The sequence below is a fragment of the Thunnus albacares genome, chromosome 16, assembly GCF_914725855.1.
Source record: "Thunnus albacares chromosome 16, fThuAlb1.1, whole genome shotgun sequence".
Classification (NCBI taxonomy): domain Eukaryota; kingdom Metazoa; phylum Chordata; class Actinopteri; order Scombriformes; family Scombridae; genus Thunnus; species Thunnus albacares.
The window spans coordinates 16,656,916-16,934,902 of NC_058121.1; the positions used below are offsets into that span (position 1 = coordinate 16,656,916).

Here is a 277,987-nt window from a genome sequence, read left to right on the forward strand (position 1 = left end):
ACTGATCAAACAAAGAATGGTCCTATCACTAGTGAGGATCATTAATGGATTTTTGAATGCATAGGCCTACTTGAAGATCAAACAAATGAAACACTCAAAGTTTCAAATGTTTTTTTTTCCCAGAGGCTTAGGTTTGTTGGTTCAAAAGCCACACTCTTTTCTCTTTCAGATACGTTTGTGTAATCAAAGAGCTACACATACCACCAGCGGCCTTGTAAATTATCAGAAAAAACAAAAGAATTTGAGTGATGAGGGACTTCCACAATGCAGTCAATCATCTCTTATTTTAGCACAATCTTTTCCAGACATGACTGTGTGCGTGCATGTGTGTGTGGGTGTGGATGTGTGTGAGAGGGAGTGGAGACAAAAGGATAATATGTACACATTAATGTATCACATGGTCTATATTTATGTGGACTATTTACAGGATATGACAGAAATAACAGTGTTATGTTATACTGACATGTATTCTTTGTGTGCATAGTGTATATAATAATTAAATAATAAAAAAATAAATAATAATATGCGACAAGGTCTGTGGATAGTTCAATTTCTAATTCAAGTGATTTTTTTTCCAACTTCATTCAATCCTCACATATGTGACTATTCTTGTCTTGCTACAATTTATGGTTAGTGGCAATGTTAGTGTACTTGTATATAGTATTTATTGCTTTAATTTTTGTTTTTTTAAGCTTCACTTGTATATATTTTGATATTAATATTGTATATAGTCTAGTTTTTAAAGTTACTTATCTACTGTATGCATCTGTTCCTACTTTTGCTGCTGTGACACTGAAATTTCCCATTACAGTTTATCTTATCAAAATAACAAGAATTTTACTACTGCTGACTTTGTTATTTTCTATTTCAGGTCACCTTGGCATCATCAACCTCATACCGTGGCCAACTACTATGGACAAAAGGAATAGCTCTATTCAAATCTTCATCCATTTTTTAAGTTTCTGTGTAGTCCATATACACCTGTTACACCAGTGAGAGTTGTCCCGTCTGACTAAATGATGTATATCTCCTTTAATTAAAATATGTGTTCATAAAGGAATAGTTGACAATGTATGCTTATTCGCTTTCTTCCCAAGAAGATCAACACTACTCCCATAGCTCTCCATTAAGTGTCAGCTTAGCTTAGTACAAAGACTGGTAACAGGAAGTAACAGCTAGCCTGGCACAGTCCAAACATGACCAAATCCACCATCCAGCACCATGTTATACTGTATCTTGTTTAAGTGTAAGCTAGATTTTCCCCCCTCCTTCCAGTTTTATGCTAAGCTAAGCTAATCATCTCCTGGCTGTAGCCTCTTGTGCTGTCAATCTTCTCATCAAACTCAATCAGAATCAGCACAAATAATGTTCTTCTCAAAACGTCAAACTATTCCTCTAAGAACCATGAACTATAATGCAAATCTCTGCATCCAGCTGTGTACAGGAAATAAATGAGTTGTGTTTTTAAAGGCAGGGATGACACAGATAAAGAAATGTAGGAGGAGTAATATGAATTTAATTTGCACAGCCGAACCAACTGTTATTTATGTTGTGAAATACAGTACAGTATAACTTTCAATTACGGTCTACCCTACTGTATATCCAGGTATATACTAGTGATGCATTCTAATATTACATATACCATTCAGAAGTCCAACGGTATTGTTTCAGTTGAGAAAGATGGGTTCTTTTATTGAGTCAGTGACCGCAGGAAAAATCGTGGGAATGAAGGAAAATTTGTGATGACTCAGCTCAACGCAGCTTCTCAACCTATCAAGTCCCATGTGGCGGGCGGAATCTGAGCAAACACGGAAACACTGGTCGCCGTTAACCACATCAGACCCTGGATGATTCATCCCCGAGCAGGCTCAAAGGGGTGTCTGGATGGTGTGCATGTGTGTCTGTGCATGTGGGTACGTGGGCATGTGGTTTTATGTCCTCCTCTCTGCGTCCTTGATGTTTTGAGTGTAAGTGGGCATTTTGTGTCGCCAGCGGAGTCGTCTGAATCTTGGTATTTGTGAAATTTCGCTGAAGGCAGGAAGTATTCCAAGGCATTGCCAACTATCTCCCTTTGGATATATTAAACTGTGTTCTCCACCTAATAAGTTCAGACATTTTACACAATTACCAACAGTCAAAGCCAGCATTTCTGTTTTTAAATTTGGTGAGCAAACATTTCCTGGGGATTAAACTTTCCTAAATCCTCAAGCAAAAATGTTTATTTCACAACACCAACCCTCTAATGACACATACTGGCAGCACTGTCTTCCAGAGTTCTCATACCTAATCAATAATCCATTAGAAATGGTATTGGCAAATGTTATGACAGCTTGATTGAGTGTTTGAAACAAAGAATGAGAAAATGACATCAATGGCAGCACACGCATGCAAGTTTCCAATTTACACAATGGTTAACATACTGTAGAGATAGACCGTAATGCGTCACACTATGAAAACTACGCCCACTGGAGGGAAAAACAATTGGCACCACGATATGCAAGCACGGGCTGAAACGCTAACAAAATGCCTGTAGCTGTCTAAAAACATTCGATTTCAGGATGTCAAAGGATTATTTTAGCACCCTATGTCTACCAGAGAGGAAAAGGTATACTGACAAACTCAATATTATCTATCTCAGTGTCTCTTCTCCTTACCTTGCTTGCTTGCAAACATAATATTGCATTGCTTTCTGATTTATCCACATTCCACTATAACATAAGTTGCATACTGTCAAAATGCTTTAGCTTAACTTACAGAAATATATTTAGCATAAAACTGGCATTTGGATATTTGACTTACCAGTGACAAAATGCTTGCTGCACATGTAGGCATACTGCATGTCAGGATCACACAGTTTTCCCATTCTTCCTGCTGATACCTCACGTCTTATTGCCTGTATCCACTTTTGTCTTATTAAAGGCTCAGTTTTTTAGTTCAGCAGATTATAAAAACTTAGTTCTTGGCTCTTTACCCTGCTGGTAGAGCATTCCACCACACAGCAGCCTTTAGGCATTTTTCTGATGTTTGCTAGCAGACGTAAGTGACAAGGAGGCACCTTCACGCAATACAAAGTCAGTGGAAAGCGATGAATTGTTTTCCCCTCTGGGGTGGGCAGGATTTAATTGTGCTCACTTCTATATAGTACACACAACTTTTAGTGTGCCAAAAACTTTAGGAACACGGGTTTCAATGGTGACTGAAATGGTCTTTTTTAATCTTTTACATGAATATATTGTGTTTTGCACTGTATAATCATTATCAGATTTTCATATGATCTTATCAGAGCTAATTATTAAATATCTTAAAGGATAAAAATATGTGTGCATGTACAAAAATGGCAACATTTTGAAAAAAAAATGCTCATTTGCTTTCTTGCCGAGTTAGATGAGAAGATTGATGCCATTCTCATGTCTGGGTTAGCCGCTGTTCCACTAGCTTCTATAACTTAATGCAATCAGTCATTCAGCATTTCTTTTATTTGAAAAAAAAAAACAATTCAATTGTGCACACATGGGCTAAATTAGTAAATGGTTTACTCTCTATCTCTCTATATATAAGATTTATATATGAAGATTTCACATTTAGAACATAGTTTTGAGAACTACGTTGACCATTTGAATTTACATTTAAAGGAATAGTCTGTGATTTCTCCAAGCTAGTGGCTGCCTCGGTCTCTCTGTGCTGCCTGCATTGTGACCAGATTTCATTATTTTACCAGAAGAACAATGACTGACCTTGATGATCATTTTAATTAGAATATTCTGCTTTTATTACTAGTTTTATTGCTTTAATGTTATCATGCTGTTTAGCTAGCGATACAGTAAGTGTATAAAAAATAGTGCACAATGTACAGTAGTAACAGTAACGTTTCTAAGCTAAGGTGTCAATTTACTTACTGTCTGAAAAAAACCTTGTATGTCCAGCTGTTGGTCCTGCTTTCTCCACTTTTTAGGAAACGTTACTCCATCCATTTGTTCACTTCCACTGACTAACAATCTGATCTGATTCTGAACTTCTCTAGCAAACATTAATAGCAACAACAACATGCTATATCAGACAACCGAGTTGTGTGTGCTAGCTAACTATGGGCGCAACCAAGTGTACAATTGGAAGGGGAGGGTATGGGGGGAGGATTCACACACTTATGTTTTCCTTACCAAACAGAAATAAATAGAAAATAAATAGGAAATAACAGATCAGTTGACAGGTTTCATAAAAGGAGGACATATTTAACATATTTTCTACTGTATATTGGGGGGGACAGATTGGTATTTTCTCATTATCAGGGGGACACGACCCCCCCAAAGAATGAGTGGTTTTACCCATAATTCTAAAGTAATTTTTCCAACTTTTTTGCTGTTATCTCTGCTGTCTAAAAACTCCTGATCTGTTTTGTCCAGTTTATCCTGCTGTTATTACAGATGTGTCTCTGGATATTTAGTTATTACAAATGTGTTGATTTTCAATGAGGTTTTTTTACTTCTGGAACACGATCCAGAAGTTCTGGTTTCACTTCAGCTCTCTATACAGCCAGCAGTTGCTTAGCTTAGCATAATGACTGGAAAGAGGGGGCAACAACTGCCTACCAATTAACACATTGCTATACAAAAATCCATGCAAAAATCACAAGTTGCAATTTTAGGTCATCTGGGGTAACTGTCTCCTCCGTGTAGATCTCCTACTGTATGCAGATTTTTTTTGTTGCTAAATAAAATCCTTGATACTCAACTCCCCAAAAGAATGCTAACAATGTTTTCGCTGTCCACAGTCAAACAACCATAACAGAGGTTTTGGTTAACTGGTCAGGAAAGGATCTATTAATGTACATATCTGGTGTAATTGAAATGAGCAATTAGTCTTACTCAGTCTCTCATTAAATGTTTCTAGACAGATTTACTGAAAGTAGTTAAGAGTTATGGTAGAGTGGGGTCAGTCAGACACCTGGCAACAGGCTGGAAAACATGCAGCAAACACATTTTCACACAACACACACTCACATAAACAAGAATGCATATACACACTCCCTCTCCTTCTCACTCTGTCCTTTATTCATAAACTCCAATGTGAGTTATTTTCTGACAGATATACTGTCAAAAGTGTAACTGCAAAAACAATATAATGTGACTCATGAAACTAACAATGTGAATGTGTTTGGGAAAGATCCAGTAGTTTTAAGAACAACTGGAAATGACTACACAAACAAAAACTATAAAGCCTGGTTAGAGAGGAAACAAATTAAAGTCCTTTATCCATTCAAAGACCAAACACTAATGATGTCTGCTTTAATGCAAAGCTTCTAAATTTCATCACAGGCCACAAACAACAAAGACTTTCTTTAAAATGGTATGCAAAAACAACCAGTTTTGTGTTGATCCTGTCACGATTCCTGCCTCAGTCCTGTGTCTCCCTACCTGTTGCCATTTCCCCAGTGGCTCTTTCCCCCTCTCTCTCTCTCTCTCTCTGTGTGTGATTGATTGAGTGGAGACAGGTGTGTTGGAGTCAGAGCAGAGTCCCGCCAGCTGCATCCCATTCCATAATCAAGACCTCTACTTATACTCAGCCCTGCCAGATCCACACTGCCAGATTGTAGCCTCTGCTCAGTCAGTCTACGCTTCAAGCCAGTTCTCCTGCATTTATTAGTTTTCTTGTTGTTGCCTGTTTTCCCTAGTCTGACCCTGTTCTCTGCAGTCCCGTCTGTTCTGTCTCCGGTCCCTGTCTCCTATTCCCTGCAGTCCCGTCTGCTCTGGCTCCGGTCCCTGTCTCCTGTTCTCTGCAGTCCTGTCTGCTCTGGCTCCGGTCCCTGTCTCCTGTCCCTCATCTCGTCAGCCCTGCTTCCTGCCCTTGACCCCTGCTCTGACCAGCTTCTATGGATTCTGCTCTGGACCTGCTCCCCTTGCCCCAGTGTGCCTCAGCCCAAGATTCCCAGCTACCAGTACTAGTTTCCCCTGGCCTGTTTTAATAAATACTTTGTCCTACTGTGTCCCTGTCTCCTTGCCTCTGTGTGTCTGCACTTGGGTTCATCTGCTCCGCCCCAACAGATCCATCACAACTGAAAAGCATGGCTGTATAACAGGCCACTTCCTTTGAAAACCCTTGTTAAAATTGTACATTTAACTCTTAGCAGGAGACTGAAAGACTAAAGACTGACTGTTCAACACGATGCTGAGTTATTGCCTGTGTTGAATTATTATTTCTACATAAAATATGACAATCATCTGGTGACTAATGCTATGTGTATTTTTAGAATCTAAGTGAAAAGCTGCAGAGGCATCAGGAATGAAATATGGAACCTGCTCTTGAGCATTTGGCATCTTGCCACTTTAAAGCTTATCGTTATGAATGATAAGAACTGTCTCAAAATGGTGCCAGCTGACATACAGTATGTAGCCTTAGATATGTTAAATAGTTCCAAAAGTGTCTAAGGTCATATCCTAAAAAGGAAAGCTTGAGATTTTTCTTTCTCTTATTCTTTCAAAGCAAATTTTCTCTGGAAAATCTTTCAACATAACTGTCTCATGAGGCTTCAAACTTGGATGTTTTAAGATTAGTTTCTATAGCTGTTTTCAAGACAAAGCAGTAAATCTGGAAACACCTAGCTCAGCACTTGGGTGCAGATAACTCACCCATTACCAATGTAAAGATTTTGTACGTTTTCCTTGTGGCTTCTGTATTACAACTATTAAAACATAATGTATGTTACCAGCTGTGTGTAAGTTCAAACTTAATTATAACGTAAATTATTACTAAGTTGTGATTTAAAAGCTTGCACCACGGAGATAAGTTACAACATAACTTTATATAACAACTAAATATTTACATTTTCATTGATTGCATGCCATTTTGCAACACAGTAATCCAGTATAGACCTAATTTATTGATATGATATTTCAATATCGATCTAGCTTACTACACTGTGCTATAATGCCAAGTGGCTCATGCCAGCTTTCACATAGCTATTGCAACACAGTGCGGAAATCTATGTTTTTATGGATATAGTGTTAGGCATTATCACTGATATTGGTCAGCACAATGCCCTATGTTCTCGGGAGGAGTTATCCAGATAACTAGTTACTTGCTTGCCACTCAGTCTCATATCCTTCAATCTGTAATGTTATCCAAGTCTAGCAGCAATCGTAGCATCATTATGTAGCATTAGCTTTATTGCTGCTTAGCTAGCTAGCTACTACAAATGAAATGTCTTACCTTACACACAAAACAAAATGCCAGCTTGGCTACATTTAACATGGAGAATTTCCATTAAATTCTACTTAAAAGCTGTCCATATCAGTTTATTTTTTTAGGTCAAGGAATAAACCTTAAAGGTACCCTGTAATATTTTTGACCACAAGTGGCACTATGGTGCTATGTTTTTACAAGCGGGTCCCCCAAAGATAAACACAATACCTGTTCATGAGAAATCCTAAATGTAAACACAATTTTTTTTGCTTACAAGAAAATGTAACAGGCCATATTTAAACAGAGTAACTCATGTATTTTTGTGTTTCTTGTATGTTCTATACAATACCATATGTTCAGATGCTATAAAGTGTCATGCAGAATGTGATGCCTGTATTTGAGTAGATGCTATGTTCAAATAAAATGCCCACAACATCTCCAGAGGGCTCAATGGTGATGCCTGGCATCCCAGGTACACCCCCTCAGTTCCATACCCTCCTGTCTTCATCTCGCAGCCCAGTTGTTGCATTTTGTTGCATTTCCGCTGCATTTGACAAGAACTTGATTATTTGTTGGAGGGAGTGACCCCTCACCCCCATTTTCTTCAACAGACTCGTCGTAGATGTACCAATGAATCCCCTGCATCCCACTTCTACAGGAAAAATCTTGGTCTTCTAGCTGTTCTGGGCAACTTCATTTGCCAGTTCAGAGTGCTTGATCTTTTTCCTCTCGTAAGCTTCCTTAACACCATCTTCCCATGGTTCCGTCAATTCCACAATGTATGCCAGCTTGGCTGTTGTGGACCACAGGACCATGTCTGGCTGGAGTGTTGTAGTCACAATGTCTGGGGGAAACACAAACTTTTTTCCCAAGTTCATGTCCATTTTCCAAACCCGAGCAGCCTGCAGAATACTTGCATCCTTTGACGTTATTTGGTGCTCTGGAGGTTGGCCTGCTGGTACAAATGGTATGAAGTGGACACTTCCTGCCGATGTGTGTGGCAAAGTATTTGTGGTGGTTCACCTCTGTTCCAAGATTGATGCCAGCTGTTTGAAAACTTGGTTGTGCCGCCAAGTACAACACCCTTGGGTGAGGCTCGTAGTGCATCCTGTTAAAATATGCTTTAGTGATGCAGGTGTTTGACAAAGGGAGTGAGAGGGGTCTTCTCCTAACCACTGCTTCAGGTTCTGGCTTCAGATGTCATACCAACTGAAATTCCTCTTTTCCAGGCTCTCCTAGTTAGTCCATTGGCCCTGCTTGGCCATTAACACAGCCTTAGCATGTGGCTCTGCCCCCTCCTGTCTTCTCACCTCACCCACCATGAGCTGTCTCTTCTGCACTGATGTTGCCTTGTGCCATTGAGGAAATTTTGGGACAAACCTGAAACCGGTTCTCCCATGCTGGACTTGGCCAACCACATCCCTTACGTGAAGAGCAGACTTAGCACTCTGAATGGCTTCAGATGGGGTCCACTTCCTCCGTGTTGCCACATGAAGGGGCCGCTAATTGAATAACAGTATCTTCAGATTCAGGGAGGGTCATGACAAACCTTGCTTGGGTGCATTTGAATTCTTCCACAAGACTTGCAATCAGTAATTCCAATTTGCTGTTCCCGTACAGTCCAACAGGACTTAAGCATCAAGGAAGTCCAAGCCACTGTTTCACATGTGTGCTGATCACTCTTTCCAGCTTTTCCACTTTGTTGATGTGGATTTCATACACAGTTGAAGGCCACATGAGTCAAGGGAGTATGCCACACTGGAAGCCACAATGCTTGAGTTTTCCTGGCAGCAAGGTCTTGTTTGTGCAAGCTATGTAGGTGATGATATCCTTTTTGAGTTGTTCAAACTGCTCAGTGTCCTTGAGTTTTGCATCATACCTTCATCCCAAGCTCTTCACTGGCATTTCTGAAACAGTTGGGAGGTACGTACACTTATAAGGCAATAAAGAGTACATGCACATGGAAGGCCTCGGAATTTTGGGTAAAAATGCTCATCCTTGCTCAGCCCTTAATAGCAGAGAGATCTATGGTGTACAGTGGAAGTTATGGTGTATTCAGTAAAAAACACATGGATTTTCAGCAGCATATACAGCAAATAAGTACCTGCATGCCTTGTCTATCCTGTGCATAAGTGGGCTATACTGAAAGCCCACCTAATTCTGAGTGACAGTAATGTGTTGGATTGAAGACCCACTCAAACAATTGAATTCCTTCCTGAAAACAACACCTGTTTTAGATTTGCCTCCCTGACGCACCCATTTCACAGGCCGACTGCCTATTCTACTACAAAGCAGTATCGGCTGCAGAGAAAATGTGCCATGTGTCCTAAATGAAAGTGCTTCCCTCTGTTCTGTGTATCCTTTCAGCCAGGCTGTCCATCACAAAGAGTTGGCTGACAATTCTTGTGCAGCACCAGCACAAAGAACACTGGATGTTTGCTTTTCCTCTGAATTCTCTGAATTAATAACTCATCTCAGTGCATGTGTCACAGGCAATTTCTTTTGGAAAGCACAGTATGTATCCATTTTGCTTTCCCATCTGTCAAAACCCTATGCAAACAATCCTTTAATAGTTACATACTCTGCTTTCTTTTAGAGCATGCATAAAAAAACACCAAAAAATAAAGTTTTAAAGTGTAGTCAAAGGTCATTAGCATTTTAAACCGGGGTTACTGGCGGTGATTACCACAAGGCAGCACACTGGCACAGGTCAACCCTGCCTTTCTGAGTGACGTCAGACACTGACCTCAGCTGTGGCAGGGTCGCAGGCAGTGGGTCAGCCCCTTGGCAGTGCGCCCAGTTCAGATTAACATTAACAAAACGTGACAGTGCTGAGAGGCTTTGAGCTCTCTTGGCCAGAGGATTAACTACCGACTGCTATACCTGCAGCGCCTACCTACTGTAGAACTAATGCTGTCCCAATTCCATACTACATACTAATATAAATAGGTTTAAAGTATGCAGTGTAGTCAGTGTACATACTAAATTTGCTGAATGTGGAGTGTGTCGTTGATGGACACTTTTGTCCCACAATACAATTCACAGTAGAAATAGAGCAGCTACTCACAACTGCTCATTCCAGCACATTCTTGACAATGATGAGACAGCTCCAGGAACATCTCTCTAAATCATAAAAATAAGGTAGCGAGTCTTTGGAAAAGCTATTTTCTTTGTCTTTGTTAAGTTTAATTGCCATGAGCATTTCAAAGTAATAGTTTGATTGATATCCATCATTTCCTAGAAGTCTGTAAAATACATTAATTTATTGTCTATTAAGTACAAAAACAACATACTATGAAGATTCATATACCATATAGCACAGGCTGTATATTGCATCAGTGTAGTATTGATATCACTCTATGCCCAAGACACACAATCAATCGCTTTAACTCCATTATTTCTGGAAAACTGACATTTTTATGTTTTCATTTAAGCAGATAATCAGTTTTGGTAGAGTGCCAAAGTGTCTTTGAGCAAGACACACAATCAGGTCTAGCTCCAGGGTGATACACAGTCAACAAAATCTAGCACATATTCAATAGATTGTATATTATAATAAATCATATATGATATTGACATCAGGTTTATTTATGCAGCTTAGGAAGCTATGCAGTATGTGTTGTACATATTCAGTATCTTGCAGGTAAACTATTAACTTGATTAATTCTGACACAGGCATTACTCAACAACTTTGACAATATATTTTGAAACTTGTAAATTTCAGCATTTCATTTCCCCCACTTCCCCTTTTCTCATTTCTGTGTCACAGAAAGGCCTGACAGGACAGCTCAAGTAAATTTAAATCAACAACATAGCTGATCTGCCCATTAAACGTGTCTCTATTATGGACTTAATGGCAGAGTTAGTCCTGTACCAGCTGTAAATATAATTAGTGACCACATCGTGCTGGAAGCACCTTATGTTGACTTCTGCTTTCCAGACCACAGTTGCCGACCCTTTCTGTTGGCTTCACATCAAACTTCTTGTAACACTAAAACTGATCCAATAACTCTTGTTTTGTGTAGCAGTACTTGTTTCTTTATGGATTTACATTACACCATCCACTATGCACTATGACAAATTTTGCTCAGCGCAGTCAAAATAAGTGGCGGCGCTGAGTGCCAGCGAGGAAAAATCCTGGGAATCAGATTTCCTGTAGTAATGCCAGGTCAGTGAACAAAGTGTATCTGCTTCCAGCTAGCTGAAGTCTGGGAAGAAAAGTATTTTTCCTCAAAATATTATGATAATCTTACAAACATAGACAACAATATTATTCACATCAAGACAGCACATTCCTTATTAAGTGTGACCATGTAAGAGCTCATAAATGGGTTAATGAGGAGCTTGTACCTGTGTTTTTCACAGTATGTCAAGGCACTGTTAGTGTAATGTAGGTGGTTGAATTATAAGTGTATTTTTACAAGTGGAGTTTGATCTTAGAGATTGAATGGCTGGTTATTGGGGTCCACTCACTGCTGTGTTTGCGGTTGTATAAAATGTGCTGTGAACTAAGTTGTTGACATCATCACAGGGTTACAGAGAATACATTAGAGGTTCATGATAATAAACAGTTACAGATGATTGACTTTTGAGAACTGTTGCACTTAAAAATAAATCTTCATAACATTGTTGCCTTCTCACTGGCAAAATAACCACAGTTATTTTACCAGTGATTTTAAAAGCCCCGTTTTCTTAAAAGGGAAACTTCTCTATTTTTCAACCAGGACCCTATTTTCCCATCTTTTTGTGTCTCAGTGACTAATGGGGACAAAACTGTAATGTAAGCCGATGGGGTAATAGTGCCTCATCAATGTACGTCAATGTAAGTGCTTGTTTTTGCCACTGACAAGCTAAGATTGTTATTTCAAGTGTCTGACAACATTATGGAAAGTCCAAGTCCAAGAAAGACCAAGTCACGCTCAAGGAGAAGTCTCATGAAATCTTACAAGAGTCGAGTTGTTCTGGAAATCAGCTAAATATTCAGTAAATAATCTGATCCTGTCAGTGACAAAAACAAGTACTTAGTACTTAGTGAACGTATATTGATGACCACCATTGTCCCATTGGATTACATTGCAGTCTGTTTTGTGGCTGCAGCACTCTCGCTTGCTGGACTAATTTCAAACATTGTTGTCCCTATTCGTCACTTAGACACAAAAAGATGGGAAAATAGGGTCTAGGTTAAAAAAATGCAGAAGTTTCCTTTTAAGTGCATGAAACAACAGTCTTTTTAGGATCACTGCATAGGTTACATAGGTATGGCTAACGCCAGGACAAAGAATGTCATTCCTTATTAACAGAGCCTGCAGCTTAGAGCCAAGACTCATGTTTCAACAGAGGAGAAGAAGAGAGCAAGCCAAGCAGCCCAGCACAGTCCTGCCCCCACCCACAGAGCCACCACCCTGCAGTCTCCTTCTGTATTATGTCTGTGGTTTACACTCATCAGTGACTGACAGGTCGTACTACAGGTAATGAAAATATTATACTGGGCTATACAATCCCTTAGTGTTATCTGCATGATCTCTAATGCTCTCATTGGTCAAAGAGTATCTGTTTGGTTTATATTGAGAGAAATGAAAACGATTGTTTTTTTTTCACTGCAGAATGTAGCGTGCTATCACAAAAACAGTGAACACACATGCCCTTTAATGAAATGTCTGTATTGTCTATATTGCTCACTAGTTTTATCTCACACTGTGCATATTTATGTGTTTTGTGTGCACATGTGTTTTGCAGCCTTTTGGCAATGCTGTGACCTTTCTGTATGAAACAGATGCCATTCAAACAAGACAAGCTCAAAACTTAAAACTTTTAATGTAATTGCCCTGAAAATGTTTGAAATGTTACATGTCTGACATGTCTGCTCAGTTGTCTAGAACTGCTGTAAGAATTACACTCAATTACTCAGTAGCATAAATGTTTTGCGTTGTCTTTAATCAAGTCGATGACTTTAATTACCAGACAGACATCAGTGTGGTATATCCTGATCTGATCTGACAGTTATAGTAATAAGGGTGTGCCACAGGGAATCATTTTGGGCCCCTTCCCGTTCACCATGTATTAAAATAATACAGGCTCTTTTGTGCATGAATATCAAATATATCTTTACTTTTTTACACTATTGTTGATTATCCAGGAGAAAATTACTTTTTTTACTTCAAAATTTTGAATTGAGAGGATAACATATAAATACTTTGATATTTGGCTCAAATGTGAATTTTCATTTAAATATCATAGAAAACCCTGTTAAATTGCAATTGTATTGTGGCTTTTTGTCAGAAACAGAAGTGACTTCTCTCTGAGTTGCAAGGAGAGCATTGTTGAAGCACTCAGTTCTGCCTCCACTCTTAAACCCTTAGACAGAGTTAACCAGTCTGCTCTTAAGTGCATTACTGGAGATAATTATAACACTCACCATTTAAGTGTAAATTATATGATTGGTTGGCCTCCCCTGAATGATAATGATTACTGCTATTTATTTATCTACAAAACCCTTACTGGAAAATTGTCATCATATATCTTATCTTTGCTTCTCTGGAACTCTGACTCATAATTAACTTGCACTAATGATTAGCTGACACTTCAAGAGACATATACCAGAACTGATTCACTAAAATTATTTGCAAAGTTACCCTGAGAAAAGCTGGAGTGTGGGAATTTTGTCATAGAGAACCCCCTCTCTCCTGGTCTCCCACTTCTGGCAGTGAGAATAATTACAAACACACTGTCGACACATGCTTACATCATAGGAAGCCTACTCCGTCGCTACTGTTGTGGCTGTAAAACAGTGGATAAATTGTTATGAGCATCACACAACCCCTGCAAAATGACTCATTTCACTATCAGAATTTGATCTATTCATTGCGATAACATTTGGAAAGTCTAGAAGATAATGCACATGCTCTGTGGGAACATTGCCAGACTTAAAAATTCTTTAAATACAGAGAGATTTATCTGACGGTGATAGGCTTAATCAGCATAGTGTGAACTTGTTTGGCAAGGGCTTGAATGTTACGGACATTCATTTATATATAACAGTTCAACACTGCATGTTTAAAAAATAAAATACCTCAAGCCCATTTTCAATAATCACCCATAGCTTCTTGAACTTGTATTCTGTTTGTTTACTGTATTTTCTGTTTCTGTCTGTTCGTGTACAATATTATATTTATTTTTCAGTGTAACTATAAACAGGGTGTTGCTGCATGCTCAGCCAACCTACCTTGAACAAATAAAGATGAAAAAGTATTTATATGTGTGTGTGCGTACATGTGGATGGACATGTAACATGGGGAACACCATAAGATAAAGACATAAGATGAAACTGTCTCTGAGAGATGACAGTGACTGAAAATGGTAAACCGCTGAGAGAAGGGAAACTTAACACGGTGAAAGAGTGAAAAACTGAATAAATAGAAACTGTACAAGGAAGTTTTGGCAAAAAGAGGGGAAGGAAAAACGCATGAGCATGGGTGAGAGAGAAAGAAAGTGAGAGAGAAAGAAAGAAAGAAAGAAAGAAAGAAAGACAGAAAGACAGAAAGAAAGAAAGAAAGAAAGAAAGAAAGAAAGAAAGAAAGAAAGAAAGAGAGAAAAGTATAACAGAATAACACGAAAATTGGTGCTCCATCATCACTCCTTCGCATGTGGGCCCTGGGCACTTCTGGCCACACACTGCAACGGGGGAGGGGTTCCCCTTACAAAGAGGCCAAATGAGGACAAGACACTGTGTGTGTGTGCACATGCAGAGTATATATGTGTGCAGCTCAAATCCTGTTTTTATGGGGAGCAGTTAAAAAACCCAGTTATCCTCAAAATGGCACAAGCTGTGACCTAATGCCACATCTAGTGAGTCACTATAGACAGAGAGGAATCAGCTACTGAATGAAGCCAGTTAAATCTCAGCCTGATGCATATGCCTCTCAAATTAAAACCATATGAAAAGACTCTAATGGAACGTACTCGATCCAGATAACATAGAAACTGTGAACGAGAACGACACGGCAATTAGGTGCAATTCGTGAAATTGTAGTTACGGCAGGAGCAATAATTAGAGGAGCATCAGTTCAGTCGTTTATGGGAAATTGTTGTTGCACTTTGTTGCATATGAGAATGATATACAAAGTGTTTAACCTGAAACAAAAATACAGATTTAAAATGCCATGATTTATGCATTTTGCAGACACAGCTAGAGATTTGTGGGTCATCACATGCAGACATACCTGAAGAAACCATTGAGAAAAGTAAGTATATACACACACTTAAGGAGCCAATTCTCTAAGCCTGTAATTTCCTGGCCGCACATGCTGAAACAGAGGCGGGACTTGAGAATACATCTTGACTAAGTTATAGTCTTATTCCTATCTGTGCTTCTCCTGTCACACATAATCAAAAAATCACTAAAACGTCTGCCAGTAATAGTGCTGGTGACAGTAATTTGTTGATGTGTCTTCCAGGGCTCAATGAGTTTCTTGCATGTAGGAAAATGTGCAAATAGATTCTTCACGTTGCAAATTTTTGACTTCCCAGCCTATCCCAGTCACAGGAGCCCCGTGTGAAAGAAATTACCCCCTTAGTAGGAGAATGTTTTGTAAAAAGTGGTATTTCCCAAAAGGCTTTTTTAAAGCTGTGCTCCGCTCCAGAGGTATGTGGAAAATGGTGCGTCCCAGGTGGTTGGCTGTGAATGTGCCCTTCAGAAGGAAATTTCCCTCACAGAGATTTGGTGGTTTGTGCACAGTGTGTTCCTGCATAAATCATAGACTAATATATCTCTGATGGATGCTCTGGGGGCTAAACGGAGATGGCTACACTCTGGCAGTGGCTGGGTTGGAAATTGTGAAATGTTTACCCTTTTGAAAATGGCACTGGCAGATGTAAAACGACATATGAAGACCATAAGGAGTGATAAAAAGCATGTAACATTAACAGACGCTGACTTTATAAGCCATTAAAACACCACATGCAGGTCAAAGTTGAAATAAGTAACACAAATATGGGAAAAATTATAAGATTAATGAATGAAAAAGAAAAGAAAGAACAAAGCCAGAGAACGAAAATAGGAAGGGTGAAAACAGGAAGCTCAGTCACTAACACATGACAACCGAAACTCTAGTATATAGCTACTCTGACACACACACACACAAGAACACATTCAGATACATGCAGTCAAAAATGTTTTAGTAGTAAGACAAAAAACATGCTTTTTTAATGACAATGTTAAATGCTTGACAATACTGACCATATTGTATATTTAGCTTTATATTGGTTGATGATCCTATTGTATATGAATGTAGTAAAATTCATCGAAATATGAAAAATTTGTTTTCATCTTCTTGTCTCTCTTCTCACTCTGTAATCTTGCACTTATTCCACTGTCTTTTTAATTATTGTTCTTTTTTTTAATTTATTGTAATTATTTATACATTTGAGCTCAGAGGAACTGTAATGACTTCACTTGTACTACTCTGCATATAACTAAGGTAATAACCAACGGCTGACATCTTTACTTCTCAATTATTTGACTTTTATAATAAGCACATTAATCCAACACTGGCTCTTTATGCAGCAAATCCAAAAATGTGCCCTAATATTTAAAAATACCACAAAGCTGAACAGCCACAACTCAGTGGGACTTACTTTCCAGATGTGAATGTCAAATGAGCCATACCGCTTTACACAAACACTGCCAACTGTAATATAGCCAGGAGTTGTTAATGCTCTATTCAGGGCTGTTCTAATATTAAGTATTTTTATTCAACCCTCAATCTGCAGCCAGCCCAACCCTCCAGGTTAGACTGATGTGGTTGATGGAACTACAGACCGGTAGTCATGATACTTCTCATTACAGGACAGCCGACGTGACTCCTTCACATTCTTCATTTGCCACATTTTCAATATGCCAAACCAAATTGGTACAAGGACCATACAGATGTGAGTGTGTGTGTCTGTGCAAGGGAAGTACTGTAAGACCATAGTGTGCAGTCGGCCAGGTGAATCTGACAAAATAGCTAAGTTGTATCTCACTCAATTTTTCACAGTAAGCAGGCTGCTACATCTCCTCCTGGGGCATCTGTTGGGTCCTTGACCAGTTGTACACATGCCAACCTGCTCCACCTAAAGGATAGGACAGTGATATCAACGGCAGTTTACATAAGCTGCAGATATAGACATATCAATGTCACACGTAGCATAAAAGAAAGTAATAGCTACGACAGTATTTACACATCTGAGACTTGCAGGCAATGCACATAAAGGCTGCAGTTGGCCTGTTATACATCTGCAGGTCTAAGCTGCATGTCCAGACTTTCACAATTCATCCTTTTCCCCTAATTTCATGAATCACAATAGTTACTTTGTCGACCTAATTCAAAAAAGACTACCCATTGTGCTTTTCTAATCATAAACTGATGAATGTTCTACACCACCGAACGCTTTCTCTCTCAACCTTAGGCAAGGATGCCGAGGATGTTTTCTGCTGCCTGAGCAAACATCTGCAAGTATCATAATTATGGTACAATTGCGTTTATGAAATGAACCATCAAGACAAATGTGGAATGAATTGTGCAAGAAGAAACAACTTTTCTAGTGGGTTTTTTTTTGTTGTTTCTTTGTTTTTTTGGTAGAATTCAGCATTGAATAAAGACATCACCATTCATAAAGTGGCTTTCCCTCTTTCTGGATTAAGGTTATATATTTATCATTGATACAGCAGATTACAGTAGTAATATATGCCAAGTACAAATTTCTACAAAACTCTTAATTGTGTCTATATATAAACTGTGTATATGTTATTTCTAAGTTGTTAAATAACTAACAGTGTTTCACTACACTAAAGCGAAACGGACTGGAATGGATGAATTAAAAATGAGTCACTTCACAGATCGATTTGTTTTTTGTACAGGGATTTCATGTAACCAACCATGTGAAATTTGAAATATAGAGATGTTTTTATTATTTGTGTCATGTACAGACAGAAGAACGCTGACTGTTTTGGACCTTATTGGATTTAACTAGATAGATTTATGCCTTGGATTTGGGGAGAAATGAGAAACATGTATTCCACTGAATCACCAGCACATAGTCATGTAGGATCCAGCTTCCTCCACACCCACCCACCCACACACACACACACACAGATAGAACAACATAACTCACTCCTTTACTGTTATGGATACTAGCGACTTTTGGGTCTTTGGACCAGATTAGCAAAGTCCAGCTGGATGTTGGATTTGTCACCATGGCTCATGGAAAAGCAAAGTAACAGAAAAAATCCATGAATGACACTGGAAAAGGATACAGCCACTGAGCCTTTTTAATGAATCAGGTGCTCCAAGGTGACACAATCCACCCCATGTTTAACCATGTGTGCACTAGGGATGTGCAGAAGGCCCAGTATTTGTAATTGTATCTGTATTTGTTGAGGCAGCAAAATTATTTGTATTTGTATTTATATTCAAATAAAAGTGGAAAGAGGCTTAAAAATCCAGTTTTTGTTTTTATTACGCTTTAAATTTTAGAAAGTTAAAGTGTTACAATAAGTGTTCATGAATAAAGTACCTTACAAAGGAAGTCCCCACACCGGGTCTCGAACTGGAGTCTCCCAGATCATAGATGACTGTGCTGACTACTGACCTAAAACTACACCCATAACACAGAGACAGCACACCATGTAACATGTAGGGAAGAACTTCAAAGGCGATTATTTCTTTGCACTTTTCATTTAATGTCTATTCTTTACAACCTAACTTTGCGGAAAGGAGAATGGGAACAACAGGTTATGGAGAGTCCCTTAGGAGCACTTTGCGTGTGTCATTAGCTCAGATTTATCTCTGGGGAACATCCCCAACTCCAGGAGTGATGTCCAAATAAGAAAATGTGCGTCATGTAGCAAGTAGATGTGACTCGTTGAGACCTGCTGATAGACGTAACAGCGGAACAGAGGTGAGAGACTAAGGTAACGATGTAACTGACCTGCGCACTGGTATTTAACAATTTTTTTTTTCTTCCTGAAAACAAATAATTTTTAAAATATTTGCATGAAACAAATATTTGTTAAAAAAAACCAAAACACTATTTGCCGAATAATGTATTTGTATATGGACACACCTCTAGCGTGCACACAGACCCTGGATGTGAATGAGGAACTGGTTCTCATGCTATCAGCTCAACTAATTTTCACTCAGGTATTTGACATTTCCCTTGTGATGTACAGTGTTTGCAGTTCTTATGAACTTAATGGCAGGATGTTTTGGTACACTGCAGCAGAAAATAGGAACTCAATTGTTGACTTACTGTTACAGATTAAATGCTTCCCTCAAAGAAACTTCACCTCTTCTGTTGAGCAGATGAGCTGTTTGTTAACTGGTCATTTTCAGATCAATGGCTGCATTTTTTAAATTAGAGCTGGATAATGTTTCAAAGGCATGCACTCTACACCATCCTGAGGCAAATTGGAAGTAGCACATCTGCAAATTGAGCGTGAACCATCTTTTGTAGACTGTTTTTATTCATGAGTTCAGGTAGATAATCAAGTAAGAGCTGTTTTTATCTGTCTCGACCGAATTCAAAGGAGTTGCACATTGAGAGGATGTGCTGGGTTAAGTATTAATCCAAAAATAGCTTAACAGTACCATCTAGTGTCCAGTCTGCAGAGCCAAAACGTATGAATTCAGACAACCTTTTTTTAGAGTGTGGAAACATGCTCTGTATCCATAAACTAAAATCCCACAATGGCTAGGTTTATGCAGTTTAATTAATTAGTTTGTTTGCTAGATAAGTAGTTCATTAGTCATTCAGTTAGTTATACATATAAGCATTAAAGTGGATAATTGTCTTCGTCACACAAAGCCATCACACACACACACACACACACTAACACGCACACGCACACACACACACACACACACACACACACACACACACACACACACACACACACACACACACACGCACGCACGCACACGAGGCAAGAGAGCGAATTCCCGCATGCGCAATGCCATCTGGCTTCTCGGCGTCCAGGAGATTGCGAGAAGATGATGCGACTGAGCAGAGCGAATGCATAATTGGCCTATCTTAGTCATAGCTTTTCACTTGCCTTGTCTAGTTTCTTGCCAAATTGCTGTTTAATGTCGAAGTGTAAGCAGAGCGCTGTAGAAACTGATTAGGAGCAACGGCAGGAGAAGAGAGGAGCCGTCACTGAAAGGAGTTGGCGCATCAAATTGCACCGGATGTCATTACACGCTCTTAAATATCGAGAACGTGAGTAGCTGTATCTTTGTATATCTTTTTTTGTGTTGTTGTAATTTGGTTTTGTATATGCTAAACGCCCTTTCGGCATTTACTTCAAAAGAAAAAAAAAACTTGCACACTTCCAGTTGTGAGCATTATTATTTCGGGGGGTTAATTTTGGCATCCGTGCATGGAGAGAGGAGTCCAACCCTTTGTCCACGACAAATCAGTTCCTAAGTGAGTCAAGGGAGACACTTTTCATCACATTTTCAGTTGGGTGTCTAATCTCGCCTTCTTCTGCTCTTAGTTCCTCTCAGCCACCCACCTGTTACAGTAAGCCTGGGCGTAAAGTCACCATTTTAATTAAAAAAAAAGGCTTACGCAAAATCAGAATTGTCTTTTTTAATTGGCTGTGGGAGAGTTAGTCCTTTTTTTTTTTTTTTTTTTTACTAAATTAGGCAACATATGAGTAAGATAATGTGAGATCATGTTTATTCATTACCATATTATTATTGGAATATGACACTAACACTGTTTTTTGTTACATTCTCTCTGTGAACAAGCGTTATTTTAGTGTGGCACAGCACAGGCAGGCAGGCAGATAACCATCAAACGGGCTTGTGGGTCGTTGGGCATTTGTACTTACATCTAAGCTCGTTGATCAATTGAATTTAAGCCTCTTGAGCGGTCCGAGCGAAACCTGCTGACACATGCGCCCCTGCCTTTTTGTGTGCGCACAAACCCGGTTAACCCGCTCTATCTCATTTCCCTCCGCGGCCCACTACAACTAAACTCAGTGGGTGTGTTTTTATATGAAGCCCTGCAAAGAGGCTCCTTTCTGCAACATATCCAGCCCTCACAACCATTTGCAATACAGCTCTAAAGTGCTCACCGCTTTTCCTGTCAGTGGGCACTCATTGCTGGAGAGTAGTTACTGTATATAGACAAATGAATTATTTAAAGGACAGCTGATCTGACGCATCGGATTAATTATAGATTAATAAAGAAGCACCTGCTCCCAGGTGGATAAGAGCTGATTGTTATGCAACACTGCTTAATTAGAGTCAATGAGATGTAGCATCTCTCTCTTGATGTTCTACTTTTTTTAACAATTGTATTTTGATTATTTTAGTCTTTCAATTAGTGTTTTCTGTCTTAAATCAGTGGATTTAGTATAGAAAAAGCTCATAATAGAAAAAGCTCTGTTTTAAGTTAAGGAGGTTAATGAAGGCATTATTAAATCTAACTGTCTCTCTATCTCTGCCTCTCTATCTATCTATCTATTTGTCTAATTCTTTGTTTAACTTCTATACATTATACTTTGTATGCACTGCACACTCAGCTAACCTTCAGGTAACAGACTGTTAACACAGACAGGCAGACAGAAAAGAGACAGATGGAGAGAAAAGAGTGTCAGGAACAGAAAAGAAGAAAGAAAGAGCAATTGCAAACCCCAATATCCTCTATCCTATTTCCTACAATTATCTCAAACTGTTGTGACTGACTAGCAATCATAAGAATCAATGGAAAGTGCATTAGCATCTCATTGAGGTTATGTTACCATACAATATCAAATGAGGGCAAGTGAGGAGAGGCCTAATGTTCTCTTTCTGGATGTTTGCAGCTATAGTGAAAAGACTGTGATAGGAAAAAACTTGATTTAAGCATTTATTATGAGAATAGTAACATAATCCAAATCACTGTTATAATCCACAAGGCTCTCACACGTGGCTGTTTTAAACATATTATTAGAAGCCTGTTTTATATGTATAGGGTGCTAAATTTTCACTCTTGGCTACAGTCCAAACTTCAATATATGCACATCTTGATTGCAAACATGCACAAGAGTATTTGTAGAAAGTTACACATACTGTGAGCACAAAATGATTACACAGTGGTGCTCCTCATGCTTCTAGTTACACTGATAGGATACGTATGGCCTGTAATTTAATATGGGTGGCTCTCAGTGACTCTGACTTTCCTGCTTCTCTCTCTCCCTCTCCCTGCTGCAGTATAAACAAGACCAAAGGCAGAGCCATGGAGGCTGTAACACATCTGGTGAATGACAGTGTAGAATTTTACAAATGGAGCCTTACTATAGCAGGTAAGCTGGGATTTTTTGGATCAATTTCTAAACCACAAAAGAGTCATGCTGCTGCTACAGTAGATACTATCTCACCACTGACAGCTGAGTCACTGATTATTTTAAATCCTACTGCAGATTAAAAATGTAGTCTTTTATTATCACATGATGTCATTATCAATGAAAAATCTTGGGATATGTTTTACTCACAAGCTTAACTGTTGAGAAACAGGAAAATGACAACACCATTAGAGGAATCTTTACAATGTCATCGCCATAGTAAAGATCAGAGGAGTTTTTAACTAATTTTGACCATATTGTTTAAACCACCTTTTTTGAAATTGCCTTTGTGATACGTACGTTATTATCGTCCATCGCACTGGAAAATGGCATGAGAACATAACTATGGGTCATAGTTAAACCAAGAAGGAGCGACACATGATTTGTGTGACACATGATGTTTAAACCATTACTTGGTTTAGATAATATGGTCAAATTGGGAACTAAAACCTGTTTTATTGCTTATATATCGACGTCTTGTACACTGTCCCTGTATGTATGTAGTGAGGCTAGTAAGTAATTGTCATCATTACCCAAAGAAATAATGGCAAAAACTGAAAAAAAGGTGAAAAAAAGCATAAAAATGTTGTAAGAGCTCACTATTTTCCTTGTACTTCACCTTTTTGTACAAATGCTACAGTCTGTTGAATGCTATAGTTGTGTGTGAGGGTTGTTAACTTAATAAACCTATTATGCTGCGCCCATTGCACATATTTTTGTATCTGCCTGTGTTATTTCAATGTCTCAGCACACTCTCCCACTATTGACATTAACCCATTCTCCTCCAGACAAGAGGGTGGAGAGCTGGCCGATGATGTCATCTCCCTTCCCCACTCTGGCCATCAGCTGCCTGTACCTGCTCTTCCTGTGGGCAGGGCCTAGATACATGCAGGACCGCCAGCCCTATACACTCAGGAAGACCCTCATAGTCTACAACTTCAGCATGGTGGTCCTCAACTTCTACATCGCCAAAGAGGTCAGTGCCACTGCAGATTCAACAATGGAAGGACACCTAGATGACTTCCTGTATCATATGACTTCATGTATCAGTCGATGCCCATGTGTGCAACATGCAAAAATGGCCACACAGACTTATAGTTTGGCTATATTGAAGAAACACTACGATGACCACACTATGATGGAGAATCTTAAAAATTAAATGATAATAACTTGATATAAAACAGACTGCAGGTCTGATAGTACAGGCCTCACATAACACTAACATTTACTTAACACTCTACAAACACATTCCCACATAGAGAAGCTGCCTAAACTCCAGTTTCTCTGCCATAGTCTACTGAACTAATAAAAAATAATTTCCTACCTCGCAAGTCAGAAGACCTCGCATTCAGTCTGTTTTTGCAGCTGTTTTTCCCATTTTTGGCATGTTGCATGTTTGCGGTGAGACTTGCAGAATGCACTTCGTTTTTTCAAAAAGGACAAAAAGGAGCCTGTAGAGAAAAATTAGAGCGAGTGATACCACTTACTTACAATTTAGCCACTCTAATACAACATTCAAGTGATGGAAGAGTAAGTTTAGAGTGTGGGCCTGTGAGAGGGCTTGTGCATCTGATAAATTATTTTACAACAGATAAAAATAGAAACCCAGACACAGAATTTTGATCAGTGATATATTCACTCAAATGAAAGAATAAACCGTAGCAGATTCTGCAATATGCAAAGCAAAGCATGATGGATTCTAGCAATGATCTCTAATCCCTGATTCTGTATAAAATTCCTTTGATATTTTACTTGAAATAACTTCTGTTTAGTCCTGCTGTCTTGTCAGTGTTGCAAGCATCCTGTATTTTTTGCACCCTCCTTGTTTGAACTTTTGCAGTAGCTTTTTTTACAGCCATTTTCCTGTCAGTCTCCCTTTGACTCTGGTTTGTTTCTTACCACCAGCTCCTACTAGGCTCTAGAGCAGCCGGGTACAGCTACCTCTGTCAGCCTGTCAACTACTCGAATGATGTCAATGAAGTCAGGGTGAGTTTCCTCCAACGCACAAACACCTATGCACCACATATGCATGTAGACAGATACACCAACCTCTCAATCATGTCTCAATCATCACTAACTGCATATCGAGCAGTGGGGTTGATCCAGGTCTACCAGGTGGGAGGATGCTGTAATCCTACTTTTGACATAAGGATCCCTATTTTTGTAGTTCAGTGCATTAAGTGTTGTCTGGGGTTACAGGAGGAAAGACATACAGAGAGGATTGAGAGATAAAAGTTTATATCTCTAGTGGTGTCAGGACAAAATAGGGCGTGGCCTGCACTCAGAGAGGCTGAGGTAATTGATCTCACCACCTTTAAACTCCACCCCACCACGTCCACCATCACCTCCTTGCTCTTTCATGATGGCATTAGTAAGGGATAAGAGATGCCACAGCACCGTGGCTTAGTGTACTACGTCTTTGTCCATGTGTGCATCAGGTGAGGAGGAATGAGGTAAATAGGAGAACACACAGGGAGAGATTTGTGATGTGGTTGGTTTCCAAATCTCTTCATTTAATTTTATGATTAAAGTCTGAATTTCAGCTGAGGGATAAATAAAGTGTCATCCTATCCTTACTTACTATATAAGATATCTGCACAATAGACTACAAATGAGCTATGGATTTCATTTCAAGGTATTTGCTTCATTTACTCACATACTCACTACAAACGGTGCCAATATACTGTATATCATACCAATTACTCTAAAAAATATGATATAAACATTTGTTACTATCTTTGTATTCCAATTGCTGAGTATACTATGATCCTTTTGTCATACATCCATACTGTGTTATGATATTACATTACTGTATGTGTTGAGTTTTACATTTCCTTAATTTTTTTAATGACCTGCTCACCAAAACATAAAGATTGAGTGTTGTGTTTTATTATTATCTTCTTTCCTGTTATAAGTTTTTTCACAAATGTAACAATCAAATATAATAATCACGTCAAAGATGCAGTCACTCACAGTGGTGTAGGTGTCTATGAGCCGCCCCACTGAAGCAATATAATTGACTCTGCCTTGTTTCACGTCTTCAGATAGCGTCTGCTCTTTGGTGGTACTACATTTCCAAAGGAGTGGAATTCCTGGACACAGTCTTTTTCATCCTGAGGAAGAAGTTCAACCAGGTCAGCTTCCTCCACGTCTACCACCACTGCACCATGTTCATCCTCTGGTGGATTGGTATCAAGTGGGTCCCCGGTGGACAATGTGAGTAAAAGGTTGGGGGGGGTTGTATCCAGTTGTTCAATTCATTACATTGATCTTCTCAATAAGGATTTTAAAAGCACTGGCCTTTTATAGGTGGTATGACCAAAATTTGTCCATGTTATCTATCCACAGCTTTTTTTGGTGCAACCATCAACTCTTCCATCCACGTCCTCATGTACGGTTACTATGGCCTGGCCGCCTTGGGACCTCAGATGCAGAAGTACCTCTGGTGGAAGAAATACCTCACCATTATTCAGATGGTGGGAATGACTTTATGGTTACATTTTTTGAATAATTGTTCTTGGAAATTGCAATGAAAAGTTTTGTTTTCCAGGCTTCTAGCATGTAGCAAAAAAAAACCAGTAGTACAGATGTTTAAGTTGGCAGATATATGAAAGTTTGCTGTTATTACCAGCAAGCTAGTCTTCGAAACATCTGAGGCACTAGGAAAGAGCAGATGAATGTCGTCATTTTGTCATGGTGTTAAAGTCTGTTGATGCCTTTGAGAAAAAATATCCAATAATTGATTCAATTTATCTGTTATCTTATTACTTTGTTACTGATTTCTGTCTACAATTTCATAATCATATAAAAGATTTGTTTGTGTAGGGAACAACATGTTCATTTTGCTCCTTTTTACTATGTGTCAGACTAGTTTTTGCTTTTAATCATATAACTGTGTGCATGAATTTTATGTGTTCAACAGATCCAGTTCCACGTGACCATCGGGCACGCCGGCCACTCCCTCTACACAGGCTGCCCTTTCCCCTTCTGGATGCAGTGGGCTCTGATTGGCTACGCTGTCACCTTCATCATCCTCTTCGCCAACTTCTACTACCACGCTTACCGAGGCAAACCTTCCTCACATAAGGGAGGCAAGCCCGTCACAAACGGCACCTCTATGGTAACTAACGGTCACAGCAAAGTGGAGGAAGTGGAGGATAATGGAAAGAGGCAAAAGAAAGGAAGAGCGAAAAAGGAGTAAAGAGGGAGAGGGGCTTTGCTTGGTGATAAACAGAAAGAGTACAGTTATTTTAAGGGCCAGAGAAGGAGGGAGGGGAGGGAAGGGATAGAGAGAAGTTCAAACCAGACAACCATCCCTGCAAAGAATTGCAGTGTGTGTTTGTGTCTGTAATGGCTTCTGGTTTTGACAGGAAGAGGGTTGTTTGTCTCCATTACAGTTTTTTTTATCAAGAAAATTGAAATGTTGATCATGTAGGCTCCGTGCTGTTCTGTCCAACTGTTTTGGACCATAATATGACCAAAATGTTCAAGGGCCTACAAACTGCTCAGCATCCACTAACTTATAAACCAAAATTCACCTCCAACTTTTTTACACTGAATTCCAGTATTGTTTTATTTGAAAGCTTAAATAGTCTTTAATATGCTAATTTATTTTCTAGTGCTCTAAAATATTTTAAGGAATTTAACTATTACAACAAAAGAACATGCAAAGGTTTATACCAAAGGCTTTTTTGGGGATTTGTTTTGTTTACGAATACTTAGAGTTGAAAAAAGTTTAGAAGAATGAAAAAAAAACGCGTTACAAAGTTCTCATATCTGCCATCTACTGTATTTGATTACTCAGATTACAAAGGCTCTTTATTTCTCTACACCATCTACCAAACGAACTTGTCATGGACTTAACATGTCTTTGCTGTCTCATACTGATGTATCTGTGCTGCATTTACAAAATCAAATGCTATTTCCTTTGTGTTCATTGTGAATTCAAAACTTGGTTTTAAACACACGGGGTGGGCGGGGACAGTAGGTCCTTTTAGTATTTATGCAAATTTGTGGATACCTTTGTTACACTACATATTTTTTTGTGGGTCCTCATGATTTATTTCTTTTTGCTGTGCGATGTAGCCGAGGTGCAAGAATAAGAGATTGAAATTCAGCTCAATATCGTCTCACTGCCACGTAGGACTGAAGGGAAATTCATCCTGAAAAGAGCTTTTTTTTTAAGGAAACAAACGGTAATTTCATTGTCTTATTAATTAATGAAATGGACACAGCTTGTTGCTGCACATATAATTGAAATAAAGACAGTGTCAGCACCCCATATATTGTGTGTGCACGTCTGGTTTTGTGTGTGTATGGATCCATAGGATTGAGTACAGGATCAAGATGTCACCCATCAGGAACCTAATCTCATACTGAAGCCTCCCCATCCCCCATCTTCCTGTTTCCTCTCTCGACTCTTTCCTCTACTTCCTTCATCTGCCTTTTCCATCCTGGGATCTGCAGGATGGAAAGAGCTCCCATAGGTGTGTGTGAGAGAGGCAGAGGTAGGCTGTGTGTCTTTGGCCTGTCCAGACAGATCTGCCCTAATCTTTTGGGGGTAAATTGGCTTTAGCTCCAAAAGAGCTTACTTCAACGTCACTACATGAGTTACCCAGGAAAGCAGGTCACTGGAAGAGAAGCCTTTACTAATCTGCCATCAGGTCTCTACTGCAACTCTCAAACAGTATGGATTAGTTAACATTTGGCTTTGACAGGAGAGGAGGAAAAAAAAAGATGTTCACTTTCTGGCACAAAATATAAGCAAACTGATCATTTTTTACAAGAAAAACACAAGTGATACTGGTGCAGTGCAACTTTACCCGCCCCATCCATATGTTTTTCCACACTCTTGCCATCCATTTCTTCATTAGCTTGTAACAGACACACCATTATCCATTGCTCTTACTCCACACTGTGGATTCACTAATGGCATCTATTAAATTATTCATCCACTATCCTTTTCCCATTTTCCAAAGGCATCAGATCATACCAATTCAACAATCACTGACAGTTCATATCTCAGGCCAGATAGCATATGCTTTTAGTGTATTTTGCATTTTCTCCTCCTCCACATACTCCTCCCTCCATCCTACTGTATATGTACTACTTTACTCTCCTCCACCTTATCCTTGTGCACCACCACCTGTCTCTTTGCACCCGTGGCATGAGGGTTGAAATGTAAAGAGGTCTAAGGGTGTAGATGTGAATGGTAGGCTGGATGAGATGAGTGCGAGGAGGTGTATTTGTTCTCCTTGGGGACACAGAAGGATCTAAGCCAAGGGACTAAGAGGATTGCAGAAGGGCCACAGCTTTTCTATCAAAGGCATTTAGCGCAGGTCACTATAACCTACATCCCTGCTGCTGCAAGAATGTGCATACACATACCTGTATGCACACACATGCTGTGGATCTTGGGCTTCTGCGCCAGATTAATTAGTAAATGGCTGCTGCAAGTGCACTTTGCTGTCAAACTTTAAATATTCACGTCCCCATGCAACACTCTGTGGAAACTATTCGTGTAGAAATGAAATTGCTGGTTCTCAAACCTATTACTCTTAACCTGCCTTTGATAATGTGGGACACATTTATACAGGCCTGTAATTTCACAGTTGACTGACAGTCGACTTACCCACCCAGTCTTCTAAAAGGGCCAGTCTGTTAGAGGGTGAAGGGTCAGTTTGCAGGGGTTAAGCCTTGCAAACCTGACCTGTCACTCACTCATCTCATTAGCAATTATATGACTAAGGAGCTCATTCTAGCCTATCAGAGTGGAAACAGTCAGCGTTTTACTGACACTCCGTCTGTGTGGGACAGATTGCCTTCGGAGCTTGTGCTGAGTCGGTTTTGTGTGTGGACAGCACCCTCTGCTGGACCTGAATTTAGCCGTTACATTCCTGGGTCAGATACCGATAAGGTAAGAGGGCCATATAGTGTTGTTTCTGGTAAAAGTGGATGAAACATACTGTATGTGAATGCATGAAAGCTTTTATGTATTAAAGCCTGGATTAAGAACTGTGCAAGCAGGCAACTGCCCCGGGGCCCCAGACCCTCACAGGGCCCCAAGGCTCCAGGTTCACCATGTGGCAAATAGTTTCCGGTAGTCTGATTAGTTGCAAATGTGTTAAGTAATACTGTCTGCACCACTAAATCACATTATAAACGGAGATGATAAGGGCCTTAAGGGGACACCTGCACTATTACATAATACAATATGTATATAATTCTGAGGCTCAAATTGAATGCTAGTATTAATTTAATTTAGCTTGAGGCTACAAGGTGCATATTCCTAAATATATATGTGCTTAATCCAGTTACAACAAATTAATTACAGACTATTTTGGGGGGGTTAAAGCGAGGACAGCACACCTAGTTTACTTACTCCTAGCCTTTCTTATTCATTTTCACTACTTTAAGGATTCAGCACCCTGCTTTATTATTTTGAGTCGAGCACATTGTATCATATTTTTCATGGAGGGTTAAAGCCCTGTTTTAAACTCTGTAGACAGTAAAAGTAGTGTCATTGCTAATGTTATTAAGTATTTATTCCCAGTAACATGCAATGCAAATTTAGGTTTAAGAGGCTTCTTTGGAGACTACTTTTTCTTACACGCTGCTTAAATTGTAAGTTTTCCTTTTACTACCTACTTTGGCAGAGGTATAGTTAATTATGTTCATTCCAGTAAAGCAATCTTTAATTTGAATTTTACTAAAGTGGGATCTTATAATGCAGTGGTTCTAAAAGTGTGGTCCAGGGACCCCCAGGGGTCCTTGCGGGTTTCCAGGGGGGCCCCAGCAAAAAGGGGAATCATTTATTTTCACTATAATTACATCCATAAGCAACATAATGACACTTTCTGTAATTAAACATCTAAAAGCAAAAATCTTATCAAATGGGGGACTGTAATCTAATTTCTCAGTTCAGGGGTCCTTGACGTGAAAAACTTTGAGAACCACGGTTATAGGCTAACACAACAATGGGGGAGGGTGGGTGCTTCCTGATTTGACGTATATGATCACGTCATATGGCCCGTGCCCCTGCAGTGCCTGGTGGTGCCCTGTGTCAGCGACTCCCAGCAGCTCTCTGCGGTAAGGATTAATATATAATGTGGAGCTCTTTTCAAATTTTTAGGTCAGTTGCTTTGGGTCCAATGGGCTACAGTCTGTCTGTAATGGTCCTGGACAAAAAGAAGTAGGCCCACATCTCCCTTGTAAAGTTGGGTCAGGATGAGAAGGTGAGTGCTTTTAAGTCTTGGAGAAAAGCGGCATCTAGTGGATTGCCAGCCCGGAGCAAGTTAAAACTTTCTGGTTATTTGAATGTCACAAAATAGTTGGAACCATGGTTAAGCTGTGTAACTAAATGAGTTCACACCCTCTGCTCTTGCCCCATGTTTAGCTTGTTCAGGATGAAACAGTGTAAATCATATGTTTGGAGTTTCTTTCAGTGCAGCAGAGAATGAAGCCTGCCGCAAGCGGCGCTGCAGCTCCTCCATCATCGTCATCAGCTGCAGACAATAGCGCAGGGAGGAGGCAGCACCGGGCTCCCTCGCCGGCCAGAGCCCTAGAAGGGGCAACCAAGCGAGCTCCCAGGCACCCGGGCAGGTCCAAGTCTCCTCTCTCTGCGGGAAGTAGGAGCAGTAGCATCGGGGTGAAGGAGAGCGTGAGGTCCGCTGACGGAAGGGAGAGGGAGCCCGAGAGCCGCGCCGGTGCAGCTGTTCACCCGGATGGTGCTGAGGCTGATCTCGTCAGACCAAACAGGGCGGATGCTGTAGGAGGAGATCTGACAGATTCAGCAGCGGCCCGTCGCTCCACTTTACGTCTGCCCTGCCTCCAAGGTGACTCCAGCCAGCGTAAAGCCTCGTCTTCCTTTTCGGTGAAAGAGAAAGGGAAGAAAACCGGAGACGGAGGCAGCCGCAAGGAGAGAAGCGGCGCGTCTGTGGGATGCGGAGCGGGCCTCGGTTTGGGTTTGTGGAGAGGAGGATGCTTACAGGCTGAACTGATCCACTTCCATCTGCAGAAGAGATTGAAGAAAAGCGGGGCGAAGATGCAAACCAAAGCGGACGGCATGAGCGCAGAGGAGGCCGCTCAGGGAGAGCCGGAGCCGGCTGCAGAGGCGACAGAGGCGGGGTCGGTGACACAGCAGGACCAGGCCTTTGAAGACGAGATGGAGAGACTGCTGGAGGAAAACGAAGATCTCAAGGTTTGGCGCTTTGCCACATACGAAATTTTATATAGACTGATTGTGCTCCATCACCAGCTTTAAATATGATATGTGGAGATGAAAATACAACTCGTCACCTCACCAGTCGATATTGTTTTTATATCAGGTCAATCAAAATGGTCCCTTCACTGTCTGAGAAGGAGCCACGTAAACATCAGTTGATTTATGTGTTGAACATCCTCCATGTCTTCACCAAGAAGATAAAGCTAAGACCTAAAGGGAAATTACACTGGCTACAGATAACTAATTGGCTATTGATCATAGTAGTATTGATCTGCCATGATCAATAATATCATTTGTTCAGAAGAGGGACAATCAAGGGAGTCAGCAGCTGGGATCTGCATCATATGTATGTGCCATGTTGGCAGCTGCAGTAAATATTTAAGGAATAAATCTTGTCCTAATAGCATATTAAATCATTTTCAATTCACATCACATAAAATCGTGCACTCGTCCGAAGTTGGCTGTATGTGGCTCGTGTCCAAAACATCCATTACTCCATCCGTGGAGTCAAAAGTCAAATTCTAAACCTCTAAAGATTACAGATTAACTACTGCTTGTTTTAATCTTAACCAACATATTTTATACTTTAATTGTGACACGTACAATAATCTGTCCGCCAGTGTGAGATTGAAGAGATGAGGACCGAGATGGATGAGATGCGTGACACGTTCTACGAAGAAGACACTTGTCAGCTGCAGGAAATGAGGCGTGAGCTAGAGAGAGCCAACAAGAACTGCCGGATCCTGCAGTATCGTCTGAGGAAGGCCGAGAGGAAGAGACTGCGCTACGCCCAGACGGGAGAGATCGATGAGGAGCTGCTCAGGAGTCTGGAGCAGGACCTGAAGGTACAGAGGGGAGGGGGAAAGGTGTCTGTCTGGGTGCAGTTTGCAGGACATCATGATTACTTTTGTCCAAAGGATGTCATGGTTAATGTGTTATGAATGTATGTTACGAATGTTGATACCACAAATGAAAGGCATGGCATCTAAAATGTCAGAAAGCTGCCATAGTCTCTGCTTGACTGCCATTCACTTTATTGGTGTATAAACTATTTTTATATAGAGTTATTTAGTTTTGGAAATGATTGTTAAACTTTATTAAAGGTGAAAATAAAACAAGGAAATCACCAAAGTTGGTGTTTAAGGTTTTCAGTTGACAACAAATATTCTCAAGGTTTATCATCACTTGAACTAAACTTCGTTTCATGAGTGCATTTTTCAATGAAATCACAAAACAACCACTGCAGGTAGCAAAGGATGTCTCTGTGAGGCTGCACCATGAGCTGGAGAAGGTGGAGGAGAAACGCTCAAAGACGGAGGACGAGAATGAAAAGCTGAGACAGAAACTCATAGAGGTGGAAGTGACCAAACAAGCTCTACAAAATGAGCTAGACAAAGCCAAAGAGGTAAGTACACACATATCACTATCATACACTACTGCTGGGAGTGTGGTGGTCACACATTTGATGAATTATATAATTCACTGTCCTCCGATAGTCTCAAAAGAGAAGAGGAAGCAAGGACATCCAGAAGGCAGACAAGAAAGCAGCACAGACTCCCACTGAGGTGAGATGTTATTACAAATACAATAATCATTGACTGTCATTCAGTTTTTTTCTTGCCTGGCATTAAAAATTGTAGTTGTGTGATCTCAGCATTGAATAATTATTTCTTCCCCTCAGCCAACTTGTTGCATATTTGTGAGTGCAGTCATGAATATATATGAATCCCTTCATTCAACCCAACATCAATACGTACATATTGAGTACATAGATTCTGCACGTTTATGCTTCCAATTCAAACATTGCTTTTCCACTCAGGTGTAACAAGCCAAAGCAAATGCTCCAATCATTTGATAAGAGAAGTGTATGTAAATGAAAGCTGTGTTTACAGAGCCCCAGCAATTAAGACTTAGTAGACGTCTTAGTCCGGTGAAAGATGTTTTGGCTTAGAAAGACTGTGGCACAAATCTTCTCTACATTTTAATCTTAAATCCTTACGTCTTTATGTCTGATTACCAGCCTTCTTTACTTTAGGATTAAGTTTTACCCGTTTCTACTTGTATGTGTGTAAATATTTTGAGTACAGTCTGTGTTCTCTCTCTGCTCCAGGAGGATAATGAGGACCTTAAGTGCCAGTTAGCTTTCATCAAAGAGGAAGCCGTGCTCATGAGGAAGAAGACGGCCAAGATCGACAAAGAGAAGGACCGTCTGGAGCAAGAGCTGCAGAAGTACCGCTCCTTCTATGGCGAGCTGGACAGCACCCATCCTAAAGGAGAGGCTGGGGGCCCTCCCACCACCCGCGAGTCAGAACTGAAGCTGCGGCTCCGCCTGGTGGAGGAAGAGGCCAACATCTTAGGGAGGAAAATTGTTGAGTTGGAGGTAAGAGTAGACAATGCAACATGGGGTTATTGAGTGGAAGCTATAAGATTATTGAGTGGGCTCCCCTCTTTCCTGCAGGTTGAGAACCGAGGTCTGAGGTCCGAGCTTGACGACCTCCGTGGTGAAGGAGAGGGGGCCGGAAGCGCTGGGTGTGGAGCCATGGGCGGGCCGGGAGCAGGGCGAGGCCTTGGAGACGATCTGACGGAGCTCAGACAGCAGCTGCAGCTGGTGGAGGACGAGGCAGAGCTCCTGAGGAGGAACCTAGCTGATGCAGACGAACAAAACCAGAGGGTGACCGCAGAGCTGAACAAGTTACGGTTCAAAGCTGGCACGCATGAGGGAGGTGCCAGGCATGGAGGAGGAGGTGCAGGGATAGATGGAGCAAAGGCAGAGGCCCTGCAGGAGGAGCTGAAGACAGCAAGGCTACAGATTAATGACCTAAGTGGCAAGGTATGAAGTATTGATTGATTGTATTGACTCTAATTTGATCATTTCCTTTTGATTATGAGCTGAAAAATAAAAAGCATCTCGTTAAGCTTCATATGAAAGTCTTTTCTAATTGTGTCTCATTTTGTAGAAATTTGATCAAGGATAGAAAAACAAACTAAAAGTTAACAGCTGTGCTCTACCACACTACTACCACCTCTCTCTTGTTTTTTCAGGTAATGCAGCTGCAGTACGAGAACCGTGTGCTCCTCTCCAACATGCAGCGCTACGACCTGGCCTCCCACCTTTCCCTGCGGCCCAGCCCAAGAGACAGCGACGCAGAGAGCGACGCCGGCGGTGCCACAAGCGGTCGGCGCGAGAGCGACGAGGAGTCCACCTCCTCCCGCCTTCTCCCACCGCACCGCAAACGTGAGGGTCCTGTAGGCGGAGAAAGTGACTCAGATGAGGTCAGAAACAATAATGGCAGCAGCCGGTGCCTGACACCCACGAGGGGCCTCTACACCCCCACCGGACCTGAGGGCGCCGCCTCCTCCGCCTTGGCCCGCTTGCTGCCTGGTGGGCGCTGCAGCCTGCGCGAGAGGCAGCAAATGATTGACATACGTGTTGAAGCGGAGAGGCTTGTTCGGACCATCGACCGGCTCATCGCTGACACGGCCACCATCATCTCGGAGGCGAGGGTCTTCGTTACCAACGGGGACCTAATGTTCGGGCGAGGAGGGGATGAGGGTGGAGAGGAGGACGGGGGCAGGATCAGGGAACATGAGCTGCTGTATCGCATTAACGCCCAGATGAAAGCCTTCCGAAAAGAACTGCAGGCCTTCATAGACAAACTGGAAGTGCCGACGCCAGAGGACAGAGAGGCGGAGGAGCCGCTGTCGGTGAGAAAGAGAGTCAAAATGTACACAGTATGAGTAAAGTTGGATTATGACACATGAAACTGGTTAATGCTGACTCTGTTTCTTCCTTTTTCTCACTTAATCCAACCTGTTGTTCCTCATCTGTTGTGGTTCATCACTCCACTCTTCCTCCGCCCAGATGTTCCAGCCCATCATTCTGCTCATCCTCATACTCGTGTTATTCTCATCCCTCTCTTATGCCACCATCTTTAAACTAGTCTTTCTTTTTACCCTTTTCTTTGTTCTGTGATGTACGCTTCCCTTAATTTACATCATCCCTTGTTTGTTTTTTTCTGTGTTGATTTTTTTTTTGTTGTTGTTGTTGTTGTTGTCCTTCCCGCATCATTTGTTGCCAAGGTTACCAAAAGCACAGGAAAAGGTCAGCACTTGCCAAGGCCACAGTCACATTTTAGGACGTGTGGCTAGATTCAACACTGGAGTCTACATTATCCACAACACATTACTGTCTGCATCAATCCCTGAAGAAGGTGAGTTACAGTGTGGAGCCACGCTTCAAAAAACATTATCACCCCTGCTAAAAACAAAAAGGTGCTTAGGCTTGTTGATGTTATGTATGTTGATGTATTTTCTAGGACTTCTAATCCATGTTAGTTTACAATGGATGACCCCATCTTTAAAGTAATAGTTAGACATTTTGGGAAGTACACTTACTCGCTTTCTTGCTGAGCTAGAGGAAGGAGAGCCAGGAGCTGACTAGCTTAGTTTAGCTCAGTTTAGCATAAAGACTGTAAACAGGGTGAAACTGAGCCAGTCCCTATCGCACCTGATGATAAGCATGAGTTGTTGTTGAAAGCTCAAAAAGCTAGTATGTGGACCCTTGAGTTGATATTATGTGGTCACACACATACTGTAGATATAGATGAGAAAATAATCAGACATGAGCAAGACGAGGCACAGTGTGAACATAGACTTACATGAACTGGAGGTCATATAGGTTTAACTTTGCTTACATTGAACTTTAAGGTCACAGGACTGTAGGGGAGGAGACCTAAATCGTAAATCATCTTTATGTCCCGGTTTACTAAATATATTTTCTCTCGTAACGGGTTACAACAGCAGTCACCTCTTCTTTGTTTTTCAGAATGACACTCGATGTGCCATCCTGCTGTTGCTGCCTCAAGGTAAAGTAAGGATGAAGTTTGTTTTTATCCCTCCCCTTAATTCCTGAAGGGCTGTGTTTGTCATGTATTAGGGGACACAACAGGTGGAGGAATGACGGTGTTGATCCGGGGGCTTCAAACTGGAAGGAATTCTGTTGATCATGTCGAATGCCAAATGTCAGATCTTGTCCGGGGGGCCCCCAGAATTCCCACCAGGACCCCTGATTAGAGGCATTCATTAGTAATTGATGGTGTGGCAGATGGAACAGTAGCAACTGTCTTCAGACGTCATTGCAGCAGGATGAGTCAAGAACATACAGATTCAGGTTACACCAGGATGTAGTCTGACATTTCACACATTTTTCTGATTTGCACAGTTTGCAACATAAAATATCTGACACCTGTGTTGCTTGTACTGATTAATGTTTGCTAAATTTGCCCAAAAAACTTATAATAAATCAAATTAAAAAGCTGAGACTGTTAAATTGACCATAAGTGAACTTGAAAGATTGTAAAATAAAAAAATGACATAAAATGTTGCCAAACATGCCCGGCATCCACCTGGCAGTCTCTTTTTCTGGACAATCTACAATAAAGATATTATTGACAGTGACACATTATTACTCACTGTGTCACCCACATCCATTTGGCATCCATTGGAAAAAATGATTTGCAACAGGGGTTGGTCACAAGACAAAATCTGCCCAAGCATCCTAAAGCGGAGTAGCAACAGAGAAGCCCATTGGCCAAGAGATTGCAGCAGCTGAGTAGCTATGTAAACACTTTCCCTCTCTCCGTGAGCCCCAGTAATTATAGCCAGGATGCTGGTGACGACAGTTGTCCCATGGAGACTTCAAATGCTGGAATAAATTTGACATTATGATATTTGATCCCGGCTCCAATGGCGCGCACACGTAAACACAAGGGAGCGGTATAAAGGCTGGGTACCCCGGCTGGAACAGAAAGTTGTTTACCCAATGCTCCGGACTTAACCTCGATACTGAGGCGTGACTGTAGGAGAGGGGGCCCTTTAAATCCAGTTCGCGGGGTTTTACGTAACACAGCGGAGGAAAACCGAGGGGGGAAGCACCGGAGAGAGGGACTTGACAATTTGGCGACGAGGGGAGTGGATCTGTTGGAGAGGCTAGAGCGCACAGCGCGCAGGAACTAGACCAGAGGGAGGATTTACTGGAGGGCAGTGAAAACTTTAATCTAGAACAAGGTAAGGACAGCTGATGATTAATTAAAATAACAGCTGTAATTTGAATTTATTATGGTTTTATACTATAATTTTGAATACATAGTGTAAAGGCTCAACATATTACTAAACAGCATGAATGGCAAACCTGAAGTTGCCTGGTTTTACTGTTGGCATGTTAAGCTTTTTGGTAATTCATTTAAATTTTCTTTATTCTATTTTACTTTAATCTTATTTATTAATTTACTTATTTATTTATTTGGGTTCATGCTTAGGATGCAATCATTTTCTGTTTTCCTTATGTCTGACACATCCGCTCTCCTCGTTCCCATGTGCACTGGTCATACAGCCAGTTTACTATGCATAGTTACAAGATTATTAATATCTGTACTCTTACATCACAGGTGGGAGGGTGGCTGGTACATTCGGGCACTTTCGACCAGGATACTTGTCATATTCAGTGATGGCAACAACAACAAAAAGCCCAGACAACAATAGAGTCAGAATCAGAAATAGGCGATTAGTGTTCCAATTTGGACTTGTTATCCATTAAAACTAATTTTAAATGATATTTACCAGGCCACATGTACTAGGTTTGAGGGATGCATCTGAGGGTCAGTTTGGAATTTATTATATATCATACAGCAAAAGTTTGGAGAGGACGTTTTGATGTTGATCCATGTATCTGAAACACAAAGCCTGTTTAAGAAAAGTTTGGTGACTCTACATCTAAAACCTAAATATTCCCCACAAGCATCCTACATAATCAATCTCTTGTACTGTAAGTCATGTGCCATTAGTTTTTCTTGTTTTCAAAACCAAAGCCAAGATAAATGAGTAAATGGCTTGTAAGTTTCGGTGTTTAACCATATCAGCGATAGGGACAGTGCCATGCTTTCAGGCTGACAGAACTGAGGCCATGTGTCCACCACTGGCTCAGGTTCCAAAAAAATGGCCACCCCAGAGCATGCTTGAGATTTTTTTCTTGCCATGTAGCGAGGTGCACAAGAGGCAGGCTGGAGGTCAAAGTGACCAAGAGTCTAAACACTGATGCTGTCATGCAACACTCTTGTCCACACGTGCTGCATAGGTAGGCTTACATGCTTGCGAATTTTGGACAAGAATGCAAAAGGAGAGGGCCGTAAATATCTGACCTTTGTAAGGGTGGAAAATGTCCAACATGACAAGTCTTTTAAGTAATTGCATTTTACTTTGTCTTACTAATTACCACTGATGCAGTAGTATATTCTATATCCATGTTTGAAGAAGTTGAAACTGATTGTCCAGCATTGCAAAAAAGTGGCAAAAATGTTTATTTGTTTGATTTCGAAGCCAGATTTGGGGTTAAATGACATAGAAACACAGAGGTGGAAAAAAGCTGAAAGCAGGATTCATTTGGTTCTTAGAAAAGTAAACCAATCATTAATGACCCCCTTTTTCCTCTCTTCCATGTATTTGTCTTTATAGTGTTTCCAGGCCATTGAACCTTCCATCCCACGCCAGCAACCCCACTGTGACCTCTTGACAGGAAAGTGAAACAGGAGAAAGGGGAAATTGCCATTTATAAAAGCCCTTGGGTATTGAGAGGCCTGCGTCATGGCAGCCATTGATCTGGAGCGTGGGCTGGAACACAGTGGCCGAGGCTGGGGGCAAGAGAGGCCGGAGCTGATGGACAACTTCGACTCAGAGATGCAGGAGTGGGAGGACCAGCTGCAGGACATCCAGAGAAAGATAGAAGAGGTGAGGTTTTGTATTAAAAAAAAAAGTTGCACTGTGTGTTAGACCCTTGGAGACAGGACTTCCAAATACCTTATCTCGAGTGGAAACTTATTTTGGATAGTTTGCGTCAGTAAATATGATTTTGACTTGCAATGAGTGAAAATAGGTTTTGAGTGTTTTAGTTTTGACTCTGACACACTACTTTTGGTGTAACAAGTCAACCTTTCCCTTACCTGCCTTATTGATGCAGACGTGTAGAGATATAATAGCATTCTGCACAGGTTTAACTCAAACACCATCTAATTATTTGTGTGTGCTCAGTAGTTTGACTAATCATTTAACTGCAGGTTAAGAAATTCATCTGGATCATGTGAATAACCAAGCTTCATTGCAGAATTTGGTTTAACAATGATCCAAATGCGATTGGTAACGACACGTGAAACTTGAGTGTGTGAACATGTTAATGGTTCTGTTACCAGGTTATGAAGTGCTTCGTAGTCCCAAGAGTGTGTGTTAATTGGCGTAATATGTGCGTGCGTGTGTGTGGGTGTGTGTGTGCGTGCTTGTGCTCCATAATAAACTGCTGGCAGCACACAGACAGACTCAACCTTGTGTCCTTGTTGGAGCAATGATACAGACAAATGTTAACAAGCTAATTAAACTGTGATGTGCTGACAGACATGCTCTCTCAGACACACAATCTCTGTCAATCTCTGTCTCTCTCTCTCTCACACACGCACACACACACACACACACACACACACACACACACACAGAGTTTGAAAGCAGATACTAAAGAAAGGTTCCATTGGGAAACATGCTTGCGCAATGTGGAATAACATGTGCTGATCATAAATATAGTTTAGGTTGTGCAATGATTTTGTGATAATTATAAGACTTGTCTTGTTGTGTAAACACAGTTTATAGTTGGGATCTGTAGATACACAGCTAATTAAAGTTCAGTATCTGAAGGACAACTAACAGGAAATCAGCAGGACATTGTTAATGTTTTCTTCTGTTTTCATTCTTCAGCTGTACAATGAAGTTCAGGCCCGTAGAGGAGGAAACGATATCACTACTGACAACCAGAAAAATGGCAGTGAGTTGGAGTGCAGCCATGGCAATGGCCTTTTTATGCCTGCCCATCACAGCAAGAATCACCCGGGAGCTATAACGGTGCCACATCACTATAGTAACGGCTGTAACTATAGCCCCAGTGGGTACAGCTACCCCGTGAGTCATCAGAATGGTTATGGTTATTGCCACACCAACGGAGTTTCAGAGATCGGAGACTTATTGCAGGATTATTTGGGCCAGGGGAAACAAATGAGCCGGAAGAACAATGGAGCTCGCCACGTGGTAAGTAGAAGAAAAGCAGTTATAATTTTTTTTCCTGCCTTATCCTGTCGGCATTTGCAAATCAGAGGGAAGCAGATAGGTGGACATAACATGAGTCAAAGCTGGGGTTCACTCAGGAACATATTGATTACAGTAAGCTGGTTCCTACAAGTCTGCTTACATAGACAAGTTACCAGATGGGAGTTAGTGCTTTCACTGCGCTCTTTCCCAACTCTTCAGTGAGCACTTTCCTAGCCCCTGACAGAGCAATCAAGCAGAAAGGCCAAGACGTTAAGCTGTTCTGGTCCATATGAAAGGCCACGTGCACTGCTAACATTAAAGTACAGTGGATCCAAACAGTTTTAGCAGTGCTATATCGAGCTTTGATCAAGAGTCAGTCGAGGTTCACTTTTGGTAAAGATACAGTACAGGGAACCTCGCCAGTGATCCTGAAGTAGCACGCTCTAATTTAAAGCTTTCGAATATAGGTGCAGGTTGAGATGGATTATTTTTTAATATGTTTTCTCATCTCCCCTAGCACTTCAGTGACACAATCAAGGTGAGCCAGGATGTCCCTGTATACCAGGATCAGATCAAAAAAAGATCTGGAAATGAAAGGTGAGTGACTTTGTACTGGAGCCACATTCATCGACATTTTATAGGATGACACTTCTCGAGTGTATTTATGCTTGTTCCTGATTTCCTTTATTGTCATCTTGATTTCACAGCAGGGTTGGTCAAGAGCAGTTTTCGGGCAGTTTTGAGGAGACTGAAAACAGAAAGAACCAAGTGTCTCACATGAAGAACTCCCCCCGCAGAGAGAGTTCCCCCAACAAACCCAAACCCCCTCTCGGACAGAGGGATGCTCCTTCTGTACAATCACGCTCAACCTCGCAGCTTCCAATCACAGCCGCTGAATCTCCTGCTCTGGACAGGAAGTGCTTCAGTCCAGGTGTCCTCGGAGATAGGAAGTGCGGCAGCCCCTCTGTTCTCAGGAAGTTCGGAGCCATGCTACAGGAAAATGAGGGCAAAATGCTCACTGAATCAGGAGTGGTGACCCATCAGGGACCAGTCCCAGAGCCAAAGTGTCCCACCCCTGGCTGTCAGCGCAGAGCCCTGGGAGCCTCTGCAGTCGCCGGCAGGGCGCCCATGCGCGTGCCTACCCAGAAATGCCAAGCAGATTCCGACGTGCTGACAGCAGAGATAGAGCCCAGCCAAGAATGGGGGTTAGTATCGGACTCTGGTAGACAGAACCACAAGGATCTGAGAGGAACCTACAGCGGTTCCAAAGGATCCCACCCTAGTCCCCAGCAGTCCCAGAGGAGATCACAGATGGCAGGGAGCCCAAGGGTTAGAGCCAGGGCGAACAGTGTGGCTGATAGAGATGGAGGACTGGCTCAGGGAGAGAGAGGAAGGAAGCCTGCATCCCATCTTGTGGAGCCCAAAATGGACTACAGGGTCTCAAGTGCCTCATCTGGAGCTCAGAAGATCCAGAGGGGTGGGTTAGCGGGTCAGTCAGAGTTGCCAGGTTGTGGCAGAGGGAGGGATGAAGGACTTATTGAGCTGCTGGACATGCTGGAGATCCAACACGAGTACAGCTCCAGTCCCAGAACAGGACACAAAGTTTACAGACAGGATCCACGGCAGGTGCGTTTTTCTGGTTGCTCATTCGATTAAGTGCTACATTAGTAGCTTTAGAAGTAAATTCAATAACAGTCACACACATAAACACTGACATGCATCCTGTAATGTTTCTGTCCAGGCAAATCCAGCTGAGTTGTCCCCAGCAAATCCCAAGAAGAGCTTCTCTCGTCCTGCGCGGCCAGCCAACCAGCGACCTCCTTCCAGATGGGCCAGCCGCACCCCTACTGCCAGGATCACCGCCCCGTCAGGCCCAGTATACCGCCCCCCAAGCTCTATGACCCGCTCTCCTAGCCCAATGACCAGAACCCCAAGCCCTGCCCTGAGGCACCGGCCTCCCATTTCATACTCTCTTCAGACTGAGACTGTCATTATGTGATAACCGTTTCCATTTCAATAAAGCTTGCTCCCTTCTGAAAGCCCACCCTAACACCTTTTGTCTGTGTAAATAGTAAGGACTTTCAAACAAAGTGCTTTAAGAGAGTCGCTAAGAAATGCTTCATGTCATCTCGATGTAATGTTCAAACCAGAACACATCCACAACATTCTCCAGTGTTGCTGTGGTTTTTTTTTTTTTTTGCTTTTTCTGTGCCAAAACTTGGTCAACATATTGATATATTGCTTTGTTGCAGTTCCCCCCTCATCCACTTTCCTCCATTTTTTTTTTGTTTGTTTGTTTTTTGTATTGAATTTCAGGTGTTTTCCTGTATAATGAGATTTTGCATGCAGCCCTAGTTTGAGGGTGCATGCTTCTGTGTTCAATCCTCATGGTTGCCAGGTTGAATCAAATTCAACCTGGCCACCAGTGCGAGTGGATTAAGTTGCAACTGTGCCCCCCAGCAGCAACCTAACTGTCAACAACAGTGTGTTTTACTGTATAATATCGTCAAAGTAATATATTTAAGATGTTCAAATAACAGCTGTGATAAATGACTATGATATGCCTTTAATGTATTTTTTTCTTGGTAATAAATATGACAGTGCTTTGACATAAGGGCTCCATCTCTCTCTATTGCAGCGTTGCATTCTATTGTCCCATTATTGATGGGTCATATTTCAGGGTGTTGATGATTTAGTGCACGACAAGCATATGGATATCTGACACCAGCTGCTCCCTGCATACCATTGCAATGGCAGTTCAAGTCTCAGCTCAAGTAATGTTAAGTGCTGCTGCAAACGAGCGAACTGTACGTTACTTCAACACATCAGCTGGATCAAACATACCTGAGTAACTGCAGGATACATGACAAGACAGTGATCTCTGAGGCTCATATATAACACAGCGCTTGAATTTTCTAGGCTGAATTATATGAAAAATTTTCTTTGTCACGATTAAATTCTCTGAAGCATGCTGTGAAGTACATTAACACTGCACGGTGTTGGTTCAAGAGCAGCTATGTTACGTTACTCGGATATCAGGTATGCAGCACAGAGTGATTCTGTACCATGAGGGATCACGTTTCAGGCTCTGTGTTTCTCGCCTCATAAGACAGCATCAACAACCTCTGGCTTTCCTGACACCTCCTCGTCTTTAGAAGGTGAGGAAACACGCTCTCAGTTTCACACACACATACACACGCACTCAAAGCGCAAAAGTTAGACTTAACACATCTTACACTTTGCTCATCGAGTAACAATTTCTGTGCTTGTTTGCATGCTCTGCCACACAGTCACACACATGCACAAAGGTATCCATAGTGTGAAATGTCATGTAAAGGGCTGGGTGGGTGTACGGAAGTCCCTTGGCCCCATGATGCCTCAGCCATGTCACCCAACCTCTCGGCGCTATGTGGCACCTCAGACAGAAATAGCAAGCGTGACGTGTGTTTTGGTGCCAGAAATCTTAGCCTGCTGTCTTTAGAGGTATAAATAAAGAGTGGGAGGGGGGGCGTTGGTTTCTCTCTGTTTCCCTATCTTTCTTTCTTTTATCTTGCCTACTCCCATTTCTGCCTCCCAATGAAACATCAAATATGTATCATCAAATGAATGGATCTCACTCCTTGAAGTACAAACCTTCCCATCAACTCTATCTGTTTGTTACACTTTTAATTTGATTTAATTGTTCTTGAGAATCTCAGACCTCTCCATCAAAATAGAATGGGGCCCAAATATCTCCCATTTAACTTTAACTTTTTCAAGACAGTACTTTCCCCCTACCTGCTTGTCTATTACATCCTCTTTTTCTCTCTCTTGCTTCTTGCACGTCACTACTCTCAGTCTGTGCATCTGTGTGTAAATGAGAGCCCATGTTACAGGTTGGCACCTCCTTGGGCTGCATGAGGGTATTTTAACAAGACATCCTGTTGGCCATCTCTCCTGTGTCCTCATCAGGCCCCCTGCTGCTAACTCTTGGCAAGCTAGTGCCTGCATGACCTAACAGCTAAACAGGAAATCCACAGGATTAAGTGAGAAAAAGATACATTCTTTCTCCTCCTGTTACTTCAGCCTTCGTTCTTTTTCCCTGCTTCCCTGACTGAAGACAGACTTTGCAGACAGACACAGCATGGCAGAGCTTGGCACAGCATGTTCTCCACTGCACAGGCTATTCATGAGGGCAGACACATGACAGAGAGAGAAAGAAAGGGAACACAAGAACAGACAGCTGTGTAGCCATGGCTTCCCTGACGTCAGCAGGCCAAGTTATCACACTCACTCCGACTGCTGAGAAGGTAACACCTATCAAAATATAGTTTTGCATCATAGCCCTGAAGAGGAGTTACACAACTTAAGTTAGTTAGGAATTACACAACTTTTACCATATGCTTTTGTGGACCAGTGCTCGCACTCTACAGCAGTCCTGCACAAACACATTCATGAAGATGTCCCACCGCCTGTACATACTGCTGCATGTATGGCCCTTATTTATGACATCTGGGTACCAGCAGCATCTGTTCTCATAGCTTTGATCAGTGTAAGGGTGCTGATCTGCCCTTATGAATGAGTTACTATAGCGTGTGTGTGTATGCATGATCAGCCTAGACATACAAGGACACCCATGTGCATTTGTGTCCCGTGATGCCACCAAATACATGAACCTAAAGGGGTGATGTTCAACATTTAAATATAATCTTCCCTCCATTATAACAAGAAGTGTGTATATACGCTCATACATGAGGGGGGCAAAATGTGTATATACATATATATATAGATATATAGTGTGCATATAGCTGTATGCAAGTACAGGTACTGTATGCTAGGAGACACTAAGGGATCAATGTTACGAATATGCCTTTTTCACAAAAGACATATGGACATGTCATAGCAGGAAAAAAAACAGGTGCAATTAATAAAATAGTGACAGAAAAGGCAACTGAGCCATCGAAAGTGTGATTAGTTGCGCCTGTGCTTTCCCTGCTAAGTCCAAAAGTAACACTGCTGTTTGCAACACTGTTGATAAAATGTTCATTTATTTGTTCTTAGTTATATCATTTCAATCTCTTACTTAATTATTAATGAATGCATTTCTAACATTAGAATCAGTTTTGATGTTATTAACTCAAAGAGGACATGATGAAAACATCTTATCTCTAGATAACAGAATTCATTGTCTTGCAAAAATGTGATACTTATCCAGTTATCTCAAGAAAGTAGCCTTCTGCTTTCCCAAGATAACAAAATTATGAACCCCTAATCACAAGAAAAATGACTTATTAGATTATTAGATTATTAAAACCACCTGTATGGTTTTTATTGCAATTTTTCAAAAATCAACATAATATTTAGCTTCATTTTTGATATCATATAAATCTTCAAGCATTCATCACTGTGATGAAATGGCATGAAAGAGCATGCTACTTTATAATGTTATGTGGAAATAGTATTGTTTTATTCCAGTAGGTGATGTGTTTTATGCTTTTATGAGATACAAGTGGTGAAAAACTGTCCTGATTTTTTGTCATGTATGCCATAAGAGCATTTGAGACATGCAAGCCAGGTTTATTTAGTTATGAGCATTCAAAGTTCACTGATAGAGACAGGCTGTCTACACTAGTTGCTAGGCAGACTGCAGAGCCTCTATTCATGTAAACAAGGCTTGATATACAGTATCTTCTATACATGCGTGATTATGAGTGTTACATCTGTCTGAATAAGCCTCTAGTGGCTGACATAATGTCTACTTGGTTGTCTGAGGCACGTGTGAATCTCATGCTGCTTCCTGCCTCTTCTTGCCCACATACACCTGTCCCCTGTCCTGTGACCTCTGGCCCCCGTGCCTCATCTCTGTCTTGATGAGCCTCTCATTCATTGGAGCTGGACTTGGGGGTCTACACTGAAATCCTCAGCATGTGTCAGTTGCTACTGCCACAGACTTAAAATAGATAGTTAACTGCCACTTGTATGTGTGTGTGTGTGTGTCTCTCAAAAATGTGAACGGAGTGACAGGACCACCCTGTTCCAGAGGTTAAACATAAAGGGGACCAGACGACCCGAAACTGAGCTGTTTTACAGCTGTTTTACAGGGTTGTAAAGACCCTCACTTTGCATTATATGGAGGGTTTCTCCTTTTAAAAGTCCTCAGACGTTTGCATGTTTCAAACAACATGCATGTTAGTATACTTTCCAGTTCTATGGTGTTTGCATTTTTGTTCTCTTTTAAAGGAAGTCCCTCACGTTGGCATCCACCTGCACCGGACATGTGAGCGCATGGTTTCATAAACATGGAGAGAAGATAGACACCTGTTTTTGCTGATCTTTTCATGTTGAGCGCACGTTCAGAGGCTTAGGACACAACTTTTATACAGACCTGACATCATAGAACCATTTAGAGTACTACAGAAACTAACACGTGGAGTGCTCTATCTTTGTATCTCACAGATTTAAGGTATTAAATAATACTACAGATTTAAAGAAGGTTGCAGTTGTTGCTGAGCCCACTCCTTTTGAACACCTGTATCACTAACATGCACAACATGGATGTCTAAGCTCTTGTTCATCTACTGGGAGTGCTGACTGCTTAAATTATGAATTTTGGGGTCAACCCTGTTAGACCATTGGCGTACTTTTAAATCCCACCACTCTACACTTCCATTTTTCACCCACTTAATCTACAAAGTACAAAACGTCCCATCTGTTGGACTTGAGCTAGTGTCACGATCCAGCTCACTCTGTCTTCATCCACTTGTCCGAACTGTCAGTGTGTCTACGTCCATCCATTGAAGCGGCCATCTCAAATGCCGGATGATGAGTGCAGCAGTACAAGAGGTGGGACCATCAAGGACAGTCAGGAGGACCCTAAAGGGTTCTTGAGAATCTCAGACCTCTCCATTAAAATAGAATGGGGCCCAAATATCTCCCCTTTGAAAGACAACCCATGAGGCTCGCCTTTCAAAACAAGAGCAGGGTGCTCTCGTGGGATTAGCTGGTGTTGCCCGGCAGAGGTGACTATAGTGGTCTATTTATCGTGTGACAAATGACCAATTTTAATTTGGATTCAGTGGAGCGGTCAGCCGGGAGCGCCTACCTGGCTCGTCGCCTAAGCTGTGTCTGCCTCACACACACACACACTCACACACACATACACAGAGAGAGAGAGCACAGGGGAATAAGTGAATTGAAGCCACACAAGCAGCTTTATGAGGCTATACTTACGCACAGCAGTGCTTTGTGCTAAATGCTAACTTCACCACACTCACAAGGAAGTTCAAGTTTATGGGTATTGTACCTCAACTTCCAAACACAAAAATCAAAAATTAAAATGACAGTAATATGCTGATGTTTAGTGGGTATAACGTTTACCATGTTGGCCAGCTTGGTTTAGCATGTTAGCATGATAAGATTTGCTGATTACCACTAAACACAAAATACAGCTGAGTTTGACGGGAATAACATTAGCTTTGCAGGTAACTGGTCATAAACCAAAGTATTGAACAGAGTGGAATTTTGACCTCATGATGGTGCTGTATCATATCATTTATAAATGACAATGATGGACAAGAGCGAGAGAGATGAGGTGAATTGAAGCTGGGAACAACACACAGATATTTCTTGAGCGTCTTTATTCTGCACAAGGGACTGACAGGCTGGAATGAGACTCAAGGCTAACGATGAAGGTGCAACTGTCACACCTCTCCCTCACTAATACGCAGAAACTCTTTTGGAGCAGGTGTGGGTCATTGACAAATGAAAAATATCTGGTGGTAATGTGTCCCACTGAAGGGCGTTTGTTGTTTTCACTATGATGATTCAAGGTGACAATGAGCATGATAATAACATTGGAATTACTTAAAGCCCACTTAACATAGATGCAGTCCATTACACATCTACTTGTTCTACTTAGTTGACAGTTTGTTAGGTACGCCTAGCTAAAACTAATGCAGTGGACAAGGAGACAGCCTGTTTCTGTCCAAAGGTAACACAATCTACCTACCAGCATCTATAAACCTTAGAGTCTTCATAGTCCTGTCCTGAAACTTCCTGGTGCTCCCAGTGGCCTTTACACTCTTGCCAGGCACCCAGTGGAGACTTAAGAGGTCATTGCACTGTGCTAAGACATTGGTACACTACGTAACTCACTGTAAAACAACAACTTGCCATTTTAACAAAGCTTTTTTATAAGGAATGAACACAAAAGATACAATGTGTTAATTAGTAAGCTTTAGATAGGCTGGTAGGCTTTTTTTTAAAACTTTGGACCGAGCCAGGATAGCTGTTTCCAATCTTTATGCTAAGCTAAGCTAATTGCCTGCTGGCTCTAGCATCAAATTTAGTGTACAGACATGAGAGAAGTATCGATCTTCTTATCTAACTCTCAGCAAGAGAGCAAATAAGTGTACTTCCCAAAATATCAAACTGTTCAATTACAAACAATTTTATGGACTTGACCATTATGCAGTAAACTGCCAAGGGCCACCATCTAAGGCCTCTAAATGCTATTGATATATACAGAATATACTATAGTAGTATTATAGTAATATAGTATAAACAAATGTTGTTTATTTATATTGTTTAACTTCTTTTACCATTGTCAGTGACAACACCTCCCCAAAGAGCATTACTAATGTTAGTTAGAATCCCCATCATGTCGACTGTTTTATGGCACCACTGCTCCTTTTTCTCATGAAAACAGTGGCAAAGATAATGTAAACTGCATTCAAAAAAGAGAGGTAGAGGCAACTAATATAAGAAAATAAAACTGCTCTCAGGAAGAGAAAAGGAACAGAAACATGCTGGTTGGTTTGTTAAATGAATGCATCCACAATGATCTGTAACCTCCTCTCATTTGAGAAAACAGTGAGAAGAAAACACAAGGGAGGGCCCCAGCCCATGCATGATCACTGCTGTAGCTATAATTAACTGTATGACAGCAGAGGCTAATAATTATATGCATTGCAGTTTGGCATAAACAGCATCAATCCTGCCCTGTCTGAACATTACAGGCTTGAACAGTATTTGTGTGATTGTGTTGGAAATGTTTTCTTGGCACTTATTACTCTCCCATTATATCCTAAGCATTGTAAGTTAGAAGGTGTATCCATTCATAGCTACCCTTTGATTTCAGTTCATTGCCCTATCTCAACACAAGACAGTTAATTTAGTGGAAAATGGTGTTTACAGCTCAAATGTGCAACTCAAGAATCATCTGACACTGACAGGCCAGCCGGTATTATCCATGCATAAAAGAATACTTTAAACTTCTAACTCTAGAGTATAATAATATAATATAATAATGGCCACTTTTCGATTTTCTGCACTTTACCTGACACAATCCTCGTTAGATGGCACCAATAACAGAATACAAACCAGAAGTAGACTGTAGTGTATTTAGAAACGGCAAATACTCAGAATATAAACTTTATGATTTCAGAAGCCATCATAGTAATGACGTGACGCGTCGTTGTTATAAATGGTTTAGTAGCGCCAGGCTTAGCGAGGCGTGTCACTTGATAGGCTCTAATGGTGTTAGGCTGTTGATGGTTACAGTAGGAGTGAGGTCATTCCTGGCTCCTGAAGGGGTGAGATACCCTGTCTGTGAATCTGTGATTAGAAATACTCATGACATGCATAAATGTATAAACGCAACATGCACAGCTGCAGGACTGAATCCAAATACTGAATGTTTTTATAACAAAACAGCAACTGCACCATTATATTTACACAAATACTGTATGCAGAATATGTTAGATAAGTGACAATAGCTATCAATTATCATGCAAATTCTTTATTTTCTACAGTTTTTTAAAGAGCACATATGCTTAATAGAAACAACCTTCGACCTTGCTCAACAAAAACAAGGTCATAAATAATCCCCACAACAACAATGCTCTACTGTGGGCCTCGGGGTGGCGAGAGATGTGGGTATGACGGAACTATTTGTGGAGGGATTGGAGACAGGGTGTGTATTTTCTGTAGTGTGAAGAGGGAGGCTACAGAAGGCATTTGACCAGGATATGATAGTATACATGAGGCAGTTAAAGGGCAGCTATGTGTCTGAAAACATATAGTGCTGTTGTCTCCTGTCTGTCTGTCTGTGTTCGGTCTATGACCTCTTATCATGCACGCAAAGACACACTCACTCCATTTAACTCAGAAACCGTGTCATCGTTCCTTCATCATGTAGCTCCCCTTCCTCTGTTGGTGTCCTTCACATTGGCACCACGTCTCACATCCCGACATGTCCTCCACCAAACGCTCATCCATACATGTCCAATCTAAATGCAGTCTCTTTTTCCATGACATATAAATCTGACTGTCAGTGTCAAACAGCTTGCCAGTAAAGTTGATGCCCTAAAAAATATAGGGCACATTACTGATGTGTCAGTATACATCATGCAAGTACTATTTTAAGTGCAATTTGCACTGTTAATGTTTGGTCATGTCACGCTGATTACCAATCCCCAGGCTTTTGTCAGCTGTAAGCATGGTCTATAAGTTTTTTTTTTATCTTTGTCTAATGCATATCCCAATTTTTGCATTCAATTTGGTTGTTCTGAGCTGCAACAAAGTTGAATGAGAGTTAATTTGCAAAGTGAATTGGATTAGTGCTGAAAACAGATTGGAAATTTGTCTCAAAAATCTTTCTTTATCCAAAGTGTAATGGCAATATGTTACTTAAAATACCCCTATTTAGCATTTATAAGCCAAATACAATTAATAAATAGATTATAACTCACTATAATGTAATTATAAGCAGGTATAAGGACGTTTTTAAGTGTTTATTAATGTACAGTTTTTGACAGCAAGTATAATATGTTGTCATTCATGAGTTACAGTTGTTGACAAATACATTAATAAACACTTCTTACAATCTGCTTACAACTATATTGTAGAGTATTATAAACCATTTATTAAATGTTTGAATACTGCTTATAAATGCTAAATAGGGGGACTTTAAGTAAAGTGTTACCAGAGCACCAAATAAATCAATTTCCAAAAGCAGTTAGTTATAAAACATCCCTGTCAACATGACCATGTGGGCTGACATATCAGTCACACTAGGGCATTTTACAGGGTGAGATATGAATGTGTCCATTGCTTATGAATTATGGTGGTTACAAGTAGCAGATGCTCCCCAGATGTGGAATATTTGTTTGTTATCATATGGGTTAAACTTGTCTGATCGACTATTAAACTTAGGTGGCTTTATATGCTAGTGTGTGCATTTAAATAATATATCTTTTTAATCTAATCCCACTCATTTGCTAATTATCAAAGTCACAATGTACAGTATATATCACAAAGAGGATTGTAAATGAATTTGTGTTTTCTTAAGAAGTGCAAGATGTTACAAGGACGTGATGTTACGAGGACATGAATTCAAATATGTAGTAATGATGGCTGTGATGATATATGGAGAGGGATAAATATGGGCTGCAGATGTAAATTATCCCCAAAAGTATTCAAAAGCAGAGAAGTATCCTTTGCCAATCAACATTTTGCCACCGTCGCCATTGTACTCAGCTCTATGGAGGCCCTCAAAAGACACCAGAGCTTGGCTCATTAAACCGTGATTCTAATTCAAGTCACAGTCCGACTCCACACACTGAGCCTGTGGTTTGCTTCAGATAGCAAATGCTGCACGTCAGCTGCATTGGTGGCAGTGGTCTTGCTTTTGGCGATGTCTCATCTTCCCATAAACCTGTGCATTTAAGAGCATACACTTTAGTCTGGACTAGTCCTGTAACTGTAGCAGTTCCTTTTCAGCAATATGAGACGAGACCAAAATCACAAGGCTGTAAATATGACCACTGTTGTGCTGTATGCAGAGAGAAGATTAAGAAAAGATGATATAGCTTTGGTTGAAAGAGGATAAACTGATTACTATACACATTTACTGGACATCAGCTCTGAGCCATAGTTTCTGGCTTTCTATACACCTACACTCAAAACATTTCTATCAAGCCCCTCAGCAATTGCAAAAGGAAGAACTTGAACATCAAAGTTACTATTATAATAACATATTCTAAGATATTTTGCAAAAAGAGCTTAGTCCCTTTAAAAATGCCGAACAAATACAGAATATATTTCTGTCTCCAGGTATGACCACACAGGTTGTCGGTTAGGGCTGCAACTAACAATTATTTCTGTTCATCAAATGATCGAATAATCAGTTGCTTTTTATTTTAATTAATTAATTAACCGCTTAGTCGATACAATTGGCAGAAAATGGTGAAAATGGTGAAAAATGCCCCCCACAATATGCATTCAAGTCACTCACCCTTCAGACTTTCAATTATTTCTTATCATTTCTCTAAATGCAAAGACTTTTAGGTGATTTATACCACGTTCTACAATTTTAGTGCTCTACTCATATTTTTCTTTTTGTGTTGAAACATCTAGAAATAGAAAATAGCAGCAGAAATAGCAGATAAGTATTAAATGAACACAAGGGAACAAATATATTCTTCTGCCTTAATTAAAGCTGAAGAATCTCTTGTTAAGCTCTGTGTACACTGGGAAAACATCTACAGCCAAGAGCCATAATAGCCTTGCTGGATCATTGGCAGGTTTTCAACCACTGGAGCCTGTGAGGGGGTCTCAGACAACAGGTGGGGGGGTGGGAAAGGTCCACTTAATTTTGGCAACAGCTCCATCATGTGGAGTTTTTAAGGTACACTGCACTAAAATCAGGACACATATTGCAAACAGGCCTGTGGATCAGCGCCACACGTTCCATTAATTCTGTCATATATTCCACTTTGTATTCCTTCATTAAAAAAAAAAAACATAAATCAGCCAACATGTGATTTTAAATTATAGACAAACACTTTTAATAACTTGACAAAACACCACTGGCGCTACATCACACAAACAGTTTGTTTTAGGTAATTCAGATAAGACACCAACAATGAAAAGACAAAACAGTTGAAATAATAGCAGCTGGAGTGAAATGGTGAAAGAAAAAAAAAAAAAAAAGTACAGCGTGTGGAAGGACAGCTAAAGTTCGTCCAAGTACATGTCGATGCCAGTGCTTTGATAGTATCTTCTATCAAAAGTACTATGACGAGAAATAGAAATCCAAATGTGCCTCTCTACATATAGCCTGATACTTTCCAGTGGTTCTGCCAGTAGCTTTTCAACACCCAACACCACTTGCAACAACACAAACACACATCATTATTAAAACAAGACTTCCACACTAAAGCAGAGGGAATATACTCGTTCCCACTCATATGCTTAAACACATATACACACACACACACACACACACACACAAACTCCAGTCTAAATAGTTATTAATTAGGTCTCGATTAAACTTCTTAACTTCAAAAAACCGTAATCAGCAAAGCATGAAAAAGGAAGCATTTTTTACCCTCTGTACTGTAACTGGTACATGAGGTGCTACATTTTAGCTTGATTTTCACACAATCACTTGCAAAGAGTGAAAGAAACTTACAAAATAAAGATTGGAAAACAATGAGATGTAATTTCACTGAGGTTGTATTGCACTGTCATAAACTGGTGTACAGGCGGTGACAGATGGTAGTTTTTGGATGACCTTGCTCAAGAAGTTGCCACAGTTGGTCACATTTTTTAGGCCTGGAAACAGGACTGATTGTTATGTGTTACTACATAACCTGTTGCTGAGAGTGATGCATACCATTTCCACATATATTGCTGGCTAAAACTAGCTTTTAAAGTTTTTAATGAAAGGCTTGTTAAAGGTCCCTTGAAATGGCTTCAAGATTTTAACTTTTGCTTATGGTTTCAGGTGTTTCCACAAAAGACACAAAGTTGGGTTTTTTTTACCTACATGCAAGTGGAGGACAACAAGGGACACATTTTAACCAGGTGTTAAGTTTATATATTAGTAGTGGAAATTATAACCTGTTTTACTGTCACTAATACTAGTTACTTGCATGTTGTGGAGGATGGAAGGTTGGCAAGATCCCCCATAAAATTAAGGTTTGACTTTTGTGATAAAAATGGGTGAAATCACATCATATTTTGGATATGATAAATGGGGGGGGGGGGGGGAGACACACCCAGTGACACAAATAACAACACTTTTTTTTTTCATTTCATGGGACCTTTAAAGATGCATACCTACTTTCACACTTTTTTGCTGAACTGACAAGAGTTTAAGATCTGTCATCTGTAAAAGAACAGAACCACTGTCCGTCACGGTCACACTTCTGTCACAGTGCACTGTCCATCGGGGCTACGTGAGCGGAGACTGAGTGCAGAACTGGATGGCCCGCCCCTCGGAGGCATTCTGGCCGGCTGGGTCTCTCTTAGCTGTCTTTGCCTATGTCTTCGCCATGGCATCGATCCTGCTCTCTCTCTTTCCAACTCTTGCCTCTCCTCCTCACTCTCACTGCTGCCAGATGTGTACTCATACGTCTGGTTATGAAGCTCATCGTCTCCTTCCACCTCTCCTCCCTCCGGCTGGCTGATTATAAGCTGGGAGAGAGACTCCTCCAGGGTTGAGGGTGAGGACGATGGAGGACTGGTGAGATGGCGGCCCAGGAGTGTTGGAGGTCTAACAGGGGGGAGAGACGCCAAAATCCCGAAGGTCGTAGGCTGTGATTGGCCTGCAGTGTCTGATCCGTCAGCTGAACTGACACGTTCTGTTGCTGCTGGGGTGACTGGTACTGGTAAAGCAGGGATGGGTGCAGGTTCAGGGTCTAACCTCAGTCCTGCCACTCCCTTCTTAGGGATATCTACAATATCCCTCTTTATCTTGCGCCTGCGGCCATGCTCATTTCGTCGATATTGCACCATGTTCTCCAGATCGGCCACATATAGAAATCCTGCAATCAGCATCTCTATGTTTTTCCTGCCCTTCGCAAAGGCCTCCTCCAGCTCCCGCGTGGTCCTCTCATCATACTGCCACCAGCCGTTGCGCCCCTCATAGTACCATGCATAGTCCCCACGGGAACCACTCCCCGCCACTCCACCTCGGCTCACCCCTGCAGCTGCTGCTTTCAGTTCTTCAGGTGAGAGGAGAACTGGCCTCTCCAGGAAGTCCTCTGGGACCTCCTGCCGACAGAGAGCGCAGCGCTTGCTGTGCCAGGAGGCGCCTTTCACACACAGGAAACAGAAGACATGGCAGCAAGGGAGGCGTACAGGGTGGACGCAGCTCTGCAGGCAGATGGCACACTCTGGGGTGGAAGTGGAGCTGGAACCAGCTGTACAACAGTTATCTTCTGTTTCCTCTATCAGCTTGGAGGGAGCCGGGTCGCTTACTGAACAGTCCACTTCTCCACAGCCTGCCATGCTGCAGAGAGAAACACAGGACTGTCACGGCAGACCTGGCAGGACAATGCTGTATTGCACAGTTGCAAACTGATTCAGTGATCATAATAATAAAGACATGCGATTTGGTGCCGGTCCCACTTGACATGCGCAGCGCTGTTGACAGTTTTTGGAAACGCCCTCATACACACAGAGCATGAGTTGCGGCGTTGCAAATAGAGGTTACCTCAATTAAATGAACTTTCCAAATAACGCTAGTCTGGCAAGCTGAAGAGTGTGATATAAGAGTTCATTGTTAAGAGTTAACGTTATATTTTAATGTTATCAAAAGTCCCTTTCTGCTGACTGACAGAGCATCCACCCAACTAGCTACTACTAAGCTAACGTTAGCTAACTTACTAATTTGCTAATGGCACTGCATTAACAAAGCTAAAACTACATTCATTGCAATAATGTCAGCGGCTTGTCTGTTCAATGTGAAGTGATACTATTAAAAAAAAGCACATACGCTAAGTTTAGGGCAAGCCAAACATCTCCCCAGCTAACGTTAGGCTAACGTCAACTTGACAGCCGTTTTAGCATATGTAGTTAGCATGTTAGCTGTCACTATGCTTCCTTAATAACTTCTCTATTCATACAGGCTACTCACCTGAACATTGGGATGCCTCTAGAAGCGTCCTTAGCAGAAGCGCAGATGAAGATATTTATATGGCCACATTTATGTTTAGTTGTAAAGTTAGTGTGCGCCAAGTAATGACTGTTGTTGCTGTTAGAGGACAGCTCTAGACAAGCCCAACTGACTTCACTGCACCTGGATCGGTCTCACGTCGTTTGCAACGTCAATCTACGTGTTCTGTAGATCTACTGTAGCCGCGCACAGCCCGTACCGTGTGCAATATTTTTTTTTTCCTAGGACGGCGAGGTTATGACCCATTCTCCTCTGCCTCTGATTGGCTTAACCACAAACCAATCGCACTCCTCATGCCTAAACCTAACCAACCTGACCAACGCAGGCGATGAGTACTAGCCAATCAGAGGCAGAGTAGGACAGGTCATGACTTCGCTATCCTAGGGAATAAAAATTGGCGTAATGTGTATTCAGGACGACGCATTCATGAATCAGCTAAGAGCACAATGAGCAGTCGAGAAAAAAGACGCAAGTTTCACCCATTTACAAATAGGGCAGAGTTTCTGAGTATTACTGACCTTCCTCTTTTCCCAGTGGACATTTTTGTTTTGGTATAATAGTTTAAATCATTATTTCATTCATTCATTCAGTCATAAAATATCCACACATACAAATAATGAATGGTAAATTCAATACATAGTTGTACAATTGTTATACACACACACACACACACACACATACATATACATATACATATACATATACATATACATACATATATATATATATATATATATATATATATATATATATATATATATATATATATATATACTTTTTTTTTGATTGAAGCAATACAAGAAAATGTAGTATTACGGAATTATTACAATTGTTTTTATTGTATTCAAATTTGGTAATCAGTAGCCTACAGTATGTTCAGAGGTATAGGCCTAAATTAGAGCTTACAATTCCATATGGGCCTTTTTTCACAGCAGATATTTTCACTGGTCCTAGTAACAAATTCACATCTTACTAACACCATTAGTGATGGCTCTGTTCTATTCAAGCGTCCTTCAAGCCACGTGACAGCAAGCCAGAAGGCACAATACGAAGACCCAGAAACCAAAGAAACTAATAGAATTCATTTAGTCTTGGGATTTTCCTGCTGTCACATGTGAGTACAGCTGTTTTCTGTCCTTAGAGGGGCAATGTTTTGATAAACATTATATACATCTTAATGAAATGTATTACAAGTAAGAAGACAGTCACTCAGGAGTCTTCACAAAAATGCCAAAAGGCATACACTCAACTACAGTCATCTCAGGCCATCAGTCCGTAAAACCAAAATCTAATTTTACCATGGCTGGCCACCAGTGGCATCAATTCAGTATAAGCACTGTTCATATAATAGATCCAGATGAGTCCAAAGGTGGTGCAAAGATGTTGAATTTCTTGGAAGAAAAAAAAAAGTTATAATGGATTTTGATCATATTCATCCATCCTTTCTATTAACTTCTGCTGGAATGCATATAAAAATCAGTTTTATTTGAGATGAATACAGTTTTACTTTTACATTTTTACAATTTACAAGAATAATCCACATTTTTTTAGTTTCCACCTAATGTAAAATGTGATTGTGTCAAAGATTTCAGCAAATATTTCAGAAGGATCTCCCTTTGAATTTATTACAGCTTATTTCGTCTCAGTCTCTTTTTGATGACACACTTCCTGGTCTCTGACACGTGAGGGCAGGGGTCACCGATATTAGTTGGGGAGCGCAGGACTTGTCGGGTACGTGTCTCCTTTCCCTTCCTGTGGGCCCGCGTGCCGCGTTTCCGAACACATGGACCCCACTCTGTCCATTCCCCTACCTCACAGTGCACTATGAAATGAGAAAAAAGTGACAGTGTGACACATGCTGAGACTTGAATGCATTAATGTTATTTGTGGTGGTGTGTGTGTGATATTTCAAAATGTATGGGGGGCGTTACTGAGATATCTTTTACCTTGGGGGATGCACTGCATAAGCTGTACATCTGGCTCAAATCCGCTCGGGCAGGTGAGGTGGCACTCGCCATCGAGGAAGTACAGGTCTGCTCTACACCTCATACACATGTTCCTCCTCTCACACAGCTCACAGCCTACAGGGCAGTCTGAGACAGAGGGACACAAACATATTACAATGTGCTGCAGTTTCCTGACATCATGGAAAAGCTCATTTCATTGTATTGTATTTCTTCTTAATGGAACAATGAACATAGCCAAAAATGACACACATTACAAAAATGAAGCGAAAATAACCACAGAAACCTCAAGTTCTTGTGTGGAAAAATATTTTCTCACTTCAAGAGGATTTTTCGTTTTTTCCACTGAATTCCGATGCTGCCAGAGTGTTTTGTTAGAGCTTAGTGGCTAAATATTTTTCCTGGCAAGGCCCTTTGTGAATATTTTTGCTATAATGAAGAGCAGAGTCTCACCTGTGCATTCCCGCATTGCTGTGTTTGCCGTCAGCCCCTTTGGACAGCTGTTTTCACATTTGCCCCGGAACAGGAAGTGGCCCGGATGACAGCGTGTGCAGAAAGTTTCACTGAAGCAGGACGCGCAGTCCTCCTTGCACTCTGCGGGCCAATGGGAATTAACCTTTGTCAGTGCAGAGTGACTGAGACACCAAAATATGTGTGTGTTTCCCTCTCTTAACATTGACTTTCACTTTGTAGTATTTTCATTTTTGGGTATTTAAAACATTACAGAGGGCTTTGAATCAGAGTTGTTCATCTACTGTAAACATAATATAGCAGTAAAGCCACCTATCAATCTAAGTGTTGGTTCTATGAAATCAAACATATTCAATTTAGTCTAGTCTCACTTATGCTTTCTCAAAATACATTATATCGTCACTCCATCACTCTTACATATGTTCTTCGGTACCTACTGGTGCAGGTGTTGATTTGTGGTGAGCGGGTGCCATAGTGACCCCGGGGGCACGTTGACAGACAGGTACCCCTCTGCCTCATCCCATCCATCTCCAGGTGGAAGAAGAGGCGAGGTTTACAGGACAGACAGCCATTCAGGGTCGAGCAGGTCGCACAACCTGTCTGGCAGAGTCTGCTCACTGAGGAGCTACCTGCCGTGAGTTAGAGGTAAATTAAAATAAAAAGTGCGTATGTGCACACGGAGGGGATGGTTTAACTGGTGATGTCTGAATCCAATAACAGTGAGTGGGTTTCCTAATCTTTCTGTGTTCGTGCAAATGAAATAGAATAAAATACTTAACTGCTTTGTTTTATGACAACAGAGCCAACAGACAAAGCCACGCTTTCACATTTGTAGTGTGCAAGTGGGTGAAACCAACGGAAATCTATGACCACAATGTTCCCTGAAAGCACACACTTATTGCCTCCATATGTAGTGTCTGTCTACTGTTTTCTATTTTCTACCAGACAAATTGGGAAAGATAAGTCACATATCACAGGAGCTTTATCTAATAATACTATTGAAGAGATGGGAACGACAAGTCATGCATGAACACTTACGTCTGTATCGCAGAATCTTTGCGTTATCTTGAGCCTTTGTGAGATTCATAAAGTGCAGAATCCAAAGTAATGATGCTATCCGCATTTTCCTTCACCTTTAGTACGGCATTGATCCAGTCAGCAAAGACACCTTGCATCACATCCCATATCTCATCTTAAATTTTTTTTAAAAAAAGTCTCTGAATTGCTCTACAAAATTAATTCAAATGGACCCATGTAGATAAAACAGTCAGGGCAAGACAGCAGTCGAGTGCAGAGTCTGGCTGAATGGTTTTCTTGAGGGAAAAAATCCCATGTGTAGTCCATGAGATCACTCACAGAACCCCATAAAAAATGCAAACAGAAGAGGAACCATCATATGATAGCAGCAACCCAGATCAAATGTAAAGTTTGGGTAAGCTGCTGTGGGTTTGTCCCTGTTTCCCCTCGCACACTCTCATACTCTCCCCCCACCCTTCCTCTCCCGTGTTTCTCGACCCTCCTCCTGAGCCATCATCACATCAGCAGCAGCACACAGAACGTGAATAATAACACAGTACTTTCTATACTGAAAGTAAACTTTTGTCCTCATCTGACACATATTCTGTTAATAAAGTTCTCCATGCTTTATTAAAGTTCCCCTCCGCTCAAAAAGTATGTTTTGCTAACTGTTCATTTGGATGTTTGACCTTGTGTGTGCACAGTTTGACATTAGAAGCCTGGTTTCACATTAATCTGCTGAGAGGGAAATGTTTCTCTGAGCTTTAACACTTGTACATATGAGCATGATTTTGTATCATCGCAATTAGTTTAGAAGCCAGACATGGTCTGATATGCAAAAAAACATTTGAAATGAAAAATATTGGCGTATTCATAGGAGTAGATTTAAGAATTTCTAACAAGGTTATTGAATTTTTTGTGGAAAAAAAGACAAAAATTACTATTCAAATCAGAGTATTTCTATATGACTTATAACAGGTCTGGATTGGGCTTATAGGGGGGTCTTTAAATTATTATTTTTTTTTTTACAATTCTGTTAAATCCTTTTAAACAGATATAGTACAATATAATACAGACATCATAAGATAAGATTGGTAAGAAAACATTATTTTGTCAAATACATTTATTTTCAAATGACTGTCCAAAGTATTACCATGCAAGACTCCAAGATGTAAACTTTCAATCTTGTCCGACAACAGGTGGTTCATCGCATGTTTGTAGGTGAGTGTGGCATCTTTAAATCTTGAGTCACATCTTTAAATCATTGGCAAACCTGCTGGCAAAGGGGCGGGTGTGTGACTGTGAAAACAAAATATCCCCTCATTTGGTTCCATTTAAAATAGAGGGACATGAATATGTTTTTTGAAGCATATCATCACAAAATTAACACCAGCTTTTCAAAGTCTCCTCACACAGACCGGATTGCGTCACTATAATGGAATAAATAGGAATTTAAAAAAAACAAAAAAACAACAACATTCACTGCAGGAAAAAACTGCAATTCCCATGTGCCCACACTTTTTATATTTAGATCAGCTTTAGACGTCATCGGGCACTGCGTGTTTCCCATTAAGGACGGATTCAGGAAATGAAAACCCAAAAATACAGGATGATTTGACTACCTCCCAATGAGAAAACAAAAAACTGAGTGCTGGAGGTGTCAGAAAGCATCTGCGATTCCCACAAAAACACTGGAAGGTGATGAAAACTGCGGTCCTCCAGAGGATTTATTGTTTGGCATCCCCGTGTGTATTATCGCCTGTTTTGGGAACTCTGTGGTTCTTGATCCACTTCTCCAAAACAGATTTGAACTCTCCGGTGTTCCCCTTCATGCAACAGGCTTTTCCTGGAATTGCTTTCTCTCTTCATGTCATGAATCTCTGCTCGGTCCATATTCTTTTCAGGACCTGTCAAATCTAATAGAATCAAAAATTGCTAATAGAATCAAGAATTGCTAATAAGCCAAGTTTGGTGATGCTTATTTCTAAATGCCTTGGGATATTGTTGTTCAACTAAAATAATAATATTCCTGCTCATAGCAAAGACATGAACAGAAACCGGTGACACACTTGAAACCATGTGCTCTTTATTAAGACAGAACAGTCATCATAATAACATATCTGCCAAAACGTACTGCCGTGCTCTCTGATTTCTTGACTGATTTCTGAACAAAAAAGTGACTCAGCAGGAGATTTGCAGCGGGATTTTACACTGGGGCTGATTTATCTGTGAGAGAGCTAAAAGACACTGCCAGACGCTGGCTTAAATTGTCAACAGGTGCTCACACACGAACACACAAACACACACACACCGAACAGGCAACGCACGCAAAGGCCAAGGCTACTTCTTTATTTTGATAGAGAAAGAAGAGTTTGTTTTGCAAATCCCTCAAGAACAAGAGCAAACCTAGAGAGGAGGATGATAAAATAACACTTCTGTGGAGCCTGTGGATGTGCAGCCAGCTGCTGCAGAGGGATATCATCCATCAATGCATGCAGAAGATTTATAGATTAGATTGTGCCTGCAAAGCACCGAAAAGAGAGTACAAAGAGGTTTAACTCTCTTGTCACTAACAAGGAGTAAATGCCAGCTGGAAACTTGGGAGCAAGCAAAGACAACAAAGTGATAAGAGTTTGTTTTATAATAGAAAACGTACGCAGATGTGTTGTCAATGATAATACCCTCCATCTTGAGAATACATGAATCAAGGAGAGGACAGAGAGGCTCCTGAGAGAGAGAATAAGGGGGGTGTTAGGGGTTCAAAGTTCACAAGGGTGGGGCTTCACAAGCCTAGAAAGAAGAAAATAACCAGTGGAGGCCGTGGAATGTCTGGACTGCCAGGAAGAACAAGGGAGAAAGTAAAAGGATAAAGATGGAGCAGGCAAAGGAGCGAGACAACCCAATGAATAATAAACCGCAAAGTCAGGGACCAATGTAAACCATATGGACATGTGCCTTGTATTCATGTTCATGTAAACCATCATAACATCAAATACAAGCTGAGGTTGAACCTTTGGCACCTTTGCAATAAAGGTCAGTACTTTTGACACCAAGACACTTGGATAGATGGTATTAAACAGCTCAAAATGGTCCAGTTTAACTTTAAGCATCCTCAAGGTTCTGGTGGAGCAGACACATAACATTGTTTTCAATAATTTAGTACGACTGAGCAATTTAACATTACAGATTTGACCACAGGTATACCCGGCTAAGAAGAAATGTCTTTCTGTGAAGGACCCTGTAGTGATAAAGGATGAGAAGGTTAGCATCTCAGCACACGGATAATCTATGTAGCATGGAGAGGCAAGGAATTCGAGAGGAGGCTGAGCCCATGCTCGGTAAAGAGGCCGTGAAGCGTGCAGCTTAAAACACAGATCATGATGGATGATAGAAGAGCCAGACAGGAGCTCAAGAGACCTGGATACACCATAATCTGAGCCATCTACAACTTTGAGGATCAAAGCTTTTAATACATTCAACATATTTAGAGACAATCCTGCATTAAATGTTGCAAATTATTCTGCTCTCATTTGGAATATTGCTGGTAAATATTCATGTTTGATAGTGTCTACCTTCTGCTGTACAACTCAGTCTGGGAACTACAGATTTTTGAAGGCTTTGCAGTGAACATTACACCTAATGTGGTCAGCAGTTAAGCAGTGTTTGTGCAGTGTTCACAGAATAAGATGTAAGATTTTTAAGACCTTTATAACATCAAATTGCAGTTTAATCTTTTTCAAAGAATACAGAAAATGTGTAGGAACTCCAAGGCCTATATAATTACTCCTTCAGTACATGAATCTATTGACTTTTATATCACATTTTTTTCCCCAGCTGTATACAATAATATCAATGAATTTCACCTGCACGCAGATAGAGGCAGCAAATTGATGGATGGGCTAGTAAACTACAAAATACTCAAGTTTTTGTTAAAATCATTTTATTATTTGCTCATTAAGAGCTTCCAAGCTACTGTGGCAAACAGTAGTGACAGTGTTTCACTGACTGACTGAAACTACCAAAAAAAAAAAAAAAAAAAAAAAAGATGAAACTGCTTCCTGCTGCAAAAACCACTGGGGCATGAGTGTCACCCGCAATTTGTAGATGTAAAATATCTCCTGACAGTAATGTTACCGTCTGCAGCAGTCAAAACAATTATTCAAGCCATTTAAGGCCTAACAGGAAGGGAATTCAGTGTTTCATATGTTACTTTTATTCACAGGTCTTGAAAAAGACAGCCAAACATCTGCTGTCCAAAACAAATTCTGATTATATGATATTGTCTGATCCATATCAAAAGAATAATGAACAAAAACAGCCCACATTATTTATTATTTATGTCCTATCAGTATCAGGTGGCAATGTTAAAATATTTAGGTTGTATTATTCAAGTAGTGCTTCTGCAATTTCTAAATTAGAACTGTGTGTATTATTTATCTATGATACTGAATCATAAATAGACCAACAAATACAAGACCAACAGGAGCTACACAGACACACTGACGGAGTATTTGGACGACTATTTTAGAGCGCTTCCTTGAAATAAACTTATACAGAAGGAAAAGCCATCAATCTTTTAATTGGACTGAAAATGACAAAACAGACATAAAAAAGCCTAAATTTGATATCATGAGTTGGAAATTAGATTTACAAGAAATTCATAAAATACAAATTAAAATAAAATACATCAAACGTTTTAAGACAGGAAAACAGATAGGAGGAAATTTGCTTGCACAAAGAATAGAATAAAACACAAAAAAAAGTCAGAAGAGCAATACAGCTGCTGCCGTCCAACCACGTTCAGAAAGATGATCATAAATACAACGATGACACTCCATGGTTTTCATCCTCTAGCTTTTTTCAGCAATTTCTATAAAGAAAGAAAACAACCTCTGTAAGTCTACGTATTTTCAGTGAAGGAAATATGATCCTTATCAATCAGTAGTTATCGACTCCAATACTAGATACAATTACTAGTATTAATGTCTATAATAATAACCGTCAGTGTTTCAGTCCTCTGATGTTTGGTTAATGATTGATGATTTTATTTATCACCTCCAGCAAACAGCATTTGATTTTGACATTTTTGTGTTTTGTTTTTCAGGGTTAATTAGTTAACCTTTTCACTGGGAGCAGTAAAGATTGGAGAAGTTAGGTTACTGAGCTGCCCTTGAGGCCCTGAACCCCAACTGTTCCAGTGCTCAGTGGTCAGCAGGTCAGACTGTGGTTGTACTGGGCAGCCTCCAGGTGTGAATGTGTGTAACTGTGTGAATGTGATCAGGGTGTTCCTGTAAAAGAGAGGCTTCCTCTCAGTGAAACTTCCCTGAATAAATAAAGGTTAAAACAATGCACCTGCCTTATGTCGAACACAAATTCAGACTTCAATTAGGATGTGAGAACTTTACCGATTACCAATGTCTTTAATACAGAGATTTTTGTCAGCTTACAGAGAAAGGGCAAGCCCTTATTTTTAGGATGTATAAAAACACTCTACTTTGAATAATAATTATGTTAATTTGCAACAGAACGGAAATCACCAAACAGTAGTTTGTTTGCATGTGTTGCCATTTAAGAGCTGATCAAAGTTAAAATCCCCCTCTACTCAAAAATATGTTTTTCTTTTTGTCCCTACAGTTGAATGGTTGAGGTTCACTTTGCAGAATGATGTATGTGCAGAGTTTGACACCAGAAGAATGTTTTCACATCTATCTGCTGAAATTGGAAAGTTTCTCAGTTTTCATTGAAAATCCGATTTTAAGCGGTGGGTCTATGAACAGGATTTGTGACATCACAACTAGTTTGGAGCAAATGTAGTCCTGTATTGAACTTACACAAGTGTGATGTGGAAACTTGACTTCACTTTCAATTTAACTTTTTTTTTGGTTGGATTCCTGTGAGATTTTGTTCATTTATTATGACACAAATTTAATCCCATATGTGTCCAGCATTTCAACTTTTGAAATGAAAAATATTTGCATATATTCTGGATTTTTAATGAGGGAGAAGGAGATGTCATATTAAGGATTTTAACGACATAATTTAACTTTTTTGTATGGAAAAAACCATATCAGACACAAATTATTATTGAAGCAGAGTATTTTATACACATATTGAACGGTGTCTGGAGGGGATCTTTAATGTGAGTGTTATTAGAGACTAATAGTTTGGGCTTTGCTTGAACTAACCTTGGAAACTGCTTTGACGTGGTGAGCTCTGATCGTTGCAGATTTCTCTTCAAAAGCTTTGGCCTTAGCCTCCTCGGCCAGACTGTTGAGGAACAGCAGCGTCACTAGTTCAATCTGAGAAAACATAGACTGTTGGTTAATGTCAGTTAGCTAGCTAACAACGTTAGCAACAAACAAACAAACAAAAGACTACCTACCATAGCCTCCGACGCCGGCCTCACGTTAACGTTGCCTTTCGTTTTCGATTTGATGGTACTCTTCAATTTTGGTGCCTTAACAAGCATTTCGACAAATGTTCGTGTGGCCAAAAATTATGTTTATGTTTTTCAATCTCCCGCTTCTCCTGCTTCCGGTGCAACTGCTTCTTCTTCGGGTGTTTCCGGGCAGGTTAAGTCGTCGCTTATTGGGCTATCGCCATCTATCGTTACAGGTTGTTTTTTGTTATTTTTTATACTTAAGTACATAATTAAAAACATCATGTCGTGTCCAGGGCCAGGATATAATACTGTCGAGTAGTTTTAATCGCAAACACCACAAATTAAAAAATCCACCAACCAGACAGAGGATTTAAATGTAGAATGCGCTCTCCAGTTGTTTATATCGCCGCCAAGCGGCCGCATTGGACGACTACATCAGCTAACACCGCCTTTCTGTGTCCGGGTCGTCGGGCTGTAATGGCTGCATCCATGGCGAGCACAGCCGGCATGAGCAGTATGCTGCAATTTATGAAATTTATCGGCCAGCTCAAAGTAAGACTTCTTCTCATACTCTGGCTACTTATCAGGTGATCTTGTCTCTATTGAAAAATGAAAACAATTAATAAGCTTCAACATGATTTCCTGCATGTAGGTGTGTTTGGGCTGAGACTAACTTCCCTCAAGTTGTTTTGCTCGCCTATTAAAGCTTTGTAGCCTCCAGAAAAATGGTTGTAGGACACCCATGGACCGGCCTACCTGTCACAGGTCCAGGGGCCCGAAAGGTCAGGGGGCCCAGAGCCTCTGTTTGAAGTGACTGTTGATATTTCTTGTTGAAAAGTCACAGAGCTCAGGTAAAAGTAGGGATGATATAAAGCAGGGTGAAACAGCAACATTAGAAAAACTGAACCAAGCAAATGTTTGGCTTTTTTTGCTTGAAAAATTATTAAAATGACTGATTGATTGATTACAAAATAGTTGCTGCTCACACCACGGCTAAATTAATTCATTTGCTAAAGATGCACAGAATTTAATTCTTTTCTGCTCATCAGTGTGTAGACTGTTTTCTGGTGGAATGACAAAATATGGAATAACTAAATTATATTTTAGAGCAGATTTTCTCTTTAATGGACCAAAAATTTTAGAAATGAGACCTTCCCCCTTCTCTTCCTCTCTTGTGCCAGAAGATAATTTGTGTGTTGTTGTTGATGTTTCCCGCAGAGGGTCCCACGGACAGGCTGGGTTTACAGGAACGTGCAGAAACCAGAGAGCGTGTCCGACCACATGTACCGCATGGCCATGATGTCTCTGACCATCACCGACCCCACAGTGGACAAGGACAGGTCAGACATTCACGCAGCCGAGCAGAAACAATGTTACAGTCCTCTCACATTAAAGAAAGGCTACCAGAGTCTGATAGACATAAGCATGAGCTGATATACTGCACATTAATCATTTACTGAGGGAAAGAATGCATGTAGAAATCTGAATCTGGTGTTCAAGGGACGCATTTGGGGTCATCAAGTGTTTCCCTCCCATCACTAATGTTTGGCTACATATATTTGTAAAGGCTTGGCTGAACCTTGTAGCTACAATACAAATAAGCTAAGATGTAATTACACAACAGATACAAGACTGATGTAATAAAATTGGCATTATTACAGAACTTGGCTTGTCTGTGAAAATAAAACTTACAATGTAAACATAATTAGACTATATTTTGTAAATTATGTAAAGAGTTTACGTGTTTCCATTGGACTTTGTTCATGATGCTGTAATATGTAGCGTTTTTATTGGAAAGATACACATAGAAACACAAATATTCAGGATTGAAAGGAGTAGTTCACCCCAAAATGAAACTTCTGTCAGTGTTTTATAGTGGAGATGTAGTGGAACAAACACTTACAAGTGGCTTACAATCTCCAAATGGAAACACTGTCCCCACAGAGCCATTTACTTTTAACTCTGAAAGGCAGAAAACCTGTCAGATTTCTACAATATTCTAATGCAGCATAAAGCAAAGTGATCACAGCAGAGGTGCCAAATGTCAGTCACTAACTTGATTATGCTTGAAAAAAAAAAAAAACAAACACTGGTTTTCTGTGGTCTTGTTTGTTCAACTGTTCGTCTTTAGGTGTATTAAGCTGGCTCTGGTCCACGACATGGCAGAGTGCATTGTGGGAGATATTGCTCCGTCAGACAACATCAGCAAAGCAGAGAAACACCGGCGAGAAGAGGCAAGCCACACTCAGATTTCATCTACACTTATGTACTTGTCTATGTGATATCTTAAAAATACAGATTGATGTTGTGATCCGTAACTGCTAATTACAAACTTATAGCAACATTTTTTTTTTGCTTTTTTACTTTTTTACATTTTTTTATACTTTTATACTACTTTTTTTTCCTTCAGGAAGCAATGAAACATCTTGCAGGTCTTCTGCCAGATGGACTCAAACAGGAGATTTATGGACTGTGGGAGGTATAATTGTGTCTGATCTTAAATGTATTTGTGTTGTCTTGTCTGTGTTCTGCATATCGGATGCCAAAGGGCGCTGTAGAATTCTTCTATTCCAACTGATTTAACTATGTAAACAAATATTTATATATTCTGCCACTTTGACTTTGCATTCCAGGTGTGCCTTTTTAATTGTATGTAACTTGCAGGAATATGAAACGCAGAGCAGTCCAGAGGCCCGGCTGGTGAAACAGTTTGACCTTCTGGAGATGATCCTGCAGGCTCATGAGTATGAAGAGCTGGAGGGAACGCCAGGACGACTGCAGGAGTTCTTTGACTCCACCAACGGTAATCCTCCAATCTCTAACTGTTTCTCCTCTTCTTCATTTCATATCTGCTTCTCTTCTTCTTCTTCTTCTTCTTCACTGGACGAAACCAAAAAGTCTTGAAACAGTTTTATCCTTAATTCAGTTACATTATCACTTGGAGTTGGAGGCACGTTGCCTTCAGTTGTGCTGGTTTTAATCGTCATTTTTGTGTCCTCTCAGGTCGTTTCCACCACCCAGATGTGCTCCAGCTTGTTGGCTCTTTGAACAAAGAGAGGGGATGTCGCATGACTGATGGAACAAAGGATTCTGGGAACTCGCAGGCGGCTGGTGGAGTATCCTCACAGCCACACACGACTTCACACACTTCTTGACTGTAACACACACAAACACCTCCTCAGTGGACTGAAACACACAATGCGTGTATAAAGGACGCACAATCGCATCACATGTGCAGGGATGAAATAGAACATGGAAAACCTCAAAATTTGTGAGTTCATGACTCTAATTTGTGAGGCATTTGCAGCTATTTGGACCCATTATCTTCCCTGTTTTACCTCAGTGTGTCTGTCTAATGTCAGCGTTTGGTTCAGCTGTAACAGAGGACTTTGCAGATTGACTACACTGTTTAATGTAATGCATACTGTCCAGGAAAGCACAGTATCAGTATCTATAATCAAAACATTGTGACAACTACTAGTGCAAAAACTGCCAGGTAATGTACAAATGCAATAACATGTCAAAATAGAATTAAATGTCTCTATAAATGGGTTGAAAATATAATAAGGCTACATATTTTTTTAGGTATGTTCTGAAATTATCACATTAAGTGGCAACTGTTGTGCATTAGTCTTATTTTTAATTGATTAAACAACATTATCTAACATTGAAAGCAACATACAGTAAGCAATTCAATTCCTTTTATTCTTCAGAGTTATATGGTGGTTGGTTTATCTACATGTGCAGTTGGAACAACAGTTTAATTAAGAGGGAAACTATAAATCATGTCAACATTTTCTTTACATCAGCAGGCTGAACTGTGTGTTTCTGACATTTTATTACATTTTGACAAGTAATTATGTATATAAGCTGGCAGTTATTACATTACATGATGCCGCTGCACCATCAGACTCTGCTGTAGCAGCGTGACTCCACTTCCAAAACAGTGTTAATGCATTTTCTGATGCATGCAATTCAAAACATGTTAGTAATATACAGTTTTTCTTCTGTATGTTTTTATTCATCATAGCAAAGGATTCACAGTGTTGCTGACAAATGAGAAACTAGTTATCAGATGTGGAAGTTATTTTCACTATGGTCATTTTAATATGTTGCATAGAATTTCAGTTGCACATTACATGCGTTACTGTATGTGTTGTTGTTTATGTACCAGTTTGACTTGAAGTTCAGTCAGTTTTCAGCATTGTATTGTAAAAACAGTCACTTGTGAAATTGGCTTTAGTTTAAAACAATCTTTAATATTGACACATCAGCCAAAACAGGTATTTATAATGCTGTGTGATTAACTGTATGAATACAGATGAATAAGTTAAACACAATGTTGTTTTATTTGAATGTTTTGTTTTAGAGTTTTAATAAAAGCTTTTGTTAAAAGGTTTTTTTTTTTTAACAGAATGTAAAAATGTAAAATATATTCTGTACTGTGATTAATTTTCCAGTTAATGAACATTTATAACCTCAGTTATTTGAGACCTGACAAACAATTTCTTGCTTCAAAAGACGTGTTTCAGTACTTGAAAGTTGACATGAATTTAAATAAATACACTTCATAGACAGACTGAATTAAACATGAGATAATCCGGGCATCTTCTCAAACCACAGCAAAGAAAAACATATTTAACACATGAAAGACAATGTGAGAAAAATGAAACAGAAAACAGATTATACAGTATATTGAAAGCAGAAAGTTACTTTGATGGCAAAGTTATGCAGTGGCCAGAAAGAGCGTAGTTCAAATGTGAAAAAGGATGTTTTTATATAATCAGATTTTTAATCTTTTGCGGCACCAACTCTTTCGTAACATCAGCAGGAAGAGTTAGCCACAGCACAAGTAAGTAAGAACATGTATTGGATTTCAGGGTTGCATTACAGTGAAAGATTGGATTACAGTAATGCTACAGTATGATGCTGTTATATTAACGTTATATGCTGCGTATCAGTTACATAGCATCAGATTTTGTACCTTGTGACTCAGCAGGTAAAACTTTCTTTTACATCTGGAGCTTTTTAGGTTCAAATCTGAAAACACAGCTACAGTATACCACTTTTTGCTGAATTAAAGTTAAAAAACATCTCAGTTTGCCAAATAAAATCTCCAGTCTAACGTGTGCTGGAATGAAGATGTCTACAGTGAACAGTGTACAGCTGCAGACTTAATTGTCCCAAGTGATTAATCAGATTCTGTGTGACTTCTTGTCCTTCTTCTTAGCAGTCATGAGAAAAAAAACCCAAAACTGCACTCCAGCATTACATCTACACACAGACAAAAATGCAGTGTTTGCCCATATTTCACTGCACATGGCACAGATACAGTGTTTCAGTTCTACCTATAAACTAAGTTGTCCTATATTGTGAACACACAGATGAAACATACACATGGTTTGATCCGAGAGTTAAGTGCCAGGTACGATCCAGCATTCAGACCAAACTGTCAGCAGCAGAGTGTGTGTGTATCAAGGGTGTATTTTCAAAAAAACATGTATTTAAAAGTAGGAGTGGCTGCATTTGAAAAGTTAGTAAAGATCTTTTTAGATGCTTTAATAAAGTCTTAAATCTTAGTGTAAAATTTGTACAAGTTTACAAGGACGGTTTTTACTTTATACAGCATGAGGGGTTAGTTGAAAAACATAAATGTATTTTTTTTTAAATCAAATACATATTTTTAATATTATCTAAAAATGTACATTTGTATTGTTTTGGTATAAAAGTGAACACAGTCCTGCGTGTTAAGTGTTTAAAATCTGCCAAATCCAATATGTCTGTTTCCACTTAGACTGAATTTACATAGCATAAAGAAGAAATGAATTATCTTTTTTTATTTCTGTCGTTTGCTCGTGTTGACAGGGACGTTGCATGAGCCAAACAATGCAACGTCCAACTGAAGTGAAGTATTAGATAGACGACAGACAAGACAGAAACAGTTTTGGTTCTTTCTCCCTCACTGAGCCGATTTTTAACTAAGGCTTTAGTTGCTGCTCCCTCCTGAACCCCATCCATCAACATCTGTGGTGTAATGTGGTTTGGAGGCCACCGGAGGGCAGGTGACAATTTATCTTTGCTGATGTCTCATTGGTTCAACAAGACAAATCAACTACCTGCGATCTTGCATGTGCTTGGACGTTATACGTACTTGTGGAAATCAAAGGTGAGTGTGTTTTAGAGGTTAAACGACTTCAACTTTCAGCTTCTGCTCAGAATATTTAACAAATTTGATACAATGTCAATTTTCTATCGAGTGTAAGAATTTGTGGTTTGCTGACTTTATCACATACACGGGAATTGTTTGCAAAATCATCCTATATAACACTTGACATCCAATCAAAAATAATCTGTAATATTTCATTCAGAGTATTCAGAGTAGGTTTGCGCTGCGTCGATGAAAGTTCCTGTTTGAGTCCTTCCTCGTGCCGTGGACGCAGCTCTAACATGGTCTCTCGGTTGTGTCCATCAAGTTATTAGTGGGCGTCTCCTGAGAGCTGGCATTTGCTGCGGAGGAGAGGACTTCCTCAAAGCTTCCTCCTCCGGTCCCGGAAGTCCCAACCTTAGTCTAAGAAAACAAACAAAAAAAGCATCAATTTAAGATACACTTCATCATTGGATAACTATTTTTCTCTCTTGAATCCTGCTGTGCTGCAGAGTGGACTCAGGGTGGCAGACTTTTACAAAGACTACCACTATCGGACACATGCAGGGTGTATATAAGAGGATTATGATGGTTGTTTTTTTTTATAGATATCAAAACCCTAAATCTAATCCATTCAGGAACTACTTTTACAGCTTTTGTTTTAGCATTAACTACTATGTATATTTGAGCTTTTCCAGTGTGTGAAAGTCAGTACTGTTACTGTTCAGACTGTGTCAGTGTGACAGTGTAGCATCTCCCCGTACAGAGCAGCATCACTGTGAATATAAATAACCAGCAGCCTCACTGGGGAGTCAGAGTTTAAGCTACAGTAGCAATTAACAGAGATTACAGTGTTTTGTTGTCTCTGCTTTGCTGACATGGTCAGAAGCAGCAACCTGGCCAGTTTCTCTATGTGTGCGGCTCTATCTATGACTTTCAAAGCTTATTATAATAACAATGCATGATCTATATGTTACTAATTTATATGACTGTCACCAGGAGTAACTGGTTAACATGTTTTGTCCTAAATATTAGTTTTTGATGGTTTAAAAAATGGAATAGATGCTTTCAAAACACACTGTATAATATATTCCTCATGCTTTCAGATAAATGATACTAGTTGATATTTGTATGCATGTAGGAGACACATAGTGTTTACCTTGATAGTGGTCACTGTGCTCTCAACTTTCTCCTCAAAAGACTTGAAGCTGGGAGAGTTTCTGTAAAGAAAAATAAATAAATTATAGTTTATTAATTTAGACCAACTGTACAGAATAATTTGCTCAACTTCTTTTCTGAAAAAAATAGTTTCAGTCGCTTAAAGTCACTAATAAACTCGCTGATTTACATGAGTTGCATTGTGAAGGATAGTTAGAACCAGCTTTTTAATACAATACTTGTATTTATTATACATGTATTTTCATGTGTTTTAGTGAACTGAGGTAGTGACGGCAGTTCAAACCAACAGTAAATGGGACTGACTTTAAGTGTGCTTCGGTACGAATGAAATAACATCTCAGGTATTTAATTTTTTCATCATCATCAGAATGAGCTTATCACCACACAGCCATTAACGAAATAAAAAAATGTCGACACATTAAATTGTTTCCAACACATACTGAACTGAAGTAACACTGCACTTTTTTGGGAGGTAAACTGATGGCAAATTGTCCTGTGTTACTGTATCTGTAGTTTAGTTGCTTGTGTTTGTGTTACCACTTTTGTTTCAACAATGGTTTGATCAGCCAATATATATTCGGTCTGTTCGGTTCTGTTCTGTCTGTTATTGCTGATTGAGTTCGGTTCTGTTTAGTTGACCTTATTTATGGTCCCAATTTTGTAAATTGATTCTCTTTTTTTGGGTAAATAAAGATCTAAAGCTCTTTTTAGAAAATTAATCTGCCTTTCAGCTGATCAGTCACAAATTACAAAAAAAAGACATTAAACAAACATGAGAAAAAAATTACATGAAAATTATTTTTTCTCTCTCTCTCTCACACACACACTGACACACACAAACAAGCCCAAAAGCACAGAACGGTTACCTCATGGTGGGCATGCTCATTGAGTGTCTGATAGAGTAGCTGTCCCCAGAGAGCATGGTGAGAGAGGAGTTAATGATTAGCACAGGTTACACACACATACAAAGCCAGACATGCAGCAGAGTTGGCCCACAGAGTTAGTTAGCATCTTTTTCATGATTTTTTTTTTTTTTTTTTAATATTAAGCACATGCAAAGTCAGTCAGGATGAAATGGAGAGACAGGGAAGTCTTTTCAGGGAAGTCTATTGTTCTACTGGTGGAGAAGTAGAGTTTACATTTACATTATGACACCATCTAGTGTGACAACTCACAATTATTTTCATCAGTCTGTCCACTCAGTAGCATTAAACAGACAAAAGCCACATTGAGTCAGGAGTGTACAGGTCAGGACACCTTGTTCATCTCACATGATTCTTTCACACCATTTATATTAGCTTATAAGAAACTAGAATCAATTTGATCTGATTCTGAGCTCAGACAAGCACCTGATTGAGTTCTGCGGTCCAGCATGGCAGCGGCATTTACTCAGCCAGAATCAGCTGACTGTTCTCAAGTCCATACTGTACCATCCAGTTAGTGCTATCAGCTGATCTTATCGAGTTACGAGTCCCTATGACTCCTGACTCAGGAGCAAGCAGGTTCTTACCCTATGGAGTTGGACCTTGGGGAGCATGGAGGGAGATGGAAAACATTTTAAGAGACAAGCTTTCTGTTGTGATCTCAGGCTCCGACATCTTTAAGGCAATTTCACTTTAGTAGAACATTTATGTTGTTAATACAAACTACTAATGAAAGCTAAACTACCTTTTCTACTTTTAATCTATTAAACCACAAGGAAGTTGTTCTTTAAAACTTGAAAATAAATCACAAAAACCTTTAAACTCACATCTGTTGGAGGAAGTAAAGCAAGTGAATGATGCCATGTGGATATTCTTTATCTCACATGTACACAACAAAATGAAAATATTCTACTAAACTTAAACATGTAAACACAATCCTGAAGGAAACCTGAAACCAGTTGAAACCAGTTGAAACCAGTTTATGAGTGATGAACTGGCATTTTGCACACAAACTACCTATGTGCTCACACACACACACACACACACACACACACACACACACACACACACTGCAGAGATAGAAATAAAGAGTTAGTTGTTATTATTGAAGAGAAGCAACAGTGGCAGCACACAAACACTGGAAAATATCATTTGTAATTGTACAGAAATGTAAAATATTTGATATATTTACTGACTTGGGGTGATGAGAACATATCCACAGCAAAAAATACAGACATGCATCTAAACCAAACCTATACACACAAACGCACACACCATGAGCCATAAACCACACGAACATACCTCCGAGGGAACAGTAACTCTAGACCAACCATGCTGAAATAATGGAAGATAATGCATTGTTTCCTTTATGTAACCCATATCCCCAAAATTATAATAATTTGCGATTTACCAAGAGCTGCACAGAGCCCTTTGTCTTAAAAAAAAACACTCATCATCAACAAATCACACACTGTCAACAGGGCAGATTGTAGATTCATTTTCACCAAATTGCACAACATATTTTTACTGTGTCCAACATCACAGTAATAACATGTACCAACATGACTCTGCTGACATGCTGCTGTTCCTGCGATCGGTTTTGGTCCCTGAACTAAAAAAAGCTTCCCCTCGTGCTCTCTCCTGCACATACTGGTCACTGTTTCTGCAACATGCACTCCCTCTCTCGAGCAAGAAGTCACAAAGGCCCACGTTCTCTAGCTTTCTCTTCACTCACGAATGCTTTATTTCATGCAGACCGACAAGGGCACGCACACATTTTGTGTTCACTTTCGGCATTTCGAACGGAGCAACAGTGAGAGACGGAGAGGAAAAGAGACAGAACCGGAGAAAGAAAGTGAGTGAGGGAGACAGACTTTGCCTCTAGCCCTTCGGCTTCCAAAGAAAGCAGCTTAATGTGGGCTTACATAATCTCAGCTCCCCCTGAACTAGATAAAGCAAGAGTCAAAACTCTGCTTGAGAGACAGAGATGGAAAGCACAAGTAAAAATCCATCACCGCAGAATGAGAGCTGACATTAAGATCTAGGTGACAGGTGAGCTGGAAGAGGTTTTACTCTGTAAAATGTCTTTACCTCATGTCTCCAAACTTCCTGGTGATGGTGCTGCCGAGGGTGCTGAAGGCTGCCGAGGTTTTCTGACCCGCTGTGGTCAGTGTCTCTGATGTCTTCTTGTACCTGACGAACACAACAGAGAAAGCGCTTTTAAAATTTCACACATTTATGCACTGTACTCAGACTAAAGCCTACATTAATATATTACTCATACATGCACATAAACATGCAGGAACACATATAGATGCATTTTTGGATGATATAAATTTGAGGTAATTTGATTTGTGCTTTTATTTACATCTGGATTTGAATGGGAACTTTCAGCAATCGTACATCTGGGTTGCCATCTGAGTCTCTCTAAGATCTCACACTCTCGCGGTCGCACTGGTTCATTATAGATGAGGATGGCGACCGTGTGTGTAAAGTGATCCTCGGATTGAAGTGTAACTGGATAAGAAGGGAGGCCTCGGGAGACTATCCCCTTGCTCAAGAGCTCAGAGCTGCCCGTCTAATCAGGAAATTTGATTATTTCTTTGCACACTGAATGAGAAAAAAGGTCTTACCGGGATTTGAAGGAACCCTTTATATATTTTATGATTGATAATACAGTTAAAATCAGCATTTCTTCTTCCTTAATATCAAAGCTCATCATAAGGCTACGTTTTTATTATTGTAATGTCAACGGTACGGAATCGGGAAGGGAATTTGTCATGTGCGGCTAATCGAGCAGCAAGGTCAGCAGTAGCCTTTAGCACTGTGTAGCCGTTTAATGTGGTTTTAATCAGGTTTATGATGTCTGTTACAGTGTGCATAACAAAGATAACAAATCACATACATGCTGTACAGCCAGGAGCAGAGGATTATGTCTTTGTAATTAGGTTTCTAATATCTATTTTTACGAAAGACACGGGGTGATTTTTAGGCCGTTTTGGCTGTTAAGATCATAACTACCTGCTCTTTGTACTTGTGTTTACTTTGTGCGTGTGAGTTCAATAAAGGGCATCTGTGTTGACAGCAAACATAGAAGGCATTTGGTCATGTGCTGCCTCTTTTGACAGCACACAAACAGACGCATACACTCCAGCATTCACTTCACTCTTTAACTCAATTAAAGCCGCACACTCTTTCAGTTTTTTTAAACACACACATGGATACAGACCTTCTCTCTCTCACACACACACACATGCACACACTAACTCACGCTGTGGAGCTCTGCATGTCCTGCCAGCCTCTACTGATGTTGTTCTTGAGTTCGCTCAGAGGTGTGATGCCCAGTTTCTGTTTGAGATCTGCATGTTGCTTCTCTTTGGACGACAAAACCTGCCTCAACGTACTGATCTCCTCTTCCAGCTGGACGGACACAGAAAAACAAAGAGCTGCTTCACAATATCAAAACCTCTCACTCGGTCACCGACAGTGTAAGTGTGTGCATTTATACTTTAGCCAGTTCTTGCTGGATCTCCTCTCTCTCCTCCTCCGTCATGATGGAGATGCTGAGGTTGACTTCTGACACCAGATCTTCATCAGCCTCTCTCAGTGGCTGAGAGTCCAGAAAACCTGTATGAAATACACACACACACACACACACACACACGGTGCAATGTACATTAATGCATTTGTGCATGACCCGTGATTTGTTTAGTTTTCACTCATCTCTACAATTAAGCATCATTTCATCATTCACCAAATACAAAGAAGTTAATACATAGTATTTTTCCTCTGATCTGCAGATTTCTCTTCTCTCTTCTTTTTACCAACAATACAATTATTTCAACTTCTGAAACAATTGCAAAATAAAAAAAACAACTAAATAACTAAAAAACAACAAATCCAATAATATGCTCAATGATGTGTTTGTCTTTTTGAAATGATCTGGAATCCATCTTTTATAACAAGGCACGAAAGAATCTCCAAAAATCTGCATCTGATCATGGAATCAAACTCATCAATTTGTCAACATTTTGATTAATTTTGACAAGTTGTTGTTCCTATGGATGTACTTTTGGAAGTTGGACAAAATTATCTGCCAAATTAATGTAATGTAATAATCTTTATTGGTCTCAATACTTTCATGTATTTCAAAGAAATAAAGAACAAATTTGTGAGTAATTCTGGAGAAAATGTGACTAAACTCTCCTGTTTTGTTTGTTTCTCCTACTTTTTTCTCCCTGTTTTTCTTGAATGTATCTCTCTTTCATTTTGGCTGTGTGCTACTATCTGCAAGTCTGTCTCTCGTCTGTGCGTCTGTCTCCATGCCTGATTGCGTCTGTCTGACTGTTACGCAATCTGTGGCTGTAGCCTGTGGCGCTCTAATCTGGATTAACAAACGTGGATTATTTTGCTTTAACTCTGTGGAGTGACACTCCAGACACACACATACACAAACACACACACACACACACAAACAAACAAGATGCTTTCAGATTTCAGAGGGCGTATTGAACTTCAGGTTGCAAAATTGGATTTTAATGGTTAAACATACAGATACATTTAGAGGATTTTGAACTTTACAAGCCTCGAGTCAAAATTAATGCAATGTTGCCTTGCTTCGGTATCTATTTTCAATAAAACATCTGCATGCTACGTGTAGAGTATGACAATCACAGACACTGACTAATCTATCCAACAAGATGTAAAAAAAATCCCTTTAAAAAAGAAATAAAGGTTGTGGCTTTCAGAAATTGTGCCAGAAAGTTCAGGCTTTCTGCCTGTTTTCATACTACTTGCCCAAAGTATCTATTCTATATCTCAACACACAATTACATCACCACATCCATATGCACGGGCACACATACTCTTCAGACAATACTAGTTGCAGGGGGGGAAATATTTTCCAGTGTCTCTGTGAATGGAAGTTTGCTATAAGGCAGAGCAATGATGCTGATATAAAAATGATGCAGCAGCTATACATTGAAACCATCACACAGCTTCATAGAGCAGTTTCATACGCAGACACAAGCATTCAGATTTAAGAGATGAGTAGTCACGGCTGAGCACATGTGGAAAAGTTTTCTTCATAGCTTGAAAAATTCTGCAAAAATGATTGAATAAAGCCAATAATGACAGACAGATGACAAGTAATAAAATCCTCATACTTAGGAGAAAGACTGAAAATAAGAAGAGGACCACGAATTGACACACTGAAACTGTTCCAGTCTGATTATCTTTGTATTGTTGTAGGATTTCCCACAGGCTATTTGTGCAGAACAAATCAGGGCAGACAGGTACCACACAGCACCAGGCAACAGCAGGACGACCGTGTATACAAACCGAGAAATGCAAATACAAGTAGGTCATCATGTCAGAATGTTTTATCTGAAAAAAAAACACAGACTGGAAATGAACAGGATTACAGTACCTGCTGTGAGGTGTCCTCTCTCTGGATGTGGCAGCATTACAAGACAGATAAGTAAAGTTAGTAAAGACTGAGAAAAGCTAGCTGCACTGTTTACTGACCCATTGACTACAAGACCACATGCAGCAAAAACACACACAGTTAACACAAGTGCAGCTTGCAGCGCCGAAAACAAGCCCAGCATGCACCAGCACAAGGCAGGCCTTTCTATAGTCAAGAGCTATTTCTGCCTACATTACACAGCAGCGAGACAATCAGATTTTTAAACCCCTGTGGCTCAGATGGAAGCTTTTCATGTCTGTTTAAGTGCATGAAGAAATCAGCCTTTTCCCCCCGTTCACACAGCTGTAAGTGCCAGAAGATGTGTAGCATTAATTGGTTACGAAGGCAATCCGAAAATTATTAACAGCAATAAAACACAAAAATGCACACAAGAGATTTCACATCCACAACAATAAACATCCCTACCCAAATTAGTCTCGCCTTTGGTTATGTAATAATCACAATATTCGTTTTTTTCAAACTGCTAATGCCTTTATTGCTTTAAATCTAATTCTGAGTGACCATGTTGGTGCTAAATTTAGCATACTTGTTTTCATAATGAGTATTTGGGGTGTTGCAGATGGTTTCTTTTATAGTAATGTGCTTTCTAAAGTTGAAAGACAGAAAAAATCTGTAGACGAATTCAAATGACACAAAGGCATTTTTGTCACAATTCAGAACAGGCTGCGTCTGTGTTATGGGAGTCTGGTAATCGCTTGAAAGACGGATATAAGAATTGTTTGATGAGAGTCACATGTATGACAGTTTGTCATTACGGAAACAAAAGCCTGTAAAAGCCTCTTCTTATACTATCAATACCAGTTGATGTGCAGTTTTTTCTTATCACTCATATAGTGGTATAAACACACTTGAAAGGACTCATGGTTGAGAGTTTTGGAGCTCAGGTCAGATTTAAAATATAATACAATCCCTGTCATTTGTGCTGTGATGCAGTGCTGTAGCGTTGCCAATTCTCTGGAATGTGAAGAATGATGAAACTTGTAAATTAATGGTCCAAGTTATGGTTCACTGCATAAAATCGGTTAGATAAACTTTTATAGCAGGATGCAAAGTAAGTTCAGGTCGTGAGAAAACTGACAATGTCATTTTCTGTGCTACAGCTACTCACTACAAGACTAGGGGGGGAGCTCACTGACATTTGTACATTTTATTGTGGGACAACAAGACACAGGACTACATATAAAGGCAATATTTCACTTTGGTTGAACATTTAACATATGGCACAATCCTTGAAATTAATTAATTAATGTTATAGTTAATTAACAAGCTGACCCAGAACCTGTAACCACCAGGACCACTAACAGTCTCATTTGTTTTCACCTTCAGGTCTCAATATCAACTACTGGACCCATTAAACCACTTCTTGATGCTAGTCTGACCATGGACACATCTGGCCATCATCATTTTTTTCTTGTCTTGATGTTTTGGTGTTTTTAATTTCACAGCCTTTTATCACAGACTAGAATTACTTTAATATATTGAAAAGATGGGAAATTAATTATTTATAAATAGCTCAAGGAATGATGCTACCGTAAATGCTTTCTGTACTTTTTTAAAATATGATGTGTCACAAGATAGTCCAGGTAAAATTTGTAATTCAATTATTTTAAATTTGTGATCAAGTGATCACTCTTTGACAGAACTTCAACTGAGAACTCGATCAATGCACTTGGCACCAAAACTTTAAAAATGTGTAAAAAAGTCTCAAAGCCTTCTCCACAAGAATAAACAAGTGGGTAAAGACTGAATCCTTTAATTCTTTTCATAAATGGTTTAAATTTAAAAATATTGAGTCTAATAATACTGGAATCAGTAAACAGTGTGTTCACTATGTGTTAGTTTTTAAAAAATAAACTTTAGCATCTAATTCGCCTATTGCAAGTTGCTAAAACCCAAAAATTCCAAGAAAAACTACTAAGGTGATGACCTGAGTGTCCTCAGCAGTGACTACGGACCTGCTGGTGGCTTTAGGTTCCCAGGGATCAATTATGGTGAGTGGTAAATGTTGACCCAAATTGATAAATCATCTACTCTACGGGCTCTAGTCTACGTCCCGCGTCACCTGTGCTATCCAGTTGCATGTCCCAAGTACTGGACATGACCCAGTTGTCAGAGTGGGACATTGACGTCCGACCCCACTGATCCTCCCTTGGTGGTGACGTTTTACCCCATTCGTCACTACACACGGCTGCTCTCTCTGTCCAGTTTTCTCCATTTTGGACCGTTTGAGCCAAGTCTTCACCATGTGAGCTCCTCTTAACCGCCTCCTCACCCACGGGTACAAACATACCCTGATTCAAACCTGAGTAAAGTAACATGTGAACACATTTTCAGTGTCTTAGACAAAACAGAGGGTGCTGGATTTGTCTTATCTCACAAGCAATGGTTTGTTGAAGTTTTGGTTTGACTGATGAAAAATGCAAACTCTGATTATGAGCCCTGTGAAACTGTAATTGGGATTCCAGTGGACAGGGAGTTTCTGTTAACAGTGCCGGCTGGTTAATTAGTTTCAAAAGTAAATCTCAGCTCCTAGAAAAAGTAATAAATGAATATTTTGACAGAGCAAAAACCCTTCCAAATCTCAGAGATACATTATGCTAGTTTATTCAAGCAGCACTAAATCTTTATTTGGAGTGTTTCTATCCACCTGATGAATGTAAGTCTAATATTCACTCTTCTTTTAGCTCCAGTCTGGTCTGTAAATGCAGCAATATGTTCACCTGCTAGTCACAAACTTTCTGCTGTCCGGTGCCAGGAAAGTAGCGCACAGTAAGTTTATCAGAGCTGCAGGGCTGATAAGAGCCGTCAGACTGAACCAAAACAGTAAAGCTGCGGACCATATAACTAAAACAATGTGCTGAAAGAAGCTAAAAGGCGAACTGCACAGTGGGGTGATAATTCTCTGTAGGTCCGTCTCTACAAGCAAAATATTGATTAGTGCAGCTTTAACACATCCAACATGTAAATGTAAAAAAAAACATTCAAAATGGCACAGGAGCAGTCATAACCATTTATGGAAAATGAATGCTCTGTAATTAACAGGCACATTACAGTTAATATTTTATCTTAACCCTGACCTACTTTTTTATTATTTAGTATTATTTAGTAGTTTTTTTTAATAAATATGAATGTGTATCAGCTGTACAAACACAAAAAAATTGAAATATTTCTGTTTTTGTATATTTTGGCTCACTTTAGGAAAAGTCATAAAATTTCGGGTTAACAGAAAGGTATTTAGGTTATTTTTACTGCTATCAAAAGTTAAAATGGCTCAAATTTGACCTGAAAAGTGTACAGGGTTTTCTGCTAACCCTGTTCACCCACTCAGACCACATTCACCTGCTCTCCTGACTATTAGCTGTTAAAATAATACTGAAACTGAAACTTTAAAACATGCTGCACTTCTGGCCCAGTGATGTCACTCCAGGTGTATTTTGCCTTTGACTGCTGATGTCACAGGCAACGCACACCTGCGCTAACGTCACTCTCCTGCGTGCGGCCGGCAGCAGTTTTCCACCCTGTGATTCACTGTGGATTCACTTTTTTTTTTTTCTTAACCGGGAGAGTTGAGTCTTACCCTGCTCTCCCTCGTGTGTGGCTGAGTTAACCCATTCCTCTCCGGGACCCATGCTGCCCCAGTCCACCACTGCTTCACCCAGAACACTAGAGTACAACTCTGCAGCAGGACAAGGCAGCAGGGTGAGAGGAGACAAGAAAACTGGTTATATGCACATGCACAAACACACACACACACACATCACCACCCCTCTGTCTCGCCATGGAGATAGATGCGTTGATTATCTGATTCTGCATTTGCACAGGAAGAATGACAGGAAATCTGACTTTTGACCTGTTGACCCAGATGAACTTCTTGAAGCTGTTTAAACCAGATACACGAGATTCTTGCAGAGCAAAACTGTTCCACACAGAGTTAACAATGAGATCCGTTGTGACTTTTAAACAATTCAGCAAGAATATCCAGAGTTATTGAGCAACTAACGTTCTCTGGCTTCTGGTGAATTGCCATTACCCCATGCTGCAGCACTACAGGAGGAAGCAGACCAGCATGAGGACAGTGTTGTTTCAATAGTACACATTTTCTTCTGGTTCCGCATTTGACTGTGTTTCAGGGAAAGAAAAGTCACAGGGTGATTCTAGTGTAAAAGCATGAATGTGAAGGATGACACACTGTATGACAGTAAAAGTCAAACATCAAGATTACACTGCAATCATTTCAAATAAACATCATCTTTCAAGCATCAATAGTACAACACTGTATCACATTGAATCAATTTTAGAGAAGATCAACACAGGTGACAAGTGGCTGAAAACATGCAGTTATTTGCTAAATATACATTGTAACACTCATTTTTTTTCTCCTTTCTCTGTTTCTCTCCCCCTTTCTTTTTGTCCGGGGTGGAATACCTCTGGTCACAAGATTCCCATTTGGCCCGGTGGTCATGTGGCTACGCTAAATCAGAGGCCTGGGGATGGTCATATGGCTGCAAAATCAATTGAAGCTAAACCAGAGGCCAAGTTTCCTGCAGCATGGCCAAACAGCAACACTGCTGTACATGTTGTATATGGCATAAAACCCTTTTATCAATCCAACACATTTTAATTCATCATGGTTGCTTTTACATGGGAACGTTGCAGACGGGCCTTATATTTTGAACATTCCCTTCATGGTGGGATCATAAAGTTTTAGGAGTTCATATTCCTTTTATCAATGCAAATCATCCTGAAGGTTAGTAATATACAAGGAGAAGCTTTTTTCACTGCTCCAGCTTTCAACTCAAAGCCCCGCTGACCTCTGTGAGCCATCTAACAAGGAGTCGCTTATACCTGGAATTCAAAGGAATGCAGCTGACTACCTGGATAAACAAACAGCACCCGTATCCCACTGACTGCATGGATTTAAGAACCACTGCCCTACTTCATCAGTCTCATTCGTCTCCTTCAAATAATACTTTCTCAATAAAAAAAAAGACAAAGTGAATTTACCAGCTGTACCAAAATGATTGTGTGTGACTCTGACAATCAGTAAGTTAAGTTATTCATGAGCAGACATTAAAAACATTCCCAACAACGTCTGTCACTGTCAGCCCTAAAACAGCACAAATTTTACACACATTATTAATTCCACAGATGGTAAAACAAAACCCACATCGCCTGGATGGCAACAGGACAAAAGTATTTGTCAATCATTGTAGACTGTACAGAATGTTTTATGAACTACAATGATGAATTATTTACTTGAAACAATGCACTCATTCCTTTATAATATAATCTTGGAATAAAACATCCACCAAATATCTGAGTTATTTGGCTACATATGTTAGTTTTTGCATGATTTAAAGGAAGTGAAGAAGATGGATCAGAAGATGATTAAACTGATTTCAGAGATCAATGGAAAATTGGCATTTTTCTAAAAAAAATACCTCAAAACTCATGTTTTTTTAACATCTGGAAAGAACTACTGTAGACAAACACACAACCTCTGAGCCAGGAAACAGTATCCAGCTGCAGGACTCAACTGTCTGGAGTTTCCGTGTTGTCTTGAATAAACAGTAACACAAGCCTAAAGCACTGAAATGGTCCACTGTATGTCTGAAGATCCATGTGTGATCTTTTTATTCGCTTCAACCAGTCCAAAGGCTTTAAGGATTTAGTAGGAGGGAGTTGGCTGAGAAAGCAGCATACAAGCTATAAAACTTGTACAACAAATGATTCCTGCCAGTTTAAACTGCTGCTATAGTTTGGGAGCAGCAGTCCAACAGGATACAATAATATCATCATTAATAATAAGACAATAACCCAGTTATCACCAGTGGTGGAAAGTAACTAAGTACGTTTACTCAAGTACAATATTGAGGTACATGTACTTTACTTAAGTATTTCCATTTGATGCTACTTTATACTTCACTCTGTGACATTTCAGGGAGGGAAATACTGTACTTTCTACTACAATTCCACTACATTTATTTGACAGCTTAAGTTACTTTTCAGATGAAGATTTGACACAATGGATAATATAACAAGATTTTAAAATACAACACAATGTTAAAGATGAATCCAGTGGGCGAGGTCACGTTTCAGATGTCTATGAGTTGTTAACAGCTCCACCATTTTTCCCTCTTAACTTCTCACATGGTTTTATTTCAATAAATGTTCAAATGATTCAATATTTCAACAAAAAAATAAAAGATTAGAGAAAAAATCCAAAAACTGAAAACAGATTTGTGCATCAGAACTTTGTTTTTTCTTCTTTCCTCTCCCATTATTCATCCCAAGACCCCTCAGATTGATCTGGTGATCCTTCAGAGGGGCTTGAACCCTAGGTTTGGAACCACTGAATTAAACTAACTGTATATAAAGTAGATGAAACTAGCTCCACCTCCAGCAGCCACAACAGTAACATGCTGCTTACACACTGATGCTTCAGTATTAATAATCTAATGATGTAATATATGATATAATATATATCATTCAGAGGGACCAAACCACTATTTTAACTGCAATACTTTAACTACATCAAGCTGATCATATTTATGCACTTTTACTGAAAAAGGTTAAAGAGATTTTTCATGCAGGATTTTACCTGTAATAGAGTATTTTTACATTACTGTATTGGTACTTTTACTCCAAAGGATCTGAGTACTTCCTCCACCTCTGGTTTTCAGTCCAAAATTGCACCTCTAGTAATTTCAGAGGATTATGATAAGACACAACAGATTTTATTTGGTTTTCTCTGATTTACATTCCTTCAACGTCAAAACAGTGACGTGTGCAGTCAAGTTCAGCTCATTATCAGATCAACAGCAAACCAACATGTAACGCAGCGGCAGCGAATGACGTCTGGACGCAAAATAACAGACGTTATTTTCAACATTAACCGACACTGACTCACCTTGTTGTCTGGTTTCCATCGGCAACGGCCAGGTGAACTTCCCAAATGCTCCTTCAGAGAGATACTGCACGGTACCAGCACGCGCCGCACCGGTCGTTAGGTCAGCGTGTGTTTACTCGGGTTTCCTGGCTTGTCACGCGCCTGGACAGCTCTCACAGGCGGAGCTTGAAGCACGAGCCAATGCGCGCGCGCTGTTCTAATTTACTTAATGTACTTATCAAACATATTTATTTACAGAAAACTGCACTAATTGAAGAGGAGACTGTATTTTAATAGCTCCAAATAAAAAATATGTATGTTTGTGAATTATAGAGGAAGTACTGACATCTTATACTTAAGTAAAAGTAGCAATACTTCAAGAAATACTCCATTACAAGTGAAAGCATTCAAAAGACTACTGAAATAGAGGTATAAAAGTTATCAAAATGTACTTCAACGTCTCAAAAGTAAGTTTTTTTGCCTCTGAAATGTAATGGAGAAAGTATAGCGAGCAAGTATAAGTAGTATAAAATAGAAATATTCAAGTAAAATAGTACTTCTAAATTGTACTTAAGTACAGTACTTGGTTAAATGTACTTAGTTACATTTCTCCAATAGTGTTTGTATAAAATGTTTCCTTTTAAACCTCTTAGGCAGTGTCTTTCTTTGTATTGTTGTATGCAGTCCAAACTATTACGACTACTACTACTACTAGTAGTAGTAGTACTATGTAGTACTAATACTCCTACTACTACTAACAGCAATAACAGAGGACTTCAATAATGAAGGAATTCAATTAGTATTTTCATTATTTACCTATTTATTTATATATTTTTACTTATTTTTATACATTATGTAATCTTAACTAATATGGTAATATATATATATATATATATATATATTCTTTGTTACACTGACTGGATGTGATCTGTGCATTTGCACTGCACAATTTAACAGAACAAGTTCATGGGGATTTGCCTCCTGTGGTGCTCTTATGACCCCTGCTGACATAAAACTGTAGTCACAACTGTAGTTGTAGATAGAAAGACTGGTTTATATTACTGTAATGGACAGGCTGACCAACAGACCAACAGACAGACATTTATACTAGTTATAGAAGAGACTAAATCAGACACAAAAACATCCACAAACCTGTCAACAAAAAGGTTGGTTAATGTCTAGTATATCTAGTAATACATATTGATATACTGTATAAAGAAAATAGTCAGATAAGGTTGTTTTGGCATTTTGACAGTTCAGTTTATTCTCCATCAAATCCTTAGATGAAAACAGTGTTTGTGCCTGGTTAAGTGAGCAACAGTAAGATCAGCAGATAATTAACAGTGGCAGCAGGTGGAAGGTGTTCTGGGTGCAAACGAGGAGCACAGTAAATCAAGTTCAAGACATTTCTTTGAGTATAAATACCTTTGACATAAATATGATGCTGTTCTCCGACACGTTTGCAAGTTTCTAGGTTAGGAAACCCCAAGCATGTTACATTTCAATACAACACGTACTGCAACATGAATATCCACAGGCCTACTGAGCTGAAATGACCACATATCGTTTTGAAAATGACAAGTCTAATGTTGGACGTAGGGGTCACAGTGCTACTGCTTCCTCTTTTTAATGTACAGTGTCCAGAGAGTGAGGTTGGTATGAGCCAAGATAAAGTGACAGTTTTAACTTGTGCAAAAGTACAAGAGTATTTGGGATGCAGCTGAAACCCTGGATTGTGTTACTGTAAAGGTGCAATATTTAGCTATAGAACTGGTTTAGCATAAACACACATTGCTAATCGAAGGCCTGATTGCTCTGCACAGTACCCTGTGTGTTAGTGTAACTAATCCACTGATTTATCCAATAGTGGTTTCATACACTTTTACAATAGAAGGACTATTATCATGATATATTACACTTTCACATGCTGAGGCAGAATCAATAAAGTTATCTTTCTGACCCATGTGTCACATCCTCTGTGACACATTTTTACTCCCATTTATATAATCTTTGGAGTCACACAGGGGCTCCTGAACCACAGGTTGACAACACCTGTGCTATAGTGGCTGTAAAGGCACCATTGCATATTTATGTCAGTATCACTGGGATTGTAACAGCAACAAAAAAAAAAGCCAGGAGTATCAGCCAGCCAATACACCCCAGCAATGGAAAAAATCATTAGCCAAAATAGCTCTCATGTCACTGAACAAATTAATATAAAGCAACTTTTTTGTTGCCCATAAAGCTTTACCCAAACGGTTGTTTAGTGTTTACATAAATGTGAGCAATCACGTCAGTAATATATAGCAACACAACAAAATGATGGCATCTTAACGTTGCATCAGTGGGCAGAATTGTGAATTTCACAACCTGTACATGTATAAAAAGGTAAGAAATTAGATATGTATGAGGGGCTGAACAGGACAGGTAACATCCTGTAATAAAACCTTTTTTAAACATTTGTCCTGTAGCTTACCAGGCAGAACAAATTCATATTTGCAATTACTGTCTGACAGCAAATCCCTTGGCTCCTAAGAGGTTGTTTACTGTCTGTCTGACCAGATGTTAGTTCAGACAGGACACTCAAGCCAAGTTTTTACTATTTATTTCAACATGACGTTTATTTTAGTTTGGTGGCGTGACTCTGCTCGTGTCTGAGATGGTCCCTGAGCTCGCAAACCCCTCGGCAGAGCCTGAGACACGATATTTGATGAACATCACTGCAGTGAGCTTCTCCCTAAGCCACACCTAGTACTAATGCTAGCAGAAGCTGGGGAGGTGGATGTAATGCAGGAGCAGTGTATTCCCTGGAGAAAGCAGAATGAATTAGCACCAGCCAGGTTATATGGACCGCCTCAGTGAATGGGTTAGGTTGTGGACATGAGTGATTGGATGGTAAAGACAAAACACGTGACTATAAATGATTTCTGTCCCTGCCTGAGCTACACTACAGCATTACTCTGCATATTTTTGATAAATTATGTAACTGATGAATTGATTATAAAAGTGGTCAATGGTAAATTTTCTGTCAATAAGCTAATCAATGGACAACTTGTTTCAGCAGTGGTACAGTCTACACTGCAGGATGTTTTTGGTAAAAAGCCATGGAAATAGTACATATATATTATATATATGTTCATGACTTTGTAAAAACAGCTCATACTTGTCAGTCATATGTCATTAAAGCAAAAAAAAAAAAAAAAAAGCAGCAATTCAACATGTCAGTGTAGGACTAGCTGAGCAGACAGACAAAACATGTATGCATATGTTAAAACTAAACAACAGGTTGGAAAAATGTTTCAATGTTTTTGTTTGACACGTTTAAATTCTCCGTGCTGACTCATTAACACAACCTTTCCTGTTCTTCTTCTTTTTTTTAAGGCCCAGATTCGACCCCTGACCACCAGGCAGCATTCACAACAAAGCAGAGTCAGGCTGGGAAACACTAAACTAAGATGTTTGGATCTCTTTTGACACTAAATATGGTTGCTAAGCAGCTCTGGGCAAATGCATCAGGAAGCATTTTGAAACGGTGGTGCTATCCGGTAATTTCTGTGGCACCGTTTATGTAGATAAAAGGCTGTGAGTGCAGTGAACAGAAAAAACTCCCTGAGAGTCCAGACCTACTGATTTAGTGTGTAACAATATATCCTCTATGTCCTTTAGGAATCTTGTATCTACATGTTCATTGTATTTGACAGTTGAATTTTTCTGATCTCCCAGATGTAGGAAATGTTTCAGATCCCTGGGACAGAGCCAAGCTAACGGTATTGCACTGCAAAATGTCTGACATGCATGAACATCCGACCTGCTTTTCCTTAATGTCTTAAATCTGTCTGTTTTTGTTAAGATTCAGTGATGTTCTGTGCTGTAACACTCATGATAAACAGATTTAAAGATGCACTGATACAAAGCTGCTGCAGTAAAAGATAAAAGAGGGACACTGTCTTCACTGCATGTGTTTTTTCCCCTCAAATGTTCCATTCTGCATCTTTTTCTCACTGTAATATCTGTATGTGCAGATATATTGTGCTTACCCTCGCCTTTTAGTTTGTTTTCCTTTAGTCTTCACTTTGTACAGCTCTCACGAGGGAGCGAACAACAAAACCCAGATTACTCCATGGAGTGGTGGGATAAACACACACACACACACACACACGCAAAAATCTGCTACTGATGTGGAAACCACTTATATTTGACTGTAGCGTGCACCGCAGGTAGCGCTGCATTATTTCCACATATATCAAGAGGCTCAAAAGCATCCAGTTCAGATGGATTTTGTGGCTCAACAGTAGCCACAGCTCCAGTGGATGTGCACCCATTACGGCATTTGAGCCTTTTGTACTGAAATCATTAACCTCCCCACCTCGAGGCCAGCAGGATGTAAGTTCAGTTACACCTCAGAGGGCAGGAGGGCGGAAAGGTGTGAACAAAGCGATAGAACCAGGAATAGGGTGGTAGAGAGAGAGAGAGAGAAAAAAAAAAGAGAGAAGCAGTAAAACAAAATGAAGGCGTGGCAGCAGGGAGGAGAGGATAGAGGGATAATTGAAGGAGAGAAAGCTGGCTGCTGCCAGGTGACGACCTTTAAAGCTCTTGGAAATCTCCCGTTCCCTGGCAGCACTCCGAGTGTGTGTGCTTTCTCGTGTGCCGATTTGAGTGAGTTAAAGCTTGTGTGTGTGTGTGTGTAAGCTTGTGTGTGTGTGTGTGTGTGTGTGTGTGTGTGCCTTGGAAAACCACTATGTCACCATCCAAACTCACAAGCAGACAGACATCCTTGTTTCACAGCAAATATCTGAAACAAAACCAAACGTTTCAAATCAATTCTTAAAAACCTCAAAAACCGGATCACCTAAAAAAAAAAACCAACAACATCCAAATTGAATCTAAAACACATTCAGTGCACAGCAGCCTGATGGTGACCTCTAAACTCATGCTTTTAAAATCTAACACCCTGTTTAGCTCTTTGGCAAACCACTGCTACAAAAACAAAAAAAAAAAAAACAACTGAAAAGTAAAACCTTAAATACTTTCTTCTGTTTATCTACAGGTACCATGTGCTGTAGTAATAACTGTTCAGTCTTTTCTTCCAACTGTCTTACGCAAATTCCTACAACTTGTGCAATCTTACAGAGACTCCAAGTCAATTTCTTCATGCAAACTCCACGACACACTGACAGCAGTACCTCACTAAACCTCTGTAAAATGCAACCTCTAAAAAAAAAATTAACAAAAAAACAAACAAAGGGAAAGGATTTACTGTCTGGCCTGCCACATTCAGCGTTTTGTTTTGGCACAATTGCCACACAGCAGCTTTTTTTTTTTTTTTTTTTTTTTTCTTTTTTGATGATGCAGATGCTGGCATACACTATGTGAGCATAGCAGAGAGGAGGTGAGTGTGCAATTAGCTCAGCCAGGCAGACAGGAGGGACATAAAGAAAAGGAGACAGACAGATAGGAGGTCTTGATGGAAGACAACAGAAAACAATACAAGCTTGCTAAAAAAAAATCTACTTCCATTAGGTGAATGCGGTTTCTAAAAAACCAGTCAGGGGGACTTTCAAACCTTCTAGCAAGAACTTGAGATCAGGCAGAGTCAACATTATCCAGCATAATAGTATAAATAGTAAGTATCCTCCTTCCACGTTTACTCCTTTGATATTATTTTCTATGGTGTGTGTGCTTGTCAAAGACTCAAATTGCAAATGCGAGTTTCCAATATGCAAAGAAATTCAACGTCCAGCTCCTTTCCGCATCTGTGAGAACTCCTTTATCCATAATGGCTTGTTCCAAATTTGGTTTCCATCTCGCACTTTTTTTTTTTTTTTTTTTTTCCTTGCTCATCGAGGCACAAATGACTGCTGGAAGCTTTTGCAAAAGTTAAGTAAGGAAGATATAAACAACCTCACATTTTCCCGCATTATTCATCTGCGAGATCCTCCAATCTTTTTTTCCCTCCTCACTCTTCCCACAGTCAAGTGTTTGAGGAATTTTTGTGCTGCCTTCATAATTTAGTATCCAGTACTGTCAAACATCAAAAGCCAAAACCAAAACCAAACTGTATATCCATCTATTACCTGTGTTTGATTTGTTCTCCTCAAAGACAAGCTGTTGTGAAATGTGTGTCGAGTATGAAAGAAGAGAGGAAAAAACTGCGAATGTAATGTGTCCGGGGACAAGAGTTGGCCTAATGAAGCATTCCTTGTGCAGCAGTGGTCCCATGAGATAAAAATATTCTTGACGCGATGACGTGTGATCGTCCAGGTCTCGCTTTATTAACCCTGAAAGGTCTTCACTAATTGCCAGTGTTCATTTTCTGATGTTTGTCTCAGACTTCTGCGATGACTCAGGCTGGCGTGTGCGTCCCTGAGGAGATGTGGGTGTTGTCTTTTGGAGCTCTGTGTATATGTGTGTGTGTGTGTGTGTCTGTGTGTGTGTGTGGTCTGGATGAAGTGCAGGACAGGTTTCAGATCCAGCGTCCGGAGCCCTGGGTGCGCTGCTTCTTCCTCCTCTTACACACATAGTAGACCGGGAAAACTACCAAACCTGCAGACAAGGAAGGCAGGAAGTGTGTGGGAGGACAAGATGGATTAAAGCAAAAATATCCTTGTTTCTATAATGAGACTCATAATGTTACTAAACTACCCTTTTATGTACATTTGAAATCTTGAATTGCCTGTTAATGCTGAGCTCTGATTATTTAATTATTCCATCTTATAGAGCACTTGAAAACAGAAACATTTATTGAACCGGAAAAAAAAAAAGAGGAATGGAGAGACACAACAGCACAGCGCTGATTCTATTAACGAAGAAAATAAATATGAATCTGCTATCACGGCATGTTAGCCTGCAGCAGATCATCTGTCAGACATACAGACACGGGAAAGAGATTAGCGCTAATTACAGTTCGGCGGAGGCATCAGCGGTTCACAATACTGCCTGCCAGGCTGCTCAGAGAGTTTCCAGTTGGTTGGTATTACTGGTAAATGTAGTTCCAGGAAGTAAAAAAGTCAGTCACCCAGAGAGTGACGATCTGGATCTACAGCTGTGGCATTTTAAAACAAGTTGACTTGTTTCACATGACACGTGGAGATGCGGGTAACTCTAAATATAACTTCTTCTGAGACCGACTAATATAAAAGGCATGTGTGCGGTGTAGTTATTATTTTTTATATACACAGTAAAGCTGTGTGGAAGGAAATATCTGTATAACATCTGTAATAGAGCTAAACCATTTTCTGTTTACCGCAGCTTCACTTTGATTAATGTGCATGTGTGCTCATGTGTATAATTATGTTACCTATCACCAGCGCCAGGGCTCCGAGCACCACGACCAGCAAAATGACCACCGGAGCTATCAGCACCTTAGTGGCTGCAGAGAAAGAGAGAAAGCAAAGGAAGAGAGCAATAATCATTCATAATGATTTAATGTTCCCTTTTCAGATGAAACAGAATATACATGAGTTCAAATTTTATGTGTTTTGTTATATTTTATTTAAATTCATCCCTGCAGAAAATTTCAAATGTTTGTTCAAAGCTGCATAATTATGGCTGTAAAAAGTAACTGAATCCAGAGCAGATTTTTAGGGGGGGAAATTATCAACTCCATCTACAGTAAAATGTCCCTTATTACATGCAAAATCAGCGCCGCTGACAGTCCATGTCATGGAAATAGAGATGAGAGCCATAATGGCTAAATTGTTCTTGTTAGCGGACAAATTAGCTCTCAGTTCAACAGGCACCCCGCTGATCAAACTCGCTGTAGCTGTCATGGTGAGCGCAGTCAAACAAATCTATCAGAGAGAGAGTTCAACCCTCCTGGAGGCATGTTAGTGCACACGTTTGTTAACTGTTGAATGAATAATTACCGTGAAACTGACATGATCTCATACGTGATGCTTGTCATTATAAAGCTTTTTTTTCCTCAGTGGCCTCTGCCAGTAAAGAGGTTGGATGTGTTCGACTCATCTTTCAAGGATATCAAGAGGTAAATTCAGATCCGTCGCAGATAAGACACGACTCTTTTTTTTTTTTTCTCAACAGTGAGGAGAAAATGGGAACGCCAGAGAGATAAACTGTTTATCACCAACAACAGCTTGACGCCAAATAACTCCCAGACCTCACTGAATTAGGCTTTTACTTGAAACACTAAACCACTCCATATGTAGCCGTATTAATGTAGAACTCAATAGTCCTGAAAGAGAGGAGGGAGTTCAATATCCCCTGATTAATTGAGGTTAAAGTGGTGATTTTCATTTTATTCCCTTAGTCAAAGAGTCGGCATTCTCCTTCCAGCACACACAGCTACTTACCACAGACAGACCCTCTAATTAGCCGTCTCAGATGCGGTTTATCTGGTAGATAGCGGTACTTGCAGCCAAAAACGCTGAGGTTGGACGTATGGTCCCCGAAAAACCTGACAACAGAGAAAAGTTTAAAGATTTAAAGAAACAGTTCTGATCCTGTGTCTCTGGGTTCAGTTATCTCTTGTTCTATGAAAAAATATATGTTAAAAAAACACAACAAACAAGTATTTTTACATCAAAATCTCTCTTTTCTCTACACATAAAAATGTTTTCAAATGTTTGATGACTCATCTTGAGCCGTATCCAATCAAATGTGACTTCTGGTCGACTACCTAATCCCTACATCTCATCTATTACATCTATTGCACTGTATCTGCTAAGCCACACCTGTTTTTAGCGGTCCAATCAAATCTGAATGATTTGATGTAACGTCACACAGAACAGAACAGAAGCTAAAACACTTCTGTCTGACTTCTGTTATGCTGTGACTTTAAGATGAAACAAGAACAGAACAGAGATGGTTGAACGAGGCAGTCAGAAAAAAAAAAAGTTAAATATTCTTACCTTAGGTGTCTGTAGCGCTCTCCACAGCGGTAACAGAAGTTAGTGTTACACTGCGTACAGGTCATGTGGTCACATCCCTCTGTGCGCTGAATGTGGATCTACACACACACACACACACACACAAAAAGAGAAAGTTATCCTCCCCCACATACTACACACCGCACTGACAAAAAAGCAACATGCATTATCACAAAAGTTTAACGTTCTTTCAAGCATCTGGTTCAGAAACTAACGCGCAGCACGGCAGCAGCACAGTTCATGGGTCTTTACTATTCGGCCGCTGGAGCGGTGAGCGGTCTCACTATAAACTGGGCATTAAGTTCAGCTGCTCTCAGCCTCTTTTCCAGCTCAACTCAGCATGACACCAATTTGTTGGCTTCACAGTCCGACACGATCCTCCTCTCCCTCCTTCCAGAGCAGAAACTCAGAGACTCAGATGGGAAGTGGAAACAGGTCCCATATACCGGTAATTTGCTTAATTCCTTTAGTTATCTTCTGACAGTCAAATTAGATATTGTGTAACTAACTTCGTCGTAATGAGACTTTAAGATAAGACTTGTTTTATGACTGTGAGAGAGATGCCAGCGAGTTTAAAGATATGGCATCATCATCATTTTTTTTTTTTTTTTTGCTAATACATTGACTGTCTGTGCATCCTCTGCTCTGCTGATTCACATGCACTTAAAAATCTGTGAGTCCATCTAGTTTTCTGCAGCTCTCCATCCGTCATCAGTCTCTGCTCTCACGTTTTGTTTTTTTTTTAGCCGTCATCGATTCATTCACCTCCATCACCCAACTCACTCCCTTTTCCATTTCCACTCGCTTACCTACTTTCACTGTTGTTCTCTGCGGTGAAAAAAAACAATATTGCAATACCTTGTTTCTTCTAACAACTGTTCTCTCTCCAGTTCTTACCCTGCACTGCGGGCATTTCTGGGCATTTCTTTGTCCGTGCTCGATGACGCTCGCCCAGTTTCGTAGCAGCTTGTCTCCTTTTCTGTAGTCGCGGCATTTGAGCCCATTGTGCCAGGGTGCGTGGCATTTAAAGCACCACACAAACTGGCAATTGCTACACTGGATCTACAATAGGGAGAGAAGACAGTAGACACATACTTAAGTTAATATATGTATATAAAATTGCAGCAAGTGTGCAGTTAGAGGGAAGTGTGTAAAATAAAGTAGTTTTACCTGCACTCTGTGTTCTTTTGGCAATTTTCTAACATTTTAATACTTACTTAGCAATGATTATCAAAGCACACCAGCCTGTACTCACTGTGACTGTGTATCAGCCTCCCAAACACGACATCAACTTCTTATCTGAGTTTTATGATTTTATGTCCATTGTTCTTGCCAGTAATGGTTTTCATTTTCATGTCAATGACCACAATGATTCGAGGGCTTTGGATTTCCTGGATCTTGTTGCTTGTCTCACTCTTGTTCAGCATGTACAGAGTTCCACCCACATTCATGGAAATACACTGGACGTAGTTATTACTAAGGGGTATTGATGTTGATATTTCCTCTACTGCTAAAGTCCCTGTTTCTGATCATTTTTTGTGTCTTTTCTAACATCATTCTTTCTACGTCAAATGTCCAGAGACTGTTGTTGTTGAAACAAAACATAAACAATCGAGTTATGGATAGATTTTTAAATCTGGTGAATACTTTCCCTCCATCCACCACTGGCTTAGTTGATAAGCTCGTTGACAGTTTTAATGATAAATTAAGATTCTCGTTAGATACAGTTGTACAAATCAAAAGAAGGCAATTCATTTGCAAATCACCATGGAAACCTGCTGGAATTTGCCGGCTGAAAAGAAGAGAGACGATGGAGGAAAAAGTTTTAATCATTGGTTTTAGTATAATTGTAATCACTGGTGTTTATTTTATTTTATTGATTTATTTATCTTTAGTCTTGAAAATTTTTATTTACCTATTCGACTATTTTGCTTTTATTTATTTTTGTCTGTGTTGTTCTAATCCCGCTGCTTTGTATGAAAGATGTTATATAAATAAAACTGAGTTGAGTTGTGGTGCAGTAACGTGTTGTCATGTTACCTTGTACTTTTGCTCGGAACGGTTGGGGTTGTGCTTCTTCAGAGAGGTGAACTCGCTGCACTGGGGGCAGGGCTTGGTGCTGGAGTCCAGCTGACTCAGCTCCAAAAAGTAACGATATTTCGCCACGTCTTCGCTGGCTAAATGGGAAACCACCACTCCTTCCTCCAGGGAGCCGCTGCACTCTGGGATCGGACAGCTGATGTAAGCCTTGGCCACTCGCACCTGGGAGACATCACAGACAGGTGATACAGCGTCTTACGAGAGAGTTTCTTAATTTTGTTAATGGCCTGCATGGAAAATAATAGTATGCGCATTTTTAAAAAGTGTACAATAAGACAGTGGATATTATAATTTTGTTCAAGGTTTTTAAGCTTCAGTATCCTTTATGGAATAGAAAAAGTAACACTAAGAAAAGCACAGAAAGCAACTCTGGATCAAATCTAAATATTCCCACCACTGATGGGAAATGGTTAATAATTAACCAGAGTAGAGAGGGAGTGAAGGTAAAATGAATGGAAGGCTGAAGGAGGTCTGGGGAGAGTGGAAGTTAATATGTATTATAACACACACATTAGTCCAGAGGGAGTGAGTGAGTGGCAGCAACTGGCCACTGAGTCAAACACTAAGTATCCCATCACAGACTTTTACAAAGCCTCGAGGGGAAGAACGCACAATTTAAAAATAAATGATCGACTTGTTATGTATCTGAAAGGAGAAAAACAACAGATCTGAAATGATTAGTTGTTTACTTGATTGACAGAAAAATATTTTTTTATTATTGATTTGAATTTATTGTTTAAGTGACTTATTAAGCAAATAAAGGTCAAACATTCTCTTTTTTTTTTGCTTTTTTTATATAATTGTATATTGAGTATCTTTAGGTTTTGCACTGCTACGTTAATTTAAAAAAAATTTGAAGATGTCACATTGGGCTCTGGGAACTTAGGGAGGTCACTGTTTACTATTTTTTGACATTTAATAGAATAATCAACCAATGGATTTGAAAATTATAATGTTTTTGCAGCCTTAAAAATAAATATAAAACATATTTTGACACAGTGATTTTCTACTGTCAGGGCTTGACATTTTATTACCTGCACACCACATTGGGTCTGCATCCAACGATTATTTTCATTATTTATTAATCTGCCAATTATTTTGTTGATCGTATTTGTAATGTCAGAAAATAGTGAAAAATGCCTGTTATAATTTCAGAGCGTCAAAGCTGATGTCTTTAAATGTCTTATTTTGAAAGCTAATCAGTTTACTGTAATAACTGACAAAGCTGACAATTAAGTCTTATCGTATTAAATCATCACATTTGAGAAGCTGAAATGAAACACATATTTTGGCATATCGACCCAAAAAAAATTACTAAAATGATCATTTGATTATCAAAATAATTGCCAGTCAATTTTCTGTCAATCAACTGATCGATTAATCAACTAATCGTTGCAGCTCTGCACCAGATAGAAGTGATTCTCTCACTATAGTGTGCATTATTTCATAATCACTAATCAAAAACCGACGTGTATATTTTATAGTCTCTCATTTGCGCGTTTCTTTGTTTCAAGAGAATGATTTTTTTTTTTTTTTTTTTTTACATCTGGATCTATAAAACTCAAAACAATACAAGTGTGTGTGTATTCAGATCTCATCTAATCTTATCTATGATACAGTAAGTATCACAGGTACGATTAGACAGACACTAAGTTGACCTTCACCTCTTTTTTCCTTTTCTCCACCCAGCTATCTTTTTTCCTCCCAGGGCATCTTTTCCTCTCTATTTCCTTCCTCATTTCATACTTTCTTTCAGTCCATCAAAGCCAGTGAGACCAGTTGTACTGACACATGATAAGACACCGGAGCATTTTGCAGGTGTGTGTGTGTGTGTGTGTGTGTGTGTGTGTGTGTGTGTGTGTGAAATGATGGCAGGCAGAAAGCAAAGAACAATAGCATCGACCTCAGCTGGAGTTACACCCAACATCTCCCTGCAGCACGAGCACACACACACACACACATGCGTGCATACACAGACTAAAAAGCCTATTACGTGATTATGAAAATGTATACTGATGTGTAATAGTGTTGTTGCCACAACAGCACGGTCACACTGTGATGTGAGACCACTGCCAGACTGGTTGGACAGGTTACCACTGCTGGCACTATCACACTCTCTCTCTCTCTCTCTCTCTCTCTCTCTCAAATACGCACATGCACGTGTCCCCTTGTGTGGTGTGTTTGTATTGTGGGTTCTGCATTTTCACTGTCATTTCCATTATAACGTTGTATAAACATTATAACAGAGCGTGCATTTACAAGAATCCGACACTTGTGCACAATGAGGTGTTGTTAGCCTTGGAGTAAAACAGAACATGATTGTGAGGTAGGGAAGCCGCAGCTTCCTACTGCAGTGAGGCTGAAAATACATTATCTACCCTGCCTGTTATCACTGCCCAAGTGCCCGTAAGCAAAGGCAATCCAACAGCCTTGCACTACGACCATGTGCTCCGATCTCTCTGAAATAACGCTTGAGGGTTATCACCTAGGCTGCATGTGTGCTAAAATACATTCACAGTGAATTGACGGTAAAAAAAAAAAAAAAAAATCCACCTGCGCAGGATAGTTTATATGACCCTTATCTCCTTCTCAGCGCGCTTATCAGAGAGTCTGCTTGTGTCTGTGTTTGTATGATTATTCATGCCTTGTTATCAAAGCAAGATAACTGCAGATAAAAAAAAAAGAGTAGCAGAGGTTCTGGTTGGCTGATAAAAACAGTATCATCAAAACAGATTACAGCAGATGATTGCTACGGTAGCAACAGCAACAAAAGCTGCAACTTTTACTCGACTGGTAGGATATTGGGGGCATCTCACAGGTTAATTAAAACTGGGATAATGACCAGAAGAATGCTGACAGGAACCAAGTCTCCGCGGGAGCTACGCTGATTAACGGAAGTTAAAAGTTATGTCTGTCTATTCTTCATTTCCTCATTGCAGTTAATGAGCAACAACATTCAAACATGCAGGTCCACTGTAGAAGAAGATGGTAAGTGGCTCTCCGGTAAACTAATTAGCCCAAAATGCATTGCAACCACAGCCAAAGAAAGGTATTCTGGGAAGTGTAGGGAATCTTAAACTGATGAGGAAGAGTGAATACAAAAGAATAAAAAGTCTGCAACACAGACTGAACAAACAAGATGAATAATACATAACAGAATACATGTATTTTAAGTCAGTTACTTTATATTTTTAGAGCCCAAAATCAGAAAATTTGCCTCAGAAGGTTTTACAGTCTGTACAACATAAAAGATCCCTCACCTTTAGATCCTCACTTTGGATGAGTAAAAAACACTTTAATGTGAAAAAGGTAAGGATGAGATAATCCATTAATCTTACGTATATAAGACTGTAGGCTAGGGCTGGGCAATATATCGATATTATATCAATATTGTGATATTAGACTAGATATCATCTTAGATTTTGGATATCCTAATATCTTGACATGTCATAAGTGTTGTCTTTTCCTGGTTTTTAAGGCTGCATTACGGTAAAGTGATGTCATTTTCTGAACCTACCAGACTGTTCTAGCTGTTCTATTATTTGCCTTTACACACTTAGTCATTACATCCATCAGGGCTGAACAATTAATCGAAATATTATTGAAATCGCAATATGGCCAAGTGCAATATCCAGGAACTGTAATTTTTTGATTAAGTTAAAATGTGTTACAACATACCATTGTATATTAAGCTTCTTGGTGCTACAGAGATGCTGTGGCCTAAAAATCATCTTCTCCAAACATTAGGAAACATGCTGGTTTGGTACAGATCCCAGCAAGAAATCACATCCTCATCATTTTTATATTTGTCGTTCGGTACTGTAGGCTGTTCTTTAGTGTGTAAGAAAAGGAGATTATTGCTGAATAAGCCAAACAGCTCACAAAGTAAGCTACTGTGAAGAACATTCCTGCCCGGGACCTATTTTAGTTTAGTGCAGAACGTGTCAGTGACCCAGATTCACAAAAAAAAAAACCAACAACAACAAAAAACCAGTTGTGATCTCATGAGAAGACCTGCAGATGTTGTGACATTTTTATAATCCCCTAAAACTGGGACTTTTGTGATTTAAAGTAACAACAACAGGAGAGAGATGTGCCCAGTTTGAACCTTCATCTAGATTTTTTTGTGAAAAATCTGAAACATGTGAGGTCACACTGTGCTAAACTAGCTGCTGGTGGGGTGAACATGCAGTGGTGCATTCCTGGTTGATTCTGGGACACTGTGGACCACCCTGCTGAGCTGTAATAATATAATCCTGATAATAATACCCCCTTCTTTGCTCACACTCCCTCCTACCAACCTGGGAGGTGACGTAGAGTTTCAAGCACTCATCACACACGGCCTTCCTGCAGCAGGGCAAGGGTGTGATTGTTTTCGATTCCAGGCACACCCGGCAGCTTGGCATCGCAGTCTCTGCGCCGGCCTGCTCCGCGGACAACCGGTGGGCCATAACCCCGAAAGGATCCACCAAGTCATCCAGCGTGTAGAGCACCAGTTCGGGACTCGACCCGGCATCCTGCCCCGTCTCCAGCTCCCTTTCCTGGGCGTCAGGTGTGACAGTTTCATCGTATCCGTCTGAGATTTCAACGTCTTGTCGGCGGCTGTCGTTAGCGATGCAGTAAACAGTGCAATAAACGTGCTCTTTGACATTAAAAGACTCGTCTAAACTTACTGCGTAGCTGCCGCTGTCACACGTATGACGGCAATGACCTGAAACGGCAACGGATTCAACTCCTTCAACATCAGAAGTCGTTGACTCGTTCAAGGTTGGCTCGTTTTTAGTCACCGCTTCGCCCGTCGTCTCTCGGTCCGAGTTGTGACACTCGCCACATTCAGTTCCATGGCCGTTTGTGACGCCGTTGTTAACGTTTCTTTCGTGACTTTCATGCTCGGCGCCGCACTGCATCCGACTGTTTGTACTCAAACAGAGAGAAGGGGATTTAGAAACTCCGAAATTCCTCCTCAGAATCTCGACAGCGCTCGACCTCCTCCTCTCTCCTCCTCCTCCTCCTCCTCCAACGCTGTTGCAGTTGTTGTTGTTGTTGCCCTCCGCATCCCTCTCCTCCTCCTCCTCCTCTTCTTCCTCCTCCTCCTCCTCCTCGTCCTCGTCCTCCTCCTCCTGTGGCTCCCTCTCTCCTCCGTCCAGAGAAAGCAGCGAGTTTGATCTGCTGACACGACGGTTCAAATCTCGCACCGACCGCTCAACTTTACCTTCCGTGAAGGAAGTTTCTGTCGGCAGGTTGCGGGACAATTTCACCCTCCCCTCTTCGAAAGTGCTGATAAAACTCGGCATTTTACAGGCGTCAGCTATTGGTCCGTCATCTTCCATCACCGATTTGGCTCTCCCCATTTAGCGAGCGGTTCTCTCCCGGACTCCTGCCCCTCTGTCTCTGATCCAGCAGCTCAACCACCAAAACAAAACAAAGCAGGCAGCTCGGCGCTTCCGCGTCTGACGTCAGCATGCAGGGGACGCAGCGATAGGCCGATGGGAAGCCTAGTGGTGGAGGCTGGCATGTGTGCTTAGCTCCTAAAATAAATCTCAGAGGTCACACGACAATTAAAGGATTTTCAAGTGTGTCTTAAAACAATATCCACATGCCCGTGTGTTTATATTGAGCTTATGGTCGTTTGTATTGCTCCTTTTCTTCATGTTTTTTGTATGCATTTTTAAAGGAAGTGATGGGGCACAAATTCTGTGCAAAAATGCCTTAATAAGTTCAACCAAAGCTAATATTCAACAGTGTGAGTTGGACAAATCAAATGGATATCTTGCACAGTTCAGGAATGAAACATTGTCCATGGAAACACAGATTAATTTTGTACTAAACAGACTGTAACTTTGGAGAATAATCACTTGATTTGTCTACCTCACATTGCTGAAGCCTCATGTTATCCTCAGCTAAACTTTAAAATGCATTTTTACACCAATTTATTGTGGATTTTGTTCCCAATCACTCATGTTGGACTTGCATTCTGAAGAGATTTCATGGCCAGTATGGACAGGAAGAATCATTACATTGACCCATAACTCCTTCAGTGCACCTATTGTAATGGCATGAGTACTGTATCAAGATGCACATAAAAAAAAGTAAACATATCCTTTAAAGGTATTAAAAAGAAAACAGTTCTGCTGTACAAACACATTTTTTTCCAACTGTCCTCATATGTTTGTCTTCATTTTTCCTGGATCCTTCCTCTTCAGCCCTCTCATAATCCTTGAAATTAAATATTCTGAGAAGGAAAAATCTCTCTTTAGTTGAACTGCTCATAGTTCTCCATACTAAAGCCATAACCTGCCACCAGTAATGACAAAAAACAGTTGGAAACCACTTCTCTAATATATGTAAGGCTATATTAGTCAATTGTAACAAGACTTCTAGCACAACCAGTTCTAGCTGTGAAAACAGAAACAGTTCTAGTGGTCATTGGACGGTAGAGTTGTGTATAAATGATGTATATTGATGTAGGTTCAAGCAACCACTCTGAGCCTCAAACCTTCAGGGGTCCTCAACAGGTTTACTGCATGGCAAAACATTTAGGTATTTTTGATTAATTGCAAAGTAATATGCACCACTAATGTAAACTGGAATGATTCAGGCCTTAAGGTGACTCCTGCATTATCCTGCCAAATCTAGTTTTAATGCCTTTACCTAATATTTCAGGTGACATGATGCTTGCCAAGTGCATATTCTAAAAAAAAATGCATTTATTAATTTTATAATAAAACTGACAGGGGGTTTGATTAGGGGGCGAACAGCTGACTTTTGCCTTGGGACCCCTGGTGTGGTAATCTGACCCTGGCTTCCAAACATATATGCACTATCACTGATGTCCAATGTTGCAGAATAGTACTATAGTACAATTACAGAGCTCACAAAGTGTTTTACCAGCTTTGTACATGAGTTCAATAACACAACTCAAGGTAAACTTACTAGCGTTTGCTAGACCTTTCAACCACATCTCATGGTCTCCCCCGGCAGACTGAGGAAGTGCCATTGAATCCCTGTTGGCTGCAGTAGTGCTCATTCATTAGAGGGACATTTCTTTATAGGCTATAAATACTGAATCATATTGTGCTTTTACCATTATTATCATTACCAGTGGCATTAGTGGGAGCTGGCTAGATCCAGGCTATATATGAAACGTTGTGGACTGATTACTTTTCATTGCATCACTCTAACGATTCTCATCTTCATAAACCCACCCCCCCACCCCTTAACCGGAGCTCATCTCATTTCAACAGAGAAAGTAACACTTGAACACTGGAGGATGAAAGTAATTTAGACAGACACACTTTTAGTTCGGCGCTGTTGGCACAACTTTCAAACAAACTTAACTGGGGCGGCTGTAAAATGAGTTGTTAGCTCTGTTACAATTCCTCATTAATGCCATAGGGCACAAGCCACGCGGTAATTAGTTTGCTTGTCCCAGCTGTGCCCAATTGGTTTTAATGGAGAATGCCAACAATATTAAAGGCCTTTACAAGTGCGAGCCTCAGCTTATTACATAAAGCCGGAAAAGCTATCAGATGCTTTCAGGAGTGCGCTGTTCCTCACAAAATAGGTCATAAAAGTTGGGATGCTGCACAGGCTACAAATAAATAATAAAACTACTCTCAACCTTGAGCATTTACTCCATCTGAAACTGACTCTAATGCATCTACAAAGAGGGATTTTCCAACTCTCTGAAGAACCTTAATTGGTAAAATGTTTCATGTTTTACTTTAACACCATTCTCAAGGATTTAAACACTGAATTTAGCTTTGAGCACTAGATGAGGATGTCAGAATACCACCCTGTTATGGATTACTGATGCTATATTTTCTCACCACAGGTATAAGTGCTTCCTGGCAATGACTCTCTCTCTCTCTCTCTCTCTCTCTCTCTCTGTAAGTTAAGGAGAAACTGAGTGTATTATGGCTGGTCAGGATGTGAGAGCTGACCAGCCATAAAGAGAAAGTGATCAGGTTTTGAATGTTGCCCTCAGCTGTCTCTTAAGAATCTTGTTTCAATGGTTAACCCGTCTGGCTTCATTTCAGAAATTTTAGAAAGTAGATTTTTCTTCAGAACTGAAATACTGGAAAACACTTGGCTGAACAAGAAAGACACCTGAGCCCCAAAAGAAATAACTCAAGACTGTGAATACTTTGCCACTCACATGCATAATGTAGATGTTTTTTTTCCTTTCTGAAGTGAAGGAATTTCTAAGTTAGATGAGACCATAGCTGCTGGGATATTCACTCATACAGAAAACATTTTTTCCTTAGTACTGTTCTTTACTCATTTTGCTGTTTGGAAGTACTGTTATCCCTTTTTTTATGCTTATTTTTTGTGTGTTGAAGTCATGCAAAATGAAATGTAACTTGAAATTCTTAGTTTCCATCTTTTGCATGAGTAATCTAACTTTTTCCAACTCATATACAAATATACATACACAAATCTGAGGTCATGAAATGTAGAAAAAATGTCTGAAACGTGTCAGAGAACAGAGGACACAATATAGACTTTCCTTCTCCACTGTCTACTTTATTCCCAACTGTCTAGTTTATGTACAGTCAGTCACCGGTGGGAAAACCGTCCTAAAAAGAGAAGGAGTTAAATCAACATAGATGGTTCAAGTCAGTGGTGAACGTTAACAGATCAACCCAGAGCCACAGAGAAGGTTTGGATATTTTTGTTTGACAGTTAGTAACATTATATATTAGTACATATAATGTTATTAGTAATGTTGTATTCCTGCATTGACAAAGTAGCACTATGAAAAGTTGCTTAATGGATTATGATTATGTATTATTGCATTCTTTAAATGCTCCTATGATATAACTTTCTCTGCTGCGACAGCCTTATTTCCCTGAAGTTAATGTTGAATTAAATTAAGGGAAAAATACAGTTTCAGTTTGTTAGATGATTTGTAGGAACTTAAGATAATTTTCTTTAATGTCTAAGATGAGTGGTTATCTGCTACTTAAGGCAGCTGAGCTGTGGAGTACCTCAGGGTTCTGTCCTGGGTCCTCCATATAATTAATCATATCATACTTTACATTTTACAGCCTGTTGTAATATGTTCCCATATTAAACTATCAAGTGTACAAGAACCAATGACAATATTTAAAGGCCCTGAAAACGTATTTTCTCATTCAGCTTCTTTAATAAATAATGGGATAATTTAGTAATGCAACATTTTCTGATGAAGTAAGTTTTGCTTATTTCAAATGAGAAGCTTCTGCCTTTGCTGAAGTATGATGCTACATACTAGTGACATCATCATCAAGATTAAGCAACATTTGAATCAAAACGTAATGACAGTTGGGTTGCCTATCAATCAAATCTGATCTAACCACACCCACACAGTCAGGATAAGACGAGATGTTTTTTTCCACCCAAACTTTAACTTTGTTACTTACTTAGTCATGAATATTTAAGATTACAGCGGAATATTTGAGATTTGAAATAAAGTTTTCAGAGGCTTTAACTTTGAATTGAACACTTCAACATCTTGGTCAAAATAGTTTCGATGAAGCTCAAGATGCTGCATTCCTCTTATGAAATGCAAATTTGTGAAAATCTTGCCAAACATAGGATACTTATAGTTTTTCCATATTATTAACACATTTACTCAGTACCTTATTAATAAATGTAATTCTTTACTTCTGTCCTAACTGTAAAGTTTCAGGATAGAATCATTAGATTTTAGTAGATCTTGTAACTCTCAATACAACTTCAGAACTTTACAATGGCTTGACTGAATGTTTATTGATACTACTCAACAACAGAATGGCTTAGCTCCAGCTTGTTCTGCAAATGTTTAACTCACTATGTACAGAAGTGCATTCTTAGATCTACAGACAAAAGCTCTATTGACTGTTTCAAAGTCTAAATGTGATCAACAAACTCTGAGAACACTGTGTAAATGTTGTGTTTCTTATTATTACATAAAGATATTATTACTGTTTTTATTGCTGTTCATTAACAATCTTGAATGAGTTCTTTCTTCAGTTTAAATTTGTGTTGAGTTCAGAGCAGATTGAGGCTTAGCAGATTCTGGGTTAAGTGTTCAGTTCACCATGACACAGAAAACAATGTACTGCAGTACAAAGTCTCTCACACACACGCTCGCACTCACACATGCACACACACACACACACACACACACACACACGGGTCACATTATATATCTGAAATCCTTTCTGATTCACTGAGTATTTGCTTCAGTTTGTTAAATTAGCCAGATTAGCCCTGCTTAGGTTGATACTGGTTCCACAGTGGCAGATTATATCAACCAGTCAACAAATTGGTAACAAATTAATTCACTTTCAGTTCAAATCGTCTCATTTGTGAAAGACACAAATATCATTTTCAATTTGGCTTTTAAATAATGGCTACGTGACCCTTTCGCAGCATTAGTTTCTGATTTGAATTTTGCGAATGCACACATCATCTGCAATCATTTTGTTTATTGAAAAGCAATGTTTAGTGTTGGTTCACAATTCAACTATAAATTAATCTTGTAAAGTCAATTATGTGCTGAAGTGAAAGTGAATTTCCTGCCATGACAGAATGCTTAATGAAAGAATTACAGACTATAGTGCAACTAATTCTCCCTCCTCTATCTCTGCCACTGCTCTCACATGTCAAATACACTGTACAGTTAGAAGAAATAAAACATAGTAGTCCCACTTGTACACAACATCATACATTATTAGTCAACTAGAAAAAACAGTAAACACAGCCACATGTGATTAAAAAACGTCTAGAAGTTCAAAGTTACATTTCAGTTTTACATTGTGGTAGCTATTTTTCTCCTTTACTCAGCAGACATTTCAGACTGTGTTATTTATAGAAAAAAATCACAAAGTTCACATTTAGGACTCTTTGAAGAGAGCTGAGGAGCATTCAACAAACCAAACAGTTCCCTTTAAGTAGCTAGTTAGTCACACGCAGCATGAGATTAAATACAGTTTGGAAACACCTCATGCAAACACACAAAATGTTGTTTTCTGTCCTTGAGAGTGACTGTCAGTGTAGTCACAGATATCCTGCTGGAGATAACTGGCAGAGGGGGGTGGGAGGTGGACTTTGAGATCAGTTTGTCAAAGTGAAATGGTCTGTTAGACCATTCTTATGTCAAGAGAAGCCAGTGTTTCCCCCCCTTGAGAAGTGTCCCTTGATAGATGGAGAAGGCAGCAAACTTTTGGCCCAGTGATCGCAACACAAATAAAAACATGTTTTGTCACATTTCTATAAGGATTTTTAAATAAAAGAGAAAAAACCACTGGCCTTCTGTCTCCCCACAAAACTGCCATTTTGAGTGTTTTACATTTCTGAGAAGCTTGATGAGCTCAACAAGCAGCGGAGTCAGTAGCTGCTTTGCCAGCTTGGAATGCAAATGTGAGATTTCTGATTTGTGACATCCTCTATTGCTATTCTACTTTCTTTTCTTGCATGGGAACCCAAGACAAGTAAACCTGAGACCCATTATTTTTGGTCCCAGTCTGACACCGGGTTCTACAGATACCTGTGTGGTGTAGTTGGCACTTTCAACATTAAAATTCGAGTAGCGAGGTGAAGAAGGAGAGCTCCTAAGTCTCTGGTATAGATTTTATCCTCATTACTCTGTAGGCTGGGTGTGCAGTGTCGTCGAGGAGTCAGCCTCTGCTGTATTATCATTTCTTTTCCCCTTTCTTTCGCCAATATTTGTCATTCACCAGTGGTTTGGGAAAACGATATAGAATTTAAAGTTATAAATAATTAATCATTAAGTTGTCACTCTCTAACTCGAATCCAGCTCCTATCCACAATCACCTTTCTGTCAATTTTTTTTATACGGTACAAAATCCATGACAAAATTCAGGCCACTGACTGCGATTGTCATTTCTTGGCGTAAAAGTTGCACCTCGGTAGAATTTGGTTGTTATTAGAAAGAGCTGGATGCTGCTGACGAGGCTGATTGGGCACTTGTAATCTGGCTTCCAGCATTTTACTTCTAATTCAGAAAAGGGAAGGGAGGGGGGGGGGGGGGGTGGACTCACCCTCTGAAAGCGACAGTTGAGTGACAACTGAAGCTTGGCATTGAAAGCTTTCAGAGGACTGATGTGGAAGGGAAACTGCCAACCAACCTCTTCTCTAAGGGAGCAAGTGGTTGTTTTCTCTCTCATGTGCTGCCTCTTTCTCCCTCTACCTGTTTGTCTTGGATGGACGTTTCAGACAGCAAGAGACCAAAGAAACACACTTGGAACAACTGCCCCCATCTGTCTTTAATATGGCAGACATCACCCCATGGCCTTTGGGATGCTGCAGCTAGAAAAGTCATCTTCTCTGCATCTCCCAGTCTGCCTGTCTATCTACCTGTCGCATCCGTCTCCTTATCTGTCAGTCAAGAGTTCAGTCTTTCTATTGTAAACATTGTTAAGATTCACATTAGTAGTAAAAAAAAAAGTTAAGTAGTTACAGATCTGTTGTAAGTGTGTGTGTTTGTGTGTGTGTGTGTGTGTGTGCATGCATGTGTGTATTGACATACAGTATGTATTATCTGATGTCTGTCTGTGTGTGTGTGTCTACTTCCTGTACACGTGCACATGTGAGATGATAGTATGCAAATCTACACACCACACTGTTATTGAACATTCAAAGTTTGGGATGAGACAACAGAGTAAGCATGTTTGAGTCCAGCCCACGACTTTCAAGCTTCCATCTTTGTTTTCAGATGAGAAGTTAAATGCACCATTAAGTAACCTTAGAAAAAAAAAAGAAAAGATGTCTGACATTCCTAAATCGGTAGTCTTGTTAGTAGATTCTTGGAAGTCCAGTGTTGAATCTGTCAGGCACAAAGAGCAAAAAAGTTCCAGACCGGCTACACGGGGATTTGTCTCTGGGGTTTTTTAAACTCTTTGGTCAGGCATATCTGCACTCAAGAGTTGTTAGATATCACTTTGAAACTTAAAGGAACAGGGCTTCGTACTGACATTTCTCTTAACAGCAGAGAACACACAATAATACACCAAGAAGTTGTGGCCTCTTTGCACCCTCTTGGTTTCTTTCACAAAAGCACAAGGGGATGCAAGTCATTGGCTCCTGACTGTCAGACAAAAGAAAAAAAAACAATGTAGTTGTTACAGAAGCTGCCTGTTTTGGTGTGGCACACATATCCTGCAGTTACAGTTTTCAGCCACATGAGGCCAGTGTTTCATCAGGAACAGACCTAACTCTGTTAAAAACAGCAGACAGTTAGACGAGGGAAGCCATCGGACTAAGTACTGAGGAGGGGGGTGGGAGGGGTGGTTGAGTTGAATCGCAGAGTATCTTAGTGTCTTCTGTATCCTGTCTACTTGTCTGTGTCTCGGTTGTTGTTCATTAAAAGACATCTGGAGTAGTAAGAGCAGGATGTTTTAGCAGTGGTGACTGGTAAGGCAGCGCTCCTGGGTTTATTTGGACCTGTAGAGAGAGGAGAGCAGAGCAGAGGATGATATTACAAAGGGAAATGTTTACGCCTCAGAAAAAACAGATAAATAACATAGAGTATATATAATACTGTCATACACCATGAAAAAGTGTTTCATGTAAGTTTAAAGCTATGAGAAATCTGAGTCATAATTAAAAACATTGGAATTTCAACGGCTTATGATGATGAAATGCTTTGTGGTGCATTTACTCAGCATCGTCCTTGATAAAGTAATTCACTCTGGCAAGTAAGCCGAACAACATAATGTTGCTTGATGAGAACATCAGAGGTGTATTTTATAAAAGATAACAAGTGTTTCGGAGTAACTAGTTACATAACGGCGTTACGCATTTAAATTATAAAATATATGTAATTGTAATCTGTTGAAGTTACTGAGAAAAAATATGTAATTAAATTACAGTTACTAATCAAAATATTGGTGATTACAAATAAAAAAAGCTTAAAAAAGAAGCTTAACGTTCATTCTGTTGCTTTGCATCTTTTCGCCTTCTTTTGACGTATTTCCAGATAACATGGGTGAAGATGTTTCAGCTTTATTGCCCAGTTTTAAACATTTGTTAGATAAAGTAATCAAATGTAACAAGTTACATTACTTTGATGAAGTAATTAAAATAGTTATGCTACTGATTACATTTTTAACAGGGTAACTAGTAATTTGTAACCTATGACATTTCAAAAGTAACTTTCCCAACACTGAAGATAATGATACTCAAGAGACGGTTCAGCGCCCTTATTGGTCAACTGTACTGGCTCGGAGATACTTTTCTCCCATCATATATGACATAACATAATAACATAAAAACAAGAAAGGTAAGAAGCAACGTGTTTGGTTTCCATTACATTTAATATCATTGTTGCTACTGTGTAAAAGGCAGTGATTTAAGGCAGTGGTTCTCAACAGTTTTGGCATCGGCTTGTTTGGATACATCAGCTCCCGACTCCTCATCAAACTGAACTGTGAGTATTCAAGCAAGGAAACAGTGATTTTTTTTTTTTTTACCTTCTCAACTTATTTGATTTGAATAAAGGGCTAAAGGGGTAAAACTATCTTGGATTTTAAAAGAACAAAAGCAAAGATAGATGTCCTAAAAAAATAAACATGATTTTGTGGAGCAGAAAAATGTTTTTGTTCTTTTCTAATCTGCCCCTTTTTCTTAAGTGTCCTGGATTACTGAGAAAAATTCATCTTCTCCATCGGTATTTACAATTCAATCAAAATATAAAATGTTTCAAGCTACAAATCAAACCACTTCACCAGAACTTCATCGTGAAATCCAACATCAGATTTGGGAAAAATGAACACGACTGTCAGAGCACGATATTTCAGCTCTGTGTCATTCTTATTATTATTCTATTTTCATGTGTTGTGATACTTTTGGGATTATGCCAAACTCTCATGCGCTCATTACAATGCACATGGAGGAACACATGCTTTTGAGGTCAACAGTTTTTTTTTTTCTTTGCCAAGAAGTACATATTTGTGCAAAATTCTGGAGGCAGTAATTGTTGTGAAGTTATTTGTGTGTGTGTGTGTGTGTGTGTGTGTGTGTGTGTCTGTGTGTGTATGTGTGTGTGTGTCTGGTGAAAGACGGGGAGAGATTTCCTTTGGGACACTACAGCTGATGCTATTTTATTGGTCCCTCTGGCCAGAGCCAATAAACAACATAGTGAAGGGACAACAGCTGGGGAACAATGATAGCATATTGATGATGTTTGTGTATGTGTGTGTGTGCATGTACATGTGTCCGTGTGTCTACATTTGTGTATACATTAATGTGTACAAGCCGTCTATCAGCACATTTACTGTGTGTAGATGTTTGTACGCAAAGTACACAGTGTTTGAGTGTGTGTGATCCTGTATGTGTGCATGTGTGCGCAGATATTTGTATTCATGTTCCAGTTTTGTGTGTGTGTGTGTGTGTTTGTGTTTGCAGCCATTATCTTGGGGGTCGATGATTTATGATCTGTGTTATGGCTTCCACAGGGGACATATAAAACTACAGAATAGCCCTTTATTGCCTTTCTTCTTTGTTTAGTCCTACGTTTCATCCATCACTGTTTTTCTCTTCTTCCTCTCTCTCTCTCTCTCTCTCTTTATATACTAGTCTCTCGCCCTCTCCATCTTTATCTCCATTTCTCCATCTCTCTCTTTGTCCTTCTGTATCTCTCTAATTCGCTCCAGCTCTTTTTTTCCAATAAAAACAGTTATTGATAACCTGTCGTCTGCATATCAGTAGAATCACCATTATTTCGTCTTGTTTGCTACACCGGTGTAGCTTTTGCTGCATTACTTGCTGCTTGCCACGGGACAAAGGGAGAGGGCGAGATTGATGCGGGAATGTCTAAGCATGGACTCATTTTGTGTTATCCTAACTGAAGATCTTGATGAAACCGGAATCTGAGAATTCAATCTCAGGAAATCCTCATACAAATACGTTGCAAAGATGCAAAAAAAAACAGTTATATTTGTGAGGATGCCAGTCAGTGTGGGTAAAATGGTTTTCATTTCATAACCCAACTTTATTCGCCACGTGTGAGTAGAGTGATACAAGTGCTACAACAGTGATAACTAATGAGACCTTGGGCTGATAAATGATAAGCCCATATGTTGAAACAGCGAGAACTTTGCTTATATAATCCTCAATGCAGAACTCAAGATATTAAACACGGATGAAAATGAGTTCCCAGACACGGTACACTGTTGATGGTGGGGTTGAATTTAAGAGGGCGAAGCCTGTCAGCCCACCACCGCCAGATCTGAAGCGCATTTCCTCGCTGTTAATATTCAAGACAGTGAGAAATACAGGCAGTGTGAATGCTATTTTATCCTAATGTTTTGACTAAAAATACTATTGTGTATGTGATAAAAACAATCTTAGTATTTCAGCAAGGCATTTGTAAATCGATATGTACTATACTTACATGTACATGGGCTGTAGTTGAAGGTGGGAAGTCTTCTGAGGCCCCTGGTAGCCATACGAGTCAAACCCTCCTATAAAATCAACTGAACAAAAACAGCATCAATTAGAGAAAACACATGCCGTTGTGGTTATCAGCTGGGAGCCTCCCACCACAAATGATTCATTGCATTAGGCTTTCAACACCTACAGATATCTCCACAGTACATTTCGTACCAGAACAACCATCTCTATCCTTGCTCTAACAGCTAATCAGTGTTATGGGCATACAGCTTTGAATGAAAATTTGGCCTCAACTGTATGAAAATCCTGCATTGCAAATCTAAATCTATTTTTAGGAGTTAGACTAAGACTTGTGCAGCAATATATTTATGACTTGAGAATACTCTTAACTCCTAAATTATCTAGGATAGATCCACAGATTCCCAAGCTGAGGAGCTGCGAGCAGGTGGTTGCTTTCCTCAGACTGAGGCAGCAAGCCTGGACTTTTGAAGAGAGGAAGCCATGATATTTTTTTACTTTGATGTTGTGGAGCTCTATAGCGGAGCTATAAAAGGGTACTTCCTTGCCTTGATCAGCAGCATACTTTCATATTTATTCAGCGAGATTTCATAACATCAAGTACAATGTGGGATTTGGCTGTCACTGCAGAGATGAAAGCAACTATAAGTATACCTTATGCCTGCAATAAACAGGGACATGAGCCCAAATATCACGTTGCAACCAACACCAAACAAGATCAGGCAGTTTGATTTCCAAAAAAATGCACTTTTCACTGATTAGTTTGCATTTGCTTATTAAAAAACACACATGAAAAAGCATGGAGTTATGTATTCATCTTTACATCTTATGAGCAGAATATAATACTGTAACTCTCCTTTTAAAGGAATAGTTCTGCATTTCGGGATATATTTATTCACTTTATTGCCGAGAATATTGATAAGAGTCTCATGTATGTACGCTGAATATGAAACTTGATTAGCTTAGCTTAGCATAGCAAGACTGGAGGCAGTGGGGAACAGCTAGCCTTTCTTTGCCCAAACATAACAAAATATGCTTACTAGCATCTCTAAAGATTTATAAGCATCATTAGTCAAACTTAGAAGTGCTAAAACCAGGCTCACTGCTTCCCCCCTGTCACCGGTCTTAATGCTAAGCTAAGCTAATCGCTAGCTGGCAGTAGCTATGTTTTTTAGAATAAGAATCATCTTTATTGGCCAAGTATGTTTACACATGCAAGGAATTTGACTCCGGTTTAGTGGCTCTCAATTTACTTGCACAGAATAACGATCTTCAGATTGTGAAACCGTTTCTATGAACCTGTAAACAGGATACAAATAGTGCAAAGAAGTGAAGAGTGTACAAAGTGATTAGATAAATATTACATAGCAAAAAAACATAAGTTATTTAGTGTAGAAACATGAGAGTGGTATCAATCCACTCATGTAACTCTCGGCAAGAAAGCAAATGAGCCGAAAATGTTGAATTATTCCTTCAACAAAAAAACTTTGTGCTTCATTATGATGTTATCTGATGTGCAAAGAATCATTAGACTGAGGATCCTTTTATCAGCGTAAGAATGTATGAAAATATTTTGTCTTGTTTTATCACAGCGTGTTTTTCAAGAGCCACGCAGGTCCATCGATCAAGGTGTCTGTCCTCACAAACCTTTCTTGTCCTTTATTCTGTTAAAATGATGTAAAAAGTCAGTGTTTGGCTGTGAGTTTTCACACATCTCCCATAATCCTCTTAATGTATTCATGTAATTTAGATTATGCCACACAGCAGGACAAGTGACGACGACAGATGACTGCTTCAATACTATATTTTATGATCATTTAGCTCATTATGGCTGTTCAGTGAGACAATAAGAGCCGTTGCCTATGCTTTATGCATTCCCTCTTTGTGTGGATCCTTTTGTGGAAGAACGGCCCGGTGTGAACGTCGAGGGTTTCCTGCTGATTCATGCTGCAGTCAAATAGTCCCAGCAGAGTTTCTGCCATGCTCGGGCCTTTGAACACAAGAGGAAACGGAGCTCCTAACCTTGTCAGTGTGCTGCCTATCATGCCATAGTGGCCCAATTTAAAAATTCAAATATTCTATTCATAGGGCCAGGGCCTGTCCAAGGAGCGCTTTAAAACATGAACCATTCCCTCCAGAAGCCAGAAACTGCAGTGTGATCGATAAAAACTTCCCCAGAAACCAGGAGAAAGACAGACTGTTACTGGTTTTTTTTTAAACTAACAAATCATTTTAAATAATTGCGGTTTTCAGTTATTTTTTAGTTGCAATGTTTACTATTGACTGAAGTGTCCTACAGATCCAAAACACATCCCACAAAGCCTGATCATACAAAGATTGTTTCAGTTATCTTAGGATGAGTGTGTATATCTGTGTGTGTGTGAAACTGTTGTTCATGTAGCGTGTTTGATAAGAATCTGACACATTCGAGTAGCAGCGAGATAGATAAGACTGACTATAATGATTAATCTCCCACACGCAGACACAACCGTACACCTTCACACACACACACACACACACACACACACACACACACTATTAAACACACACACACACACACACACACACACACACACACTTATCCACACATGCACAGAATAATTATAGGAGTAATTAGCTTTCTCAGCAACTCAAAATCTTCATTGGTCCACAGGGAGTATTAGCTTCTTCACCCAAGGCACATTTCCAGACAAAGCTCCCTGATTATTGTTTAGTCTCCACGACTGCATTATCGCGCAGTGCTTTCCACAGCCGCATTCAGGACTTAAGGCTCGGCAACATGAAGATTACAAAGGTTCTCCAAATTATTCAGGAGAAAATGATCTTTTGCGTTACATAAAAATGGTGCGCGCGCCGTAATGTTCATGTTATTTCAGTGGCCTGAAACCTTAATTCGAATCCTGATAACATTCATTCCTTGAGAAGAAGTGTGAAAATTATTCACGCGGCTCGCTGTATTATCACTGATCTATATGTAGTTTGAATGTTCTCCCTGTATCTGCATGGATTTCCTCTGTGTGTTCTTGTTTCCCTCCCGAAGACTTGCAATTTAGGAAACTCTCACTTGCCTGTAGGTGTGAATGTGTGTGTGAATGTGTTTGTCTTCATGTGTTTGTCCTGTGATAGACTTGCCGAGGTGTTCCCTGTGTCTTACTCAAAGCATGCTGGGATAGCCTCCAGCGCCCGTGACTTTTAACATCATAAGTGGACGTTCAGACCCCAAAACAGGCCTGCATTAAAAGAAAAAAAAAAGCAAAGCGACTGTTGTTGCTGCTTCAGGTACTGGAGAAACATGAAATATGATCCAGGAAGTTGAGATTGAGTAACAGACCCATGACTCTGAACACTTATCAGATACCAAAATACTGCACAGTGGTTTATAACATAATGGAAAAGAATATTGCTACTCGGCAGCAATCATTTTATCTGTGACGATTGCGAGGTAAAAAGTATAGCTTTGATGTTACAAGAAATGTAACATTTCTGTTACAGAAATGCGTGCTCGCACATATTTGATGACATTGCATTGCGTTCTGGCAAAAACTGAGCCAAGTCCAACTTTTATGCTCTTTTGGCAGCCCTACAGGGCGAATGACGAGCACAACCTAAGTTTATAAAACAGATGAACAGATGGATCAGTGATGATGCATGAATGTGAAATCTGTCTGCGTTTGTTAAAGCTCCTTAAAACTTGGTTTTAAATCTTAAAGGATTTCTCTGTAACATCAAATATTGATGTCTAGATAAGCAAAAATCTAAATTTAAGTTCAGGAAAAAGTTGTTATTGACGGTGTGAGCAAACACAACTGCCCCACAGCTGTCGTTTAGTTTCAAATTTAGCAAATGAAAATATTGTACATCATGACATCACCTTTTTCCAACTGAACCCCGCCCACTTCAAATCAGTCAGAACGACAAATACAGAAATCCCTTGTGAAAAAAACAAATCCGTTCTTACTTTTTTAAAATTGCATGTTCATGTAGGACCCCATCACTCATACTTAGAAGCTCATTGAGAAAATAAGGTTTTCATGGCCTTTAAATAATCAATTTATTGCTTATAATATTATGCGTCTTCCTGTGATTTCAGTTGTTACAGTAAAAATAAGAATGATTTAACAATACAACGTCATTTTCTATGTCACTGAGTACATGAATACACATGTTACTCCATCTCATCCAACTTTGTTGTTTAGTTCCACCAAACTCTCTCTCAGGGTACAAAACAAACAGAAATGTTCAGCACAGAGAGCCAGGGGCCAAAATATAAAAAGAAAAGGCCAAATAGTAACTGTTGGACATTAATTATTTAGACATAGAACAAGTGGCATTTTGAGTTTCCTGTCACTGCTAAGCTCATTAAAATGCAACATTAAAAAAATTCTCATCTCAAAATAACCCCTGAATCTCAATTATACTCCATAAAAGTGGGATAAATACAGTGTAAAATCGCTCTGAGCTGCTCTTTAACTTCATCATTCTGATGATTTAATATTTCACAGTGACCTCATTGAACAGAGAGATCACATGAAAAGCCTCTAGAAACAGAAGCAGGTCTTATACCCGATGCTGACCCACAGTTTTAACAGATGCAGCTTGGAAATCATTTTGGCCCTGCCAATCTCAATCCGCAATCCGCTTTGGGCAGGAAAGAAAGCAGGAAAACTTGTCTACTCTCAGCACTTGAAACTATTTCCACTGATCCTGTCTGCATTTATTGCCTATCAATATTTATGTGTGAGCAAACAGCATCTTAAGTTCAGTGTTGAATAAGACATGTCTGGTTATTGATCCTGCCGCAGAACGGCTGTGTCTGCTTTAATGGAATAACTAAACTGATGGCCTCAGGTAAATGGGCTCATTCAAATTAATGCTCACAGACATGCGCCGCATTTCAAATAGAATAATCACAGAGTTAATATGTTGATTTGCCTCCCGTATTTCCCTTGTATATTACTGGTATTACACTTCAAATGCAATCCATTAAGACTATCTAAGTGCTTACAGAATAGTACTCAGTGTGGCTTTCTGAAGGTTGCACGCTTTCCAATCAACACAGCTGTAATGATGAATGGATGAATTGTTAAAAGACAAAGATAAATGGTGTGTGAATGGATTGGTGAGCACCTTTTGTGGTTCTTTCCCACCTCACTCTTTTCCTCTTGCGTTATGACGGTTGCTTGGTGATGGAGGTTGAAAGCTATAAGTATGTGGGAGAAACCTATGAATGAAAGGCAACTTCTATCCAGCGTGAATCTACCTGCTTCCCTTCATCCTCCACACTCTCTCTTTCCTTTCTCATTTTCCTTGTGTTACTGTAAATGAATGAGCCTAGCAACAAAATCTGCAGGCTACAAGATTCACTTGTTGAATTCTGTTGAAGTGTCAGTAAAGGCCAAGATGGCTTCATTCAATCCTGCTGCTTTATTACACAGATGATGAACAAGAGAATGAGTGAGGAAGCAGTAATGAGAGAAAACAGAGGAACAGACTGAGTTTACTTTTATATCTTGCTTGATTCCTAAACTCATAAACACCAGCCACACAAACTTAAACCACCCAAACTTGCTTAATCAAATATATTCTGAAGTAACAGTTCGCTAAACTCTTCCCCGAACCATGACTGTCCAATCAAAACTAACCAACCCTAACTAGGCACAGCAAGTTTTGGTCTTCTCCACATGCCAGAGGGGTGTGCATGTGGCTGTAGTAAGAGTGTAACAAAAACATAACCAAAAACAGAAGAACAGAAATGTAAGGATGAGATAAAACAGTGTTTTTGTCTGCTCAAATGTGCAATGTAATCGTGAGCATGCCCGGCTGATTGGCTCACTACAGTAGTGACCAAGCGTTACTTCCAAGGGTGAGGAGCGCATCGTTAACAAACCACATGTATCTGAGACGAATGTTTCATATTTTGGGTTAATACTGGAACAGTCACTGTCCTGTGAATCTATTGCTGCTAAAATATTATCTAAGTGTGCCAACAAACAACAAGTTTCTGTTTCACAGAACAAGGCTTCTTGACTTTTCTGTTATGAAACTTCTCGTGTCATCATTGACACAGTGTCATTTTGATAATGCATGTTCTGCTTGGTACAGTGGTTTGACAGCTAATCTTAACAAACTGCAGGTGATGCAAAATAATATTATTCTGTATTTATTAAATACATCCCCTCAAACTCATGTTGCTAGTGATGAATTCAGAAGGGTAGGACTGCTTCCAGTACAGCTCAGGGTAGAACAACAGAGGCTGCATAATGTGTACAATATTATCAGTGGGTATGCTCCTCAATACTTGTGTTCTCAGATATCAGTAGTCCATGCTCAGCTTAACTATAATACCAGGGCCAGTGTGTGTTCATGTTCAGTTCCTCGAGTGAATAATGTAGCCAGAAATTCCTTTTTTTTTGCACTGGTGCCATGTTGTGAATCAGCCTTCTGCTACACATCCAGTTTTTAAATATGAAAGGGGCTTAAAGAAGTCAGGTTAGGACTTTTTTGTAGGACAGGGTAACAGAAATGAAATCTGCAATGATGGTTTCTTTAGCTGTCCTTGTTTTTTTGATGTGAGTGTTTTATTTCTTAAATTGTGGTGATGTGTCTTTGGATTTCAGGGTTGTATTGTTTAATTTCTATGTTGAATGTCATTGTGTTTTTTTATGTTTTATTTGTCTTTTAGCATCCTGGGACCATGTTGGAAATAAGTGTTTTCACTTTAACATGCTATCCTTTGGATTTTTGTTTTTTATGTGTCTATTTAAATCCATAAATAAAATCAATCAGTTAATCAACCACATAAGTTTGTGGGTTACAGGTTATGTTAAAAACACAACTAACACAACCACTGTGTATTATTTCTCAGTTGTGTGAAAAACGATTCTGAATGCTATTAGGCTAATGTTAGCGGACTCTGCTCTTTGTTGGATTTGAGGAAGTTTATAGTCCAGCAACCACAGTCAATGTTACCCCAAAATACTGTTACATTTGCCAACCACTTTGGTTAGTCCGCATCCTCAAAGCCTTTTATTTTGCAATGCTAAAAATTACAACATACTGTTTGAAAACACTAATAAGTATGTAAATTTATGAGCCAAACAGGGTTACGTGAGAACAAACTGACAGTCTGATCTTACATTTCATACTAATAATACTAGGATAATTAGCTATACTGCTTGTTTTTCTTTTTTTTTGAGAGATGAGATCTGGAGCACATGTTGCAGACATTTTAATACATGTCTTCTACATGGATCATCATCTGGTGAGGATGTGGACTTTCTGCCAGGGACAAGCAGCTTTAGCAAGACAAAATGTATGTAGCCAAGTATACATTTAAGACTACTTTACAAGATTTTTGTTTTAAAATGAGTCAGCTGGAAACATTACAGTAAAATGTTGGCTGAAGACAGGAGTTTTCAACCAACTCAAGGAGCTAACATTAGTTTAATTAGCTAGCTAGCTAAAGCTGATTAAACCCACCAGTGACAATCGACGGTTGCCAGCTATAAATGAGAAACCTGCTTTCATCTGCCTTGGCCTGAGATCAAGGACCCATTGTTTCAAAAATTACCTTGGTTATGACTGTAAGAGAGCATGACAAGTGTAGAAACAGTGACTGGGTTTAGCAGTCAATTCACTGAGAAACTGGCTTTTTCCAAATACTGCCAGCTTTATAGACATGTTTTTTGGTTCTTTAGGCTTTTTGGGTCTGTTGCAAAATGTGTGTGAAGGTGTGTGACTGTGTACTTACAGCTATCCTCTTCTTCTGAAATGAGCTTGACCACATAGCAGGCGTAGATAAACCCCACCAACTGGAGATAGAGAGAGCAGGACAAACAGAGAGAGAGAGAGAGAGAGAGAGAGAGAGACAGAAAAATATTATTCTTTTGTTGTTAAACCGAGTCAAAGAGAAACATGATCATGAATGTAGAAAGACATCATATTCTTTCATATCATGTCAATACCATCAGCAATAAAGATGAGACAGACATTCAGATAGATAGATAGATAGATAGATAGATAGATAGATAACAGGGAAACTGTGCACATTGAACAAATAGTTGTAACAGACAGAGGAAACAGGTGTTGGTGTAAGTGGAGCAGGACAGCACTGTGGTGTTTTGCTCCAAAATAGAGCACTTGAATCAATGGACTCGCACACAAACAAACACACATACACACACACACACACACAGAGTAAATGTCTGGTATCTTCAATGACAGCCACAAGGTTAGCTTAAACTTTAATGGTTTCAAAGCTATACTGACACTGTTTTAATACACGGCTCCAAACCTTACAACTGTAACATAAATAAATAAATAAATAAAAGAAGAATGGTCACAGTCTCTCCATTATGGCGCTGTGGGTAAACATAAGTGAGATAGTGATAACTGAAATTGAATTTTCAGCTCCCTTTATTGCTTCGGTATTACAACGTCAAAGCAGATAGTTCCATATTTCACACTTAATAAAGATGTGTTGTTTCCTGACACAATTAACGTGTAGATTGCAAAATAACACATTTTGTGTCAATTTTCTGCAAATAATGTGTTGCATGCTGCATCCTTTCCAATACACCCAAATGTGTTACATTATTGGCCAATCACATTGTATATCCGTTGTCGGTTGGTTTTATCCCTGTGCCTCATGCAGAGACAATCTCTTTTTGGACTACCAACGATGCAAGTGACTGAGGACATGAGCAGCAGAGCTAGAGGACAGGGAAAATTGATGTTATTGTGTATTTGAAGATGTATTGTGCACTTAAACATGTTTTTGAGCTGTAAACTAAAAATCGGCATTTCATGGGTTGAAAATGGGTCAACAAGAACTTTGCAAGGTCAATGCTGACAGAGTCGACTTATCTATGTCATGAAATTTATATAAAAAAGAATGTTAATGCCCTAACAGCTACGTACTGACACTGCTGTCTAAAAATGACCCCCGTCCACCACCGGGCTCTGGATCACTGGTCAAGACAGTGCCTGTATCCATCTATAACGATGGCACTGAAATGTGCAAGAAACTTTTTAGTGTTAACAATGCCTCACAGCTTTTGCAGGCCTGTCACTCAGAGTTTTCACATCCAGTGCAATTAGAAAGGTTTCTTCAGTATAACAATGACTTCAAAGACTGTGTACCTCGACTGTGACATAAGCACAGATGTCAATGACTATGAGAAGTTCCAAGTTAGGGTATCCACAGGGATCCAGTTGGAGTTTGTGGAGTTTCAAGCTCCACATGTTGAAAATGAAAAGGTGACCACGTTGAGGGATTTCCATACTGTATAGGATATATATTTTTTTTTTTTTACACTAGCAAATTTTAGCTGACATATTCCACTCATGAAGACATTGACGTTTTTGCACCCTGTTCCAGGTCACTGAAGGGTTTGTTTGATCTTGTATTTTGTAGAAGGACCAGGCTGTAAAGCTGAAAACTCTTCTGGAAAAGAAGGCTCCAGACATATTGACTGAACATCAGCAGACAGGCACATTGCCCACCAGCAGCAGAAAGAAGCTTGTCAAATTAAGCATCAGTGACCTTATAGAGAGACATGGAGTGTAAGTTGTAGATACCCATTCTTTTGATATCAGTTCTAGATTAAAGTTTCCTATTTTTGTTCAGTGATTCAGGTCTGACTATTAGTGGATTTAAAAACTCCTGACTGTACATGACATACTTTACATATTGACAATCGGCCAAGGGCTTGTCATTTTATAATTTGTTCTGCTCTGCCCCTCTGCAGCAGAGAAACTGCATTTTGGCTAAATAGTTAACCACACTCTTCCCTTCGCTGAACGTTATGGTCTCTGGAGAGGGTGAAGGGTCTATAAGTATTTATTAATTATCAAAGATGCAGAGTATACCATTTTCTCATATTATTTTACTGTCTAGGAGCTGTGATGACACTTTGCTTAATTCAACCAGTGGCCTCAGTTTTCTGATTTGTAGTTATTCATTTTCACTATTCTGCAAACATTTTGAATTTCTTTTTTGGTTGAGATGTATGATACGTATGAGAAGAAATGATCAAATCTCCCTGTAGATGGCCCTAAGTACTCATTCATGTAGAGAATATATATATGTATATATTTTTTTCTTTTGTAGAAACATTTCTATGATCCTATATCCCATAAAGGATTCATAAAAATGAAGCTACAGAATATCAGACAGAATCTAGAAGAAGGTCAGCAGTGCTACCATAAGAGGAAGTTGCCTAGTAGTGCAGCATCAGCAGCTCAGCCTTCACCAGATGAAAACCCAAGTGAATAGCTGACTGTCATCAAAAGAATGAAGCCATCACTAGAGAACATGGGCCCGATCAAGACAGCAATTGAAAAGACTTTCAGCTATTGCAGAAATTGGATCAGCACCCAGTCATCTACAGTTGCAGACACTGTCAAACAGTACCCTCGTTTCATAGACATCCAAAGCCTGATAAGACTCATGTTTACTTATCCCAGGTGTTCACTGATATGTGCTTTGTGGTTGAAGTGGGTCCTGAAAATGGTCACTGATCTACCATGAAAGTAGCAATTTCACATCTAAGTAACACATGTTCGTGTGATTGAATTAGAAATAAAGGCCTCTCTCTAATATAAGCCCGCTTCCAATAAAGGTCTGGTACCCTCTGCAGTTGAGGTAAATATAGGCCCCGGCAAAATGATGATTTGATGATTTGGACAACCCCTATAAAATGACTAAATATGTTGAGGATAAATATTCTCTTGGGAAGCTAACAGAAATCTTCCTAGGCCATAGAGCTGACACCACAAGAAGAAGTGGATTAATCAAACTATCACTAACCGCTAATTTTCAGTATATTTCCATTCTTGAGATACTGAAATCTATATTCTGTAATGAGAAAATGCAGATCTTACATTTGCAATCTCACAATAGTACAGATGGAAAGATGTGTGATTACTGTGACGATGCTCATTTTGCCAGGCATAACTTGTACAAAAGACATCAAAATGCCCTACACATTCAGCTATACTTTGATGAAACCACAAATTCTCTGAGGTCAAAAACAAAGATTCATAAAATGGGGGCTGTGCATTTCTCCTTAAGAAACCTGCCACCTGAGTACAATCAGGCCTGACAAATATCCATCTCTGCCTTCTGCTCAATTCCATTGACATAGAAACATATGGTTTTGGGAAGATACTTGAACCACTCTTGGATGACATTAGATTTCTATAACATCATAGTATAGAGATTGAGATGAAAGGAGAATCACACTTACTGTATGTAACAGTGTGCCTGTTTACAGATAACAACCTAGCATGTCATTCATTGTGTGGTTATTTGGAAAGCTTTTCTGCCAACACATTCTGCCATCTTTGCCTTGTTGGTAAGAATACTTCACAAATGGTGTTTGAAGATGATCTTGAAAGGTGAAAAAGAGACAATTACCAGCAGCATGTTGCTTTAAATGATGGTAAGATAACAGGAATCTAAGATGATTCAATTCAGTTTGAATACTTTGGAATACTTTCATGTAACAGAAAATGTGGGTGTTGACATAATGTATGATGTCGTTGAGGGTGTTGCACCTTTAGAGGTAAAACTACTACTTTGACACTACATTTATGAGGAAAAACTGTTGTGCCTGAAACAGTTAAATGAAATAGTCAACTTTGATTATGGGTATTCGAATGAGAAACACGAACCCAGCGTCATCCTCAATTTGAGGACATCCAAGACTGATATTAGATGGACCACAGCAAATGTGGTGTCTCATACAGACCTTAACTTTCCTTTTTGGAGACTTGGTAAATCCAGAGAGCCTACACTGGCAATTATTTCTGTTGCTACACGAAATATGCAGCATCATTTTTGCACCTGTTGTAACCACCAGACTTGCTGTGTGTTTGAAACAGCTCATTATAAGCCATCATAGACTTTTCAAAGAACGAGGAGAGACCTCATCCCAAAACACCATTTTATGATACATTATCCAAGCATGATGGTCTTATTTGGACCACTGTCCAAACTATGGCTGTATGAGGTTTGAAGCCAAGCACAACCCTCTCAAACATCAAGCACATGCTGCGTGCAATTTTAAGAAATATCAAAGACACTGGCCTACAAAAAACAGGTTCAGCAAATGGATTGTTGGAGGTTTGGTCAGACACTGGGTAACAAAATGTGTGTGTGTTTATTTCCAGATATTCTCAGATCCCTAGACAAAAGTGAACAGTTGATCGATAACCTCAGGTCAACCCTTCAACTTCAACTTCAACTTCAACTTTATAATTATCCCAAAGGAAATTTGGTCTGCAACAGCTATCAAACACATCAGGTTACACAGAGACATATAAACACTGACAATAACAAGCATAATAAATAAAAATCCTGGAGTAAAGCATCAGCTCAAGTAAAAACAAAGACACTCCTACCACATTGAACCAGAGAGTGAAAAACCTCAGCCGGCAAAGATGGCCACAGTACAAGATCTAGTAATATGCACTGCAAGTAAAATGCAAAATAAATTACAATATCAATTGAGTAAAATGCTGTGCAGTGGCAGTACATAAAATATAATATATACAATACATAATATTACATATATATAAATATGTGGATGTGCAAGTAAAAAGTTAAAAGTCAGGAAAAGTTAGCCTAAGAAACTCTGGCGTGCTGTGTCCTTGTTTTAGGCATTCTGAAACGACAGCCAGAGGGAAGAAGGTCGAACCCCTTATAAAGTGTATGGTCAGGACAGTTAAGAATACTTTGGGCCTTGTTGATAATACGCTTACTGTAAATGTCCTGGAGCTGGGCTTGCTGCAAACCAATAACCTTACTGGCCACTTTAACAAGCTTTGCTAGCCTGTTTTTACTGGACAGGGGGAGGCAACCAAACCAGGCCACAAAGCAATATGTAAGAACAGATTCAATAAAACATTGATAAAACAAAGTTATTAAAACATTACACACCTTAAACGAATTCATCTTTCTTAACGGGACTTTGCGGAAACGATGTGTGTTTCTCACACAGTGACTTTGTGCGGACAGACATGCAGAACAGGGACTGTTGTTATGATAACAGCAGATACTAAAAATGAACCAGTCTTTGGAGAAATAGTTCATTTCCTCCCACAGGTAGACAAAGGCACTGCTGTAGCTTTTGTACAGGATGTGAATGTCAACTGTTTTGATGACCACTTTTATGCAGTGGAAAGAGCTGATGAGTTCAAACTTGTACAGATTCCTGGTGATTTGTCTGATTTTAGATCACTTGACTTTAATATATGAAAACCTTAGATGTAAGGTTTCCTAAAGAACTTTTTAATTTCAACATTTAAGTTAAAAGTTAAACATGAAATGTGGAATTTTGAGCAACATATGAACGTATTCATATTTACACATTATTATACATCAACACATAACTGTGTTAGTATTTACACACATCATTACACATCTCTGTGTTAATCTATCTGACACAGTCACTGTGTTAATGTCCTTGACACACTTAATGTGTCACAATTAACATAACGTGTGCTGTCCCAAATTCAACTCATTGATGTGTAGGAATTTAACACGGCTTGTGTTGATACTGGTTATCGCTATCATCAAAATGAAAACCACATCAAACTACATCAAACCACCAGCCACCTTAGCAGGGCTCGTACCTCACATTGTTCTACTTCATCATCTCACATCCATTTGTAGCCACTCACAAACCTGAGAACAGTAACAGCTGCAGATTGAGCTATCAAAGGGGCGACAGTGCTGTGTTTTTGTGTGTTATGATTGTTACCAAAAAAAGATAGCACTGAACCTGTGTGTGTGTGTGTCTGTGTGTGTGCACTGTGTTTAGACAGTGATATAGCAGTCCACACTAGCAGAACACCTTTGCTCTCTGATCCGCTCGCTCATTTGCTGTTTGTTTCCAAGGCGACCGATAGGAGGTTGGTGATTGGAGAAAAGATGCAGGACAACGTAAGGTCGGCTTTTTAGTGACCTTATTAGCCCTCGATGATAGAGGAGGGAAGCGAGAGAATTAAAGAAATAAATGTGGAAAGGAAGAGAAGTAGATCCAGGCAGACAGTGATGGATGAATTTGTGTGTGCGTGTACGAGGTAATAAGCGAACATATTACCCTGAATAAAGAAGCCTTATTGCTTAAATAAGGCTTTAACGGTAGGAAAAATGACATTGACCTGGTTGGTATTCTATTGACTACACGGACACATGCTAACACACACTCACACAGCCACACACCAGCACGTAAACACACCGCCAGCTGCAAATGTGAGCAACTACATTTGAGATTCAGCGTATATCTCAAGGTCTTGACCTCATTTAGTCTAAATAATGTTCAGCTCCCAAAGCTCCTCCCTCCTCTTCTCTCCCTCTCTCCTGTCCTGCTTCCCCTTCTGTCTCTCCTTTCCTTCCATCTCAATTTTTTTTTTCTCATTTCCTTTTCTTTATTTCTCCTCTCTCCCACATTTCTCTCCTCCTCCTTCTCCTACGTCTCTGACAAGTAAATGAGTCATAGAAATATAGTGTTTTTTGCTCTGTGGGGGATGAATTTACTTTAAGCTGAGCCAAATCCTGGAAGTAGACAATGCTGCCAGTATCAGCAAGGGGATCAACGGTGATGAGAAAATCAATTTGGATAACACGGGAGCCTTTATGTAGCGGAAATGTCGTGGAAAAACTACCACTGATCACAAATGTTGATAAACTTTAGTTGTCATTTTTAGCAGTTTGACAGTATACTTTCATTTTGAAAGATTAAAATGACCTCTGGCCATCGACTGCCTCTTCTGCCGAGCGCCTCTACAGCTAAAATGATTTATCATTCCCATTCATTTTTAGAGACACTTTAAATGTTGCAAAGTCGAAGTATTGTTCAAATACTTTCATGAGTTTAGGTCGAGAGTTTTCTGCCACTTGGAGTAGAAGCTGAACCGGAGCCCGTTCTGTCTCCTGCAGGCTCATTGCCTGTGAAAATGACTTTTTGGTGCAGTTTTGTTAGTATCACTGAACCGAGTGCAGAGAGCCGTGCCGCCCTGCAATGGAGAACATTTGATCAGCTTTGACAGAGCACGTTTCTCTGCACATCAATATCCTGTTAATATTCTGGATACTCCACTATTCAGTTTTGGTGTTGTTGCATCTAAACATAATATCGTGGTTACAATAAGCCTGATTATATCTTCTCCCCATGTGAAGAAACCCAAATAAAATAGCTGGGGTGCACCAATATTAGCTATGGAGCTGTGACGTGTATGTGTCTTATCTTGTTTACTGTTGCAGTTCTTCATCTGGGTAGGTTTGGTGCCTGCAGTTATATTTGTATCATGTTCATGAACCCTGCAAACTTTGTATATAGTTCCCCAAAATATATTTTATATCTAAGATACATACCTGAATCTCCTAAAACAGATGTTGATATGACTAAGATTTAGATCAAAATACAATTAGCCAAGCATCTAGTAGCCCACAGTGTTGTATTCAGATGACACTGACATTTTTCTTGAAGATAATTTTATTTATTTTGTATTTTACTGAGCCTACTTCATGGTGACTCAAATATAAGGAAGTGTAGTTTGTTGATGTTTATATTAATATAAATTAATATCAATTGCTTTCATTGTTTGCAGTTTCAATCAGTATCAGTATTAAATCCAGTTGCTTTAATCGCTGACTCTTCAAGTGCTTTCAGTGCATACATTTCAACAGCTGCTTTAGACTCTTACTCTTAAGCTTAGTCTTCATTAACTAACACCTCCACTGCTTTCATCTCTTTCTGTTCAACTTCAGCTGACACTCCCAACAAAATTTGTCACAGTTTGACGATTTCATTCCCTCTGAGTGCTTGAAGTTCAACCAAATCTTCAATTCTTTTCAGCACTTTCGCTTCAACCGATTTCAGCTTCAGTCACCGCTTACAATTAAATGAACTTCAACACTATTTGAACACTTCCTTTTCAACTTCTTTCTTTCTGACTGCCACTTCGACTTCTTTCAGTATTTCAACTACTGCAAATGTTTCAATTTAATAATTTGCAGCTGAAAGCATAATTAAATTTTCTTTGAGAAAATTTAGCCTTTTCACTAGCTTACAGTAGTTTCAAACGATCTGACCACAGTTTGTGTATGTGAGATAAAAAGAAAGAGGAAAAAGTATTTTAGTTTCTCCCCTGTCCCTCTTTTTTGGTCTAAAAGTTTTTTTCTTTGGTTGCTGCTTCTGCTTATATTTGGATGGACTGAATTAAAGTGAGCTGCCTACAGGTTTCTCAGGTAGACACCAGTTCCTTTTTTCATTTTGTCTGTGGATTAGGGTTACCTGGTAACCGCAGCGAAACTGAAGGATGTTCGGTGTGACAAGTGGAAATGGGAAAAGCACCACTTCAGCATGGACTCAGACGGAGAGAAGTAGTGGACCCCTGCCCTAATCAGCCTGACAAGAAATAACTTGTACAACTTCACCACCTCACCTCACAAAGGCGTCTACCTCATTCAGAGCAGAAACCGTTTTTATGGTGTTTTATGTGCATACACATGTGGATACACACTACCCCAGGAGACAGGGAGACAGTCTTTACCCCATTTCTGAAATATACAATACAGCAGGTGCTTGTTGCCATGGTAAACACAGCAAATGTAGTTAGTTATGCAACGTAAGTCAGCTAAACCAGTGGCATTACCTTTAGGGAGGGGAAAGCAATGCTATGGGTAATCAACTGTCAAAGTACGTGTTCTACTGCTCCACAATAGTTGATTGTTAAATGTTTCCCCCTCAAAGCTTGAACAGAATGTTCTGAGCAAATGTCTGCAATGATAATGACTGCAAAGTCGGCTTCCTGCACTGCAGATACACCTTCCAGTTTCAGAGTGTCTTCCCAATTTTGGGCATTTTATATTAAGGCATACTGCAGATATTTGAAGCCACACTTTCAACCTCTGAAGGTTATCTGCAGCCTCTTGGGACTTTGATTATGGCTCCCATCTGACCGTAATGTCAGATTAGTCTTAGTTATCTGTAATTAAGCAAATTTGGTTTAAAAAATGAGAGTAAAACAGAGGTGTTGCAGTGGTTAGGACTGTTGCCTCACAGCAAGAAGGTTCAAACCTGCAGGTCGGCTGGGGTGTTTCTGTGTGCGTGTCCTCCCCATGCATGCTTGGATTTCCACCAACAGTCAAAGCAACACATTAGGTGATATGATGACTCCAAATTGACCATAGATGTAAGTGTGAGTGTTAACAGTTGTATGTGTAAGCCCCGTGACAGACCTGTGCAGAGTATACCCCACCTCTGAGCTCAAATAGGCTTCAACTCCCCCGCAACAATGCAATGGATATGCAGGTATAGAGATGTGGATGGCTCGATGAAAAACACAAAATACTACCAAACTGAATATATGTTATATACATGTATTAAATGAAAGTAAGTAACTGTATGACAGAATTAGCAATCTAAAACTTAATATCTAAAAAAAGTAGCATGATTTGATTAAAAAGTAAAAATAAAAGGCAACGTAATGTAGCAAACCATTGATCCTTATTTTTCTTTATTATATCTTATCTGTATTTATTTAGGCAAGTACAAATAGACAACAATTTTAACAGAAAACCTAGCTTGCTGTTTCATTTCTCATGGCATTTGTATTGGGGAAAAAACAAAACAAATATCATCAATATTGTCACATCCTCAATACTGTGATATAATATTTTTGCAAAATCATCCCAGCCCTATCAGAGGCATACTTTTTTGGTCATAAAATAAAAACCTTGGACAAATTTCGACCTAGCTGAAAACCTTATAGATGACACTGTGCCCAAAAGGATAAAGTAGCCCATAAAAATGTAGGGCTACATTTGCCATTTGTTAATGAAATGTCATTAAACTAAAAAAAAAAGATTATCATTAGCTTCTTCTACAGTCATCAAGTCCCAAATGCTCCCCTTGTGGAGATTCTGATAACACCTGTAAGTTTTGAAAGGAGCTCAGGGAGAAATTAGTTGAATGTCAAACAGCTGGTGTTTGACAAAGGAAGGAAAAACCTACAGTGTGTTCTGCATAGCCCGAGACCAAAAAAATTCAAGGAAAGCATCACGGGAGGAGACCTTTTAGAAAAGCAAGGACAGACGCCAGGGGAGGGCATGTATAGGTCAGTCACCCAGTGACGTAATTTGTCCTCCACCAAGGAGGAAGGCACTCTGCCTAGTGAGGTTGCATTTTGCCAAAATGGTCGCAGCAGAAAAGTGCTGACGCCACTGCATCATCTCCCTCAAGGTCTATAACACTTGTAAAACTGAATCAGCTCACAGGTTTATGTACGACCATCCAGCCACGTTATTTAGATCCATAATGACTTCTCTCCCATTTCCTGCTTCTTTAATCTAACCACCTTCACACAGTTTATGAGTATTTTATGTTTGCAGAGTTGATGACTATCCGTCTGATAATCTTGCTTCATGCTGAACGCTTCACTCTGTGATGAGACTGTATTCATCTCAAATGAGAAAAAATCCATTACAGCTGCATCATTCTACTGCAGATAAATTGTGCTGTGATGTCACATTCATTGGATTAAGTCTGTTTATGCACTGATGATGATGAACGCTTACACTCAAACAAATGTTTTGCTCCAGTTTCCCCCCACTCCCCTTATGCTCTCTGTAAATTATTTGTGATGAAAATATTTGGCAAGTCAGCCCTGCACTGAAAAATCGCTGTAATGCTACAATCAATAATTATGCCTAATCACTTTCATCTAAATGTGCATGTGCCATTTGATGCTTGTGTAAAACTCTGCATACAGCTTACAGCAACAACAAATTAAGCAAAAATGAAGCAACAACCTCATTCACCCTCGAAGGGTTTGTTTGTTTTCATTTGATGTCACAGTTCTTATATGCCGCCATTTACAATCCTTTGTTGCAAGCTTTTGTTTAATTGTTTCAGGAGTTCCGAATAGTACGAGTACAACCATAAAATGATACGTATTACTTATTCAGCAAATATGGGATTAGTGCTGTAGAGCACAGCAGGTTGCCTTGGTTGACTGACATTCAATTCACACGCATTGTTCTTTCTCTTTTCCTTGATGTATGAATAACGACAGCTATGAAAACCAATCTGGTCCAAGTGCCGCCTCCATGAATATTTTGACCTGAACATGACATCATTGTCTGTGGTCAACGACAACAATGTCACATTCGATTTAGTAAAAGAAAAAGAGAAAATAGAAAACAACACTTCATATCCTGATTGATGACTCATTGATGACACTTTTTTCTCCAGTGATGAATATAGAAACTTTATATTAGATTTTTAATTTAGATTTATACTTTTAATGACTTTACAATGCATCAACAGTTATCATATGATGATTTTACTTTAAAGTGATTAATTGACTGAGTGAATAGAACCCAGAGTAAGTCTCCCTTTGGTTGTGGCCACTAAAAACCGTGTTGTCCATGAACAGCTTTGGGGTTCACAGTTTCAGTTGCTGCTTTTTTCCTGCATTTGGTATAAATTATGAAATGAGTGAGTTTGTATGCATTTGAATTTTGTCAGTGACATCATGAAGCATAAAACATTTTGATTATGTTTTTTTTTTTGTGACCTAATAACAGGATCCTGTTCTGTTGGAAGTTTCTACAAGTGCATACTGTAGATTAACTACATTTTCTGCAATACACAAGTTGACTTTTAGATGATGCAAGGTGAGAAGAGGGTCATGGCTGTCTTAAATGTTTATACCTCCTGCTGGTCATAGGCCATTTTGACAGAACTATTTCAACATTTTGGATTTTAACACCAGAAAAATGTGAAGGATATGACCAAATTTGGAGCTCAATATGTTAGACTACGGATACCAATATTGCACAGTAATTAGTTTTAATGTGTTCTTGTGCCTTCCTATAGTACACTTATTCAAGGTTGCTGATGGGTGTAACATCCAGACAAGCAGGCAGAGCTAATGATAATTTTCATCACATGAACTCATAACATTTCATAGTCAAGGTTATTCGACTGTGTGCGGTGGATGTCTGAGTGTATGCAGGTTTCCTTCCCAGCCAAAGACAAAAGCAGGTGATTTCACTGATTAGTTCCTCCACTCCGGTTGAAGTTATGCTAATCACTGAAATTACTTGCAGATATGCACTCTAGACCACGGGGCCAGCAGGAAGCCTCATCTTTGATGTTTTTGTTGTGCAGTGTCATTTAATTAATGATCTGTCTGTGCTATTAGCAGGTAGAATAAAGCTGAAAGAAAAACTGTAATCACTGAAGTCATACTTGCACATTCCCCGACTGTGCTGCAGTCTGGCAGTGATGGCCTACATTTCACTGAGGACTGTCTCGATCTCCCTGGAGATCCCTCCCTCGTCTCTGTTTCCGCTGAGATCCTCATACTGTGCGCCAAATTATGAAGAAACCCCTTTGCAGTTTGGTAAACTAATCTGTCAATTAACCCTTAAGAAATAACACAAATTTGCTGTAACAATCAGACAACAAACCAATCAGCTACTAACATTACAAAGCAGTAAATTAGTTTACAATTCAACGTATAAACCACATGAAATATAGTACAAGAACTTGACTAGTATGTTGGGAACCACTGGACAAAGCCTGAAAAAGCTGGAGGAGTAACATGTCATTTCCTTATCTCATGTAAAAGTAATTAACTACGCAATAAGATTTGGTGTGCGGTCAGACCTGAACTTCTACAACATATGAACCTGTATCTCAGTAAACCAGACAGACAGACAGACATTTAGACAAGCAAACCAGTCCATCACACACTCAACTGACCACCCAGCCAAACAAAAACATGCTCTGTTGAAGACCTTGACAGGTGAAATGCCTCAGTGGCTATTCTGACTTCCACACGCTGTCATGACATATCTTCATTTCAGATTTTATTTTTATCCTGTCTTGAAAACTTCAGCCTCACCAGTCACCTTTTTTCCCCCCCGTCCAGTATCAGTTAACCAGGTAGCAGACGAGTAAACATTCAACCAGTCAGGTTACCGCCTGACTCAAGCAAACCAAAACATAACCCCTCACTTAGTCACCCCGTCGACTGGTTGAACGTATGTTATTAAGAACCCTGACAGCGTTTCCACCAATTACAGTAAACCAGCCAGCCAGTGAACCAGTCAGACTGTAGAGCGTGTGCTCATGAAGCATGACAGTGTTGCCACACACCAATTACAGTGAGACAGTGGTACAGCTGTGTGGTGGCTTGGCACAAAGCCACACTGTAAGTACCACTATCGATCGACGGAGAGACATAGAGAGTACATGAGGAAAGCTAGTGAGAGAGGCAGTCATACTAAGTGAGGGAGGAAGATACAGACCGAAAAAGAAGAGAGGCAGATACACTGAGATACACTCTTTCTCTCTTTCTGTTGGTTTAATGATGCATACACGTCACATAAATGTGCCGGTTTGTTTACTGTGTGTGTATGCATAGGCGTGTGTACACTCTGGAGCTACATTGCAGGGGAGACCGAGATGAAAAGTGACAGGCCTCCCTCATTCCCGCTCTTCATTTCTCTCTCTGCTGTCTCTTCTCATCCTGCTAATCATCACGGTTTGACGGTGCAGGAGAGGAAGAAATACAGAGGGCGAGGATAAGAGACAAGTAGGGGGAAACACAGAGAAAGGGAAATAGTTTTTTGTAACAATGAAACAAGACAGAAAGAGCAAGAGAGAGACATGCAAAAAAAAAATGAGATAGAGGGAGAGTCTCTAAAGCAGCTTATCCAACCCATTCTATGTTAATAAGGGTATGAAGTTATTAACTTAATGGAGCCTTGATGCTTTATTTTACTATAAAACGGATACCACAAAGTTGCACAATCACCCACAATTCCCCTAACTCATAGCAACAGATAAAGAAGTTGGCATGGTTGTAATACACTTTGGAATATATTAAACTTAGTTGAATGTGACATCAAATGAATAATTGCATTCATTTCAAAGCGCTGTCACGAACAAAAGTAGCACCCGCAGCGAGCAACAGGTCACCCCTATAACGGCCTTTTAAGAAAGTAACCCAGATGTAACAGCATGTATACTACACTCCGGTTTGAAATTGCAGTCTAAACTAGAAAGTACTTACAGCCAGGAGTATCTGCAGCGAGGAGTGAGCCACCTCTATGAACTGAAAATCCATCAGGCAGCCAGATATTGATATGTATCGGTGGTCCTCGGGTGCCCAGGAGGGAGGAGGAGTGATGGGTGTCACCCTGCACCCCGGGCCGTTCTCCATCCACCAGGAGCGATGCATGGACAGGTTGAACGTCAGGACAAGGTCAGAGTCCTGGCGAGACAGAGAGAGAGAGAGAGAGAGAGACAGACAGACAGAAAGAAAGAGAGTTGAATTACCTTCTCAGACATAAGGCGGAGCTGGAACATGAGGGAGGCAGGTTGAATGTCAGGGCAGGGTTTAAACAAGTTTTAATTACAGCCAAACTGTCATACCCAGATCTGAGGGATAGATAGATGGCTAGATAGACACAGAGAGAAGTAGAGAGAGAGGTAAGAGAACAAATGCTTTGGCTTGAGATAAAAATAGATCTCAGACTTATAATTCCAATGATCTGGGATCACTCAGATTAGATCTGAATCATACACGGGTAGGGTTCTGATAAGGATAATAAAGGAAGGAGTGAGAGGCGAATGATGGGAGGAGGCCAGAGAGAGAAGGAGAGAGAAAGGGGAAGGGGAGAGGTTGAGAGAAATGTGGTTTGGAATTAGTGTTCTTTCACACACCAAACACTCTTATTATCATTTTCAGCCTGAGAGAGAGAAGAGGCTTTGTGTGTCGTGGTGTCATGAGAAGGTAAAATGTTATAGCTAGTAGCAGATTAAAGCAACACAGTTGTGATTTGTTCCCTTGAATTTTTGTTTTTGTCATCTAGCGCCACCAGCAGGTTGATATTTTTGCTTTAGCGTGAGATGTTTCAACTATCGTATGTAAATCCATGAAATTTTGTACACATTCATGTTCCCCACAGGATGAATTGTAACAACTACTTTGTAATAATTACTTTTCATCTAGTGCCATAATCATGTCAAATTTTTTTATGACCGATAGCTGTAAACCAAATGATATTCTTAGCCTCAGCTGTACTTAATGTTTACTGCTAATTAGCAAATGCTAGCATGCTAACACGATAAACTAAGATGGCGACCAACATTATAGCCTGCATGTTAGCATTTTCACTGTGACGTTAGCATGTTGACGTTAGCATTTTGTATGGCCTCACACAGCCGCTATCGTGGCTGTAGAGTCTTGCTGAAATACTGTATGAGACATTTTCTTTACTGTTTGTCCCATTACCGTTAGTGATAACTTAAAATAAGAAAAACTGACAAACAGAGAATAAGTTTTCACAGCAGCAGAGACAGACAGACACCACGTACAGTAGCAATGGACCCAAGTTGCAATGTAAAGTATCTGCTTTGGCTCATTTTCAACCCCTTAATTTTTAAAAGTCTGCAAGATGCACAATAAATCTGTTATGATAGTCGTCTTGGCTTAAATAATGCACATATTAATGACTCTACTTAGCAAGGAAAGACATAGATCATTTCACAGACAGGCCTGCAAACCACACTGACACACACAGACGCACTAACCCACACGCCTACAAACACACACACACACGTTTTACTCTAGCACTGCTTTGCTATTAGCTGAATTAAAAAGCCTTAATGCCTTTGTTAAGGACAAATCAAATTCATTACATAAGTTCTTAGTTCTTACAGCTGTAGAGTTTATGCAGTATTTTAATGTGTCCAGGTAGGATTTTAAGTAGGACATGAAGACAGTAAGGTTGGGTTTCTGTTTTGCAAATTTGCTGGCGTGTATATAGAATTTTGCTAATAAATAAATAAGATTAATAATATACATTTTTCTTGACAGGCATTTCATCAGCGACAAAGCAAATGAAATAAATTCAATTTTGGGTTTAAATTGAGTATCTAATATTCTGTTTAAAAACAGATTAAGGTCCCAAAAAAGATGAGTTGTTGTTTCATCTCTGTGGTGACAGAAGGAACAAAGAGGGTCAACATTTATTTAACTAACTGAATTAAATGGATAACACCTGTGCAATATTTTCATAGACACCTCTCGCACCTTATTTGAAACAAAAAATAAAAACCTCTGTAAAAAACATGTTTTTTTCTAGTCTATACCAATATACAGATTATATCAAACAAATACTGAAGCAGGTTTACTAATTGTGCCTCTCCGGATTATTTCTCTTATACATTTATTATTATTTTTTATACTTTAAAAAGGATCTTAATTCCTCATGTATTGTCTATACTAGGCTTTGTTCAGCTTGAAAATGGCCTGGTTAACTTCAAAGGACACACAGGACAACTCACTCTTCTTTTCCTCTTTTTATCTTCAATTCACTTTGCTTCGTTGGTTTTGTTACAGTCCAGTTTTTTGCTTTTCGTAAAAGTTATTGGCAGTAGAGTTAGTCAGGCTGATAACCTTTAAAGAAAAACAAAGCGAAGACGTACAAATTATTATTTTATATATTTTATTTTATATTATTATTATCTTACTATTATATATTTATTCTGGTGGAGAATGCTCTTTAAAAACATGCTGAAAGCAAAAATGAGTCAACTAATTTTCTGTTGTGATGCATCTTTTTACCAGCATATCAGAAAGTGTATTAGTTTCTTGTATTTATATATCAAAAACCTATTCTTTTTTATTCCTAGAAAGCTGTGCATCTTCAGAGGTTATCTTGCAGTGTTATTGATATGGTAGATAAATAAAATAAACCTAAATTCAAAGTACATTTTCTTAAAGATATATATATTTTTTTAGCATTTTGCCTTTATTTGACAGTCAGTGGAGAGAGAAAGGAGACACAGGAAGAGAGAGACTGGGGTACATGCAACAAGTCCCATGGTTGGGAGTTAAACCATGGACGTTGCGGTTACGTGGTATGCACCTCAACCATTAGGCCACCAGGGTGCCCCTCAAAGTACATTTTCACTGGGACTAACTGCTGGAATAAGGGGTTAAATAGTCATAAATGAAAGGAAGCTCTCTCATTTTCAACAGAAAGCACTTCACCAGTACTGTAGGGCTTAATGTGACTTATTCTAGTGATGAACACAAATGGCAGATCTTTAAATAGAGCGAAAGAGATTCTCCATCAACACCCGAGTCAACAGAGGAGTTGAAAAGTGTGCTTCTGCACTGTATCACATTTTGTCTTTATCTTTACCTGTTCCACTTATCCTCCCACCACATCCTCACTTGACTCCATCACCTCCCTCCATATTGTTCATTCTCTTACTGAATTTTCTTTCTTGTTCTCCTCTCTATTAATTTATAGTGGGGTCTTTCTTTCCTCTCTCTCCCCCCTCCCCCTTTTTCCCCCTCTTTTTCTTCCTTGGCCTCTCTCTATTTCAGCGTAATGAGTAAATGCCTCATTAGCACAGAGCTCTGATTAATGCCATCTCCCCTTGTTGTGCTCCTCTTTTTAATGAGTAAAATCTCTCTAAATGTCTCTCTTGCTCCCTCTCTGCCATCACTCTGTCTCTTACTGTCACTGCCTTGCTCCTTATCTTTCTCCCTTTTTCTTCCTTTTTTTTTTTTTATCTCTATTTCCTTCTTGCACCTCTTTTCTGTTTTGCTCTTGTTTCTCTGCTCTCACTTTCTCTTGCTCACTGTTAAATAGGGATGGGAAAGGGGGGCAATAATTATTTCAGTACAGCCTCTATCAGTGCTTTTCTAATGAGCCTCTTGAACAAACACACACACACACACAAACACACACACACACAAACACACACACACAGACAAACACAGACAAACACACATAAACACAAAAGTAATTATCAGTGAAAAGCTGAATTTGGCAAAATGTCATCCAGACCAAGCAGGATGCACTGCTATCTGCAGTATTCTCTCACTTTGTGAAAACAGGCATAAAATGAAGAATGTATCCGAACTCGGCCAAGCTGTTAGTTTGGCAAGTAAGTTAGGAGAACAAAATAAGCTGCAACTTTATTAAAACTAAACTTAAACTTGAGAAAAAGACACAGCGGCATCAATTAATTTATACAAAGCTTTAGTACTTGAAACAGCACAGAGAGCTTTAACAATAAAAAAATGAGCAATCTTGCCAGTAAAAAGTCAAGGTAGAGAGACCAATAGTAATAAGAAAAAGTAGGCCTAACTCTAAACTTTGCTAAAAGTTGTGTAGAAATTGCTAGTTAGTTTCAACATTTCTATATATTCTACATATGCGCATATATCCTCTTTCTTGCAGACAGTTACTGTAAATGAGAAGACCCCTGTATGCTATCAGTAGCTATCGCCGGCAGATGGTTAGCTTAACTTAGCACAAAGACTGAAAACAGGCAGAAACTAGCTAGTCTGGCTCTGTCCAAATGTAACAAAATCTACATACCATCACCTCTAAAGCTCACTAATTAACACATTTGCTCTTGTTTGTTTAATCAGTATAAAATCCAAAGCATAAAAACAATTTGTTGTAACTGGTAGGCATATTTTATTACCTTTGGAAAGAGAAAGCTAACTGTTTCCCTGTTTCCAGTCTTGCTAAGATAAGCTAACTGGTTGCTGGTGGTGGCTTCATATTGAGTGTAGAGATATGAGAGTGGTATCCATATTCTCATCTATTTCCCTGCAATAAAGGGAATAAGTGTATTTCAAAAAATGTTGAACTACTGCTTTAAACTCTGTTGTACATGCACTGAAGCTACGTCAGCGTCTATGAGGTTTTTATTATCTGGATCGATATAAAACACATCTAGCGACAAAATGGATCTAGAAATGCAAGGTACACTTCCCTTCTCCTTTTGTGTTTAACTGCCTGAGGATGCTGCGCGTAAGTTCATTGGGGTTACAGGGTCTGTAATATAGCTTAGAACTAGACTTATAAAAACGTATAAAACTGTATTATCTCCTTTCTATTCATCCAGCAGCGGTGAGCCACCACAACAAGCACTGACCACCGCAGATGTAAAAGATGTGATATTTTAGTCCCGACAATAGTAGATAGTGCTTTTGTAATAAAACATTTTCCATATATGAAGCGATTTTTTTTTCATAACTTGCACAAAAGATATAAAGGCAAAACTCAAATTGCTCCATACTCATGAGCAGAATACAAAGCAATTAAATTGCAGCTGTGTACTGGCATTGATGTATTGATTTTATATGGTGGAATTTATTTAGCATTGCAACATTTAACCTACTAGGATGATGAAGCCATAGCTCCAAAATAATCTTGAGGTATTAATCTGTCTGGTGATGAATGGGCTGCTTGTCTTGCAATCTGAAGCGAAAAATATTAGCTAGACTATTATTAATATTTCTAACGTGTACGAGTTCCTTACTGGGCGCCATCTCTGACAGTCTTTCTCTCTCTCGCTCTCACACACACTCACATAAAAACACACAATCTATAATTTCCAGTGTGCCAGTTGAGGATCATGCACTCATGCTCTCAGGTCTTTGTCTCTGACTGTGGGCTAGTGCCGCTTCAATGAACCACATCTGTTTTTCTCTGCCTTTCTCTTCACCTCTCTCCCTCTTTTTCTGTCTCCACCCTTCTCTCTCTCTCTCTCTCTCTCTCTCTCTCTTTTTCTCTCTCATAATTTCCCCTCAATTTCCCATCTCTATTTTCCTTTGTCCTCTGCTCCCAAGAGATGGAGGGATGGAGGGGGAAAAAGACCTTTCAGACTGGTCTTTCCTCTGATAGTCTGATAGTCAACAAGGGGGGAGTTATGTGCTATGAATACTATCTGAATGTAAATCTCAGCGTACTTAAATTATTTAAATTAAAAACACAATCTGGCACAAAAAAAAAACTCAGTAAAAGCTTAAAGCTTTGGCAGAATGACAAAAAAGGACACTTGGCGATGAAAAGTTTAGCAACATGGTGTCCAATTCTGATTAAAGCAGATATAATGTAAAGAAAACATGTTTTCCATCCAGTTACTGTGGAGGTGGATCTAGGAAACTGAAAATGGATGGATGGATGGATGGAGTGCCTGTTTTTCCTCCCTCCTTTTTGCTTCAGCATCTGCTCCCTGGACACAAACATGCACACCTTATAACACACACAGACTCACATTTAATCTAACACCTTTTTGCATCCTCTAAACATTACAATCCAAGCTCTAGCAGTCATGTAGTGAGGCAGAAAGAGAGACAACCAGACCCAGAGTAAATAAATACAGTTTGATGTTCTGACAAACAACAACAGTCAGTCAGACATTCAGCCCAACCAGCAGCCAGACAGAAAGATCAGCAGATCATCAAACTAAAGGGCAGAAAACCAGGGAGGGGACAATATTAGCTTTATTCTTGCTAAAGTCAATTTTTCACTCTATTTAACCGAACCTCTATTTCTATCAATGGCTCCATTCCCGTTTCTATCATTTTCTTTCTCGCTGCTGTGCCTCTCGGTGTCGCTCTGTCTGTGTTATTTCACACCAATATCATCAGTCACGGTGCATCTCCCTACATTGTTTTGCTGTGATTTCCCGTGGGTGTTAGATGAGGCCTTAACCTATAATGCCTAAAGCACTTCTCTCCCATCAGATTGGTTGGGGGTGTTTGGGAATTGTTTGTGGGTGTGTGTGTGCATATGTGCTGGGTGTCCCAGTAGACATGAAGTCCATATCCTGACCCTGACCTTAACAACACCAAACTCATTACCATCTCTAAGCAAATGCCTCAACATAACCATTTTAACCCTTCTGATCTTTCAGATTGGTGGGCCAATTATAGTGCTTCTACCCGTACCCCAGGTGGGATCCACAATTGCATGGAGGAGGAGGGGGTGCTAATTCGAGCTTTCAGTGGGTTAATTAGTTTTTTGAAAAGCCACTAGCCACACCTTAAGCAATAAATCAGAACTCTAGCAAATGAGGGCTGGTGTTTTACTTCTCTATATTAAAATATGAATGAAAAATAGAGGAATTTCTACAGACCTGAATAAAGCAGCTGCAAGTTTAAGCTGCTCTAATCAATATTTCTATATTAACGATGTGAAAGGTGCTGGTTCCCCTCAGCTTTACGGGACTTAATAGCATCTTTCAACCCATTGTTTTGATTTTACGCAACATTAATGCTGAGGTTCATTCTCACTGCTCCCTTCAATTTCGTTTCCAGCTGTTTTCAGTGAAAAACCTCTGATAAACTGATGATACGCTGCCTGCCAAGCACCAAACAAAAAACAGATGAGGTTTGCAACTAGCTGGTGAATATAGTTGAGCATTTAGCAGCTAAAGAGCCAGATTTTTCCCTCAGGAGTTGATGAAGACCAAAACAAGGCTAGAACAAGAGTGAATATTGGATTTACATTTAGAGCTACAACTATTAATCGATCAGTTGATCAACAGGAAATTAATCAGCAAGTATTTTGATAATCGAATAATGGTTTCAGTCATTGTTAAGAAAAAATCCTCCAAATTTTCCAGTTCAATCTTCTTATATGTGACAATTTACTGTATTTCTTCGTCATATATGAAAATGAATTGAACATCTTAAGTGTTGGACTGTTTATGACATCACCGTGGCCTTCGAGAAATTGTGAATGCAATTTATTCACTATTTTTTTAAAACATTTCTTTCAATCTAAAAGATTAATTGATGATGAATCCAGAAAATAATTGCAGCCCCACTTGCATTTTTCGGTTGGTCAGAAACACAATTCAAAATGAATGCTAATGTTGCAAATGTTTTTGCTGGATTAGTAAATAGGCAATTGTTTGCTTACTCATTTGCCATATTAACTTTATTTGGTAATTATATGTCAACATTGTGTTTACAGGTTGTTACGCTGCCCCCAAGTGGCCAAAAAAATCAGCCAATGCAGGTTAAAAGAAACATAGGACTAACATACTAGATCAAGTTAATGAGGCGATAATAAAATTGTACTTTCTGAGTTGATCTGGGAACATGGAGGCAGGAAAGAAGCTCAAATGGGGAAAGAAATAAGAGGTAAGCTAAAACTTATTTGGAAGACAAAATAAAGGCGAACGTTAACAGCCTTGACGAATGTGGTGATGTCACCATGTTCACTGATTTATGCAACTACTTTGCTCGGTAAAATGTTTTCATGACCATAACCAGAGAAATGAAGGTCAAAACTACCAAATAAGACTCAAATTGTAATGAACTAGAGTTTTCGTTTAATGTTTCAATCAAAACCCCTTCCTTTATTAAACCAAAACTCAAGAAGTACACAATAATTGGGTTTTGTGGTATAGGCACTTTCTTGTAGCATGTACAATAAACATCACTGCTAACACAGCCAGAGTAAATCTATTACAATCAACGATTTAAATTAACACCGACCACCATCCAAATCCAGGAGCAAGTTTGATTGCGGCAGGCAAGTCAGTCAAATCCATTATCTACTGCGGCATACAGCCAATCTATGTTCAATCAGCTTGTTTTATTTTAACAAGTAAAACCTAACTCTTGTCATTGCACATGAAACTATACAATAACAATGAATAATCAAATGGAATCATCAGTAATAATAGCTCATAGCTACAGTGATAAAATTGGCTGGTTGGATTGTCTCACCAGAGGCATGTTGATGAAAAAAGGCAATTTCATGCCATGATTTCAACAAATGCATTCATTGATCAAACACAGTCAGGGCTGATGCATTAACTCAGTGAATCAGGGTGGATGTTTTAACTAGAACGTCTATGATTAAATGTGTGGGATCCTCTCATTCATCGTCTCAATCGGTGGTGCTGAATGAATACTAAGGGCAGCAAAATTAAGTGACTATTAGCATTCAAACTGGCCCCAGCAATCTGTTTTTTTACTTTCTTCGGGGATTAATTGGGTGGTTTGTGGTTTGATTTACTGTCACATTTCTTCTACGATCTATTCCGCAGTAAAAAGCTTACCCTGCACTGACAATAGCAACTATTGATGTTGATATGAAAATTATATGAAAGGGACATATCTGATTTTCTTCTGTTCCGCTAGATAAGCAATCCTATCTTCCTTGCTTTACCTTCCCGTGTTATTCTACTTTTTCTTCCGTTGTCCCCTTTTCTTTCTCCTCACTGCTTCCCCCTCCCTTGTCTTTCCTCTCCTGAAAGGGACACTGATTCACATGCGACCTCATCCCAAAACATGCCGTCTTTTGTTGCTCCCATCATACCTCCGTCTGTCTAAACCTCTCCATCTCTCTGTCAGCCTCCTTTCTCTACCCCCAATCTTTCAGTCTTCTTCTTTAGTTTCTCCCCCTTTTCCCTTCTCTCCATCTTTCAGTTTTATCTCTCATTCTACCACTTTCCCTGCGGTCACTCCTCACTCTCTCTCTCTCTCTCTCTCTGTCACCACACCACTGTGTGTTTGCACACTGAAATTAGACGCCCGGACAGATATAAGATTCAAAAATGAGAATTGAGTCTTTTTAGATTTGGTGAATGCGCATGTGTGAGTGTGTGCGTGTCCCTTATGTTTTCTTGTAACTGATATAAGGGATGACAGGTTCTCCAACAACTACTGGTAGAACAGACACCAACACATGCACACACTTTCACACATACAGTATGCAAAAAGCATGCGGGACAACTCTCCCACACAGCATCCCACCCCCGCAGTAAATGACTGACAGCTGAGAGTGGTGTATGCGTGTATCTATGTGTCTGTATCTGTGTGTCATCTGACGCCCAGAGGGTGGCTGCATCTTTTATATGACACAGTGGACTACTGACAAGTTAGCTGTCTAAGACTGCGTGTATGTGTGTGTCTATGTCTGACATAGCCTACTTACGGGGACAAATTTCAGACGAAAGACCAGTTAATTGGGGATGGCTTGTCCAATTGGGGACAAAAGCCGTGTCCCCATTTGGGAAAAGCTGATTTTTGGGTCAGTGGTTAAGGTTAGGGTTATGGTAAATCTCAAGGAAATTAATATAAGTCTATGTAATGTCCCCAAAAGTGACCTAACTAAGTGTGTGTGTGTCTGTGTGTGTGGAAGAGTTGATGTGAATGTACTAGTGTGTGTGTTTGGGGGTTTTTTTGCAACATGGTGACAGTTCTCTCTCCATAGGCTCCTCTCCAAATCTGTCAGGGATGCCACATCAGAAATCTTTTTAAAGATTAATTTTGTGACATTGCTGCTATATTAGATAGTGCAGTGGGGAGTGACAGGAGGGATGGGAGTGTGACAGACTGATATATGGTATGAATCTCTGGCTTAAACTCAAATTATTGTCAGGACAGGATGTACACCTTATCTTGCCTCTGGGGCTCTACAGGGGCCTTATGGAAGGCAATGATACACATAAGATAGAAAGTCCCATCAAACATAAACAGCTGAAAAGGCCAACATGTCTCAACAAAACTGGTGATGACACAATTTATCAATCAGTTGAAAATGTAATACTTTTTTCACTTACTGTAATACTCGCAAGTAAATATACCAAACATTTTCTGGTTACAGCTCCACAGATACAAAGATTAATTTTAGTAATTTTAATGGTCTGGGTATTGTTAGTATGATTTTTATCTGACCCTATGTATTTTACTGATTTTGGATGTTGGACGTGTGACAGAAACATTCCCTAGTCTGTATGACACCTTGGGTAATATGGCATAGCCCTTCTGGGGGGTCTTTTAGATACAAACAATGGATCCATGGTTAAGTTTGGAACGGTTCCAGATGTGGGCATGTGATGACACATACTATGTTGTGAGATAGCTGTCAATCACTTGATGGATGGCTCCCAACGGAGGTAGTGCCCCTGGAAAACATGTTATTCATATGATAAGATACAGATGTGTAACCCTATATAAGCTGTGCATCGACAGTGGTACATTGCCCAGACCATCTTTGTATATGGAATGGACCCGATGGCCATCGTCTAATAAACGTCTACAAAATAAGAACTTCGACAGCTCTTCCTTTGAACGATATCATCACACATCCTTCCTTTCAGGTATACTTGAAAAAACTAGTTTGTACAACATCTAGTCTGAAGACATCCAAATGTGTTTTACAGCCATTTCAAATGGCTACACTCATAGGTAGGGTGGAAAGCCGGCCATTTTAGGGAGAGGCGACACGCGATAATCGTTCAAATGGGGATCATTGGGGAATCAAATGGGGTCTCTTTTCAATAAAATTCATTGTGTTGCACTTGGTTGTAGAGAAGGAAGTACTTGAATGAAAGAGGAATTTAAGAGAGAAATCCTGCCTACTTTCTCCTCAGCACACCTGTTGCCTGAGGGGGGGCGTACTTGTCGCATTGTCGATTTAAGAAAGTTGAAAAATTGTCAGATTCAACCACCCCTGCAAAATCCAATGTCGACATGGTTTGGGGGGGAGGGGTTTCAGATGGTGTTTGACCATCTGACAAGCACACTTCAGTCTTAAGGCACTTGACTTGCTTTTAATCAATACGTATGTGTAGTGAAGCAGCTGTGATAAAAGTGACACTGAAATTGTGATAAAAATAATCTTGAGGTTACTATACTGTTAATATTGACAACAGAGTAGAAAAAGTGGCAGTGGTGCCATCACAGAATATTTTCTCTTAAAGACCTTCCACCACTGTCTTCTGCTAGCATCCAGATATATACTGCCCCCATTGTTCATGTGCTTAATTGCTTGTGGACATGTGATCATTTCTGAGGATGTACACCACTGATGCTCTGAAGGAACGCAGGATATGGCATTTGTTATTATTTGTGACATTATAGACAAAATAATTGACTGTCAACTGATGTTTCCAACGTCAAGGATCGACCATTAAGCTCAACTTTTTTATGTCTGCCTTCATGAGAAGTCTGGGTAGACGTTAAGACAGAAAACAGTGTTGTTTTAAATGTAAGGGGCTGTGTTGGTGTGGGTGGTTCATAATACAACAAGATAGGATTTTATATCCATGATGACTGGTTATTTTATCTTCCATTGCGACATCAAAGTAAAGTGTGCTTGCATGTATTTGATTGGACAACACAGCACCTTGCTGGATGATGTTGCATAGCGCCAGGTCCAATTTCCTTTTGCCAGACAAATCTGTGTTTTTTAGCCAGAGCCCTCTGTACTGTTAACACAGTGGTCTCTTTTAGGATGAGGGGGCTGCATTTTTTCATTCAGTGCTGTCTAAAAACAGCCTAAAAGGTGCTCAGACTCATGGAAAGTTTGCACATCTATATTCCCATGGCACTTGAGCTCAGTCTACTGAGTGATACAAGTACTGTGTGATACAGTCAAAAGCCTCAGAACAAGTGAACCTCGAGTTGAGATTATTTTGCCAACTGCTGTTTCCAAGGTCACGATCAAAATAACTGATGAATTAACAAAAGTGATTTACAGCCAACTGTGAGTTACAGCCCTACTGTGCGTGTGGGAAAATATCAGTGACTCATCGTTGACATGCAACATGTTCCTCATGATGTCCTGTTAACTCTGTGTCATGATGTCTCATCGAACTCACTTTATCATCATCTCAATCGCGATGATCTGTCTGTCCATCTGCCTGACTTCAGGAGTTAAAACTGACACATGGCCTCCGTGGCGTGGTGTTTTTGGGGTTTTTTTCCACAGACAGGGGGCCCCCTTACAGGGCTAAATGACTATATTTTATTATGGAACTTTTATCTTATATTTTAGGTTAACCTATCTGCCTGTCAGACTGATTTAGTTTACATTAGTTTATCATTGGTTAGATAGTGTAGTGAAAGTTTCTGTTGGAGGAAATACATTAAGTCCTGCCCCTCTCCACACTACGCAATGAGGAAAAAGTTGATGAGAGCAGAAAGAGAAGAGTGTGGAGTGAGTGTGAAACTTTGTAGATATTAAAAAAGTGTAAAAAGTTAATAAATGTGAGACGGCGGACATGTCGAACTGCAGGGACAGTGTGTGTATTCCATGAGGAAATGTGTGAGCTACATCTATTACATTTTACTGCTGTGAGATATTACAGTGTTGACCTGAAGTTAAAAGGAAATTCCTGTGGTGTTTACTCTGAATGAAAAATCTGTATGTAAAATGTAGCTCATTTATTTTATTTCACTAATTGAGTGCTTTTGCACTGTGTCATAATGGTGTTATGTGCGTAGCAGCATAACAGTTCTAGTTCATACTGCTAGTGTGATAAACAATTTTACTTGTGCATAAGCAGATAATATAGAAGTGAGAGCAATTAAATGTTACTTCTATTATAAAAAGACATTAATGCTGTGTACTGTACCTCAGTCTATGGTTTAAAATACAACAAATTCATGTGAAATTTCTAAAGTATTTCTAAAATGTTGAAATGGTTAAAAGGTGTAATCATGATTCATGATTGATGTTAAAAAGAGGACAAATAGTTCATAAAAGAAGATACTGTACAGTTAAAACTATTGAACTCATTTAAATGCTGTTATGTTATAGTGGCATATTGAGAGTTTAATGATGTGTTGATTTAGTGTGACCACAGATAATGGAGACTTGACCTTGAATAATAGACCTGTTGTTACACAGGCTCAGTTTTTGAGACTCCCAGAGGATACTGTGCCTTGTACTTCATCTACCTAGAGACACCTGTCCTTCACCCCCTTATGTGGTGAAACTGGTGTGGTAGGACTGTGTTACAAGCCCTGTAATCCCTTTGCTTTTATTACCGGGTGCAACCAGAACTCTAAACTGACCTCACAACTAAGATCCAAAACTGACTGAATCTGACCTAAACACTGAATAGACTGACTACAACTAAGGACTGAGGAAACTTGAAGATACCTAAGAACTGAACTTTGTTACACCATGAGAGATACTGCTTTAGAGGAACTAAGGATATCTATATGGTTTATTAAGTCAAGTCAAGTCAAGTCAAATTTATTTATATAGCACATTTCATACGGCTATGTCTGTTATTATAACAGTATGTTTATCTGCTGAAATATTGTGGAGAAATAAGGGTTTGTATAGGCCTGCTGTGAAACAGTTTCATTGCACCTAAAGAAGGTATATTTCTTTTGTTAAAAATGGCAGCTTAGGCTGTATCATTTTATTTTCTTACAAAAGAAAGTTTTAATACAATCTTCTATTGAACCTAGCCTCTGGCTCCAGCTACTGATTGAATCTTTTACTTATCTTCAACCCCTCCCTACAAGCTTAGACACTGGTCCAATATTCATTTAACTACCCTGCGGTCGTTAGGCGTTGCAGGAGTTACATAACCAAGCGTCCTCAGCGGTCTTGCCATATCAATATCAATCATGAGACTGGCCAGCGGCTGTCCTGTGATGACATCATTGATGACTTTGCTTCTAAAAAAATCCAGGAGGCAAAAGATTTGAAGATGGTGATGTTGATGTTAACGATGTAGCTAAGTAGCCTTTGGTCTCATTTATATGCATATGGAATATGATGCAGATTTGGTGTGTATTCATGAGTGCTTGAAATCTCTAATCTGATGTCCAAACATATGAAAATTTTATTACATTAATGTAGAATGTGAAGACTGGCCTCTAAGTATTTACATACATAACTGACAGTCTGATCAGCACCCCGATAAACTAACACTGCTGCCGGCACTGGGGATGCCTAATCTGGATATCAGGTCTATTCATGGATAAAACAGGGTGTTGGCACTGGAAAATTACATCAAAGCTACAGTACAAATCCAAGAGTCATTGATAATGAGGCGTAAATCAAAGTAAGGCTGATTCTCTGCCTCTTTCATATGCAGAAAGATGTCAGATCTGTGTAATGAAGAAAAATGGAGTCTGTCGCATTCACTTTTTGTCCAGTGACCCCAAAGTAATGGCCCGAGGGTATGAAGTAATGTATTAAATTGGCACTGAGTGCTGGCCAATACATAAAGCCTTGAACTATGAATTGCTATTGACCATAAATAGCAGTGCCATCTTGACAGGGACACATTTCACCGAGTCTTGACTTTGGAAATATAGGGGGAGAGTGAATGAAAAGGAAGTGAGAAGGTGAAGAGAGGAGAAGAGCGAGATGGAAGAGGAGCACGGGACAGATCCACATGACACTTTGCAAAACAACTTGAAAAAGACTTGATTATAGGGTGAGCAGAGGGAGAGGAGGGGTGAATTACATGAAGATGAAGAGAGCGAGGCACAGGAGGGGGGAGTTAGAGAGACCACAGGAAAGAGGGAAGTGGCACCAGAAAGCAAAAGAGAGGGAGACTGAGAGATTTTCATTTATATTGCAGTATTCTTGAAGCACAGAGCACACCATCATTACCCTTATCAAACACCGCCGAGTTATTCTGATCCAGTTGGCAGGATACATAAGCTGGAAAAACGTGTCACTATGGTACTTACTTATCTTGCTCTTTGATTTCTATCGAAAGTATGCATTTTTTTCATTTGTGACCTAAATCTAAACTTTTTGCTGGGCTGTCATGATGTTAGATTTCAATCTTTAACTTATTTGGGTATCTCTGCAATCAAGTATATAGTGTTTCAGTGTTTCCCCTAGAGTGACTGCTTTGGCCTGGCACGGGGGGGGGGGGGGCAAAGCCGGGAGATTAAGCAGCCACTCATATTTTTATGACTAAAAAGTTAAATTTTAGTCTCATGTTTTTTTTTTGTTGTTTTTCACTACCTTTGATGTACAAATCTACCATGGTAACTGGTGTTCTTGTCTATCACAAGGTTTTAGTGTTCACTAAAATACTGTTTACTGTAGCTTATACCTTGAGATGAGCAACTAAAATGTCAGATAACATTAATGCAGCGATATTCCTTTAGCAAATATCCAGGGCTCCAACCATAGATTATTTTCATTATCATTACTCATTATTATTATTAGTTATTTGGTCTAAAAATGTCAGAAATGGTGAAAAATGTTCCCCACAGCCCAATATGATGTCCTCAAATGTTTTATTTTGTCCACAACCCAAAGATATTCAGTTTACTGTCATAAAAGGACTAAAGAAACCAGAAAATATTCACATTTAAGAAGCTGGAATCAGAGAATTTGGACTTTTTTACTTTAAAAAGTGACTCAAAACAATTAAGCGATTATCAAAATAGTTGCAGATTAATCTAATAGTTGGAAACTAATTGATTGATCAACTAATTGCACCTATTAGTCTGTAAACACAAAAGCTAGCCGACAATGACAGCCTGAAAACACACATTTTGATGTTATATCCACATCCACAGCCCTTGATAATGTTATGTTAGCTTACTTTTTTTAATAAATGTTAGCATGCTGACCTGCCTCTTTGCATGTTGTCCTGTTACATTATTTTGTCCTCAAACAGCTAACGTTAGCTAACATTACTGAGAGAAATAGTATTACTGAAATAAGATGCCGCTTATTACAGCAACAGACGAAGCGTGCAGCTAATCAACCTCTGAAGAGGAGATATGTTTGGACAGCAGAGGATACTATTTAACCAGCATAATCGGGATCACAATGTATGATTGCACAGAAGCACGCAGGTCATTGAATACGACTGCATTAAAACAGTAATTAGTCTTTCAGTTTATCATTTCATTTTTATTCATTGATGAAAATTGGAGTACATTTCATCATAGGTCTTGTTTTCACTTTGTTGTTTTATTTTACTCTCAATTTCACTGCGGAAAAGGGACATTTCAAATATTTCTGTCACAGTTTTTGGATTTAACACAGTAGTAAAATGGTTCTTTGTTCCGTCCTCCCAATAGAGCATAAATCTAGTTTTGTCATTGTTTGGCGTGTTTCTTTGTTACAAACTGAGTGGCAACAATCACAGACACAGCCATACTTGTTTTACACGTGGTCCAGTGAAATAATAGCCCTCAGGTCAGTAAACAAGGCCTGGAACTATAAGTGATGGATTTGTATCTCATACAACAGCTGGTGAATCCAGGCAAAAAGGAAAGCGGGTGTTTGTGACTCCCCTCTCCCTCAGTAAATGGGTCAAGGTTAATGTGCCCTTGAGCGAGGCACACGTAAATTATTCTCGTCATAAAAACAAGCTGTTCAGCGTCTGGTTTAACTGTGCTTACCTCTGATTGGTCAGCAGGTAATGATAAAGGTGTCGCTAATTAACTGGCTGCCTCACCCTCGTTAGAAACCAGATGTTTTGATTCTGGTCAGGAGAGCCAAAGCCTGTTAAAAACAGCTTTTATTCTAATGAAACGAGAAGAGTTATTAAGCTTATATAAATGTATAATAGAATATAAATGCTACACTAGCCTTTGAAGCATTATTATGCTATTTTTCCAGATGTTTCTAACTTGCTCTCCACCGTACCGGTGTTGTATTTTCAGTGTGATAAAAACAAAACCCAAACAGCAGATCCCCGTCCTCTCAGCTGCAGTGTGTGATGTAACTGTTAAAACTAGGCCTTGAGGACAGTAAGAGGTGTAAATATCATTAAAATAAGAGATCAGTGAAGCTGCAGGTTTCTGGGCAGAAGCTGAGGGGATTTAATACAACTGTTGACTCACTGTAAAACTTCTGGCCATAGTTTAGATGGCAACAAAACTTAACAAGGCTCGCAGTCTGTGTATGTGTGTGTGTGGGAAGAGCAGACAGATGATGAGTGTATCGAACAGTGGGTGGGTACCAGAGGGAGCAGGAAAACTAGCTGAAGAATACGTGGCCAATTACGCATGCATTATTAGAGATACAATACATCACTGAAATAATACTAATAATGATCCCAAACCTGGAAACAGCCAACCAACAACAAGATAAGGATAAGAATAGATATATGAGAGGCTAAAACTGCAATTTTGTGTGATTCATTAAATAGATAGCAGATATACACAACAGTCCAATAGAACAAGTAGTTTACAGTGAATTGTGGTGGGAACACTACGTCTTTTTCAATACCACACCACAGAGTGTAATCAACCATAATCAGCACTTCCATCAACTGATTTGTTCTGTTTATGGAAGTGTTGATTGGCCCTAATTAATTGCCCAAGCTGATAATCTGTGATTTAAATCAACTAATTTTACTGCAGAAAGGCACCACTTCGCAAATATTTTTAACATTGAGTCTGCAGAGTAAGTCATACACAACGGCAAAGTAACCTAACAACCTCAAGTCTTGTCTCATATTGAGTGTTATATAGAAATGCAAGGCCTGACATGTTTTCCTTATACATACATCATCACTTATCTACCCATTTCACGCAACTTGGGTGTATCAGATAGTGATCCCATATGAAAAAATACATTTTTAAACACAACCAAGAAGCATTAGAGAAGGATTACAATGTGATTGCTCAAACCACCTAGGGATGTGTTTTCACATTCTAGCCAGATGTTGAGGAGCTGTAAATGCATTTATCTTTCCAAACAGCATAACTAATCTTTACTCCTCCCAAGTGTCAGTTAGCTGTCTTTGTAAGAAGCCACTTATAACGCTCTTGCCTCTGCAATTACGGCAGCTGAAGCGACACAGGAATTAACTGAAATTATGCGACACTCACTGTGAAAAGCGTCAGGGAGCCAGCTGTAGGCTATCGGTTTATCTGTCGATTATTTTCTTGATTAATCGACTAGTCGTTTGGTTTATAAAATGTCAGAAAATGGTGATGAATGTTCCCCAAAGCTAAAGGTGACGTCCACAAATGTCTTCTTTAGTTACGAACAGCAGTACATAACCCAAAGATATTTAGTTTACTCTCACAGGAGACTGAATCAACCAGAAAATATTCACATTTGAGAAGCTCCAATCTGAGAATTTGGACTTTTTTTTTTAAATTAAAAATGACTGCTGTCGATAAATCTGCTGTCAATCAACTAATAGATTAATCGACTAATTTTAGCAGCTCTTGTTATTTGTTCAGTTACAGTCAAAGAGCTACAGAGTGGAGCTTTTTTTACCTGACGCATGACCTTTGCAGAGTACAGACACTGCTTGAGAGCACATATGACAGTTAAGTAACTTATTATTAACATTAATTAGCTATCTGCCGCTGTACTGGGCCTATGCAGATTTACATTTAGGAATACCTAGATGGATACAATCAGGTTTTTGATCAGGCATGTTTGTGGCTAAACGAAAATGTATTAAATTGTATCTGGATTGTGATATGAGTCACTTGAAATGCAAGTGTATGTTGTAATGCTGCAAAACTGTAGTCTGTAGTATCAGTGATGTGACAGATTGCAGAAATAATCCAAGGAAATGTTTTCTTACTCTGGACAGATCTCCGACCTCCAGGTAAAAACAGATGATGAAAACATTCCAGGTCATCCACACGACCAGCCAGGCTGCGTACTGCGAAGAGACACACACAGAGAGAGAGAGAGAGAGAGAGAGAGAGAGAGAGAGAGAGAAAGAGGCAGATGAGATTTGACAGGTCTTTGTTGGAGAATTAAAAAGGTATGTTCATGTCTTGCATTTGGAGCAAGTGAAATGGAGAGAAAAGACAGAGGGAAGCTTCACTTTTGATGTTGTTAAAATGCAGAGAAACAAAAACAATGGCAAAAGGTGCAACCAATCACATGAATAGAACCGGACAAGGAGAGAAAATGGCCAGCGGCTCTTTTGTGTGTGTGTGTGTGTGTGTGTGTGTGTGTAAAAAGGATTTATAGGCAGAAAAGAATGAATGAATGATGGAGGGAAGGTAACATTTATGAGCTTAGATCAAACTTTCATTCCTTTTCATTAGCTGAATCTTCTCACTAAATATTGTGTGTGTGTGTGTGTGTGTGTGTGTGCATGTGAAGGTCGCTGAGGGGGGTCAGTGGTATTCATATGAAGTGTGGGAGGGCTGCATGGAGGCCTGCAGCAGCTGTGAGAACTTCTGAAAGTTTTTCTGAGATATAAATTATTTTATCGACGTCGGCCGGAGATAGAAAAGAGAAACAGATAATTTCACTAGGCGAGTTATTCCCACTCCCACTCCAGATCACCATTCTAACTTTTTACTTACTATATACATATTATATCATCAAATTGACATTGTTTCCCTGCAATCATGGATCCACCAGTAAGCATTCTTCCAATAATGAAGGGAATATGAGCTGTTAATCTGTTTTACTGTATGTCTTACATTGCTCTGTATACAGAAGTGTGACTATGTGACTATGATACAATATTCATGGATGACAGTGCTATGAAACCTACAAATTACTAACTAACCCAATATATCTCTACTTTTGAGTCTCGATTGCAGTGACACAGAAAAAAGAAAAACACTGAAGTTATACACCCCAAACATTATTAGGCCTCATTACTGAATGTAGAGAGGTGAGTTTGGGCTAATGAGAGGTCGTCTTTAGATCTAGGGCAAAGAAAATGTAAAATGGCTGTTTCTCGTGTTTGTGTGTGTGTGTGTGTGTGTGTGTGTGTGTGTGTTCAACCCACCCCAGTGACATATCGTGGTCTGAACTGAATTGTGCCAAAGAGGCCCAGGATGACAACGATGATGTGGAGGAAGTTGGTCAGGATGGGAGCCCACTGGTAACCCAGGAAATCTATCACCTGACGCTCCAACACACTGACCTGAGAGGGGGCAGAGGAGGAAGAGGAGGGAAAGGAAGAGGAGGAGGAGAATAGAGGACATTAGTGGCAAGAAACAAGAAATAAGCAACAACAAACAGAGTTTCCTTTAAAATATTTCACAGTTGTGTGTTTCCAGAGCAAGATAACCACCTCCTCTTAAGCTAACATGAACCTTAAAGTATTCCTCCAATTTAGAATAACACTTTTTTAACATTGTCAGACTCACGAATAACAGTTTAGTTTAAAAAAAAAAATCAAAATTAATGCAGCAGAACCAAAGATATTGGGCCCTATTTTCATGGAGGCACAATGACCAGCATAAGTAGTTTGGTAGGACTGAAACCAGGGGGAGACAGTTAGCTTGGCTCATTCAAAGCTTAAAAACATTAACCTTATTCTCTAATTACCACTATTACTTTACAGTGCAGGACAGCATACATTTGCAGAGAAACAATAATACTAGAAAAAATACTGATATATCTTTAAATGAAAACAACAAATCCATTAGTTTAAGCTGCATACAAATGTCTCCGCCCCTAGACACACATTCTTGTTTTCAGCTTATTTGGGATCTTTGCAAAAAACAGATCTGTGGGGTTAAAGAGGATGTATTTTCAATAAGTGCTTTTATCATAATAAAGTAAACTGTAATCAGTTATCTATGAATCATGGGGAAGGGAAGATTCACCGATTCGCACCAGCATAAACGTTCACGATGCAATTACCCCAATTAAAAACGTGTGCACTGAATACAATTTGTGCTGAACTTATGATGCATCATTTCTAACATCTATGCATCGGTAAAATCCAATTTATTCATATATAATCATTATTAGTGGCCCTGTGCCTTTATTATTTAGAAATGTGACTAATAATTTGCGACCAGTAATTAGATATCCAGATTGATTACTCTCTAAACTCTTTCTCAAGCACACTAGCATGCTACCGCTAAGTGGTGCGCTGCCAAAACATTCCAGGTGGAACTCGTGCTCTATTACTATTGTTCCTCATGTCGAAATAAGTGGATTATTAAACTATTTTGACAGCAATTGTTTGGGTCACGGAGCATATGCGTGTAAATTGGAGACAGAGAACACTACACTACAAAGGACTTGTGAAAAGGCTTGTTAGTGAAAGGTCCAAGTGTTTATTAGAGGTCAAAAAGAAAGAGATGTTTACTGAGTTGCAGAGCTAGAGAAACCAATATATAAAGTAAAAATGGCACTTTTTTTAGTTAGTTTAGTTAATGTATGATTTGATATATTCTCAAGAAGTAAAATCTAACTCTGTACCATATTGAATTGCATATAGCATCATTCATTTGTGTCGAATCACATCATATCGTGTTGAATCTCACTAAATCACAATGGGGGTGAATCGTATCGTATCACATTTGTAGTTTCTTCATATGTATCTATAATGTATCGTATCGTTGGCAATGCATCGAGATGCGTATTGCATCGGCCTCAGTGATGGAGATCCACATCCCTACTGCATTATTGTTCCCTGGGCTGTGTGTGTGTGTGTGTGTGTATGTAGGTTTATTATCATTCACTCACTGGAGCCTCATGCTGAGATAGTTAATGAAGTCAGCACAGCGTATGATATGGCACTGCTAAATATATTACCACACACACACACACACACAGAGAGAGAGAGAGAGAGAGAGAGAGAGATGAGGACAAAGAGGAAGCAAATGACAAAGGAGGAGGAACAGGAGGTAAGAAAACAAAAAAAAAAGGAGGACAGAGAAAAATAAAAGTAAAGAGTACAAACATGAAAGTGGGAGATAACATTATTAGCTTCATTTAGCCCAAAACAAGACGAATATTCACCGTTCTACACTATCAAGTTGAAGTGTTTAAACACCAACAGCTTACATATCAAATCAAGGGCTTTATTTTCTATTAGTCTCACACTCTCCACACACACACACGCACACTCATTTGCACACACACTTCTGGATAGCTGGGTTTAGAGTGCCCTAATGTGAGACCATATGGCACTGGCACTACCATTAGCTATAACAGCCAGACAGTAGGTATACACACGCATAATAAAGACACACACTGTATAACACTCACATAAACTGTAACCTTGCACACCTATCAAACATTAGTTTTAAATATGAGAATGTTTATTGGATGTGAGAGTTACAACAAGAGAAAGGTGTATGGATGAATGTTTGGTGTGCTGACATATGTGCATCCACCCGTGTGTATGTGTGTGTGTGTGTGTGTGCTTTTCCATGTCAGGGCGGGTCTGCTGTGCTTGCACTTGACAGCACCTGCTGTTATTGGACACACTGGGCTCAGCTGGCACCACAATGTGTGAGTGTGTGTGTGTGTGTGTGTGTGTGTGTGTGAGAGAGAGAGAGAGAGCGACATTGTGTTTCTTTGTGTGAGTGCCTTTATGTGCGGGACAGGCTTCATTTCACCGTTTCTGTGTTTCTTTGTGTGTAGGCTTCATTTTATTATGTAAAAGTGTGTCCTCCCATTGACAATTATATAGTGCCGCAATTGTTCATCTCTCTGACACACACACACACACACACACACACACACACACACACACACACACACACACACACATACAAATACAGAGGCCATTATAAGAAGTCAGAAGCCTCCCAGCCCATTACTGAAACCCCTGGGGGCCCCTCTTTCAGGTTTCATCACCAATAATATAAACAGTCTTCACTCCAGCTGGGACGCACAAACACACTCTCCAAAAATGCACGATAAATCACACACACACACAAGCGGAGGAGCGAATTTTTTTTTTAGGAGGGATAAAGAATTTATTTGTACACTAAAGGCAACAAAAATATTGATTTCTCTTGGTTATATCAACTCACATTCTCTTGGGTTCTACAGCAAAAACTATCTTTTTTTTTTTGCTTGTGTTTATTGTTCTAACCTGAGTTAATATGGAAGCCAATAAAGAGCAATATTCAAAACCAGACCATCTGTTCCTTTGCACCGCGCTCGTCTTTTGATGTGAATTTCTCATTACATGGCTCAGCTGCAAAACAACTAACTTCAGCTGCCTCAGTACATCACTCTTTGTAATTAAGTCACTGAGTTCTCTTGACAGACAAAAGACAAAGCATGCGTATAGCCCCTGCTGCCATAGTCCCAGCATCCTTTGCATGTGTCAAATGACACAAGCTTCACATAATGTGTGAAATCACCCGGCCTTTCAACAGCTATGACTCTGGGGGGAAAGAGATGGAGAGATGCACAGAGCATATAGTCGCTAGCAGCAGCTAGATATGGCAGTTTAGTGCAGCTGATGAAAGCTTCGGCAGTGTACAGGTGGAGCTTCAAGCTGGCTAGCCAGGTCCTTTGGGATCTGTTGTGACAGGCTTTGATGCTGCCGACAGATATGTTCATTTCAGCGCTGCTGCTTAAAGCACTAGAGCAGGGGAATGCTCACATTCAGCTTGTTTATCAAGGTACGGTATAAACTGTACATCCACCTGTGGACACAGCACACTTTCTTGTTTTAATGTGTGTTAAATTTGCACAGACGATTATTTGGAGTTGTCTTGACATGAAGTATTGACTGAATAGTTTTGTTCACTCATAAACCTGATAGGCCTCTGCAGTGACTGCTAATAGAGCTAAATAAACACTGACAAGTTTGCTATGAATACATTTAACGCGTCTGTGTGTGAATGTGTTTCGTAAAATGCAGAAAACAAATTGATTTGCAGCCTTTTGTCAATCCTTCTAATGCCAGCACAAAATACCTTAGGGACTGAGAAATGTTTATTCCACCTACTGTTTTGTTAGTATGAACTGATGCTCGTGCTTGTTAGCATGAGTTTCCCAAAATGGTTCATTGAGAGCCTGACTGAAATGCCACGGTGCATCGATCACTGTCCTGTTCTTCATTATCATACAGTCTCCCTTACTGTATAGTAAGGGAACTAATTAAAAACTAAGCAACTGTTCATTCAGTGCTACATTTAAAGGAAAAGTAAACCTAATTTCAAAAGACAAAATTGCAAAAATCTGCTGGATCTGCCAAAATTTTTTTGGGGGGTTGAACAACTAAACGTTTTAATATCAAACTGCAGTTTGTGAGTGTAATTTTCTAATTGCAAAAGAGCTGTATTATTATTTATTTACATAATTAGTCTTAACAAGCTGTAGGAGGTAAAAAGTGAGTTGCCAAACACTGTTGGTTTTGCTGTTTTATTGTTGACCGTTGCCAGCAAATTTACTCATCCGTTGCTAATTAATGCTGACTGTGTGAGTTGGCCAAACAACAAAAAACAAAACTCTAAACTGTTGCCTGGTTAACATGATTTCTGAATGCGATAGTCTTTACATTAAAGCTCAGCCAAAAATGGCGTTGGTCGAAGCAGAAACATCATCATGTAACTGTGAAAAATAGACAGTGGGCTGTGTGTAAATGATGGAGAGCTGGTGGACAATGTTGTTAAAACCTCCCACTAAACTTTGAACCGCATCATATCATGGTTTTAAGTGTATTGCCTTTAAATCTCTTTTTCAGGATCTCTGGAATTCAGGGCTGTGAAGTAGCAAGTCCTAAAGTCTGTAAAGCTGATGTTTACTTGGCCACAACCAGCAGTTTATTATTGCTACCATGACTGTGCAACTACGTAGCCATTTTTGGGTATCATTATATTTAATATATTTCACATATTAAGTAATGTTAATTATACCACTGATGTAATATCTTGATAAATGTGATGTAAATCAGTATTTTCTTTTTAACAAAAAAGCCAGGATTACTTGGAAGTTGGCTTTTCTCTGCATTATTTTATCTAATTCTATCCTTGTAGAAACAAGATAAATATTTTATTATGATTGGTGCAAACATGATGAAATTTAAAACTATGCAGAACACAAATTCATGCTTTAATTTAATCCATAGAAAAGAATCACAATTTAACTCACAATATTTGTCAGAGAAATTTTCTCCTCAAATCATTCACCCTTAGTTTTGGTAAGATGCCAGATTTATAACAAATTACCTGTGTGTGTGTGTGTGAGTATGTGTGTGTGTGTGTGAGTATGTGTTTGTGTTCACACACACACACACACACACACACGCCACAGACATGTAGCTGAAGTGATTGAGAAAGACACTCCGACTCAAGCGCTTAGGGAATAGATTGGCAACAGAAAGATGAGTGTGATGAAAGGAGCGGTAGAGACACGCAGAGGAAAAGCAGGGAGAGAGAGAGAGAGAGAGAGAGAGATTCTTCAGTGAGTTTGGAAAAGATTTTGGTCCATTTGATAATGAATGATAGAATGATATCAAAGAATTATTATTGCTGCAGACAGGGAGACAGCTGCACGGTGTGACCATTAGGAAACACTGCAGAATGATAAAAGTGTCTTTTTATCTTAAACAGAGAGAGAGAACAGAGAGAGAGAATAAGATGGTAAGAGACCGATAGAGACAGGCCGAGAGATCTGATGAGAGGTCCTGAAGAGATGGAGAGGTGATTAAGATCCTACAGTTACTGAGGGAAGGAGATGAGAGAGAGGCAGTCGGTAAGAGAAATGACAATGTCTCATCTCCTGTCCTACTGTCGCTCCGTTCCCTCACCCGCCTTACCTTCTTTCTTCTCCCGCCCACTCTTTCCTCACCCTGCTATAATCTTCTCTCATCTTCTCATTTCCTCCTTACTTCTGTCTTCTTTCCTCTTCTCATTGTCACCCCTGCTCTCTTTCCTCTCTTCTCTTCTCCTACATATTTAATATGCATTCATCTGTTACCAGATCTGTTGTGTCATAAAACAGCAAATTACCTCATCTACCTCCTCCCTCTTTTCCCTCCATTATTCCATCTCATTCCCCCCACCGCTGAGCTACCTTCCCCCTCCCTCGTGCTGCTGTCCCCATCCCGTCTTTCTGCTCCTCTCCCTCGTTTCCCGTCTCCATCGACTCCACCTTCCGTCTTCTCGCAGCATTTCCTCCTCTACTGTAGCTATTCTTCCTCCTTCCCCTTCCTCAACCCTACTGGCCTGTTATCCCTCTCGCTCGCCTCCTCCCTCCCTTTCCTCAATCCTCATCCTTCCCTCCCTTGTTCCCTCGGTGCTTTGGCTGAGAGTTTTTCGCTTGGTTCTGTGACCTTTAAAAAACTGCTGATCAAATTCTGCTGCTCATCCCATTATAGACGACAGAGAGGGAGGGAAGGGGGAGGGATGAAGGAAAGGAGAAGAGGTCAGACGGGGGTAGAATGAGATAGATAGCGAGAAGACGCTGGAGAAAGAGATGGTAGAGGAGGTATGGAAAACAGCAGGGATGGAGAGGAGAGGGAAAAAAACAGGAGGATGAAGTGAGAAAATGTCCAACAAACAATTTGTGAGTCAGGCAGGAAGCATCATGACTGAATTGCAAAACAGAAAGACGTCGAGGTAAATATATGCCCCTTCTTTTCTCCTCGGCTTTCATTCTGAAACGATAACTTTTTCCGTCTCTGTAATCATCCTAAACTTTATTCTCCTAATAAAACTCTGAAGCAATCCTGGTTTACTGTTAACTTAATTAAGGCCGCCTGCCTGCACAGCATCCCACTGTACAGCAGAAGCAATCTTCTATCGATTCGGTTCACACAACGATCAATTCATCTCCATTGGAGGCTATTAGGGACCATTTGTGGCTACTTAGGGGCTTGGAGAGAGAGGAAAGACGGCGGGGAAGATGAAGCAAGCAAAGTGAGAGGGGAAAAAAGAAAAGGATGTAGGGGAAAAGAAAAAAGAGGAGAGAGAGGCGGAGGGATAGAGTGAGAGCAAATGGTGGAAAAGGAAAGCGACAGAAGATAGGCAGAGATGGAAAGAGACAACGATGATAGTAGGTGAAAATCTCTCCATTAAATATCCAATTTCCTCATTCAGACCCACTTATTGTCACTGCAACTATTCAATCATATTGGTAATAGCCATAATGTCCTTAGTCACTCAGCTATAAAAAGACTGCACAAAACTCCAACTGAGAGTCCCACTTAAATTAACATTACAGGATAGCCATTAGGCTGGTATACTTAAGGCTGTGGTCATAAACCAGTGCTCTCATGGGAATAAGCTCTAGTAAAATACCTGTAACTGACAAAGTTGATGTGTTACTTTTGCATGAGTTGGCTGAACTTGCCAGAGAGTTGTGTTAAGCCCTTTCTGAGCCCTGTGGTGCACCTTTCAAATTTCCTTATCTTTCTAGGCTGGTGAAGGAGATTATCAAGATACTTTGGGATATACGGCTTTATATTTAGTTCTGCGCTAGCATTTCATCATGCGGCTCTACAGATTAACATGCAGAGGTGAGGCTGACAAAAACACACCGGGGTTTAAACAATATGGGTGTTTGAAAGCTGACTGAAAAGCTGGAATTAAAAACTGTGTCGAAATCAATACATTTGACCATTTCCATACCTATCGAAAAATAAAATAATCTAATCTGGTCTAAGGTGGGTCTTAAGCTGCTTGTTAAAGATGTCCACAGTGTCGACAGATCTCAAGTCCAACGGGAGAGAGTTCCAAAATTAAGGCTACAACTTCAAAGGCAGTCTTTATTTCTGAGCCTGGAGCGAGGAACAGCCAACAAGCCCTGATCAGAGGACCTCAGAGACTTGCTGATGATATAAGACTGCAGTAGATGACCATGCAGAGCTCTAAGAGTGATCATAAGAATATCGAGTTACATGAGAACTTTAAGAGGTTGTGGTCAAACGCTTTGCAGCAGAATTTTGGACCACTTGTAACCGATCCTGTGATGTACTGTCTAGAAGGGATGAAATCAAAGCTTATATAATCATCTCTATCCTGGCTCATTTAGAAATATTACTCAGCTGGAAAAAACAGAACCACTTCACATGCTGGTCAAAACAGACGCCTAAAAAGCTTCTGACATTTTTTTTAGAGCATTATTGGACACTGTACGGGTGCAGTCACATCTGTGGCTTTTGCTTTTTGGTCTATTATCATGCCAGAAAACAGATCTGTTGCAATAACTGTTGCATTTTGAAATTAATCTGTTTGTTCATTCTGCCAACAACACTGGTTAAATTAACACACTAAATAACTGAACTGATTGGCTTAAGAAGTCAACAGTTATGTTAACAATTGTTAACAATGTAATTCAAAAATGATGGGGGGAGTCAAAATGTGTGGTCAAACAAAAGCATCTTAGTCTACTTGGAAGAGGTTCTTGGCTTTGACCTGCCCAAACAATAAAGTAGGACTGTGCATACTAAAGAGTTCAGATGAATCAAAGCAGGATCAGTGTGAATGTGCCCAAAACACGCCAGTTACACCAGATTTAAGCAATTATTTTACACTAGATGGGCCTCTTATCTACCCTTAAACCCTCGTAACATTTGAATAGTATGGGACACATAATTGCCTTTACATTAAGTAGTAAAATGTAAAAAAGAAGGGCAATTTAACTATACATAAAATTAATAAAATGTGCAAAAATATGGTCATTGCCATTTTTATGGGTCGTTTTGATGTAGCTGTTGAGGAAGATCATCAATCATAATTACAGAAGACTGCATGGGTAGCCGATATCTGATGTAAAAAATATCGTCGAACCCAACACTTGTCACAGCTCATAGATCCCTGTACAGATTATATGCATTTGGTTCATCTGTTTTGCACTTGCTGGCCTGTCATAATGTCGGTTTTTATACATCTGGCTGCCATGGCTGTCAACAGATGGAAAGAGAGGATGGAGGCAGTGTTAACCGGTTAGCAACACCCTGTAAGTATGTGTCATGTGGAACAACTGAGATGGATCAACATGGCAGAGTGTTAATAAAAGCTGTGCTGTAGAGGAGCACTCGTAGGCTGTCATTATGGTCACTCATCTCCATACTACAGCTCTAGACAGGCTACTTAGAACTGTGATGAGCAACTGCAGGCCCACAGGCAAATTCCAGTTTCTCGCCTAATTTGCAATAATAAACCCCAGCACCTGAGCAAATTTTAACTGCAATTTAGGTACCACAGATGTCCGACATACTTAAATGGAAGGCCATTGGAAAGAGAGACAGACAGACCTTATGTAAATCTTTTTTCTGCTAACCAGAAATGCCGCTGAGGGAATCACCTTTCTCTGTTATGCCTGGTTTTACATTCTCTTCTTCTTGTCCCTTTGTAGTTTTAATCTCAGCTTGCGGGAACATCACAGACAAAGTGCTTCAAAGCTGGAATACATTGAGGTCCTTGCTGACTTGAAACAAGTATCAGGTCACCGTGATGCCATATGTTGAGAAGTTGTTTCAACCCAGCAGTCAAGATGAAGACGTTTTAACATAGACAACATGATTTCACCTATTAACTCAATGGTCTGTGCCATGTTCGGACCATTGACTCAATATATAACGTTGCCAGAGGTTTCATTCTACACTGAAACAACTTATTGTATGCTGAAATCATTTGCAGTCCTACCACTTTACGGTACTTTGGATAAATGCCATTAAATAAATGATATTTTTGATGTGGTCTTATCATGCTGTGTTGAACACCATTGGGTTTTGAAGGTCATCAAGATAGATTATTGACTGATAATTCATAAAGGGTGAGGCATGGAACAGAATAATAATAAGTCAAAATGAATTCAACATACAATAGTTTCTGTTTTTGTAAGATTGCTTTTTTGTGTGCCATTAACACCAGTAACACCCCACCCTGCCAATGCTGCCTCCGTATTTGTCAAGCCAACCCTCCTCTTCCCCATCGTCTCTTCCCTCTGTCCCTCTCTCCTGCCACAAGCACCATGAATCCACTTCACATCTCCTTGTGAATTAACTAGAGTGATTAATATTCTTGGGAAACATTTCTTTATGTAAACGTGGCATTTAAATGTCAGAAACACCGGCTAATCAGTTTGGTATTTCAACAGATCTTCCCTCTCTGTCTGTGACTGTCCACCCCTCTGTCTCTATCTATTTCTGTGGTTGGTCTTTTGTTTTTTTTGTTAGCTGGATGCTGCTCTCTCTTTGCCTGGAAGCAACAATGAAAACAAAAACTCTGACTTGAAGTCTGTGGGACTGTTTCTGTAAAAAATCAAGGGTACTGTGTGTTCTAATGATGTCATTTGAATTTTCTTCCTTCAGTTTTTTTTTGTGTGTCTTTCCTTTGTTGGTAAGAAGTCATTTTTGATTCTGATTGACATTTAATCCATTTTTAGAAGGAGAATTGACCTGGATGACAGATGACATGAACTGATTGGCTTAAGATTGCAACATGAAGTATAATGATACTGCTTCTATTGTGTATATTTTTCTAGTTTTCAAATGAGGATAAAACCCCCGTTCCCCCATTTTTCAACAAGTGCACAAAGTATTTGTGTTGTGTTAGCTATTTAAGATGCCTGTCACTTCACAACATTAAACATTTGGGAGGATCTGCTGTACTGTTAAGCCTCTATTTCACTCGGAAATGGAAGCTAGCAAGCTAGGCTAACCAGCTTACACTCAAATAATGGAAGTTATCAAGCTAAGCTAACTAGCCTCCACTAAGAAAGTTGAAGCTAGTTAGCTTAGCTAGCTAAAGATAGCAATGATTCTGACTAGATGTTACTTTATTTTAACACCTGCTGAGTCATGTGCAGCACCTGCGCACTAAGTGTTGTTTTCATAATGCATTACAGAAAAGATGGGGTCTAGCTAGCGTTAGCTGTCTCTCTGTAATGGGACTGTTTGTGATGAACTGACCCAACTGTCAAAATCTAAAGCAATGAGCTGTCTGTATTTCACTGCGTGATTCAAATCATGACACAAACTAATGTCTGGACTAATGTAGGAAGGCTCGAATAACAGATGGGACTAAGCAGTGGCTAACATTTCCCCCCAGCTGGTTATCTGCCTGTGTGTCTGTTGGAATTTAAATTTTTAGGAATCGCCTACACAGATATTGCACAAATCAATTTCTTCTTTTTAGTAATTACAATTTTGACCAATTTGGTGCACAAGCCAGAACAAACAACAATAATATGTATACTGATTTCTTAGCAAAAATGAATTCTAATATCAGTTTGACTTTAATGTCATTAGTATCACGAGGGACAAACTAAAACCTTCAAATTCAGTGGTAAAGTTTAGTCAACAAATCATCATTAGTTGGATTAGTTGGAGCTTGTTGAAGAAGATTTGGGTATAATCTCAAAGAGTGAAGCACAATTGATGGCATGTCCCCATCCCAAAATACAGTCAGAGGGAGGGTTATTTATAGCAGTGACATCTGAATGGTGCACACACAACAATACACCCACATCTACACAAATCCAGATACACACAGTTAAGCACACACACGAAACAAAAGACAGACAGCATGGATACATAGATCCACAGACACACAGGGCTGGAGGACATTCTCTCTCACTGCAGACTATCAATCAGATATCATTAGACTGCTTGTGTGTGTTTGAGTGTGTATGACAGTGTGTGGCCCCAGGCTGATACTGAGCTGAATGTGTCATTAGTTATAATTTCAGGTTGCGGTAGAAGCTCTATACAGTTATTTACCATGATTGACCAACTGATTAATATAATACACATCATCCAAAGAAATGCACCTGTCTGCCTTTCACTGTCTCTCTTTTTCTACCTGTTCTTCTATTTCTTTGTCTCCCTCACCAGGTCACCCTCTCTCTGATTCTCAATCTTGATGCCTTATTAATCAAAATGGAATAGCAAATTCAATGTCTTTGATGGAAAGCTTGTCCATCTGTTTGTCTCCCCGCTGCTGCCTTTGAACGCTGCTCTTCCTCGTCTGTCAGATTGCTTTTTTGTCTGATCCGGCCAGACCAAAGAAACGCTGACATTATCAGAGGGAAGCAGAGTAAAATGCTTGGATTTGTCTCAATATTGTATGTTTTATCTGCTCTGTCACTCTAATCACAACTGTACTGATTTTGACAAAAGCACATAATCATTCAATCAATCAATCAATCAAGTTTGTCACATGTCATCATATAAGGTACAATCACAGTGAAATGTAATTCCACCAGTTCCTTCAATTTGTGCATTAAAAAGAGTTTAAATAGAATAGTATTAGTAATTAGGCAGTGACCTCATTTAGGATCCTAGTGGCCTGAGCCTCTCAGTGCTGGCCTGGTGTATCTGGTACCTTCTTCCCGACCACAGCAGGGAGAAAAGGCCATTTTCCGGGTGGTTGGGATCCTTAATGATTCTCCTAGTCTTATTTTTGCAGTGCCAGAGTAGATATTCCTCAGTATTTGAGGGGATACCCGGAATTTCCTCAAGCGTTTGAGGTGAAACAGTCTCTGCCTTGCCTTTCTCACCATTGAGTGAGATGCCCTCGGTGATGTGGACACCAAGGTACTTGAAGCTGTCTACCCTCTCCACCGAGGACCCATTGATATTAAGGGGGGTGTAGTTCCTTCCTTGCTTCTTCCCAAAGTCCACCATCAGCTGTTTAGTCTTGTTGACATTCAGGAGCAGGTTGTTGTCCTGACACCAGCAGGTCAGGTCCTCTACTTCCTTCAAGTAGGCCTTTCCATTATTGTCTGTGATAAGACCCACCACAGCTGTATCTCTGTGATGATGGTGTCGAAAATGGCTATACAGTCTGTGTACAGTAGAGTACAGCAGGGGGCTCAAAACACAGCCCTGAGGTGCTGCGGTGTTAAGGATGAGGAGGGTAGAAGAGGTGTGTCCACCTACCCTCACCACCTAGGGTCCGCCTGTCAGGAAGTCAAGGATCCACACGCACAGTGAGGTGATCCGTGAGCTTTGTGACGAGCCTGGAGGGAACTATGGGGTCAAACGCAGTCAATGAACAGTAATCTAACATAGCTCCCTTTCTTGTCCAGGTGAGATAGGGCAGTGTGGAGGATGTGTGCTAAGGTGTCTTCCGTTGATCGGTTGGGACGGTAGTCTACTGGGTCCAGTGTGCTGGGTAGTGAGGAGCAGATGTAATCCTTGACCAGCTGTTCAAATCACTTCATCACTACAGAGGTGAGTGCCACTGGGCAGTAGTCATCCAGGCAGGCTGGTCTTGTTTTCTTGAGCACAGGAATGATGGTGGACTTCTTGATAACGGGGATATGACAGGCTGAGCCAGGGACAGGTTGAATATCATTGTGAACACCAGCGCTAGTTGGTCAGCACATAGTTTAAGGACCTACCCGCTAATAAGAGGGGAGAAGACAGACAAACAGAGCTGGACAAAACTTGTGGAAGCTATCATTCGGATTTGATGACTCATTCAAAGATGGAGAAGTAGGGGTTCTTTAAATTTCAAATCATATTTCTGATACATTATTTAAAACTCCATGATAGATTTTTTCCCCTCAAGTTTAAGCTGTTAGGTGTAAAACCTTGTTATGCCCTGCAGGTTGTAGATTCAAGCATCAGGATTTTCAGTGTAGCTGCAGTGATTTCCAATAGATGTCAGGAGTTACACAATTTGTGCAAAGCGGTTTTGTTCTTTTGCTTTTCCTCATATGCCTCCTTAATGGCTCGGGCCTCCTCTGCTTATTGCCTTTTCCCGCCTTCTTTATCTTCTCCTTCAACCCTCCCAGTGGCTCTTGCTTTCTCTCTCCTCGCTCCTCTTTTCTCGTTCCTTTATCACAAACCTCTCTCCTCTGTCGTGCTTCCTGCTTGTCAATTTTTCTCTCTCCTTCCTTTTTGTTTGCTTCTCCCTTTTTCCTTCCATCATTTCATTTTATCCTCCTCCTCTTCTAGCCTTTCTCTCTCCTTCTTGCCTCTGCCTCCATTATCTCTCCTTCCTCGTCTCTCCTCATCTCACCCCACGCCTCTGTCCTTTCCTCCCTCTCTTAATCGGTTTCGGTGTTATTATTCACCAAACACACTTACATACACGCTCACACACACACACACACACACACAGTGGCATCCCTCCTCAGCCAATCTGTAAATGAATTATCAGCCCACCAATGGTTTTCCGCTCGTACACTCTTATATCTTAATGGCCGATCTATGCAGGCAGTGCTTTTATGAGGATAAAATGTGTGTGTGTGTGTGTGTGTGTGTGTGTGTGTGTTTGCGTGTGCACATGTGTGTGTGTTGGTTAGAAAGACGGGGTTCAACTGCTGCATGATAAATAGGAAGTATTAGGAGGCACCTCTATTGTACCCAGGGGCTCTTGTTGTGTGTGTGTTCAGTGCATATGTGTGTGTGTGGGCGTGTGTATGAGAGTAGCGAGCTGTGTGTGTTTTCGTTCCTGTCTGCATGTTTAATGAGCGTGGCTCGTTGTACGAGCCTGGTTTTTGTCAGATTTTTATGTGTGCGTGAACGATGGAACGGTAGTGTATGTGGTGTGTGTTAAGAGTATTTTAAGTGTGTGTGTGTGTGTGTGTGTGTGTGTGTGTGTGAGGAAGCGCATGATATGTAGAGTGGAAATGACACCAGACAAACCCACAGATGGACGCCCAGCGGGCTAAGAAACATTAAGACTGCACAAACACATTAACACACAAATACACACATGCACGCACACACACACACACACACACACACACACACACACACACACACACACACACACACACACACACACAGAATAGTAAGAGTTATTGGCCTCTCCCTCTCTCTGAATAACCTCATGAGAGCCAAATGAAATCAACCACATCATTGGTGGTTGTGGTGTATCCATGTGTGTCTATATACACGTGCAGAGGAGAGAAATGCAAGTGTTTGTTGCATAATAGTTGTTTTTGTTAAAAAAGGATTTATTTCAGTCAATAAATAGTATCAAACTTGAAAGGCTGTGATGTTCACATGTTAGTTTATTGTATCTGAGAACAGTCAGGTAGACTTTCTAAATACTAGTTCCCCAAAATGTTCCAGCTCCTTCAGTAAGTCAGGAGACAATAGCACCAGTGTGGTTTATTATGTCTGGGTCTCGGGCCAAGACTAAATTAACTTTGTGTCCTGGGCTGAATGGGAGACATGAAAAGAACCTGTGGTGTCCCAGCTGACAATGAACTGCCAGCCAACTTTGTCACCTTATTTAAATGAGCTTCATTGTGCTCACGGGGCTCATAGCATCAATGGGCGCTGGGTGCTTTATTTCCTCCTGCTGACTGTTACGAAGCAGAAAATGTGGCCATATTTCCATAATATTACTCCGGGTGCTGTCACTGGGGCCGCATTTCTGATCCTCCATTCACTGTCAGTGGAGCACATCCAGCGCTTGCTCATGGTGCATGTGGACATGAAGACTTGTCTGTGTGTTTATTGTATAAAAACGCCCACAAGCAGATTGCACTTAAGCCATTTATGATGCTATAAATCTGTAAGCCTCTGCAGCTCTCCATCAGCGGGCTATACTGCTACCACAGGCCAAATAACCAGCATTTTCCAATTAGGCTAAGCATGTTTTCAGTTCAGGGCTAAGTAAGGTAGCCTGATCTCTGCTACTTGGCACACTTGACCTGATTTTCACTCCTGAGCCAAACTAGGTTACCTGTGACTCGCTCATTATGTCTGTGAATCCTTAATTCACCTGTGATTTGTTTAAAGTGTCGCTGGCAAAGCTTCATAGAAACTATTTTATTTGTAGGAAAATAAGGCTGTAAATGCTTACTGAGTCACAACAAGATGAATTCAGAAAACTGTTAAAACACATTATCAAAATAATTCTATTGCATATTCCAACAGATACGTTGCTATGTAAAAGAATATGTGTTTACGTTGCCAGAGTTGCTACTTACAATACTGTTTGTGTGGCCCTCCAAATGCTCTTTCTGTAATGTGATTTATCAGCCACTTCAATCCATCTAGTGTGTGTGTGTGTGTTTGTGTGCATCTGTGCCTGTGTTCGTCTTCCCAAAGCCAACTGGCCACTCCAACTGTCACACTACTTAAAGATATTGCTCTTTAGTCTCCCAAAACAAAAATCCTAGCTTCAGCAATGTCTGGCTGCGCCAAACAAAAGCTCTTAAGAGTATCTCTACTGATTTTTCTGTCTGCACAGACCACGAAAAAGGATGAGTGTGTGTCTGCATGTGTGTAGTTGTGTCTGCACATGTTTGTTTTTCATTAACGTAATGGCGTGACAAAGGAGTCAGCACTTTAGTTTAGTGGCCATTTGGGGGAAAACACTGTGGAAATGTTTTCATGGTAAACTTTCTGATTTAAAATTATTGTAATTATCTTGTAATACTTTTTTCCAAACAATATTTATGGTTCAATTTTTTGACATTATCTTTGGTGCTAGACTTTCACTGCCGTCTTTGCCATAGTGATCACTGTGTCTTCTAACTGCTCAGTTTCCTTTATTAATAATCATAACAAGATTGAATCACTAGCGTGCAATACCACTCAGTGACAGAGTAGGATGTTTATTAAATGAAAATGTCATTAACAGTAAATGTTATGAGTATAAAACATAAGGCTGAGAGTTATAATAAGCTCGGAGGAAATATTGAAGTTCTCCATTAGGCTGTATGTTAGGTTAGTTTTTCCCTTTCTGTATTTACTGAAATTATACCACCAGGCCATATTAAACACATTCAATTACACAAGCTAGCAATCATACTGTGTAAGATGCATTATGAGGAGTCTTCACCACTGAAAATTGAGGTTAATCTCTAAAATGTATAAATTGTACAGGTCTGTTAGTGTTGTGTTGTTCGCAAACGATTTGTTTAAAAGAATTAATCTTTTGGGTGAACAAACTGAACTGAATCACTTCCTGAGTGAGTGATTCAAGCCATTCGTTTGCAGGAGGAAGGGGGTGTGTTCAAGACAGCAAATACACAGCTGATTCAGGTTGCTAACATTTAGCTGCAGTGATTCAACATCATTGGTCTTGAACTGCAATCCAGATATATGACGTTATCTAGATTGATATTATATGCATAGGCTAACATTTAATGTTACTATGCACACACACACACACACACACACTCCATTCATTGTGTGTGTGTGTGTGTGTGTGTGTTGCTGCTAATCTGTATATACAATCATTTTTCCGCTTTAGGCTACCTGAACTTATCACCTCTATGGTGATTGTAACCTTAAGACCAGGCTTACAGACAAGGTACGTAGGTACTTTATTGATCCTGCAGGGAAATTACTTTGCCACAGCAGCAACACACGTACAGTACAACACAACACAATATGTCACAAGTAGTGTATATAGAAACAAGTAGCAATAGAACAAATGAGTAAGTGATTAATGGTAGAGCAAAAAAATGGTGGCAGAACAAAATATATAATGAATGTCAACAAAATCATGAATAGCATTAAAAGATGTGAATTACAGCAATAAATATGAATGACAACTAAATATACATGACAGAATATATGCATGGCGACAAATATATGAATGGCAAACACAAAATGGCAAAAACTGAAAAATAATACCAATCAAGTACAAAATAACTGTTCAAAGTCCTCATGGAGAGCAAAAACAAAAACAAAACAATTTTTAACTTTTACTATATGTATAAATAAAGGCCCACGTAGAACTCTAATGACTGCAAGACTGGTTTTCTTTCAGCCTTTTTTTAATGCAAGATTTAAAGTTTTTAAAAGTAGTGCACTCGCTGATAATAATCTTCCATAACCTGCTCTCCCTGATTGAAAAAGCAGTCTGGCTAAACTTTGCGAACTGAAATTTAATATAACAGTCCCCTCTAGTGGAGGCTCCTGTTGACTTTGTGCCAGTGTTACAGTTTGTTACTAATTGTTTAAATGGAGGCAGGGCAAGACCATTAAACGTCTTGTATAATGAACAGACATTAGACATGAACAAAAAAAAAATTCAAAAGTCAAGAGATTATACTTCTTAACAATACTGCAGTGGTGGTAGAAAGTGAATGTGAGCCCTGAGTGATAGACAGTTGCTGAGTCGCTCGAGACCGCCTCTCTCCGTCTCCCTCCCTCTCATGTCTTGAAGTAAGAAGTAAGAAGTGGTACCACATATTTTATTTAATAATTAGGTGTCGCGAAAATATACGTGCTGTACAGTTTGCAAACGGTATCTTCATCCAACTAAATTCTCAGCTCAAGCTCACTGGCTTGTCCTTCATGAACCATCGTTCTCAGTTCACTGATTAGCAAGATGAGCTGAACGTTTGGCCGTGTCTCAGTTCAGTGAGTGGGACTACGCAGTCGGAGCTCCGGTCAAGCACTGAGCAATTCAGTGAACAAATCTTTTGAACGAATCTTTTTAATGAACTAATTCTAATGATTCAGTACACTGAAAAGAACTGCTTTGCCCATCACTAAAATGTGAGTAAGTATTGCAGTTATTTTTAGCTTAACATAATACTATTGGATATACCAATTAATGCACTGACATAGTTTCTTGTCAAATAAACTCAGCAGTGAATACCTGAAAGGGTTCCCAAATCACTAATGGACCATGTTTGAAAGATGACTGCTCAGCAAAGCAAAGTTAATTCAGTATTGATATCTAATTTTAAGATATGGTGTGTGTGTGATGTGTGTATGTGTGTCTCTGCTTCTGCGCTTGGAAAATTTCAAAGATGTAGGCTAATTTCTTTTCCTGAATATTTGGAGATAAAAAGTCAGATGTACCGCACTGAAGGTGTTGCTGCCGGTCAACTGCAGACCTACATATACATGCTGTGCTGATGGGTGGACTTCCTCTGATGAGCCCCAAACTATTACCAGCATTACTTACTACATAATAAGTCAGTACTTAGGCCTAATTACTAGAATGTTTTTAAATAACTGTGAACAAACTTAGTATCATCAATTTGTTCATGATAATATCAAAGTAACAGCAGTACTCTTGCTTCAACCAGGGCTATAGCCAAGAATTTAAAAATTACTACACTCATATACAGTACCACTCCAAAATTTGGACACACCTTCCCATTCACTTGAATGATAAAGTGCATCCAAACTTTCTACTGGTATCCTGCATGAATGTAAGAATTGATGGATAAGAAGTATTTCTTCTGACTAAAGTGTTATTGTCACGTAAAATAGAAAAGACAGAAGCTACCCTAATTTCAAGCTAGCTTAAATCAAAGTGAATGATTAAACATACAGTACCAGTCAAAGGTTTGAACACATTTTCAAGTGAACGAGAGGTGTGTCCAAACTTTTCAGCGATACTGAATTATATTTAGGGCTGTCAAAGTTAACGCGATAACGCAAATTTGTTTGAACACCATCAATCACAGGCATCAATTGGGGTATGGCAAGTATGGTAGTTGCCATACCTTGGAATCAGTTTTTAAAAAAAAAGAAACAAAAAAACAGAAAACCTAATTTCACTTGTATTGCCTTAAAATTGATAATTTATGCCCAACAAATCTTTCCTGTGTAAATAAAGATAGATGGATTTTTCATAAAACTTAAAAATGTATCTACATCTGAAATACAGCAGCTGCCTAGCTAGGCAGCTAACACAACCGAGCCTACAGCTGCAGCTACTGCTAGACGAACAACAGCAACAGCAGTCCAGGTCGATGACATATCAAGGCTTAAAACTGACTTGCTAACCTCAAGCATTGAGAGAGAGAGAGAGATAGAGAGATAGAGAGGGAGAGCAGGTGGGAGGAATGGAGCTATGATGAAGTTTCACTCAGTTTTACAAGTGTCGCTACTAATGGTGAGTAAATCCAACAGTTGTCGTGCAGGCGTGCTGTGTTTTTGTAGTTGGCTAACATTATGTACTAGCAAGTATTGTTGTGATGATGAGGAGCAGTGTTAAATCATAGATGATTACTGTGTGTAGCTTATGTTGTGTGTGGGTGTCTGGTAGATGGATTTGTATTGTTGTGTTGAGAGAGAGAGAGAGGCGGGTGGAGAGAGACCTACGTAAGTAGAGCCACTAAGTTGCGCAACAAGCTAAATCAGCTGAGGAGAGATAAGAGAAAATGTTCATATTACTGTCAATGTGTACTGTCCAAATATTTGGACAAATTGTATTTTGATGCTTTGGCAACGTTGTCTCTTTCTTTCACTTTCATGCCAATAAAGCCCTTTGAATTGAATTGGACTAAAGAGATAATGGAGATATGTCTTGCTGCTGTGTTCTGAATTTTGCTCATTACTGACTTATGATTGCAAATGATGATAAAACCGCAAAAACAATTAATTTAGACCTGGCTTCTAATTGAGACTGGCCTTTATTTATCAAAACGTGTAGATATACCTGGCCAATAAAGGGGACTTGGCTTTTAAATAATGTTTTAGGTAAATTCATATTTTCCAAATCCCATCATCACTGAGTATTTCTATGACATTGTGTCACATTGCCATACCTTGGCTTGCCATACAACACCCCTGCCATCAATGGAGGTTCTGTTATGATGACCCCTTTATCTCACCTGTAGTTTAGCCCTTTAGCATTAAATTGGAAACTTGTAAGGACCAATGGACAAAGAAAAGGGTATTTTGAATCTAGTCTATCGACAAGACCAAAGTTAACTGTAGTTACTGTCAATGTGAAATGAGTTACCACTGGAGTACATCTAGTCTTAAATACCATTTGCTAACAATGCACACGGCTTATGCTAATGCAGGCAGCCTTGTTAGCCCCGATCCATCCCGTCTGCAGCAAACCACACTTGATAGTGTGCGAGGGAAACCAACGGACAAACCTACAAGCAACAAGCTTTCAACAGCAATAGCTAAACATCTGGCTACAACTTGCAGGACAGTTAACATTGAGAAGGACAAGAGTCTGCGTGAAATAATTCGGATCACATCCAACGACTTAACTTATTAATCACCATTGAGAGCCACCACAGAACAAAAGATAAACAACCTGTATGATGACCAAAGAGCAAAAGTAATTTTCTTTCTTATAGTCCCTTTCCACTGTTCCCTGCTCACTTTAATTGTTTGTTTTATTTTGTATTATCCTGTTTTTATCCCATAGCACAAAGGGATGTTTTTGTGAGCCTTTATTTTTCCCATGTGAGGTTGGACACAATTACATTGTGTGATTTGCTTTTGAAGTGAGGAATCCAGGGAGTGATCTTTAATCAGTACTGAAGTAATGGAAAATTTAGCTGGCCAACGTGCCCATCTGTTGTCTGTTGGGCTTCAGTTTGCCATAAGTTATAATTTGAGCATATTTTTGAAAGGCTAAATGCTGTACCTGTGAGGGTTTCTGACAAGCTTTGTCATTGTTTTGTGTTGTTAATTGATTTCCAACAATAAACACATACATTTGCATAAAGCAAGCATATGTTGTCCACTCCCATGTTGACAAGAGTATTAACGTTTAGCTTTTATGGTAAAATTTGAACATATAAAAAATGTGTGATTAATCTGAGAGTAACTTTGGACAATCATGCTATTAATCGCAATCGTAATATATTGACAGCTCTAATTATATTTCATTTAATTAAAAATGGCATCTGTGGCCATTGTCTGTCAACCACAACAAAAAACACATGGTTACATAATACATACTGGGGCAGAGGCCTACATTTCAAAATGTAAGGAGAAGTAACCACTGATCATCAACAATTTCCTGACAATTTCCTGACATGACAATTTCCTCAGCTGATCTTCACCAAAATTAAAAGTTTCACATAATAAAATTCTTCTAAACCATCCACAACCCCCCCAAAATATAGAACATAGACCTCAATGTTCTCAAAGGTATTCCTCTGGCTTCAACAAACCCACAAATGCAACATACAGTACCAACAATTATTTTAACTGAACTGTAAAGTGGATTATTTCTTTAGATTGAGCATACAGGTGGCTGTTCACAATCTGTGAAGCCCGGCACTAGGACCTGGGGGGTTAGTGACCTGACAGGCACGCTCACTCACACACACAGACATTAGTCAACCGGCGTCTCATCTAGCCCGCTGTGTCCTTTACTCTGCTGAAAAACCGCACTGATACACACACACACCAGTCTCCATTAGCCTGCTGTTTGCCCCGTCACTGACCCTACATCTGAAACTCAATGACAAAGACACAGGAACATGTACACACACACACACACACACACATCATGCATTCATACCGATGCACAGTGGATCCACTTGCTTATTCACACACACGCATACAAACTTCACAATGATTCATTCCTAACAATCACTTTGAGGGTCATAATCTACATTTTTAATACAACTGGTAAAAAGAAGATTGGCAAACTAAAAGGCAAGCTTTTGTAAAAGCACAACCCAATAATTGTGCCATTCTCATTATTCAAGGAGACAGATGTAATAACACACAAGAACAATGCACTATGACTTGAGAAAAAAAAGAATTTGAATGTTTAATTATTGAGCAAAAGTTTCGAATGAATTAAGGTCAAGAACTAGACTGTTTTAGGGGCGTGAACAAATTTTCAGTAAAACTAAACTTCCTGTTAATAGTCAGTTGATGAGTATTGTTTGGAAGTCAGCGGAGCCCTGTCAAGTTTAATTTGATGAACTTTTATGGTTGTTTTCTTGCAACCCAACTGGGCCACGAGCCAAGTTTTCTTTGTTCTTGTGGAAAATAAAGTAAGTAAGTCTCTGCCAGGTTACAAAGGTGTTACAGAGATTTACTGTGTATTTACTACAGAATCAATCTGTTGACACACTAGCCAATTACATCAAGTGTTAAAGCGTCTACACTTCCTCACAGAGTTTTCTGTGATTGGAAGGGGCTACTGCGAATGAGTTTAAAGGAGTAGTTTGAACTTTCGGGCAAATACACGTATTCCTATCAAGAGTAAGATGAAAAGATTGATAGCGCTCTCGTATATGTCTGCTCCATTTGAGGCTGGAGTCGGCATCCATCCAGTTAGCATAGCTTAGCACAAAGACTGGAAACAAGGGGAAACAGCTATCCCAACTCTGTTCCCACTGCTCTGGTACCAAAGTCTGCCTACCAGCACCTTTAAAGCTCACTAACGTGCTATATCTTGTTTATTTAATCTGCACAAAACCCCAAAAAAACACAAATATAGATTTTATATGGGGCTAGGTGATTCATCTATTTTTATTTCCAATTACAATTTTGCTTCCAACAATTATGAAAACAAGTTAATCGATTTAGGACCAGTTTATGACAAGGGGTGGACATTTCTCTTCGTTTGCCATTAAACAATCAGAAACTGCATTTATTACTCTCATCCACTGGCTTTGTTCTCGCTACCGCCGCTCCCTCTCTTCATTCACTCTCCAGCTCGCTTGACTACCGCTGCGCTCTCTCTCTCTCCTGCTCTCAGCTCCGTCAAGCGATATCTTTTTCTCTCACCCTTTTTTAAAAAGGTCAGGAAGCTGACAACAAAGCCTAACTTTACTTTTAATGTTATCAAACGTTAGGAGTTTTCAGTAGTTTATGGTAGTGCACCACATCATAGTTGATCTTATTTATTTTTATATTATTTATTTAAATTATATATATTTCTTTATTATTTATTTTATCTATTTATCTCTTTTTTTACATTTGTATTTGTTTTTCAGTTGAATTGTATTTAAAGTTCAATAAATGCATGACAATTACTCATTTCCAAAGCCAATGAGTAATTGTGTTAAATAATTACAATCTCAATATTGACCAAAATAATCATGATTATGATTTTTGCCATAATCAAGCAGCCCTAATTGTACATGGATTAAACAAATAAGTATAACATGCTAATTAGTGAGCTTTAGAGGTGCTAGCAGGCAGAATATTTTCTGTTTTTTAACCTTTGGACAAAGTCAGGCTAGCTGTTTCCCCTGTTTCTAGTCTTTATGCTAAACTAACCGACTGCTGGTTCCAGCTTCATATTTACCACACAACCATGAGAGTGGTACTGTATCTATTTCCTCATCTAACTCTCTGCAAGAATGCAAATAAGCATTTCCCAGAATATCTAACTATTCCTTTAAGCCTCAGATTTGTAGCATGCATGGTGATAAAAGGAGAGAAAACTTTATAGCATGAAGGCAGCAATGTTATTTTTCTGCTCACTAAAGCTTCCCACCCATCTCCTCCCCTTCCTTTCTCCATCTCACCTGTTTATTCCCTCCTTCTACACCTCAATGTGTCCTTTTCTGTACATCCCTCCTTCCTCTGCCCTTTCCTCCTCCATCCCCCGGTGACCCATCTTTCTACATTGCCCGCTGCTCAAACATCCTCCCTTCCCTCTCTACTCTACCTGCACACCGCATTCCTCCCTTCCTTCCTTCTGTCCTTCTCCATCCCGCCCTCCCCTTCACACCACCTTGTCTCACTGTCCCCATCTGCTGCAGTATTATTTAAATATCCATCCATCCTCTGCTCCTTCCACTTCTTCTCCGGACCTTGTCATCTACATGTTTATTTGTCTTTTCCCTCTTATGTATCCCTCAATCCCTGACTTACTCCTTCCCTCCATCTATCTCTTCTTGCTACATCCTCACTTGTCCTTCACTGCCTCCCTCCCTCCTTTAGTCCCACATTATCACCACTAGCACTCACGTTACCACAGCAACACACACACAAAATCACACATGGACAGACTCCACGTTCACCTTTACACACACATACACACACACACACACACAAACAAGCGCGCAGGCAGACGATCGCCACCATAATCAACCCCGCACATGCAGACTCATACACAAACACCAGTGCTCTCTCTTCCTCTCTCATACACACTTACTCTGATACACACACACGCACACACACTCAGATGTAATCACCGTGAGTGCTGAGAGTGCAGTGCAGAGGTGTGAGACTTCTAAATGCTACTGCCTGCCATCAATCATAAAATCCTTTCTGTGGATTGGACAGCTGACAGTGTCGGCATTACCCATCGTCTCCCTTTATTTCAATCAATCATGTCCTCTGCACTGCAAAAGGCCCACAGATTGCCAAATGATATTGGCTCGCTTTCATCAGACTTAGTGAATGATTATGTTGGATTCAGGGGAGAGACCAGCTTGTTCAGGTAATGTGCTTTTTATGTTTTTCAGTAAAAGTTTTCAAATTTGCTGCCTCTGTCAGACGTGAGCAGTATGACAACTACTCCACACTAGAAGTGCGTCATGATATGATAGAGATTTGGCTACTGTATGTGGTTTTTTAAATGGCATAGAATGGATTCTAAATGTCACACAGCAATGTCATTGATAGGCCAATAACAGCAACAGTTTGGCCTTTGGTTTTAAAAAAAATTGGATGTACAGCAACAATTGTTGCCAGAGGCAGCAATAGAAGTGACATCTTCTGTCACCTCAAAATGAAACATGTCCAGGAGTATGAGGAAAGTTTAAGAATGTGCCAACTCACGTACTTCTACAAAACATGAAAAAGAAAAACCATAACTCAGACATTGTTGCCTGAGTCATTGACTGGTTGCTGTACTTATGAAGAAGGAAGAAATGCCAGGAGGAAGAAAGATATACTCTATACTTAAAAGCTTTAATTTGAATGCTGCTTGCGAAGTTCATTTGGGATTGTGGACTGGAAATATGAATGCAGTCTATGGAGTTCTTACTTTGACTGCTAATGTTTGAGAATTATTGTGCTTAGTTATATCAAGTTTGCCATTCTGTGCAATATATTAAATTAAGAGCACAGCTATATATCTGCTACTTAATAATAAATAAAGATAGCATCAATTGTCTAATTCTTACACCTACCTAGGTTTACAGTTTTTGACAAGCAACCTCTTGCATAGGTGTGAATAATGACTGTCCTCTCACTGTGCCAAAGTTGGACTTCACAATGATTCAGACTGTGATAGGTATGTTTTCCTGGATTAGCATTTCTAAATCAGTCTTTCACGATATTGTAACTTGTGAATATGACCTATTTATCTTTTGAATCAAGGTAGAAGAGTTTCCTATTCAAGGTGTTCAACCACTGGGCAAAGAAACAGAAGAGTCTGGTGTGTTAGAATCCAGGTGAGTTTGCCTTACATCTGTGATCACGATACATTGTTTTGTTGAATATATATATATTTATATATACATATAAATTTCAATTGTATTTGTTTTCTACTCTGGTTGCAGCATGCAAGAGCAGCATGACTCTCTGGATGAGGAGGAGGCCAATGGTTTGAGGAATAATCCATCTTATTTTCTTCTATTGACATGTCATTCCAGTCTATGGTGTTTATGTGTGTGGTTTATGTGCAGTATTGACACAGATGATGACTGGGTGGATGTTGGTCAGAGGTGCTGGATAGAAGAGGCTGGGAAAGGGGTGTGATGTTTTGATGTGTTATGTGTGCGACCCGCCACATAACACATCATCTTAAAAATCACATGTTGTGCATGATGTACAGCAACTTTGCTTGAGTTTGAAGAGTGGTATAAATGTGCACTGCTAGAACGAACACCTCAACACTCAGTTCTATACGCCGACGCTGTTGTGTTACACGTCACGCCTCAGAATCCAGAACACCAGCATGCTGTGTCAAATCACGCATTGGGGGCAGCATTATCCCGACTTTGTTTGGTTCTGTATAAAAATGCCAAACCGGCATAATGACGAGTCTTCTGTATGGCAATATTGAGAACAAATGGTGTAAATTCTCATTTTGGGTATCAGAATGGAACCAATGTACATATTTTGCTTCTTTACACATTACTGGTGCCTCATCTAAAACCTCCCACATTAACCAACTCCATGAAATAAGCATGGATGAAGCCGTGCTTGATGTGGCAACGCCCAATCATCCTGATGAGGACATACGAGTCATTCATGACCAACAAAAAGTTTTCTAGAGGATGACTTAGTTGGGAAAAGTGCCAGCATCACTTGAACAACAATCTGCATAAACTCGCCATGTTCCTGCGGTTACCAGTGCAGATGTACAATTACTCTGACACAGTGACCGGGGCGGCATGCTCTGGTAAACTTCAATTTCAGGTGACCCTGAAACCTCGGGGAACTGGAGTCATATTGGAATGGATAAGATGAGAGTATTTACTCCACCGTGCTCTATGTGTATGTTGCTTGAAACTGTACTAAGAAGCTTTTAATGAAGAAATGAAATACTTGACATGATGCCAGTTGGGGCAAAATAGGAGTGTTTTTATTATAGTCAACTGTTGGAGAGTTGTGTGCTCAGCTCCCTTATATTCTCAATATTCTGCCAGTACCTGTGCAAACAACTCAGGTTGCTGTCACAGTTGTTGGAGCTGAATACACAATTTACATGCATGGAGGAGGGGAGACTGTCTGGGGAAACTGGTTCTGGCCGGTAAAGGTGTGAAGACATATGCATACAAATAGTACAGCTATTGCCGGTGGCGCCAAGCCGTTGAGTCTGGCCATTAGAATGCTAATACCTGAGTGCTTTATGGGGTTAAAGACAAAGAAGATCTAGGTTGGGCAGAACAATAACAAAAACCATGATTTGATGAAATAAAGTCAAAGTTATTCTACAGGCCTGATTTTGCCCCTGTGGATACAGTCTGTGGAAGTGGAATTTGCAACCTCTGTTAAAGTTTGGCATGCAGGGTGAAGACTTCATGCTGACCACAAATATACTGCTGTCAGGGAACAATTATTGCAAAATTGCACCCCTTTTTAAATTTATGAAAATAGGAATGGTGGCTCAATCCACTTTTTTCAAGATACAGGACACATACTGTATTGAACCAGTGGAAAAACTCTGGGAAAGGAACAGAGATGATGTTTTAACCCGTTTGTGCCAAAAGGACCATGTTGTTGTCCGAGGTGACTCATGTTTTATACCTTAGTCAACCATGATTACATTGACATGTCTGTTGTTTGCTATGAAAGTCAAGTACATAATATGGTACCTTTGACTGTAATATTCCAATTTCTCTATTCATTAGGAGATGGCTGAAAGGATTCCCCAGGTATGCTGTTAGTTTGTTTGTGAGTGTGTGAGTTTTATGATGATGCATACATTTCACACACTGACAGCTGTACTCTTCATTCTGCAGGCCACTTTGCACAGTACAGCACATACACAACCATAAAACAAGATTCAAGAGACATTGTGCATATTGTGACTGTTGACAAGCAGGGAACTGACAGAAAATTCCATCGTTATGGAGGAGTGCTTCATTAGGACCATGGATTTACTCCTTCAGGAAATTCCTGTGAAAGAAGTGATCACCGATGCCCACGCACAGATAACTGCATTGCTTTTTTAGGAAAATGGATGCATTATTTGGATTCCCGTGTCTTGGTAGTTGTTTGATTGTACAGGTTATACTGTTTGTTGCAGATCCAGAGTGTGGCAAACATAAGTTTGGCATGGGGTCTCCAACATTCCCTTGACATTTGGCATGCCTCAAAGAATTTGGACAAAAAGCTTTTACAGCTAAGAACCTTTTACAGCAGCACACTGACAGTGCCTGTTACACTCACTGGTTTATCTTGCAATCAGGTCGGCACAGTAAAGGACCAATCTGCAATCATAGCGTGGATCAAACCCACTGTGAACCACTTTTGGTATCGCTGCAACAACCGAGGGACAGTTCAAGGTATGTTGGGAGAAAATGTGTGTAATGTACCAATAAACCAAAACAATATTCGCTGTTTTTTTTTGGTTGGCATTCTGAAATGTAAAGTTTATGTCTATATCCAGGACAGTATATTATGTATATATGTTGATTATATAATGTTCTATTTTTACACATGATGATGATGGTGTCCTACATCATGTCCGCAATCAACACACATGAGCATCTGGTTGCTGTTAGTGTAAGCCAACAGATGACAGTAGCCATGAAAAGCTGTGGATGAAACAAGGTGATTTAAACCTTTATGCCTGGGGTGTTTTCAGTGCTGTGAATGAACTCAGTCATCCTACTCATAATAATATGATGCGATTACAAGTGCAGCAGCTCACCAGGCACTTACTGCCGTCATTCTTGACAAGCACTGGTTGAGGGATGTAAAAAACTTCATCATCTTCAGGTATGCCTGTATAGTCATGCAAATGTTAGTATTTGCCATATTTTTATACATATACGAGCGCTTTGCTCATACGTTTCTTCATTTGATTTGTCAATGTCCTGTAGAACCATTACAAACCAAATATTTCTGAAAAAACTTCCATGTTTCTGTTTTGTGTGCAAAATCTGGTGCTTAGGCCTATCTGTCACATCAGAATTGTTGTTTGATCTAACTTTTCAGTTGCATGTAGAAGTAAGGGAGTGGGCTTGAAATGAAGCCTCATCTGATGCTTCTTCTGTGGTATAATATTGTAGTGAGAAGTATGTCACTGACAGGGCCTTTTTGTTTTTTGTTTATTTTTTTCCAAACAGGACAACTTCAGATTTGGAGAATTTCCAAAATCACATCCTCATGTATGCAGGAAAGCATTTTGCCTACAGCCCACCTTTATACAAAATGCATACTTTGCTTACAGCTGTTGATTACAATCACCACAACCACCACCTCCCTGCACGTAGCTGTGATGGATGTAAGTATTTAGTATAACAGCTGTGTACAACTAAAATAAATCATACAGTTGTTACCTAAACAGTGAAATTGCAAAACGACTGTAATACAAACTGCATTTCCTCTCCAAGGAACAGACTGTAATACAATAAGATATCCAAGAGCTGGAGTATCTACACCTTGAAGGAGACAAAGGACCAAAGCTACATCCCAGACCTGCAGAAGGCCGTTCTTGCCAAGAGGATGAGAAGTGCAACGGGCCTTTACAGAAAACAAAATCTAGGACCTGATCATAGGTGCTTGGGTTTGCTTGCTGCTACACAGCCACCACCCACATCTGAACTTGTCAGGACTAAGGTTTCACCGGGAGAGGGTGGTCCCTGAAGTGGATGCTGAACTTTCCATGCTTTCATAGCTGTATATGTATTTGTAAATAATTCAAGAGCTATAAAAATAAGAATAATAATTGTTTTTATATGTAAATAAATAAACAATGAACCATCAAAAACTCAACATCTGTTGACATTGCACATAAATAGCAAATGTAACAATAAAAAAAAACTATTTACAATTGCAGGCTATAATAAACTGGTTTACATAAGGCGGCGCACCCTGAAGCCAGTGTCTGGCTCTTGGGTCAGGAAATGTATCACAAATTTTCTAAACACAGCAGCTTGGAATTACTTCTCTGTTGTCTTTACCCAGACGGCCATGCTGTCACAGTACAAACTGTCTGTATGCTGCATGCCTGTACTGTCACTGCTCCACTCCATCTGCAAAACCCCCTCATCTAATATATAATACTGCGTATATCCCATATTGTTTATACAGTTTTCAGGGGCCTGGCAGCCTCTCAATATCTGCTGACATGTCCCTGCAGTTTGCAGGTGCAGCAATGTAATGGTGCTCCTTCTGGGACTCTGAGGAACTCTAAAGAACGTCAAAACGTCACACATCAGGCCAGGTAGTCTTGTCATGACCTTTACCAGCAGTAACTCCTTGTGGGGAGCTGTCAGGGAAGAGATTTTTGCCCACAACATAAACTATTTGTTTTATTAAAAACTTAGTTGGGCAAAAAGCTAAATGCATGTGATATGAGATTTTTATGAAGGAGTGCATTTCAGCTGCTCTTCTCTCCTGCAGCCTCCTCTGGTCATCAGAGTCAATCTCTTCTCTGACCCTAACTCCTCTGCCTCTCCCTCTTGTGCTCCCACCTCCCCTCCGCCTACGTCCTCCTCTCCTTTGACCTCTCCCTCCACTCTGTCTTTCTCCTACTTCAGAGGAAGTTGAAGTTGAGGTTGACTCCTGCAAAAAAACCATAGAAAGAAACATTTTAAAAATCCAAACCTCATACACCGTTGGATATGCATAAATTATGCTTTCTGATTGAGCAAACTAATGCAGGGTTGCAAACTGTTCATACTGTCCTAGCATTAGCTGTAGTGATCTGTCTCATGGCTAATGGGAAAAAGACAATCCAACAGCAGTGTACATCCCTGTCAATTTTATTTATGAAAGATTGCGACATAGGCTGTAATCTTATCGCTGTAATCCCTGTCTCGCAGAGTTTGGTAGTTTTTCCAGATGCCAAATGCCATCTAACCTCAGTTCCATCTCAGGCTAGGATGCAAATAAATAAAGTCATCTCACGCCAAAAAGTTTGATCAATCTTTGTCAATCTCATGTCAAATAAGCCTTGAAAGTTTGTAACCTTGCAAACCTATCTCAGCTAGCTTGTAATAAATTACACTATCCAATGTATATTATGTGCAATTTAGCCTATATGTTGGCAACAACATTTTATTCGATTACACACATACTCCACACGCTCAGCAAACAATGTATATGGGCTGAAAAAGCTAGCAGTATTTCAGCAAAACTAAAACGTTGTCATTTTCTGTCTACCTTTTTAGTTATTCTTTTTATTAGGTTAGTGTTCATCTTCCATGTCACAATAAATAAAACTATGCAGAGTCATATTTGTGTAAAATCCTGTAATATTACTCTACCTTGTCAGTCGACATGGTTCTTTGGCTTCTGATGTCGTCTTTGCTGGTTCAAAATCCTGCAGCTTGTCAACAAACGCACGTGTACAGCTGTCAATGGGGGGGGGTTAGGGGTTAGTGGCTAGGGGCACCCGCCCAGTTGCAAAAAATACCAATTCTTGCATAATACAGCAAGCCGTAGATTTGGTTTTAACATTGGTAGGGACATTTTTTGTCATATGACCAATATGCATAGTAGAGTATAAACATGCTGTCTATGTCATACACACACATGCAAACACACATTCTCTAAAACATCTCCTTTATTTCATAAGTATTTGTTAACTTGCCAAAACATGACTTATATCACATGGACTTTTTATGCATTTGAAAAGATATTTTACTGTTTATTTTATTTGTGTACATCTTAAACTAAAATGAATTATGAACTAAAAATAAACTTGACATATGATCAATTTTTGTAATAATGTTACTAGAGAATAAATAAAAATAACTAGAAAGGAATGTGCTACTGTGTTTTAATCAACAAATGAAAATCAATAAACTGTGTAAATATACCCCTGATGCATTTTGAATCTTCCTAATACCACTTTCATGAAAGACTGGAATTATTCAGAGATGTTCACAGCTATATTTCATGTGTAACAAACAATCACAGGTAAGAATAGAAACCATAAACACATTGCAGAATAGAGTATTCTGGCATCACTTGATGGATGTGTACCATTAAAGTGCCAGACCATACAACAAGTACTGTAGACATATAAGCAACACAGCAAACAGAACCCAAAAACAGCATTTCACTTATAGTCAACAGATTAGTAGGCACTGCTTGTGTTGCAGTGCTTGTATTCACTTTGTTAAGCTCTGGGTATTGACATACAACATTGTTCATTTCCCCAGCGAAGAGAACATTCTCTAATTTGTGCAAGACTTGCATATCAGTTCTTTGAACTGGATATCCACAGTATCTAATGCCTTGTAATATTCAACCCTGTAATAATCTTCTGGTGATTCTGGCCTATGCTGAGCTGCTCCACCAGTGTATCTTCTGGGGGTCTGTCTTGGGTGAGGGATTTGAGTCGCCTGAATATCCATGGAGTGGACCATAGATGATGCCTTGTCAAACACTCTTTGAAAATGTTCCTCGTTCCTTTTGCTTTGAAGAATAGAGTTCACATATTCTGCTGCAGCCTGCATGCCTGCAATGGTCTGTGTTTTCTTCTGCAGTGACTTGTTTATGCATTCTAACTCCCCAATTACCTCTGATGCTAGAAATAGGACAGTTTTTCCTTTCTAAAAAACTGACTAGTAGAGCATTTGCCCTGACTCCAGTGTCTGAACCACAACGGGCCATCTCCTCCAAATTCAACAACACACTCATACTGACCAATAACAGCATTAACAGCTTTTTCCCAAACTATCAACCTGGTTGGACACACAGGTTTCAGTGCTCTGTTTTTGTTTTGTCCTGATGTTGCCTGTGCATCAAATACTGCCTTGAATTTTCCTGACTGGTTACTGAGAGTCCCCAGCTAACGAACCCACTGTAAAGAGTCAAAGGAGATGCACTGCAAACATGTTGTGTTATGAAGTTTACACAGTGTGCACCGCAGTGCACATAAACAGCAAAAGGCAGTTTTCTCTTCAACGTTGCCTGTGCTCCTGTGTACTTCCCAGCCGTATTGGCTACATCATCATAGGTTTGACCATGCAATCCAATTGCAATTTCTGCAATCTCTGCTCCAGTTGTTCCAGGTGCCTCATACAATAAAGACTTCTTGGGAAATAAGGTTGTGGTCTATATACCTAAGGAACACTGACATTTGCTCTTTTCCCTCTATATCTTCACTGCCATCAATTATTATTGAATATTGACAGACTGATTGAGACCTGATGCTTGCTGCTCTGCCTCTGACAACATGCATCGCCCAACCAGTTTAAATACTCATTTTGGCACTGAGAGCTGACATAGTCTTGACAATGGAAGAACCGGGAGGAAAGAGTTGGATCATCATTTGCTAGTAACTTTATGAGGTGGAACATATTCCCCTCACTGCCGTCATGCCCCTGAAAAGCAGCACCCTGCCTGGCAAGATACTGTGCAGCAGTCACGATTTTTTCAAGACAGTGCCTTTCCTCTTGTTTTTTTTTTTTGCCCAGGTACTTGATAGCTGTGTATCTATTGGCCTTCCCTCTTGAGGATTGACAGTGACAGCATGATGATGGACTTTACTTTGTTGGTGGCGATCAAAGTTAGCTACAGCATTTTTCCGGTTGTTAAAGCCCTTTGAGGAAAAAGCAAGGTCTGATTTTTTTTTTCAAGAGTACTGCTCTTTATAGCATAAGTACTTTTTTCAAGTTTGGGCTGTAGTGAAGCCAAGGATATTGCTTGTAACAACTTATCTGAAACCTCAAGATCTTATTTGAAAGTCTCTGTACATCGATGTCTTTTGGCTCATCTCCCAAATTGTTCATGCCACTGCAGCTGACCTGATTCTCCCTAGCCTTCGGATCAATCAGGCCCTCACTGTCTGCATGATAGATGTGAAGCAAAACAATAAAACATTTGTTTTGTATCTGCAAATGCATGAAATACATGACAGTATTGTGCTATTGCTTTGGCTCAATTTTCACAACAGAGCTTTAATGTGCAAAAGCTTCAACACAAAATGTTATTCTAATTTTGAACTCAATATCTCATGCAAAATGAAAACAACTGAGTCACAATAACTAATGTATCATGCATTCAGGTTTATCAGAGCATCATTAAATTGTATTGTTTCATTATTGAATACATTGTTAATTGTATTTGCATTTTAAAATTAAGTGGTTTTAAGTGATGCTGTCAACAACAAGTAATTATATTTAACATAGGATATGGAAGAGTCATTCTACAGAATAGCAACACGGAAAAATGTGCAACCTACACAGAAGTGCATATTTAACCCTCATCCTACCAACATATTTAACATACAAGGGCTACCGACTGGGGTCCCTGGGCATCCCAAGAATAAAATAACTGTAAGAAATAATCATCATAGCAAAATCTGAACTTATTTCTTCTCAAAACATTATTAGTTATGTAATTAAAGTCATCTGAAAAAAATATTATTATTATTTTAGGAAAGTTACAGTTAATTTGCATATTGTGTAATATTAAAATATATACTTTTCTTTAAAACAAACTACAGCTTCCCAAGTACAATCTTTCCTCAAAGCCTTCAAAATGACTGACAGAGTGCCCCTGCCCCCCCAATAGTGTGTGATACTTTAAATTAGGACTCATGGCAAACATGAACTCATAGTTCTGCAGAGGCAGAATTGGGTGGTTTTTAACTGTACATACATTGGTATTTTTAAAAAAGCAGTAATTAAAATAGAAACAGAAAACAATGATATGAAGCCATTAGGAACAAACTGATTGACAAAGTCATGAAAAACTGGAATGATAGAATAAAGCACCTGTGAGATATGACAAAAAGTAAACCTCTGGGGTCTGCAGGTTCCCCAGTCGGTGGGATTAAGTTTAAAATGCTGTAGGGTGAGAATTTTCCAGAAAACTTTTCTTTATTAAACAAACCGTATTGATGATGATGATGATGATGATGATGATGTAGTCAGGAGTCTGACTTAACACTAAAATCTAAAACTAAAGTCTTACATTCATACATACTTCAAGGCAAAATGGTGATTGTCACTGTCACTGCATATATATTTTAGTATTCTGCACTTTGTATGCAAAAAACTAATTTTATGTTTAATAAAAAATAAATTTGCTCTTTTTATTACAAGTTGTGCAATCACAAAATAGTGTGATATAATAAATGCACCTCTATGTATGTCCAAGAGCAAATCTTATCACTAAGCCACTGTTAGACTTGATTGTGTTCCCTGCAGGTGATGCAATGATGAGCTGATGTACGAGTTAGACAAAGTAAATCTCCCTTTACTTATAGTATAACACTATTGTCTTTTAATAGAATGTCAAGTTCAAATCTGTTGATTTAGACAACTGAAGAGTTTCATGCTGCTAATACAATGGTATGTTTTGACAGAGCAACAACGAGGCTCAAACATTAACCCGTCTTTAAAACATCTCAAAAACTTTCAGTAGGTAGTGTGTATTTTGTAATCACCTTATGAACTCACGACCAGACATTTCGCTACGGCATCGGAGCATACAATCTATTTAGTTGGGCATCCTGCAGATACTTTAGCATATAAGTAATGTCCCATTCAATAATAACAGATGATCCACTCGTGAAAAGGGAGAGGGGGAGGGATGGCGACGTTACTTTACACATTATGGCCACACAAATATATACTGTCAATCATTAACATCGTTTGCTAAGATATGAATACAGTCTGTTCTTTTGAGCTTAACTTTTTACTTACACTTTAGGTGTTCTTATAAAAGAAGGTCCCTCTCTCTCTGTTTAGCGGACATTTTTGGCTACAGTCTTAAAATGAACAAACTAACACATAACGCTATGCCTAAAATTTGAATACGCAGTCAATTAATAGGTGTAAGTTATGTCCAGCGAAGAGTATATTATACAACGCGGGTTGCCAGATCATCTGGTCAAGTATCCCCCATATCTCGCTCTGTCACTCACTCATAAAATAGTCAGGCATTTGCAGAAAACTCACAGAGACCGTGCAGGTTACCGTTAATTGTTTGAGATCCCTAAAAACTCCTTCACTTACCATCCATACCAAAAGCTATGCCCATAGTAACCCTGTCAGTATTAAAGCCGTGCTACTGGGGCACAGTGTTGCTCTATACACTAGACTATGTACAAACACCCTCCACACACACACACACAAACACAGAACACTGCAACCACAATGTCTCCTCCACTAAAAAACATACTGTGCTTCTATTTTGGTGAGACGTGACTACAGTTTGGCTGATATGCTGATACGGAGCCGGGCTGAAAGCTGAGACTGTATCCGTATCTCGCTTTAGCTGCCATATTCAAAAATACAAGAGTTGCCGGATCTGATTACTGTCTCTGTGTGTGTTTGTGTATGTGTGAGTATGACAGAGGTAAGAGGAAATATAATAGAAGGCGGTGTTTTGTATATGTGTGTCTATGTGAAAGGGAAAGATAAGAGTGGAGCCAAACCAGAGGGCAGGTGTGTAAGGTAATAAGACTAAATCAATTCGTACTGAGAAGGAGGAGGGGAGGAAGAGAGAGAAGAAAAGAGGGCATGAGAGAGGGATGAGAGGTGAAGGAAAAATGATCACAGGTGAAGATGAAAGTGTTACGTTGAGCTCATTCTGCTCTCACACATCACCCAGTATCTTCTCTAGTCCTTAAAGGGATTCAAAACTGAAACAAAAGTCTTCTTCGTTGGTGCCTCAAGGGATCATCAGAGAAGAAGCAGATTCTGTGGCTTCACGTGGCCAGATATCTGAGCAAAGAACAGGAGGACTGCATCTCAGCGTCTGTGTGTACATGCCTGGCGGTGCACGGATATATTTTTGCACTGCACGATGTGTTAATGTGCTCATTTGTGTGTGTGAGAACAAAGACCCAAATCATATATTTATAGATCAAAATAATGGCAGCTTTTGGAGAAGTGACAGAAGACCTTGGCAGGCAGCAGTGAAAATGTGACCCATTGCAGATAAGAAAGCTTCTGTCAAAACAGGCTTTTGTACCGTTATGTTTTCATGATATCAAAAACGCAGAGGCTAACAAGTACCGGGGCTGTAAAATGATGTGCTTAATCTTCTGTTTTGAAAGCACGAATGCACGTCTTGTCAAAATGGAAGCAATCTATTTGCATGATATTCTGGCCTTTTACAAACACAGGGAACAGAAAGAACTGGAAGCAAGACTTTTAGTAGATGTTTACCTGAGTCATGCGTATTTTGTTTGTTAGTTGAGTAAGAACAAGTTTAGAGCTGAAACTGAAATTTGTCAAATAATTAGTTAACTGACAAAAAAATAATCCACTAAATTTGATAACTGATTAATTGTTTAAGTCACTGATCAAGCAAGAAGATTAAGAGTCTACAGCCATGCTAGCAGATCTGGGTAGCAACTGTAAATGCTAATGTCAGCCAACATGCTGATAATGACCATGCTAATATGCAGAGGTTTAGCAGGTATGATGTTTACATGTATTCACTATCTTAGCGTATTAGCATCTGTTTGCTAATTATCTTTAAACACAACATGCAGCTGAAGCGGATGCCCTTAATTCTGAAGGCGTATTTTCATAAACAAAAATAAAATAATTTCACTTAAAGAGCAACTTGCAGGTTGAATTTCTTCCTGGATTTACAGTTTATGTATCATGAAAAATTATCCTGTGAAAAGTTGATGTATGATTTTATTAGTTTAATGAGACATAAAGGCAAAAATTCAGAGGGAAATGTAATCATTTTGGACAGTGCCCTTAAAACAAGCATTTTTTAAAGAACGCATCATATTACATGAGAGACTTTTGTCTGTATGTACACACACAATTTATTTGTTATTATAATTATGGTAGTAGTGTGCACACTTTAGGTGTGAGAGGAGTTGTGTCCAGATGGAACAAACCATTTCTTTAATGCCTGGTGTGTTGGTAGAGGTTTCTATCCTGATGTTTGTAGTTTAGTTCAAGTTTTTTATGTCTATGTCAACAAATTGTCTCTGTTCTGAAACAGGTGCTGGGAGGCTTTGGATGCAGGCATGAAGGAGAGAGGTGGAGGACTAAAAGCTGTGGAGGCCAGCCATCATCAACCACCTGTATTGGACTGCAGCCTCCACTCCTAAAGGAGATTCAGATGTGATGGAGGCCAATTGGCAAAGCGAGGTGAACCATGTTCAGGACATCATCAACATGACATATCTGCATTTCCCTGCTGCGCACATCCACCTCTGGAGGGAGAAGCACTGAACAATGGCTGAATCCAGGTACAGGATACTGTGACATGACCAGAGGACTAATCTTCAGTGGTGCTGGTTGGTGTTTTATCTATACTGGTTCCAATGTGCTCCAGCCATAAAATAATCTGGTGGAGAACGTTTTTAACTATCAATATATGCAATGAATCACTTTTGTTCTTTTGTAAAGACACCTCACCAAAATAGGAATTGGAGTACGTCACACTCTGCAGCTCCATCACGTATGAATAAAAAATATTTGTAAATAAATATTTGAAAATATTTGTTTATGCAGGGTCTATGGGAGCCATTAAACTGGAGAGTGTAGCTACCAGAACAGCATTGGTGAAGGATCTTCAGCTGTTGTCCTCATGACATCAGAGCTTCTCACTGAAGGCGTTTCACTCCCTCATCCTCCACTTTGCATGCCGGCTTCTCCTTCCCTGAGATGTACAGCCTGGAGCTATTGTGTGATCTTTTAAGAGTTAGTGCCACTAAAACTAATGTAGTCTAACAAAGCAACCCTGCCCTCATTGTTGTACAGTACCAGTCAAAAGTTTGGACACACCTTCTCATTCTCTTGAATGAGAAAATGTGTCTAAACTTTTGACTGCAATACTATTCAACAGCACTACAAACTACAGCCTTCAAGATGACCATAAAGTCATAAACAGTTTCAATAAAAACTGAACATTAAACCTTCATGAACGTAGGATTTATTGCAGGGCTGTTGGATGAGACTCCATTAGCTTTGGCTAGGTGTGACTAATAAACTGGAAACTAAGTGTATTGATATATTCCTTTCTGACAATGTCCAAAATGCAGCTTTTAGCCACAGGGTGACAGGATGGCCTCAACACTCTACACAGCACACATTTATTTATATACATATATATATATATATGTACATATATGTAAATATACAGTATCTAGAGATGCACTGATTGCAATTTTCTTGGTTGATTCCAATTTGCAATTTTTTAAAAGTCTGAACTGCCAATTCCGATTTTCTTTCTTTCTAAGACCTATAATTGACAGCATACACAAACATTTTTGTAATTTTTCTTTAGTGGAAAGTTCAATTGTATGTTCATATTAAAAACATTGTTTATTTATTATCAACTTTGTTTATTTATTATCACAGGAGAAGCCACAATACAGTTAGAAATTTCAGACATTTAATATCATTTATTATTTGATTCAGTGTATGTCTTAAATGTCATCTCACTAAATGCGATCTAAATATTTTCCCAGCATATGCGTAACTCCTGATGGAGTCGCTGAGGGAGGGCTTCTCCAGGTCACCAAAGCGTCTCTGAGAGAGCAGCGCTGAGCTGTGCTCCACTGCACCTGGGTCCCTTTCCAGATCCTGCCAGCAGATCTCCAAACATGAGGCAGTTGGCCTCTAACTTGCATGTTGTGGTTATCAGTTTGTAGTTTGACATTATTACAAGTCAGATTAATTCTACAATTCATACTCATATTTACCAAGAGGTTGCATTTCCAGTTTCAGACTGACTCAATTGTTTGTTGCTTATTTATTTATATTTGAAACCTGGTTATATGATTTATATGAAATTTGGAGAGAAAAAATTTTAGGTCATGGGCCAATGATTGAGTGATGTGATATTTTTGAATATGTTCACTATTTACTCATGGTCATTAAATTAATGATGATTGTCTATCTCTGTGTGTATTCTAATGTAGAACCAGATGCAGATTGAAACATTTTAAACATTTTCTGTTAATAAAATAGCTAATTAAGTATTGCGCAGCTTCGGCAAAAATCCACTCTGTACATTCAAGTTGTTTTAAAAGGGTAAATTTGTGTTTTTCATTTGACCATATGTTTAAAATACATCCAGATATGTCATTTAAAAATTAAAGTCGCTGATGGAAAATTAGCAGGCAGTATTTATATCTTACCTGATTTTAGTCAAAAACAGACAGAATAAAATAGAATATTTCATACCAGTATTTTATAGGTTAGTGGTTGCCTGCTATTACTCTATTTGTTAAAAAACTAATTGATCATGATGGCAACTTCAAGTTAGTGTTTTGAATTTTAGCAGTGGGATTAAACCCTGGTTTACATTTGTATTATGTAATGTGCTTTATGTTCTTCAGTGCAGTTGGAGAATATTAGAATACACTAATAGCTTTATTTATATAGGTCTGTTATTAGTATTAGCTGCTGATGCCTGCAGGCCCGGCCAGTAATGCAGCATCTGTTTGATATTCATGAAGCTGCTCTTAACTGCATAAAACGTTTTAATACATCCAAACACTTGGTTGTTACTGTGATAACTTTTATTGTCACCCAAATGAGGCCATTGAAACCCTTTGTAACAACCTCTATCATCCTATTAAAAACTTAGATTAGAAATGTCTCTCTCTCTCTCTCTCTCTCTCTCTCTCTCTCTCTCTCTCTCCTGTGCAGTGGTGCCGTCAACGTAGTGAGGAGTTAAATCAGACACTGTGAGATATGACTGACCTAACAAGCTGATCTTTGCGCATTAGTTTCTGTTGTGGGTAAGTATCTTGCAAGTAGACAGTCACTGCTAATGTTGGTACTGCCTGATATGTGAGAGCAAATGTTACAACATTGTGAGTTGAAAAAACGTAGCATTACGTGCTGCTAGCAGCACATCTGCCCAGTTCTCTGCTGGTTCTTACACCATAAATTAAGGTATAACTGAATTTCTGGCCAATGGCCATTAATTCAGTTATTCTTTGTTTGTTTCTGATCCTTTGGACACTAAACAGGATCAAAATTATGCGTTTGTAGTCTGTCCCATTCATATGAATATATATTTTCAACCTCATGAAAAGTCAGGTCACCAAAGTTATCAAAATTCATCCTGAAGGGGACATGAAAGTCTGTACCAAATTTCAATCCATCCAGCAGTTGTCAAGATATTTCACTCAAAACCACAAACATGAACCTGATGGTAACACTAGAGGGAAGTTCAGGGGATCATTAAGTCATTAGGGAATATTGTCTGGGAACCATGATTAGCTGTACCAGGTTTTGTGCCAATCCATCCAGTAAATCAGTACAATTCCTCTGGTGACCATAAATGTTTGTACAAAATTTATGACAATCCATCCAATAGTTATATTTCAGTCTGGATCAAAGTGGTGGACTGCTCCTAAGATTTGAGTATTTGCTGCTTTTCTCTGCTTGATATATTTGAGTTTTGGACTGTTGGTCACATAAAACAAGTAATTTAACGACATCATATTTGTTGCATTTTTGATTCATTCCTGATATTTTATAGACCAAACTCAATAATCACGAAAATTACAGTAATTACACAATACACACATTAATTGATAATAATAAAATAACAAGTCCAAAAAACCCCATCCAAGACATGGTTAATCCAATGCATGAAATATTGAAGATGCTCTATTATTACCAACCACTGAATGCATGTCTTAGCTGATCAACCTTTAGCCGATCATTTGCTCGTGTTGCTTCATATACAACATGTTACACTGCACAGGGAAAGATCTAGTGGACAGAACAGACAGCAGGGTAAAGAGAAAAAGGTTTAAAATGAAGAGGATGATGTCCAGGCTGGGCGTGAAGGGTGCACAGGGGGAAATTGGATTGTTATCCCTCATAAAAGAGTAAAGGAAAAACTGTAGAGTAAAAAAAAAAAAGAATTATTTCCTCCAGAGAGATTTTCTATATGTTTCACAATGAAAGTTCAACATGTCCTTCTGCCTACATCCCTGCAAACACATTGCCAATTTTTTGTGCCAGTGACCAAAACCCTTTATAATTCATTCTGTGTTCCCACTTGAGGGTCATTTCTGCAAGGCTTTAGTGACCTTTTTTTTTAAAGGCATTCTGGCCTAGTACATCTCACACAGATATCAAACAGGCTGTTGTAAATATGATATTGTCATATGGTTTGCAGCCACAAAGTTAATTACAGTGTTCGGTACATCTGTTTCTCATTATCTTTTAAATTGTCCTGCCAATATTACAGAAGTCCTAATCAGCTAGGGTGTAACCTTTAAGCATAAATGTACAGAAAAAAAAAAACATTCACAAAAAAATCTATGAAGCAATATAAAGAGACAATGTGTTGGGTATTATCACATTAGGCATGGTGCTACACTACCTTGTGACTGCATGCAAAACAATCTGTTCCATCTGTTGTGTTGCTGCATTTGAGTCCAAAGAAGTTCCAAAAATAACTAAAAGCAATTGAAATCAAATTTGCGTGACAAGCACCAATGAACTGAACAAAGAATTTGAGTTAGCCTTTTCTATATTCTTGACTGCCAATCATCTGTTTAGGTAACAGAGGCAAATTTTATAACTTAACAAGAAAAAGTATTTTGAAGACACAGAAAGAAAGAGATTGTTATTGTTTAAAAGAGGACGTTAGAGGTCTTTTCTCATTAATTCTCCAAATGAATTTGATGTAATAGCCTATTTCTTGGTATCATAATGGCCTAAAACTTCTCATCTTGTCATCCTGGTGCTCAGCACTAGATGCACTCAGTGGCAAAAAAGTATTGTGAAAGTCATATTAGATTTGTTCATTGTATACTCATGAATTCCTGAAGTGATGAAAACTTAATTTGCACAAGAACAGAACAGAAAGATCTGGTCTACTATAGCTTCTTCCTTTTCAGGGTTGCCAGAACATTTTGTATCAGACTGCAGTTCCTTTTGTTTCAACAGCCAGTTGCAGATGGAGTCAGGGTTAAAATGATCTTTGTCATTCCAGCCTCTGAAACGTAATCCGTATTGACAGTGACAGTAAATCTTTATCAGATAAATCAATAAAGGTCACTCTTCGTGCTAGCCAGTAACTTTTTCAGACAATCTTTGCTCTTGGCTTTTTCTCAAACTTTGTCACATTCTGGCTGCTGTCCACTTTCTCTCACAATGAGCCAATTACATCAAAGCAAAATAAAGGTTCAAAATTATCTGGATTATTTGGTTGTTTCATTTTTTACCATTAATCCCATGTGGTGGCACACAGCAGGTCTGAGGCCAAAATAAAAAAGAGACAAAGTGAATACATATTGATAAAACAAGACTAAGAGTCCACATCCACTCCGGCTCTGTGAGGTTGTACTATGCTCTTCAAGGGAAATTTCGCCACCTTTTATGTGGATGTCCAATCAGTGTTGATGCTAAATGAAGTCAATTGAAGCAATAAATTCCACAGTGCGTGCTACATTGACTAAGCAAGCTGAGTTTTCCTGCTTGTGGAGCCATGCTGGCAGCGCCTACATGTACCAGAATGCACTGCGTGCAAGCTTCTGACATCCAAATCCCTCAAATGCAGCCGCAGCCTTGGCTTCTCTCTGCTGCATTTCTTCGGCTGTATACTCTGGCTCGAATTTGACACGATTTTGAAAACCTTTTAGATAAAACTAAGCTATGCTTTCTGTACTCCAACACGACAAACTCCTCCTGTCACTCCTTTCTCCAACTCTGTCATGGCTGAATATTTAGCTGATTTCAACATCTCAACTCTCGCAAGGTTTCAGAATGAGATTTCTCTTTGAGCAAGACTTGGTTAGACACAGTAACAAACAGACCGGAACAAGCAAAAGGTAAAGAAAAAAGTTTTATTTCTCTGTGTGGACCTTTCCATTATGTTGTCAGACACTTATAATAACAATCTGAGCCTGTTAGGGGCAAAAACAAACACTTTTAGTGGACATAGGCCTACATTGACGGGGCGCAATTGCCCCGTTGGATTACCTAACAGCCTGTTTCACGGCTGCCCGCTGAGGCACTCTCGCTCAATATTTAACCAATTTCAAAAATTGTTGTCCCCATTAGTCACTTAGACACAAAAAGATGAGAAAATATGACCCAGGTTGAAAAATACCAAAGTTTCCCTTCAACTAAAAAGCAAAAATATCACCCTAATGGTGGCATTAGAGGACAAGTCAAGAGACCATCAAAGTCATAGCCTTCATCCTCTGGGGACCTTGAATGGTACGAACGTCGGTATGAAATTTTATGGCAATCCATCCAATAGTTGTTGAGATATCCAATAGACATCTATCCTAAGAGCCATGCCACTAGCATGGCTAAAAATTATTCTTAGCAAACAAATTTATAGCTCTGTGAATGACAGCATGGGGCTCATAGCAATGCTGGTTGGTCACTCACTTTAAACCACTCTGGTCTGGTCGGGTGTAAAGAGCAGCATGGCCTGTAGCCACCGCTAATGAGACTTTTGTATTCTCGCTCTAATTTAGCTTAATGATGTTCGGTCAGCCAAAAGGTTAATTTTGGACACTGTAGGACAGGTTCCAGAGTTCCTCCATCTCCTGTCAGACTGCAGCACGTACACATTATTTGCTCCACTGTCACGGCGTCAACACCCAAAATATTTGGCTCTCTCCACTGTCTGGAATCTACGGTCATTACTGATAACTTTGCAGTGTGAAACGACCCATTCATCCATTAATCATCTGTCCATCCATACATCTTTGCTATATATCCATCATCGATCCATCCTCTCTTGTTATCATCTGCCCCTCCCCTGCTTGTCCAACTCATCTCCCCAGCCCTCTCTCCATCCATTTACCCAAATTTCAATCCCTCCATCCCTATATTGATCCGCACACATTCATCTATCCTCTATGAATATACCTATCCAACCATCCGTTCCTCCCTCCTTCCTCCCCTTGGCTCCTTATCCCAGTTGAAGGGCTCCTACAGCAAGACTTAACACGCTCCACTACCTCCGCCGTCCCTGCACGTGAATGCACACACACGCACGCGCGCACACACACATACAAAGGCACTCCCTACAGGATGCAGACGCAAAGACACACAGACATCGTTTTCACAGCTCCCTGAGCAACTCAAATGGCCCAGGACAGACTGTGCAGAGCAGCAAAAGAGAATAAGAGAGAGAGAGAGCGAGCCTCAGAGAAAGATTGAGAGACGCAGTGAGAAAAATTACAAGGCAACAAGGGCAACAATGATACAGAGAAAGAAAAATATAGTGGCACAGAATAAGAAACCAAAAGAGAAAGAAGGAGAAGGTTGAATAGAATAAAAAAAAGGACGTCACACAAAGTCTGTCTCTGAAGATGTTTTATTAGGAGTAAGCTTACAGGTGATGGGAGGACGGTTAGATCATTAGTAGGAATAGAATTTATTTCTGTAGCAAGAAAAACAGCAAAATGAAAATTTATAACTGCTCCCACCTGAAAACCTTTCAACTTATTTTTCTTGCTTTTTCAGCTTAATATTAAGTGTTCATAACTTTCCCGACCCCTAAAATCCATTAGACTCAACAAAATATCAGTCATTCTGAAAATACGCCCTGTTATCTCTCCAGATGGGAAGTGTTCATCTGACACCAGTCATATTTCCATCTCATAATTATGTGTAATGAAGCTCAAGGCATAGCTATGCAGTCGCTCGCCATTATAATTCAAGCGCTCCTTTGATGTAATAAGATCAAAACGACTGTGCAGGCGGAATATCAGGATTCACGGCAACAACAACAATAGCGACAACTACATCAACAGGATATGAGTTCTCAGAGAACAATAGGGGAGCGTTTCACCTTGAGGGGTAAATAACAGTACAGGAGCAGCAAGCAACGGTAAGTCAGCACAACAGTTTGAAGTGTTTTTTAAATTAAAACAGAGAGAGAAGCAAGTGTCTGTCTGTCTGTCTGTCTGTCTGTCTGCCTGTGTGTAAATATTGAGGCAGCAGTATTTGGCCAAACACCATCTCAGCTCATCCATCAGCAGTGGTCACACGCAAGGTCAGCTTCCAGCACCGTCGATACACATCTTAGCAGCCTGTGATATCGCTCAAATCCAGTACATGACCTTTGTTGCATGTCGTCGCCTCACTTTCCTCTCGCTCTCCACTGCCGAGTGTCGATATGAGACCGACGGCGATTTCGAAAGATGGGGTCAGGACTTGGGAATATGATGCAGGAAGACTGAAATTGGCCACCAGAATTGTTCTGAAGAAACAAGTAATCGAATGCAACTGGCTGCAGTAGTGTTGTCAGTGCCCTGCAAAGCTGCAGTTTAAAATGTAAGGTTTTGAGGATTTCGGGGGGATGCAGTTAAGGTTATGAAACTTTAGATCTATAAAACAAATTAAAAACATTAATGAGTACGATGTAGTACTTTGTAAGACTAACACCGTTGCTTTGAATCGTTCAAAACAATGTTCACTGCCATTTTTCATTGTCTGGTTGTTTGTTTTCATCGGTTTTCACTCACTCTACAGCAACAGAGGTCAACAGGTTTTTCAGAATTTTTCATTGGAGGGGCTGTTAACCAGCACAGTGGAAATCAAGACATATATTTTATATTTATTTCTTTTAATTGATTTATAACACTGATTAGGATTGTATCTGGGGGAAGATGTCATTTTTCCCACTAGTAAGTGAGGGCTAACAGTGTTACAGCTTACTGTAATACTCATTTGGCTAAAAATGGCTTGTACATGAATATATGTTCTGTGTTGGATTTACAAGGATACAAATGTGCTTAAACACTGGCCTGCTTCGTCTATGGTTGAAAGTACAGTTGTTGTTGTTGTTGTTGTTGTTGTTGGCTTAGAATAAAAATGACATAAACATAATGAATGGAAACACATTACAATTTATTTCTGGTAGGTTTATTAGACTTAATTTCAGCACCATGCATTGTTCAAATAGCTTGGTGCAACCATGGTTTTAATGCCTCTCCTGTGGGGGCAGAATAAGATGTCACAAGGTTATTTTAATTGGGATTTATGTCAGCCTTGTATTTATTTTGTTATCTACAGTAGATTTGTGAAAAATTATGTAAATGTTTTTATGTAAACCATGAAAGTCTGAGCTGTCACTTTCTGTTTTATAAATCCACAGCTGCTGTTGAATGTACCTGTCAGACAGTGTCCACAGTCTAATATTCAATTAGTAATGACGAGTTTAAATTCAAAATTATAAACTCAAAGTTCAACATACTTTTGGAACTTTAACCATATCTGAAGAATGAACTTCTTGTCTCTAAGCACCACAGGCATGTCTTCCCTCGTAATCAGTTTGGGCAGTAGAGTGTAACTTTTTTTTTTTTTTTAAAGATTACAGTAATGTGATTACTTTTTGCAGTTATGAGTAGTAACACCTACAACATAGTTTAAGATTAAGCCACGTGAGCTGTGCAATTTCAATGAATTGGAACAAACTGTGTTAATTTTCCATTGTTCAAGCTTGATTTTCTGCAAATGTGACACCCCTACTTTGTTGAACAAAAAGCTGTGGGTAAATTGTGGGTAAATTGTGGGTAAATTGTGGATAAATGTTAGAAAAGATGATCATAACTTCAAGAGCTTTGTATTCTGAGTGGTAAACCTGTATGAAGTCTGCTGTATTTCGTGTAGTGTTTTGTGATACATTGCCTCTTTGTTTCTTGCATTCCAGGTGAAATTACTGGCACTGCCGCATATTTTTTGTGCTACTATACGATGTAGTGCCACCGTCACACACAACACTGTTTCTATACTAGGGCTGTTGGAATGAATTTTGGGAGTCGAATATAAATCGAACATTAAAAAACTAATTCTAATTGAATGTTGAAATTACTATTCAAATGTGTATTTTCACATTTTATAAATGTGTTGGCTAACATTAGCGAACTTCGCTCTTCTCGACTTGGCCTACCCGCATGTAAAAACGAAATGCTTTTGTCATGTCTGATGAACAATAAAGTTTTCTGAGTCTAACTGAATCACAATCTCATGTTCAATGTGCTAATGTTAACCTCTAATGTTACAATATCAGAAATGGCAGAAAGTGATGCACCCGCAGAGATCATCACTCCTGACCATTTAAGAACCGATGTCTGGAAAGTTTTTGGATTTCTGTCCACAACAAATGCAAGTCCATAGTAAAAAACTTGAGCCTGAGTGATCAGTGCTGCAGCCTGCAGTACTGGGTTTAGACACTCCTACTCACGCTATCATTTGGGCTTACACTGCATCCCGACCCAAATGACACATCACGTATTGATGTAAACTAGCACATACTGATGTGGATTTATTTATATTTCAGTTTAGTGCATAGTTTAATAACTATCCAGTACAATGAAAGGTAATTTAATATTGATATTTTAGTGAACATTATTCATTTTGTGCCTAAGCTTAATCATTACTTAGCAAGAAAGCTATCACCTGTTTACTGGTAATGTAGTAATGCCCTGTAGTGGACAGAACAATGCTGATAGTGGCATTGGCGATGCATAAGCCTGTGTATACAGTGTATAGGCACATAGTAAATATTAATAACAGGCTACATTTGAGCATTAAAAATTCGAATTTAATTGAAATATTAAAAATAATGAGGAATGAAATTGGATTATATATAGAGGAAGACTGACAGCACTATTCTATACAGAGGATGTGATTTCATAGTATGTGTCAGTTTCACTCAGACTATAGAACAAATAATCCAACTGTGTAAGGGTTCAATTTATAGCCTCCACTGAGCTGTGGAAGAATATAGATTGAGTCAGCTTTTCTGACTCAAACAAAAAGATTTCACTTTTTACTGATTCCACTTTTCTTGAGTTTCACAAAGTGTTTTACGATGACAGCGTGAGTTGAAACAGTGTCATGGATTTGCACCCTCTGTGTGAGCCTCCAAATGCTTTCACAAGACATGCTGTATTCTCAACGGGGAGAGAAACTTGTGTTGTTCATACAATAAAAAAACATCTGGGGCAGAAAATTGCAGTTTATGAGAGAGATTTCAAAAGAAAAAGCGTAGCCGCGGTGCAGCAGTGAGCCTGGTCTTTTGGAAAAAGATCACAAAGTCAATACATCAAAAAGTTGGACCCAACAGGAACATTTATCTTTCAGTAAGGTGTCAAACTACATTAAAATATCCTGGACCTCTTTTAACCCGATGTTCATCACAAGAAAGAGTATGTCTTCTTAATTCAACAAAGTCAAGGATCTCCAAAAAATGTGGGCAGAGAGCCCAATCAATGCTGAGGCTATGACAGATTTTGTATTCATCTTATCCTTTTTCCATCTGATCTGAGGGACCCACACTGACAACTACAGGCTTCTAAAAACATTACGTGAAGGAGACATGACTACAAATGCTTTCCATTTCAAGACAACATGATGATGATGTGTTATATATTTACTTTCCAGTACAGTACCAGATACCACTTTTGCTTGGAATATGAAGAAAAAAAAAAGTTTTTCAGCATTTCTAAGGATTTATGTAAGACTAACTAAAGGAGGGTCTGCAACTCTCTAACACAGACACAGACAACTAACTGACCTTTTGCTGAGCCCCATCCCGCTTAGTTATTGCTGCTAGCCTGTCAAGCTTTCTGTTCTCACATAGTACACACAGTTTACAAAAATAGGGGTAGATTTACAACTCAAAATTCATGGTAATTTCATAAACAACGGGTCCTTGATTTCAGACATAAGTAGGTAAAAGAAGGCCTCTCATATCAATTAACACTATCTCAGATAACGAGTTTGGCTAGGTTTGGTAGAGTGTAAACGTCTCCAAATCCAGTAGAGCTGCTAACATTGGCCTACACTCTGATATAAGAGCTTGAAAGTAACGCCATGATACAAAAGTAGGTAGTAAGCTAGTTAGCCTGACAGTCTAAGACTTGCAAACTACATGCGCATAAAAACAGTTGTATCCATTCATTCACACTTGGCTCTTGTATTTTCTGTTTTGAAGAGAGTAACAAAATAAACCACTATCCAAAGTCTTCATGTACACGTATTCAACATGCGGAGAAATCCAAAGCTTGACAGGCCTGCCACGCCTTGTGACGGTTGCTAAGCTATGACTGGACAATCAGTGTTCAAGGGAGGGGTTCAGCAAACTGTCAGTTACCTTAAAGGGAACCAAACATGCCTTTTTGTGATTTTCTGTAATTTATATACTGCTATAATGTGGGATTTCTATGTTAAACATAGCCTGCTCTGAACCTCATCTCTACTTTTCAGTCAGATTGTTCATGCATGCCCACAAACGGCTGTCCGTTCTGTAGTTTGTTCCACGGGCTGTTTGTGTTGTTAACTGACATATTTCGGATCGGATTCAGGCTTGAACATGTATGAATGTATTTCAGAAGTTTATATTTTGAGTAAAGAACAGATCCAACAGACCAATCAAAACAGTGGGCTCATCAGGAGGGGCCTTAAAGAGACAGGAGCTAAAACAACCTGTTTCAGACAGAGGCTGGCCTGAGGGGCTGCATAAAAAACCAGTATAAGATAAATAAGGAGTTTTTTGAACTGTAAATCATACAAAGATATCCCAGTGCATCCCCAGAGTCAGAATATAGACCTGGAAATGTGCATGTTATATCCTCTTTAAATGTGTTATCAGGAGCTTTAAGTAGGACTGAACCACCTAAACGACCACATGCTGCTGTTACTCTTTGTAAGCCATTAGGGATCAATAAGTGAAGGATCATGGGAGAAAAGCTCTGTCACGTCCTGATGCTTAGTGATACACCTTGTCATCAGCAAGCAACAGTCAAACCTCCAGGCTGGAAGCCTCTAACAGCCTTCTGCTCAGCACCTTGGACACATTCCAGCATAAAATACACTTTACTACATATTTTCCATTTCTAAACTTGGCCTATTTCCAAACCCTTAAAGTATTGACCAGATTTAAAGACTCCAGGTTGTGCGAGTTATGTGCTGTTTGCTGACAGTTTTTGACAGACTTTTTTTGGCTGATGGATTTTTCCTTTTCAGCACAACAAATATGGCACCTCATTTACAACCCTATAGCATGAGTAGACTAGACACAATTTTTCCCTTACATATTTACCAGAGCTCCAGACATTCCTGATGTGTCCTTGTAAACTCTTCATCTTTGACAGCTTCTGTTAAATTAGATTTACCACACTTTGGAGAGTCCAAACTTTTGACTGGTACTGTAGAAAAAAATGTGGGCTGTAGTTAATGCTGAGTAATTTTACGCATGGTTGTATTTGGTTTCAAGTAGAAACCCACTGATGCAAATAAAACTTGTCTATTTGCATATTTTAAAATAATCAATACATTAACAACAACCTTGGAATAAATTAAGTTATAGCAATAAATAAATGTGGATTGATTTAGGTTTGTTTCTATGACCTTCACTTAGGTTGGGTATCAAAAACTGGTTCTGAACAGGAGAGGAGACACACATAAACTTTTGATCATGTCGAGTTTTCCGACACTCCCCTGGAGATGACTGTTCACCATGACAACAGACAACCCTGCATATGCACCCAGTGTATTTCTGTCAACAGCAGTGTGAAGCTATGCTTGTCCTGCAAGAATTTCAAATAAATTGGCAAAGCAGAGCAAATACAAAAATCAAGAACTAAGACAGACAGAGGGGAATTCATTCATTCAGGAAGCAGAGGTGCCGACTTAACAGAGTTGATCCATTTGTCTGACCTACAAAACATGTAACACATGCAGCACCACAGCCCAAAGCCCTGAAACAAACTGAACATCTCCAAGTAAGGTCTGACTTTGAATAGCACTGTAATTGTTTTGGGAGAGTTCAGCCACTGCAGATATAATTCCTGCAGTAGAAATATTACTTCTGCACCGTTGCAAAAAGTGGTTGATTGGCGTGTTTTTTTCCTGTCTTCACCTTCTTCTGCAGGTAAAATGAACTAGGGAGGTTTGTATTATGAGTCTGATGTTAGTGTACTGGTTTCAACTCCATGACCTCAAAGATTAAACACAGTCACATGCACTACCTGCGGTTATTAATAATGTTTTCAAGCAAACAAATGAGGTCAAAAGTGTAAAAAGAAAAAAAAGTGCCTTCACTAAATGGTATCTCAAACAAGGCAGGAAAACAGCTGTTCCAAGTTTTTAGTGCCTACTGCCTTTAAAAACACCTTACCTCCATTCACCTGCAGTTCTTCAAAAAGCCAGCCATTTTCAAGACACTGTATTATTATTGACAGCTGAAAGCCGGAAAAGCACAATAGCCTGTATTTGCCAAGAACCACCTGAACAATACGGTGCCAACTTGGACTGATCTACAAGGTTCAAGGTTTAACGTTGGACTGATTTGGCACAATGTAACTGCCTCCAAAGGACCAGCAAGTCAAAGCTTGTTTTGTGCACAGACTGTATTGAACACATTAAATGAATTGCCAGTCAAGCCAGTGGCCAAGTTGTGATGGCTGCTTTCCTCTAAGCAGACAGAGAGAGAGCGAGAGAGAGAGAGAGAGAGAGAGAGAGAGGAGGTGGAGACAGACAAAGAAATGAAAAAGGCCAGAGAGACATACTCAGAGAGAGTGGGCATATATAAAAACATAGAGACCTGGGGGGGAGACGAGCGACTGACAAATTAAGAGACTGCGAAAAAGAAAGAGCGACAGAAAATCTATACACTCGGAGCTGAGATTGTGTGTGGCCCTTGTTGAAAGCCACGTTGTACATAAAGGATAGCAAAGCCTTTTTATCTCACTGAGTTGTGGCGATGAGGAAGGAGGTCTGAAGATTATGTTTGTTGCTGGAGTGCAGGAGCTCTGTTTGCTTTCAACTCAAAACCGCTCTCAAAGTGGATTTCCTTCAAAATGCTCAAAACCCAACAGCGTGAGATAGCTGCATATCCAGTCTACAAAATAACTGACTGAATATCACTAATAAGACAATACAGGGGGGAAACCTTTTGCAATTGATCCATGTGTGGTCCCCCCCTCCCCCCAAAAAAATGCTTCCGACTTCTGGGTTTGAATGATTACACATTTACTGTGTTGCAATCAGGTAACATGCGCGGCTCAAATGCAGAGATACCATTTCTGCATTCATGTCGCTGTTTCCAAGTTGTAAATTATTCATTATGTCCCTCAGTGGTGGAAATGTCACAGGAATGTACTGTCACAGACAGACAAACCCTGTGTCTCAGATAGCCTGTGGCCGCTATACATATCTAACCTTATAACATGTACAGAATCTTTATCTTGTACACTCGTGGTACAAAGATAAGTCTATTTTGAGCGATTATATGAGAATTGTGCAAGAATTTGCTTGTTTGTCCTGATTAAACCAGTCTCTGGCAGTCTATCCTAGGCTATGGTGTTTTATTTCCAAAGATCAATTATATATCTACTCTATTGGATCATGAATTAGTACGTGACTGTAACTGTGCACTTATGCAAGGTTATAATTCTATTCTGTTGCCTTTATTCAATTAACGTACACACCAACAACATAATTAATGCTCCGTCAACATAAACACCCACCGACCGTCTGCACAAGCTTCACTGAACCAGCCAATGGAGCGAGGACTCCAGTTGCCGTCCTGTTACTTATCACGCCATTGGATGATTTAGTCATCATCTTCTGTGACAGCAGCTGGTGGGTGTGTGGACTGATATAGCAACAAGGACCACAACCACTGCCACAGAAAGTGAGTCACCAGCAGCATATGTGTATTGGTTTGTGTGCATGTGTGCATATGTGTATGTATGTATGTGTGTGTGTGTGTGTGTGTGTGTGTGTGTGTGTGTGTGTGTGTAAAAGTGCTGGTAAAAACACCACCTGATCGGCTTTAACATCTACCTCTGATCTCGTAGCACTAGAACATCCTTCTTACAGTTTGCATGTGTTCATCTTAATATTACATTTAAAAAAAAAACCCTTGTAGGTTTAATTAAACCCTTAAATTGGCATATAATTAGGAAAATTAAGTCAGTAATTATTGTTATTTGCAAACTCATCAGGGCTTTAATAACCTGATCACAATATTTCAAAACAAGCTCCTGTTGATAAGTTCTTGAGTTCTTTACAGTCCAAAACAGAACTGAGAATCCTTCTTTAGTTTTTTTTTACCCTCATTTGGGCAGCGTATCCTCAGTCATACAGACATTTTAAATCAAACAGCACTATTATTTTTTAACATCAACTATTAGTCTTAAAAACCACACGCACGCTCTCTCTCTCTCAATTTCACCTATAGAAAGAAACAGCGTCCCCATTTACAGCACAATGGTGTGTTTCATGTATGTACAACACACGTGGCGAGCTTGTCGCTGTCCTACTGTTGACTTACACAGCCGTCTTTTGAATGAAAACGTGCACGGCCCGTTTCACAGCACAACAGACAGTTTGCAAGCACACGCTCATACACAATGAGAGTCATACACATTAATATCCTATGGTAAATTAGGCGATTTTCATATATCTTTTACTGAACAAACCCACACACATGGCGGCTTCATGGTGTCTGTGACAGCGTCCTATTCAACATGACAATAGGTCTTCAGTTTACACATACTCACTGTGGCTATATGACTCCATGAGCTAAGAATGCTATAGCTCAGGCATTTCTCTTCATGTATATGCATTTGTGCACATGTGCTATTTCTTATTCTGTATCACAATACGTCTACAGTTTCTATACACACTTGAAGGAAAATTGCACGCTTAGATCCTTTTATAAACCATCAATCTGTGTTGTTAGTAGGATTTTCTTTGTGATGAGTGGCCTAAACCTCCCTCCTCTGCCTCTACTTGAGGTAGGGATTACAGACATTTTAAATCAAACTGACAGCACTATTATTTTTTTAACATTAACTATTAGTCTTAAAAACCAATATTTTCAAAATAAAATATCTCCTAAACTTGTCAAAATATCAATACCTACTTCAGGATTAGTGACATTTTCACCACAAGCATGTATTGGATAGTGCATATACTGGATATTGAATTCAAATACCCCCCACCCCCCACCCCATATCTCCCCAGGCACAAAACCATTGAATGGTTTAAGGAATTTTAAATGAGTTGTGTTGCAAACAAAAAAAGGAGTCTCTACATGTTTAAATCAATAACTACAGTGATTTAACACCCAAAAACCGGTAACCGTAAAGATAACTACAAGACTAGGACGTATGAATGTGCTGGCAAACTTTCCCCCTGATTGGACTGATCGTGCTTGACACATTGTGACGTCAGCTGTGAAGCAGACATACAGTATCTGCACGCTGTATCATTGATCTCTGCTCAGCTGTAAAGACATCAGCTATCTTAGCAATTAACCTAGCTAATGAAGCGGGAGGAAAAACTGCTGTTAAGAGTTACACAAGACATCAGTTCCACTACATGAGACATACTGACCATTGTTTTACAGTCTGAGAGGTAAACTATTAGGTGGAGGCCAGAGTCCAAAATGAAGTTTTTGGCTTACCTGCCAAGGTGGCTGGTAGATGAAAAAACTTTACCGGACAGACAGATTTTTTTCCAGCCAACAATAATAATTAATTTTTACTATTGCAATTTGCTGGTATTACTATTTAGCATGTCATCTTGGTCTAATATGTGATTCTCAATCAATGTTATAGTAGTGTGCAATAATAACAGTAGTAACTCTAACTGTATGCAGAAATATCAATTCAACTGTTTCATTACTTAAGTGTAGCACATTTGAATGGATAAATTCAGTGTTATTCACCTTTAAGTGCAAGAAGGATCATTTATTAAGGAGTCTGAGAATATAACAGTTATAGAAGAATTAACAACAAGAAGTAAAAATAACCAGTGTTGGGGAAACTACTCTGAAAGCATCGTTTTACAAGCTACCAATTACTTCACACTGGAAGAAGCTGAACTACAAAAGAGAAATATAGCCATGTTCTTGGAGCACCTGAATCATTGTATCGCCACCTCTCACAGAATCTCCTCGATGACAGTGTCAGAGGATGAGACGAGGAGGGGGGGCGTTGCATTGGCTGTGGCAGCAGTGGTCTCTTCAATCTGAAGTTCGCCTGTTTTCTTTTTCTTTGCAGGGGGCTCCACCCCCGCAATAAATCTCCACATAGCTAACAGGGTTTGTTTCAACTGCCCGGAAGAAAGCAACAAGTACCTCATGTACTGTAACCAAAAAATCATGCGGTTTTATGACTGACTTAATTATGTACTATGCACGACACACGCAGCACAGAAGATCTAGCAGACTGAAGTGACAGCAAACCAGCAGCTTCCTCAAGGGCGTGAAGGAAATTCATTTTTTCCTACTGGCCAGAGTGGCGGGTGGTCTCCATAATTTACTCGCCAAAGACTAAATTTACCCACATTTAGTGCCTGGCGGGTTTTAATTTTGGACCCTGGTGGAGGATCACACAGCAAAGGCAATTACTTCCAGCAAGAGGCCTCACGCGGAGGCAAAAAGGCTGTCTTTTAATTTGTGGTCAATTAGTTCATTTCTAACCAAAATGGTTGTGGGTGGTGCGGTTTCCTGTGGATAACTAGAGGCGTGACACTGCTAGAACTTGTGTAATAAATATCTTGATATCCTTATGTACTTGCAGTGTGGAGAGATATGTGGATTTCACCATAAGGAGGCGTCTGTCTAAATGGCAGCAACTATAACAGAGCTAACTGTGCGTGGCCAAACTGTAACATACAGTAAGTGTTAGACTTCCAGCTCAGCTAGTGGTGGTATCAGCTGGCTTAGCTATTACAACAGTTAACAGAGCAAAACATGTTGTTGACTATGGCATAGCATTAGTTCCACCGCATTACACACAATGACTATCACTGTGACAGCATCTCATTCACAAACACGCACACACAGACACACACACACGCTCTCTCTCTCTCGATTTCACCTACGGAAACACACAGCGTCCCCATTTACAGCACAATGGTGTGTTTCATGTATGTACAGCACATGTGGCGAGCTCGTCGCCGTTCTGCTGTTGACTTACACAGCCGTCTTTTGAATGAAAACGTGCACGGCCCGTTTCACAGCACAATAGACAATTTGCAAGCACACGCTCATACACAATGAGAGTCACACACATTAATATCGTATGGTAAATTAGGTGATTTTCATATATCTTTTATTGAACAAACCCACACACATGGCAGCTTCATGGTGTCTGTGACAGCGTCCTATTCAACATGACAATAGGTCTTCAGTTTACACACACTCACTGTAGCTATATGACTCCATGAGCTAAGAATGCTACAGCTCAGGCATTTCTCTTCATGTTTATGCATTTGTGCACATGTGCAATTTCCTATTCTGTATCACAATACGTCTTCAGTTTCTATACACACTTGAAGGAAAATCGCACCCTTAGATCCTTTTATAAACCATCAATCTGTGTTGTTAGTAGGATTTTCTTTGTGATGAGTGGCCTAAACCTCCCTCCTCTGCCTCTACTTGAGGTAAGGATTTCCTTCATTTCCCAGAGTAGCCTGGACTCTTTGCTCCTACTGCAGCATCTGGTCTTGCTGACTCTATGTTCAGTACAGTAATGACGCTCCTTTGGTTTTACATGTCGCCAATGTGTGAGGAGCTTAATTTTACAACTGGGAAAAAGTGAAAGTCATGCACTTCACTCAAAATGTTTCATGCAGTAGGTCTATTGCTTTAAGGTTAATTGAAGCTGCACTGATCAATATTGTTATAAATAACAATGGGTCAGCTGACTATGTGTAATGTGAGAAGGATCATTTGTAATGATGAACACACAGTGAATGATCACCTGACTCTACTGGGCACGCAACTTTACTGTTTTGATTCACTCCATCTGCTCTCATCAGCCTCGTTCCCGAGTGTTTTCAGCAAAAAGTTCTGATAAATTCACTGTGTGCAACCTGCCAAGTAGCAAATGTAAAAAAAATTGCAATGAGGTGGTGATTAGAGCGGAGCATTAAGCAGCTTAAGAGCTGGATTTTTTCCTCAGGAGTGGGTGGAGACAAAAAAACGAGCAAAAAGGGAGCGTGAACACTGGCCTGAAACACAACTCCAACTAAAGTTTCAGGTGAAAATATTAGCTCTTCTGAAAATGTCTCGTCCATATATAAGATCATTTACATTTGGCCATTTTTCTGTGGGAATAATTAATACACACCACTTGCCCAAAAGCTGCCTCGTAACAGTGCTATGATAAGTAGGATTTAACCTTTTAATATAAAGGTCTTACAAGACTGAACTGATAAGATCATTTGTGTTCTCTCCCCACACATCCTCACATATATGCACAAATACACACCTACAGAGCCTTCCCTCCCTCTCTGTTGTCTTGCCTGGCACCAGTTTCCATTGACACAGATGGCGATGGGAGAAAGAGAGATACAAAGAGAGACAGAGAGGGAACTGCAGCAGTTGATTCCATGAGTTTACATCAGATCTATCCCCCCCCCCTTTACTGCAGCCATATATATTTTTTTCCCATAAATCACATGTACCTGCACCATACATCTATTCATCTGGCATCCATCCCTACTTTTCCTTCACTGCCTCCATTCATCACTCCTAGCTTCCATCTATCCATCAGTGCTCTAAAAGGAATCACAGTACAGTCTTGGAGCTCCCACCAACAGCCATTCATCCATTCACTCCGTCAATTTATCAATCTGTCCCTCAAACCATACCTTACATTGTATCATGACCTTTCACGCACCTATTAACTTCTGAAATGGGACCTTTCAGTCATCCATCTTTTGTCACACATCTATCCATCCATCCCTTGCTTTGTGTCTAGCAGTATAGAATCACATAGGTGAGGATGTGTCTTGTCTGATTCCCTGTCATGACTTTTTTTTCCATTTAAAAGAAAAAAAAGCTTTCTTTCTCCTCATTGATCAGTCCATTTAGTCCCCCTCCCACCCCTATTATAGGGTCAATAGTAATTGTGACACTTACCAGCTGCATGCCACAGATGAAGGCCAAGGTACATCTGCCACTGCAGCACCCCATGGTGTCCTCTTCCCCTCTCTCCAGTGGGCCACGTGGAGAAGAAGAACTCTGGGTAATTCCCAAATCTCCAGCTGGACCTTCAAATCCAAAAGCCCCCCCCTGAGGGCCGTCTGGCTGGCTGGCAGCCCAGGTAGAGGCACTCGCTGCTCAGCCTAAGAGAACAGAGCGCAGCCCCTGTACTCTATGGAGCTCAGGGGGATAAAAAGCTACTACTTCATTCAGATGGGGGGATTACTGACAGGTAAACAGCCTGAAACGTGGTCCCCTGGATTTCCAGCACCCAGGGGTCAGGGATGAAAGACAGAAGGTGGGCCTTGGGTATGATTCAACTTCTTGATGTATCCACGGGGCTTGGCTGCAGTTGAAGGCAGTTTGACAAATCAGGTGGTGTGGTGCATTTTTTGATTGATTGGTCAGCACAAAAGCAGAATTAATCCCTATTTCTTAAAAAAAAAAATGTGGGTCTCTTAACACACGTAAAACTACCTTTAAAAATGAAAGTAATCCCGCAATTCAACAAAGACTCTCCAGATATGTCCACACTGGATCCACTTGTCCAAACATCACCTGCTGGGCTACAAAGTCCGACCGACAATCACATCGATTAGTCGCATCCTTATCAACATTGAATACACACTGAATTAAAGCGGTCCCGTACAGTAGCCACCGACACGATCACTGAAAGACTTAGAAAAACAAGAGAGATGGTGAGATTAGATGGGTTATATTCCGCAGATTAAATGCTCTCTTGTTTAATAATCCGATTGAGCGCTACTTGGATATAGCTGCTTGAAACCACCTAATTTGTTTTAGGGTGGAGAAAACAAGTGAAAGTGGTCCCTGCCTGCTTTCATAGACGAGCTCCTCTCCTCTCAGGGGAAGTATCGGGCTTGTAGCGGCAACATCCTTTACTGTTCATTCACTGAAACAAAACACAGCGTTGATTATCTCCCAACACCGCGTTTGTAATCCAATATCTTCGGGGTTTTTTCTTTTTTTTTATACCCCCCTCGAAATGTGTCTTTTTCGCCACTCAGAAACTGACAAGTAAAATTGTTGCTAGATAGGATGTTAGTGAAATGTCAACAGCCGCTGGAAGCTGGTTTCTGTGGCTAATAAGTCCTCCTCCTCCGGTTCATCTCCTCGTCAGCTCCACAACACACAACCGCCGTGTTGTCAGCCCCCCAGTCAGCCGTCGGTCGGTTCATTCACCGCCTCGTCCGTTACAACGAATAAATCTCTAAGCTACACCGAAAACAGAAAGGCATGTCCACATTTCGGATGGAGAGGGGACAGGCTGACATTTCAGGTCGAGGTAAGTCTCCAAACGTAACGTTTTACACAAGAAAAAGAAAAAAGAAAAATGGCGACATGAGCAAAATAACGTCTAAGTTTAGTTTTGTCGTCTCAGGGTTGTCTTCAAGGAGTGGGGAACGGGGAGACAATGGGAACCGGGATGGACCAACGGACCGAGAGAGACAGCCGAGAGGAGCGTCTCACGCCTGCCATCTGTCAAGTCAAACACCGGGAAACAACATGGCTGTTCCGGTAGGAAGGTTCAAAATAAAACCTGAGAGGAATGCCGAAGAAAACCAGCTCCTTCGTTTGAAAAGATGTATGTAGCTAGCTTAAATGTTTGTGGAGCAGCTAACATTAGGAGCTAACAGGCTCAACAGCTGATGTTGAAGCACCCTTTGCCTCCTAAATATCTTAATCAAGCAGTTAGGTAAGAAGTATTCAGATCTTTTATAAAGTACCAATATAGCAAAAATACTCCGTTACAAGTAAAAGTCCTGCATGAAAACTCCTACTTAAGTACATAACTATTAGCAGCAAAATGTAGTTAAAGTATTAAAGTAAAAATTATAGTTTGGTCCCTCTGACTCATATATTATTATATATGATATCATTAGATGTCATATATAATAATATATCCCCCTGGGTTTGGAGAGAGTTGCTGCCCCAAGTGGAGGAGTTCAAGTATCTCAGGGTTTTCTTCACAATCAAGGATAAGATGGAGTGTGAGGCAGCATCAGCAGTAATGCAAGAATTGTACAGGACTGCTGTGGTGAAGAAAGAGATGAGCCAGAGGGCAAAGCTCTTAATTTACCAGTTGGTCTATGTCCCAACCCTCACCTATGGTCACAAGCTTTGGGTAGAGACTGAAAGAATGAGATCACAAGTACAAGCAGAAATGAATTTTCACCGGAGAGTGTCTTGGTTAAGCTGTAGATATAGGGTTGGGAGCTTGGAGAGTAGAGCCACTGCTCCTTTGCATTGAAAGGAGCCAGCAGAGGTGGTTTGGGTTTGTTCCAGGAAAGTCCAGCTGGTAGGAGACCCCAGGGCAGACCCAGAACACACTGGAAGGATTACATATCTCTCTTCTGGCCTCAGAACGCCTTGAGATGAACGCCTTGGGATCCCCCAGGAGGAGCTGGAGGGTGTTGCCAGGGCGAAGGATGTCTGGGTTTCCTTACTCAGTCTGATGCCACCACAACCGAGTCCCAGATAAGCGGCGATAAGATGGATGGATCATTAGATTATTAATACTGAAGCATCAGTGTGTAAGCAGCATGTTACTGTTGTAGCTGCTGGAGGTGGAGCTAGTTTGAACTACTTGAACACAAATCTGTTTTCAGTTTTTGGACTTTTTCTCTAATCTTTGATTTTTGGTGAAATATTGGATCATTTGAGCTTTAATTGAATTGAAATCATTTGAGAAGTTTAGAGGGAAAAATCAATATTTGTTGGAGCTGTTAACAACTCATAGATGTCTGAATTGTGGCCCTGACTACACACTGCTTTTGTAAGACATCAAAAGCCAGAAAGATTGGAAACCACTGGTTTCATCTTTAACAGTGTCTTGTATTTTAAAAGCTTTTTATATTATCCATTGTGTCAAATCCTCATCTGAAAAGCAACTAAAGCTGTCAAATAAATGTAGTGAAGTAGAAAGTACAATATTTCCCTGTGAAGTGAAAATATAAAGTAGCATCAAATGGAACTATTCAAGTAAAGTACCTCAAAATTGTACTCCAGTACATTTTCTTTGTTTTGGTTGCACTTAAAGGTGTTTGTATAATCCAATACCCAAGGATCCAAGCTAGCTATCAGAGCTGATCACATGGAGAGAAATGTGGTGTTTGGCGCAAGATGAAGTGTGTTGAGTAAAGGGACGTGAGACATGCCATGATATTTTCTCTTTAATCGGGTCTGTTTAGATTGGGCTGTGGTGGATTTAGTCTCTTTTTGGGAAAATTAACATATTAATTTCTGTTGAGGTATAGGTTTTCCATAGGTCAGCTTCAGATTGGTTGAAAGATTTTGGACCTATGAGTACTACACTGCACTTGCACCTCTGGTCCAAAACTGCCAAAACTGGTTAGACCCATGTGGGCTTGGGTTGTGCACCAAGTTTGTATTGCACCTACAGTACCTGGAAATCATAAGCCATCTGTTTTTACACTAAATGCACCTCATCACTGCTTAAGCCTGCATAATTTGCATTTGTATAACATTTTCAGCCAAACTTTATCCATTAAATGCACAGCAAATAGGCTATATGACCCAAACATCTGGTATCCTTAGTTACAAAACAGATGTAGTGTACACTGAGGGGTTGTATTTTTTCTTAAAATGTATATTATTTCTTGTTCATAATAATGTCTGGTCCCTGATGATGGTATTCATGTAGAAATGGAGCATATATCTTTGCCTGCTTTGCTTTGTTAATGTTCAGTATTGATATGTCTAAAAGGGCGAATGTTGAGCAGGCATCAGGAAACACAAAGCAGCATGCCAGGCTTATTATCTCTATTCATTTTATAGTTCTTGTCTCATTACTTATTTCAAACTGACCTCGAAATAGCTCACTCTTTGGACTGTTTTATGCTTTTATCTTGAAGGCAGACGTGCCTTACTTCCATGCTAGTCGCAGCTGCCTCTGGCTGACTTGATGAGGCTGATGTTCCGCTCGGCAGGGGAGCGGCGGGGCTCCTTTCACTCAATGAGACACACAAACAGCCAGAGAAGTGGCTTTGGTCGGTGTGCAGCTGCTCAAGAACATGGCCTTCGACCATTATAATGTCTCTCTCTCTTTCTCTCTCTCTCTCTCAGTGGGGAGTCCTTTCTGAGTTGTCAGGATAGTCATTTTATCCTCATTTCTCATTCACTTAATTGAAGGCTGAAAGGTTTCCTGATAACCTGCTATTAAGGCTGAATATTTAAAAAAAAAGGACAGGGTGTTTAAAATTTTGATTTGGCATTGCTCACAACTATCCATCAATTATTGGAAAGAGCCTTAGGTTAACACTTCACAGAGTGATTGTCTCATTTATGAATGACACTTAATTTTCGCTCGGCGGCTCTATGTTATTCCCACATGTGGCTATAGTTAAGCGAAGGCATCACAAATTAAACAGGCTAGTGCTCCTGAAAACAAGTAGTTTCCCCCTAATTAAAGGTGGGGAATCTATGTGTGTATGTGTGTGTGTGTGTCGTGGGGTCACTTGTGCCACTCCTGTAAAGCGGCCGGCAGTTTAAACAGACACAGGGGTGTAGAGGCTATCACTGCTTTAGCTATACAATATAATGGCCTGCTTTCCCCTCACCATCAATCTCTGTCACAGTCCACCCCTCCCACACACACCCAGGAAAACAACACACACATTCAGATGCACACACGGCGACTTGCACTCGCATGCACAAACAAATGCACACACACACACACACACACACACACACACACACGTTGGAACCACACACAGTGCGACAGGAGTTTAATTATGCCGCTAATCTTGAGTGACAGTGGTATGTATAATGACTGATTCCCCAAGGCCATGTGTCAAAGCATCCACCCATTCACCCATCCATCCCTTCTTCTATTTATCATCTTACCTACTTAGTCATCCATCCATCCACCCATATTTCCACTCAACGTCGCCCTTTTTTATCTTCAACATCCCTCAACCTCTCTTTTCATATCATTCCCTTCTCTTCTTCTTCTCTTTCATCATTTACGTGCCCTCTCTAATTATTCAGCCTCCCTAATTTTCCCTTTCTCGCACATCATCTGCTCTTTTGCAAGGGTTACTGAACAGGCCAACTGGGTCCATGCCCAGGGGTCTCTGACCACTGGGATCTTGGCCTCGGTTCACCTGAAGGTGAGGCCCCTGGTGGTTAAAGGTTTATTGGTGCAGAGGTGAATATCAGCACCTCTCAGCTGTGTGTGTGTGCTTCCGAAAACCTGAGTGAAAAAGCTATAACAGCGCACAATATGAAATGAGCAGTACTGAAACTGTTCATGGATGAATGAATTAGCCAAGAGACAGAAAATGAATCAGCAAAAAATTTTGGTCATTGATTAAGTGTTAAGGATTTTTTATGCAACAATGACAAAAATGGACTGATTCCAAAAGATGGAAGAAGATTTCAATTTGTATCTGAGTACTTTAAGGGCTTCTCATCCATGGTGTCTTAAAAAGTTAAAACTGTTTAAATTACATATATAATAATATATATTCTTTGCCATGTTTTATGGTCATTAGACTGTGTTTGGCCACAAAATAGGAAGATTTTTGAAACTGATCAGTTTAGGCTTTATGGGTACTTTACGTGTCATCTCACCTCTTAAACCACCCACGCACTTTCATGTTTCCATTCATTCATCCATCCATCAATAAATACTGTAAGTGCCCCTTGCGTAAAAGTGGTCATTTTGAATCCAGAAGATTGAATTAAACTGGACAGTGAAAAGTAAGACAAGAAAAGAAGGAGGAAAGCAAAGACACACACATTTGAAAGAAAAGAGAACAAAGAGGCAGAATTGACTGCTTGTTATATTGATGTATTCACAATTTTTATCTTTCAATCTGATTATGATGCATGTATGCTTTCCAAACATATGCCGCTTTCCTGTCATGTCAATAAAGCATATTTTGACTGACAGAGAAAGTGACAGAGAGAGAGAGAAAGGCTACACTTTCTTCCAGATAGTGAGATAGTATGTCTTTATTACTTTATCTGCCTGGACCAGATGTCACCAGATGCCTGCTGCTGCCAGCCTATCTCAGCCCACACACACACACACACGCACATATACACACACATACACACAAAGGAAACACAGACCTTCTGCCACTCTGACATGCTATACCTCCTACACCTTGTCCTATCTGAAAACAATCTAACTACACAGCCAGGTAGTGAAAATAGCCTATATGAAGGTGGAATATGTGACTGAAGAGTCATATCTACTGTTTACACCTCATGAAATTGAGGACAGACAGACTTTAAATACAATTTGACATAGGCAGAGAGATAAGAGACAGAGGGAGAAAGCAAAATGACAGAGAGAGTAAAGACAATAGAGAGGGTAAGCAGGGAAGGAGAACTTCTGTGCTGAGTGGTTTGGTGTAAAAATAGAAAAGAAAACAGATCAAAGCAACAAAAAAAAAAGCATAAAAGTACATACTGAGTTGTGTTTAAGTGAAGGAGTCTGCACACAACTGCAGTAAACACATTTTGTTTTTATCAAGAAAATGTTTTTGCATCAGTTGAATAGTGATGAAAATAGATATCTAATATCATAATTGCTCTTATTTGACTTATATTACTACTAGTGAAAGGGTCAATGGTGCATCCTGTGGCCACTTAAATATACCAACCAGTCCCTCTCCAATTCACCAGTGCTCTCCAGAGTGGAAAACCATTTCTCTATAAGAAAAGGACTGCCTTATGTGTGGAGAAAAAAAAAAGAGTATTTAAGTGGAATATCCTGCTGACTGGCCGATTGTGGTGTGACAGCATAACTCCAGGCTACTCTTGCCTTTTCGTAAGCAGTGTAATACTTGAGCACAAATCAACTTAGCTGAGAGTAGAATTACTGATTGTAGAATGTGCTCCGAGAAAAGTACCAAGTACATTGAAAAGGCTAATCAGTTCAAGTTACAAGGCTACTTGCCTCTGGCTTTCCATCACTGATAGATTTACTTTCATGTTCATGACTTGCACCCATTATCAGACACGGGTAATCATGGAAAAGAATACAGAGAAATGAGAAATGTGTCATTTTTGTTTCATTTTCGTCAGTTCATACAGGTAATTCAGAGCTAAAATCAAAAGTGTTTAGGCAGATAGAGAACATTTTTCAGGATATTTTAATGACTTTTATGTATTTTCAGAGGGCATTTGTAAGGCTGAGAAAGCACCGTTAAGGATGTTAAGGAGTCTGGTGGAAAGCGTCATTGTTTGGTGAAAGCTGCACCGTTTGCAGCGCAGTGTCAGCCAGATAAAGAAAGAGATGTCAGACGAAGCAGGAAGATACAGACACCTGTCACCATCCGGGATGTAAAGGTGGAGATGGCACAGACTCACACATTTTTGTAGGTTCATATCAACAGTATGGAAAGGTCTGATGACATAAATTCACTAAAAAAGACAGATGAGTCACACTGTGGAGTAGTCACTGTCTTAAATTGTTAGACTATTTTAATTCATTAAAATTTCGCTGAGCTCAGTCCACTGTGGAGCTGGTGGCCGAAGGGAGGATGGAGTTCAAACTGAGCAACATCTTGGATAATATTTCCTAATCTTTTGATGTGCTTGTGCAGCAAGAGAGCAGCTTTTAGCTGTTGGCTCAGCACCTCCGAGGTGTCTCATGCAGACACTCGGTTTCCAGCATCAGAGTCTTCTTTCTAACAGTCACAGCACTGACAGCAGCCAGCATCGTAAGAATTCCTCTTGCATCCCAACACAGTATACAAAGGCCAGGATGTTGTCAAACATGAAATCTCACTCGGTAAGTGGCGGCTCTGTTGATGCCGAAACCCGAATCGCTGCAGATGTGATTTCAAACTGTGGCTGTAATGAATTCAAAAGTGTATTCATCACAGCTTTTATTCACCATGCACAAATGTAAAATAGTCACAGTTAACAGTAAATGAGATGTTTTTTTAACAGAGGATTTTCAATGTCATCCATGGAATGTTTTACAAGGTTAAACAAAACCCTTCTAGTCTGAAAAAAAGTTTAAAAAAAAAAACACTCAAACATTTTCATTTTTGTGCCTGCGCATTTTAAAAAACTTCACAATAGCTTTTGCATCTAGATGACACATGCTTAACCTGTAAAGAACTTCAAAGTCACTGCACAATCACATTAACTGGAGTCACGGTTTCCGTACAATCATTTATCAGCTCTGACTACATGTAAAAGTCGTCTTTGAAATAGACAATTGTATGTCCTTTTAATCACAGTATAGTACCAAAAATGATTGAACTCTCCTTTTTTGTGCAGTGCAGAAAATACTGAAGTTTCAAAGAGATATGTTGTGCTTGAAGGAACTTGAAGGAATTTGGATGCACTGAGGAGAACAGTTGGTGCCACTCATTAGTCAGACTGACATGTTGATTGATCTCTGAGATCAATTTCCTTGACAAACGCAGAAAAAATTGAATGTAATGGTTAGGTGCCGGTTGTGACTGAAATATCTTGCAATATTAAGCAATATTTTCTTAATTAATCCAAAAGACAGGATTTTTTTTTCTTTCCATTTTTGATTTCCACACTTGAAATAGTGATTCTCTCTGACAATTAGCATTAATACACCCTTCAAGCACGAGTGATCCAACAGCCAAAATGTCTTTTTCCACAATAATTATTACACTATAAGGTGATTAACATAAACTAGATGCATATACTAGAATTGCTGCACAACCGTGACTAAGAGACATTTTTCTTTCTCTTTCCAGGAACCCAATAAGTTATTTGTTTTTCCTTTGACTTTACAAATAATGCAGAGTGAAATTATTTAGTCCACTCACATACCAGCCTTCAGCATTTTATTCAGTTTACCTTGTACTGCGAAGACAAGGAAATACAACAGCAACACAACCCGACCAGGAGTGTTAAACACAACTAGAAGGTGTCCTTTATAAATCCATTTTAATTTCCACACAGAATAAATTTCGGCTTCTCAGTAAATATACTAGTAAAACCTGGGTCTGTTGAATGCTTCTACAGGTTACCATGCAAATACAAAGGCAGCGGCAGAGTGTGTTTTTTTATTCATCTGCTGTGTGGAAATAGACATTTATGCCATGAATCACACAGTAATTCAGTTTGATTTGTGCCTCTTGTCTGAGGAAGCGCTTTTCCTTCTTAATAGGCTGCCCTCAAGTGTGTGTGTTTGCGTGTGTGCAAGTGCTCATGAAGAGTGCATGTATTCAGTCATGTGTGTGTGTGTGTGTGTGTGTGTGTGTGTGCCTGGAGGGAGAATAGGAAGTGCTATTAGACCTGGATATTGCAGCAGTAGCTCATGGGAGCTCAATACAATTCAATCATTCATAGTCATTGTTATCAAGAGCGGAGTCTAAATGTATAATGTAAATCACAACAAGCTTTAAGTCCCATTATCAAATCCAGCCCTGGGTCGCTTTCTATCCAATATATTTAAATTTGCAGTTTTTGCATTTTATTAATCATTTTCAATCATTCTTATGTCCACATTTGTTACCTACTGTATGTCTTTAAAGAAACTTGAATGAATCACAGGTTAATTTCACCTTTTAGGAGTTTCCCCCTCTGGGAAAACGATTACATCCTTAATAGTCTGACTGAAAGTGTTCATGTGTTTGTGTTTGCCAGTGGACACATGCACCCTTTACTATAATATATTTAAACAAATGTCCATGTCTTAAAGGGTACATTCAACCAAATAACAGAAAAACACATTTTCCCTCTCACTGCTAGTGGTATCTAGCTATACAGATAGATTTTTTTTTTTTGGTCTAATTTTGAGAAAGACCCTGTGAGATTTCTGCTTCATTTGTCAAGGTTTTGAGATATTGGTCTCTGTAATTTATGCTGCCACCACAAAAAATGGTGAATGGTGAATGAATTTAATTTGTGGCGCTCAGAACATTTAAAAAAAAAATCAGAAGCTGATAGTCTTTCTAGATTTCTCATAATCTTCTGAACACCATTTTTAAAGGGGCTATTTCTTTAGCGGTGGTTGTTCCCATGAAAACTGTTCATATTGTGGTGTGCTGATTACAGGGGTGGGCAGGTTGAGCCCTAACGTGTCAATACTACTGATACTATGTAAATCTTCTTTGCCAGTAGGATCAATACCAAAAGACATGGCTCCACCTCATGTTAGATCACATTGTGGGAGCTTGAACACTCGTCTTATAGTGCTGCACTGTTCTGCTTCCCTGCTGCTGTTGTGTGAACGCACACAGAGATCTCCTCATTAGCTCAGAAAATTCACACAATAATCATTTGTTATTTAGCATTAAAACGTGTCTCATGTTTTAACATGCATGAGATTAAGAACTTAACAGAGAATAGTAAAACAAATGCCTACTGTTTGTCAAATTATTTAGTGGTAATTCAAATATATTCAGAAGTAGCCTATAAATTATGCACTCACCTCATGAATCATGACACGTTTCTCTCATCTATATGATATTACATTAGCTGCTTTTAATAATAAAAGTATTGATATCACTACTGAATCAATTTTCCTAGCCCTGATATTACTTGGTATTGAATCGAAACAAAATTTAGTAGTATTGCCCATCCTTTATGGATTAGTAAGACATTGTTTTGGGAAATAAAGGTTACTGTGGAAGTTTTTAAAATGTATTTTTTTCAACTCGTGATCGACACAAACACAATTGCATTTAGAGCAAGCAGAAATTGACCAATGTCTCAAAACTTGGACAAACAAAGCAAAGTAAGACAAAACTATCTGCATGGTTAGATATCAATAGAGGAAAGTGAAAAATATGTTTTATTGTTATGTAATGAACTAAACCTTTAATATTCTTTGTATTAATTAGAAATGAGCTGTGTGAGTCTCTGCATGCCTATATATTTTTGTGCCCAGTCTGGGGTCTGTGCTATGAGGCTTAGACAGATGATATTCTTAGTATAATCAATATAAAGTAAACTGTGTCAGAGTATTTCCAAAGTTAGTGAAATGGAGCGGGACATTTACAACCCCTGTCTTTAATGATGTAATGAAAAAGTCCAGACAGGGTGTAAGAAGACGGAGAGAACAAAGTGATTGGAGCAAAGAAAAGGCTGAGCAACAGAGAGAGCAGAGAGGACAGTGGACTGAGATGAGAAAGATATGGAGGCAAGAGATGGACTGATAAACCAGACAGAGTGAGATGAGAGAGAGGGGACAAATTAATAAACTTTGCAGCAGTTTGAGAAGAAAGGGCGACAGAAGAAAACAATTAAGAGTACATAGAGGTGCTTTACGACAGCGTAGAGAAGGCAGATGAGCAAAGGACAGACAGAGAGGAGGAGTAGGGTAGGGATAAAGATATAGAGGGAGAAAGAGATGTAGAAAAGAGGATATTGATTGGTTAAAAATGCATGAGGTGTCTGGTGCGCAGCTCCTCATTTCTAATGGCTTCTGACCAGACAGTCTGAAGCTGAAACATTCATCTCCCTGAATAACTGTTTTTAATTGTGATTTTTATATCATTTGCTCTACTGAGTACGCCAGTGAGTTGTTCAGTATCTAATACAGACACTCAGTGAATAAATCGGTTATTAACTTTTTAATAAATATAAATCACTATTTCAATCAAATACCGGCATTGAATATTTGAAGTACTGTAACCTTTAAATACCCATGTGATGAGAAGGTGGTTCAAAATGTCAACTCCATGTTTACCTACTGTCTGTGTGGCTGTAAAAGCACTGAAACAGAAGCTGGAAACAGAAGAGGTGAGGCGGGTGATGTGTAATTTCTAAAGTAAAGATGTATGTCTGTCCCATCCAGCCGAGAGCTCTGTCCACAAATAGAACCAACACTGACACTGACGGATAGATTGGTCTGTCGTCCTCACAGGCATCCAGTCAGTAAATCGGTTCTTGGATCAGATCCTTTACTTCATTCTCTTGTGGCGGTTTCTGCTTTTTCTCAGTGGCTTTGTTTTTAATCAGCTTAATGTCACTGACATTTATCAGCTTTGGTGGAATTGTTCGTCTCTTTTTTTATTTCCTATGACAAATGTTTCACTTTTTTTTTCTTTTTTTGTCTCTGTAACTTTGTTTAAACAAGACTAAGTGAACAGCCACACTAGAAGCTCTGTGAGGCTGCACTTAGGCACAGCCGCACTTTGGTTTAAATGCTAATGACGGCACGCTAACATGATCACAATGACAACGCTAACATGCTGCTGTGTAATAGTAATTTGCATGATCACCAGCTTAGTTTAGCATGTAAGCATGCTAACATTTGCTAATTAGCGCTAAGCACAAAGTGCAGCTGAGGCTGATGGGAATGTCTTGTTTTTGCAGGTATTTGGTCATTAACGTAAATATTCACCAAAGACAGTATAGTTCATCCTTTGGGGACCTTTAATGTCTGAATGCATAGAAAATATTGTTAAAATGATGATGCAGATTCTGCTTAATATTTACTTATTCATTATATGTATTATTAGTCCCTGAGCTCTAATTGTTATTCCTGACTGTGACTTTAATTTGCACTTTCTCCCTGCTCTCTGCTGTCTTTCCATCTGTCTGGTCCTGCCTCTGCCAGTACTGTGTTTGACTGTGCACGTGCACGTGTGTGCATGTGTATGTACAGTATAATTAGCAGTAGGTTTTCAGGTCTGTGAACGTGTATCAAGACACAGCATGGTTTTGTGTCTGTGGCCAGCAAGTGCCAGTATGACGGAAAGAATCGCACGCCCAGCAGATCAGAGTTAAGATGAGAGGACTTTCACTTCCTGGCCAAGCCACACAGCCAAATTTACCTCAGAAGCTCACGGGCCATCCAGGTACTTGTTGGTTACATCCACCTGGCGTCCCTTTCCATCTGACTGTTTCCTGTGAAGGGTTGTTCGTTTGTACACAGCCAACTAGGTTTGTTGAGGCTGGCATGGACAACACAGTGAAGAGCCAACACAAATGTAAAACAGGCTTTAGAGGTTTGGGTGACCAGGTTTTTTTGGAATTAAATGTTTACATAACGCTTTACTGCCTGATAAAATAAAAAACATCAAAATCAAATAAAACCTGACTAATAAATCAGGTTATTTTGGTTAAATTAAACATAAAATGTAATGAAATATAACATGTTTTATTACATTACATTCATTTGTCAGACGCTTCAGAGCTATTCTATTATACAAAATGTGATATGTAACTTTAAAAAGAATAGATTATAACATTGGCTTTAAAAAACCCAAAAGTAAAACAAAAAATGACACTAAAACTGGGTCGAAACAACGCTTTGTCTTGAGTTCTTTTGTTCTTTGACCCAGTAATTTTTAGTGTGTAAAATTAGTATCTATTCTATTCTGTTCTATTCTGTTCTATTCTATTCTATTCTATTCTATTCTATTCTACACCATGCCATGCTAACATATTGTCACTCCAAGACAGATATAATAAGCCCCAGGCCCGTTGGATTTAGCAGCTTTCGTGCTAATACACACATCAACTCCACTGTTTGACATAATTATCTGAAACAGCAAGAAATTTTTCCTGGCCAGCACACTCGGCCTACAAACAGCGTATGTGTGTGTGTGTGTGTGTCTTATCCCATCAGTAGTATAGCTTTGGGCTGGTTTACATTTGCATAATGAAGTCAATAACACTGGCCTCCTGGGAGGGAGCATGGTGACATTATTACTAATTTAATAAGAAGAGCTGAGATTGTGTGTGTGTGTGTGTGTGTATGTGTGTGTGTTTGGGGAGGGAGGGAAACAAAGATGGAGAGGGACATGGTGAAGTAGAGTGAGATCAAGATAGATAGATGCAAGAGGTGAAAAGAGAAAGAAAGAAAGGGGTTTCAGGGGCAGAAGAGAAGTGTAACTGGAACAGGTTGGATAAAGTAAAAGAAAGGACAGAAAAGGTGAACAGCAGAGTAAGAAGGAGGGAGATAGGGAGGACCAAGAGGTGAGGGTGAAAGGAGGACATAAAGTTAGATAGACAGAAAAGTGTGGAGGGAGAATGGAAGAAATGAGAGAAAGGAAGAAAAGGGGGGGGAAGGGTGCGAGAGAGGGAAAAGTAGAAAAAGATAAAGCACAAGTGGGTAGGTGAAGAAGTCAGAAAGCGAGAGGCAAGTGTTACCGAGAGACAGAGATGTATGGTTGATGTGTTCTTTACTTCTGTTTTAATCACTAACTCTGTGTCCTCGCTGTCCTCTGCTGGTTAAAGGCCTACAGCAGTGTGCGAAACAGTCAAAAACAGGTAGCTGTGGATCCACAGCAGCATTACTAACACAACACACAGTGGATGAGCCTCCTAAACAAAACTGTCATTTAAATCCATGCAGAAATTATGCCTTTTATAGCTCACTCAATGCCAAGTAAAGACAATATAAAAATGTATTTTCCATCAGCATCTCATTTACTGTGAGTGAGACTTCATTGTGTACCTCCAGGCTGCCACATACTCTTGAAGAATCCCATTGGATAATGAACGACATACCTGTCCATTATTCTCATTTTACTGTTAAAGGGGATACGGTGTGCACATTTCTGGGGCTCTACTGGAATATCTTCAAAAAACTCTGTATTTATCTTATACTGGCTCTTTATTTTTCTTTTCTCATTCTTTCTCATGATGGAAATGAAAGCTTCTCAAATACATCTGTACACGTTTGAGCCGCAATCCAATCTGAAAATATATGAGTGACCTTAGCAACAAAAACTACAGAAACAGGCATGTCTGTTTCTGGGCATGTGTGAACAATCTGACATCATAATGAGGAGGAAGTAGAGATAACATTTCAAAGAAGGCATTCAGAGCAGGCTGAAGCCCTGGCCTTTGACTCGCAGGCAGCATTTCTACATACACTCACCTCACCAAGTTTTGGACATTTGACCATGTTTAATACAGACATCCAGCATCACAACAGTATAAAAATAACAGAAAATCACAAAAAGCATGTTATGTCTCCTTTAAGAAAAATGGCTGAAAATTTATGCTCAAAATATACTTATTGCTTCTACTGTCTTCAGTGGACACATTTCTAGTATCGTTTGACTTGAGATGTTCACAATACATCTCTTTCTAAGCAGACATTTTAACTTGTCATAGCAGGAAACACAGGTGTAACTAAAAACAATTACGATGGTGTGATCACATGTAACAGACACACACAGGTGTTTTCACTTATTCTAGTTAACTGCACAGGTAGACGTTGGGCAGAGTTATGCTGGTGGTCAGCGAACTTCAAGAACCAATGTGAATGTGATAAAGGTGTAACGTCTCCCACTCTAACAGGTACAACAAAGCTAATAGGAAGGTCAGACAGATGTCTGTACACACTACTTCGATGAGTTGTAATCAGGCAAAAAAGAGAAAAAAAACTGTGTGGGTGGAACATGGGTGTATGGAGCCAAGTTTTCCAGTAAGCCATGGCAGTGAGCCAGCATGCACAATACCAGGACGATCAAACTAGCTTAAGTAAATGGAATGCAGCCGATATTAAAGTGACATGACATGTCAAAATATCTGCCGAGAAAAAGGCCAAAATGGGAAATTTATAGGTGCTAGATATGAAAGGCAAACCAAAGATTGAAAATGTGCACTTTTAGTAAATAATGCTAGATATGAAAGGCAAACCAAAGATTGAAAATGTGCACTTTTAGTAAATAATACATCATTAATGGATAATACCTCCAATATTGCTGATTACTCATCTGTACATGCAGCAGTGAACTTTTTTATATACATATATTCTGTATATACAGTACTGCCATAATGCCATGAATAGTTTTTATTATCAGTTAACTTCACACAAAGTTCAGTAAACAAAAGAAACTTTAATGAAATCACTATTTGGTGCATGGGACCACGCATTGCCTTTTAAAACAGCTCCAGCTCTCCTCGGTACGCTGGCACACAGTTTTTCAAAGTACTTGGCTGGTAGGTTGTTCCAAGCATCTTGGAGAACTTGCCACAGTTCGTCTGTGGATTTCGGCGTCTCAGTTGCTTCTGTCTCTTCATGTAATCCCAGACTGACTCTATGATGTTGAGATCAGGGCTCTGTGGGGGCCATACCATCTGTTGCAGGACTCTTTGTTGTCAAAGATAGTTATTTATGACTCTGGCTGAATGTTTAGGGTCGTTGTGATGCTGCGGAATACATTTTGAACCAATTAGAGGCCTCCCTGATGAAACTGCATTATGGATAAGAATCTTAACATCAAAAGTGCCTGAAACTCTTGCACAGTACTGTATGTCTTTGGCATTTTTGCCTTTATTGGATAGTTTGAAAGACACAAACAGGAAATATAGGGCGCTAGAGAGGGTTATCACGTGCAGCAAAGGTCCCTGGCCAGAATTGAGCCACATGTTGTGCCACCGAGACGTGCAAAACAGGTAGGTTTTCCATTCAGATTTAAACATGGTCACATTTGGACATTGCCAACATCATCAGAAAGGCTGTTCCGAGCATGTGTGGTGCCAAAATGCCCCTTCCTCATGTTTTGTGTTGATCCTAGGAACAGTGGTCCATGTCAGACAACCTATAGTGTTTTATCTAAAGGGTTAAAATCAATTCTCTGACTTACTGATGACCAACAAAAAGCTTTTATTCAACTCAGACGTTTGGACATACAGCAACAGTAATTGGAGTCTTACAGGTATAGGATGAGGTCATACCAATAGTCAAACATATGTGCAAAGACTTGTGTATGTGAAACTCTGTTTTCTCAAATGTCATCTTAATGTGAGTGATGTGGTCCTACACGGACACAAAATGTTCTGTATTTGTGTTTTTGTCAAACCACAACCACACAGTACTGATGAAGCAGATTTTAACTGTAAATTAATATTAACTAAGTATATTTTTGTTTATGTTTAATGTTGATGAGAAAGCTTGACATTGCTGAAAGGCTTGAAGTAAGTAGGAAGTTAGAGTGAAGCACATTCCTGACAGGACCATTGAGGAGATGAAGTTAGAGTGTTGTTAGGAAGTTTCAGTTATACAATTCAGAGCCTCGAGGGTTTGAGTCTGCATGAGAGGTGAAGCGGTGCTGGATGTGTGACAGTTCATCTTGAGGGCGTTGGAGCGTTTTCTCTGTTCTTATTCAGCTCCAGCTGGGCGTCCCGGCAGCCACAGGTGCGTGCTTTTCCACTGTCCAAGGTGCTGAACAGGCATCAGCAGGGCCAGATATTGCTGCTGCTGCTTCTGTCTGAGGTTCTGAACCTGAGACAGAACCCGAGGAGCAACGCAAGTCCTCTCGGCGAGCCTTTCTCCTAGAGAATTTCAAAGAGACAAAAACATTCTTCGATTCTGAGTGTGATGCTCAGAGGGATAGTTTCATAAAAACCTTTTAAAGTCTCACAAGTATCAGGTTGTTTCTGACTGTCATCTCTTCAATATCCTGAGTTACAGATGGAAGGAAGAATTATTTAGGATCTATCAATGTGTCACTCTGTCAAAAAAGTACACAGCCACACACACACACACCCACAGAAGCACACAGGTACTGTAGTGCAGGCATGAACGTTGCTCTTGTTGATTGCTGTTAGTTTCATCAGATTTACTTTGGATGGTTGGTTTCATCAGAACATCTCTCATATAACAGCTATGTGACAAAAAAAAAAAAAAAAATGAAATGACATAAAATAACTAAACATCAAGACTAAGAATCAAAACAGGGCCAACAGTAAACATTTATTAGGTGCAGATAAAGCCATGCAACCTGTGTGCAACTGGAACATTCGGTGTTTATCAGGAAGGAGTTACATTACCTGCTTTTTTTACATCACAGGATATATAGACACAGATCTGGGCTGATAAGGAACTGTGCAAAAATTATAAGGGAGCGGTGGGGTCAGAAAAGGAGTATGGTTATATATTTCATCTTTTTGCCAAGGGGAAGATAGTCTAAATGTTTTGGGACATCAGGGGAATTTGTTTTTTATCACCCAAAATTCATGTTTTATTTCAGCCTTCCCTTGCAAGATTAATTTTAAAAAAATCAAATAGTTACAAAATAATGGCTGTGGTGTGTGCAGTGGGTCATAAAGGTGTGTTTTGTCTCTTGTCTCTGGCTTTATTTGTCCTATCCTTACAATAATAAAAATGATAAAAGTAAGTACAACATCCATTCTGTTACGAACTCTGTCTGGTAATTGCTGAGGGAAATATCTGGCTCTTTAGCTGCTAAATGCTGTTTGTTGTTTGGTGCTGTGGGTTTATTGGGTTTATCAGAGCAATTTAGCTAAATACAGCTGCCTACTATGTGTGGAAATGATGCCAATTAGAGCAGTGACAGTGAACCGAAACTGTGAATTTGCCGGCTGTAAAACCAAAACAATCGGATGAAAGATGCTAAAATGTTCTGGAGAGCTGAGAGGGACTGCAGGCTGAGATAATTCTTTGTGGGTTCATCACTAAGAGCGACGCCTTTAACATAGAAGTAGGTATGTGATCCATTGTTTATACGACAATATTGATTACATCTGCAACATATTAAGGTGTAAACTAGGCTATATTGTCTTCATGATATGCCTTTTTGAGTTATTGATGGTGAAACAAGCTTTACCAATTCAGTATATTCATTTGAGATATTGTAGGGGAAGGTGTTGCAGTTGCAGTTGTAAGTTAAGGGGAGAGGCCAAAGAAAAATAGATAATTCTTGGGAGGTTTATAATAATAATAATAATAAAAAGTTAAACATAAAGTTTACCTCCCTACCACACTCCAATAATTTTTGTACAGTCCCTGTTTCTTGTATACATGGTCCCCATAGGACGTGACGTTTTGTGTGTATGTGGTGCGTGTGTGTGTGTGTGTGTATGTGTGTGTGTGTGTGTGTGTGTGTGTGTGTGTGTGTGTGTGTGTGTGTGTGTGTGTGTGTGTGTGTGTGTGTGCGTGCATTGTGTCCCCCAGCCCTCAGCCCCCTCTGTGCGCCCTACATATAAAGCAATCCAGTCCAATGTTAACACCAGCTGCTGTCTGTATCTCTAATTATAGCCTGTGCACTGCAGGCTCCCAGGGCAAGACTGGGGGTCAGGTTACTCCTTCCCACTGCTCTCTCGCACACAGACACACACCCTCGTTTAAACTGGGCCTCAAAAACAGGCTCTGACAGGGCTTAAAACTCACATGGGGCTCTACTAGATATTTATTCACTTATTTACTGTTAACGTTGACCTCTGTTTGACGAGGCGGGGCACTTCAGAGGAAATGTTTTCCCCTGGAGGAACCGCAAAGATGGTTGGAAGATTTTAGAAGTTTAAAGTTCCAAGTAATTTATTTTTCTAGCCAAGGGCACAAAGTGAAAATGTTGGGTCTCTTGACAAAGTCTTGTTAAAACTGGTTCTGTTGTTTTTGGAGGACATCCCCCATAGTCTTTTATTATCTAATCACATTATAAAAGATGATAATTAAAAGAAAATTAGTGATAGCACTACTTAATTCATCTTACAGGTTTAAGGGAAGTGTCTTGATATTTTTACAGTGAATAGGTCAATATAGATGAGTGCAGGATTAAAATAATGGGCCTCCCATCATTATAAAATGATTGATAAGGTCTTCCAAGACACATAGACTTTTAACCCTTTATCTCCTCACTTCCTTTCTTTTTCTCCTCTCCATCCCTTAATGTTTCTCTGCTACACACTGCTTTTTCCTTTTCAGTCCTTCCCTTCCAATCCTCCCCTCCCTCCTTCCCTCCCTGCCTCCCCTTCTTTATCTCTCTATTTTGGACGCTGAGAGGGGGCAGGGTGACTGTATGGGTGACCCTTTCCGTCTCACTCTCTCCAGCATTTAACCAGCTAGAAACCAAATCTCAGAAACTTTGACTCAAGAATTTTTTGGACACAAACCAAAACCTACAAGGACAACTTTGAAATGATCAAGAACAGTAAAAACCAAAGAATTGTTCACTGGATTTCTTTTCATTTTCTCCTGTGGGGAAGGTTTTAGTGTATTTTTAGACCCGGTGTGATCCAGCTTAACACAATTGAGGCTCGCTCTTTGCTGCCAGATTTGAGTGTTGCCTCCATCGTCTTCTCTCACAATCAACTGAGGCCGAAAAGGATTTAACGAAGGAGTTACACGCTTGTTTCTATGGTAACACTGCATTTCCCGAGCCTTTGAAGGACTGAAGGTTATCAGTAGACACCCAGCAAACTCAAAGTCCAAGGTACTGTAAAAATCCATTTCACTCTGGCTGAACTTTATAATAATGATCTGCTACTGATGTTCCTGGTTGCTGCAGGTTTATACACATTCCCCACAGTTAGTGTTTCTCAATGCCATTTAAAATGCTCATTAGAATTTAGCTGACAGTCAGGGTGTACAGCACAACTTGGTGGAAAATTGCAAATAGACGATGTTTAAGGTAATTTAATTAACTATGTTTTGCCAGATTAACCAAGGTATGTAAACGACCATTGGTGCTAAAAGCTCCAGTGTGAGCTATGAGCTCATGTTACAGTGATATTTCAGTATTTCCTCTCTTGGGTTTTGATATCTGCCATAGTACACATCATAGAAGTCACCTTCATTTCTATCAAAATCTGAAACGTTCCCAACTTTCTTGCAGTAAACTGAGTGACACTTTAAATGTCTTTGATTCTTTTTTTTGTTTTGTTTTTTTCTGTTGACATGACTCCCCATAAATAGAAATACAACAAGCTTAGCAAAATGGTCTCACCCAAAACTATGCAGATTAAATTGTTCTTTTGTGGAGCTAAAGGTTTATGTTTTTCACTGAGAAAAAATCCCTCACCCACGTAAGGATGAACTGTTTTAGTTTTGTTTGAAGTGGTAAAACTTCACAGTCTTTTTTTTTTTTTTTTGTATCCTTTATGACTAAAATTCCAGACTAACCTGTTGCTGTATTGCCTCAGGCAGCAATAAAACTGCACATCATTTCACTTTCATGTAACATCAAATACACAGAATTACCACCACCATCTCAACCATGCGAGTCCTTTTTTTCTAAAATCAGACAAATACAATTATGATCAGATAATTATGCCTAAAATTTGAGTATTTTTTAAAATGATCAGCTACTATTTTTACAGTTGATTTTATAAAACATGACTGAGGGGAACAATTTGCATGCATGGGAGAGAAAATATATGTATGTGAAAGGAAAATGTACATATGTGAGAGGGCCAGAATGAAATATGGCGCTCGTGGCCCCTCAAATTGCTGCTTTTGTATCTGTCCAAGAAGCTTATTTCACAAATCTAAAAACAAACTGAGTGAATTCTTTGATCAGCTTGTGCTGTTAACAGAAAACCAATGGTTTGTGCTTGTGTGTGTTCAACATGCAGCGTGTTTTGTTCACTCTAAGTTGTTGCTATGAAGTAATGATATGACTTTTTAAGCAGTGACCTGTCTATTTGTCATAAAGTTGCTGTATTTATAACAAATGAGTTGCATTTAATGACTCACACTCTGGACCATGCCTTTGTCACCTTTCATTTGCCCTCAAATGCTGGTTAGTAGCCTGCACCCACGTCGTTCTAATTCTGTTCATTCCTTTGGTGTGGAGGAGGCAGCAGCAGCAGTTGCCGTCGTTGTGTTTGTGAAGATCAGCTCAGCCCTTGATGGTAACAACAGGTGGGAACATATGTTGTAAGGGAAAAGTGTTTGCACACTGTGACTGACACTTGAACAGAAATATATAAAACATAGGCTGTTTTAAAAACTATGCTGTAATTACATGGTTCAGAGAAGGATGAAGTGGATGATTGCACATCAGTACAGCTTTTCTGTTCTGTCCACTATAGAACATTTCGAGTCTGTGCTCCAACTGTCTGTCATTGCAACATCGTTTTACCTGCTGTGGATCAATACGCTGGCCTGACCAGCCGTTGCCAGGGCTTCACAAGATCAATGGTCAGCTTTTATATCACACACGCACACACACAAATGCAAGCCCTCTCAGCTCTACCTGAAACTGAAATGAAATGACACGCATGCCAGCCGTTGTTCACTAGATCAATGGTTAGCCTTCTTGGATCAGACACACACACACAAATTCCCATTCGATTGTATGTGTGAGTGGGGGGAGGGGGGGTAAGAATTATGTTAAATTGATTTTGCAGTTTGTTATCTGAATGCAGCAATAGAAAGGTCAGTGTGAGACCAGCTAGTGAATCAAAACACATCAATTCTTCACATTATACAACGTTTCTGGATGACATTAATGTTTTGTAAGATAGATAGATAGATAGATAGATAGATAGATAGATGGATGAACTGGTTCACACTCAATCTTCATTCATTTTTACTCCGCTATACAGCACTAATACTGTAGCAGTTAGAGGACATATCATGCACATTTCCAGGTCTATATTTATATTCTGGGGCTCTACTGGAATATCTTTGCATGATTTACAATTCAAAAAACTCCTTATTTATCTTATACTGGCCCTTTATGCAGCCCCTTAGTTCAGCCTCTAGAGGGATTTCACTTCTTTTTCTCGTTCTATACTCGAAATTAAATGAACTTCTCAGATACATACTTGAGCTGAAATGTGATCCGAAATATGAACGTGAACGGTGAAGCCGTGAAACAACCTCAGCAACAAAGACTACACGGACGGATTTTGACTTTCAGGGAGCATTTTCCTCATACGTTCACCTCCTGTTTTGGCACTTTGACCATGTTTAACATAGACATCCAACATTAGAACAGTATATAAATGACAAAAAAAAATCACAAAAAAGCATATTACGTCTCCTTTGAATTCTGTCAGAAATGCATCCAGATGCATCCATTCCTGAATATCAGCTGCTTCTTTATTGTTGAACATCATTGATACCCTGAAGAAGGCATTCAAACACATACTTTTGTCTGGCTATAATATGGCCAATTTATTCATGTGATTGGGTTTTACTCACAAGCAGTAGCATACTGCATCTTATAATTAGGACACAGGCGTGTGGGGGGGCGACATTGTCACCAATCTACATTCTTTTAATTGACAGTTAAGATGAAAACCAAAATGAGAGTCCAAACCTCCACCTAATTCTGTCAACGAGACCGTCGTAATGAATGGTGCTAAATGCTTCAGCTGGTGTGGCGCGGAGCATAAAAGGCTCATGTGGATCAGCATTCTTCAGGGCCTCATTAATAACCTTGAGAAGGGCATATTTCCTCCAAATGAGTCAGCCCTGTTTTAATTCAAATCTCCACAACAGTGTAACTATCACTTTGCATTTGTGGGTAAGCTGTGTGCGAGGCAGGCACAGAAACAAGGAAAAACAAATCATCTCAGGCGTTCACTGCAGCAAACCACATAATGAACACAAACAACCCAACGCAGGCACACAATCATGCTATGACACACGGCCCCCACTGCCATACAATGATGAAAACTTTCTTTAGAGAAGTAATTTGTCTTGTCGAACAGATTTTTCAAAGTGAAATGGAATTTAATCTCCTCATCACCTCGGGTAATCTCTGTCTGTCTCTCTCTCTGTCTCTCGTTGCTCTCTCTCTCCCACTCCTTCCCCTCCCACTCATCTCTCTTCCTCATATCTGTCATTCTCATCCTCCCAAAAAGACACATGCTCGAGTGATTCATTCGTGTCCATGTGAACAAACAGCCGCTGTGCGCATGAGGATTTGGTATCATAAATGCAAGAATTTGTTTTGTTTTCATGCTGATTGTCTTTCTGTGTGTCCAGAAATCTACAGTATCACCCAAAACTTGTTGCTATTAAGCATTGCTTCAAAACCAACAACAAACTGCATTGATCCTGAAATTTTATGGCTTTTCTTAAAGTCGCCCAGAATATACAATATACTTTTTTATGCTTGTACAGCTGGTGCCCATTTTTGTTTGTTTGTTTTGTTCAGGGATGAATTTTACCTATGTTATTAAAAAAAAGTCAAAAATCACTGAAATCATGATGGCTGTTAGAGTGGATTCAGAAAGATTCACTTTTTATACACTTTATTGTGTTGTAGATTTGATTTTTAAATGGATCTGCATATTTTAAGCAATTTTATAATCCCATAATGACAAAGTGAAAGCATGTTTTTAGATTTTTTTGAAAAGGTATTAAACATTTGGAGCGCCACAGAAAAGGTCTGAACAGTTTTATAAATGAGAGATTTCAGTTTTTGATACATTTGCAAAAAATGTTCTTATTATGGGCTTGTGAGTTCAGATTGATGAGCAAAAATGGCAGTTTTATCACTTTGAAATGAAATCTACAACACAATAAAGCCTGCAAAAAGTGATGGGGCTTGAATATGTGACTGTGAATGTTTTTTTTCTCCATAAGCAAATTGTATAAAACATAAAGAATACACTGTCACTGCTCTCTGGGAGCTTCATTGAGGATGAATGAAAGATAGATCTGTGGTTCAGAAGTTTGGTACAGAGACTAATTATGAAGGGAGACTGTGGACACAGTCGTATTCTGTCTTCTGTGGCTCTGAAAGAGCTTTGTCAAGTTTTAGAAAATCACCCTGATGATGACATCAGAGTTATCTCAGCCTGGACTGGCCTTGAAGAGTTTTTTTTTCACTGTGAATTTACTGGGTAACATAAAACCTAACAGAATGGGGACATGAAATTTAAATGAAGTGGGCATTTACCAGGCAGAGACTGTTTAATGCAAAATTGTTGCAAGTTGCACTATGGGAAATGTAGGATCCCTTATTTTTACCAAACTTTTTTTTTTTTGTTAAATCTTTCTCTTGTCAGTCCAAATGTTATAGAAGTGAAGCATAGTACTCATTTGCTGGGATGCTCCTTTAAACATGGTGATTGAAACAGCAGGATTACAAAATGATCAGCCCATCCTCACAAGAAAAATGTCAGTATAGGTAGAAAATTCAGCCAGAAAAAACAACCTATAGTTACATTTGCTTGATGGATGCCATCTAGCGACTGTAGTAATTATGACCCGGGGAAGTGACAAAGTTCAGATGACGTCAATCTAAAGTGACAAATTTACATATTAGGAGGTGGTGGGTTGGGTGGATGGCTAGATAGATAAATGGCAAAAAGTAGAGGTTAAAAGTTAGCTGCGGAAGACCACTGTTTGTTCCCTGTTTCCAACAGTGAGTCGGGACAGTTTTTTAAAAAACATAACTTCAGATATTGTGTTGTTTACTGTTGCTATGGTGACGAATGTTGTGTAACTTTAAGGAAGTAGTAACTTTAACCCACACCATGTTTAAAGTGATCGTTTTAACCCAAACCATGATTGTTCCCTAACCCTAATCAATTGGCTTTTGTGTCTAAACCTAACCAGACCTTAACCAAAGCGCTGTCACACTGTAAAACTTAATTATTTATTACGATATAGGCGATAGAGGCGGCATATTAGAAAACGCTCCTATGAGTCATTCTGGAGTGCAGGTACAATCGACCTATGTGGCCGTTGTTATCGCACTCTGTTAACTGTTGAGATAGCTTTTAACTGTTCCTCGCTGTCTTACCTTTTTTTCTTTTTTTTTTGTAATTCTGTTTTCATATTTCAACTCAAACCTCTATCTCTTTCTTCCTGCTCCCCCAGCTCTTTTCACCAATGAGCAGTCAGACCAGCAATGGGGAGGCGGCCCCTCCATCTCGGCCACATCAGAGGACATTTTTGGATGATGTCATTTTGACCTTTAGTTCACCGATGGCCTGGCTGCTGGTTGTGGCTCTGATCATCACATGGTCAGCCGTGGCCATCGTTCTCTTTGATCTGCTTGACTATAAGACTCTGACAGGTAATAAGAATCATTGTTTTACCATTTTAATCTTTTAATAGATTCATTTTTTTATTTTAAGTAAAGCTGCATTATCATTTTTAATTTGACAATCATAATAATTCCATCATAATGTGATTGTTATGTTTCATGATACCTTGTGACACTTTCCTTCCATTTGTGCATTACCCATTTTTCACATTTCTTTCACACATCCATATTTCATCCGAGCATTTTTCAACACCCTCTCAGACATTTTTGAAGCAGACTTCAAAAGTGGACGTGCTCTCATCAAGGTCATCATTTTCAACAACGTCCAATGTGTCAAGTTTGGGGACTCACACAGTCTCATTTTTTTCCTTTTCAACACATGTTGATAACAGCATAACGCCTCAATACGTGTGTCGCTTTTACACAGTTTAAAATAACACAATGTGTGTTTCCCTTCACTTGACAGATGTATTGAAAATGACACACTGGTTTTAGAAGCGGAGATTATTCATTCTCTCCCACCTACATGTTCACTTAAGCTCTAACATTAGTCCACTATTTGACAGTTTATGTACCAGTGTAGTAATACAGCTGTGTACATACTGAGATCTATCCACTCCTCCTCATTTTCACTTAAATGTCTGATCCATACACTCATAGAATGAGAATTGATTGAAAGGGCATTCCTGATGTTAACATGCATACTAATAACACAGTCACAGGGGATAATCAGTTTCCATTTTGATTAAAACACTTGTTAAACTAAAGTAATATTATTTCTGCAGTACACAGACTTCTATAAAATCCTACATGTTCCCTGTTATGACACCGAGACACAAACACTGAGAGCAGTTGTGTGTCTTCATATATTTTTAATCCAATTATCTCCAGCTCATGACTTAATTGTCTTGAGTGATCAAATTTTGTTCCCTGTGATCACATTTTAATTACTTCATTGTCATGAGATAACAGAAAATGAATTTTCCTGAGATCGCAACTATGCTGCTGATTGATTAAAGTAAAGTCAAGATCTCTTCTTCAAACATTTTCACTTTCTGCTCGCTGGCACCATGATCAAGTCTCTACAAACCCATTAATTTATATCTTGAGATCATAAGAAACTGCACCACACTCAGCTTATTATTTTTGTAGAAGCATCTGGGTTGATTTCTACCCCAGAAATCAAACGACTGAGCAAGAATACAGCTGTATTATCCGAATTATGCTCCATTTATTATTTACTTTAATTACCCAAGCTAAAGAATTGTAGTGAGATTTAATGTATTGCTTTAATCGTGGTAGAATCAATATATTAGCGTACATGTTAACATGCTCATGTAACGATAGACCCATAGAATAATTGTTCATGTGAAAATCAGCATTATTTACAGTTTGACATGTGCGAAATTGTGTGAAAGGATTATAGGTTGCAGTTTCACCTAAGCTCCAATTATTTCCACTGCTACTGTGCATCTTTTGATACAGCGCCAATTAACAGGTACCTTTCACTATCCCTAATTGGTAGATTTACGTTACGGGTTTGTATATTCCAAGTGATTTCCTAATTATTTCCAAGATGTTTCTCAGAAAAAAAAAACAACTATTGTTTGGTACACACAAACAGAAACTGTCTTCAATTGGTATACTTTTATGTAATTCATTTCAGTAAATTGCAAGTGCGACATAGAGTCTTTTCATTCAGCTAGTGTAGTTGAACATGCAAAAGTGTGAAATTTGTCTATAGACGTTTTTAGGACATTTTACAGAAAGGGTGGTGCAATTTAGTAGAAATTGTAAGAAAAATGGAAAAAAATTATTTCCCAATACTTTCTTAAACGTAGCTGCTGTGTAACTGTTCATTCTTAGGGTGTTTTTTTGACAGGGTTATGTAATGGGAGACATCCTTCACTCATTATAGAGTTGCCAATATGTCGTCTGACTCACAAAACCACACACTGAAAAGTTTTTTTTTCTCTGTTAAAGAATTGTTAAGAATTTTTGCAAATGAACAACTGTGAACTCAAATGAACAAGTGGGGAAAACACATTTTCTGTTTTGCTTTCCACCCTAAAATGTCCTGACTGTTAATTACCTGCAAATTGTACAGAAAATATTCAGGAAATTAGCAGAAAATTAAAGGACCTGTTAAATAAAGCATTACCACAGTCAACATGGAGAATAATAGTAACACATTTATTTTCCTGTATTTAGGAAAAGATTACGTCGCTCTTTCTAGACAACCTCTTGGAAATTATGGAAAATAATTAATAAATAATGGCACAATAAAATAAAGTTTTACCCCATATGTATATGTATGACGGTGAAGCGTTAGCATGCACTGTAGTAATCTAAATAGACCTGGCACACTAAGGTCAAACTGCCACTAATCTTCCAACCACACAACAGGAAATCAATCACTTTGATTTTGTAACAAAGTGTGTTCCAGAGCAAAGTTAATGCACTGTAATAATGACCTTTCTATCAATTCTCCTCATATCTGCTCTTTATCACTCCCACCACAACTACTACCACATATCGCCATGCATTTGGACTATCCTACAGTGTAAGGATAGTCCTGTCTCACACACCCACACACTCATCTTTAACTCCTCTCCCCACTCTCCTCCTTCCTTCACCTCCATCCATCCTCATGCTGTCAATCACCTGCCATCCCATCGAAAGAGTACACATCATACTGTGACGACCCCGTGTGTTTATCATCTGGTAAAAAACCCACAACAGCAACGAAACCACTAACAGTTTGATTGCCTTGCGTGTTTGTACTAAAGAGTTGCAGAGAAAATGAAGATATACATAATTCTTGTCCAGTATTTCAATACACAAGACTGGTGCTGCACTATTCTTATAGGTTTAAACTTGTAAACAAGTTGCATTACTGGCCAACCCCCAAGGAGACGTCATCTTTCTGTGAAAAACAAAAATTGCTACAAAATGGAGACAAGCATGGATTGACGCAGCTGTACAGGTTGTTGTGAAGCAACTTCTAGTAATAACAACTGGTTAATTTAGTAAATGCAACTTCCGTGTTGACTGAAAATGAACTACATGAAACAAAATATTGATTCTTTCTGATGATTATTCAGAAAATGCACAGTTCTTAAAAGTTTCAAATCACACAGGGCAGAGCAGCTGCCTTAAATGATCATTTCACCCAAATTATTCAAGGAAAACTTGCGCTTTTCCCCAGTGGTATCTAAAATAGTCTTGCAGATGGTTTTGGTTTGATTTGCTGAGGTTTTCAGATATTCACCACTAAACCTTAATGCTAACTACCACAGCTTGAGCTTGAATAATGCCGAAGTACCTTAAAGTGCAACACCATCAACAGCCGCTAGATGCTGGCTCCAAAAAAATCTGGTCCAAATTGACTCCCATTCAAAAAGCAACTTCTCTCTAGAAATACTAAGTCGACACTTTTTTTCGGCAAGTCCTTATGGCCTCAATTGCTAAATTTGGACCCTCCAATAAGTGTGCTGGTGGCCATTTTGGAAATTATTGTTGATCGACAGCTGTGATTGACTTTTCTGAACTTTCAGAGTTTGTCTTTTAAGAATAAACAGTTATTTTTCTCCAGACCTGCAGTTTTTACTGTGCTTGTCGTTAAGGAGTTACACTAACAAGACCTTCACCAGATGCTGTCACGCATCCACTCACTGTGAAAAATGTTCTCTCTTTTGCACCTTGAGTAGAAAATAGTTCCTGGGTTATCCTAAGTAAACAGGTCATACTGTTGAGTGTATTTGTGTGATGCTTTAAGCACCAAAAGGACGATCCTTTTACCCTCCATTGGTTGGCAGCATGTGAAACCAAAACTGTCTCCATGGATTTCACAAAGGGAAAGTGAGAAAATCTGAGTTTTGAGGATTTTGTGGTTTGGGTGAATTGACACTTTTAAATAATTCAAATGTTGATTTACCTGTTGTGTTAATGTTTCCTGCTGAAAGCATCTGTTAAATGAATCACTCTTCAATAGAATTTCATATTCAAATTATACTAAGTTTACAATGTAAGCTTGTCATGGTCTGCAAACAGTCTGTGTTTATCCAGCCACTCAGCTACAAATCAGACAAATTAAAGGTAAAACAACACAGAACAGCTGGCTTCAGTGCTACTTGTCATTTGGTGTTTTGGTGGAGAGCACTGTCCAAAAACTGGACCAAAAACTCCCAGGTGTTAAAAAAGGGTTGATGTTTGGTGACTGTGAAGGCCATAGCATACGATCCACATCATTTTCATACCACTCATTCATTCTTATCATGCAAAGTACGGAAGCATCTGCATTTGTTACGGTTCAACATTCAGGTTTTTCCTCTAACTTGTCACCCATCTGTCAACTCAACTCAACAATATGTGAGCTCGCATAACTAGTGTGGAATTGCATGTGCGTCTGTGTTTGCTCTGCACCCTAAAACAGTCCTCAATGACTCAAGTAGAAGTGTGAAACAAAAGCTTAAAATCTACATACAGCTGTGCAGCCTCTTTGCCTCATGACAACAGTCAATCTGTAAGCATGTTGGGATTGTTTAAATCATCTGTCCAGTTCTGAAGATTTTTTTTTATGACCACTGACATTGTTCAAGTTGATGTGGCGAACATGAAGAAAACCTAAACAGAGAAAATGGAATACAGAGTCCCTGAATGAGATTTATTTGCATAAATTTCGTATATAAAATTGTTTATAAAAGTATCAAATCTTTTCTCTAAGTGAAGGAAACATTTACTCCCAGTGCGATGATAGTCCTGAGCTGAGGAGGAAGCGCACATGAAAAGCAAGTGTCTCCCGGTACGATGTAGTTATCCTCCATTTTCAGAAGCAAATATTTGCAAGTTGACAATGACAAAATGCTAGGCTGCATTTTTAATCACAAAGCTTTTCTCCCACCATGACATTTCAATAAAGGCCAGTGTGTGTAAATGAAACAGCAAGGAGACATTTTTGGACAATAAAGAAGAAATGCAATTCTCCCTGTCACGAAAGAGCTAGAGATAGAGATGTGTGTGTGTGTGTGTGTGTGAAAGAGAATAGTCAGAGAAAGTACAAAGGGATACCAATATATAAGGCGACAGGAGCACACACACTTGCAAAGATATACTGTATAGAAAAATAAAGTAATTCAAAGGAGATAAAGGAAGAGAGTATAGAAAACAGCAGGAAGGACAAAATACAAAGGTGTCAGAGAAAGGGAGAAGGTGGAGGAGAGACAAAGAAGCGGCGCCGCAAACAGTGAGAGTTTAATCAGTCACCTCATCAAATCCTTGTTCTTTCTGTCTCTGACAGCAAGGCGGAGGCACAAATTGAGTAATTCTTACAGTAATGTATGTGATTATTACCACTTAGATTGAGACAGATGGAAATGTTACTAGAGGACCATTCAGGGTTTACTTTGGTTTCAGACGGGTGGTAAGGAGGGAAAGAAAGAAAGAAAGAGAGAAAGATTAAACTCAGATGTTTTCTTCCAGCTACTTTATGTTCTTTCTTCTAAGAGTGTTTTCAGAGTCTCTTACCTTTCCTTTTTTTGTATTTCTACTGCACAATTTGTACTTTTCATCTCATTTCTTTGTATTGTATCATTTTGATGTGGCTGTTAAACTACACACAAAACTCAAAAACAAAGGTAGCCGAGAAGAGACACGAGATATGAACATTAAAGTAAGACTGAGACAGAAAAGAGATTTAAAGAAAGGCAAGAGAAGAAAAGAGGCATGGCATGACTGAAGAATGGAAGACAGACAGATAGAAAGGTGAGGTGGAGGAGAGACCAGATTAATAAGTAACAAGCAATAAAAGGATGACGGGGAGTTAGGGAAGGGAAAATGCTAGTCTTCTATTCCTGGTGTCGCTGGCACTGTGTCTGGACATGCCAATCAAAGAAATGTCAGCGCATTAATCAGCTGTTTATGAGGATCCATTATACGACTCCTCCACACTGGGCAACAAACAGGCAGAAAGCTTCTTCCACCTGGGAGGGGGAAAATTAAAGAGATCCAGAGAGGAATTCTAAACAGTGCATTTAGCACTTTAGAGCCCACAGTTATCATAATAGAGTAGCTATTCACATGTCCCTCTGAGAGACAAATGCAAAACACCTGCACTGCAGCAGCGGCTATATGATCACAGTTTGTTTTAACACTTCTAGCAGCCTGAAAGAAAGAGTCATTATTTTCACGGCCAGAGAAGCTTACATCAAAGTGAAATTATTATCTCGCTTGTTATAGATACAGAGGAGCAGCTAAACATTTGGGTAGCACAGCCCCTCAGCTGCAAGTCATAAAGTGTGCACAGTGTTTCAGCTTAATACAAAATTAAAACACTTCAGCAAAGAAGTTCAGTACAACATGAAAGTGTCGCAGCAGCAATTAGTTTCCACTAAATTGTTCGAAAAGCTGTGACATGCAGCCAGACTTTAAAGCAAATGAGAAAAAATGTGTTTTATAGAGACTGAGAGCAGCCGCTTTGGGCTAATTTACTGTCGATGGCACAGAGGGGTCAATGTACAAAAGTAAAACTGAAAATAATGAAAATATCTTTTGGTTTGCTTTAAAGTCCAACTGAAATGAAATTGCCTTTTTTTGTCTACTACAGTACAGTATATCTGCTCTGTAAATCACTTGTGTTCTCCCTTGAGAAAAAAAGTCAAAAAGGGAGAAACTTAGATCTTAAATTCTTTAATTTCATGATTGTGCCCCCTAGTTTTACATTATTTAGATTAAATACTGCTTACAAAGCTGGAGTCCTTATTTCAATACAGCGAATTAAATTTTGAATAAGGTATTAGATTATAGGCAGAGGGAGCAGACAGTCACACTGAGCCTGATAGCATCCTGCTACACAACACAAGAGCCACAGACTCTGAATAATAACCCACATTAACTTTCTTGCTAAAGTCTTAGCCCAGCCGCCAGAACAAAATGTTGGCATTATACATTTCTGCAAACCACGGATATGTTGAACCTCTACGTTTCAATATGTTTAATACGTAGCATATCAACATTTCTACAATATGTATCATAGGGAAAGTGATGTAGTTCAGATGACATCTATGTAAGCTCACTTCCATGTTAGGAGGAGGCGAGTTTAGGTGGTTGGCTCAAAAGTTCCCGTTTCAACCAACAAAACCGGGTATATTAGTGAAATTAGCATTAGCACTGCTAATGTCAGTTAGCAGGCTAGATAGCCAATTAGCTGCTCAACTGCTGTACATTTAACTGCATGTACAAAGTCAAGGCAGATGGCTGCCAACCTAGGTTCTGTTTGACATTTTTTCTCGTTAAAGGGGAGTTTTTCTTTGCCACTGTCGCCAAGTGCTTGCTCATGGGGGAGTTGTTGGGTATCTGTGAATTAAAGAGTATGGTCTTGACCTGCTCTATGTGGAAAATGCCCTGAGATGACTTTTGTTGTGATTTGGCACTTTATAAATAAAACTGAATTGAATTGAATTGAATTTAATTTAAACGTACCTGCAAATGTCACTGTATATGTCGGTTTGGTGATTGCTTTTACTGACACACTGCAGTTTGTTTACTTTGTCTCGGTACAATGTAGCACTGGTATCCTGCCGGCTAATGTCAATCAAACAAGCCTCCGACATGCCCCACCAGCCAAAAAGAACATTTCCTTTTTGTTTTGCGGACTCATGGTCTTTTTTGTAAATGTGTTGGACTTACTATTTTGACACAACTGCAACTTAAACCAAAAGTTAGTGACAGACACAACACTTTGGGATAATGTCAGTGGTGGAAATACTAGTAAAAATGTGACTGAAAAGCTGCTTGTGTTGCCATTGTATCCTGCTCATTCAGCATGTCTTGCATCAAGCATCAAGATAAGTCCTAACATGTTCTGTATGATGAAGTGTGTTCTTTGTGTGATGTTTTTTATTATTTCATCATGATTGCCACATTACAGAGGCAAGCAGGGTGCGATTTGTGAAAAAGACAGAAGAAGGGGAGGTGGGGGTGTTTTTGAAATGTTTTTATTCATGAAAATCAGAACCACAGTGGGCCTATATAGACTATGGAGCCTATTAGGCTATTTCTTGTAGCTCTTACATTAACATAAAATAATTATGAACTTCAATAAAACAATTACGAAACTTGAACTTGAGCACTGCATTTGCAGTAATATTTTAATCCGTTTAAAAAAAATTAATTCATCAAGTAGCATGATATTGTCACTCTCAGCAATATGATGTCAAGTTCATGCCTTGTCCTTTCCTCATCCGGACACATAGAAGATGTGATCATATACGTGATCATGCCAGAATTAAATTCCCCAACGTTCCTCTCAGTACTGTGAATGGCACCACTCAGCCAGACGTGCCAATAGGTCATTCTTTCAAGTCACTGTTTAATTCGGCTCTATGCGCAGCGTGCAGCAAACTTCAATATTGAATGGAAAATAATCACAACATTAGGGTGAGTATTATTAATTTGAGACACCTGGCAAATTTGGACAGTTAAGCTTTGCAATGAATATCTTTTCAAGGAAAACACAAAATAACCCAAAACCAATGCTTATGCATTGCTGAAAAGTAATCAGATTTTTATCCCCACCATCCCGCCTGGCATTGGAATGATTCAGCAAATTTTTCCAGAATGCAAATTTTTGGAAAGTGTCCCGTTTTAACAGTACTCATCCTAGCACAACATGCTATCATCATAAATAGGCTACAGTACATGCCTGCTTGTCAGACAAAGGAAACAGTCTGCTTTGATGATAGACTTTTGTCTTCTTTTTATACTTTCCTGTAGAGGGGTCATCCACAGTGTGTCCCCTCTTTTACCCACATCTGTGTAAATCTCCAAGCAGGGAAGGAGGCAACCCTTGGTCCGTTTACTGCATCATCACGTAGCCTAGATGCAGTGTCATCTCTATTGTCACACAAGCGCTGACAGTGAGAGTCCATTTCTGATTTTACTGTTGTTTGCTCTAATGACTGTTGTCGCTTTACTTAGACTTTTTTAAATATCCTATTTTTATTTTAGATACTTTATATGGTCTATGGGTGAAGCAGCATAAATCACTATGAGGGGGATAAATTTTTGTCCCCTCATAACTCAGCAGAGGCATGAATATATAGACCAGAGGGGGGGAAATCCCCACCATCCCCCCTAGCAAATCGCACCCTGGAGGCAAGCAATAAATCTAATGCTATATGTGGCTGTGAATGATTGAAAATGTAAAATATACACTGAGTTGAAGGCCTTTGATCAATGTTCTGACTTTATCTCTCCATAGATTCCTTCTTTTTTACTTGTCTTATTCCCTTCTCTGTTTGTTCTTCTCTCTTTTTCTACTCTGTATTCTTCACGTCATGCTGTCTGACTTGATGTCTTGTTCCTGTGTCTCTCTCCCTCAGGTCTCCCTCCTCCTCCTGCCATCGCTAAGAGAGGTTTGAGGGCTAGAGGCAAGCAAAAACTTCGACACCATTATACATATCACGTACACTAGGAATGAATTTGAATATATCTAATATTACTGTATATAATATTGATTTCTCTGCCACTATGTGAAAAATTGAGACTTACAGTAAACATAATCAACCATTACACTTTGTGTGAGCACAAACAGTTGCATGGGGTGAAGAAAATAACATGAACACATACTGTATATTCGGATATATACAGTATATATACAGTATACAGTATAGATTGATACTGTATTGTGTGGTGTGTGGAGTAGTCTCAACACTTGTTACTTACTTGTTGAGTAAAACATATTGTAAGTATTGTAGGGTCTTCTTTAATGGAATAGTTTGCCATGTTGGGAAATACGCATATTTGATTTCTTTCTTGAGAGTTAGATGACAAGAACGTTATTATATCTGTATATGAAACTTCAACCAGGAGACGGTTAGCTTAGTGTAGCATAAAAACTGTGAACAGGGAGAAGTCACTAACCGGGCTCTATCCGAAGGTTAAAAAAAGTCCACCTACGAACACTTTGAAATCTCACTTGTTAAAACATTATATGTCAAAAACAGAAGTGTAACTTAGCTACAAGCAGTCACTAGGGGTTTTATTGTGAGGTTGAAACCAGCACTGCCCAAAAAATAATCCGCTCTTAGACTAGAGAGTACCCTTCAGTTTTTGTATGGATTAAACAAAAAATAAAAAATAAAATAAAAATATAACATGTTATAGTGAACTTTAGAGGTGCTGGTAATCAAATTTTGTTACCTTTGGACAGAGCTAGGCTAGCTGTCCCCCCCCCCCCTTTCCAGTCTTTTTTCTAAGCTAAGCTAACCAGCTACTGGTGGTAGCTTCCTATTTTCCGTGGTGTCTATCTTCTTATATAACTCTCAGCAAGAAAATGAACAAGTATATTTCCCTAAACTATACCTGAAATATAAAGATGACTTGATTTAGTGGGATGCAAATAGTAAATATCAATGTAACCAATAAATCAGCAGCCTACTTTGCTTTACATTTTTCTGTAGTCTATTCTATTGTTCTTCTTTATTCTATTCTGCTTAGGTGCTGTTCGTCCTATAAAATCAAGCCCTGCTGGAGTCCCTAGTGAGGTCAAAGCTCAGGAAAGCATCGATTGGATGGGGATCTTATGGACGTTTGCAGCCAGTTTGGTAGCTCCTGACGATGAGGAGGAAGGTATTCACCAGCTAACTGAAACCTTCACATGTAAGAAAACATCAACTCACACTGATTAACCATCTAAGGACAAACATTGTGACTATGATAATGGGAATGTGTCATTCTCACAAGATCTGTTGTACTGGCTAGAGACATTATGTGTAGTATTCTATGTCAATAATGATCTATACCCCATCTAGAGCTTCATTTTCCTGCTGTTGCAAAGCCAGCGCCAGGGCAACGCGTCACGTCTTTATGCAATTTTTCTTGGGTGCAGGTCTATTTCTTTGCTCCTGCGTTTCGTTTCAGGAAAGTACAGCCCGTAATGTATCCTATGAATGTATAATATAGTACTTTAATAGTAGTGAAGTAGTTATAGTAGTCTCAGTAAAGAAGAATTATTAATGTGCATAATTCTGTATTGAAAAGCAATCTGTGTATCCCATCTCAGATTCTTCTCATCTTTTTACTGAAACCAGATATTTTTAGTGCAAATGGGTTCATTATAATCTAGACGGTGCAAATAATAATGATGATGGAGCTGTCATGTTAAAGAACATAATCACTCACTCACTAACAAGAGTTATGACGCCCCTTTAACACACTAAACTGTGGGAGTACATTAGGCATAAAATAAACTTTCCATCTTATCTACTTTATTCAATTATAAGAACCAATGGCCCATTAAAAATACTGATAATTAACTGTGATAAAAACTTATTCACAATACTCCCACAACACTTACAAGATGCAGTGAGAGAGTATCATGAACATAACAACACACAACTCATAGACAGCGGAGGAGGTTCAAGGCTGAAGCAACAGCACCAAGACAGAAGAATAAGGGGAAAATGATTCCTTTATGCAGGCACCCTCATATTAATTGCTTGCTAGGTTTGGAAATATGAGTCTAGAACTTATTATTTTTGCATCTAATGAGCCATGTCTCTGTAGGAAATGGTAACAATTAGTAGTCCGCATGTGTGCCATTTTTCATCCCATAATATTTCATTCCTGCAAGTTTTGGGATCGATCAAACTACTGGGATTGATTGAGCACCTTATTTTTCTCCTCTTTGCTTCAGCTTTACACTCTGAGGAGCTCTGAAGGAGAAGAGGGTGGAAAAAAATAGAGGAACGGAGAAGCATGAAGAGCCGACGAGAGGAAGACAAAACCAAAAGGGAAAGGGTGTCAGTCTGACTGAAGTTGAAGAGAGGATATAGAGACAAGATAGGGGGATGTACAGTATATCACAGCAATGTTTCTTTCTGTCTGTCTGTTGTTAAATGGAATTTGATGAATAAAAACTGCTAATATAAAAAAAAAAAACTGCTTGGCTTAAGTTTCCTTTCGGCCTGTAGTTGCAACATCATTACAGTTTTTAATAGACTAATTATGCAACAGCACACAGCTGAGCCTGTTTGAAAGAATTTACCCATCTCTCAAATCAACAAAGTGTAATACTTTTAACAAGCTGACTGCTACACCACAATAAACTTCAAACTTTACCACAAATCACAATAATATTATGGTGGGTCTTTCCACAAAGGTTCATTGTGTAAAAAAATTATAGTGCACACTGCTAACCAATGTTGCAGTCAAATAAAAGCAAACTGCCTTCCATTTCCCTCTCTCCCTTTTTCTCTATCCAGTCTTTCTGTCTGTTTACACGGCCGGTGGTCTGAATTGGAGATGACCCATGACTGAGAAGCCCCCAACTCAACATGAGGCAAGTACCAGCAACAATCTTCTGAGCAGGAAGATGAACAGTTAAGACAGCAGGAAGAAGAAAATGAGGAGATAAGGTTGCCCACAGTGGGCCCCTCCAGTATCAGATTGGGTGTCTCCAACAAGGAGCCTAAACATGGCTTGAACATGAGAAGTAGATGATGGCGGGAGACAGAGAGAAAAAAAACCCAAACTGCAAATCCATAACTCTTCTTGAGATAAGGGTGACAGTGTGACACATAGTTGAAAGAAAACAGGGCTGAATAAAGAAAACCAGGCTGTAAGACCATGCGTTAGATCACCAGAAAGCTATATCAACAAAACACAGAGCCTCGTGTAACCTTCGCATTTCAACATGCAAACAAAGTCAAAGCCTAACAGGCATGATATATATTATAAAGACCTTACATGTTGGGAGGTGGGGAGTGTCTGCTGAAACACTGAAACATGCTGAAACACTCACTATGGCTGTTGAAATATATCCTTAAATTAACAATTTGCTTATTCCTCTTCACAGTTAAGAGGCTTTGGAGATATCCCAGCATGCACAGGGATAAAAGCAGGGAGATATCCAAAACTGGTTGCTGGTCTATCACAAAGCTAGATTTCCACTTTACCTGGATGTATTTGTACTGTGTGAGAATACCATATTTATCGTGGGGTTGTTTTGAGTTGAATTTTTGGTGCTTTCACTAAAAGGTTAGCATTGTGTTGTGTGCAGTACAACGTTTTCGAAACTGCATACAGCTTTTTATTAAAGTTCATCTCCAATCAAAAATGTGTTTTGGTTATTGTTCCTTCAGTTGGATGTTTAATCTTCACTGTGCAGAATGATGTATGTGCAGAATTTTACTCTAAAAGGCTGTTTTCACTTTCATCTGCTGAAAGTTTTTCTGTGCTCACCAAGGCGTCACTACTAGTTTGGAAGCCATTCGTGGTAAAGTATGCAACTTAAGACAAGTGTGATGTAGAAAAATGAAGTCTCCAACACTCAGAATGGAAGTAAGAGACATGTTTTGTCCAGCAGTTAAACTTACATGATACAAACATTTGCATATTCATAGATTCTGTATTTTTAATGAGGTAAAAGGAGTAGATGCCATTTTAAGAATTTCTAACCAGGTAATTGAACTTTGTTCTTTATAGAAAAACTACATCAGACACAAATTGTTATTCAAAGCAGAGTGTTTTTATATCTCTGGAGGGGATCTTTAAACTTGATCAGGCATATTACCACATAAATTTAAATAGGAAGGAATGATTACAGCCTCGTAACAGTTAATTTCAATAAACACCATCTTCATATCATCCCTACAAACTCTCATCCATATTATTTCCTTGGCAAATACATCTGCTTCTCTTCTCATCTCTTCATTTGTTATAATCCTCATTGTCGTCTGCAGCCTCAAATGGAAACATCTGTATAATTTACAAAATGTAAATAGGGTATGTTAATTACTAGTTGCTTTAATTAAAATGAGTTGGCTTGCAGTCAGTATTGTGGGAATGTGTCTGCAGTGTAATAACATTATTATGAAATTAAAATGACATCATAATGAAATCATAACTTTGTTATGGCTCGAATAGATTTTAACCACATTGTAGTGAGGAGAAAATCTCTATGACTGTTCAGGGAGTTGATTCTGTAAAATGTGGCTCGGATTAGCAACATGGGAATATGTCATATAAATTAGTTTATCCCTGAACATGTCATGATGATAACCTGACTTTAAAAGGTAATAAAATAAATTTTAGAAAATACATTATAAAAGTAAAGTGTGTTTCTTAACACAGTCAGAGCAATCCGCCAGATCGGTATGATACCATGATTGAAAACCTCTTTTTTAAAAAATCATGGCAGCTCAGCTTTGAAGATAACATCATTTACACAAGTTTATTTTTCTCTGTGGAGATGTTAATGAAAAGAGCCTTTGATCTGTCAGTGCAAACACTCCGTCCTCTCCAACACACACTTTCAGCGTCTCATCACAGTTTAAGTAAATGAAGAGTAAATAAGCACCGCTTCCACTCTGATAATGGTTTGTGTGGGAACCGAGCGGCATCCAGATGATGATTTACCACAGAATTAAAACTAAAATGATGAATGATTTTTAATTAAACGATGTGGTCTGACTGTACAAACAAAATTAAACAAAGGGATGCAGTTTGGGGAATGGAATGGAGGAAAAAAACTGAAGTGTCAAATCCATAATGAGGTTTTATGAAGGGTTATGTGCGGGACTATTTCTTGGCCGGGCCCAGTAGCTTCCTGAAATGTTGTTTCTGCACTTTGGTCTTTGAGAGTGGTGATGACGTTCTCATGCAACTCTCAGCAAAAAATGTATTCCCAAAATGTAGAACTATTCCTTTAAAGCTAAGCAAAACACACAAATATTTATATAATAATTGTTATTAATAGCAGCAGTAGCATTATGTACAAGCAAGTAGCAGTAATGTTTGAAGCACCTGAGCTCTTGTTTTAAAGCAGCATTTTTATTTCAGTATTTGATCCACTGGAGTAGAGTATAGAGTAGACTCACAGTAGAGACGAGAGAGGCCAGGATCGGTTGGTCATGTGTGAAGAAGGTTCCTGTTGGAGATGTACTAACAACATGCTGGGGGAGATCCTTGTACTGGCCAGCACATGCTGGCAGAAATATAACTCAACTGACCTGGAAAAGACTGCAGCTCTCCCGCGTAGCACTTCTCTCCAATTACTGATCTCAAATACATGATTTTTGCGCAGAATTCCAACAAAACACTCGCACTGTGCAATGTTGAATCAAGATTTTAGAGAAAAGTGATGCAATTTTCAAGATTAAATCAATCAAATGTTTATCATAAAGCAATATTTTCTATTTTGCCTTATTAACCTATTGACTGAAGGGTGATTATTGACGGAAATGGAAATTGTTATGTCAGCATTTAAAGGTTTCTTGTACAAGAATGTCTCCAATTTCAGTACCATGAAACGGAGGTTCAACATCCGTTGTTGTAGTTTTCATCACTTGTATCACAATGTAAATGGTATTCAATTTCATCAACGAGATAATGTGATGGGGTAAGGGCGGTTAATCTTTGAATAATTGACAAAAAATACTGACACACACACGCACACACACGAACACACACCTGCCGTTAGATTCCCAGCAGTAAAGGCCATGAATAATGGATCTTAGTTTTCCCTAGCCTGAGGGAGAAGCTTTTAAACATAATTTGTTGCTTTAATTTATTTACACAACCTGGCAACCTCGGCCCTCAGGCTAGGTGCATTACACAGAAGTGAATCGCACTGGGAGGGGTTCATGCACACACACACATACCTGAAAAAGTGCACGTGAACTTGCACACATCTGCGCCAGGTATGACATGCATTTTTGTATGCAAATTCCATCTCAGAGACAATCTGTCTGTCTCAGTATGCTCGCAATGAAACATGTGAAAAATTCAATAAAGGTCCAATGATAACAGATGTCATCATGAGTCTGCTGGCGTCCCATCGAAACCATTTATCTACAAGAAGTATGTTTTACAGAAGTTAGTGTTCACGCATGATGCAATTTGATTCTCAAAATATGTTTGACAAAATATTGCTTTGGTTTATTTTTATTTGCAGCAACAGGTACAGTAGCTACACACATACATGCTTTGGTACATGTCAATATGAGATTTAAAGGGTGACAAGTTCCTCATTTTCTCTGATCCGAGATATCTGAGGATTAGAACCAGCAACCTTCTGATCACAAAATCACACAAACTGATGAGATGGCTGTTAGAAGCCATTTCTGACAACATAATAGTTATGTGGCATGCAGTACATGCTAGTTGCCACTTGCAAATTGTTGACATATTCCAAGAAATGCAGGGTTTAAGATGAATATTGGTCTTTTTTACTGCAAGTGTCAGAATGCAGCTTTGATTTAATGTAGTCTCGTAACGTCTTTAAATGTTCAGTGTTTTAATGACTGCAAAATTGGATTTGATTTGTTAAAACAGGCTGTAACAAAACACAGTTAGTTCCAACTATTCAGCTATAAAAATAGCCTAATATGATTTCATTCTCAGTCAGATTTGTTTGACAGGATTTTACCTTGAGATTACAAAAACTTTATGAAAGCTTTACAGATGATCCAAAGAGCAGCAAAAGCAGCGTACTTCCTTTAGTCCCTCTTCTTTTGGGTTGCCAGATTTAGTTCTTAACCCTTCCCCCATGCTGATAAGATCAGACATCGGCAGCTGTTCAGGGCTGGTCAGGTTGCCAGGTTCCAAGCTGTACAGTAGTGTAACATTTGGTGCAAGTTGCCAACTTCTGATGGGGTGGTGATAATCCATTTCAGTTTAATGTTTGAGAAAATGTGTGTGTGGCAGAGTAATCGCTACTCTCTAGACACTGAAACTACATATCTTAACACTTGCTCTCTCTGGCTGTAGGTATGTTTTAGAGCAGCTTCATTGGAGTCAGACATCTTCTATCCTGAGCATCTGATAAATCCAACAGATTTCAAGACCAGCAGTGCCACAACCCTTCATCACACTCACCCCACGATGAGTTTCATGTTGCCAGAAGTCCTGTGTGTTTACAGACGGTGTTTACAACACTCTGGATAGTCACTCATGCTGAGTTCTTATTCACAATAAGCTGTTTACCATGCATGCATCTACACATTCTCAGCATTTAATAACTCTTTAGATAGCAATACTACACAGAAACCAATCACTAAACACAAAAGCCATTTGACTAGGTTTTTAGTTTGCAGAAACCTGCAAACAGGCGAGTATTACAGCGGCATACTGCTGCGACTCTTATTACTGTCTCAGCAGGAATTTGGGGGCTTTTCAAAACTGGATATGGTCTGATCCAGGTTTCTGCAAAAAAAAAAATTCAACCTATGAATATAATTCATGAAATCCTGTGTGAATGCACTACGATCCTTTGTGCAATTGTTGTTGCACATAATGTGACCCAAGTAAATAAGAAGCTAGCTTTGCTCAAAGAGTGGAAACAGGGGGAAACAGCTAGCTTGGCTGTCCAAAGGTAAAATCCATCTGCCAGCACTGCTAAAGCTCACTAAATTTTTATATTATTAAAAAAAGAAGTATAAAAAGCATATGGCTTTACAAGGGGTTATGTCTTGACTATTTCTTTCCCTTACACAGTTCTGTTCCTTTAAAAGAATAGTTTGAAACTTGCAAGAAATACTTTAATTGGCTTTCTTGTCCAGATTTAGGTGAGAAGATGTCTGCACATCTTAAAAATGAAGTCAGTGTCAGCATCTGGTTAGCTGCTTCTCCTTGTTTACAGTCTTTGTGCTAAGCTAAGCTAACCGGCTGCTAGTGTGGCTTTGTTTTTACCATGCAGACAAGAAAGTGGTATCAATTTTCTCATTTAACACTCGGCAAGAAAGTCAATAAGCAAATGTCCAAAAAGTGTCAAACTATACCTTTAAAGTGACAGAACTGTGTCGGGAATGCCAACATTTTAAGGAGCCTGAGGCTGTAGATATGAGTTAACACAGAGGATGCTAATGCTAACGCTCAGTGTTCAATACTCATCCATGTGTGTGAGAGAGAGAGGAAGAATCAGCACAATAAATTAATTTCTAGCAAAACACGGCAACACATTGAATACAACTCTGAATAAAATAAATGCAACTGAAAATGACTTGAACAATCTATTGTAATAATGTATTGTAATAAGCATAGCAGATACTGCAAATGGTTTGTCTCCCATGAATGCTTTGATTTAAAGATTTCCTCCAGACATGGATTAAGACATATAAAAATACTCTGCTTGGAACAATATTGCGTGTCTGATTCGGTTTTTCCACAAAAAAAGTACAATTACCATGTTAAAATCCCTCTCCCTCATTAAAAATTCCAGAGTCTATGATGCAAACATACTTCATTTCAAAGGTTTAACTACTTCACAGACGATGTCCCCTACTTACCGTTAAATCAGTTCTCAGTGTATGTGCACTGGAGGCTTCAAGTTTCCACATCAAACTTGTGTGAGGGGACCAGGATTGGCTTCCAGACAAGTTGTATGCCCACCCCTTAAAAATGGATTTTCAATGAGGTCAGAGAAACTTTCCACTTTCAGTGAATGAATGTGAAAACAGACTTCTAGTGTCCAATCTGGGAACCCATTGGCTATCTGGGGGCAATAGCCAATATTTTGGGACTTCTGGTGTAGCCAATGGATATCCAGATAACAGATATCAGGGCTAAGACTTCCTCTTCCATTTGCTGGTTGTTGTTTACAGTCCGATAAGCAACTTGAGACTGTCTAGACGACATTTCAGTTAATCTCTAATATGGATGCAGACAAATTAAAAAGAGCTAATAAAAAGTTTAATCGTCGTCAGATGATAGCTGATGGGTTCCGAGATTGCATTTAGGCCAATGCATTCCGCCTCTTTTGCTCTCCACATGGACTGTTTACCTGCATGCAACCAAAGCTCGCTCAAATGTGATTAGTCAATACTACTTGGACTAAACAGACTACAAATGGAAACCAGAAAGGCTTCCAGTACTAAAATCTTCTTCTGTTGCCTACAGATTCTACATTCATATGCAGATATCTGTTCATAGAGATTATCTAGTGTCAGACTCTGCACATACATCATTCTACACAGTGAACATCAAACATTCAACTGCAGGGACAAGAAGAAAGACACATTTCTGAGTGGAGGAGGAAAATCTTTCCTGTGGTTTACCATGTTATTTGAATTTGAAAGGATTGGCAATGCTTTGGTGGCATCATATAATGAGCATCTTTGTGGTAAATTAGAATTTTCCAGCCAACATCCTTGTGGTATATCAATAATTTTGAGGATAATTTTAATCTTCTAACAGCTGACTTTGGCATAGTGCTGCAATCTGTTTAAAAGCACAGCACATTCTGGCGCAGCTCAGCACTGTCTTCTCTGCATTCCAGAAATGCAATAATAAGACAGATATTGTCACATTATTTAGCATTACATTCACAAAGAAATTCAATTCAACTCCACGTACAACTTCTTGTACCCTGGTGTTTGTTGGTGAAATGAGAAGGATATTAAATTTGCTGGTGAGGTTTGTCAACCTGAGAGCGCTTTTCTGTCACCGCGGCAGTGGAAGGTAATCTGTTTCTCCATGCTGCTGTCGTGATCAAAGGAATCACACTCCCATGACTATCACACACAACAACCCACACAGACACATGCAGAGACACAGTGAACCACATGGGTGCACCCTGACATGTATGTGCACGCCTACATTCATGCAAAGGTACACACTGGCACTCAGACAACACCATGCACGTTCACATGGACTTATAGCACATGAGCACTGCGACTTACATTCGCACACACAAAGCAAATCTTGCTGCTGCTTGATGTTGTGTGTTTTTTTTAAGAAGCTTGGCTCCTGCTGGAAAGACGGCGGTGGGAGAATGGACATGCACACACACACACACGCACACACACTAATACTCAAAGCAGCTGCACAGCAGAATCCAACAAGAGAGTAAGTGATCAGTCGAAGTTCCCACGCCATTTGAGACTGCAGAGAGAGAAACATTAGCATATTTTTAAAAAACATTTCAGATGTTTTTTTCTAACCATCCCACATGTAATACAGCATTGTGAGACATTTACATGAGGACTTGTATCTCTAATGTAGCTTTTAATTTCTTTTACTTGAAACAAACAAAGAAGAAGCTCATGCTACAGCTCCAATATAGCTTCAAAATGTGCACACTCTGAAATATCCAGATTTTTGTAGGGAAAAGGATTTTATTCACCAGAGAGGCATTTGAATGATCTGAAGGCGGCAGCTAAACCATAGAAATTATGAAACAAATACAGAGGGTGATTGTATCTCGGTGCTTGTTTCATGGATGTTTTCCACCTGCACCAAAAAGGCCGATTTTGTTCTAAAGATGTACTTAACCACAGTTTATAAAATGTAAAATGTGCTGCTGCAGGTTTGCAGTTTGCACTATTCACCGTATCAGCCCCCCACCACCCTCCCTCACAGGGGACTCTACCCAACCCTCCTTTCATGCTTTAGTCATCCTGCCTGGGCTGCTGCAACATCCCTCCTGGCTCGACTCCCAAAGCACTCTTTAGCCCTTACATCCAGAATCCTTCCCCCAACACACACACACACACACACACACACACACACACACACACACACACACACACACACACACACACACACACACATCCTGCAGTTGCTTGCAGTGGCTGTTTATACTGAATACAAAACTCTGTTACTCAAACCTAAAGGACACACACCTCAAAAATGGCTGTGAAATCCACAGTATTTTACTGTGTTTCGGCGCAGTTAGTTGCTGTGAATATTTTTTTACAGTATAATACTGTGTATTAGGCCTAAAAACACAGTAATCAACTTAATACTGTATAAATCACTGTAATCAACACGCTACTGTAGAAAGTCACCGTAATAATCCCACTATAATAGAAAATCACAGTAAACATTATACTACTGTAGAAAATCACAAACATTATACTACTGTAGAAAATCACAGTAAACATTATACTGCTGTAGAAAATCACAAACATTATATTACTGTAGTAAATCACAGCAAACATTATACTACTGTAGTATATCACAGTAAACATTATACTACTGTAGAAAATCACAAACATTATACTACTGTGGTAAATCACAAACATTATACTACTGAAGAAAATCACAGCAATATTCATACTACTGCAGAAACCATTATGTTACTGTAGTTAAGGTAGCTACTGTGTTTTCCCTTTTATAAAGAAAATCACCCATTTGAAGATTATTTTTGTAATACTTTCAAATAAAACCCTCAAATTCATGGTGCAAATTAAAGAATTTAAACATTAGTTTGAATTTGCTTTTACTTAACAGTTTTTAAATTTGTCTCAGAGTTTATTAGGTCATGACAGGCTGTCTGTGAAGTCAGGAGCTGATTGGTTGAGCCAAAGAAATGCATCATGTGATCTCAAATTTGAATTGTGTCACTGAGTGCCAAAGTACTTCACTGCAGCTGATTTGGGACTTGACAGTTTTTTTGGATTATGTTATCTTTTTTTTTACCTTAAAGATTTTCTTTTTAAGAGTGCTTGTGTTCTTGTTGTTGTTGTTGTTGTTGTATTTTTGCTCAGTGTCAGACAGTAACATAGATGGATAATATGGACTCTCTGACATCCTACAGCTTGCTAACTTTACCAGTTAGCATTTACTGCAGGCCACTCTGAAATTAAGGATGCAACAAACTCGGAATATTCATACATCTGCACTGGAAGATATGGAAGACCACAACTCCCCAAGAGCTTGAAAGACGTCTGTTCAGCAGATATTTTTTGCAGTGTGCCTAGTGCATTTCTTGCAGTGTGGGGAGGAGTAAAGTTAGCTGTCTGTCCGAAGCAGCCAATAGAATCCGTCTGCAGTCTGCAAGACCACTACAAGTCACGACCCCTCTTTCTTATATGTGTATGGCCACCTGAGGGCATTCTGGGTTTCATCTGTTTATCATTGTGGCATTCTTGTTTTCTTTCATCTGTTCAAATCCATTTTAGTTAGCTACGAAGAAGAAAAAATAAAACTTTGAAGGAAAATTTACTTTGAAGAATATGATGTTCAATGAGTGTTTAAAATGCATGGTTTGCATTTGCATTGCAATGCCAATATTGGCAATATTTAAAATGTATGACAATCATGATCTTCCTGCTATGTTGTCAAAATTATGCAGACAAGGGTAATTAGCCTAAGTATATGTAAATTACTGTCAATGAGGCAAATATAACCAACTAACTTCAGAGAACAGGATGACATTTACTTATTGAAATTAGACACAGCATATCTGATTCATTCCCATTTCTTTACACACATTACATCGTAATGGTTACATATATATTGTTAACCGAGCAATATCATTTTTCCAGTCAGGTTGAACTTTTTATCTTGCCATTGCTGTACTAATTAAATCTTAAAACTTCTGCAATGCAGGACCATCAACTTCTAAGTATATTTCTTCTCTCAAACCAAAAGAATTACCATGTCTGACAGAAGCAAGGGATGCAGAAAAACAGAAATGACAGAAATTAGTGTGATTGTGTGTGTTGTTGTCCAGTAAGCCAGTTATACAATAGTTGGAGCTCACTGACATTTTTCAAATATTTACAGCCACACAACACGAGCACCTGAATAAGGCTCAGATAAGTCAGGTCATCATGTGAGGGAGAAATGCAGTATTGGAGTCATTATGACAAAATTTCTGTGGTTGAACATGTTAATGTCCTCCATAACAGGTGTAGGGATCCATTGTTTTGACATGGACGAATTACTGCTGACTAAAGTTTATGGGTGAACAAGGGTAATGTAGCCTATTTTACACATTAAAATACAATAGACAGGATAATAACTTCCTGCAAGTCATGACAGATGCGACTTTACGAGATGCAGGAAAAGAGGAACAGCAAAACAGGGTTTCCATTTTACTTCCAGTTGGGTTCAGCTTGATCAATATCAGATCCTGTCTTTCAAATGAATGAAATTGTTACAGTTACATCAGTTTTTTTCTTGGAAATGATAGGAAACTACGTGCCCTGTATAACAAAGTGTAAGAGATACAGCTTATGAAAAGAAGACAGATTATTCCCCAGGAATAATTCCTCAGGAGCTTGTTTCAGTGAGGTAGAGATGAAGAGGTCAATCATAAAATGCCTCCAGCCACATAAAAACAGTCAGTGCTGCAGTATCCTGCAAGGTAATTTTCCGAGTAGAATCCTTTGCAGTTTTCCTCTCTGTCCACATCCCCTATAGCCCTCATAGTCTTTGCAGAGAGAATTGCACTGAATGCAACAGGAGATTGCATATGGAGTTCTGTAGGTCCTTCCATACTCCTCTGCAAATGCATTCCAGTTCACCACACCTGATCACAGAAGAAGGGTTCATGTGTAAAATGTAAGTTCAGATTTTTTTATGTGAAATTTTCTGGTGGCAGTGTTTCCCCAGGATTCATTTAGCAGCCACCACAGCAAGGAATTTATGACCACTGCAAGAGAAATGTGAGATTAAAATAAACACTTATTATCTAAAACAAAAATTTGCTCTGGCCTCGCTGCAACGTAAGCAGCGGCAAACCAGCATGTCCAAGTTGAGTGCACCTATAGTTTACCGTGATCCTTTAAGTGAGTGACTTTCACTTACAGCTCAGAGGTATTTTGCATCTAAAAAGATGGGAGGAGGGCAGAAGGAAACAACACTCAACTTACTGTGAAGCCAGCAGAAGTGTGCTTCCTTCAGAAAGGATTCTTCTCTCACTATCCTCCAGAAATGTGTGCACGTGAGAGCCAGGATATGGATTGCAGGGTCGCCGTCTTGTAGCACCACAAGCATGAAGATCATGTGCAACATTTCCTCAGGCAGCTGTGAACATAAACATAAGTCTCTACAAAATCTCCATCATCATCTTGGAACAAGGACACAGCGTCAGAGGCGAAGGACCTCTCTTTATTTGCATGTTCTGTAGCCTTCACACAGTTGAAGTTTCAAGTAAAGTTTATTTGGAGGCCCAACTCACTATTTCCAGTCTGAAAGGGCTTAACAGGCCACAAGACGACAATCCATAGCTTAAACCCTCATAACAGCAAGAAAAAACTCCCCAAAAAAACCCAAAGAGAAAAGAAAAGAAATCTTGGGAAGGATCACAGAGGGGGCAACTTCCTGGACGAAATCACAAATCAAATTGTACTTATTTTAATCATATATATGAGCATTGAAGTTATACCATTGTGAAATCAAATGAAGCCGCCAGGACAACATACCAGGAGTACTGCAAATATAGCAAAGTTGTGTTGGTTGGTTTGTGTGCATCTGAAGTCAGCAAGCTGAATGAAAAGAAGAAGAGAGAGTCCTCTATTGCAACAGTATGACTCTATTACGATAACAAAAATTGCTTTAGGTGGAACTGAGGACAAGGGAAACAACTGAAGCTGCGTCAGAGTGCTGACATTGTGCTGCTGTCATTTGGGCCTTGTTCCATTTACACATGAGCCCAATGCCAGTAAAGTAAAGGAAAAGACTGCACATGTGAAAAGGGCTACAAACTAGGGATGTGCAGAGGGCCCAGTATTTGTATTTGTATCTATATTTGTTGAGGCAGCAAAATTATTTGTATTTGTATTCGAAACAAAGTGGAAAGGCTTTAAAATCCTGTTTTCGTTTTTATTATGCTTTTAATTTTAGAAAATTAAAGTGTTACAGTAAGTGTTCATTAATAAACTACCTTATGAAGGGGGTCATCACACTGGGTCTCGAACTGGAGATCATAGACGACTGCGCTGACTACTGAGCTAAAACTTCACTCATCACTGTTAATGGACATTCTATAAGAGAGCATGAATTAAAAATCTATTAATTTTTTATTTCTTCATTTTAATTTTTAATTTTTTCCTTCTGGAAAACGTTTCACTCATTATCATGAAGATTCCACAGTCAATGCCAAAATGTTGTTTGGGGAGCCCCTGTTTAAAAAGATAAAAAAATAAAAAGTTTAATGAAAAGCAAACTACAAAGTTTAATAGCTTAAAGATTGTGTGTTAGTGTGATAGACCTAGTTTGGCAGTTTGCAGTGTGTTCAAGTTGTAAATGAGAAACGAGAAATAGAGTAAAGTAGCCCAAGTTGTGACACAAACCAATAATTCATTTAAAAAAAAAATTGATATGCAGATAAATGTTCTTTGCAAATTATTTTTACCTTAATATCTGAGCCTGCTAATTCTGTCCACGGTTCCACAACAACAGACCTGATAAAAACAAAAATAACATATAGAAAAACTCAAACACACACAACAATTCTTTTGAGGCACACAAAGTTTTTTGAGCTGCAGAACATGCCTTAGGCAGAAACCTCAGGCATGTTCTAACCTAATCTAACCTTAGAAACCTTAATGTGTTTCAATAAGTTTCATGTCTAAAGCCTTGTCTCATGTCTGAATGTTGGGAATCCAGGAACAGAACCTCTCTCTTAAGTGGCTTCATAACCTACAGGGAAAATGGTCTTAATTCTACTCTATTGCATGTTGTAAATTCTCACATTGTATCGCAAAATGTGATGCAAAAGTAATAGCATTGTAAGGCATTTCAAGAATAAAACATGAACCTCTGAAAAACTGCAAACAAAGTTGGAAAGAAGTTTCATGACGCACAGGATTAAAGAGCTCAGGTAAGCCGATGTCTACCATATAACAAGCAGAATGCTGAGTTTCAACTGATCAGTCTGAAGTGTATGGAGGCTGCAGATCAATTAACAATTTATTTATTTATATTTTAAGCCTTATTCTGTTATTTTTGTGCACTTGTTGAGAGAATTTTGTTTCTTGTTGATAAAATCATTGAAGTGTCAGTGGATTGACGTTGCTTCAGAAACAGACGTGGTTCTGAGACATCTATTCTCAGCACAGCAACACCAACAACTCGCTTTGCACTGCTTCATCTGAATAACCCCCCTCCCTCCCCCATACCCCTCTCCTCCCACCTGTACTCCCACCTGCGCTTGGCACCAAAATACACAGACAGGCAAAACAAAATCAGGAAAGGGTTGGAACGCGTTGGTCGTTATAATCAGTGACTAGAAGCTTCTGTCTCTCTTTCTTGCTCTCTGTCTCTCACCAAAATACCTGTTAGTATCCAAATAACAATCAGCAAGCCAAGTAAATCACAAAAAGCTTCAGCATAATATTTCCATGATCATATTTATAGCCTCGTAGCGCCGCCTATGAATGAAATCACCTATGCTGGTGGACAAGACTACTGGTATGGCATGTTCATGTCAACTGGTAAATAAACTGGTAGGTAAACTGGTAAATAAGAATCTTGTATTATTTAGAGTGCAACGATATATCCGACTAGGTCAGGGATAGGGAACCATGTAACATGGAGAACCATGAGTTTGCAGGTTTTCACCCCAGTCAAAACTAACATTACAGCAGGTGATTTCACACTGATTAACCACAAAGCAACATTGTCCATCATAAAAGCTGGCATACTATCTATCTATCTATATATGTGTGTTCGTGTGTAACGTAATGGTAAAACAGAGTAAAAAGCAGCATGGAATTGCGAAAACGATGCATTTTTTGTCAGTTTACAAGTGGTGAAAAAAGTGGCACTCATGGAATAATGTATTTTATGCTGCCCATTGTCACCAAGGACAGTGTAAAAAGTGGTGTTGTCTTAAATGATAATGATCTCCGCCCTGTGGTTTTCATAGCCGCAAAATTTAAACTGTAACCACCCAATCAGTAAAACAGAGGGGCAGATCACACTTGACACCCTGGGTGTATGTGATGTGCTATTGTGTGTAACTTTGTTTTTTGTATAATGTGTCCTGTGTGTTTTTTACTTTGTACTGTTTGTTATTGTGCTGCTATACGTTTTATTTATGAGGGACTGCTTTAAAGCTAACTCTGGTACAGTACTTCAAATGTTAACATTTATGTTTAAAACTGTACATTGTCCCAATAAATACAATACTAATCCAGCATCTCCTTTGCTGCAAAACGATTGCACCCATTAGCCCACCTAATCTGTCGTGACATTTGTCACGCTATTTGTTTGGGTAGCCTAAAGAAAAGCCCAAGTTTGCACTTGGGTGTTATTTTATTCCCCTTCCAAATTTACTGGTTAGACAATGTAAATAAGCACTCTGGTGTTAAACGATGGGTATGAGCAAGGGTAAAACAATGACAAATAAAATTAAAACCTTGTTGGGCTATTATGGCATTGTAGAGTGAGGTGGTGTAATGGTGAAGGCATCGATAGAAATGTTACAAAGCAGGTCATGGGTTTGCGTCCCTGCTCAACACTTATTAGTTGGTGAACATTTTGCTGCAGGTAACTCATTTAAAATTAAAGAGAATTAATGTCCTGTATGGTAGTTGACAGACGGCCCTGTTGCTCAAGGCAGCCTCTAACAAAAATCTGTAGTGGGCTCATGTGTCTCTATGTCTTCAAACCATGGTTATTCCATTGGCTAACAAAATCTCTCAAATCTCTGTTGATCCTTGGCAGATAGATGTAATGGAGAGCCCAGAGGTGCATTTCATCGTCAATAACAATGATGCCCTCGCTCTCCAGATGGAATAAGTCATAATAGACATTCATCAATCCGTGCCAGAGATCACTCCAGAGCCTCTCAATTCTCTGATTGTGGGTACTCCTGCCTCTGAGAGCACTGCCACGATCAAAGCCTCTGTAAATGTTCATCATCAGCCAGACTGTATTGTTCTCACATCCTCTGTCTGTCCTGACCCTGGAGGGTACGCCATGGTGGACCACAGCAGTGATGAAGCTGTCCAATACAGTGCTGCTGCAGTTGTTTTTTGAGGCATGCAGGAAGATCACAAGGAGACTATACCCATCTATAGCCCCATGAATGACTATCGTCCACCTAAAACTGGATAGAAAATATTAAAGGTGGACATTGATATAGCAACAATGGGAAACACATACAGCTGATGTAATATTGATTTCTTTTTTAACCGAAATAAGTGGTGTTGCTGTACCTACCTTATCAGCTTGTGGTTTCCATCAATGTCCCACAATGAGTTTGGATCCACCACCTGATAAGACCGTCATTCTGGTCTCTGCAACACTGCTTGAAGTGCAGCTCCAGCATTTATGCGGCACAAGCTTGCTCGCACCCTCTTTCTCTGTACACAAAGTTCACTTGCATGCAGGAATGCTCTGACAGACTCAAGATAGGGCTGGGCAATAAAACAATAACAATAATTATCTTGATGTAATTTTCCTTGATAGAAATATAATATATACAAATGTTCAATATAATTAAACTGAGCGGGAAAGAGAGAAGACATTGAAGGAGCTACGCTGGGTTGGCTTCGCTGAGCCACGCTTCTAATTCACTCAGCTTCGCCTCGATCACGGCAAATGAAGTACATTAATTACATGTACCATTATCACTAAAGGAGGCAGAGGAATAGCTAAACAGGAGACACACCGAGCACGAGAGAGAGGAGAGAAGAGGAGAGTGAGAGGGAGAGAGGGAAGCCATTGCTAACTGCTAAGCTAAAATAGCTAGCAGATCTGAATTGGGTGTAAGCAACTGTGGGATTAGCGAGAAAATCACTAAAAGAAGGAGAAAGCTATGAGTGCTTGAGCAGAACAAGTGTGTGTTTAAATGTACAATGGGTAATTAGCCATTATAATGAACAATATAGCAAAGTTAACTGGGTTGAGAGCATCAAAACGTTACCAGTAACAAAGAAACACTGGCAACTGGAAATGAGACAATAGGCTTACCGTAGCATGCCTGGTCACAACTTCATCTGGGCAGAGGTGATTTCTTGACGATATGTATTGTGGATGTTTTCATTTGTATAATTTAGTTGGAATTACGTTACCGTGTGTTACTGGACATGTAACTAACTTTGCAATCTGAGCCATCTTAATTAATTACTTAATTTTTCTATTAAGATATTTTTTTTTGTTGAGGAAAAAGGACTGCAAAAGGATTTTAATTAATTTTACTCATGCATATCCTCATGTTGAAAAAAAGTTTTATCATTATAATTGTTTTGAATGTTCTACCTCAGATTTGTGAAATCTTCTGAACTGGCAAGATTTGACATTTATCGTAGTAGTTATCGATATTGACTGATAGGAAAATTTTTATTGTGATAACATTTTTGGCCATATTGCCCAGGATCCACTAGGTTAATGCCAGCCTCAATGTCCTGCACAGATTCATCCAGGGCAGAATCTGTCAGGTCTGTGAAGCACAGGTGAAGTGGATTTGTCTGAAAGGTAAAAAATGTAGTCCAGTACAACCATTACCTAACTTAACCCAACAATATTCACACATATTACAAATAGAAGTGTATGTGTGTGTTTACAGGTCAAATCTTACATCACATTCTTACACGATTATAGCACCTCAAACATCGTCTAACTGTACGCACAGACACATGCAGAATATCTGCCATCTGAAGCGCAGTAAACCTACATGACCTTAGGAATGACAGCTGTTCCCAAGTGACCAAGTAATGGGATCGACCCCTACCACCACACAAAACCAGCTGTGCCTGGTCACAGAAACTGCCTGAAATGACATCAGAATCAGATTTATTGGCCAAGTATGTTAACACACACAAGGAATTTGGTTCCAGCCATTGGTGACTCTCAAACAATACAGACAATATACAGACAGTGTACATATTATTTACAGACAGTACACAACATACAAGCAATATACAGATTATAATAAAGACAAACAATGTACGTAAAGTGCAAGTATGTGTGGTAGTGCAAACAACAATAATGTGCATCATGTATGGGAATTAAATTGTAATGTATGAATATTTATACAATACAGTATTTGTAGATGTGAAGCAAGATGTAATAACTATCAGAAGAATAAAACCACAGAAGCTATGGCAGGTGCTAAAAGTTGACACATGGAGTGGTGGGGGAAGTGGTGGGCGGGCCGTCTGGAGTCGCCTACTTTAGGCTACTCACCAGATGTCTGCGATTTTACAGGAGTGTGTGGGCACACTCTGTTTATGGAGGCGCTAGCATGTAATGATCACAGTATTACAAGAAAACAGACTGAAAATAGAATTTCAGAGTTTAAACTTACAGAGGAGGACATCTGTGCTGTCCTTTGCTAAATACACAGTGGAGCATTGTTGTCCAGGCTGAGAAGACATTGTGACCTCTCGAATAAATTCAGCCAACGCACTGAGAAGTCAATGTGCAGCTGTAACATTGATCAATCTTCCCCTTGCCCACTGGAGGCTTCTCTGCATCATCTCTAGCCTGAAAAAGAAAACGTAATGGTTACCGATTTTCAAGGTAATGTTTGGCCATTTTGGACTAACCAGGCCCCATATCATTCCTCTGCAAACTTTTGTAATATAGCATAATGATCAGAACCCAAAGATCTACATAGGCAAGTCTATAACTTAGCATTAGTCAACAGCATGTGCAGACTTTTTACTTAATCCTGTTGTAAGGTTAAAACATGCTTCTAATATCACAACATACCTCGTTAATGTTAACAGAAGCACACCGGGTCCAACATCCTCCATCGGCAGACGCTGTGTGCAATCATCAAGAATGTGTCTGCACCGCAAGATAAGTCCTCTGAGCCATAATCTCATTCTGATGTCTCTTGTGTCTCCACTCTATTTATAAGGATGCAGCTGATGAAGCCAAGTGAGAGAGGTGTTTTGCATGTTTTTGGTATGACCCTCCCATCAACTTCAATGTGGCCCAAAATCACCAAGTTGTTTATTAAACATTTACATTTACTTATTTGGCAGGTCTGAAATAAGTAAATGTAAACCACAGAAATCCTTCAATGTTCTATCTAAATAGAGAATACTTGACTGTACAATGTTAAAGACACTGAGTGTGGCATTCTGTGTAATCTGTGTATTTTGCCTGTCATGAAAAAGCAACAAAACCCACAAACACTTCAGGATTTAGTCAGGATTAAAGTTGTCCAATTTGTTAGTCACAACTTGTGGCACTTCAATAATTGGGCAAGGTCATATTACTCAAGAGCTATCCACATAACTCAGAAACCTTGATTAGTGCAAAACTCTCTGCTTAATTAGGACAGAAAGAGGCAGTGCATGGTCATAAAAAATATTGGTTAATTTAAATTATAAAATAATGATAAAATAAACAAACTGAACACATACATTAAACATTGTGCAGACACATTGACACAGTCACAGGCTGTCAAACACCTGTGACAAACACCAACAGTTCCTCAAACATGATGTCAACTTCCCCCCCTCTGTTAACAAGTGGTATGTAAAGCTTAGAAACAGTGAACTTTCTTTATGAATTCCATACCATGGCGCTTTGGTTATCTACAGAAATTAGTGTAATGTATTTATTTCTATTTTGATGTAATTACTTGTTTACATAATAGAGCAAATATAAAGACAACACATTTTAGGTCTCTTTTCATAAATACAACATTAGTCTGGAGGAGGTACATTGAATAACAGTGCATTCATGTATTAAGTACTTTCAGAGACATTGTAAGACGTTACATGGGATTCCACACAAATATGAGATGTGGTCAGGATCAAACATCAAATTGGCTTATTTTGAAAATGGTGATTCACACCATCATCACAGTGATTAAACCAGGGTCACAGTCGTCGGTTACAGAAACAGGAATGCGAGTGGGCTACCAAGAATCATCTCATAGAGTGAAGCAAAATGTTGCCCCTGTTATTGATTATGGGTCTTGCCTCTCCATGAAAAGGAAGGCTGCATTCCTCATTTGCATTATAGTCAAGACCCATTTACAGTAATGGTGGCAACATTTGGTTTTGGAATATATGCAGTGCTTTGTAAAAGTATTCAATCCCCTGAAAGTAATCACCATTTTCTCAGTTACATATTTTCTCATCAGCATTTTCATTGTGAACATTTATGCTCCAGTATATTTCTAAAGGCAAAATAAGTTATTTGTCTGCTAATATTAAAAATAAATCAACTAAAAGCTGAATGCATAAGTATTCAAACCCCTGTGCCTTTGAGATCCATATTTAGAGATGAAAAATTATTCACAAATGATACAGCAATATCACTTATTTGAACATAAATGATCATTATTAGTTACCTATGAGTGGTTAAAGTAGAAATCTCCCTCTGGATATAAAAACCACTCAGTCCTCGGTCATTAGCTAGGTTGTGAAATAACAGAGATAAGGAAGACTTAAGAGACAAGGTAATTCAAATGCTTAAATGAGGAAAAGACTAATTTTGCCAAAAGATATATACTACAGCACAAGTATTAACAAAGAAAATACTGATTGTGGAAATATGTGTTAATATCTTGTAAACAAGAAAATGGTGATGACTTTCAGGGGGGTTGAATACTTTTGCAAGGCACTGTACAGGTGCATGTTAGTGCATTGCTGGCTTTTAAAGGGGACCTATTATGCTAATTTCCAGCTCTATATTTTTATTTTTGGACTCCGCTAGAGTAGCTTTGCATGATTTGCACTTAAAAAAAACTCCTTATTTATCTTAAACTGGTCCTTTATGCAGCCCTTCAGTTCAGCCTCTGTCTCTTAACAGGCAGTCTTAGCTCCTGTCTCTTCGAGGCCGCCTCCTGAGGAGCCCACTCTGTTCTGATTGGCCAGCTTTCCGAAAGCCTGCCAAGAGGCAGTACGTGTCAGAGTCATGTTAAGTTACCGCCGATGAAAACCCAACATTTCCTGCTTCACTGCTTCAAATAAAGCTTTTAAATGACTAAATAACAGGACACTTTTATTGTGAAGAATTTACAGGAAATTAAACGTGTTCCTCACTGAATCAGCAAAACTTCATTAGTGGCGCTAAAAACTGGTTGACGCAACAATATATTGAGATATTTGGAGCCCTTTGTTCAGCGGATCAGTCAGAAATAATGCAGGAAGGAATAGTACAAGCAGAAACAGCCACAGTGATGATGATGTTTGATGAAGAGCTGCAGACGACCAGCACATCTCCAACAGGTAAATAACTTATTTTACTTTGCCCTGCTGTGTAATGGAAAAACACTCAGTGTGCCAGCTCGACTCAAATCATGGCTCATGACTTCCCCTAAAACAATGGAAAATGCCATAATGTCAGTGAAGCAGAGCAGTAAACTTGCACGCTGTCTATGGAGCAGATGACCATATAAAGAAATCTGCCACGCGCCGAAGTTGGCTCGGGCTGAAAGTAGAAAATAAGGAAAAGTATAATATATCCCCTTTAAATAAAAATACAGAAAGAGTTTGTTGCTTCCAACTAAGGTTTAAGTCTGTGAGTTCTTTCTTTCTAATGGTGAGCCAAAAGCTTTTATCCAAAATTCAGACTTATTATTCAGCTGAAATGAATATCCCTGAAGGTAATGTGCAATTGTAGAATTGCTGTATCCTCATTTCTTTATAATAATCACATTTGCTGTTGTGATTGCAAAACACACCAGCATTAATCAGTCGTGTGATTGTGTGGAGAGAGAGAAAGAACTGAGATGTGCATAATTATATGAGAATGAGTGCCTTGCACTTTATGAATTGCATCAAAGTGTTGGCTGGAAAGAACAGGAAATATATTTAGCTATGTCTATTTTCTACAGGTGCATATAGTTTTTTTGCTTAGAGTGTTAAAGGATAACTGATTGGGAGCTGTTTCAGGAAGACCACGGGGATGACACTGAGGGTCTCACTCATTGTGTAACTGACTATAACAGGATCTGTGAGGAGAGTGTTGTCCCCACCAAGAAGGTTCACTGCTTCCCTGACAACAAGCTTTGGATCAACTGGGACATCAAAGCCCTGTTGAACAGGAAGAAGAGGGCTTTCATGGCAGGACACAATGAAGATGCCAAGAAAGAAATCTAGAAGGAGCTGAGGAGGGCTAAAGACTGTTACAAGAACAGGATTGAGGGGAAGCTGCAGCAAGACAATTCGAGAGAGTAGAGAGGAGCATTACTGCCATGAAAAGGTCAGATGGAGCAGTAGAGGCGACAAAGGGAGGTGCTAATAACTTAAACCAGTTTTTGACAGGTTTGACTCACTAGCGCGGGGGAACTCTAATGTCCCCATTCAAACCTTGGCTACCCCCTTCTCAGTAGGCCTCTCTGTGGCACCACAAGACCGGGGCATGGCAGCCACTGCCCATCTCCTTTCGTCTCCTCCTCCTCCTAATCCCCCCCCCAATCACCTGCTCTCTCCCTCTCTCCCCCTACACACTGAAGCTGAAGCTATCATGGACAACCTCTCTCATCCTCTCTATGCTGAGCTAAGGCAGCTCATATTCAGCCACAGACTCATCCAGCCACGTGCCTCAAAGCACTTAGGAGACTCTTTCATGCCATCAGCCATCAGACTCCACAGTGCCACAGCACCTGGTACCATCTACCTCCACTGATTGAGACATACACCACTCACAGTTAAATTTTCACTACCACAGTTATTGCACATGTATACACAAACAGTTACTGTATGAGTGTATGTACTGTATGTATATTTTTAGAAACAGCACCGGAATCCTGATCTGATGCGTTGCGTAAAGGACAAAGGTAAGGGGGTGTTTTTCCATGAGGCCAGACCAAATCTGACAGTCTCTGCCACCTTGTACCAGACATCAGGGACCGCCACATGGACTCACATTAACTCCAGTCCCAAGTCGTAGCGTGCTGTGCGTCAGAAACAGGACTCAAATTAGATAATATAAATAAGTGGCAGGAACCACAGTTTGTTGGGCTTATAAAAACAGTACATACACACAAACACTGCATATATACTGTATACAGTAGATTACTGTATGAAAACAAGAGTCTTCATCTAAATTAGGTAATTTTAAGGTAGTTCTGCAATCTTTTTCATTTTTTGTGCAGATTTATACGTTTTTTTTAACATTCTAGCAATGTTTTATAATAATTTCTTTTTATTTTACAATGGTTGGACTGTAAAAATGTAGAAAATGTCCAAAGTAAATATCTGTATTTTTAAAATAAATCTCTGTAGAATAACTAAAGGTTTTTTATTTGACGGTGTTTGGCAACTTTTGCTGCCAGACTTTTCACGATTTTTTAATGATTTTTTTCTTTTTTTTACAGTGTATATACACAGATCTATTTTATTGTATCTGTTACTCCTATTTCACCTTATTTATTACTTATTTTTTTGATTTATAGGTGTTCTTTGATGTTAACTACATTGCCTTGTGCTGCTGTGTCAAATTAAATTTACCACAGCATTAGTAAGTATTTTGCTTATAGTTCTCAGTATGACTGGCAATCACAGAAAAAACTGGATGTAAAAACATTGACAGAACAAACGTCCACATAATATTAACAGTCAGCCAACTGCTGAGATGTCGTACCTCACAGTTAATTCCATCTCCATTTCTTACAGGCGAAAAAGAAAGTGAGCCACAACCTGTTCCTTAATTCTGGGCAGATCCTGCGGTGTGGCTTTGAAAATGTCCAGGACACCACAGTCATCTATCCAGTCCCCATTTGTTGCTTTGAGGCTGGCCAGGTACTCTGCGTGCTGCACATCACAATCTTTTAAAATAAATAGAATGACAGTTTCTAAGAAAAAGAAAACTAAACATGCACAGTTGTAATTCCAGAATACTTTGGTATTTTCTGTGTTATAATAAAACATGATACTATCATCATCTACATCCTTCCACTCAAACCTCAACCAGGCACGCGCTACATTCATGTTATGTTTGTCCTTACAAATTACAGGACCCCTCATTAAATTACCCTATGTTACCTTTCCATGTTGTTCCTAAGTTCTTCCTCCATGAAAAGGTCCACGTTAATTAATGTGATGTCTGGCCCCTCACCACACATCATCTTAAAGAGTTCTGCATTGATGCAGCGGGGGGCTGTCAGCTTTCCAGCTGTGTAGTATTTATTTTGCGCATGGGACTAATGGTTGTAAGTAAATAATAGGTCCCCGGGCTTCCCCTCAATAACTCTGAGGGAGCTTTGTACTTCTAACATTAATAAATCTGCAAGAAAATGTCAAGGGAAAATATTTGTGTAATTTCATTGAGTTACATATGCTAATTTCAGGGCAATTATTGAATGAACTCACAAAAATGCATTCACTGTATTACTGTAGTCACAAGTATTAAATGGGAGTGTAACTTACCGAAAAATTCCCTCCTTGAGCCGCCATAATCATCTGCCATTTCTAAAAACGTATTCTACATTTGGCACCTTGTGCTAGTTAAAATATACCTTGGACAGAGCTATACAGGCGGTCTGCAGGATGCGCTTGCATCTGGCAATTACAGTGAAGCTGTTTGTGTTGTCGATGTTGTCCCGCCTGAAATCAGTCAAAATCGTGGTGAGGTCCATGTTATTCTGAAATAAAATAGAACAGTTGATGAATACATGATGTAACTTGTACTGGGAATTAAGAGTACATTACATCTGG

At 39.4% G+C, this 277,987-nt stretch overlaps 10 protein-coding genes and 4 long non-coding RNA genes across 33 annotated transcripts in view; 7 read left to right on the top strand and 7 right to left on the bottom strand.

Moving 5' to 3' along the window:
- The window catches only part of LOC122965349, a 2,182-nt gene extending 1,119 nt beyond the window's left edge, over nucleotides 1-1,063 (top strand). Inside the window, exon 3 of the long non-coding RNA XR_006398208.1 lies at nucleotides 872-1,063. This is a non-coding gene — a long non-coding RNA (uncharacterized LOC122965349). The remainder of the gene's footprint in view (nucleotides 1-871) is intronic.
- A 19,103-nt stretch (nucleotides 1,064-20,166) lies between these two features.
- elovl4b (ELOVL fatty acid elongase 4b) lies at nucleotides 20,167-27,826 on the top strand. The gene is made up of 7 exons (XM_044329927.1): nucleotides 20,167-20,430; nucleotides 22,413-22,504; nucleotides 23,332-23,519; nucleotides 24,449-24,529; nucleotides 25,588-25,759; nucleotides 25,892-26,019; nucleotides 26,466-27,826. Exons 2-7 carry the CDS (start codon nucleotides 22,438-22,440, stop codon nucleotides 26,742-26,744), a joined length of 915 nt encoding a protein of 304 aa, XP_044185862.1. The 5' UTR covers nucleotides 20,167-20,430; nucleotides 22,413-22,437; the 3' UTR covers nucleotides 26,745-27,826.
- Nucleotides 27,827-30,364: 2,538 nt separating this feature from the next.
- LOC122965361 (protein SOGA3-like) lies at nucleotides 30,365-39,407 on the top strand. 3 transcript variants are annotated; one of them, XM_044329371.1, is made up of 11 exons: nucleotides 30,365-30,631; nucleotides 30,988-31,742; nucleotides 32,387-32,611; nucleotides 33,013-33,171; nucleotides 33,263-33,331; nucleotides 33,877-34,146; nucleotides 34,225-34,596; nucleotides 34,809-35,471; nucleotides 35,629-35,977; nucleotides 36,592-36,631; nucleotides 39,276-39,407. In XM_044329371.1, the coding sequence occupies exons 1-9, from the start codon at nucleotides 30,568-30,570 to the stop codon at nucleotides 35,737-35,739; spliced, it is 2,688 nt and encodes an 895-aa protein (XP_044185306.1). In that variant the 5' UTR covers nucleotides 30,365-30,567; the 3' UTR covers nucleotides 35,740-35,977; nucleotides 36,592-36,631; nucleotides 39,276-39,407. The 3 variants fall into 3 exon arrangements, with proteins under 3 accessions (XP_044185306.1, XP_044185307.1, XP_044185308.1); XM_044329372.1 differs by having other exon boundaries at nucleotides 30,367-30,631; nucleotides 35,847-35,977; XM_044329373.1 differs by having other exon boundaries at nucleotides 30,586-30,631; nucleotides 30,978-31,742.
- A 14,279-nt stretch (nucleotides 39,408-53,686) lies between these two features.
- On the bottom strand, nucleotides 53,687-57,018 carry LOC122965548 (E3 ubiquitin-protein ligase rnf146-like). The gene is made up of 2 exons (XM_044329684.1): nucleotides 56,791-57,018; nucleotides 53,687-56,163 (listed from the first exon to the last, which is right to left on the bottom strand). The coding sequence occupies exons 1-2, from the start codon at nucleotides 56,796-56,798 to the stop codon at nucleotides 55,071-55,073; spliced, it is 1,101 nt and encodes a 366-aa protein (XP_044185619.1). The 5' UTR covers nucleotides 56,799-57,018; the 3' UTR covers nucleotides 53,687-55,070.
- Nucleotides 57,019-57,755: 737 nt separating this feature from the next.
- LOC122965637 (R-spondin-3-like) lies at nucleotides 57,756-60,795 on the bottom strand. The gene is made up of 5 exons (XM_044329791.1): nucleotides 60,756-60,795; nucleotides 59,702-59,893; nucleotides 59,247-59,387; nucleotides 58,776-58,922; nucleotides 57,756-58,651 (listed from the first exon to the last, which is right to left on the bottom strand). The coding sequence occupies exons 1-5, from the start codon at nucleotides 60,793-60,795 to the stop codon at nucleotides 58,455-58,457; spliced, it is 717 nt and encodes a 238-aa protein (XP_044185726.1). The 3' UTR covers nucleotides 57,756-58,454.
- Nucleotides 60,796-64,840: 4,045 nt separating this feature from the next.
- On the bottom strand, nucleotides 64,841-66,847 carry cenpw (centromere protein W). The gene is made up of 3 exons (XM_044376849.1): nucleotides 66,664-66,847; nucleotides 66,467-66,580; nucleotides 64,841-65,151 (listed from the first exon to the last, which is right to left on the bottom strand). Exons 1-3 carry the CDS (start codon nucleotides 66,748-66,750, stop codon nucleotides 65,125-65,127), a joined length of 228 nt encoding a protein of 75 aa, XP_044232784.1. The 5' UTR covers nucleotides 66,751-66,847; the 3' UTR covers nucleotides 64,841-65,124.
- Nucleotides 66,848-66,944: 97 nt separating this feature from the next.
- hddc2 (HD domain containing 2) lies at nucleotides 66,945-71,059 on the top strand. Its single transcript, XM_044376847.1, has 6 exons — nucleotides 66,945-67,215; nucleotides 67,882-68,003; nucleotides 68,795-68,897; nucleotides 69,074-69,142; nucleotides 69,328-69,466; nucleotides 69,667-71,059. Exons 1-6 carry the CDS (start codon nucleotides 67,045-67,047, stop codon nucleotides 69,816-69,818), a joined length of 756 nt encoding a protein of 251 aa, XP_044232782.1. The 5' UTR covers nucleotides 66,945-67,044; the 3' UTR covers nucleotides 69,819-71,059.
- tpd52l1 (tpd52 like 1) lies at nucleotides 70,902-87,441 on the bottom strand. 10 transcript variants are annotated; one of them, XM_044376838.1, is made up of 11 exons: nucleotides 87,309-87,441; nucleotides 83,976-84,074; nucleotides 82,461-82,700; nucleotides 80,339-80,359; nucleotides 78,419-78,537; nucleotides 78,182-78,330; nucleotides 77,002-77,103; nucleotides 75,498-75,512; nucleotides 74,854-74,880; nucleotides 73,968-74,028; nucleotides 70,902-73,231 (listed from the first exon to the last, which is right to left on the bottom strand). In XM_044376838.1, the coding sequence occupies exons 1-11, from the start codon at nucleotides 87,325-87,327 to the stop codon at nucleotides 73,106-73,108; spliced, it is 978 nt and encodes a 325-aa protein (XP_044232773.1). In that variant the 5' UTR covers nucleotides 87,328-87,441; the 3' UTR covers nucleotides 70,902-73,105. The 10 variants fall into 10 exon arrangements, with proteins under 10 accessions (XP_044232773.1, XP_044232772.1, XP_044232777.1 ...); XM_044376837.1 differs by having other exon boundaries at nucleotides 74,854-74,892; XM_044376842.1 differs by lacking the exon at nucleotides 82,461-82,700 and having other exon boundaries at nucleotides 74,854-74,892.
- Nucleotides 87,442-93,535: 6,094 nt separating this feature from the next.
- Nucleotides 93,536-103,729, bottom strand: rnf217 (ring finger protein 217). The gene is made up of 7 exons (XM_044329362.1): nucleotides 102,574-103,729; nucleotides 98,213-98,434; nucleotides 97,070-97,234; nucleotides 96,155-96,252; nucleotides 95,597-95,700; nucleotides 94,585-94,656; nucleotides 93,536-93,830 (listed from the first exon to the last, which is right to left on the bottom strand). Exons 1-7 carry the CDS (start codon nucleotides 103,621-103,623, stop codon nucleotides 93,751-93,753), a joined length of 1,791 nt encoding a protein of 596 aa, XP_044185297.1. The 5' UTR covers nucleotides 103,624-103,729; the 3' UTR covers nucleotides 93,536-93,750.
- Nucleotides 103,730-107,999: 4,270 nt separating this feature from the next.
- nkain2 (sodium/potassium transporting ATPase interacting 2) lies at nucleotides 108,000-216,039 on the bottom strand. The gene is made up of 7 exons (XM_044376911.1): nucleotides 215,968-216,039; nucleotides 156,988-157,125; nucleotides 155,815-155,895; nucleotides 136,769-136,969; nucleotides 122,421-122,481; nucleotides 114,654-114,735; nucleotides 108,000-111,703 (listed from the first exon to the last, which is right to left on the bottom strand). Exons 1-7 carry the CDS (start codon nucleotides 216,019-216,021, stop codon nucleotides 111,694-111,696), a joined length of 627 nt encoding a protein of 208 aa, XP_044232846.1. The 5' UTR covers nucleotides 216,022-216,039; the 3' UTR covers nucleotides 108,000-111,693.
- On the top strand, nucleotides 121,895-125,272 carry LOC122999732. Its single transcript, XR_006407816.1, has 3 exons — nucleotides 121,895-121,982; nucleotides 124,086-124,234; nucleotides 124,782-125,272. It is a non-coding gene; the product is annotated as an uncharacterized LOC122999732 (long non-coding RNA).
- Nucleotides 174,065-190,939, top strand: LOC122999731. Of its 5 annotated transcripts, XR_006407813.1 has the most exons (8): nucleotides 174,065-176,689; nucleotides 182,693-182,758; nucleotides 182,845-182,918; nucleotides 183,027-183,070; nucleotides 185,384-185,480; nucleotides 185,783-185,916; nucleotides 186,267-186,424; nucleotides 186,534-190,939. It is a non-coding gene; the product is annotated as an uncharacterized LOC122999731 (long non-coding RNA). The 5 variants fall into 5 exon arrangements; XR_006407815.1 differs by lacking the exon at nucleotides 182,693-182,758; XR_006407812.1 differs by lacking the exon at nucleotides 174,065-176,689 and having other exon boundaries at nucleotides 180,756-182,758.
- Nucleotides 216,040-235,715: 19,676 nt separating the features above from the next.
- On the top strand, nucleotides 235,716-253,622 carry LOC122965588 (triadin-like). Of its 4 annotated transcripts, XM_044329739.1 has the most exons (7): nucleotides 235,716-236,162; nucleotides 237,525-237,592; nucleotides 241,514-241,712; nucleotides 244,365-244,406; nucleotides 251,063-251,110; nucleotides 252,180-252,341; nucleotides 253,378-253,414. In XM_044329739.1, exons 3-7 carry the CDS (start codon nucleotides 241,526-241,528, stop codon nucleotides 253,398-253,400), a joined length of 462 nt encoding a protein of 153 aa, XP_044185674.1. In that variant the 5' UTR covers nucleotides 235,716-236,162; nucleotides 237,525-237,592; nucleotides 241,514-241,525; the 3' UTR covers nucleotides 253,401-253,414. The 4 variants fall into 4 exon arrangements, with proteins under 4 accessions (XP_044185674.1, XP_044185675.1, XP_044185672.1 ...); XM_044329740.1 differs by lacking the exon at nucleotides 237,525-237,592 and having other exon boundaries at nucleotides 235,717-236,162; nucleotides 252,180-252,311; nucleotides 253,378-253,622; XM_044329737.1 differs by lacking the exon at nucleotides 237,525-237,592 and having other exon boundaries at nucleotides 235,718-236,162.
- Nucleotides 253,623-266,478: 12,856 nt separating this feature from the next.
- On the bottom strand, nucleotides 266,479-270,463 carry LOC123000043. 2 transcript variants are annotated; one of them, XR_006407881.1, is made up of 5 exons: nucleotides 270,333-270,463; nucleotides 269,580-269,776; nucleotides 269,303-269,466; nucleotides 266,767-266,815; nucleotides 266,479-266,533 (listed from the first exon to the last, which is right to left on the bottom strand). It is a non-coding gene; the product is annotated as an uncharacterized LOC123000043 (long non-coding RNA). The 2 variants fall into 2 exon arrangements; XR_006407880.1 differs by having other exon boundaries at nucleotides 269,580-270,463.
- Nucleotides 270,464-277,987: the final 7,524 nt, after the last annotated feature.

Excerpts from the sequence above, each read along its gene's own strand:
- LOC122965588 (XM_044329739.1), top strand. The coding sequence starts at position 241,526 with ATGAGCAGTCAGACCAGCAATGGGGAGGCGGCCCCTCCATCTCGGCCA. Across the intron at positions 241,713-244,364 it reads TGACTATAAGACTCTGACAG|AGTACACATCATACTGTGAC; the intron begins GTAATAAGAATC and ends TCCCATCGAAAG. Across the intron at positions 244,407-251,062 it reads CCCCGTGTGTTTATCATCTG|GTCTCCCTCCTCCTCCTGCC; the intron begins GTAAAAAACCCA and ends TCTCTCCCTCAG.
- elovl4b (XM_044329927.1), top strand. The coding sequence starts at position 22,438 with ATGGAGGCTGTAACACATCTGGTGAATGACAGTGTAGAATTTTACAAA. Across the intron at positions 23,520-24,448 it reads ACTTCTACATCGCCAAAGAG|CTCCTACTAGGCTCTAGAGC; the intron begins GTCAGTGCCACT and ends TCTTACCACCAG. Across the intron at positions 24,530-25,587 it reads ATGATGTCAATGAAGTCAGG|ATAGCGTCTGCTCTTTGGTG; the intron begins GTGAGTTTCCTC and ends TCACGTCTTCAG.
- LOC122965361 (XM_044329371.1), top strand. The coding sequence starts at position 30,568 with ATGGCCCGTGCCCCTGCAGTGCCTGGTGGTGCCCTGTGTCAGCGACTC. Across the intron at positions 32,612-33,012 it reads GTCTGGAGCAGGACCTGAAG|GTAGCAAAGGATGTCTCTGT; the intron begins GTACAGAGGGGA and ends CAACCACTGCAG. Across the intron at positions 34,597-34,808 it reads TTAATGACCTAAGTGGCAAG|GTAATGCAGCTGCAGTACGA; the intron begins GTATGAAGTATT and ends TTGTTTTTTCAG.
- hddc2 (XM_044376847.1), top strand. The coding sequence starts at position 67,045 with ATGCGCTCTCCAGTTGTTTATATCGCCGCCAAGCGGCCGCATTGGACG. Across the intron at positions 67,216-67,881 it reads AATTTATCGGCCAGCTCAAA|AGGGTCCCACGGACAGGCTG; the intron begins GTAAGACTTCTT and ends TGTTTCCCGCAG. Across the intron at positions 68,898-69,073 it reads AGAAACACCGGCGAGAAGAG|GAAGCAATGAAACATCTTGC; the intron begins GCAAGCCACACT and ends TTTTTCCTTCAG.
- rnf217 (XM_044329362.1), bottom strand. The coding sequence starts at position 103,623 with ATGGGGAGAGCCAAATCGGTGATGGAAGATGACGGACCAATAGCTGAC. Across the intron at positions 97,235-98,212 it reads GTTCCGAGCAAAAGTACAAG|ATCCAGTGTAGCAATTGCCA; the intron begins GTAACATGACAA and ends TCCCTATTGTAG. Across the intron at positions 94,657-95,596 it reads AATTAGAGGGTCTGTCTGTG|CCACTAAGGTGCTGATAGCT; the intron begins GTAAGTAGCTGT and ends CTTTCTCTGCAG.
- nkain2 (XM_044376911.1), bottom strand. The coding sequence starts at position 216,021 with ATGGGGTGCTGCAGTGGCAGATGTACCTTGGCCTTCATCTGTGGCATG. Across the intron at positions 155,896-156,987 it reads GACCACGATATGTCACTGGG|TACGCAGCCTGGCTGGTCGT; the intron begins GTGGGTTGAACA and ends GTCTCTTCGCAG. Across the intron at positions 122,482-136,768 it reads CGCTGCAGATACTCCTGGCT|TTGGTGGGGTTTATCTACGC; the intron begins GTAAGTACTTTC and ends CTCTATCTCCAG.
- tpd52l1 (XM_044376837.1), bottom strand. Across the intron at positions 78,538-80,338 it reads GAGAGGACACCTCACAGCAG|GTTTTCTGGACTCTCAGCCA; the intron begins GTACTGTAATCC and ends TATTTCATACAG. Across the intron at positions 74,029-74,853 it reads ATGAGCATGCCCACCATGAG|AAACTCTCCCAGCTTCAAGT; the intron begins GTAACCGTTCTG and ends TTTTCTTTACAG.
- cenpw (XM_044376849.1), bottom strand. The coding sequence starts at position 66,750 with ATGCTTGTTAAGGCACCAAAATTGAAGAGTACCATCAAATCGAAAACG. Across the intron at positions 66,581-66,663 it reads GGCCGGCGTCGGAGGCTATG|ATTGAACTAGTGACGCTGCT; the intron begins GTAGGTAGTCTT and ends ATGTTTTCTCAG. Across the intron at positions 65,152-66,466 it reads ACGTCAAAGCAGTTTCCAAG|AAATTGCTGAAAAAAGCTAG; the intron begins GTTAGTTCAAGC and ends CTTTCTTTATAG.
- LOC122965637 (XM_044329791.1), bottom strand. The coding sequence starts at position 60,795 with ATGGCTCAGGAGGAGGGTCGAGAAACACGGGAGAGGAAGG. Across the intron at positions 59,894-60,755 it reads AGAAACACGGGAGAGGAAGG|GTAGCTCCTCAGTGAGCAGA; the intron begins GTGGGGGGAGAG and ends AACTCACGGCAG. Across the intron at positions 59,388-59,701 it reads ACAAATCAACACCTGCACCA|AGTGCAAGGAGGACTGCGCG; the intron begins GTAGGTACCGAA and ends ATTGGCCCGCAG.